This window comes from Symphalangus syndactylus, chromosome 14 (assembly GCF_028878055.3).
Source record: "Symphalangus syndactylus isolate Jambi chromosome 14, NHGRI_mSymSyn1-v2.1_pri, whole genome shotgun sequence".
NCBI lineage: Eukaryota > Metazoa > Chordata > Mammalia > Primates > Hylobatidae > Symphalangus > Symphalangus syndactylus.
In genome coordinates, this window is record NC_072436.2 from 72113023 (window position 1) to 72401380 (window position 288358).

Sequence of the window (288358 nt, forward strand, 5' to 3'; positions counted from 1 at the left end):
CCTCAGCATCATGCAATATACTCCAGTAACAAACCTGAATCTAAACTAAAAGTTGCTACATATTCAGTAAGTATATTTTTAAATAAAAACAGTAACAATGTATTGAGTGTCTATATGGGCCTGATATTCTTGCATGTTTTACACAATTTCATTTGGTTCTATGAGCATCATCTATGTCACCATCATCATTTTACAAATGAAAAAGCTGGGGCTCCAAGAGACTAAAGCAGCTTTGCTCAAGGTCAGTCAGCTTGTAATCCACAGATCTGGCAACACAAACACAGATCCATCAGACTCCATATTCATATTCTTTGCACATATGTATCAGTGATGATAAATTTTCCAATTACTTTTACATTTATTAATTTCATTTTAAGACATTACATTGTATGGTCCTGAAAATGCTATTCCTAATGGACATTGCCCAGCATTAGTAACACCTTGTATTTGAAAAGTAATTTATTTTTTTCAAACAATTTCCATTTCCTCATTCAATTCTCACAATGTTGGGAAGGAGGTATTTTAATCCTCATTTTACAAAGGATGAAAATTGAAACATAAAGATGTTAAGTTATTTGCATAAAGAAACTAAAAAGTGGCAGAGTTAGGTTTTTTTATTTTATTTTATTTATGAGATGGTAGTATTACTATGTTGCCCATACTGGCCTCAAACTCGTCGGCTTAAGTGATCTTCCCACCTGAGCCTCCCAAGTAGTGGAGACTACAAGAGTGCACTGCCTAGCCAGGCTAGAACCAGAGTTTTTTGTTTTTGTTTTTGTGTGGGTTTTTTTTTTTTCAGACGGAGTCTCACTTTGTTGCCCAGGCTGGAGTGCCAGTGGCGTGATCTCGGCTCACTATAAGCTCTGCCTCCCCAGCTCAAGTGATTCTCATGCCTCAGCCTCCCAAGTAGCTGGGACTACAGGCGTGCGCCACCATGCCTGGCTAATTTTTTGTATTTTTAGTAGAGATAGGTTTTGCCATTTTGGTGAGGCTGGTCTTGAACTCCTGGCCTCAAATGATCTGCCCGCCTTGGTCTCCCAAAGTGCCGGGATTCCAGGCATGAGCCACCATGCCGGCCTTAGAACCAGGTTTTAAAATGGAGTCATCCTCCTCCAGGTCCAATGCTCTTTTTGATACACAGGTGGAAGTTGGCTTGAGATTGTGGGGTTGCTAAACAAAAGGTTGAGGAAAAAAGGCAAAATCTCCAAAAAGGCTTTTAAATGACCCCAAAAAGATACTCACCCTCTTTCCACTACTCATACATCACAATAACCAACATTAATTTTACTGTGTAACTCTCTCATTCTTTTAAAAGAGCTAATACAAACATACGCATTTATATTCTTTTTAAATTTTCATTGTTCTAAAACACTAGAGATGCTACTTGCAATTAGATTTCCTTTCATCATTCCAGGTAAATCACAAGGATCTAACTAATTTTAAAGACACGAAAGAATTTACATATGGACATGATTAAGACCACAACCATAAGTCAATTCAACAACGATTTCTGGAGCACCTACTATGTGTCAGGCACTGTTTTGGCATGCTGGGGAAACAGCAACAAACAAAACAGACAAAATCCTCGCCCTCAGGCTTTGTTTCCCAGCCACCCCACTTTTGTCATTAACAGTTTTTGCCTATGTGTTTGCCAATGCAACCTATATTTCATTATTTTGATAGTTGTGTAACGTTCTATAGTATGGGTATATAAGAATTTATTCAGCCATTTATTTATTGGTTAACATTTCATTTAGGTTTTATTTTTATTTTTGCAACCAATGTTGCAATAAACACCCATATTACATATATATATTATATGTATAGCTTATTATTTCTTAAAAAAAAAAAAAAAGCAGTCTAACTTGGGTAAACAAAAACTGCCAAGCAAATGCATCCCTACCCATTTGTTCTCACTAGCCAGATGTGCTCCCTGGCTCTGGTACTATCCACCTGGGTGGTGCTGAAGCAGGTGCTCTCTCTGCTCTGGGAAGCCATTCCCAGTACAGTCCTCACCCCCTGAGTCTCCCCTCGCTTCCAAAAGTCAGCTGTCAACCGACCTCTGCCGCGAAAACTGTCTAATCACGCTTAATATGCAAATCTAAACTCTGCGGTGTCGCATAGGGCGCCCTGCCAATAATCCTTTGACCCATCCCACCTCTTGGCCATTTTGTCACCAGAATGCCTTAGGCTCATGTCAGTTGCCTTTTACAGGGTTAATAGATCACCCTTCAAAATCTGTGTAAATATATGTGATTCATTACATATATTTATGTATGTGTCATTTTTGAGACGAGCATATGTATAATGGAAATGTACACCCACAAGAAGATGTAGCTCCTTGAATATGGTTATTTTTTTTCTCTTGCATCCATTCCTAATCCAGTGTGGCTCCATCACGTGGAATTGCGCCTTTCCTCGGCCATTTCCCCTAAGCTTTGGAAAGACTCATATTTCCTGAAATTTAAATCACCGGCTAGCGGTTTCCTGTCTCCCCCTTCCCGCCTCCCTTTCCCCCCTCCCCCCCTCAGCCTCCTCCCGCTTGGCTGGCGCCAGATCCGCGAGCAGCAGTGTCCACCTCAACGTAGTTGGCCGAGGCGGTATCCAGATTCCGGGGGTCTCGCTCCTTGGCATAGTGGTCGCTTAACTCCAGCGCCTTCCCAGTGCCTCCCAAGCCTCTCCTCCTCCTGCCCGGGGCTGTTATAGGAGGAGCCTAAATGTCCGCTTCCCCAGCTGAAGGGGATTGTGGTGCGTAAACAGGATTAACTCCCTCGCCCCCAGCTGCACGGATGTGCGCGGCGGCCTGCGGGCCAGAGCGAGCCTTCGAGTGCGCGGAGGGCGCCGCACCGGAGCGGGGGATGGGGAAGCGCGCGGCCTTGGAGCCGTTTCTTGGGCCCGCTTCCTCGCCGAGTGGGGAGGGGGGCCACAGCCTAAGGAGCTGCTCCTCAAAAGCCCGGGCGGACGGCGGCGACGGCGCGGGTTCCTAGCGGCAGCCTCAGCTCCACCACCTCCCTCACCCTCCCCGCGCTTCCTCTCCGCCCCTCGCGCTCCAGCCACTCGGCCGCAGCCCGCGCTGTCCTCCGCCCCCCGGAGCCGCCGCGCCAGACCCTCGCCCAGACATGGGGGACCTGCCGGGCCTCGTGCGCCTCTCCATCGCTCTGCGCATCCAGCCCAATGACGGCCCGGTCTTTTACAAGGTGGACGGGCAGCGCTTCGGCCAGAACCGCACCATCAAGCTGCTCACCGGCTCCTCCTACAAGGTTGAGGTGAAGATTAAGCCCAGCACGCTGCAGGTCGAGTGAGTGCGGGGCGCCTGGTGGCAGCAGGGTACCCCATGGGATACAGGCAGAGGACTGAGGCCCCCAGGACAGCCCGAGCCTCCCAGGGGCCTCTGGCCTCGCGCCGCTCCCAGCGGGCCCGGGGGTTGGAGGAAGAGGTCACTCCCTGTCCGCCTTCGTCCCCTTCCTTCCCTTTGGCTTGTATTCCTCCATCCTCGCTTCCCTCCACCCATCGCAGTGACCTCAGTGGGTACTTTAAAATCAGTGACAAGAAGCCAGGGTTTTTGCTTGTCTGTTTCTTATAAATTTCTCCTGCCTTCTGTCCAGCCTTGGGTGCGGAACCGCAGGCGGTCGGGGTGGAGCAGATGGGAGAGGTCCGCAGGGTTCACACACCGCAATCCCAGCCCTCCTGCGCGCGGTCCAGACGGCCCACCGGGTCTGCCCGCAAGGCTGAAGAAGGGAGAAAGGAGGAATGAGGTGGAAAGGCAGGGGAGGGGTGGTTACTGGGGCTCCCTGAGGGATGCTCCCCGCTCCCTTCGCCATTCCGTGGCTGGGACCCTGGGATGGAGCAGCAGACACTAGTAAGAGAACGGCCGCCCCTTCTCTGGCCTAGTTTCACGGTTTTCCATGCCGTATGCTTTTCTTTTTCTCCTGAGTTGTTTGTTCAGGCTGCTGATGGTGCCTGGGATTAGCAACATCCTCACAGCAAGAGGATGTTTTTTGGTTTATCCATGGCAGGGACGATTTCTTCCCAGCGACCGCTGGATGATGCACCCAGTAAACCTCTGGCGGGAAAGTGTGTGGAAGCATGCAGTAGCCTACCGGGAAGAACTGCGGGTGGAGCTCTTTACCTCTCGCTTCTACCTACCAAAGTCTAGTCTGCAGAGAGAAAATAAACCAGCATTTATTGTATCTACTACATGGTGGGCATTATTGCGGGGGTGGAAGGACTTTGAATTCATCAGATACTACTTATAGCTTACGTTTTAATTCAATAAACTTGTATTAGCCTTCCAAGGTGCAAGGACCTAAAACCAAATTTGGATGGTTTCTGGTACTTCTGGTTCATCTATTTGTCAGTATCCCCCACAGCTCCATGCACCCTTTATTCTCACATTTCCCAGTGTTCTGTGCACCTGGATATAATCCAGGCTTTTCCTTTCCCTTCTTTCCTGCCAACCTTATCCCCGGAGTTATCTGTTAATATATTCCATTTTTTTTTTTTTTTCAGAGTATTCCTCTAGTGTTCAAACTAATCTAAAAGTTAATTTGTTAGGAATAAAACTATTTTTTCTGGTTACATTTTAATGCTATCAAGGATTTCTCAACTCTAACCCTGTGGTTCTCAAACCTGAGTATACATCAGAATCACCTGGAGGGCTTGTTAAAACACAGATGCTGGAGCTGTCCCTAGAGTTTCTAGTTTAGTCTATGGTAGGGCCTAAGAATTTGTTTTCTAAGGTCTGCAGGTGATGCTAATACTGCTGGTCCAGGGAGTTGGTTTTGAGAACCATTATCCTAACACAAAAGAATGATGCCAGTGAGAATTTCTGATGGTGTAGAAGGCTTGAGGTACTCCACATCATAGGACCCCTGATTGTTGCAACAGGAGAAAAAAAGTAATAGAGGACGAGGTCAGTATTCTCAATCCTACCTGCATGTTAAGATCACCTAGATAACCTTAAAATAAATGTACCAGTGTCCAAACTACATCCCAGGCCAACTGAATCCTAATGTCTGGGGCTGGGGATAGGTAGGTTTTTAATTCATAAATAGGAGAAGCACTGCCTCCTGAACTTGCAGAACTTTCTCCCACACCACAGTGCCCCCCTTAGCGAAACCTTATAAGTTTCCTGCCTAGAGTTTTGGTCCAAAACAGGACAGGGTGCCTAGGCTAATTTCAACCATATGTGGTCAACTCAAGTCTATTGCAGGAATATTTCCATTGGCGGTGTTCTTGTCCCACTGGAACTGAAATCTAAAGAGCCTGATGGGGACAGAGTTGTTTATACGGGTACATATGACACAGAAGGTGTGACCCCAACCAAGAGTGGAGAACGGCAACCCATCCAGATCACCATGCCGGTAAGGCCTGCTTGGGGGTATAGGAGTATGGTGCCATGGAAAATGGAAACCACAGAAAAGAAAACAATCACTATCTCTCTCTAAGTAAAGGTGTGTTGGGAGCCAATTACTGTGGAAATTGAGTTGTGGATTTCCTTCAAGTATCTGCTGGAGAGAGAACTACTTAATTAATGCTCTTTTGCATGACAGACGAACCCGTAGATGCTGAAAAGACACCATAAGTAGAAGCAGATGGTTCTGGAAGAAAGAGTACCTATATTGCCATTTTCCCAGTTTAGTCTGCATCAGAACTGGTTTAGATAATTGGCCGTGAAAAGTTTCTGATTCCAAGTAGGCCACAATTTTCTGGTTAAGAGAAAGCTGATTTGAATGACACTTTGCTACTTAAAGCTAAATGGAGGAGCCAAAAAAAGTGTCATGGGAAATAATACAGCTCTTATATATAATATCCTATAATACACCTATTATATATAATATACACCTATTATATATATGCCTATATAATATATAATATATATACACCTATATTATATATAATATACTTATTATATATGATATCTGGTAATCCTATCAGATATCATATATAATAAAATGATATACTCTGGTAATATGGCCCCAAGTAAGAAAAAACAAATTGGTAGAAAGGATAGAGTCAAGACATAGATTTAACTGTATGTGCAAACCTAATAAATAGGTGATGAAGCAAGCTTGCTAAAGCACAGGAAAAGGAAAGTTCACCTAAACTGCTGCTTGCAAACTGGGCAGCCTTTTCCCTCTGCAAGAACAACCTTCAACTGTCTGCCCTCTAGCTTTATAGGAAGTATCACAGGGGTTTTCAAATGTCAGTATGCATGAGAATCTCCTTGGGAGTTTGTTTAAAATTCCAGTCCTAGGTTCCCTCTCCAGTGATCTTAGCTCAGTAGAGCTAGGGTGGGGACAGAGAAACTCTTAGCAAGCATACCAGATCCTGAAGAGGATGGTGTGGGAATGTACTTTGAGAAATGCCTATCTAACCTTTAGAACCTTAAAGTGTTCCCAGTCCCCAATATACTTTTAAAAACCACAACAGTCACATAAGGAAATAATCTAGCAGCTCATCCCTTTGTCTCCGATGTTTGAACTATTTTTAGAAAGTGCCCTGTTGTTCTATCAACCTTCAACAGGGAAAAATACAAAAATGAGGGAACTGTATAATTCCCGCAAGAGAGAAGTGTTAACATGTCAATAAATGTTCTTAGAAAGTTGTTTCTATGTCTTTGAATATATATGTGTGAGTCTGGGCAACATAGTGGGACCCTATCTCTAAAAAAATTTTTTTAATTAACTGGGTGTGGTGATACCACATCTGTAATGCCAGCAACTTGGGAGGCTGAGGCAGGAGGATCACTTGAATCCAGGAGGTTGAGGCTGCAGTGAGCTATGATCACACCACTGCACTCCAGCCTGGGTGACAAGAGTAAGACCCTGTCACTAAATATATATATTTGAGTATCATTCCATATATGTACTTTTTTTCTACTTGTATACATCTTTCAATGTCAAATATATGCCCATATATATATATGGAATGTCATTTTAAAGCCTGTATGGGTATTGTATTTTATGAGTGTATCAAATTATCCTCAGCCACTTATTGCTGATTATTTCTGGTTTTTGGTATTATAAAGAAAACCACATTACAAATCACTGAGTACTGTACAATTGTCTAATGTTTTCTTGATTCCTAGAAGAAATGTGCATGTTAAGGCATTTTATAAGACTGCCTCACTGACCTCCAGAAAAGCTAGGCAATTTACACTCCTATCATCTGTATTTTAGTATCCATTTCTGTCTGCACTAGGTATCGTTTGCCATGTTTACATATTTTTAATCTGATTGAAATACTTCAATTTTTACTTACTGTTAATTTGAAATCCTGACATGTTCATTTACTATTTGTATTTCCTTCATGGATTATATGTTCGTAGTTTTCACCCATTTTTCTGCCTAAGTGTATCTTATTGATTTTTTGAAAAATCTTTATAAATTTAAAATCATCATTTTTATCACATCTTGAGTGTTCATTTAATATTTGCATTTTTACTTTGTTTACGATATAAACTATAAATTTTGTAGTCAAACATGTTAGCCTTTTCCTTTATTATTTTGCAGTTAAGATCCAGTTTAGAAAGTCTTCCTTGACTCCCAGATTAATTAATTATATATAGACATACACACAGTGGCATTTGTGTATTTTCATGTGAACTCTTATGGTCTCATTTGTTAAATTTTAGATGAATTACAGATTTAGATATTATTTCAGTTCATACTTTTATATTGGAAAGTATTTGCCCACAATGTACAATTATTTAAATCTATACTTCTCCAAAGGTCAGTTTCATAGAAATTTCTTATATTGCAAAAATTTGATTTCCTCCTATACTCCCTAATCTATTCCATTGATCTATTGTTATGCCAATACTGCATTGTTTTAAATACACTGTTTTCATAATATGTATTCATATAGTTTGACCACCTTACTGAACTTGCTTACTAAAATTTTTCAGCTAATCATCTTGGGTTTTTCATATAGATGGTCAGAATCTGAATATAATTGTCTCTTTTTTTTTTTTCCTGGTTGTATTGCATTGTCTAATGTTTCTAGAATAATGTTGACTGCTACTAGCAGTCAATTACAGCTAGTAGCAGTAGTTGGAGATAATTTATCTTATTTGATATATTTGATGAATTACATAAAGTAATACACTTCCAAATACTAAACCTTATTTCTTACAATAAGCCCTACTTAAACATGTATTATTAATATGTTGCTAAATTCTATAGGTTCTTTTATTTAGAATTTTTAGATTTTTAAAATTTGCTTGCTTTATCAGCAAATATTTGAGGATTTCCTGTATATCAGGGACTCGGGGAAGAGTGGTGAACAAAATAGATAATCCGGGTTTCATAAAACTTCTGATCTCAAGGGTGGAAACATACTTTATACATGATTATCAATAATCTAAATAATTGCTAATATGAAAAGTATAGCAAAAAAGTAATGCTGTTAGAGTATATACCAAGGGTCTTATCCTAGTCCAAGATTTGCGGGATGGTTTTCTTGAGGAAAAAATGAAGGATGAATAAGAGTTGGGGAAAGAAAGAGCATTTGAGAAAAGAGTAGTTGCAAAAGTCAAGAGCTGGAGACAGCATATATGTTCTAATGGATGAGAAGCCCAACATGGGGGCATAGAGTGAGGCAAAGACGGTACAAGATAAAGCCAGAGAGGTAAGTAGGGATTAGATGATATAGAACCTTTTTGCCACTGGATTTATCCTAATGACTATAGGAATTCATTGAAGTTTTTGAAATCAACTTTGAGATATAATTAACATAAAATGCACCAACTTTACAGTTACTTAGGTTTTGACAAGTAGATGCTACTATGTAATCACCACCCCAATAAAGATACAGAACACTTCTGTTACCCTGAAAATTATTTGCAGTTAATTCCTCCCAACCTAACCTATCCTGAGCTCGCCATCTCAATATGTTAGTTTTAACTATTTAAGAATTTCATGTAAACAGAACAGTGCTGTTTGACTTCTTTCACTTAGTATAATGTTGAGATTCACCTATGTTGCACATATCAGTAGTTGGTTCATTTTATTGCTGGGTAGTACATTACGTTGTGTGGATATACCATAATTTCTCCCTTTACCAATAAATGGACATCTGGGTTGTTTTTAGCTTTTGCTATTATGAGTAAAGCTGCTGTGAACATTTGAGCATAAGTCTCAGTGTGAACACATTTTCATTTCTCTTGAGTATATACCTAAGAGGACAATTGCTAAATCACATGGTAAGTATGCGTTTATCTATGTAAGAAATATCCAGACTGTTGTACCATTTTGTATATCCACTAGCAGTGTATGAGAATTCTAGTTGCTTTATATACTCAATGTATGTCTTTTTAATTTGGAAATGCCAAAGGCATAGAAGACCCAAAACACTCTTGTTTGATCTATATTGTGGTCCTTAAAACAGGTAGCATAAATCTTCCAGCTTTGTTTATTCAAAGTTATTTTGTTTATTCTAGGTCCTTTGTGTTTTATATAGATTTTAGAATGAGCTTGTCAGTTCCTCCAAAAATTGGGATATAGAGTTTCCATTAAATCTATAGGTCAACTTAAAGATATTTGACATCTTAATATAGAGTTTTCTATACCATGAACATGAAATATCTCTTAGGTCATCTTTAATTTTCTCCACAATATATTACAGTATTTCCTCTACAGACTTTATACATATTTTGTTAAATTTATTATTTCATATTTTTAAATTCTATAAATGGAATCTTTGCTGATACATGGAAATAACATCGATTTTTTGTATATTGGTGTTGAATCCTGAGACTTAGCTAATCTCGCTAATCTCACTAATCCTAATAGCTGTTTTTGGAGGATCCCTAGGATTTTCTAAATATGCTATCATGTCATCTGTAAATAGTTTCTCTTTTCTTTCCAATCTGTATTCCTTTTATTTATGGCCTAATTGCAGTGGCTAGGACCTTCGCAGTATGCTGCTAAATAGAAATGGTGAGAGTGGACATTCTTGTCCCTCAGTCTAAGGGAGAAAGCATTCTGTTTTTCAATACAAAATATAGTAGCTGTAAGGTTCTTTACTGTAAATCTTTTTATCAGGTTAAGGAAGTTCTATTCCTGGTTTACTGAGTGTTTTTTATCATGAACGTATTATAACATGTTTTCAAATAGTTTTTCTGTATCTTTTGAAATGATCATAAGGTATTTTATTCTGTTTATGGTAGATTACATTGCTTTTTCAATGTTAAAATAACCTGGAATTCCCAGGTAAAATAACACTGGTCATGGTTTATTCTCGGTATGTATAACTGGATTTGATTCATTAATATTTTGTTAAGGATTTTTGACATCTGTGTTCTGGGGGGATATTGGTCTATGGTTTTCTTTTCTTATAATGTCTTTGTCTAGTTTTGGGTATCAGAGTAATGCTGGCTACATAAAATGATTTGGAAAGTGTTCGTTTATTTTCTGGAAGAGTTTATATGGAAATGATATTTTTCTTAATGTCAGATAGAATTCACCAATGAAGGCATAGATTATACTTTATTTGAAGATTTTTTATTACAAATTCAATTTCCTTAATAGATATTGGGCTATTCAGGTTTTATTTCCTGAGTTTTTGTAATTTATCTTTGAAGTCATTTATTTCAATTAAATTGTCAACTTTATTGCCATAAAGTTGTTTATAATCTCCACCATTCTTCAATGTCTTAGAATCTCTAATAATGGCTACTCTTTGATCCTTTTTCTTTTTTTTTTTTTTTTTTCCGGAGATGGAGTCTCACTCTGTCTCCCAGGCTGGAGTGCAGTGGCGCAATCTTGGCTTACTACAACCTCTGCCTCCCAGATTCAAGCGATTCTCCTGCCTCAGCCTTCCAAGTAGCTGGGATTACAGGTGCGCACCACCACATCCGGCTAATTTTTTGTATTTTTAGTAGAGACGGGCTTTTGCCATGTTGGCCAGGCTGGTCTCAAACTCCTGACCTCACATGATCCACCCACCTTGCCCTCTCAAAGGGCTCAGATTACAGGCATGAGCCGCCATGCCCGACCTACTCTTTCACTCTTGATATTCAAAATTTGTATTTTTTTCCCCTCTGATTAGTCTAGCTAGAGATTTCAGTTTTACTGGCCTTTTCAAAATCCTAGCTTTTTTTTTTTCACATGCTTCACTGTTTTTCTACTTCATTGTTTTCTAATCCTATACTTATTCCCTTTCCTTGTTTGCTTTGAAATATTTTAATTTAAGTATAATACATATACAGTAAAATGATCCCTTCATAGAGTTCTGCTTGTCTGTAGTTTCGTTATGATGCATCTTAACTGGTTTTTCTCCCCCTTGGGGATCACTGAGTTTCTTGAATCTAGAGGTTAATGTTTTCACCAAAATTGGAGTAGTATTAACCATTGTTTTGTTAAATACTTTTTTAATATTTCATTCTCTCCTTTCTTTGTAGGACCCCAACTAAACATATGTTGAAAAGCTTGGTATTATCCCATAAGTCTTTGAGGACATGTTCAATTTTCTTTCTTTTTTTAATGTATCTTCAGATTAGATCATTTCTACTGATATATCCTTAAGTTCACTGATTCTATTTCTAGTCTTGTGCTTATCTTCTAAATTCTATAGTATTTTTTAGCTCTAGAATTTTCATTTGTCTTTTTTATAGTTTCAGTTTCTCAAGATTCCTTATCTTGGCTAATTGAGACCATGTTTTCCTTAATTTATCTGAGCACATTTGTAATTGCTGGTTCGAAGTATTTAATCCAACACCTGGCTCTAGTTAAGAGTAAATTACTATAGCCTGACTTTTTTTCTTGAATATGGGTCACACTTTCATGTTTCATTACATGTCTAGTAATTTTTGGCTACAAACTTAACATTGTGGATAGTTTATTACCAACTCTAGTTTCTGCTTTATTCTCCTGGGTATTACTGGTTTTTTGTATTCTAGCTGGCAGTGAACATTCCTGTACTCAAACTTCAAGTTCTGTCTTCCAGCAGTATGCAGCAGCTGATCTCTTTGCTCAGTTTTTATAACTTCCAGTTGCTGCTTTTCTAGCCTGGTCTGTTTTGTGCCCATGGAGCTTAGTAATCAGCCAAGGAACTGGACAGCTTATACTGAGATTTTTGGATATAACCACCCTGAGGTTCCCCGTTCCCCTATTTCTCCAGCTGCTCCGTCAATCCAAAACTGTTTTGTTTTATTTGAGATTGAGTTTCACTTTTGTCGCCCAGGCTAGAATGCAGTGGCGCGATCTCAGCTCACTGCAGCCTCCACCTCCCAGGTTCAAGCGATTCTCCTGCCTCAGCCGCCAGGGTAGCTGGGACTACAGGCGCGTGCCACCACGCCTGGCTAATTTTTGTATTTTTAGTAGAGACGGGGTTTCACCATGTTGGCCACACTGGTCTCGAACTCCTGACCTCAAGTGATCCACCTGCCTCGGCCTCCCAAAGTGCTGGGATTACAGGAGTGAGCCTCCGTGCCTGGCCAATCCAAAACTCTTTACTCTGACACCTACTTCTGAGGTTAGGGAATGTACTCAAAATACATACATACATACATACGTAAATATAAAGCAACTATTAATCTTAGCACAACTTTATCTTTCAAGGATTGACTTTTTGCTGGTTTGTCTGCTGTTTCAATGGCCCCTGGAGGGTGTCCCTGTCCCACTATCCTTCATATGCAGTTAGCTAGGGATTACAGCAGAGTTTATAGTCAGATTTGGGGTTCTGTTCCTTCTGCAGATCTTTCTTCCAGGATTTTCTAGGTTATTTCCAGCTTCTCTGCCAGTCCTGATGCTGTTTTCTGCCGCTTCCAACAGATAGGGCTGTCATTTTCTCCTGTCAGGCTTTCAAGGGGTTGAGTAGTCCCCTTTCTGGTAATGTGAGAAGATAGGCACCTTAAAAGCACTCTAGTGCCAGTGCTTAGATTAGAAGGGGAGACAGAAAAGCAAAGAACAATTAGAAGGCCTTTACAGTCTTAAATTTTGGTATTAGGGTTAATAGCTTTGCGAAGTGAATTAGGAACATTTTTTACAGTTTATGCTGTGAAACAGTTTACACACCATAGGACTTAACTGTTACTTGAAAGTCTGACAGAAATTTCCCATAAAAGTCAAGACCAAAAATAAAGATATTTAGAAGGAATGTCTTGAACTCTCAATTTAGCCCATGACTTTTGCCTTTTGGGGGTTTTATTGAGTGACTATTAGTTTTTCTGAGGAAAACATCCATTTCTACGGAATTTTAAAATGTATTTTCAGACCTCTAGAAATATTAAATGCTACTGATAGACCAGTTAAGCCATCAAAAACAACACCCTTAAACAAGTTTAGAAGCACTTTAACTGAATTGCACATTGACACTGGGCTTTCAAAAGTTATGAAAGTTTGCTCTAAGACCTGCACACTGTGCACATGTACCCTAAAACCTAAAGTATAATAATAAAATAAAATAAACAGCTGTGTGTAAAAACAGCTCACAGCTAAATGCCCTAAATGTTTCATGTAGAGTGTTTTCATTTTTATTTTTGTTTTGTTTTTGTTACAAATTAGAGCTAGAAAGGCTTTTTAACTTTTTTTTCTTCTGGGAAACTGAGAATATTTCTCTCCCTTCTAATGATGAGATGATTTAACTCCTTCTTTTTCAGACTGTTTTCTGAAGTGTGGGTCCACCTGAGATATTTCAGTGCTCATTGAAAGGGGTGGGGAGAGGGCAGGCATCTCTCTTGTTCATCTAGTCATGTGCTGCCATATTGGGTAGAAAAAAAAAGTTCTGCAAAAACTTTCTCACTGATAATTGACAATCTGTGTTTTTTTAATTTTTGCACCAGCAAGCAGACAGCCCAGCATCAAATCTAAGCTCAAACCAAGCATTATGTTTAATATGCTTATATTTCAGACCATCATTATGTGTATTTTTTCATTTTCTATAAAATGCTTAACACCTTCTTAAATTCTTTGTAAGATGATATAGGTATAAATATATAAATTAAGGTTAAATAAGGTGGGAAAGTTAAATTATAAAATCTAAAATTATGGAAAAATCAAAATAGACTAGAAAAATTAACTTGATTTTTAAATAGAAATCATAAAAATAAGAAACTATGTCTCTATACAGTATAAAGTGAGAATAAAACAATAGAAATATGACACTTCTTTAAGAGTCTGTGATATTTTAAAAATACCAATCTTCAACAGAAATATTGACAAAACATTTTCCAGAAGAAGAAGCTAAATTAAAATGTAGAAATGTGCATTCTTGTAAATGGTAGTGAAAAGTAAACTAGGAAATCTATTTTTTAAAAGTAATTCCCAATGACATCGGTTTTTTGTTTTTTTTTTTTTTAATAGACAGAATCTCACTCTGTAACCCAGGCTAGAGTGCAGTGGCATGATCATAGCTCACTGTAACCTCAAACTCCTGGGCTCAAGAGACCTTCCTGCCTCAGACTCCTGAATAGCTGGGACTACAGCCACATGCCACCATGCCAAGCCAATTTTTAAATTTTTTGTGGAGATAGAGTCTCACTATGTTGCCCAGGCTCATCTCAAACTCCTGGGCTCAAGCAATCCTCTCACCTCGGCCTCCCAAAGTGCTGGGATTACAGGGGTGAGCCACCACACCTGGCCCAATGATATCATTTTTCTAAACAATGCCTTCTTTGCTGTTAACATTGTAAAATGGTTTGTGTACTTTAAAAGGACCAAAATGGCCATATGTGGGAACAGCCATAAAGATTCATTTCTTTTGAGCAAATATTTCCACCCCTATTAAAGTAGACATATATACAAAACTATTAAAGCACTTTTTGTTAGAGGGCAACTGACATATCTAATATCTGGGGAGTAGTCTAATTGTCATGATACATCATGATAGAGTCCTATGTCATCATTAAAATTGGAACAATGAGGCCAGGCATGGTGGCTCACACCTATAATTCCAGCACTTTGGGAGGACAAGGCAAGAGGATCGCATGTGGCCAGGAGTTCAAGACTAGCCTGAGCAATATAGCAAAATCCTATTTCTACAAAATAAAAAATAAGAAATGAGCCAGGCGTGGTGACATATGCCTGTAGTCTCAGCTACTCCAGAGACTGAGGTGGGAGGGTTACTCTAGCCCAGGCATTCAAGGCTGCAGTGAGCTATGATCAAACCACTATATTCCAGCCTGGGCCACAGAGTGATCCTGCCTCAACAAACAAAGACAAAATTGTAATGATATGTAGTTAGACAATATATACAATCATATAACATTTTGACAAAATTGTAGCAGTGAATAGTTTGACAATATATACAATTGTATAACATTTTGACAAAATTGTAACAATGATATGTAGTTAGACAATATATACAATTGTATAACATTTAATGTTAAATAATTGCAACTATAAAATATGTATATGTGAAGGGGATCTGAAAATCAACTGAATCAAAATGTAAGGATTACTACCACTTTAAAAATTTGCTCAAATTTATGAATCTTATTTCACTTTTTAAAATCATGCAAATCATCTTAAGATGCTGGGGCACATTCCTAGCCTTCCCCTCTGTGTCCAACCAAAAAAGAATTCTACAAGGACTTGAATGGCCTTCTGTCCTGTTTGGTGTGATTGTAAATGACAGTATTCGAGAATCTGACTTTCTTCAAAAAATAACTAATGCAACACCCTTAAGGGTAAGTTCGTAATCTTTTTTTTTTTTTTTTTTTTTGAGATGGAGTCTTGCTCTGTCACCCATGCTATGGTGCAATGGTGCAATCTTGGCTCACTGCAATCTCCACTTCCCAGGTTCAAGCGATTCTCCTGCCTCAGCCTCCCGAGTAGCTGGGATTACAGGCACCCGCCACCACACGCAGCTAAGTTTTGTATTTTCAGTAGAGACGGGGTTTCACCATGTTGGCCAGGCTGGTCTCAAACTCCTGACCTCAGGTGATCCTCCCACCTCGGCCTCCCAAATTGCTGGGATTACTGGCGTGAGCCACTGTGCCCGGCCACCATTTGTAATCTTTATACCATGTTAGAGCTAAAAGTGGCCTTAGAGATTAGATAGTGGAATACATTTTTCATTGAAAACTCAGGCCCACCAAGTTCAGATATGTCTAGGATCACACAGTTAATTAGAGGTAAATAGTATCCTGATACTCTTTTTTTTCCTTTTTTTTTTTTTTTTTGAGATAGGATCTCACTATTACCAGGCTATTATCTCACTGTTACCCAGGCTGGAGTGCAGCAGCGCGATCACAGCTCACTGCAGCCTTGACCTCCCAGACTCGAGCAATTCTCCCACCTCAGCCTGCTGAGTAGCTGGGACTACCACTGCGTACCACCCACACCCAGCTAATTTTTTTTTTTTTTTTTTTTTTTTTTGTAGAGGTGGGGTCTCAGGCTACAATGAAGTGGCATGATTCTAGCTCACTGCAGCCTTGACCTCCGGCAAGTGATCCTCCCACCTCAGCCTCTCAAGTAGCTGGGACCAGAGGCACGCACCACCATACCCAGCAAAACTTTTTTATATTTAGTAGAGACGGGCTTGCTATGTTGCTCAGTCTGGTCTTGAACTCCTGGCCTCAGGTGATTCTCCTGTCTCGGCCTCCCAAAGTGCTGGGATGACAGACATGAGCTACCGTGCCCAGCCTTAATATCATCTTCCAGGTGTGTGTACGTGTTTATTTATTTATTTATTTTTGGCAGAGTCTTTCTCTGATGCCCAGGCTGGAGTGTAGTGGCGCGATCTTGGCTCATTGCAAGCTCCACCTCCCAGGTTCATGCCATTCTCCTGCCTCAGCCTCCTGAGTAGATGGGACTACAGGTGCTCGCCACCACGCCCAGCTAATTCTTTTGTATTTTTAGTAGAGACGGGGTTTCACCGTGTTAGCCAGGATGGTCTCGATCTTCTGACTTCGTGATCTGCCCGCCTTGGCCTCCCAAAGTGCCGGGATTACAGGCGTGAGCCACTGCACCCAGCCTACTTCCAGTTTTAATTCTGACATTTCTGACTTTTTTTAGGCACCCACACTGATGACATTTCCCTTGACAAACTCTGAATAATCCAGGGATGTGCTACTTAATTGATTGGATTTACTTGGACATGTCAAGTTTTCACAATTGTCCATGAGAGTGTGGTGTCTATATATATTTAAATATATATTATATATGTTATATACACACACACACACATATATATATATATATATATATATATATTTTTTTTTTTGAGATGGAGTTTCACTCGTTGCCCAGGCTGGAGTACAATGGCATGATCTCGGCTCACCGCAACCTCTGCCTCCTGGGTTCAAGCAATTCTCCTGCCTCAGCCTCCCAAGTAGCTGCGATTGCAGGCATGTGCCACCATGCCCGGCTGATTTTGTATTTTTAATAGAAACGGGATTTCTCCGTGTTTGTCAGGCTGGTCTCAAACTCTGAACCTCAGGTGATCCACACCCCTCAGCTTCCCAAAGTGGTGGGATTATAGGCGTGAGCCGCCGCACCCGGCCCAGTGTCTATATTTTTTAATACATAAGTTTGAAATGTTTGTGACTTTAAAACGTCATTGGATTGTGTTGGCTATCTGAAAGCTTCAAGACTAGAATAAAAATTTGAACTTAATATAGGAGCTGGTGACTTGATCAGAAAACCTATATTTTCAATCATTTTCTTTATTATCAGCCTATTAGAAATAAGATACAAACACGCCTGTAGTCCCAGCTACTCGGGAGGCTGAGGCAGGAGAACGGCATGAACCCAGGAGGCAGAGCTTGCAGTGAGCTGAGATCACGCCACTGCTCCAGCCTGGGCGACAGAGCGAGACTCTTGTCTCAAAAAAAAAAAAAAAAAAAAAAAAAAACAGATGACCAGTGCTCAAACCAAAACCTATGTGATCATGGTGGGGAACAATCAACTGTCAATCAGCTGCTGCTTCTAGATGTGAAAATTCACATATAGAAACCTAGCCTTCACTGCTGGATTCACGAGTTACAGTTAGGGACCACAGACCTTTTTCTTAAAACATACCCTCAAATCATCTAGTAATTAAGCTAAGGCTCTCCAACTTTTTTTTTTTTTCTTGAGATGGAGTCTCACTCTGTCACCCAGACCAGAGTGCAGTGGCGTGATCTTGGCTCACTGCAAACCCCGCCTCCCAGGTTCAAGCAATTCTCCCTGCCTCAGCATCCTGAGTAGCTGGCATTACAGGCACCCACCACCACACCCATCTAATTTTTGTATTTTTTTTTTTTTTTTTTTTTTTAGTAGAGACGGGGTTTTCACCATGTTGGCCAGGCTGGTCTTGAACTCCTGACCTCAGGTTATCTGCCTGCCTCAGCCTCCCAAAGTGCTGGGATTACAGGCATGCACCCCCTGCACCCGGCTGGCTTTTTTGTTTTGAGACAGTCTCGCTCTGTTGCCCAGTCTGGAGTGCAGTGGTGTGATCTTGGCTCACTGCAGTCTCTGCCTCCCAGGTTCAAGCAATTATCATGCCTCAGCCTCCAAGTAGCTGGAATTACAGGCATGCACCACCATACCCAGCTAATTTTTTGTATTTTTAGTAGAGACAGGGTTTCACCATGTTTGCCAAGCTGGTCTCGAACTCCTGACCTCAGGTGATCTGCCTGCCTTGGCTTCCCAAAATCCTGGGATTACAGGCATGAGCAACTGCGCCTGGACTCTGCAACCTTTTAATGGATGCCTGGACAGGCAAATAAGACTTATGGTAAGTAATAATATCTTTGTTTTAACGACTAAGTCTGAATCATTTTCACATTAAAACAAAAGAAGACCCTGTGCTTCAGCTATTCAAAATGATATAGAAATTCTCGCTTTACAGATCCAAATAGGAAGAAGTTTTGAATCGAGTGCTTTTGAAACTGTTTGAATTAATCTTCTTTCCTAGTGTTCTGTTTACATCTAGAGCAAAAGAAGTGTGAATCCAACCTGCTAAGACCAGAGGCCCAGAGGGAGCAGTAGTAGCATGAGGAGGTGAACAGGAAATTACAGCTCAGGTCTCCCCAAGCCAGGTCAGCTCCAGAGAGGAGTTGGGGAGGTCTCCTCTCTGCGCTCTGAGTACTTGGAAGAGAGGGAAGAGTCTCATTTATGATGACCTTCTCCACACTTACCCAGTGCTCAGGACATTTTAAGTGAAAGGTAGCTTAATTGGCCCTCTAAGACCTCATTAAGATTCTGGCAATTTTAGTATTTGCAGTTCTGCTTTAAGTTAATATTTCCTTTCAACTCTGATGACATATCCTAGCTATTATTGTCTTTTGAGTCTTGCTTAAGAGTCCAGAGTTGATACCAAGTAGTTTAAAATGTTTTTCAAATCATCGAATACATGATTCTGGGATAACTGGCTATTTGGGGGAAATGTTACTGTTCTTTTCTGATATCACACTTCAAAGTGAACTGGTGAAAAAATCATTCGTAACTGTATAGTCTCCTAAGCTGTGTTGCCTTGATTTGCCACTGCCCATAGTGACACTGCAGCTACTGTCAATGACATTTCACAGCCTTTTACTGCCTGCTGAAGCTGTGAGTGGCCACTGAAGTCAGGAAATAGTCAAATGCCTTCTGACTTACATTAATGGCAATGATCTTCAGATAATTCTAGAGGCCCTGGTACTGGGAGCTAATAAAGTGATACCCAACTTTATGCCTCTCAAACTCCATCTCACAGAGCAGTGTGACTAATTCCCAATCAGTCCCTCCAAGGAGAAAGGCCAGGTAGAGAGTCTATCTGCACGAATCACCATCATAATCCCTTTTGTTGGCCCTCTTCACTGGGAGACTGGTGAGAGTTTGGAGGAAGAAGGCAGGGAGGTACATGAGGTGGTAATGAGGCTGAGTATATGTGAGTGGAGGGAAATAGCCTTCCAAATATAGAAGTTGGTCCTCGTGACAGCTGTCTGGTCTAGTACTTGGTGAAAGCTACGACTTTATACAACAAATTATTAGAAATGAGTAAGAGATAATCATAAGATGTAGGAAATTAAGAATAAGCAAAAGATATAAATAGGCAATTAAATACAAGTGGCCAATAAATATATGAAAAATGGTTTTATCTCACTATTGGTAAGTAATACAATGTCAACTTTCATGTAAAATTGGTGAAATAATTGTTCAGGGCTGGCATATTTCTTTATGCAATATGAATTTTATAAGTTAATATTGTATCCTGAAGCCTTGCGAAATTCACTTATTCTACTGGCTGTTCGTTAAGATTGCTTAGTATTTTTAGCAGACACAGTTGTTCACTGGATAGACCGTTTTACTCTCCCCACCGCCCTCTTCTTCCTCTTGCCTTAAGGTACTGGCTAAGACCTGGAATGCAATGCTGAATAGGGGCAGTAAGAACACATATTCTTGCCTTGTTTCCCATCTGACAGGGAAGCCACTCGGTCTCTTGCCATTAAGGATAAAGTTAGCTATAGGTTTTTTGTCAATGCCCCTTAATGAAGTTGAAAAACTTTCCTTTGCTGAGAATAGAATCAATGATACACTGTCAGGTGCTCTTTCTCCATCTATGGATATGATTATATGGTTTTTTTCCTTTATTCTGTTAATATGGTAGATTTTCAAATGTTGAACCACCCATGAATTCAGAAGATAAATCCCTGTTGGTTTTGATGTATTATTCTCAGTATATATTGCTAGATTTGATTTACCAATACTTCAAGCAAATAAAAACTATAAACAAATTTTACATATATGCCCATGAGGAATCTGTCTGTAATTTCTCTTGTAATATTTTTGTCAGGAATTAGGGCAATACTGGCTTCATAAAATTATTTGAGAACTGTTCTGTCTGCTGTATGAAAGAATTTATGTGGAATTGGTGGCTTTTTCCCCTTATATGTCTGAATTTATCAATGCAGCCATTTGGGCCTGAGAGATTTTTAACTACAAATTCAGTTTCCTCATTAGGTAGATGTCAACTCATAGTTTGTGTCTTTCAAGGAAGAACTTGTCCATTTTGTTGAAATCATTAGTATAAGGTTTTCCTAATTTAAGGTCTGTAGGATCCATGGTGATGTCCTCTTTTTCATTCCTAATATTCGTGTTTTTTCTTGCTCAGTTTTGTTAGGGGTTTATCAATTTTAAAGATATTTTCAAAAAAACTAGATTTTAGTTTCATTGTTTTCTCTATAGTCTTTCTTAATTCATTGATTTCTGCTACTTCTTTTTTCTTTCTTTCTTTCTTTTTTTTTTTTTTTTTTTTGAGGCAGAGTCTTGCTCTGATGCCCAGACTGGAGTGCAATGGTATGATCTCAGCTCACTGCAACCTCCGTCTTCCAGGTTCAAGCGATTCTCCTGCCTCAGCCTCCAGAGTAGCTGGGATTACAGGCACCTACCACCACACCCGGCTAATTTTTGTATTTTTAGTAGAGATGGGGTTTCACCATCTCGGCCAGGCTGGTCTTGAACTCCTGACCTTGTGATCCACCTGCCTTGGCCTCCCAAAATGCTGGGATTGCTGGCATGAGCCACTGCACCCGGCCTCTTTATTTTCTTTCTTTGTCTTATCACTATATAGTCACCAGACTGGCTAAAATTGAAAGGACTGGCAATGCCAAGTGTTGGAGAGGATATAGAGCAATTGAAACTCTCATTGCTGGTGAGAATATAAAGTGGGCACAATCACTTAGGAAAAGTTTAACAGTTTCTTGTAAAGACAAATGTACTTTATAAGACCTAGAACTTTTAATCCTATTTAGTGAAGAGAAATGGGAAACATTTACTAATAAAACCTCAAACAATTCAGGAATAGAAAGGCTTGAAATTCAGTGGAAATTGATAGGTCACACCACACTAAAAGTCACAGATGCATATTTATACTGAATTTGTTTACTAATAAAGTAACATCATGTTTCTATGAATAAGATTGTTCTGTCCTCCCAAGTCAATGGATTTCTAAGTGATCTTGATTAATTTCATGTCTGCAGTAGAAGTAGGTGGCATGGTGAATAGAAAGAAGTACACTGGAGATTCTGTGCCAATGGGTTGTAAGACCACCAAAATTGTTTAAAACAAGCTCTTCGGATTCCTCATTTGTTATTGAGGACAAGAGATGAGTCTCCTCTCCTTGGAATCAGATGTGTTCTCTTCCACATTACTTGTGAAGTAAAAAGTGGACCAGGCTTGCAACTCATAAGAAGACTACAGCAAATAAAATGTCCAGGTGGAGTGTCTGCCTCCGCTGGGGCTGCTAAAACAAAATACCACAGATTGGATGGCTGAAACAACAAACATCTATTTCTCAGAACTCTGGAAGCTGGGAAGTCCAAAAATCAAGGCATTAGTCTGGTGAGGACCCTCTTTTTGGTCCATAGACACTTTCTTGATGTATCCTCATATGGCAGAGAAAGAGATCATCTTTCTCATGTCCCTTATGATGGCACTGAACCCATTCATGTGGGCTCTACCCTCATAACCCTCATACTTCCCAAAGGCCCTACCTCCAAATACCATTACAGTTAGGATTTAGCCTTCACCATATGAATTGGAGTTGAAGGAGGGCATAAACATTCAGTCCATAGCAATGCCCTAAAGCATTCTACCTGTGACAATTCATGTAATTTCTCATTCAGGGAGAAAAAAAAACTGTCCACTATAACCATTTATATCAGCAGTTTTGTACAGTGATAAATAGCTCCTAGCTAGGAATTAGGAGACCTAGGTTCTTGTCCTGCTCCTATCATTGGCTGGCTTTGGAGTCTAGACTGAGGGCAAATCATCTAACCTCTCTGAATCTTAGGTTTTTTGTCCATAAAATGGAGATGATAAAACCAGGCACAAGATTAAAGTGGAGTGATGTATGTGAAAGTATCACATAAAATAGAGTGTTATACAAATATACAGAATTATACCTATGCATAAATTGTACTACCCAGGAGCCTATTGGGTAGATTCTCCTTAGAAGGGACAGATGGGCGGGGAGGGAGTGAAGAACCTGTATAGTTGTTCCTGTTCTTTAAGAAGAATGTCAGCTTTCAAGACCGCATCTGTTCCTAGCCAGACAAGAAGAAATTCTAGCTAGGTAGTTAGAGGTCCAAGAAATAGAGCTCCAAAAGAAAGAATAGGAAGACGGCTAATGAGAAGTATAAACAGCTAGGGCATGGGGGAGAGGAAGACATATGCATAGTTAGCAGCAGTTACATTGACTGTTGCTATCAGCATATTTTAACTTTGGTCTCCTTTGTTACTGAGAATTCTTAGATTGAGACTTTTAAAAATTTTTTTAGACATAAGCCTTATGTTTTTCTTGTCTGTGGTTGTAATCAGCTTGGTGGGCTTTTTATTTTTATAACCAACTTTTATTTCAAAAAATAAAAATCTCAGTATTGTTTCTCTCACCCAGCATGATTTTAAGCTGCTTCCTTCAAAATATTAGCTGGTATTTGAAAAGTATTATAAAATATTTTTAGTATAAAGTTTATATTTCAGTGTATATTTTATTACAAAATATTTTTATAATTTGGAATTCAAATGTTAATTGTAAAATTCAGTTGCACTTAAAGTTGCAATGCCTTGTGCTGGTCAAAAATAATACTAAGTCCTCTTTAAAAGTCTTGGTGAATTATAAAATGAGATTTTGATTTGTACATACCACCACTAACCTATTGTGAACAAAGTCATAATTTCATTAGAATGTACGTATTTTTAATAGAATTTATAAAATCCCTTGGGCTTGCAGGCTGTATATATTATTGTAAGATGATAAATCCATTTCACCATTTAAAAAATTTCTGATTTTAAAAGTAACACTTATTGTAGAAAAAAATCTGAGTAAAGATAGAAAAATTCAATTTCTTTACTTAGAAGGTAATATTTTTCATTTTTTCTATACATCTTATTTTACATATTTGAGCTCATAATGTATATAAACCATTCCAGTTCATCTTCCTTTTAACATTGTTCTAAGCGTTTCCTTGAATCATCGACAACCCTAAATTCCTAACGGCTGTTTAAGTTTATCATATGGATATGCCACCATTTTCATATTTTCCTAATGTTGGATGCTTAGATTGTTTCTGGTATTCAGAAATTGTCACTAAGTTGTTAGAGGAATAGTATCTCTTTAAAAGTTTATATTTCTTTAATTACTAATTACATTTGAATGTTTTTGCAGGTGTTAGTCATTTTTTCCTTTTTTTTTTTTTTTTTGAGACAGGGTCTTGCCCTGTTGCCCAGGCTAAAATGCAGTAGCAAGATCTCAGCTCACTGCAACCTCTGCCTCCTGAGCTCAAGCGATCCTTTCACCTCAGCCTCCTGAGTATCTGGGACTACAGACACACACTCCCATGCCCAGCTAATGTTTTTAATTTTTTATAGCGACAGTTTCACCATGTTGTCTAAGCTGGTTTTAAACTCCTGGGTTCAAGTGGTACTCCCATGTTGGCCTCCCAAAGTGCTGGCATTACAGGCATGAGCCACTGCGCCCAGCCTATGGTTTTTGTTTTGTTTTGTTTTGTTTTTAATGAACCATTCCAATTTTTTATTCCAATGTTCCTAGTAGTACTTACTAATAATGCATATAGTCCTTTATATTAAGGATAATGACTATTTGGTAATATTTTTGGGAAATACAGTTTTGGTTTAATGTTTTTTTCTGGTAAAGTAATCATTAAATTTTGAAAATACAAATAAGAATATAGAAGAAAATCAGCTGGGTGCAGTGGTTCATGCCTGTAATCCCAGCACTTTGAGAGGCTGAGGCTGGTGGATCACTTGAGGTCAGGAGTTCGAGACTAGCCTGGGCAACATGGTTAAACCCCGTCTCTGCTAAAAATATATATATATATAAATCGGGCTGGGTGTGGTGGCTCACACCTGTAATCCCAGCACTTTGGGAGGCCGAGGTGGGTGGATCACGAGGTCGAGAGTTCAAGACCAGCCTGGCCAATATGGTGAAACCCCATCTCTACTAAAAATACAAAAAAAAATTAGCCAGGTGTGGTGGCAGGTGCCTGTAATCCCAGCTACTCGGGAGGCTGAGGCAGGAGAATCACTTGAAACTGAAAGGCGGAGGTTGCAGTGAGCTGAGATCATGCCACTGCACTCCAGCCTGGGCAACAAGAGCAAAACTCCATCTCAAAATAAAATAAAAAATACAGAAATTAGCCGGGCGTAGTGGCACACGCCTGTAATCCCAGCTACTCGGGAGGCTGAGGCAGAAGAATTGCTTGAACCCGGGCAGCAGAGGTTGCAGTGAGCCAAGATCGTGCCGCTGCACTCCAACCCTGGGCAACAGAGCTAGACTCCATCTCAAAAATATAATAAAAATTAAAAAAAGAACATAGGAGAAAATAAAACAGTCCATCAGGATTTCTAACATTAAATACACACACACACACACACACACACACACACACACACACACATATATATATACATTTTTTTTTTTTTTTGAGATAGGGTCTTTCTTTATTGCCCAGGCTGGAATGCAGTAGCATGATTATAGCTCACTGCAGCCTCAAACTCCTGGGCTCAAGCAATCCTCCTATCTCAGTCTCACAGGATGTGCCACCACACCCAGCTAATTTTCAAACATTTTTTGTAGAGGCAGGGTCTCACTATGTTGCTCAGGCTATTCTCAAACTCCTGGTCTCAAGCGATCCTCTCATCTTGGCCTTCCAAAGTGCTGGAATTACAGGTGTGAGCTGCTGCACCCAGCCAAGTATAATTTTAACTGAATTAATACTTCATGTTCTTCATGGTATTCTGCTTAGTTCATGTAACAATATAAAATAAAAACTGTATTAAATACTTTACATTTAAAAATACCACATAGTATTCCATTATATAGATATGCCGGAAATAGTGCCTTAAAGATGGACCTTTAGTGTTGCATTGTTTACTACTCTAAACTTTGTGATGTTCTTAAGATAAATTATAAATGGAATTGCTGGGCCTGAATGTACTCACACCTTTAACTTCATACAAAGGATCCTTCCAAAAGGCGAATTCAATTCCCATTAGCAGCATTTAGAATGCCTGTTTTCTTATAGCTCACTAAAAATGGATATTTCTATTTTTCTTAACTTTGAGGTATAGTTTACATGTAATAAATGGACTCATCTTAAGCATAGAGTTCAATTAGTTTTGACCAACATAAATGTACAGCCATGTAACCACCATCCCAATCAAGATAGAGAATGCTTCCATCACCCCTAAAAAGTTCCCTCTTGCACATTTGCATCTGTTCCCCTTCTCACCCCAGGCCCTAGATAACTACAGATGTTTCCTGTCAGTGGTTACATTCTGTCACTATGTAGACGGATTCATACAGTATGTATTTTGGGGGCCTAGATTCTTTTGCTTAGCATGTCTTTGAGATCCATCCCTGTTGCTGCTTGAATCAGCATGTCTTCCTTTATTGTTCAGCAAAAGGCCATTTTATAAATATACCAAAATTTGCCTATCAACAGGTGAATAAACATTTGGGTCAATTCCAACCTGGGGCTATTGTGAATAAAGCTGCTGTATGCTTATATAGGTCTTTAAGCCATGACTCTCTAAAAAGAGGTAATTCACTTTCATACCTGGGAGGTCTGTGGACTCCACGTATATCATCCACTATTTCAAATCAAGCGAATTTCCCAAAGGAAAGCCTAGATCTTGTTTTGGGATCAAATTAGCAGGATGAGGCAATGGTGCAAGATATAATTTTGAGAGCATCTTGGAAAGCTATCTGGGAAGCACCTGATCACCCTCCTCCTGTATCAGCAAGAAGCATAAGACTCCTAATGCTCACTGCCTTCCTCTGTCCACGTCTTCTGGCTCCAGACAAGTCTAAGAATCCTGCCAAGTCAGTTCCTGTCCCCTCCCATGACAGGGGAGGGTCAGAGGAGAAAATAACGACAGGCATCATGTGGTTTAATGCCAGATCCCCTAAATAGCTCCAGAAGGCAGTAGCAGGGTCAGGCTACCCCGCAGGCCACTTGAGCATCTGCCCAGTGGCCTCCAGGGTATTCCATGTACTCTTCTCAGCTGCAAGAGAAATGTGTACTTTATATCAGGAGAGTTCTGTGCAGTGATTTACAAGGCCTACCTTCTGGAAGTAGAATGCAAACTTCTTAAGAGCAACAATCCTGCCTTATACAAATTTTTATACATGCAAGGTACATAGTAGATACTCAAATATGGTTCTGGATAATGTATAATCTAAGCCCAAGATGTAGGCATGGACTCCTGACTTATAAGTATTCAATGTTTAATAGTCAAAGGATTATAAATCATGCTGCTATAAAGACACATGCACATGTATGTTTATTGCGGCACTATTCACAATAGCAAAGACTTGGAACCAACCCAAATGTCCAACAATGATAGACTGGATTAAGAAAATGTGGCACATATACACCATGGAACACTATGCAGCCATAAAAAATGATGAGTTCATGTCCTTTGTAGGGACATGGATGAAACTGGAAACCATCATTCTCAGCAAACTATCTCAAGGACAAAACACCAAACACCGCATGTTCTCACTCGTAGGTGGGAATTGAACAATGAGAACACATGGACACAGGAAGGGGAACATCACACTCTGGGGACTGTTGTGGGGTGGGGGGAGGGGGGAAGGATAGCATTAGGAGATATACCTAATGCTAAATGATGAGTTAATGGGTGCAGCACACCAACATGGCACATGTATACATATGTAACAAACCTGCACATTGTGCACATGTACCCTAAAACTTAAAGTATAATAATAAAATTTTAAAATAGTTAAAATAGGGCCTTAAACACGTCCAATGAAATATTTTTGGTTATCACTTTGAAATATTTTTCTTTGGAATTGAAACTAATGATGGAAATTATATCTTATGTAGATATATTGTAGATAGGTTGTTTTCTACCATTGTATTTTGAGAAAAGCCAGTAAACTTTATTCCTTCTCTTCCCTTGGCCATTCCCCTTCTGTAGCAGGGACCATTTAGGGGGTGAACATGGGGGTTTGTTTCAGAGACAGAATCTTGCTTTGTTGTTCAGGCTATTCTGGAACCCCTGGCTTCAAGCTAGCATTCTGCCTCAGCCTGGGATTACAGGCGTGAACCACTGCACCTGGCCAGCAGGGGCCATTTTAGAGTAAGCTTTAAAATTCTAAGTTTTCAAAAAATTAAACTTGAAAAACAAGATAAACTTTGGAGTTATTTTTATTAAAAGCAGTATGATAGCGAGTGGCACGTTTGCAAAGGGAATCAGATTTTATAGACAAGAATGGTTTGCAGACAGCTTTTTAGGAAAATATCTCCCATCATAAAGGAGGGAGCTAGACCACTAGAGGAAAGGCTTCCGAGCCTTGCAGACCAAGAGAAACTGGACCGGGTCTGCTTGATTATCCAGGAGCTACGTCACTAATGTTAGCTCTCATCTATTGCTCGTGGCAGAATGAGGTTTTTTATCAGGCATGTTTCTCTTCCCTCAGTTCACAGACATTGGGACCTTCGAGACGGTGTGGCAAGTCAAGTTCTACAATTACCACAAGCGGGATCACTGCCAGTGGGGAAGCCCCTTCTCCGTCATTGAGTATGAATGCAAGCCCAATGAGACACGCAGTCTGATGTGGGTGAACAAGGAGTCCTTCCTCTGAAAGTAGCTCTTTCTGATGCTGCTGGACAATCTTTTCAGAAATCTACTTTTAGATAAACCAGCGCAGGCCTTAAACAAGGCATGCCACACCTTTGCTTTTCCCCATCTGGTACTAATGACCTACTAGTCCTGGTTATTTTGAAAGTGTAATTCCCCTCTGACACAATATCCCTCACATACAAGATGGTGATGTACCACCCCCGAGAATATTCCCATCTGTATTTTGTGCTGATGTTCCTGCATCCAGTTGTTCTCGGTCATACTTTTGACCACCCGTGACTGGAGTTCAGTGGCACCTGGCAGGCTTGTCCTGCTCTTGACCATTCCACTGACTATGGTGTTTTGTTCCCAAGTTAAGTGATTCCTCCTTTTTTTTTGTTCAATGTTAAATTTAAAAATAACAATGTGTATGGGTCCTCCCATGTGTAATATGGTAACATGTAACTTGCAGTGTTTGCCAGCTTTCAAAGCAGGCTTTGTGAAAATGTACAAACAACAGTGAATGGGACTCAAATGTTGTGCTTCCTATAAACACCTCCGCTCTTTCAGGGAAGGATGATAACAAACTAGAAGGACAAATACGTACGTATTTATAACGTATTAAAACTCAAAATTTTAAGTAGCTTAAGGTATTGTGCAATGGCCTAGCCTAGTAGAAATGGGGGAAAAGCATTGCTGTGGACCATTGTTAAAGTGACAGGAGTTGTAGGGTTACCCCTTTGACAAGCTTCCATAGTCTTCAGACACGCACATTGATGGCATCCCTACAGTCTTCTTGAACTTTGTAAAACTGCATATGGACCTGTAATCAACTTTTGATATTTCTTAATAAAGGCATTGAAAATCATGCCCTGACTTGCATTATTAATTTGGGCAATAAATATCTAGCAGGTGAATCCCTGCTCTAGGCCAGCTTCACTCAGGCCTCTATGCTACAGGGTGAGGGGGATGTGTCCGGAGTAGAATTAACACACCTATTCATGAATCAAGCCTGACCTTTTAGCAGGATTGCTCCAGCCAAGTTTAACAGGGCTAGCACAGGCCCAGGTGCTTGGTGGGCAATCAAAAAATGCTTGTTCCTATCTCTCTCCTTTACTCTTTCTGTGGTGACCCCTCCCCAGTTGGTGAGCTATGTGGCTTAGTAGCAGGAGAGCAATGGTGCTATTAATAGTGTGTGTACATCACAGTTGAGGCCTCCTTGCCTACTTCCAGCACCTTGCACAAAGCCCATATACCATACAGTTTAAGGATAAATTCCGTAAGAAGGAAATAAACTTCCTCATGAAAAGTAACATGCTATTTTCCAATAATGTAATATTTACTTGGGCAGCACAAATCCTATTGTGTCGGAAAAAGTTGGTTGGGGATTGTTTGTTTTTGCTACCTGCAAACCCTTCTTATAAGAAAATGCAAGCTACTGGGAGTATTTTAAAAAGTTGATTCATTGTAGAACAATTTGAAAGGCTGGCACTCAACACCTTTTCTACCTCCAAATAGCTTACCTGCAGTGATGCTGTACAGCCACCAGGGAACAGCAATGCCTTGCCTTTGGGGATCATAAATGATGTTAAAGGAGTGTAACATGTTTCTCAATAAGCTTTTTTTTTTTTAAAGTCTTCATTACAATTGCTAAAACATAAGTACTAACCCATTCCTAATCACCATTTTTTAAAACCAACACTCAATTATTTGAACAGACATTGAGATATTTAAAACAATGGATTTACTACAGAGGCTTTTCTTCCAGAATATCCAATAGAAATGCAGAGTGAATAAAAGGTTTAAAATAAAAAGTGGGAACTACACATTTTAACTTAATATTTACTAATTTGATTAGTAAATATTTTCACTGGTGAAACAGGTTTTCAAGCCAGTGACTAGAGCTTGAGTATTTGTGTCGAGGGTGGAGACATTATCATGACTTTTGCAATAATCCACACTTTGTTTTTTTTCTTTTTTTTGAGACGGAGTCTCACTCTGTCACCCAGACTGGAGTGCAGTGGCATGATCTCATCTCCCTGCAACCTCCACTTCCTAGATTCAAGCAATTCTCCTGCCTCAGCCTCCTGAGTAGCTGGGATTACAGGCGTGCACCACTACGCTCGGCTAATTTTTATATTTTTAGAAGAGATGGGGTTTCACCATGTTGGTCAAGCTGTTCTCGAACTCCTGACCTCGTGATCTACCTGCCTTGGCCTCCCAAAGGGCTGGGATTACAGGCGTGAGCCACTGAGCTGGGCCCATGTTTTTTCTTTTTAACTAAAGCCTTTATTTAGAGTTTGAAATGAGTCAAGGTAGACTCGGAGGAACCATGTCCTGGGATAGCTGAGCTGTTATCACTGTCCCACAAACGAGCCAGAAGATGAGCCCTGGCAGAGCACCTGGAGTGTGGGAGTCCTGCTTACATCCTGGATGGTCACCACACCTTTCTCTGCCTCAGTTTGCTTATCTCTAAAACAAAGGGTTAGACTAGTAGAATTCTGAAGCCTTTTAAGAGTTATGGTTTGTTCCTCTATTTTATACTCCTTTAAAAAAAAAAAGCGGGGGGGAAGTGTGTGTGCATATCTGTGTATGTTGTATGCGTATGTGTTCCCTTAGGGCCAGAAGTAAGGTTGAATCAAGGGAGGTGGGAGGAGATGGAGATGAAGTAACAGAAAAACTTAACAGCTAATCTGCACGTTAAGTGATCTCTCCTGGCATATACTGTTCTACTTATGATTGGGCTCCAGCCCAGTCTCTCTGGCTACTTCTCACATAGCTCTCCTCCTACTCCAAAATTTGAGTGCTCAGCTATATCGAGCTGCTGAGTTGTAACTTTGCCCCTCAGCCATCTGGAAGGGCTATTTTTATACAAGTTGTAGCCATGTCTCTCTACCTCCAAGCATCAGATGGCTACCCAGAAGCTTGAGGAACTAGGCCATCCTTCCAATTATGATGATGACTAAAACACTTTTGAACAGGTGGAAGAATAGAAATGCCTTGAGTTTATATTTTGTGACACCTCACTTACTGAGAAGTCACTTATCCAGCCATCTAAACTATCTGGATCACAGTTAAGAACAGAAAACATGCCAAAAAATAAAGATCCCTGTCACAGATGTCACAAAGTCCATTCACTAAAGGCTTGGGTCTTCTCTCAAGGCCTCTTGACTCCTATTTTAGACACAATTCTAACATGTGGAGTGATCTGGCTTCTGACTCTTATGAAATTGGAAGTAGAACATTAGAGGGAAGAAGACAATTTGTAGAGGTAGGTATACTGAAAATATTATTTTTTTCAGAGAGGACAGAGAAAACTATAAAAAGCAGACAAAGTAAGTCAAAAGAATAGTAGATGGGGACATCTCTATCCTGTATGTACATAATCCTGTATTAAACCACAGTAGTTTCTGTATATATCAAATAAAAATTGATAAGCATAATGATATTCCTGATTCATTTAGAAAGAGGGCCCATTATCATCAGTAATGTATCATGGTTCAGTGTTTAAAAGCTCAGATTCTCCGCCAAGCGCAGTGGCTCACGCCTGTAATCCCAGCACTTTGGGAAGCTGAGGCGGGTAGATCACTTGAGGTCAGGAGTTCAAGATCAGCCTGGCCAACATGGCAAAACCCCATCTCTATTAAAATGTAAAATTTACCCAGCATGGTGGTGCACGCCTGTAATCCCAGCTACTTAGGAGGCTGAGGAAGGAGAATCACTTGAACCCAGGAGGAAGAGGTTGCAGTGAGCCGGGATCACGCCACTGCACTCCAGCCTGGGCTTCAGAGGAGGCTCCTTCTCAAAAAAAAAAAAAAAAAAAAAAAAAAAGTTCAGATTCTGGGCGAAAATATCTCAATTTAAATCCTGGCTCAGCTGTTTATTAGCTGTGTGGTCTTAGGCAAGTCACTTAATACCTCTGTGCCTCAATTTTCTCATTTGGAAAATGGAGATAATAGTATTTACCTTGCAGAATGGTTATGAGGATTGAATAAATTAATGTACATTAAACCTTTAGAACAGTTCCTGGCACATAACATCATTATTTGGTATATTTCATTAAAAAAGAAAGGGAGCCCGGACACGGTGGCTCATGCCTGTAATCCCAGCACTTCGGGGGGCCAATGCAGGTGGCTCGCTTGAGCCCAGGAGTTTGAGACCAGCCTAGGCAACATGGCCGAACCATGTCTCTATGAAAAACACAAAAATTAGCTGGGCGTGGTGGTGTGCAACTGTGGTCCCAGCTACTCAGGAGACTGAGGTGGAAGGATCTCTTGAGCCCTGGAAGTGGAGGTTGCAGTCAGCTGAGATCCTGCCACTACACTCCAGCCTGGGTGACACAGCAAGACTCTGTCTCAAAAAAAAAAAGAAAAAGAAAAGGAGCGGTACGTTTTCAAACAAAATTATTTAAAATGCCAAGAGAAAAACTAAAGGAGTATAAAAAATAAACCTTATTTTCCTAAAATATTCCATGAATGGATTTCAGATAATGGCCAAAGGTTATACTCCATTTTGATGCTTGGAAAGGTAACATTTTCAACTATTTAAAAATAGTTTAAAATAGTATATTTTAAGATATGCTAGAAAGACTTTTTCCACAAACAAGCATCTTAAGTCTCCTATATAAAGACATAGTTTTGAAGAATATACAAACATCAAGACAGAATCAGAAAACTTAAGATTTTCTGATTAAAAAGGTCAAGGTCAAGAATGATGTCAATTTCTTTTGTTATTTCTTTTAATCCTCTTAACAGCCCTGTGAGGTAGGCAGGATGTGTCATGTCTCCATTTTACAGAGGAAAAATGTCTCAAAGATTCAAAAATAAGGCTCAAATTTAAACAGCTCATTTTATAAGAAGCGACTTTATTTGATCTTTAGTTTTCGCATTTATGAAATGGTGGTAATAACATTCACTTCACAACATGTGTTAGGATTAAATGATATATCATACGTAAAGCTCCTTTTCTTCTCCCCATCACTGTTCTCTTGACGAATGTGTCATTTAAAATCACCTCATTACCTGCCCACTCTCCTGCAGTGTTTGTTTTTATAACCTGGTAGTTTTGCCTTAATTTATTTGCAGCCTAGTAGATAACTTGTTTTCCCAAAGAAAGTTACTGTGGATATATTAATTGTTGCCAACAATTGTTGCCAACAAACAGAAGTATTCAGTTGCTAGAAACTCATTTGCCTATAGTTCTCTTTATAGCAAATTACTTGCATATAATCTTTTCTCTTTGAAGCCATGTTAACTACTGTTAGAGCACTAGGTAAGACTAAAATTTTTCCTTAACAAGTAGGGTATTTCATTTCCCACTTGCTAACAAATGAAAAATACAGTATTTTTGACCCTACACTAGTACTTTAACAGTAATCCTGACAGGCATTCTAGTCTCTGGTCACACTGAATTTCTTATTCTCCTGCAGATCTACCAAGTCCAAAGTAGTTTCCTTGCCACTGCATGGCCTGTTCCCTCTGCTTGGAACACCCTACTCCATTTCCTACCTTGCAAACGCCTTCGAGTGCCAGCTTAAATGTCACTATGAAGTCTTTCCTGACTCCTCTAAAACGTTGAGTCAAGAAAAATATTGAAATATTGTTTACTCAGATATTTTATTATCCTATTTCTGAAAAGCTTTACCACCCTCAACCTAACTTCTGCTTTTCTTAAGATCTCTGGACGGCTTCCACATCTTCTTACTGACTCAGGGAAAATGAGCTGACTCAACAAAAAGGTGGTGAGATTCTAGAAAGAGCTGGCTGGCTGGCTGGCTGGCTGGCTGGCCGGCTGCAAACCAACCAGCAAGAAGTTTGCAATCTGTTAGCCTTTATGGGGTTAGTTCTCCCGCTCCCTTTAAAGGAGACTAAAAGAAGGAAAGTGGATAAGAAAGAAAAACGTTTCTGAATTCTTTTACTGACGTTGCTTCCAGTGAATTTGCCTTGTCACGTTTGTATTATTAATGATAGTCCTAAAGTATGTTATTCTTTGAAGTTTATGAAGTTGTTTATTTTCATCAGGGTAATCACTTGTGCTGCTTACCAAATGTTTCCAGCCCTCCCCCACTGAAGCACATGATAGCATCTGACCTCCATGGCCTGGGCTAAGGCCATGTGCTGGTAGCTCTGGCCAATGAGTTGTAAGCAGAAGTGACACATGTCATTTCAGGATGAAATTATCCAACAGTCTGTGCAATGCCAACAGAACTTTCTTACCCTTTGCCATAGCAAATAGCCACTTTCAAGGTGATTGATCACCTTAGGCCCTGGAGTGAGAAGATACGGCATGGAACCCTAGCCACCTTTTGTTGGACCCATAGCATAAGTGAGAAATGAACTTTTCTCCCAATATTTTATTGTGAAAAATGTTGAAATGTATAGAAAAGTTGAAAGACTTGCATAACACACATTCCCATATCTATCACCTGGATTTCACAGTTAACATTTTGCTATATTTGCTTTATCCCTTATCTGTCCTTTATGTTGTATCAATCTGCTTTTTTAGGGTGGAGAGATGAACAAGAAACTATTCTATAAACCATCACTGAGATTCTGGGGTTGTTCATAACTTCAGCGTAACCTTGCCTTTCCTGATCCACATCTGGGGAATCCAGATCACCTACTCTCCTTTTCTGCTGAAGACAGTAAAGTAAAACTTCTCCAAAAAGAAAAAAAGTAATGGTTTGAAGTTGGTTCTAAGAAATCATTTCCTGCCAGGGAAAGTTAGAAGTCACAAAGTGGATTAGGAGAAGGATTAAACCATCTTTTTTTCCTTCCATGGTCTTAAAAAATAAGATAAATTATGACTGACCTAGTTTCGATGAGGCTGTATTTGGAGGTAGAGAGATGAATTAAATGGGGAAAGGAAAGACAAAATTAGCATTCATTGACTATCTTTTGTATGGCAGACATTTTATATATATGATCTCATTTAATTTTCAAAATCACCCTGAAAAGTACATATGATTTCCATTTTTAAAATGAGGCTATTAAGCTCAGAGAGGTTAGGCTACCTGCTCAAGGTCACAAAGCTAGTGTGAGTAGAGGAGACAGAATGAAAATCCAAATCGGTATGACTTCAACACACTTACCCTCATCTAGAAGTTTACAGACCTTTGGCCTCTGACAGCCAAGGGTATTTCCTCCCACTGAAATGACCATCCCAAGGGGGGCCATGGCCCAAAAGGTAACAATGGTGTTAGTGGCAACCTCCCTCCATGCTTGAAGCAGAATTTGAAATGTTGAAATTATTTGACAAAAATATTTTTTGAATGTTCAGAAAAGTTCAACAAGCCCACTAAACATAGGAGCATTGTGAATTTCCCAAAACTGAAACAGCTGATTTTTCCTTTACCTTTATCAGATAGTCACTTTCTTTGACAAAACATATATTTTAAAATACTAATGTTGTTTTTTCCAACTCAAAACCCAGTTGGAATCTTTATCTTTTCCAAGTTTATTTTTTATGCTTGTGTTTGGTGTGAAGTAGATCTATATAATGTGTATATGAGTGTGTGTGTGTGTGTGTGTGTGTGTATGTGTAAGGTCCTTAATTTCCCCAAATCTAGATGGTTACACTTTGAAATGTAATTCATATGGCCACATTGAGAGTCTATTTTCAGAATTTTCATGGCTACAAGCTAATGATTTTGGATTCCTATTGTTAGTCTAAAAATAATGGGTATGGTAGACATAACTTTAAATCATCAGGCTTCCACTCAGGGAGTCTATCCTGGGCCAGATAGCTCCTGCTTGACAGGGTTGGAGGGGATAGCTAACCAAATTTGCCTGAAAAGACAACCTAAGTACCTATATAGGTAATGGGAATTTGTCCTCACCCTATAGAAATAATCTAACCCTGAATGACAAGTTTCTTCAAATAATGAATACAGACTATCTTTAATTTTCTATAGCATTTCACCTTTCCCTGGAGATTTTTATAAGATTAAAGCCTTAAAATAAAGCTTGGATACACTCAAAAAGGTAGCAGGAGGGAGCTTTCTGGGGTGATGGAACTGTTCTGTATCCTGATAGCGGCAGTGGTTGAATGAATCTATACATGTATTAAAATTCATATGGCTGTACACACACGTGCACACATACCTCTGGTGGACATCTGCTGCTAAAGGTTCTGCCTTTCTTTCTTTCTTTTCTTTTCTTTTTTCTTTTTCTTTTTTTTTTTTTTTTTGAGACAGGGTCTTGCTCTGTAGCAGCCCAGGCTGAAGTGCAGTGGTGCAATGTTGGCTTACTGCAGCCTTGACCTCCCAGTCTCAAGTGATCCTCTCACCTCAGCCTCCCAAGTAGTTGGGACCACAGGCAGCCACCACCACGTCCAGCTACTTTTTGTAGAGATGGGTTTCACCATGTTGCCCAGGCTCGTCATGAATATTCTGCCTTCTGATCAAAAGCCTAATCCACGTTTACCATTGTCTCTGCAAAATCCCTGAAGACTGATTGTATGAAGGCATTGCTTTGGCCAATGTGGTCCTTGGCAGTTCTGCATTGTGTAGAACTGCGAATCTTTTTGGAGCTTATCTATCTTGGGAGGGAGATTTTCTGAGCAGACTTGAAAGCAGGGGTGGAAGCCACCTGCTGAAGACAATAATGAGCATTTAGGAGGGTGGGTGGGGAAAATGAGACAGCGCAGAGGGGAGGGGGCTGGAAGGGATCCCACTCCCTCGCTCCTGCCTGCATCTGGTGCCCCAGGAGCTGCTCTTGAGCAATGCCTCTCTAATGAGTTGGCATGAACTTGTGCTTGTTCCTCCCTCAGGGAACAAGGGAAGACAGGCTTAAAGCTGCTAAAATGCTTGGAGAACATCCAAAGAGAAGCTTGACACAAATGCAATGTATTAGTGAAAACAGCTTGGGCCTGGCTAAATAGTGGCTATTTTAACAAAACAAACATATAGGAGTTGACGACAATTGTCCTTACAAAGAAACAACCTAGCCCTCTACACAGAGCTTGATGCTTCTCTATAGTTTTCATGGAATTCGCTTCACTGTGGTTTCCTTTTTTTTTTTTTTTTTTGAGACAGAGTCTCGCTCTGTCACTCAGGCTGGAGTGCAGTGGCACAATCTTGGCTCACTGCAACCTCCACCTCCCAGCTTCAAGTGATTCTCCCGCCTCAGCCTCCCAAGTAGCTGAGACTACAGGTGCACCACTACCACAGCCGGCTAATTTTTGTATTTTTAGTAGAGATGGGGCTTCACATGTTGGTCAGCTGGTCTCGAACCCCTGACCTCAAGAGATCTGCCTGCCTTGGCCTCCCAAAGTGCTGGGATTACAGGTGTGAGTCACTGCACCCAGGCAACTATGGTTTTCTCAAACTTATTCTGGTATCTATTTATTTTCAGGAGTGCCTGGAACAACAACCCCAAGAGATCTCTCTTACATGTGAATGTGAAGAATAAGCACATTCTTCAATGTGTGCCATCATGAGGAACAAATGTTCTTTTTTTTTTTTTTCCAAATTATTTGCTTTGCATTCTAGCGGAGGGCTTCTCAAAGGCCATCAGAATTATTGGGGATGCTTGTTAAAATGTAGATTCCTAAACTCTACCTTTTTAGACCTGTTAAATTGAGCAAACTCTCTGAGAGTAAATCCAAAGCATCTCCATTTTATTAAGCACTTTAGGTGATTCTTATCATATTAAAGTTTGGAAAACACTACCCTAGGGTTTACTCACTGTACCCCTTCTTATTAAAGTTCAGTTATTCATTCAATAAGCATTCATGTGCCAGGTCCCCTGGGGGCAGGAGATGGCAATAGGAGTGTGATAAGTAATCAAGTTGCTTACAGCCAAATAATTACAATAAAATGAGGCAAGTGCTATACTAGAAAAAATACAAAATACATTAAAGCATAGAGGAGGAGTCTGTGGGAATTGGAGGCAGCTTCATAGATGATATTTGAGCTGCTTTCAGGCACAGAGAAGGTACTGCAGGGTACTGGCATGTGAAAATAGATGATCCACTCTGGAAGAAGAAACTCTGTGTGGCTGGAGCATAGGGAAGAGAGAGGCATGGGCTGGGGTGAGGCTATGAGGAGCCTTCTACAAATGCTGAGCAGTTTAAGTTTAGTTCTACAGAAAGTGGGAACCAGAGGAAGTTTTTAAATATTAAATGATAGAATGATATTTGAGTTATGAAGCAATATTCCTGGAGGCAGTTTGGAGGCAGGAGATAAGAACAGGGTCTTCTGCAGTGGTGAGCGGGGAAGAAGCTAAATGAGGATGATGGCAGCTGGGGTCTCTGAGGTGGAGTAACAGACGATGAGATTACAGGAGGGAAGGAGGAGGTGGGAAGCTGACCATGTCTGATAAAGGCTAGTCTGAGTCAAGAACCTCCTCCAGGGAAGGCATTTTCAATAGCCAGATAACTCTTCCAGCTCAGAATCTGAAAGCAGACCTGATACTTGAGCTTATGAGCAAATCCTAGTGTCTGGGCCCATTAGCAATAGTTTCTACTGTGCTAGAGAATAAGTTTAAAGATATTTGTTAAGTGAAAAACATCACCCATAAAATATATGATTAAATGATTCCATTTATGTTTTCAAAATGTTAAGCGCATAGAGAGAGAGAGAGAGAAAATGGAGGAGAGAGGCTGAAATTTGAGGAAATGCATAGGAAAGGCATTATTAATAAGGAAGAAGAGTGGGGTTGGGAGATATTGGAATTGAAGGACCCTTGACAATTTACTCTGAATTCTTGTGCATGCTTCAATTGTTTTAAACAATGAATTTTATTGATGTATTGCTTTTAAAATTTTTTAAAGCAATTTTTAAAAAGATGCTTACACATCTTCTTGGCTACCACTAGGTGGTACTAGTGGCAGGACAGATTGGACAGCTTTTAAGCTTCCTGTGTTCATCCATGACACCTGCATATCCATCAAATTTTAGACACCTGCATGTGGGTTTAACTTCTTAACTTTATAGAGTAAAACAAATTACCTTTGCCAATTATTATTAGCATGTGTCTTCAGAGCTTAGGGGTCAAGGTCCACAGACTATTTTTCTTTCTCCTTCAATATAACATGTAGTATTTTCTATACTTAATTTGTATCAAAACATTTACAAGTGTAAAAAAGTGTTCTTTCTACATCAATCTAAGCTGCACACAGTTTGGCTCACATATATCTAGATATTTCTCAAGCTCTCCACTTTACAATGATATTCCCAATCCAAATTTTAATCATATGCACAAAAAGAATGAAACTGTGCTGGCACCATTTACCTGTTCTCCCTAATTCCAAGACTGGCTTTTCTTTCCAACCACTTACTTTTAATTATTTTAGGCTGTCATGTTTTCCATAACCTCGGTTGACATGGCAGGAGCAAAAGTGTTGCCACATCCTCTTTCTACACACACCCACGTTTATTGCAACCCATGATAATGCAGCATTTGTGATTTCACTTCTGGGGGCTTTTTTCCTTTTAAGCAGAGTTTATTGCCTCTTATATCATGGAATAGTCTGAACTAGCTACTGTATTTTCCTTTGTATGAAAACAACACTTCATTCCAAAACGAGATTCCCAATACTGGAGTTTCCATAGTTTAGAAGGGACACAGTGAAAACACTCACGTGATCTACTAAGGATACGCACGGGGCCAGCCTGGCACACACAACGCTACTCAGTCCTAATAGGTGCAAAGCCAAGAGGTGCCTGCAGTGGCTCTGACTTGGCTAAGACATGCTCCTGGTTGTAATCCTCACTGAGTATAGCATGATTCTTCACCCCCTTACCCCACCCCACCCCCAAACCCCGTCACCTCCAGCAGGGGCAGATTGCAGAGACAGTCTTTGGATGGAACCCAAGAAGAAATTGACCAAGGTTATACAGTTGTATTTGACACTCCCTGAGTAGTCAGTTGAGCCACCAATAAATACTAGAGAAGAAAGTCAGGAACATTCCATGCATAGGATATTAGCTATTAAATGGATATTAGCCACTATCCATCATTAATAATAACGAAGGCTATTTTTTGTTTGTTTGTCTTTTGAGACAGAGTCTTGTGCTGTTGCCCAGGCTGGAGTGCAGTCGTGCCATCTCAGCTCACTGCAACCTCTGCTTCCTGGGTTCAAGAGATTCTCATGCCTCAGCCTCCTGAGTAGCTGAGATTACAGACGCCCACCACCACACCCTGCTAATTTTTGCATTTTTAAGTAGAGATGGGTTTTCACCATGTTGGCCAGGCTATTTCAAACTTGCAACCTCAGGTGATCTGCCCACCTCAGCCTCCCAAAGTGCTGGGATTACAGGCGTGAGCCACTGCACCTGGCCATGAAGACTACTGTTTACTTGAACTGTTCCTATTTGCCAAGCCCTGTGCTAAATTCTTCATATATTTTCTCTTACTCAATTTCTTCAACCGCCCTAAAAAGTAGCATTGTTGCTACCATTTACAAATGTGAAAACAGGGACCTGGAAAGCTTCAAGCGACAGGTTCACACTTATCTATTTTCAAATCTTGTCTTCTTAATTCCTATCCTATTCTGAAGACAGTTAAGGGCTCTAATTGTTCAGAGATTTTTGCGTATTCCCATTTAATAGACTGCTGAGGACCTTACTTTTTCCCCCCTTATCCCCTAGTTCACTACCCTTTTCAAAGGAGAGAGACAAGTTCAAAGCAAAAAAGTAAATGTAAACCTATCCATATGCTTTGTATTGACATTCAGCCTTAGTTATACATTTATTTGAATACAAGAACTATACTTTTCTATTACATTTGTCTCCCTTCAGCACCTCCCATAATGTTCCGCCCACAGCAGTTTCTCAACACTCTGTTACTTCAGTAACTGGCTGGCCCCTTGTTCACATTTGGGGTCGAGAAGGTTAGTGATGGGATATAAATCAAAATTTGTGTTTTTCTGTAGGTCAGATTGTTTTGACCATCTGATTTCCCTTACCATGAATCCCTGAAAATTAAAAGTAAATTGATCTCCAAATTTAAATATTATTTTATTAGATAAGTCTAATTTTATTAGCTGAGTCTCATTTTATTGTTTTCAGAAAAATTAATCAAGAGTGCTTGGGGTTGGCCGGGCACAGTGGCTCACGCCTGTAATCCCAGCACTTTGGGAGGCCGAGGCGGGCGGATCATGAGGTCAGGAGATCGAGACCATCCTGGTTAACACGATGAAACCCTGTCTCTACTAAAAACACAAAAAAATTAGCCGGGCATCATGGTGGCGCCTGTAGTCCCAGCTACTCAGGAGGCTGAGGCAGGAGACTAGCGTGAACCCGGGAGGCGGAGCTTGCAGTGAGCCGAGATCACGCCAGGGCACTCCAGCCTGGGTGACAGAGCAAGACTCTGTCTAAAAAAAAAAAAAAAAAAAAAGAGTGCTTGGGATTGAAAGCAGTAAACAAGAATAAATCTGTCACAACCTTCTCTTTTCTAAGAACTATGAGCTGGAACTTGTTTTCATGATATAATTAGGTAGGGATTTCTGTGACTTAATTTAAAAGCCCGATTTATAATCACTTTTATTTTCAAAACAGTTTATTTTTCCACTTTCTCTCTCTCTGCCACCCCTGAATGAACCGGGCTCTGCTTCTCCAAATTCGATGATGTCAGGTTAGCAGGGAGCAAATTTGAGACTGCATAATTCCCATCAGCTATTAGCTAGGGAGATCTTTTGATCCCCAAGGTCTAAGTTCAATTCTAAACGATATGTTTTCTTTTGGACCTATGTGTTAACTTCTATTAACAGTAATGGGTGTTACACATGAACGTACAGAAGACTGTATAACCCTAAGATTCGCCCAAGCATGAATTTCATGAGGCCAAAGTAAACACATTTTTTTACTTTGGCACCCTTCCCTTCCAGGTTAGGATAAATGTTGGCACTTGGATAAGATTCTAAATGATGAAATGCCAATGCATGTTGCTTCTGCATATGTCATCTAAAGTATGTGGCTTCTCAAAATGGATGCCCTTCTTCTCTGCTCAATGCTTGGCCTGGCAAGCCATTGTAACCCTGACAGAGAGGTGAAAAGACATTTCTAAACAAATATTTTCCCTCTCAGATATCATACAGCTTGTGTCAGTGAGTGAGATAAACCCAGTCCTAATGTGCTAGTCTGAAATGCTTGTATCCCAGTCTACTTTCCATTGATTTGATCAATATCAGATACTCTGATATCCTGAAATGAAAAACAGGTGTGAAAAAAAGAGGACTGAAATATGAATAACAAACTGTTCAAGATGAGACAGCCAGTTCTAGAGAGCTGGCCCCACTTGCCTAAGAGGTGTATACCAACGCCAAATAAGCCAAAGTAAGAGGCAGACTTGTTTGTATAGTATTTAATAGGCCCCAGAGGGAAAGGGAAGCGCGCTGAAACAATCTTTTTTTTTTTTTACTTTAAAAAAATACCTGGCACATAGTATGTACAAATGAAACGATCTTGCCTAATTTGTTTTAGGTTCTTTATTTCACGTAACTCATGATTTAGAAAGGTCTCTAAAATGTGATGATTATAAGAACACTCATCTGCCAAGACTCTTAAAATATATTCTAACAGCTTTAATCCTGTTGCAGATAGAGCTATCAGTAGCAGTAATTAGCATGTATTTAAATTCAATAATTTCTGCATAAAAAGGACTTTACTGACATTTATAAATTCTTCCTCTGACAAAGGAGTGAGAAAGAATGTGATTAATAGTACAAGGAAGACTCTTTAATTTCTTCTGAAATTATTTTTAAGGACATAAACAACTTGCCCTTTTCTTTGCTAGTATTAACCTACAAAACACAAAAAGTCAACTCATGGTTACCTTTTCAATACTGTTGGCCTCAATTCCTGACTCAGGAAATAATATAAAGCAGTTCAACTGGTTTTGTCCTGTTTGAGAAACTAAAATTAAAATCTCAGGAGTTATTTAACTTTAAACAGGAAAGAATGTGGTCTTTCAGAAATAGTCATACAGACAGTTTTCCAAATGTGTAAACCTCTTAAACTTAGTACCAATCTAAAAATGAAAAGAAAAGGAAAAAAAGGTCCTTAAAAAAAGTGCATGTGTTTTGGGTTTTTTGTTTTTGTTTTTACATCTTTCTCTAGTTGCAACTGGAAACTGTAGGTTTTATTCTCATCTTTCAGCTACTGGCATGTCATAATCTCCTCTAGTGAATGACTACCTAAATTACTATATCCATAAATATTCTAGTGGAAAAACACTTGCAAGGCTTATTTTCAGAAGTGCACTGCAGTACCTCGATGTTGACCAAATTCAATTTTATTTTTCTGTATTATAACTAACAATTTCAAGGTGTTATTTTATACATCAAAACTCTAAAAGTATGACAGAAAGGAGCTTATACATATGCTAAATAAACCAGTATTGCAGTGTAGTATGGAAAAAAAAAAACTACCCAGTGATGGTGAATTCTGTTTCTTTATGCTACCCAATAGTGGTAGTCAGGCAGCCTCTAGCATTTATTCTCGGCTAGGAAAAGTGATGTTTTGGAAAATAAAATTTGGGCAAATGTATGTCATACTGGCTCTCGACACATTCAATGTCTTTTTGTTTTTTAAAAATCAGAAGTCATAGTCCAGTTATCAAATTATCAAATTTTTAGCTTCTAAAGAATTGCACTGGGTGTTTGTCAAAGTTAAATGAGTTGAAATCAACATGGCTAGTTCTGGTTTATTTCTTGGATTCTTCTAATCACAAATTATCTGATCAAATGAGTAAATACACAATATTAACTGAATGCTAGAATGAGTAAATTGCTCAAACATTGTATTAACCATTATACAACATTCTATATTAGTCACTGATGAATGTGTGACTGGGAGGAGTATTACGTTTCAGCCAATAAGTCCTTATTGAGTGCCCTCTATAAACTGACGAGGTAGGACAGGAGAGGAGATCACAAAATAATTCCTAGACTACCTTACCAGTAACAACTATTGAAAAAAATTATAAAAGTAAAATCACAATAAAAAAGCAAATCTATTATCTGCATGGCCAGGCGTGATGGCTCACACCTGTAATCCTAACACTTTGGGAGGCCAAGGCAAGGGAATCGCTTGAGTCCAGGAGTTCGAGACCGGCCTAGGCAACCTGGGAAAACCTCATCTCTACTAAAAACACAAAAAATTAGCCCAGCATTGTGGCACACCCCTGTAGTCCCAGCTTCCTAGGAGGCTGAGGTGGGAGGATCACTCAAGCCTAGGAGGTCAAGGCTGCAGGGAACCATGACTCCGCCACTGCACTCCAGGCTGGGCAACACAGTGAGACCCTGTCTCAAAAATTAAATATAAAAAAATTACCGCTTAATGGAGAAATCTGTTTTATTTTCCTTGTTGCTTTCAGTCTTCACTGTTCTTATTAAATTCCATTTTCTAATCCATCTATAGGAACAATTTGAAGCTTACTAAGTAAGTGTAGATTTAACTAATTGAAGTGTTAGCATTACCAACAAATAATTTGTTGGTCATTGCACATCCTGGAAACAAAGAGCTAACATTTGGGAAGGGTGGGTGTCTCAGTAATATACACAATCCACTCTATCCTCACACATATATCAACCTAAAGGGAAGCAGAAATGTTTTTATCCGTAAGGAATGAGACTTTTTTTTTTTTTTTTGAGACAGAGCCTTGCTCTGCCGCCCAGGCTGGAGTGCAGTGGCGCGATCTTGGCTCACTGCAAGCTCCGCCTCCCGGGTTCACGCCATTCTCCTGCCTCAGCCTCCCGAGTAGCTGGGACTACAGGCGCCCGCCACCATGCCCGGCTGATTTTTTGTATTTTTTTAGTAGAGACGGGGTTTCACTGTGTTAGCCAGGATGGTCTTGATCTCCTGACCTCGTGATCCACCCGCCTCAGCCTCCCAAAGTGCTGGGATTACAGGCGTGAGCCACCGCGCCCGGCCGAGACTCTTCTTAAGTTGTAAATACATAGGGTTCAGATTCCAACCTTTTGGGTTCCTTTTTCTGGCTCAGCAACTTCTTCCACACATCCCCAGGGTGAGTTGCTTGGTCTCATGGAATCAGTCTCCCTGCCTGTTTAAAGGGGAGTAGGGGTAATAATGCGTTTACCACAGGGGTGTTGGTTAAATTAATTAGTATTTATTATGTGCTCCATTAAGGTCCTCAGGTGATATATAACTTGACAGTTATATGGCACCTGATCATTGCTTTAAGTTTTGAAAACAGTCCTTGGTTTTTAAACCCATGCAAGAAATATAACAAATCTTTATGCTTCCAACAGTAGGATTAAGCATAGGAATATTTTAACTTTTCTTTGTATTTTTCTTTTTGAGATGGAATTCCCCTCTTGTTGCCCAGGCTGGAGTGCAATGGCACGATCTCAGCTCACTGCAACCTCCGCCTCCCGGGTTTAAGCAATTCTCCTGACTCAGCCTCCTGAGTAGCTGAGATTACAAGCACCTGCCACCACATCCGGCTAATTTTTGTATTTTCAGTAGTGATGGGGTTTCACCATATGGCCAGGCTGGTCTCAAACTCCTGACCTCAGGTGATCCACCTGCCTCCACCTCCCAAAGTGCTAGGATTACAGGCGACAGCCATGGTGCCCAGCCCATTTTAGCTTTTCTAAGAACAATTATTTTCCCGGGGTGAAAATATTAGCAGGTTACAAAAGCTTATTTCCTCAGCTTTAGACTATGAATAGAATAGCTTTAATTTATAGTTGATGAAAGCAGAAGGAAGAAAGTTTTATAAAAGCCATTTTAATGGCTTATTCTGCCATCTTCGGTGGCATTTTAAACTACTCACAATTGAAGGGAAATTGGTTCATCTATTTTACAATTATTTAATTCTGGCATTTAAAAGAAACCCAAGAAGTCATTTAGTTGAACTCCTTTGCTTACTATAATAGTACTAAGCACCTGCTCTTCAAGACAACATTCTCGTCTTATAGAGAGGAAACCGAGGTTCAGTGAACTGAAATCACAGTGCAGAGAATCAAATCCCAGACGCCATTCTCTCTCTGCCACTTCAGACACTGCCAAGAAGTTATACTTAAAGCTGCCCTGTACAGAAAGGAATTTCTTTTCTTCTTTATCCCTATTCTCTCTCTCTCTCTTTGAACTTAAAAACTAAACCAATTTTTTTTTTTTTTTTTTTTTAAGAGAAGAGCTCTCACCATGTTTCCCAGGCTGGTCTCGAACTTCTGGGCTCAAGCGATCCTCCTGCCTTGGCCTCTCAAAGTGCTGAGATTACAGGCAAGAGCCACTGTCCCCAACCTAAACAAAGATATTCTAATGGAATCTCAGTTTTATCCCCAGAGAGCTTATGAGTGCCCCCAAGTCGTCAGTTAAAAGTTATCTTGAAAGACAAGTAGTTTAAAATCACTCTTAAAAGACACTTCTACACATTGTTATTGAAGAAACAAAAGCTACACATATCCTTTTTTTGAGAATTAGTTCACTCAGTTTTAGTGACGTTTTAATATCAAATTAACATGAATACTATATGGTCAGAGCCTTTCCAACTTTGTATTGAAGTATGTGGTTCCCCCTTACCCATGGGGGATATATTCCGAGATCCCCACTGGGTGCCTGAAACGGCAAATAGTACAGAACCCTATAGATACTGTTTTCTCCTATACATGCATAACTTTTTGATAAAGTTTAATTTATAAACTAGGCATAGTAAGAAGTTAACAATAACAATAACAAAATAGAACAATTATAACAATATGCTGTAATAAAGGTTAATGTGGTCCCTCTCTCAAAATATCTTATTGTATTTTATGTTGGGCAACTGAAACCGTGAAAAGTGAAACCATGGATAAGGGGGGGACTACTGTACAAACAGAAATAAAGTACACTTATTTTTTTAAATATCCAAAATCTATCCCATCTTCACTTTGTAATAAGACGAGTACATATCATCGCCACTTCATATCTCAGAGGAATCTACTATGTGTACTAAAGAACTCTAATAGGCCAGGCGCGGTGGCTCACGCTTGTAATCCCAGCACTTTGGGAGGCCGAGGCGGGCGGATCACGAGGTCAGGAGATCGAGACCACGGTGAAACCTCGTCTCTACTAAAAATACAAAAAATTAGCCGGGCGTGGTGGTGGGCGCCTGTAGTCCCAGCTACTCAGAGAGGCTGAGGCAGGAGAATGGCGTGAACCCGGGAGGCGGAGCTTGCAGTGAGCCGAGATTGCACCACTGCACTCCAGCCTGGGCGACAGAGCGAGACTCCGTCTCAAAAAAAAAAAAAAAAAAAAAAAAGAACTCTAATAATGAATAAATTAGCCTACATATCTAAGAGTGCTTTGAACGTTTAAGGTCCCTATTGAAATTAAAATATTATTAGTAAAGTATTATTACAACTATGATTTCATTTTAAATAATAATGATACATTTTCTTACGGCTTTGGGCAGCAGGCAAAAAAGATAAAGATAATGTTTAAAATTGAACATGGGCAACATGGTAAGACCCCATCTTGAAAAAAATAAAAAACAATTTATTGGTCATGTTGGCATGTGCATGTAGTCCCAGCTACTTGGGAGGCTGAGGAGGGAGAATTGATTGAGCCCAGGAGTTCAAGGTTGCAGTGAGCCAGAATCACGCCACTGCACTCCGGCCTGGGTGACAAAGACCCTGACTCTTTAAATAAAAACTTTGTAGGCACCTCTGTATGCTATCATTGTTTCTTAAAACAATGATTATAACTCACATATTGTATGAATGTGTATAAAATTTTGTCCATAAAATTTACCTCTAAATAAACTGCATAAATCATCTTTCTTCTCCATTATAGAAAAAATATGGTCTTAAAGTCCAGAAGGACCCAAGAATTTGAATAATTCAGAGGCGTTCATACCAAGTTGATATCCATCTTTTCCTTTAATTTTGACTCATTTATTTCTATTTAGCATTCACTGACAACCAAATAAATGGAGAGACCTTGGCTAATTCATACCACTGTTCTAAGATAGTAAATATCAGACGCCCAACTGCAGAGGTTTTATGATACTGCTGGCCTGGGAACATATAAGTTATTGAAACATTCTCCCTGAGCAAAGGTTTTTATTATTATTTTTGTTTAATTGTAGTTCATTGCACTACTCATCTCTAGACAGTGAATCAGCTCAGCCCTACCTTTAAATTAGACAGAAGGACATAGGCCACTAAATGTCCTGCTCTATACGAAGACCCTAATTAAACAAAAACAAAACAGCCATTCCTCACATACCTCGAAAGACTAATGAGGCTTCAGTGTCTATTTTAGCAGGAACAAGAGCTCAGCAGCCTTCTGGGTATTGAGTCTCAGCGGCGCAGTTCCCTCCTGGAACTGCATAGAGCTCTAGCACCATAGGGCCATAGGGCTCTGGTACTGCTAGCAGAAAACACCCTGAGTAGATTCCTGAGGGACCAAATTCAGAGCTTTTTTTTCTGCCTGGTGAAAAACGTAATTCTTCTCCATTAATCCCCTTAGGATTTTTCCCCATGGAGTAACATATGACACCAAATTGACCCCACTGAAGAATGAATTAGCTGAAAGAGAAAGAAAAACAATCTCTCATAAAGTTACTGACTTTGCAACCTCAATAGTTTGAGTTTAATTTGCTATCAGAAGTTGATTAATTATAATCTTTCAGAGTCGATTCCCATTTTTACCAACATAGCACTGAAATGTGGCTGTAAGTTTTCAGGAAAAAAATCACATTTTTAAAGAGTATTAAATATAAATGCAGACACTAACTAAAGAGATCACAAAAACTTTCTTAAGATGTTTGTTGAGAATAACTTATTTATGAAATTTACTATAACCCAATATGATGATTTAGTTAAATCATTTGATTTTCTAATTTTTTTCTTTAGAGTTGAAATTTTTACACTGTCTCAGATCTAAAAAAAAAATGTATTTACAAGGAAATACATTTTATATTTTTAAAGATGAGGTCTTGCTATGTTGCCCAGGCTGATCTCAAATTCCTGGCCTCAAGTGATCCTCCTGCCTGAGCCTCCCAAATTGTTGGGATTACAAGGGCAAGCAAATGTTCCTGGCTTACATGGAAATATTTTTAAAGGTCTGCATCTTATAAACACTTTATGTTCCCAGAACTTCAACAAACAAACAAACGAACAAACAAACAAGCAAACAAAAAATCATCAATTAAAAAAAGAAGATCACCTCCTTTGAGAATAAAAGTGAAAACAATTTTTTTTTAAAGAAGAAGTAATGGAGTGAAGGGTGGACAGAAATTGGAACTGATCTATTGGTCATGTAATACATTTTTCCTGCTAAATCAGACAGGAATTCTATTAGGTTGGTACAAAATTGCGGTTTTGCCCTTACTTTCAATGGCAAAAACCGCAATTACTATTTTACCAACATAATACGTCAGAAGATAAAAAGCTATTCCAATTTCCCTGAAAAAATATGTGCTGATACTTTAGCAACTCCCATGGTAAGAAAGTGTTTTAGTGTATCTAATAATAATAATGAAGAATAAAGGGTCATTATCTACACAGAAAACTCAAAAACTAAATTTATAGAGCAACTAAAAATAAGAAAACAGAACATCTGTATGAATCTATTTCAGAGATGAAGTCTCTTGACTATTTCAAAGAATCAGTCTCTCACACACTCATTAGGTTTCTTTAACTTCCCTAGTTACATAACTGATTCTGTGACTTGTAAACAAACAGCCCCATTGCTTGACAATTCTGGATCTGTGGGTTTGTACTGCTGTTTCCCTGTGGAGGCTGAGAGCTGCATAATGATTTATTCTTTCCCCACTCCCTGCCTTCTTTTCCTATTTTGCACTCTCTTTTTCTTTTTTTCCTTTTTGTCAAAGTCAGTTTAAAAAAATCCCAGGGAACTAAATGTGAAAACAAACCCTGGTGTTATAAAATTGAGGCCACCAATTTAAACACCGTAGGCATAAAAAGTGCAAAACTTGAGGGTTTCATAGTCAGATGAGCTCCTCGTAGGGACACTGTAAGTATGTATGCAGTGTTTTTCAGCATCCCCTGGCCTCCTAACCATATACTTTTGTATAAGGTAGCTTTGATTCCCCTGATTTCCCACGCATGAAACACTTGCTGGCTTCAAAGAGAGCTCTGTATGCAAAAGACACATGGGGGTGTAGTTCAGGAGGAGAATGGGGATAGTAGGCAGAATGTGGGTGAACTAACATTTGAGTCTGTGTGTTAATTCCAGTGCTACCTTTTGCTGGTATGCCCCAGTTATAACTTTGACTGCTGGCAAACTGGAAGCTTTCTAAATTTGTTATCAAACCTCATCAATTACCTATAATTAAAATACATCTCATTCCTCCAACGAGAAGTTAGATTTCAGATTGGTTGTTAGGTTGTGAATTTATTTTTGATACTGTACATTAAGTATGATTTATAATATGAGGTCTTGTACCATGCATTTACTGTTACTGTGTTGCTGATGGAATCTTCAAGAAAATTATTACATAATAATTTAATGCATGTAAAGTACATATAGGATAAATTAAGTATTTTGAGTTTTAACAATCTAGAGAATAATTTGGTCATAAGTGAAGACAACAAAGCCTTTAAACATCTTCAACAACTACACAAAATTTACCATTAGTTCTCCTTTTGTGTTTGCTATTTTAAGAGATCTTTATTTCTAAATATATCCAAACCATTTTCTCTCCCATTTATCTTCTATTTCCTCCATCATTCTGGGCATTGAAAATAATTTCGATGCCAAGGAATCTCTTGAAACATTAGAGTCTAATCTACTAGTGACCTTTCTTCTTCAAAGACTGAAAGAAAGGAAGAAAGAAAGAAAGGAAGAAAGAAAAGAAAGAAAGGAAGAAAGAAAAGAAAGAGAAAGAAAGAAAGAAAGAAAGAAAGAAAGAAAGAAAGAAAGAAAGAAAGAAAGAAAGAAAGCAAACAAGCAGGCAGGCCCGTGTACATATTCTATTAGCTGCATCATGGCAGAAATAAGGATCTTTTGAAATTGCAAAAGGCATCTTTGAATGCTGTCTTTGGAGGTTTGGTGGTTTTGTCTTATTCCCAGGAATAAGAGCAATTTGTGATTCAGAGATATCTGATGATCCTTTTTACAAAATTTTAGTTTTTATTTTTTTTTAGAGACAAGGTCTTGCTCTGTCACCCAGGCTGCAGTGCAGTGGCGCAGTCAGAGCTCACTGCAGACTTGAACTACTGGGCTCAAATGATTCTCCTGTCTCAGCCTTCCAAGTAAATGGTGATTACAGGCACACATGATGATCCATTTACCTGTCTTCCCTTTTAAAAATCATTTTGTGGCCGGGCACGGTGGCTCACGCCTGTAATCCCAGCACTTTGGGAGGCCAAGGCGGGTGGATCACAAGGTCAAGAGATCGAGACCATCCTGGCCAACATGGTGAAACCCTGTCTCTACTAAAAAAATACAAAAATTAGCTGGGCTTGGTGGCATTTGCCTGTAGTCCCAGCTACGCAGGAGGCTGAGGCAGGAGAATCACTTGAACCTGAGACGTGGAGCTGAGATTGTGCCACTGCACTCAAGCCTGGCGACAGAGCGAAACTCCATCTCAAAAAAAAAAAGAATTTTTTTTTTTTTTGTTCCGGGAACATTTTTATATTGGTATATTATTTAGATTTATTTTTAAAATATATGTTCACATGTATATTTTGAATAAGAATGCCTGATTCACTCTGACATTGATCCATGCGATTCAGGTTGGAAATTCAGTTCTGTAGCCAGAAGACTAAAATAATATTCTGAACTAAAATGGTTGCTGAGTCCGAGAAATTAAGAGGGTCTTCTGTGTTCCTCTTAGAGGCTGCAGTTGGACCTTGCCTGGTTTTGCCCTGCTAGATTTCAAAAGGTCTGCTGGAAACAACAGAAGCATAGACCTTTAGAAGTGGAAGGGATGAAGCTTAGCCTTCATCTCTTCTAAGCTTCTCAGTTTAGAGATGAGAAAAATGCATCTCAGACAGGGGCTGTGATTTTGAGAGAAGTGTTTTCTATTTTTTTCCCTTTTAGAAAAATTTTTTGGGCTGGGCATGGTGGCTCATGCCTGTAATCCCAGCACTTTGGGAGTCTGAGGTGGGCGGATCGCTTGAGGTCACGAGTTTGAGACCAGTCTGGGCAACATGGTGAAACCCTGTCTCTACAAAAAAAAAAAACAAAAATTAGCTGGGCATGGTGACACACGCTGTAATCCCAACTACTTGGGAGGCTGAGGCATGAGAATCGCTTGAGCGTGGGAAGCGGAGGGTGCAGTGAGCCAAGATCATGCCACTGCACTCTAGCCTGGGCAGCAGAGTGAGACCCTGTCTCAAAAACAAAAGAAAAATGTTTTGTTAGAGTGGAGGACTGGCTCTGTTGCCCAGGCTAAAGTGCAGTGGCACGATTGTGGCTCACTGCAGCCTCAAACTTCTGGACTCAAGAGATCCTCCAGCCTCAGCCTCTAGAGTCACTGGGATTATAGGCATGAGCCACTGCGCTGGACTTTTTGCTCATTTTAAAAAGCCATTTTTAATTCAAGTTCACATTAACAATATTTATATCCGGCCAGGCGCAGTGGCTCATGCCTGTAATCCCAACACTTTGGGAGGTCAAGGCAGGTGGATCATGAGGTCAGGAGATCGAGACCATCCTGGCTAAAACGGTGAAACCCCGTCTCTACTAAAAATACAAAAAAATTATACAAAAAAATTAGCCAGGCATGGTGGCGGGTGCCTGTAGTCCCAGCTACTCAGGAGGCTGAGGCAGGAGAATGGCGTGAACCTGGGAGGAGGAGCTTGCAGTGAGCCGAGATCAGGCCACTGCACTCCAGCCTGGGCAACACAGCGAGACTCCGTCTCGAAAAAAAAAAAAAAAAATTTATATCCTACCAATGGACTGGGACCCAAAAATGTGCTGTGATTGCTCTATCCACATGGTGGAGAAATTGGGGCAAAGTTTTAGTTTGTTCCCCTGAAAGGACTAAGAAAATGCAGAGCAAAATACAGAACAAAACTTAAAGACCTGGATTTGATTCACCAACCTTTGTATTTATAAAACACATTAGCTGATTTTAAGAATGCACTGATTACTTCCTTCCATAAGAAGTCTCTTATTTTTAAGAGACCAGATCTCACCATGTTGCCCGTGTTCAAGTGCAGTGGCTATTCACATGCACCATCATGGCACACTGCAGCCTTGAACTCCTGGGCTCAAGCATTCTTCCTGCCTTAGCCTCCCAGTTAACTGAGACTACACATCTTCACCACAGCACCCACCTTGGGACCCCCTTTCTCATTTTATAAGTCTGATAAACCAATGAGTGATCTTAATTCAAACACATTTGAAAAAACTGAAGAGGAGGCCGGGCACAGTGGCTCATGCCTGTAATCCCAGCACTTTGGGAGGCCAAGGAGGGCAGATCACGAGGTCAGGAGATCAAGACCATCCTGGCTAACACAGTGAAACCCCGTCTCTACTAAAAATACAAAAAAAAAAAAAAAAAATTAGCCGGGCGAGGTGGCGGGCGCCTGTAGTCCCAGCTGCTCGGGAGGCTGAGGCAGGAGAATGGCGTGAACCCCGGGGGGCGGAGCCTGCAGTGACCCAAGATCGTGCCACTGCACTCCAGCCTGGGCGACAGTGAGACTCTGTCTCAAAAAAAAAAAAAAAAAAAAAAAAATACCAAAACAAGATTTAATGATGTTTAGGACTGATCTTCATCCAGCCTCTGCGAGCATTTCTGAGGGATTTGTCCTTCAAGTAAACATCCTATATTAACTGATGTTTGATACATTTTAGGATGATGAAATAAGCTAACTGCTTTGAATTCAGTTTTATACATCACTCCTCCTTAATTACAGGCCTGCCATCCTCCAACTGTGTTACTGTGAGAAGGACATCTATATGATGTTCTACTCAATCCATATATAGAAGCCACAACACAAGCACAAAGTGTTTCTTTTGAAAACTGTAAGCGACTTAAAATATATACACTTGATAATTTTGAAATATACACATCAAAATAGAGATATATTCTTAGGATATCAAAGTCTGGCGTTCCAAATTCAGAGGCCCATTTTTTTATTCGTATAAATTTGGGGATACAAGTGTAGTTTTGATACACAGATATATTACACAGTAATGAAGTCTGGGCTTTTAGTGTAACCATCATCCAAATAGTGTATGTTGTACCCATTAAGTAATTTCTCATCCCTCACTCCCTTCCCAACCCTCCCGTCCTCCCAAGTGTCCAGTGTCTGTTCTTCTACACTCTACGTCAATGTGTACACATTTTTTAGCTCTCACAAATGAGAACATGTGGTATTTGACTTTCAGAGCTATTTCACTTAAGATAATGGCTTCCAGTTCCATCCATGTTGCTGCAAAAAACATGATTTCATTCTTTTTTATGGCTAAGTATACATGGTATAGATATACACATTTTCTTTATCCAATCATCCATTGATGGAAACTTAGGTCTATATCTTTGAAATTGTGAACAGTGCCATAGATACCTACAAGTGCAGGTATCTTTTTGATATAATGATTTATTTTCCTTTGGGTGGGATTGCTGGATCAAATGATAGTTTTTAGTTTTCTGAGAAATCTGTATACCGTTTTCCATAGAGGTTGTACTAATTTACATTCCCAACAACAGTGTATAAGTGTTCCCTTTTCTTGCCAACATGTTTTTTTTTTAAATAATAGCCATTCTGACTTACATATCTCATTGTGGTTTTAATTTGCATTTCTCTGATGATTAGTGATGCTGACCATTTATATGTCTCTTTTTGAAAAATGTCTGCTCATGTCTTTTGCCCCCTTTTTAATGTGGTTACTTGGTTTTTGTTGTTGTTGAGTTGTTTGAGTTCCTTGCAGATTCTGGATATTAGTCCCTTGTCTGGTGCATGGCTTGCAAATATTTTCTCCCATTGTTCAGGATGCCTGTTCACTCTGTTTTTTATTTTGCAGTGCAATAGCTTTTAGTTTAATCAAGTCCCATTTGTTTATTTTTGGTTTTGTAGCATTTGCTTTTGAGGTCTTAGTCATGAATTCTTTGCCAAGGCCAATGTCTGGCAAAGTTTTTGGTTAGGTTTTCTTCTAGTATTTTTATATTTTCAGGTCTTACATTTAAGTATTTAATCAATCTTAATTTTTGTATATGGTGAGAGATAGGGGTCCACTTTCATTCTGAATATGGCAATCCACATTTTCCCAGCACCATTTATTGAATAGCATGTCCTTTTCCCAATGTATGCTTTTGTCAATCTTGTCAAAGACCAGTTGGCTGTAGGTAATTGGCTTTATTTCCAAATTCTCTATACTGTTACCTTGATCTATGTGTCTATTTTTATACTAGTACCATCCTGTTTCGGTTACTCTTGCCTTGTAGTATAATTTGAAGTCCAGTAATGTGATACCTCCAGCTTTGTTCTTTGTGCTCAGGATTACTTTGGCTATTTGGGATCTTTTCTGGTTAATACGAATCTTAGAATTGTTTTTTTCTAATTTTGTGAAAAATGAAGTTGGTATTTTGATAGGAATTGCATTGAATCTGTAGATTGCCTTGCTTTAGGCAATATGGCCATTTTAACAATATTGATTCTTCCAATCCATAAGCATGGGATGTTTCCATTTGTTTGTGTCATTTACAATTTCTTTCATCAATGTTTTATAGTTTTCCTTACAGAGATCTTCCACCTTCTTGGTTAAATACATTCCTAGGCATCTTGTGTGTGTTTTTTTGTTTTGTTTTTTGTAGCTATCCTAAATGGAATTGACTTCTTGCTTTGGTTCTCAGCTTGTTATTGGTGTATAAAAATGCAACTGTTCTGTGTACACTGATCTTATATCTCAAAATGTTACTAAATCACTTATTAAATCTAGTAGTCTTTGGAGGAGTCTTTAAAGTTTTCTAGGTATAAGATCGTACTGCTATTAAATAATTTGACTTCCTCTTTTCAAATTTGGATGCCTTTTATTTTTTCTCTTGCCTGATTGATCTGGCTAGGATGTCATATGTATGTTTTTTTAAAAAAAATTATGTCACAATTTAAGGGTGATTATAAATACCTACATTGTCATTGTAAATAAATGAAAGCTTGCCATGCTAAGATTTTGATAATCAACTTCAGTCTGTTTCTATTTAGGAGCAAATTGTTTACCTTGATTTAAAAACTTCCCTTACCATTATAAATTAAGAACAACTTCAAAATGTGGATAGCACCTCAAGTAACAGAACCAACCTGATAAAAAGTTCCAAATATGAAATCTAAGTTTTAAATGAAATTTGTGTCTAAAACCAACATATCACCATAGTACAACTTATTATCATCTAGCCTTTAAAGAAAGACTTTCAAAAAAAATTAAAGTGGACTTTTTGAATAGTTACCAGGTAAGGATAATGTTGTTTTGAGGAAGGAGGTATGTCTTTTAGCTTTCTGTATTGGAAAGAGTGAAATACAAATGATAATGCTAAATAGAAAGTAATGAAAAGTTTTCACGTTTCAAAAATCACTAAGATCTCTGGCTTTTGTTCAATAATGACCTTATTAATAATAAATAGTAAGTAAATCATTCCTTTAAAAATAAAGGCTTTAACTTATAACATGACCTCACCCACATCCCAAATGCTCTAGTAGCCTTTCCAGATAAGAGAAAAAGAGGTCTGTACAAAGGCCATTAAAAAAAACAAAACAAAACCTCTCCCTATTCTGTTTTCTTATAATACATTTCCTTTTTTAGGCTCTTTCATTTATGAGCTGCTTATTGCCTCTTTTGATCTCTATAATGAGCTTCATGGATTTTATTAAAAGAGTAGCAGTTAAACTTGTGAAACTGGAGACATGAGTAATAAAAATGGATTTTTAAAAACTTTTTCTTCTCAGATTTTCATTTCACTACCTTATTCTCAGGTTTTCATTTCAATTACTTCTCAGATTTTTATTTCAATATCATATTTTATATCTACAACCGCCAACTTTGAAATAACAAAACAATATTCGGCAGGATTACATGTTCAAGCAATGGGACCAAAGCATGATTGTGGTTTAAACAAAAAAAAAAATTATAGTTTAAAAAATCATTTTCTTACTCCACATATCTGCTTCCCATATATCTTGGAAATACACTTATTTATTTATTGTATAAGCAATACTGTAACTCTTAAAAAATTTACTGTTGCATATTACCATCTAATGAGTAGAAATTTATTTGGAAACAATAGAGAAGATTGTATTTCTGCCATTTCTACATAATAGCCCAAAATGTTCTAAATGAGAAAATGTTGGTGAATTTTTGGTCATGAATGTCTTAAAATGTCTCCATGATTTGACTGTTTTGACAAAGTCAAAGAAATTGGACCATTATCTCTCTTCTCATGGCAACTTCTGGGCTTATTGGATGACAGACAAATTGCCCAAGTCACTGGTAGCTTTAGTATGTCCTTCTGGGACTGTTCTTTATGGAGGGAATTGGCTTTTATTTATACATGGTTCTTAGGCTTAGGTTCAGGTACCTTGAACCACTGTTACCAAAGCTCTCCAAAACTTAATGCGTTATGTGAACACAAGATGTGATGAGAGAAACAGTTACAAAACAGCATGATCCTATTTAAAAAAGAAAATGAAATATATAATGAAATGTATAATGCACGTGTACACACACCTGCACCCCCCTGCCCCATCGTTATGCACCAAATGGCAGTATAACATAGTGGTGAAAAGGTTGGGTTTTGGAGTCACACAGATCTAGGTTAAACTTCCAGCCCCAGCACTTAATTTCTACTCTTCTCAGACTCAATCAACTGAGAAGACTTAAAAATAGCACATGGTAGAGGCTTCAAAGTGCTTAAAATTGTGTCTTTATAAACTACAAATACTCATTCCCATGCTCTTCCAGCCATACCTGTGATTCTTCGTTCCACACTAACCAGCCAGGCTCAGATCTCTCAATGCTTCTCCACCAATGCTGGGTCCCGGAGTACACTGTTGTGGTTCAAAGTTCTTAAACTCAGTATTCACAGTGTCTAACCTGCCTACCCATCACTATCTAAACATCCTGTAGATCTTTTTTAGCCAATGCCTATGTTACTCTATTATAAGAACATGACCATCTCTACCACTCCTTGATTTGAGTCTTCTGAGACTCCTCTCATGACCTCAACTTCATAAATCCTTATTCTTAAACACATATCCTTTGAACACCAGGATCTTTTTGTTTGAGTCTCCAAAGACCAATCTTTTTCTCAAAGCATCTTCTAAAGGCAAATGATTCAACATTTTTGGTGTCCAGATGAATGCAGTTTTATTGTACACTAAGAATATCCATAACTAATTAGACCTTGGATAGTTACATATTTAGGTTTAATTTAAAATGAATGCCATTATGCAATGTTTCATTTTATGCCATCTCTCTTTATGATATATCATTAAGAAGAGTTTCTTGTGTTGCTGTGTAACTTAGATAAAAATAAGCTGGGTGTGGTGGCTCATGCCTGTAATCCCAGCACTTTGGGAGGCTGAGGCGGGCAGATCACTTGAGATCAGAAGTTCGAGACCAGCCTGGCCAACATGGTGAAACCCTGTCTCTATTAAAAATTAGCCGGGTGTGGTGGCATGTGCCTGTAATCCTACCTACTGGAGAGGCTGAGGCACGAGAATCACTTGAACCCAGGAGGTGGAGGTTGCAGTGAGCTGAAATAGCACCACTGACAGAGCGAGACCCTGTCTCAAAAAAAGAAAGAAAAATAGATTAAAAATAGGAAATGTAGTCACACTTAAAGAAGGACCATAGGGTCTAATGCTTCTACGTTAGAAGAAAGGTCTTTTTTCTATAACATCAGTTTTTGTGATGAAAAGCAGATTACAAACTATCACGGTGGGCAGTACTCTTACTTTCCAATTTATCCAATTACATGACAGGGGGAGGTTCTGTTCAGTCATGCCAAATGTTTACACAGCATTGTAGACAGCACAATCAATTTTAAAGTGCTTTCTGTTACCTGCTTTCTGCAAATAAAACCATCCTCTGGTTCTTGGGTAGATCCACTATAATTGCTAATTTCAGTGCTTTATAGGATCTCATAAAAAGAATCAAGGATAGAAGACTGGGTTGGAAACAGGTGTAGGTTGGGGATTTCAAAGCTCAGGATTTGAGATTAGTGTAGGCAAGAAAGAAGGGATGACAGCCAGAAAGTATATAGCTCGAGCATGAGTTTCTGGAAGAACCTGATTGCAATTGTTATGCTGGAGGCTCTACTGCTTCTTCACTCTTCACCCTTCACTATTCCCCACTGCTTTTTGCAAAGCCTTTTTTTTTCTTGGCAAACCATGCTTATACAGATGCTGACAATCGGAAAGGACACAGGTCCCTGCTAATTGTAAATACACTGATTTATAGTAAAAGTAAGAACCTTTTCTTCTTAGACAGGGTAACTAATGACTATAGTGATGTCTTGGAACTAAAATGAGCAGCAATTTTGATATATAATGAGAAAAACAAATTGAAACTACGCAAAATCACCATTGACAAAATTTGTGCCTAAAGTGGAATGGGCCCTGAAACTCTATTGCTTTTGAATATAGGTAATTTGTTTACATGTTAATGCCTCTCTTCCTTCAGATTTGTCACTTGAGTGGTTAACAGAACTCTTTTTGATTTTGTGAGGAATTGAACATGCTCTTTAAAATCAAAGAACGTGTGGAATTCACTGAAAAAAAAACTTATTTACCAAACATTTCATTTTTATTCAAAAATATACAATTTTAAATATTTTCTTAGAACTGCAACCAACTTCCCCATTCTGATAAAATGCACAAAATGTATTTACAGTGCAATTTTCAGCTCTGACCTTGAGAATTTTAGAACTAGTGCAATTTGCCATTTATGCAAAAATAAATTCTTACAGTATTATAAATGTTATATATCTTATACAAATTTATAAATTATTTTCAAAAGAGTAGACTATTTTTTAAAGCACACTGATTAAGTTTAGTGATATAATTTCGAACAAGGAGGCATGGCTCATTTACTATATCTTAACAATTTACAATATCATATATACATAAATTATATCATATGTATTTATTTCTACAAGTATATTTCTTTGAAATATACTTTTTTGATTACCTTCATTTTCCTGGAAGAACAGCATTATAGATAACGTGCTAGTGAATATTTTGAGTTTGGTTCCAACAAGTTTGCCCTAAAATAAAAAACAAATGTATATGACAAGTTTAATTATTACAAAGAGAACCGATATAAGCAGTCAATTCTTTTTTATAAAAGGTATTTCTAATTTAGAATATGCACAAGGAATAATCTATTCTACCAGGAAAACAGAAGGAATTAACTACCTAAAATTTAAATCAGACTTGTATCTGTATCTAGTTATGATGTTACTTTTGTTGAAGCAAATCCTTCTATTACATTCATAGAACGTAGAGGAACAATGTTGCAGTTACCTTTAGGTACAAATAAGTGACTGGTTTTATTTTCTTTCAATTACTTTACTTAGGGTACCATGGAGAGAAAGAACAATATGATATAAAATTTTGCATAAATTTTTTTTTTCAGACGGAGTCTTGCTCCATCCCCTAGGCTGGAGTGCAGTGGCGTGACCTCGGCTCACTGCAAGCTCCGCCTCCTGGGTTCACACCATTCTCCTGCCTCAGCCTCCCGAGTAGCTGGGACTACACGCACCTACCACCATGCCCGGCTAATTTTTTGTATTTTTAGTAGAGATGGGGTTTCACCATGTTAGGCAGGATGGTCTCGATCTCCTGACCTCGTGATCCACTGGCCTCGGCCTCCCAAAAATATTTTGCATAATTTTTAGAATGGTGTATGTGCTTGGATAGAGAAATGCTATACAGCAATGTATATGACATATAGAACGTTTTATAACCAGATGCATATGTGGTTTATGTGTGTAATTGGTACAAATTATAACAAAATAACACATGCAGTTGACCCTATATCATATGACATTTTCAGGCCATATTATCTTCAGCTGTTTTTTAAAAAAATCTCTGAAGACTTCATTTGTCAGTTGTGTGGGTAGCTCCTTATGTGGCCTTAATGTAGTATTTGCATACATTACTTGACCCTTCATTGAAAAAATGATGGATACATTAGTTATATATATATATATATATACACTACATTATATATATAGTATCTGATACATTTATATTATAATGTATATACATTATAATGTATTATATATAGTATATAATACATTAGTTTTATATACTATATGTATATATAGTAATATATATATATGATTGGCTATACATCCAAACATAAATAATGATTACGGTGTTATGATTACAGATGGTTTTCTTTACCCTTTTCCATATTTAAAATATCTTCTATAATAACCATGTTAATGATCCAATACTGTTTCCCCTAAGGATCTTTTAGAATTAAGCTATTCCATTTATGCCACTAAACAATTATACAGTGTCCAGAGTCAGGCAAAAGAGAGAACAGGCCTGCTCAAAAACAATAGCGCAATGTTCAGAGTATTTTCTTCTCGTGGAAACAACAGAAGTAAAGGACATGCAGACACAGGTTACTAATGCCCAATACATGGCCTCAGTGTCCCCTGCTCTGTATATATCCCCACCTAGAAAATGCCACCCTAAGTTATGTTCTCGTCATTGTTTACTCACAATGAATGGCATTGCAGTGGCCTGGCTCCTTATTCCCAAGAGGAGTCAGTGGAGACTTCTGAGGTCTGCCATCTAAAACCAATTAATCCCTACTACATGTGAGTTATAGTTTGAAAATAACGTTCCCTTTTCTAGTGGTCAGCCTGATCCTGGAGTATATACCTTTTCAAGTATCAGATGAGTTAAGTTAATGGATGAATATTCTATGCCAAACCAATCTTCTTTGACTAGTTTACTCATTTTCTTTTCTTCCAAAAATAGCTTGTACTCTTATTTTTTCTTTGGAAGCCACAGTCTACCATCAAAGTTCCCTGAGAAAAATTTTGACAATTGAAAGAACCGGATTCAGTATGTTCATGCACAAAGTCCTGATTCAGTACTATGAAATGTTATTTTTATATTTTTAGATAGAATATACAACTGAAATCCTAATCCTTTGTTAAAGAATCTTAAGAATTTTTGTGAGATGACCCAAATATCCCTTACCACATGCCCTCTGCATTTAAAAATTTTTCTTTTTTCTTTTTCTTTTTTTTTTTGAGATGGAGTCTTGCTCTGTCACCAGGCTGGAGTGCAGTGGCACGATCTTAGCTCACTGCAACCTCCGCCTCCTGGGTTCAAGCAATTCCCTTGCCTCAGCCTCCCAAATAGCTGGGACTACAGGCGTGTGCCACCACGCCCGGCTAAGTTTTTGTATTTTAGTAGAGACAGGGTTTCACCATGTTGGCCAGGATGGTCTCAATCTCCTGACCTCATGATCCATTCACCTCGGCCTCCCAAAGTGCTGGGATTACAGGCATGCGCCACCGTGCCCAGCCATTAAAAATTTTTCTATAGTGTTCTGATTGCTACTTGAAATCTATCTTAAGGCTTTGGGTAAAATGTGAAAATTGTATTATAGGGAAAAATAAAAATCTTTCATGAAAACGAAGTACAATTTCTGAAGTAAATTAACTATTAATTTTATGCAGTTGCTAAAATATTTTTACAAATTAAAAATTTTCTATTGCATTTGTTGTGAAATATCTTTTTACATTGTAATATATTGTTTGACTGACACATTTTAATAAAGAATATATGAATTTTGGTAAAAGTACTGACAATATTCTTTAACATTTATTTGTCTTCAGTCTCTCATATATATAAAATCTAATATATATATTCTGATATTAGTATGTTTTAATTTGCTTGAATATATATATATATATATATTTTTTTTTTTTGAGGAGTCTTGCTGTTGCCCAGGTTGGAGTGCAGTGGTGTGATATCAGCTCACTGCAACCTCTGCCTCCCAGGTTCAAGCAATTCTCTTGCCTCAGCCTCCTGAGTAGCTGGGATTACAGGCACGCGCCACCATGCCCGGATAATTTTTGTATTTTCAGTAGAGATGGGGTTTCACCATGTTGGTCAGGCTGGTCTCAAACTCCTGACCTCGTGATCAGCCCACCTCGGCCTCCCAAAGTGTTGGGATTACAGGCGTGAGCCATCACGCCCGGTCTTTTTTTTTTTTAAAAGGGGTTTTAATTGCATGTTTGTTCAAATTGTTAAGAGCACTTAAGGTAGTTTAAATTAACTCATTATATTTGAAATGTGCCTACCTTTATAATAAACAAGCATTGTATCAGTGGTTGGTGATGAACACTTTGAGGCAAAGAACTTACATGAGTACTGCCCAATAGAACTTTCTTCAATGTCCAATACCATAGCCACTAGTTATGCAACTACTGAGCACTTGAAATGTAGTTAACAAGACAGAAGAACTGAATTTGTATTCATTTAAATTAATGTAAACCTAAATAGCTAAACGTGGCTATTGACTATCATATTAGGCAGCTTAGGCTAGATGACTATCCAAAATTCACACAGGAATGGCCTGGAACCAGAAGTGAGATGAGAACTAGGGTCTCACTCCAGTCTCACTGATTCATGTGTGGAGCTAAGCATGCAGATATTTTTGAGTGCATACATGCATTAGTGAGCCAACAAGTACAACAGATAGGTATTCTCTAGTGCCATAATAGTTTTGTTTTACATTTACATTGTATTTTCTGTTATGTTTAAGAAGATGGTATAAAGTACTCTTACTAAACTAGTAAAATGGAAATACTATCAAAGTCCAAATAACCAGGCTTTTTCTTGGTATTCACTTTTATGTGCAAAAGACCAAATAAATGAGACAGACTTTTAATTCAGATAAACAACATCATGACATAATCTAGGGCACCTCAATGGACACCTCCATCTGTCTTGGTCCTCTCTGACCACACTGCTGGACTCCCCAGCCACTAGATGACGTTGATCAACCTTTGATCTTGAACTCCTCCCTTTCAGCTTCCAGAGTATCCTTACTGGGTCTTCTGCTCTTCTGGTTTGTTCATCATCTTTCCTATCACTTCTTTTTCCTTCTGCCACTCAAATGTAGATGCTCCCTTTAGTTCTGCCTTGGCCCGGGTCTATACTGTTTAAAATCTCTGATCTCTGTCCTCTCTTGATTTCAAGTCATTTTTATGTAGATAATTACCCAACTGTAACGTACTCATATATGAAAAAATAATTAGCATAGAAAAAGAATAAAGCTCATTATGTAAAGAGTGTTAACAAATTGTGTTTAAAAACACTGTGGGCTTTTCTCCTAACACACAAAATTAGATATGAATGCAAGAGGTTTAGGAATAAATCTTATGAAGTCTTTTTCTTTCCTTTTCTTTTTGTTCCAGTGCATAGTATAGAAACAACTTATGTAACTAATTTATCATATAATTTTTTTATTAGGAAACTCCTAATTTAAAAACTGTCCTAATTTGTATTTCATCTAAAAAGTAAGTGAAAGAAGGCTTAATTTTGAACAAATTCAATATTCTTATTTCTCTTGTGAGAATTGGAAAAGTTATACAAAGTCCATAATTTTAAAAGTAGTTATATGTACAATTAAAGAAAAAAACCCATCTAGTACTTGGAATACATTTTTTTCCCAAATGCATTAATTCAAAAAGATACATATATTTAAGAGCATTATCGGCCGGGCGCGGTGGCTCACGCCTGTAATCCCAGCACTTTGGGAGGCCGAGGCGGGCGGATCACGAGGTCAGGAGATTGAGACCATCCTGGCTAACACGGTGAAACCCCGTCTCTACTAAAAAATACAAAAAAATTAGCTGGGCGAGGTGGCGGGCGCCTGTAGTCCCAGTTACTCGGGAGGCTGAGGCAGGAGAATGGCGTGAACCCCGGGGGACGGAGCCTGCAGTGAGCCGAGATCGCGCCACTGCACTCCAGCCTGGGTGAAAGAGCGAGACTCCTTCTCAAAAAAAAAAAAAAAAAAAAAAAAAGAGTATTATTTTCTACTATTGAACTTTTAGTAGCAAATATACAGAATTTCAGCTACATTATAATTTAAGTAGGCTTTTTGCAGGAAGGCCATTGTTTATAGAACTCTTTGTGAAATGGTTTCTATGGAGAAATGAGTTTCCAAGATGGAATTTAGATCCTTGGCAAAAATCTCTGCTGCTTAGCAGGAAGGGAATGACCCACTTCTCTTGGCATCTTAGGTGCCTGGGAGCCCTTTCTCAACCACACCCTGGAGTAGGGGGCTAGCTTGCATCCCTGCATTCTCCTCACTACAAAAAAGAATTCTGGGAAAGAAGGTGATCTATTCCCTATGCAACCTCAGTGTCCACTGAGAAGGGAATCTTGTGGTATGGAACTATGTGGCAAAAAGGTACAAAGTATTCTTACACCTGGAATTTTTAACGTGGGGCATGCATTTTATCTAAGAGGAGAGGCTGAAGTTTCCTCCAACCTTCCATTCTAAAAAGGAACAGACGTTGCTTTCAAGTGGTTTTAACTGACTTTCATTTTTAATTGGCATTTTCTTCCTATGTACAAGAAGAGTAGAAAAATCAAATATAGTTTCTAGTTGATGTTAGTAAATATAATCATTACTAAAAGTGGCCATTTGGGGAGTAATACTGTAAATACCTTAAACAACTACAGAAATGGTCATTTGTTTCTCCTGAAACCCTTAAATATTACACATAAATTAATGGCAGTGATCAGTCCTTTAAGAGTAAGGCAACTTTCTAGATGTCACTGTTATCTTAAAGGTCTACGGAGGAAATAATATCCTGTGTCATTTCTAACTTCCTAATGGTAGAGACACAGAAGCCTGAGGTTGCCTATGGTCAAACATGACTGTAAACATTACCCTCTTTTTTTTTTTTGAGACAGAGTCTTGCTCTGTTGCCCAGGCTGGAGTGCAATGGTGGTGCGATCTTGGCTCACTGCAACTGCCATCCCCCAGGTTCAAGCAATTCTCCTGCCTCAGCCTCCCAAGTAGCTGGGATTACAGGTACGCGCTAAAACACCCAGCTAATTTTTGTATTTTTAGTAGAGACAGGGTTTCACCAGTTTGGCCAGGCTGATCTCGAACTCCTGACCTCAGGTGATCCACTAACCTCGGCCTCCCAAAGTGCTAGGATTACAGGCGTGAGCCACTTTGCCCGGTCTACCCTCTTTCTTAAAACTTTCTTTTCCTTTAATTTTCTTTCTACCTAGCAGCTTTATTATTATCTCTGGGTCTTTTCCTTCTCCTATCACTAATTAAATAAGGAAAAATTTGAATATTTCATTTTAATCTTTTTTAAAGTTGATTCCCATATCTCTATTCCTTTCTAACCTGCACTTTCGGCTTCTGTTTGGGTGCTTCCACTGGGATAGCTCATCAGCAACTAAAACTTTGCATCTTTAAATCTAAACTCATCTCTTCTCACTCAATAGCCAAACTTTGGACTTCTCCATTTCTCTTAATGTTAACACTATTTCCTGTCATCAAAACTGGTCACCTTTTATTTCTCTCTCTCTGTTCCACACATCCACTATGTTGCATAGTCACTAGTCCATTTTTGCTTCATGTTATTCATACTCGCCTTTCCTTTCCTCTGCCATTGGTATCCCTTACCACCTCATGCCTACTGTTACTAATTCTTGTAACTGGCATCCCTGTCTTAAGTGTTTCTCCCTTCAATTTATCTGACATAATTCTTTCTGATAATCATCTAAGAGCTTGTTAAATTTTCTAGGAAAAATAAGCCACAAAGATATGTCCATTACCTCTTATCTAGTTATTTAAAAACATGTATGCTTTTAGCAGGGCTATTTGGTACATACATATTTAAAAATACATATGCTTCTGCAGGACTATTTGGTACCTGTTCTCACTCACACTAAGCTTTACACCAAAATTTAATGGAAAGAGACAAAAAGGAGAATGACTACTTATCACACTTTTTCCCCCCAGCCTTTTGTGGAAAAACCTATTAAACGTGCATTTTGGATTTACTTATCTTACTGAATTCAGACTAGTATAAATTGCCACCAACACAACAAAATTATGGGTTATTTAAAATCCACTGTATTCCAAATAGCTCGAATTCCTTCTTAGTACATACCCCTTAGTTAAAATGATAATTTGATTTTCACTGAAATTGTCCAAGGGACACAAACAAATGCAGTTAGCATGATTACCTCTGGTAAGTGGAGAGAGGAAGAATTTTGCATACAGTACTTTTTCTTAAAAAGCACGTCTTTTTATGATAAAAAAACTAATTTTAAATAGTATACCTAGAAAACGTTACACATATACCTTAGTGACTTTTTCTTGTTCTGTAATATGTTAGTATCAAATAGCAACATATTTAAATCAAGAAACTTGTGGAAGAAAGTGTCCCTTCTTGGCCTTTCCTTGATACAATCACTGTGTGACACAGCTTGTTATGTCTAAGTTCTTTTCCTTATTCATCCTGACACAGAAGCAAAGTAGGTCCTGAAGGAGGAAGGGGAGGGATGGAGAGGCGGGGAGTGGGGGGATTGAGAGAGACAGAGAAAGACAGACAGAGAGAGGGAGACAGGAACCATTTACTCCTAGGGCAAATCGCTGAGCGTTTATTAGAAAAAAATGCATGCTCATCATATGGAAAAATAATTAGCACAGAAAAAGAATAAAGTTCTCATGTAAGGAGCATTAAGACTTTTTTTTAAAAAAAAACACAATGGTTTTTCATAAAACGACTCAAAGGCTTTATCAATAAGGAGTTTCCGATCAGAAAACATCCTCTCTCTCTCACACACACACACACACACACACTCAAATACACACAAGCGCGGGCGATTATCAAGGCTTGTAAAGGAATAACTGGTTAAAATAGTTGCAAAATGTTTTCTTCGTTATCCTCATCACACCTCTCCTGACAGCTTTATTTCTTCTCTCGAACATTAATTTCCTTCTTATGCTTTTCTGGGTGCAATTTCCTATTATAATCTGAATTTTCTGGGAAGATAATTGCCATAAGAGTGGATATAGCTCTACTAAAAGGATAAGCGGACAATCTACATTCGAGTTTTTTTTTCCTTTTTTAAACAAAGACTGATGGACTCCGCCAAAGGGGAGTCTGGACGGTTTACGGGAATGCAGAGCTGGGTGGAAAGTCTTTCTGCGAGTGGGAAGTATCCCTTCTCCTCGTTTGTCCAGGTTCTCCCCACGCCTCGAGCAGAGGCCAGCTTTGGCTGGCTTCCCTGTCTTTGCAACCTGGTTCCTGACTCTGCCAATTCATATTACAGATGGGCCTGCGGGTGCTGCACCGGGGTGACAGCAGTCCTGATGGGCCGTGCAATTCTGTAGTGGATCCAAGTCGGTACACGGATGCACAGATACCTTTGACTGCCTCTCGCAGGACTTGGATTTTTCCTGTTCTTTTTTTGGGCCGCATCCGGGTGGTTCTGACACCCTAAGACTGCTCCTCTGCTCCTCCTCTCCCGCAAGGCTTCCACTCCAGGGCCCATGTCCCCCTTACGCTAGCACTCGCGCACCCCTCGCGCTTCCTCCCTCCCGGGCACCCTCGCATTTCCTCCTTCCCCTCCCAGCCTTGCTTTCTTCCCCGCCCGCCTCCAGCCACATGACAGGAAGGGCTCCGCCACGCGACGTCACCGACGTCCGCGCCCCCGCCCCTGGCCTCCCCCCACCGTGCACGCAAGGGGCGGCCGGCTGAGGGGCGAACGTGGTTCGCGCGCTCAGCGTTCCCCAACCAGAGCTCGCCAGAGCGCCGCGGCACCCGCCGCCGAGCGGGGCGCGCGGGTTCCCGGATGTGCGGCGCTCGCGGAAGCCCCGCCCCGCCGCCGGCCCGCGCGCGCCCCCGCCTCCGCCCCGCGCGCTGCAGCGCTCCGCTCTCCCCTCCCTCTCCGCCCTCCCCCTTTTTCGTGCCTTGAGGTTGCGGGTCAGCGCGAGCCACTGCAGTGAGTCCGTCACGGCTCCGGCGCGAGAGCGAGGCTGCAGCCCCCGAGTCTCCCGGCCCTCTTCGCCCCCTCTCCCCGTCCTTTCTTCTTCTCTGCCTCTCGCCGCTGCTCCTCCCGCGCTCTCCGGCTCTGAATCTCGACCTTAATTTATTTCCCCCTACCCTGCCCGTTCCCTCGCGTGCCCAATCACCCGGCCGGCGCGGGCCCCGCGCGCCGCCTCCCCTCCCCCACGCGCGCCCCCTCCCCGCCGGCGACCCGAGGGCCGCAGCTGGGCCGCCGCCGCCGCTTCCTGCGAGCCCGCCTGAGCGCAACACTTCTCCGAGCCAGCAAGCCAGCGAGCCGCCGACCAGCCGAGCAAAATGGTGAGACCTTGGCTTCCTCGATGCACCATCCCTCCCCCTACTGCTGCCGTCCGGGTCGAGTGCGGGGGCGAGCCCTGACGCCCCCGGTCGGCTGTGCCCCCTGGAAAATTCCAGAGACCCGGGCCCGGCGGGTCCCACGGCGGTTGCGGGCGAGCCCGCGAAGGCGGCGGGGCGGCTGATGACAGGACGGCGGCGGGGCCCCCGCGCCCGCCCCCGGCCTCTGCGGGGCGCCCCTCTGCCGCTCGGCCGCCGCCCCGCCGTCGCCCCACCCCCGCGCCGCCGGTCCCGCCCGGCATCGACCCCCGCGGGCACCCCTGGCCTTCAGCCCGGCGCGCTCCCCTTCTCGCGACCCTCCTCCACGTGGACCCCCCCCCACACTCACTCTGTTTTTCAAGTTCGAGGGTATTCTGAAATCCTATGGAAATAACAATATGTGGCAAATGGCGCTTTACATAAGAACCACTTTCTCTCCAGAGCTGCTGCTTCTCCCACTCACTCCCTATTTCCCAGCAGTGACTCTTGGTAGGGAACCCTGCCACTCACTTCCCCTCTCCTGCGAGCGTCGGTTTAGCTGCGGTGCGCAGCCTCGCGGGGTTTCCTTTCGCTGCTGCTTTGCACGCTGCCCTGGGGAACCGGAAAGATCCAACGTGTTTGTTCACGAAAACATACGCGAACTTGATCTGGGAGAAATGGGGACGCTTAATTTTTCATGCTTCTCTTACTAGCAACGGCTTTTTCATTTTCTTTGCTACCTTCGTGTGTCTCTCTTGGAGTGGTTGTTTTTGAATCATGGCGATTTAAATTTGTCTTTCCTTACCCTCACATTAATCCCTAGGTAGAATTCGCTGCTGTAGTGTTTCAGACCGACGCTAGGGGTGTGTCTCCCGCCTCTGTCGCTGCAGCCAAGAAATCAACGACGCCCTTTTAGCCTGTTACCTTACCGGTTCTCTCGCTCGGGGAAGCCCTTGTCGTTAGTTTCCTCTTTGTAAATCAAGAGTTGTATACACAGTAGAGAAAGTTCAGAGTGCTATTCCGCGTATATCAGATACTCCATCATGTGATTCAGTTGTTAGGCTTTCTCTAAAAGTCTTTGAACAGTTGTCAGAAGACTTAAAACTGGTTGACGGTGGGTAATTTCTCGCATCTTTTCACTGTATGGTGTCCCACCCTGTATGTAGAATTTAAGTGCTTCAGTATATGTGGTGGATTACTGAAGGGGGGAATGCTGTTGCTTACAACTTAAAATCGATTTGGTGAAATCGATTTTAAGGGAAGAACGTGAAATTAGAATGTTCAGGTAAGTCAGCTTTTATTTAAAATATAGGGGAAGTGAGTAAGTGCTTACTGGTGCACTTAAAACCCAGATTAGGAGCAGAGTTAAATGATTGCCGATTTTGATGTGTAGAGGAAGTTTTTCCTTGCCAACTTGCTAGGCAGCTCAGAGAGGCAACTTTGGCACCCAGAAGTCACAAAACAATTTATGAAGATCATAGCCATTCATCATATAATCTTTTTGTTGGCATAGTCTTTTGAAGTGAAGAATTGCATTTCAGTGCTTTAATAGAATTTCCTTATGCACATACTTTAGTTGAAAGGCAGGATCTTGAAGATCTTTGTTCATTGCAGGGAATGTTTTTACTTAGGTTTCTAAACAGCACATTTGAGGAACAGTGATGTAGCCTTTTGTTGTTCATATATTATATAGCGAAGTGGTATGGTTTCCAAATAGTAACTCTCTTGCGGTGCACCCCCTCCTCTGTTTTTTGAACAACAGACTGAAATTGGGAAGTTCTCTTTTAGCTCTTAAATTTCTTATTTTCCTGTTACTCTGTTGTCTTGTCTTTTAAAATATTTTACGGTGTATCAAACGATGTTGTGTCCTGCCAGGTCATTATATTCCTTTTCTTCCCAGCTCCCTTTTCAGTATTTCTTAATTCAACTGTTGGGTTTTTTTTTTCCTCTTTCATCCTCCCAATACCATTTCAGGACCTACGTAATGTTTGCAGTGGCTTTCCAACTTTAGGGTTATTTTGGTCTGCTGAATACAGTACTGGTTTGAAAGTATCAAGACCATACCCATAACTCAACTTTGCCATATGGGATGTCGATTAACCCAAATAAATCAGGCTTTGGAGTGATCTGGTTAATTATTCTGGTTAATTGAACATACAGTTCTGAAAACTTTCACACCCTTTGGAAAATCTCTGTTAGAACTCTTATTATTTACATTCTGTCAACAGCATTTACAGTATTTATGAAATATCACTAGTTAATTCAAGTATGGAAAGTAAAAAGGCTTATAAGATTTAAATGAACTCTCAAGGATCTTTTCTGACAGGTATTAATTTTAGTTGGTGCCTTAAACGTAGTTTGTTTCTTTTTTTTCTGAAAGTTGAAGTCTTTCCCTCCCTTCACCCTTATTTGAGTTTTAAATTGTTAAGCGTCCAGGGAGAATGAAGGTTATATGTTAAAAAAAAAAAAATCTTGTAAATACTGAGCTCCTAGGAATTTCCCCTGAACGAGGTGTTTTATATACGTTTTTGTTGTAACAGATAATACGGATTTTGTTCTGGATACTTATATGAACATAATATAAAGGTAATTGTTTTACGTTTTGTTTCTTAAGGGAACTTTAAATTTTATAAAGGCCTTTTCATGTCTTTGTGCTTTTAAACTTTTAAATTGTTTTTTTATCTCCGTGATCTGCACTTAGAACTTAAATTTATTGCCGTCTATAACTGTATGTAGAGTTTTACACGACGTATTCTAGTTCAGATTCTGTGGCAAAGGCCACCTTTTAGAAAAAAAACAACCTGTCTTATGACCAGCGGAATTAAAATTCACATCTGTCCTGAGAAAATTTATCCACTCATTTTGTCCCATAGTGAATGAGAAAATTAAAATGGCTCAAGGTATAAAGTAAAGAAGCTGACTAAGGGTCAGTCAGCAATGAGAGGGACAGACAAGTATGGAAGGATCAGGCAACTGTTATAGGTAGTAAGGCAGTATAAGGCAGTCACCTAGGGCCAGGAGGATTAAGTAAGTCAAACGGTGGGCCTGGAGTCTGGGGCAAGCACCAGGGATTCATTCCTATCCACAAATACTTGTAGATTTTGTCTGCCGTTTACTGGTTGTTGTGCTCTCTGTTGTGGAGGATATTGCAATGATTAAGGCAGGTTTCCTACCTTCACTTAAGTAGAGAATGTAAGACAAATGCCAGTAACCGTGAAGTAAGTTAGCATATGATGAGTGTCATATGAATAGTACACACAAAGCATGATAGAAATTTAGGAAGGAGCAAGATCATTTTCACCTGGGATTAGGAAAAGTTTTATGAAGGAGGTGATAATTGAGCTAGCTGGGTCTAAAAAGATCAGGGTTGCAGTAGGCAGAGCTGGAGGCATCTAGAAGAAGGCACTTTAAATCCTAAAGGTAGGAAGAGATAATGTACATTTGGAGCACTGATGGTTCCCGAAACAACAGCAAAAGCATCATCTGGAAACTTGTCAGGCCCCACCCTGGAACAACTGAATCCAAAATTCTGGAGATGAGCCAAGCAGTCTTAAGTTTTATAGGTCTTCCAGGTGATTGTGATGTAGGCTGAACTTTGAGAACCACTGTTTAGAGAATAGGAAGGAATGTGTTTATTTAAAGTTGTAGTCAAGTGTCTCTTAATATACCTAGCACTAACTATATGTACTTAAGACATGATTGTTATCTCCAAGGAAATTAATCAAGTAGGGTAAATAAGACAGTGATTATGCAGTGTGCTATGTGCTATTAACAGACTAAACATGGGATGCTGTAAGAGCACATGGCCGGGAAGAGGCTTAATCCACACTGGGGATGAATGTCACTTAAAGCTTCCTGGAAGAAATGGTGTCTGAACTGAGTCGTGAAAGGATGAGTATTTAGCCAGTGAGGAAGGGCACACCACATAGAGAGCTTCTGTTCGAAGTCATGGAAGCATGAGATATACAAGCCATCCAGAGAACTAAAGTTTTTAGCGTGGCTGGAGAGGAAGGGGGTAGTGTCTGGTGGATTGACACTAGATCATAGAGGGATTTGCATATCATGAAGGAGTTAATCTTTTTTCTCCTAAAAGCAGTGGGAAGTTATTTTCAAGCAGGAGAATGACGTTTTCTCATTTAGTTTTTTAAAGAGACCATTCTGATGGCCGTGTGGATAATAGCATAGATGAATCTAGACATGAGGATTCAGAAATAATTACAGTAATTTATATGAGACAGAAGAATGTGAAAGAATACAGTAACAATGCAGATGGATAGTAGGGAACCTACAGGAAATACATTTGGGCGGTAGAAGAAAGAAGTTGGTAACTGTTGGATGATGGGGAAGAAAAGAGGTGGTGAATTCTGCTTTGGTTTCTGGCTTTGGATAATGCTGTCCACCCAGCAAATATTTATTGAGCACCTACTTGGTTAAGGTTAGGTTTTAGGAATACATGGGCAATACTGTTCCTGTCCTCGAGAAACTTCCAGTTTGCTGTGATGACTATTGTTTCATCTCTAGGCTTCTATTATTTGGTAATTAGTGCTTGGGATGCTATGTTGCAAGACTCCAAGTTCAATAGGATAGAGTGCTATGAAATATTAACAGTGCCTGCTACATACATATCATGGCCTAGGAGATAGCAGAAAGAACTTGATAGCCTGGAGGCAGAAAGAGGCACATGTGTTTGAACAGTGATTCTCAAGAAGTGGATCCTGGACTAGCAGCATCAGTATCATTTGGGACCTTGTTAGAAATGCACATTCTCCTAGGAGATGTAGGAGAATAAGGTTTTGGGGGAGTGATGAGGATTTTTATTTTTTGCACATGCTGAATTTAAAGGAATCATGGGTGGGCTAGGCACAGTGGCTCATTCCTACAATCCAAGCACTTTGGGAGGCCAAGGCAGGTGGATCTTGGGCTCAAGAGTTCCAGACCAGCCTGGGCAACATGGTGAAAGCCCATCTGTACAAAAATACAAAAATTAGGCAGGCACAGTGGCACACGCCTGTAGTTCCAGCTACTCAGGAGGCAGAGGTGGGAGGATGGCTTGAGCTTGGGAGGTGGAGGTTGTGGTGAGCCAAGATTGTGTGACTGCACTGCAGCCTGGGTGACAGAACAAGACTGTTTTGGGGGGCGGGAGGTGGGGAGGGAATAGTAATCTTGGGTTATCTAGGTGATTATGGCCAACAGGTAATTGGCTACCTATATCTGGAGCTCAGAAGAGACATCTGGGGCTTGCATTAAAGATTTGAGCATTGTCTGTGCATTTATATTAGGTAGTAGTTGAAGCCATGAAACTGGGTGAAATCCTGTGTAGAGAGAATATAAAATGAGACGTGAAGAGAGTGAACTCTAAAGATGGTGCATGTAAAAAGGCAGGTAGAGGATGAAGAGCCTGTGAAGTTTGTCATTGAATAGCCAGAGAGATAGTTGGGAAATGAGCAGCACAGCATGATGCCAGATTGAAGGGAGTCTTAAGGAGGAAGGAGCCAGCAGTGAATAGATACTGCAGAGATCAAGAAAGTGAACTTAAAGATGTCTTTTGGAGATAACAGGAGAGTTTTGATGACTTGGTCAACAGTAGTTTGTTGTAATGGTGGCAAGGGAAGCCAGGAGGTAGTGAGACATTGAATTTAGATTGCTCTTTAAAGCTTTGAGTAGCAGAGAGGATGGAAGCTAGAGAATTTAGTTTTGAGGAAGGATTTATCTTGGGGTTGAAAGAAAAAGTCAGAGCCGGGCACGGTGGCTCACTCCTGTAATCCCAGCACTTTGGGAGGCCGAGGTGGGCAGATCATGAGGTCGGGAGTTCGAGACCAGCCCAACCAATATGGTGAAATCCTGTCTCTACTAAAAATATAAAAATTAGCCGGGTTTGATGGCGTGTGCCTGTAATCCCAGCTACTTAGGAGGCTGAGGCAGGAGAATCACTTGAACCCAGGAGGCGGAGGTTGCAGTGAGCTGAGATTGTGCCAGTGCACTCCAGCTTGGACCACAGAGCAAGACTCTGTCTCAAAAAAAAAAAAAAAAGAAAGAAAAAGTCAGTAAAAAGGGAGAGATTATCTTTTGCATTTTTTCAAAGAGAAAAGACAGGATTATTGACAACTTAATATCTCCAAGGAGGTAGAAGGGAGTATATGACTCTCCTTAGACAAGAAGGGGAATTTTTCTCATCCTTTTAACATGAAAGAGAAGGAGAAAAAGATGAAAACTATTATGTAGGTCATGTAAGAGTTTAGGCTGGAAAGGAAGTCATGTGTTAAGTTGTAAATGGTTTAACTGAGTTCAGTTTGGTCCCATTGGGGAACCATTGATTAATCTAGAAATAAGATGCTGGGTGACTTGGAAAGGGTGGAAACTAGATGAGGTGAGTTCCACAAAGGAATACTGCTTTATAGTATTACCAGTATGAAGTTATAAGGATTTGAAAGCAAATAAAAATGGAGGCATTTTAAATATAGAGTTGAAAAGAGTTAGAAACTGATGATGAGGAAACAGTCATGAAGGATGACCCAACCTAGTGATTAGATATAAAGATAGCACATTACAAATAAAACCAGGAAAGTAGGAGTGAGTTGCTGGTTAAAAGTAGTGTTAGAAGAAGGTGAGCTTGGTTTTAGATAGTTAATTTGATAGGCTTGAGACATTATACTGTAATTATTTAACAAATGTGATAATGTACTTGGAAAATAAACAGAGTAAATTTTTTTTCTTTTTGGAGACAGGATCTTGCTATTTTGCCCAGGCTGGAGTGCAGTGGTGCGATCTCAGCTTATTGCAGCCTCTACCTCCCAGGCTCAAGCCATCCTCCCACCTCAGCCTCCCAAGTAGCTGAGACTACAGGTGCACACCACTATACCCAGCTAATTTTTGTGGAGACGGGGTCTTGCCATGTTGCCCAGGCTGGTCTCAAACTCCTGAGCTCAAGCAGTCTGCCCACCTCAGCCTCCCAGGGTGCTGGGATTACAGGTGTGAACCACCAGGCCTGGCCTAGAAGCAGAATACTTGAGTCAGGGTAATAGCTGATTGGATAGTTGTAAAGATGAAGATTAAGGAAATACTGATGGAATTGGTCATTAGAAGAATATTGATAATTTTTAAGACTAACTTCAGTCATGTCCTAGGTGACAAACATAAGATTGCAGGGGAATGTAAACTCTATGAATGCAGAAGCCTTGTCTTTGTCTTTTCATTCTTATGTTCCAGATACTTGGTATATGGTAGATGTTAAGTACTATTTGAAGGAGTATGTGAAGTGGAATAAAGGAATAGGTGCTTATCGGATATTGAAGGCAATGAGTGTCAGTTTCTTTTTTTTTTGAGACGTTTATGAAAGAAAGACAAAGGATAATTAACTTCAGTGGTTTACAGTTGGAGTAAGTTCTTTTTTGGTAAGAGAAATATGTGGATATTCTTGAGAATTAGAAAAGCCAGGAGAGGGAGCTGTAAGAGCGTGATTAATGGAATGAGCTCTAGAAAAGTTAAAAAGAAGAGGATAAAAGGAAAGGATAGACATTAAAAGAGAGAGAAAAAATCAGAGTGAAGAGAAATAGGCCATGGCAACAGATATGTTTTAATAATGGAGTTCATACCAGGTGGCCTAAATCATCTTAGTATCTCAGGATAATTTGAGGCAAGTTAATTTGCTGAGGTTGACATTGAGGCTGAGGGAACTGGGGTGGTTTTGAGGGGTGAGGGCTGTGGAAGAGGATTGTGTTATCCAGTTTGGGGAATTGTTAGGTAGTTAACAAGGTAATAAATAAACATAACTAAATAGTAGCCAGGACCTAGGAGAAGGCAACAGTGGGTCAGTGACCTAGGAAATAAATCTAGAAAACAGGGGTTTTAACCAGAAAAGAGCTTAATACTTTGGCAGTCTTTGCTTTAGTAAACTCAGATTTATTTGTTCTTCTGATCAATTTACATAGGTCTAAAAGGAATCATTTTTTGAGTCCAGCTTTTAAGGAAGGAGGAATATGTTTTAGATCCGTATGTTAATTTTTTTTCCTAAAGTTCTAAAGACACTACATTAATATAGTCACTTAAAAATTCAAATGATATTGAAAGATCTAAAATGGAAAGTAAGTCTTCCCTGGCCACCCCTCCCCCAGTATTAAGTTTCTTGTTTATATATTCTTCGAAGAGTTTTTTTGTGTGGGGTTTTTTTCCTTCCTTTATTTTTTTTTTTCCGCGTGTGGCAACATAAGGATTTTATTATAATTTAGTTCTTATTAAAAAGATTGATTGTAAAAGAGTTTTAATGATATGCTACTTATTACAAACTATGAGTAAACTCATAGTTCACTCATTACAATCAGTTTTAGTCCAAAGTTTTAATGGTATTTTAAATGTAAACAATGAGTCAGAAATAATTGATAAATCTAATTAGGTAGCAGTTTTATAATGATAGAGGTTGTTACTTTAATGAGGGTCTGAACTATGACCATGTTCTTAAGAAATTATTCTGGGGAAAATAACATTTTACTAGAACTTTTTTTTGTTCTTATTTCTACCTGATATCTTATTAAACATCACATGGATAACAAATTATTAAAAGAGAAAATGACTCCTAAAGTATAATGGATAAAGCATCTTTTTTAACTCAAGCTTGATTGATTAAAATGTATTCCTCATTTTTGCCCTTCCAAATAAGCCTTTTCTCCAGTAGCCCTCATCTGTTCTTCCCTTTCTGAATTTTCTCCATACACTCCATAACAAAGGAAACTCACGGTCAACATCTCCTCAGTGTTTGCGAGTTGACAGTATAATTCGGACTAATTGATAGGTCTGGCACAGGAATAACATTTCGATAAATGTGTTCCTGGGTTTGTCTTTGGATTTTATCGTCTTGTACTATGAAATATTTAAAATGTTTGACGATTTCTGTAGGAAATCTTTTGAAATTTAGCACTAATAATTTAAACAATTCATAGATTCCTATACTGTTCTTCCTCATAGAGTTTTGTTTTGTTTTTTAAATATTTCTTGTAAGTAGTGAAAAGAGGGCCAAATTGGTAGCCCTGTTGGTATCCCAAAAAAACATTCCTGTAGATGAGATGTCACATTGACTTGTTTTTCTGGTGTTGGTAAAATCACTGGTGTGTTGGCCAGCTCTTTTTGTAAAGAACACAGAGTATTCATTTTTATTTTTATATTAGAATTAGGTATGCATTTTAAAACCTAGTTACAATAGAATGAAGCATAGCAGCCTACAGAAAGGATGTTACCCTTGGCCTTTACTAGCACTATTCATTAGTACTTTATTTTTAATCTGTCTAGATTCAGGGATGGTTTTCTTTCATATCCTCCTGAGTGTAATGCCATAAGCAAGCCCCTATTTTAGGCATGCGATAGGCTGGCATTGTTTAGTATTTCTTGTAAGACAATCTTTAACAAAAATTGGAATCTCAGGAAAAACACGTGATAATGGGCAATAAGATAAATCTGTACTTATGTATTTGTTCATGGTGCACCTATGTTCCCTAACAAATAGAATTTCATGAATAATAAACTAACTTATACTCTTTCTCAAGTAAAGAGTGAGCTTATAAACAGAGGAATGCTTCAGCTGTATCTTGCTGTCTGACAGTCACACTGCTTTTACCTTCTTTCTGGACTGTTAACGTCTGTTCATACATTTCTTGTTTTTCTTTTTCTTTTTTTTTTTTTTTTTTTTTTTAAGACGGAGTCTTGCTGTGTCGCCCAGGCTGGAGTGCAGTGGTGCAATCTTGGCTCACCGCAACCTCAGCCTCCTGGGTTCAAGCGATTTCCCTGCCTCAGCTTCCGAGTAGCTGTGATTGTGGGCGCGCACCACCACGCCCAGCTAATTTTTGTATTTTTAGTAGAGACAGGGTTTCACCGTGTTGGACAGGTTAGTCTCAAACTCCTGACCTCGTGATCCGCTTGCTTCAGCCTCCCAAATTGCTGGGATTACAGGCATGAGCCACCGCACCTGGCGCATTTCTTGTTTTTCAGTCCACCACAGTTCAGTGATGTTTAATTCAGTAGACACTAGCTGTATGTGGTTGTTTAAATTTTAAAGTTAATTAAAGTTAAGTAAAAGTATAAATTCAGTTCTTCATTCACAATATCTAGGAGTACACAATAGCTACATGTAGCTAGTGGCTACTGTGTTAATGTAGATAAAGAATGTATCCATTGTGGCAGAAATTTCCCTTAGATACTGCTTGTCTACAATGATTTTGCACCTGCATGTCAATGAAACTTACATTGGTAGTAATCTTTTTTTTTTTTTTTTTGAGATGGAGTCTTAGTCTGTGGGCCAGGCCGGAGTACAGTGGTGCAATCTCAGTTCACTGCAACCTCCGCCTTCCGTGTTCAAGTGATTCTCCTGCTTCAGCCTCCTGAGTAGCTGGGGTTACAGGCGTGTGCCACCGTGCCTGGCTAATTTTTGTATTTTTAGTAGAGACGGGATTTCACCATGTTGGTCGGGTTGGCCAGCTCCTGACTTGTGATCCGCCTGCCTCGGCCTCCCAAAGTGCTGGGATTATAGGCATGAGCCACCGTGCCCGGCCACATTGTCAGTAATCTTCTAATTACCAGCATGAGATTCGGAGTTGGGAAGATCTGAATTTAGATTCTGACTCTGCCATGTATTAGCAATGTGACCTTGAACAAATATCATAAGCTCTCTAGACCTTATTTAGTGCAGTACATACGTATATAAAGTGGGAATAACAACACCTTAAATTGTGACAGTATACAGTTGGCCTTCCATGCCCATGAGTTCTGGATCCATGGATTGAAAATATTTGGGGAAAATAAAAAATAACAATGAAAAATAATACAAATAAAAATTTAGTATAAATACTATTTACATTGTATTAGATACTGCAGGTAATCCAGTGGTGATTTAAAGTATACAGGAGGATGTGCATAGGTTACATTCAAATACTATGCCATTTTATATCAGGGACTTGAGCATCTGTGGAGTTTGGTTTCTAAGGGGTAGGGGTGGGGAAATGGGACCAGTTCTCAGTGGATACTGAGGGCCCACTGTAGAGCGTCTGGAGATCCCATAGGTATTCATTAAATGCATTTGGTTTAACATTTTTCTTCTTTGTAATGTTGGACCTTGTCGGGAACTCTTGAAATTCTCCTCTTTTGGCTTCTGTGACCTTTTCTACTATTGCTAGTTGCTATTTCTACCTCTCTGACCATTTTTAGTCTGTTTCCAGCCTTTGATCTAGGTTTGGTCCAAGACTCTCTCAAATATGATAGTATTACTTTCCCGTTTAAAATTCTGGCATTATAAAGACTAAAATCTTTAACATAGCCTGTAAGACTCCATAAATTCTACATCTGCTTACTTCTGTCCCTTCCACCGTGTTCCTACTTGTTTTCTATGCTCTAACCACTTGGCCTTGTGTCATTCACCCAGTATCGTTTGCTATGTTTATTCCACCATCCGAACCTTTGCATATGCTACTGGAATGCCTCAAAAGTCCCTCAGTTAACTAGGTAGGAGCCACACATTCCCAGAGCAGGTCAGGTCATGTTCTATGTCACACTCTTTTAGTACCTTTAATGTTTCCTTTGTAGCACATAATTGATTAGTTTTGAGGTGTTTGGTCACTTTCTATCTCCCCATGATTTAATGTGAACTCTGTGAGAATGGGCATCTTGTCTGTCTTGTTTTTCATCTGTTAAAAGGAAAAAATCTTCATACAAGTTCAATTTAGCAGAGTTTGAGAAAGAAAAATCTGTGTATGGGATAGCTCTCAGAATCAGAACAGATCTAAGAACTCCAACCAGCAACATGGTCAAGTAGTATTTATAGATAGAAAATAGAAGTGAAGTATAAGACAGAAGTGAGGTACAGAGCTTAATTGGTTACAGGTCGTTTGCCTTATTTGAGTCATTGGTTGCCTGCGACTGACTGAAGCTCAGCTGCTGTAATTGGCTGAGAGTCAGTTGTGTTATAAAATTACAGATGCTCCTTGACTTACGTTGGGGTTACATCCTGATAAACCCATTGTAAGTTGAAAATGCATTGAATACACCTAATGTACATCTTAGTCTAGCCTACCTTAAATGTGCTTAGAACACTTACATTAGCCTACATTTGGTAAAATAGATAACACAAAGCCTATTTTGTAATACTTACATAATTTATTGAAAACTCTACTGAAAGTGAAAAACAGAATGGTTGTATGGGTACCATCGTAAAGTTGAAAATCAACCGGTTTAAGTTAGCGACCATCTGTGTACTCTTAGGTTTTCAATTGGTTTACTGAGCTAGGCTGTGGTTATGTAAGGACTCAAATGCGGAGGCATCCTGAGGCCAAATTTAGGCTAATTTAACAACTTTTATATACCGCCGCTGCCAGCATAGGACCCTACACATTATAGAAATTGAGTAAATATTTCTTGAGTGAATGCACAAATTCCTTGTTCCCCCCTCCCCCTCAAAGTTTCATCTATTTCTTGTGTACTGATGATTCATTCGTATTTTTCAGCCCGCATCGTTCTCTTCTCCAGTCCATAGTTCTGCTTACTGGATACTATTTAAGTTTCTAAGACACCTCAAACTCAACTAAATGTAACCAAAACCACATTGATTTATCTTCATGTTGATGCTTCATTATTCTCTGTTTTTTTCTTAATGGAAACAGTGTGTATCCATGCATTTTACCTGGAAACCTTGTACAGTCATACTTTTTTTACTCTCTTCACTACTAAGTCTTAAGGCAGTTTCCAGTGGCACTTCATATATTGTTTATTTCTGTAACACAAATTGACTTATATTCTGTCAGTAAGCAGGGAAACATAATATTCCCAGCATATTAATGCTTTGTGCCACCAAGTGGTGGTAGATGAATTCAAAATGTAGGAACACAGCTGAAAGCAGCAAGCTACAGAATACAGTACTGTATACTGTCTATTTCACATCCTTCCTCTTGACTCATATTGGCTATTTATCTGTGTTGGAACAATTTACTGCACAACTCTTCTAGCATAATTTTCCTTGCTGTAAGAACTTTGCTTCAAATAATCCTTACACCTTTTTCTGTTACTTTCGTCTGTACCTTTAAAAGTCTTTTTTTTTTTTTTTTTTGAGACGGAGTCTCGCTCTGTCGCCCAGGCTGGAGTGCAGTGGCGCAATCTCGGCTCACTGCAAGCTCCGCCTCCCGGGTTCACGCCATTCTCCTGCCTCAGCCTCTCCGAGTAGCTGGGACTACAGGCGCCCGCCACCACGCCCGGCTAATTTTTTGTATTTTTAGTAGAGATGGGGTTTCACTGTGGTCTCGATCTCCTGACCTCATGATCCGCCCGCCTCGGCCTCCCAAAGTGCTGGGATTACAAGCGTGAGCCACCGCGCCCGGCCTAAAAGTCTTTTATTATGTTTATTATTCAGCACATCTTTGTTAATATTTTTATTAGGATTTGTATTGTTTTTTGTAGTACTGTGGTTACAAAGTTGCATAGGTTTTAAGTGTCTGTTCCAGACTGAATTTTCCTTAAGCCATGTTATTTTTAATGGGTGGTTTTAAGAACATGAGGTTTTTTTCAGGGACATAAATATCATGTTATATAGCAAACATGTTTTTTCATTTAGATCCCCCAAATGTCACTTGAATCTGCTACTTCTTCATCCCCATTGCCATTGACATCTTTGTGCTTCCATTTATTTCTCAGGTGGGCTATTTTGATAGCCCACATAATAGTTTTTTCTTTTTGTCTGTGGTTTCTTCCTTCATTCTGCCTTACCTATTGCCATGAGAGTTTTTCTTTGGATGTGGAAATCTTATGTCAATGCTTTCATTTGAAAGTCAAGGCTTACGTCTTCGAGAATTAAAAATCTAAACTGTTTTGCATGACACTCAGGCTCTGACCCTTATTTCTAGCCATCCTTATGCTGTAACTGGTTCAAACTGCTGCTTTCTCAGATTCCTTATCCTTTTTCACTTATTGATGCCTTTGTACTCTTTTTTCTGTTGGCATTGTCTCTCCCCTTTCTCTGTCTGGCAAACGTCAAGATCCACAGTGGCATTCTGTGAAAATGTTCCCAACTCTCCCAGGCAGTTAATGGCCATTTGTAAGTAACTCACTGTAGTACATTCCATATTTCATTATGTTTAATTGCCTGCCCTCCTAAGCTGTTGGCTCCTTGAGGGCGGTGGATGCATTTTTTTTTCAACTTTGTAAATCTAATCCCTGTTGTGGTATCTGTCACTTAATGCAGAGGTACAGTGGAGCTAAGTTACTATTAGTCGTCTAGGACTAGGGAGACCTTTGCAAGTCCTGTGTATAAGTGTTTAGAAAACCCCCAGTATGTTAGGCACAAATAGGAGAGCTACCAGAAAGGAAACTGCTATTGATTGTAAAAGAGAGCTTCTTTTATGGTTCAAAATTCTTGTTACATGTCTGAGCAGAGTCTTATATGTCAGGTTGTTACTTTCATTTGTAAAGGGTAAGTAAACATTTTCATAAATAAAGGAAATTCAAAATTTATGAACAGTGTTTACCTTTGTTTACCTAAGCTGATTTATTGTAACCTTTTTTTGTTGCTGTTCTGGAGATTCTAGAACAGCTAATAAAGTGTTAGTGCAAGTCTATATCTTTGATATCCTTCACTTAGCAAACATTTAATGTTCACTTACTAGATATATCAAACATAGTTTCAGGTATAAACATGAATGAAAAAAAGATACAGCCCCAGAAACTGTGGGGGGAAATATTATAGTAAGTGCTTCAGTAGCACTACTGTGAAGTGCTAGATTTCTTCTGGCTACTCTGCTTGTCCAGTTTGAACTTAACATGTAGCAGCTGTTTTGGTATTTTATTATTCATTCTGGTCACATTACTCATGGAGTTGTATAATGTCAAGTAGTTGTTCAAGTGCTGAAAAAATACTATAATTTTGTTGTTGATTACATTGCTTATCAGTAAATTTAATTGATATTATGAGAAGTAACATGATATGGTAGAGCAAGATTGGGCTATGGAATTGGAAGGCCTGTTTTGGAGTACTCTAAATTAAAAAAAAGTTATATTTGTAAAATAACCACAAGATTGCCCAATTCACAGTTCTTCTGAGTATTGGTGTAGGTAATTATTTAAGATGTTTGATAAATTGTAAAAATTGAACTACTGGCAACCAGTATGTAGTATTCTCGGCAGGTCTATGTTTCATAATCCTAATTTCTTTGCAGCCCACTATTCAGAAATGTAGTGATTAACAAAGTCAAGAACGTATCAGGGTATTTTTGGCTACAAGTAACAATATCTAACTAAAAGTGACTTAAATAATAAGCAGTTTGTTATTTCATAGAATGAGAAGCTCAGAGCCAGAGAGTTACAGGGTTGGTTCAGCAGTTCAGTTTCATCAAGAACATAAGACCTGCTTACTTTAAAGCTCCTCTGCATGTCAGCAGAGGGCTGCCCCAATTTTAGATACCAACATCTGGCCAAAGAAGAGCAGGGAATGCTTCTTTAAGTATTTATTAGGGAGCAAAACTTTCTTAAAAGTCTCATAGGAGGTTTTTCCTTAGGTCTCGTTGTATTCTCAGTGGCTCTTGCATGCTAGAAAAAGGCCACATTCCTTACTCTGGCATTTAAGTTTTTATAACCTGGCCCTAGGTTACTTTCCATCACCAGAGTCTAGGCCATATGATAGTAAAAACAACCTCATCAGTATTTTATTAGGTACTCTGAATAATGGTCCCAGATTACTGATGGGATTTTAAATAGTAAAAGCTATATCTGGCTTCTGATGTTATACTGACCTCTTCCCTCACCAATACATAGCTATCCCTTCATGTTGTCATTCTCCTCACCAAAAATTTTGTCTAGTTAATGTAACCAAAATTCTACTTCCTCTCTGAAGGTTATTGTCTCCCCTGAAGCTCTTTCCAGTGGAGCATGGCTGTTCATTTTAGGTTACGGGTAATTAGGAGTTGTTGACATTGTTTTAGATCATGAGTTGGAAAACTCTTTCTGCAAAGGACCAGATAATAAATATTTGAGGCTTGTGAGCCATACAGTCTGTTGCAGCATTTCAACTCTGCCATTGTAGTGTGAAGCAGCTATAGACAGTACATAAATGAATGAGTGTGGCAGTATGCCAATAAAACTTTACAAACGCAGGTTCACAGTTTCTTAATATATATGATACCAAAACCACAAACAATGAAAGAAAAAAAAAGATAAATTATATATCATCAAAATTAACAAATCTAAGCTTCAAAGGACAAGAAAAGACAATTCTCAGAAAGGGGAAGTTTCTCAAAATCGTATCTGATAAGAAACTTCTATTCAGGATAGATAAACAATTCTTATAACTCAGCAATAAAAAGACAAATAACGCAATTTAAAAATGGGCAAAGGTTCTGAGTAGGTATTTCTCCAGAGAAGATATGAAGATGTCAGTAGTGCATGCAAAGATGCTCAACATCATTAGTCATTAGAGAATTGCAAATCAAAATGTCGAGATAACACTTCATACCCACTAGGATGGTTATAATCAAAAAAGACTGATAAGTATTGTCAAGGATGTGGAGAAACTGGAACCCTCAAACCTTGCTGTTGGGAATGTAAATGTTTATAACTGTGTTAGAAAATAATTCCTCAAAATGTCAAACATAGAGTTACCATATGACCTAGTAATTCCATTCATGGGTATATAACTAAAAGAAATGAAATGTGAAATGAAGTGAAAAACCTGGACATGAATGTTAATAATAACATTATTCATAATGGCCGAAAATGGAAACAGTCCAAATGTTTATTAACCGATGAATAGATAAATATGGTATGTTCATACGAATGAAGTGTTCGTTAGTAAAAAGAAGTGTGTTGATACTTGTTACAACACATTAGATTAACCTTGAAAATACTCCAGTAAGTAGCCAGTCATACAGGATCATATATTGTATAATTTCATTTGTATTTAATATCTAGAATAGGCAAGTATGTAGAGCCAGAAAGTAGATTTGTGATTACTTAGGGCTGGCCCGAGGGGGAGTTGGGGAATGACTGCCAGTAGATACAGGCTTTTGGGGGTAATAAATATGCTCTAAATTTGATTGTGGTGATGGCTGCACAATGGTATGAATGTACTAAAACCATTGAGTTGTATACTTTAGATGGATGGTTTGTATGGTATATAAATTATATCTCAATAAAGCGGTAATAAAACAAAACAGGTGGTAGGCTTATTGACCAGCAAGCCAAAGCTTGCTGACCCATAATAGATTATTCTTCATTTTCCTGCTAAGCCATTTCTTTATCTGTTCTCATTGCTAACTCAAATCTTTCTCGTTACTCAATTTTTCATTCAAAATTTAAGTACCTGTCTCACATTTTCCCTCTGTGTTCCACCATCACTTTACATCTTTATGGACATTCTAGCCTTAGTGTTTGTTGACCACCTCCATTTTACTAACCTTTAGTTTTCTATCTACTTCAGCTATTTCCTATGGCCGTAGTCAATATGGTATCTTACCATTATCCGAACTGTCCCATTGCCAGGACTTTATTTCCTGTTTTGAGATTACTTTCTCAATTATAATTATTGAAAATGCCATACATATATCATTTTCTGGTTTTTGAGGGTGTTATTATATATGTTTTTAAATTAGAAAGTAGTACCAAATTATTGTTGCTACCTGCAAGAAGTTGTTGGAAAGTTTCCATGTAATAGTATTTCACGTTTTTCATCCATTTACTCCTCAGCTGTCTTCACCTGACACCCTCTCACTGTCATGTTTCTGCAATTGTGACTGCTGTTTTAGATATATGGAAGACATTTAAAATTGCTATGCCGGTGTGAGTTGGCAGTAACAAGCCACTTGAATTTAAGTGTTCTGAGATGAGAAGAAAATGGCTGCAATAACTTCTCGCTCCTCTTGTATAATACAGAAAGGCTGTGGGTTTATGATATGTTGGTAAGAATGTTACGGGATTTATATTAGCTTGAGTTCAAATTTGGTCTCTACCACTACCAGCTGCGTGACCTTGTGCAAGCTGCTTAAGCTTTTTTTTTTTTTTTTGTCTCTGTCCCCTAGGCTGGAGTGCAGTGGCACAATCTTGGCTCACTGCAAGCTCCGCCTCCCAGGTTCACGTCATTCTCCTGCCTTAGCCTCCCTAGTAGCTGGGACTACAGGTGTCCACCACCATGCCCGGCTAATTTTTTGTATTTTTAGTAGAGACGGGGTTTCACTGTGTTAGCCAGGATGGTCTTGATCTCCTGACCTCATGATCTGCCCACCTCGGCCTCCCAAAGTGCTGGGATTACAGGCGTGAGCCACCGTGCCCGGCCTTAAGCTTCTTTATAACCTCTATTTACCCAGGGGATTGTTTGGGATGATAAATGAGATAATGTATGTAGTCTCTAATAGAGTGCTCAGCATGTAAATGTTATTTCTCTGTTGTTTTTTTTTTTTTGTATTCAGTAAATGTTAACTTTCTTTTTTCCATCCCTGTTTATAGTCACAGAGTTAACTTTTAACTTTAAGGATTACTTTCTAGATCCATTAGTTTCTACCTACAAAAAATATTTTGAAACTTGAGAAAGCAACATTTATTCTATGTTCAGTTTGAAAAAAGTCATGAAATGTAGATTAGTTTATCTGAGGTATCTGAAGGATTTTAGAACTTAAAGAATAGTAGAAAAGAAATTCCATGGTTAGAAGAAAACCAGAAGAAAAAAGCTATCAGACTTTTTTTATTTGTAGCCTTAAAAAAAATTACTGCGATTTGGGAAATACACCTTTGGGAGTGAGGTGTTAATTTTGAATATTTGGATTTATTAATTGATTGCTTACAGTGTACTAAGCAGTTTGTAAAATATTGTTTTTACCTTTTTGGACATAATACTCAGTATTTTGAGAATTTGCCTAAATGTTGGAAGTCTCATTCCTAGAAAAATTGAGGTTGGCATGCAGAGGAAGATCCACTTGCAAGTGGACTATATTTAAAGCTAAAACTCCAGGTGTTTTGGAGTCAATATATTTTCCCAAAGAAATAAAAGGGATTTACTTAATAAGTACTTATAAAAGTATATTTAATGATAATTCAAAAATATTTATTATTTTCTCTATCATGAACTGAAGAGTAAACAAAACACGCAAGTGCTTTGCTATCATGGAGCTTGCAGTATAGTGAGTTAATGAGAAACTGATGCCATGTGTGGAAACATCTCTTTGCATTTAATTTAGGTCTTAGTTAAGATAGAATCTTGTCTCATTCATAGCCAAAGTAATTGTGTGGTAACTGAGAAAATATTTTTCTGTAAGAGAGAGACTCAGAATAATGTGGTCTGCTTTTGTGTGAATAAGAAATAAGAAAGAATAAGAAAGTATTTGTGATTGTATATTATAGTAGATTATAGTAGTAGCTTGGCTAGGATATCTTTGTGATATGTATTATAGGATAATATAGATTATTATAGAAATATAATAGAGACCAGGCGTGGTGGCTCAAGCCTGTAATCCCAGCATTTTGGGAGGCTGAGGTGGGTGGATCACCTGACATCAAGTGTTGGAGACCAGCCTGGCCAACATGGCAAAACCCCGTCTTTATTGAAAATACAAAAATTAGCTGGGCAAAGTGGTGCATGCCTGTAATCCCAGCTACTCGAGAGGCTGAGGCAGGAGAATTGCTTGAACCTGTGAGGTGGAGATTGCAGTGAGCTGAGATCGCGCCACTGCACTCCAGCCTGGGTGACAGAGCAAGACTCTGTCTCAAAAACAACAACAACAAAAACACTGTAATAGAATATTAGGACAAATAGAGTAGATCCATAGTCTACTGGTTCTGTCATTGTATGGGTGTTCTTTTTCTTTGATACATTTCTCTTTCAGTTCTTTACATGTTGATACAGGCAAAATCTAAATAAGATTTTTTTTTTTTTTTTTTTTGAGACAGAGTCTCACTCTGTTGCCCAGGCTGGAGTGCAGTGGCGTGATCTTGGCTCACTGCAACCTCCACCTCCCAGGTTCAAGTGATTCTCCTGTGTCAGCCTCCCGACTGCCTGGGATTACAGATGCTTGCCATCACGCCTGGCTAATTTTTGTGTATATATATATATATATATATATATATATATTTTTTTTTTTTTTTTTTTTTTTTAGTAGATAACAGGGTATTCCCATGTTGTCCTGGCTGGTCTTGAACTCCTGACCTCAGGTGATCTGCCCGCCTTGGCCTCCCAAAGTGCTGGGATTACAGGTGTGAGCCACAGCGCCTGGCCTAAATAAGATCTTAAGATTAGATTGGCAGTTTTCAGAGTGGTTCATGGATACTTGGGGATCCCCAACACACTTTCTAGGGAGCACATGAGGTCAAAATCATTTTCATAATAACACTAAAACATTACTTGTCTTTACTGCGTTTATATTATACTGATGGTGCAAACGCAATCATTAGTAAAACTTGTAGGTACCTTAGCATGAATCAAAACAGAAGCACCCTACTTTACTAGAAGTTGTATTCTTTATTACTGTGTACTTGCAGTTTTAAAAAACACCACTTTTACTTAAGAATATCACTGATAAAGCAGTATTTTGTTAAATCCCAACCAATAACTACACATATTTTAAATATTCTCCATGATAAAATGATAAAAGTGTAAAGCACTACTTGTACATGTGAAATTGTAATAGTAGTTTTGAGGAAAAACAAGCACCTGTGTGATTTGTAAGCGGAACCAGCTGCTTTTTTTCATAGCATACCAAAACTACTAGCAAGAACAACTAATAAAATCTATTATTCACACTTGAGTATTTGGCACACATTTTCTCAAAAATGAACAAGCCTGTGTCACTCAAAGAAAAAACTGACGTACATGAAACAGGAAAAAAAAAAAATAGAAAACTTCAGCAAAGAAATAGAAGACATAAAGAAAGACCAAATAGTAATTTTAGAACTGAAAAATATAATAACCAATACAATAGCCCAGTGAGTAGGCTTAATAGCAAATAGAGCAGACTGAGGAAAGATCAGTGAACTAGCAGGCAGAAGTAGTTACCCAATCTGAACAACAGTAAACAGACTGAAAAAAAAAAAATGTGCAGAGCCTCAGGGAACCATGAGACTATAAAAAGATTTAACACTTGGGTTGTTAGAGTCACAGAAGGAGAGGAAGAGAGAGGGCAGGATTGAAAAAGTACTTAAGGAAATAATGGCTGAAAATTTTGCGAATTTGGCAAAAGACATTAAGCTACAGTTTTAAAAAGCCAAGTGAATGTTCAACAGGATAAACCTGTAGACATCCAGACCAGGATATCTCAAAGTCAAACTTACAAAAACAAGACAAGCCTTTAAATCAGCACGAGAGAAATTACACTTCATGTAGATGTGGAAAACAGTTCAAATGATAGCAGGTTTCTCATCAGAAGGAAATTTCACATTTTTCAAGAGCTGAAAGAAAAGAACTGTCAACTCACAAACCTGTATCTAGAGAAAACATCCTTCTGGAATGAAAGGGAAATCAAGACATATGAAGGAAAACTAAGAGAATATGTCACCAGCAGACTTACCCTAGAAAGATAACAAAAGACATTCTGAAAACAGAAGGGGTATGATGAAAGAATCTTGGAACATCAGGAAAGAGGAAGGAACAATTCAAAGTGTAAAAGTTTGGGTAAATACAATAGACATTCTCCTTTTGAGTTTTTAAATTATGTTTGAGTGTTGAAGCAAAAATTACAATACTGATGTTCTAAAGGTATGTAGAGGAAATATTTAAGATAGCTGTAAGCAGGGGGAGGGTAAAATGATGACACCAATAAGATTGTGAAAAGTTATCTGTATAATGTACATAGAGCAACCACTAAGGAAGCTCTACAGATACATGCAAAAGCATTATAGATAAATCAAAATGGAATTTAAAAAATGTTTAACCCACCAGGAGACAGGATAAAGAAAACAGAAATGAAGGCCGGGCATGGTGGCTTACGCCTGTAATCCCAGCACTTTGGAAGGTTGAGGCATGTGGATTGCCTGAGCTCAGGAGTTTGAGACTAGCCTGGGCAACATGGTGAAACCTGTCTCAACCAAAAATAAAAAAATTAGTTGGGCATGGTGGCGAGTGCCTGTGGTCCCAGCTATTCGGGAGACTGAGACGGGAGCATTGCTTAAGCCTGGGAGGTGGAGGATACAGTGAGCCAAGATTGTGCCACCACACTCCAGAGTGACAGCCTGTCTCCAAATATATATGTGTGTGTGTGTGTGTGTGTGTGTATGTGTGTGTGTGTATGTGTTTATATATGTATGTATATGTGTGTATATATGTGTGTGTGTATATATATATACACACACACACACACACACACCAATTAAACATACTGGCAGAATGAATTAAAGACATTACCCAATCATGATTTCCGTAAGAAATTTACTTTAAATGTAACAATATAGGCTTGTTGAAAGTAGAAGGAAGGAGAAAGATATATCATGCAAACATTAATTCAAAGAAAGCAGGTATGGTTATATTTAATATTAGATAAGGTAGACCTCATGACAAAGCAGTTACCAGAGGCAGTGACTAGGCATTATATGACAAAAGGGTTAATCCAGTAAGAAGACATAGCAGTTTTAAATGTGTTAGCAGTAGAACTGCAAAATATATGAAAAAAGACTGATGGAACTAAAAAGAGACAAGTCCAAAATTATAGTTGGAGACGTCAACACCTATTTCTCAATAAATGATGGAATAACCAAGCAAGAAAATCAGCAAAGATATAGAAAGATACTCAACTATGTAATCAGCCGGTACTATGTAATTTATAGAATGCTTCATCTTTTCAAGTGACCAGAGAACATATACCAAGGAAAGTTATGTCCTGGGCCATAAAAGTAAACCTCATCTGGGCATGGTGGTTCATGCCTATAATCCTAAATGCTTGGGGTGGCTAAGTCAGGAGGATTGCATGAAGCCAGGAGTTTGAGACGAGCCTGGGCAACGTAGCAAGACTCAGTCTCCATGAAAAAAAAAAAAATTAGCTGAGCATGATGGCATATGCCTGTAGTTGAGTGGCTGAGGTGGGAGGGGATCACTTGAGCCCAGGAGTTTGAGGCTGCAGTGAGCCATGTCATGCCACTACACTCAAGCTGAGTGACAGCGAGACCCTGTCTCAGAAAACCCCCCAGAAAACACAAACACATTTTAAGGAATTAAAATCAAAGAATGTGTTCTCCTACCAAAGTGGAATCTCAAACTAGAAATCAGTAATAGAGAACTGGAAAATCTCTAAACACTTCCAAATAATCTATGAGTGAAAGAGGAAGTCTCAAGGGAAATTTTAAAAAATACATTGAGCTTCATGAAAATAAGAATACAACATACCAAAAGTTGTGGGATACAACTAAAGCAGTTCAGAGAGGGAAATTTATACCACTAAATGCACACATTTGAGAAGAGGAAAAGAAAAACCCCCTCAAATCAATAATCTAAGCTCCCACTTCAAGAACCTAGAAAAAAAGATGAGAAAAATCTACGTGAAGCAAGCAGAAGGAAGGAAATAGTAAATGAAATAAAAAACGGAAACAATGGAGAAAAACCCTTTGAAACAAAAAGCTCATTCTTCAAAAACACCAATAAGACTGACAAGTAATAAGACACAAATTACCATTATCAGGAATGAAATACGGGACATCACTGTAGACCCTGCAGATGTGAAAAAACATAAGGGGTTACTATGACCAATTCTATACACATAAATTTGACAACTTTGAAGTAATGAACCAGTTCCTTAAACACAAACTATCACACCTCTTCCATTGTAAAATAGAATTTGAGTAGCCCTGTTTCCTTGATACCAAAATCCAAAAAAGATACCTATGGACCAACATTCTCATGTCAGTGTAGATGCAGAAATCCTTAAAACATTAATAAATAGAGTTAATACTTTTAAAAGATTATACACCATAATCAGTTATGGTGGTTTTATGGGTGCAAGGCTGGTTCATTATTTGAAACTTAGTCTGTATAATGATATTAATAGGCTAAAGAATAAAACCCAAGACAAAACAAAAACTTAGAAAAATATGGAGGAAAATGTTCTCAGTTGAATAAAGAACATCTGTGAAAACCTACAGCTGACGTTATACTTAGTGGCAGAAGACTGAGTACTTTCTCTGTAAGATCTGTAACAAAGCAAGGATTTCTGCCCTTTTCAGCATAGTGCTGAAAGTTCTAGCTAGTGCAGTAATGCGGGAAAAGAATATAAAGGCATAGAGATTGGAAAGAAGAAAAACGGATCCTATTTGCGGATGGTATGACTATCTACATAGAAAATTTTCCAGAAATCTACAAAAAATAAAAGCATTAATGAATAAGTTCAGCGAAATTGTGCACAGTACAAGATAAACACAAAAATTGTTGTTAACATTAAATAATAGAAGGAAAAACAGGAATGGGGGTAATTTAGGTGTCATTTAATAGGAAATATATTTTAGCTGTCAAAGTGAGTAATAGGATCTTTAAAATAGTTAACATATATTATGTGCCTTCAAACATTTGCTTAATAGATTCAAGCAAGTTATAGATTGTAATTATGGCAGCATTTATCAGACTAGAAATTTTAAGGTTTTTTTTTCTCCTCCTAAAATCATTAAAGAAGCTTGGATCTGTCATGGGTATGATTGGTTTTTATCTCTTGTTTCTGTCTTTTCCATCTTTTCTGTCCCCGACATTCATGCATCCATGGTTTTACGCCTTTTGCTTTGTATTTCTTAAGAATAAGGAGAATCTGTTCTAGAACAGTTACTAAGATGATCAGTGACTTTACCCTAGAAAAAATTAATTTCATTATAATGATTACATTAATTGTGCAGTCGTCAAGCTTTCAGCAGGTAAAGACATTTGGATTGATTCCTAAGATAACTTACTTTTCAAGTTCATGTTATTCAACATTTTAAAAAAATATTCTATTACGATTGTCAGTTTTGGGATCAAATCAATAGGAATCAGGAAAATATCTAAAGAAATTTTCTGGCAAAGAAATGAAAAAAACTTGGTTCTCTTTGGTTTAGAGTTACTTTGATCTTAAAGTGACAAGATTTGAAAGAATAAAAATAAATTTTATGGATGCATTCTGTAAAGCTTTGAATATTTCAGAGAATATGCAGTCAGAATATTTAGACATTTATCTTTATCTAGTAGACTTTAAGAGATGACAACATTTCCTTATTCGGTTATAGACTCTTTGTGAACTATAAATATTACTTCAGTATTAGAGTACTGTTTGCTTATTTAAAATGTATGCAGATCCAAATGCTTAATACTCATTATAAAAAGTGAGCATCAGAAGGAAAGAGAAAATCTAAAGTGCTTTAATAACTGGACTTTTAAGAATTCGGGTCTTTTAATGCCATTAATCTAACCTTGTACTTTAACGCATTGATGCTTAAATAGGACTTAAACCGTTCCAGACTTTACCAATGGTGCACCTAATCAAATTCTTCCTTTAAAGTAAATTTAGGACAATGTTAAATCTGGCAAAGGATATCAAAAGGTAATAAGACAGTTGGTGCCTTCATGGAGTTTAAAATCAGGGAAGGAGACTAAGGGATGAATTATAAATGTCAAGATTACTATAAGTGTAAATAGTTTTTGGTTTCTCATGATTCTGTAAGATTAATCTGGAAAATGTTATTTGCTATGAACACATTACCTTGAAATATGTCTTATAAAAATAAATCCATATAGTTTGAATTTGGAATAATATGACAGCTGTGAAACTTTATTTTAAAGAAAGTGATGAGATTGTTTCTTAACTGGAGACTTAGATTATGTATTAAGCAATTCCATTATATTTGGGACTAAGGTCCTTAATATATTGAGTTATAAAAATCAGCTTTATTGAGGTACAACTTACTTATGGTAAAAACTAACTAGTTTTAAGTGCATAGTTAATGTGCCCTGATAAATGTATATAGTTTTGTAATCACCACAGTCAAGATGGAGAATAGGTCTATCACCCTAAAATGTTACCTGGTACCCTTTTGTATTCACTCCCTGCTCTCCCCCTCTACCCCACAACACCTGAACTTTCAGTTACTGTAGTTTGTTTTTTTGTAGCATTTATAAATGGAACCATACAGCACATAGCTTTTTGTGTCTGGTTTCTTTCACTTAGCGTATTGCTTTTGAGATTCATTATGTTGTTGGGTGTATTAGTAGTCTTTTCCTATTCATTACTGAATAGTACTCCGTTGTCTGGATATAACAGTTTATCTGTTCACCAGTTGAAGACATTTAGGTTGTTTCCAGATTGGTCTATTAAGAATAAAGCTGAATAAAGCTGCTGTGGACATGTGAGTACAAATTTTTGTGTGGACATGTTTTCATTTCTTTTTACACTAAGAGTCCAACACACTGTTTTTTGAAATAGCGGTACAATTTTGAGTTCCCACTAGCAAGATATAACATTTTCATTTGCTCTACATCTTCACCAACACTTTGGTGTGTCAGTGTTATTACTTTTAGCCACATACACTATAAGTTTGGATATTAGTTTTCTGTTGCTGTGTAACAAATTCCCATAAACATAGTAGTTTAAAACAGCACTCATTTATTATTTCATGGTTCCGTAAATCAGAAGCTCACCACTGCATGACTGGGTTCTCTTCAGAGTATCACAGGGCTGAAATCAAGATGCCATCCAGACCAAGTTCTCCTGTGGAGGTTCTGGGGAAGTCTGCTTTCCAAGCTGTTCACGTTATTGGTTGAATTCAGCTCTTTGCCCTTATGAGATTGAGCACTCTGTTTCCTTGCTCCTGTTCACTAGAGGTCACTCTTATCCCCGTCAGGCTGCCTGCATTCAATGCCATGTGGCCCCTCTACTTCCCTTGTGTTGAATTCCTCTCCTGCATTGACTCTTTCATTTTCACCTTCTTAGACCACACAGGGAAAGTTGCTTTTAAAGGGCTCTTACAGGTCAGGGCCACCTGGATAAATCTTATCCAGAGGTGGTTGATTTGGGACCTTAATTACATGTGCAAAATCCGTCTGCAGCAGTAACTAGATTAGTGTTTGATTTAGTAATTGGGAGAAAATGTATGTATACAAGGGGTTCAGAATTTCAAAGGGCTAGCTAAGAATTCTGTTTACCACATAATCATTTATTCCACATCTTCAGTAACACTTCGTATGTCCATTTTTAAATTATAGCCATATTTATTATGCCAGTTGCCTGTATAGTAATATCTCACTTTGGTTTTAACTTGCATTTCTCTAATGTCTGGTGATATTCATTTCATGTGTTTATTTGATGTTAATCATATCTTCTGTTGTGAAGTATCTATTGAAGTCTTCATGTCATTTTTTTTTAACTGCATATTGCTATTCAGTTGTTGTAGCATCATTTGTTGCAAATATTTTTTTTCCCTGTTTAATTACCTGGAAACCTTTCTTGAAAATTGTGTGTGTGTGTGTTTACTTTATTCTGTCCAGTTGATATTTGTCTGTTCTTACACCAGTACCACTCTTTTGATGACTAGCTTTATAACTTTTTTTTTTTTTTTCCCAAGAAAAGTCTTGCTCTGCCGCCCAGGCTGGAGTGCAATGGCGCGATTTCAGCTCACTGCAACCTCTGCTTTCTAGGTTGAAGTGATTCTCCTGCCTCAGCCTCCCGAGTAGCTGGGATTGCAGGCGGCTGCCACCACACCCGGCTAATTTTTTTTGTATTTTCAGTAGAGACAGGGTTTCCCCATGTTGGTCAGACTGGTTTCAAACTCCTGACCTCAAGTGATCCACCCGCCTCGGCCTCCCAAAGTGCTGGGATTACAGGTGTGAGCTACCGCACCCAGCCCTTCATAACTCTTTAAGTCAGATATTGTAGATCCTTCACCATTGTTCTTTTTCATTCAGATCCCTTGGCTGTTAGGTTCTTTGCATCTCCATATGAATTTTAGAATTAGTTTATTGATTTCTATAAAATATGCTGCTGGGATTTTTATTGGGATTGTCTTCTATATGCAGATTATTATGGGAAGAATTGCCATCTTAACAACATTGAGCCTTCTGATCTATGAACAAATATAGCTGGGTTTTCTTAGATCACTTTCTTAGCTATGTCTTATAGTCTTCATGTGTACTCCCTGCACATCTCTTATTAACTTTTTGTATTTTTGATGATTTTATAAATGGAACTGTATTCTTAATTCCATTTTCCATATGTTTCCAGAATATGAAATATATTTAACTTTTGTATATTGACCTTTTATCTTGCCATCTTGCTTAATTCATTTATTAGCTTTGATAGCTTTTTAGTAATTTGCTTAGGATTTATGTACATACACAATTATGTCATCTGCAATGAAAGTATACTTTTTTTTTTGTCTTCCCTTTTGTATTTGTGCAGATGTCTTTATCTTGTTCTAATCTTAGGGAGAATCATTACATATGACACTTCTTGAAGAATTTTTGTAGATAACCTTTTATAGATAGAGAAATAGTCCTAGTTTGCAGAGTTACTCTTGTTTTATCAAAAATGGATGTTGGCATTTGTCAGATGCTTTTATTGCATCTGTTTGGTTGACCATGTGGTTTTTTTCTTTTTTTTTTTCTCTGTTAATGTTGTGAATCACGTTGGTTTTGAATATTAAACCAACCTCCCATTGCTGGAATAATCCTCGGTTGGTCGTGGTGTTTATTTTTGGATTCAATTTGCTAAGATATTTTTAAGGATTTTTACATTATTGGTTATAGAGAAACATTAGGTATAGTTTTCTTTTGTTGTTGTTTTGAGATGGAGTCTCACACTGTCGCCTACGCTAGAGTGTAGTGGCGTGATCTCAGCTCACTATAACTTCCACCTCCCAGGTTCAAGCAGTTCTTCTGCCTCAGCGTCCCGGGTAGCTGGGATTGTACGGGTGCCTACCATCATGCTCAGCTGATTTTTGTATTCTTAGTAGAGATGGGTTTCACTATGTTGGCCAGGCTGGTCTTGAACTCCTGACCTTAAATGATACTCCTGCCTCGGCCCCCCAAGTGTTAGGATTATAGGCGTGAGCCACCGCGTCCAGCCATAGTTTTCTTTTTGTGATACTGTCTGATTTTGGCATCACAGTAATGCTGGCTTCATAAAATGAGTTCAGGACAGTACCCTTCCTTTCTGCTTTCTGAAATAATTTGTGTAGGATTGGTATGTTTTTGGACTTCATCTTTCTGATGAATTGGCTCTTTTTTAGCATTATGAAATGTATAATTCTCAAAATGTTTGCTTTTAAATCTGCCTTCTTACTATTTACTTTCTTTTTTTTCTCATTTGCTTTTTATCTCTTTGTACCTATTTGTCTGCCTTTCGTGGGATTGAGTATTCTTTCTGATTGTATTAGTCAGGGTTCTCCAGAGAAATAACCAGTAGGAGATACATATGTCTAGAAAGAGATTTATTATATGATATTGCCTCACATGATTATGGAGGCTAAGAAGTTCTGCTCCTGCTGTCTTTAAGCTAGAGACCCAGGAAAGCTGGTGCTGTAGCTTGAAGGCCTGAGAGCTAAAGAACTGATGGTATAAATTCTAGTCTGAGTCTGAAGGCCTGAGAACCAGGGGCATTGAGGGAAGGAAAAGCTTGACTTTGCAGCTCAGGCAGTGAGGCAGAAAACTAATTCAGTCTTCTGCCTTTTTGTTCTATTTAGGTGCTGGACAGATAGGATGTTATCCAATCAGTTTTACTTAGTTCACCAGTTCAGATGCTAATCTCTTCCACAAACACCCTGGCAGACTCTCAGAAATAATGTTTAGCTGGATATCTGAGCATCCCTTGGCCCAGTTAGGTTGACATAAAATTAACCATCACAGTGATACTATTTTATTTTGTCTCCTTTTTTAAGTTGTTCTAGAGTTTACAGTATACATCTTTAATATACTATGCTCTACCTTCAAATAATGATAGTGTTTCTCTTACAGTGTAAGATCCTGACAACAGCATACATCCATTTTTTCTCTACCCTTTTGTGCTGTTGTCATATGTTCACTTTATATACCCCACAGCACATTATTTTTGCTTTTAAATAGTCAATCATATTTTAAAGACATTAAAAATGAGAAAAATGTCTATTTTATTTTATTTTATTTACCATTTCTGGTATTTTTCATTTCTTTGTCTAGATCCAGCTTTCCATCTGGTATCATTTTTCTTCTGCCTGAAGAATTTTCTTTGGACTTTTTTTTTTGTAGTGAACATATATTGGAGCCTATCTTTCCTTTCAGTTTTTGTTATCTGGAAAAAGCATTTGCCATAATATTTGAAAGATATTTTTGCTGGATATAAAAACTGATAGTGGTTTTTTTCTTTTTTAACACTTTAAACAGATTCCATTGTTTCCTGTCCTTGGTGTATCTAAGAAGAAATATGCTGTAGTAATTTGTTACATATATGTAGTTTATCTTTTTTCCTCTCTGATTATATTTAAGATTTTCTGTGTCACAGCAATTTATTATGTGGCTTTTTTTTTCATGTTTCTTCTAGTTAGAGTTCATTGAACTTCTTGAATTTGGGGATTTAAAGTTTTCATCAAATTTGGAAGATTTGGGGCCATTATTTCTTTAAACAGCATATGAAACGTTTTATTGACGTGAAATTCACATAACAAAGTCATTTTAAAAGTGAACAGTTCAGTGACATTTGTTTATTTATTTATTTACAAAGTCTTGCTTGGTTGCCCAGGCTGGAGTGCAGTGGTGCTCTCAAGGCTCACTGCACCCTTGACCTATCAGGCTCAAGCAGTCATCCCATATCACCATCCTGAGTATCTGAGACTACAGGCATATGCCAACATGCCTGGCTCATGTTTTTGTTTTTGTTTTTGAGGTGGAGTCTTGCTCTGTTGCCCAGGCTGGAGTGCAGTGGTGCGATCTCTGCTCACTGCAGCCTCCACCTTCCGGGTTCAAGAGATTCTCCTTCCCCAGCCTCTCGAGTAGCTGAGATTACAGGCACCCGCCACCATGCCCAGCTAATTTTTGTATTTTTTGTAGAGACAGGTTTCACCATGTTGACCAGGCTGGTCTTGAACTCCTGACCTCAAATGATCTGCCTGCCTCAGCCTCCCAATGTGGTGGGATTACAGGCGTGAGCCACCACGCCTGGCCTTTTTTGTATTTTTTGTAGAGACGGTGTTTGGCCATGTTGCCCAGGCTGGCATTTAGTACATTTATAATGTAGTACAACCACCACCTCTATGTCATTCGAAAATATGTTCATCACCCTTAAAGGAAACCCCATAGCCAAAAAGTAATTGTTCACCATTCCTTCTCCCCCAGCAACTGGCACCCACCAGTCTCTGCATTCTGTTTTTGTGTATTTTCTTTATCAGTATATTTCATATAAATGGAATCATAAAATATGTGGCCTTTTGTTTTTGGCTTCTTTTACTCACCATGATTTTGAGGTTCATCCATTTTATAGCGTCCTATTATGTTTTATATTGGATGTCATACATTGTGACTCTTATGCTGTTGTGCTAGATTTTGTTTTATTCTTTTAAAGAATGTAAGAGTTTGTTTTGTCATCCGCTTAAGTTACTGAGACCCAAATTTGATCTAAGACTTGTTTTCTATCTTTCTTAAGGTAAGTAAAGAACAGCCTTTAATTCATGGCCATTATAGTCGTTCTGAGGACTGGACCCAAGTCCCTGTGTATTTACAAGTTTCTCCAGTTTGGCCCGTGGGATAATGAACTATTCCTAGCTCTGTGCAAACTCCCAAAAGTTATTCAACCTGCTACTAGTTCTTTTCCTGGACTTGGGGAGTTTCCTCTCAAACTTATGCAGAGACTGGAGGAGACTTTTATGCAGATCTCCAAAGGTCTCTCATGTGTCTCCCTTTTCTAAAGTACTCTTCCTCACAAGTCTAACCTCCTTGGCCATACGAACTTCATGTATCTCTGACTTCTCAATTCGGCGATGTCTCGGGACTGTGTTTGTGTTCCCCGTTCCTGTGCTGCAACCTGGAAACTTTCTCCAGACAGTAAGCTGGGACATAGATCCTAAGGGCTTTACCTCTTTTGTTTTCTTATATAGGTGATCACAGATAATGCCTGATAAATGTTGTTTGATAAAATTTTTCTGATTTACTAGTTTTTTTTTTTTTTTAACACTGGTCAAGTGGTTCATATAGCATTTCTCCTTCATGGGCAGATGTTACTGAATTTTTAAATCAGTATAGTGTAAGGAAAGTCTATCTTGAACTTCAGGCAAATGGATTTATTTAAGGACCTCATCGTCAAGTGATCTTGTCAGTAACTTGGTCATGTGGCATGATGTTTGAATTCTTCAGGCTTTCTTATATAAACTTAAAACATGTTAGCTTTAGAACTTTTTTCATATTTAGATATAATTTTATGGTTTTATTTAGTTGAGTGGTTCTCTTAGAAGTAAATGTCAGTACCTTATTGGGTATGTCTCACAGTATCTATCATTATTTTAGTATTTCGCAACCCTAGACTGCAGCTATCGGCTAGAAATTCACTGCAGAATTAATTTACTTTCAGAAATGCTATTTTTTCCAGTTAAGTCTGATATAATAATTTACAAACTGATGTGTATTTTTTGTTTAAATGTAATTATGCATTAGGTTCAGGGATCAATAAATTATAGCCCACACACCAAACCTGAATGAAACAATTACTGATAAATGTAATACTCCCAGATAGTAGCTTAAGAAGCTGACCGTGAGGGGGTGTGGAGAGGAGTATAAAGGGGAATCTCCAAAACTTTTTACTAATGACTAAGCATGAGGAAGACTGAACATGGAACAAAATTATATTGACCATATTGACAAAATTATCTTTATATTGCCATGTTTTGCTTTGGTTTCCTTTTTTAAATGGAAGGTAAACTATGAAGACATTCTTGCTGTAAAAGTTCAAACAATACAGAATATGAAGTAAAAAGTGGGGAGTGTAGGGTAGATATGGTGGTGCTGCTTGGGAGAGTGACTGCAGAGATACGAGTTCTCTTAATTAAAGGACTTAGCTTTCTAAAGAGTGTTGGTTTTTATTCTGAAGGCAGGTGGGAGCTATTGAATTTTAGCAGGGATGTGATGTGGTCAGTTTGGGACAGATTGTGGTTGCAGTAGTGTTTTGGATATATGGATTCCAAGTTTAGGAGCAAGACAAGTTATTCCTTGTTAATGGGAAAGTCCTTAGGAGCCCTGGCCTGGTTGGTTCTTAGGTCTTGTGGACGTTGTCTAGTTGGGAATGATACAGATAAATAGGTGAGATAGATGGTATCATTTATGAAGAATTGATAACACTGTAAAGGTCAGTGAACTAGAGAAACAGTTTTAAAATCCTGCTTGAAACCACCACATAACTACTTTTTACCTTCACTTATAAAACAGTAATGATACTTACTTAAAAAAAAAAAAACCTCACAGTGACAGTGCAAAATTTAGTAAATAAAATACCAGTATGCTCTTGAGAGTCTTGCAAGAAACATACTTAACTTTAAGGTAGAGTGGAATAAGGAAAAAAAAAAAAGCATTAAAAAAATTAAGACAAGCAAGAATATGTAAGGCATGAAGATAAGAATCATGGTAAGAATATTAAGATAAATTAAGCAATGTGTAAAGTGAGCAGAAATCCATCTCCATTAATATCAAGCTTTATTAATGTTTGCTTTCTTTTATCCTCATTTTAACATATATTTGATATTTAAAGTGACCTAATATTAAATTAACCAGTTCTGGAAAATTGCAATTACCTGCTATAACTTGCAAGAAAAAGACTAGCTATTGGCAACATGTCAGTTAATTGAATGTGGTAATTTACTGATTAGCCTTTAAGTTTACATAGGATTAAAGGTACGTTGAGGAGTTTAAAAGCCAGCCAGTCATACTAAAAAAAAAAAAATCAGGTTTTCAGTAGGTTCTGAAGATAAATATTTAAATATGCCAATGTTAATTGTACACTTAATAGCAACTGCATACTTAGTGCTATTTAATTGCTAGGCAGGGTCAAGGTTAGATAAATAGAATATAGGATGCTTGGTATTCAATTTACCACTGAACTTTAAAAACTTAATTTATATTACTTTAAATTCTGTAGACATTTTTAGAGATCTTAATGATTCTACCTCTGAGTCTGTTATACTACTTGAGATATTACTGTTTTAGATTTAGAAGTACTTTCGATTCCACTGCTAATCAAATGGTGTGATGTTCCAGCAGGTATTTGACCTCCCTGGGCCCAGTTCTCAGAGTTGTTAAATGTAGGCATTGACCCAGGTCTCTAGTTTTTCTAGAACACTTTTTCTTAAATATATTTCACATAAAATCCTAGTATAGAAAACGGATAGTTTTACTTTTTTTGTATATAAATTAGGAGCTCAGATAAATTATGTTAAGTTAGGATCTATTCATGAAATAAGACTTTGTATGAAAAGAAAAATTTGAAATGGTTTTCAAGTGGCTGGCTGTCAAGTTAGACTCACCTTTCCATTAATATTTTTCTTATTTTAGTTGCTCAGCATATAGAAAATTATGTTTCAATGCAGGGAAAAATGGTAACAGGTTTCTGTTTTTATGTTTTTAACAGCTCATTTTGCAGTCTCAGGAAACTCTTCAGTTAGAGTTGGCAAGGGAATCTTTGTTCTAATCTCTACCGCAAAATCAGTTCACCCAGCAAGACATGTTGGAGCATTGACAGTCCCTAATGTGTTAAAATTTGGCATATAACTTATTTAGGGTGTTAGAAAATCAAATATTTGCATAAATCCTAAGTGACAGAGCCATAAGTCAGAACAGTTTGATTCAAGAACTCTTTCTACAGTATTATCATTTGTTTTCTTACTTATTTTTAAAAAATATAAATGTAATTTATAGATGTGGTCGTATTATTAGTTTATGGCTTATTTCCCTATGTTTTTTGACTTAAAATATTTAGGTTTAATATTTTACACAAATTTGTGCCTATTTTATGACTAATTATTTCTTTTTTTCCCCCCAGGGAAATGAGGCAAGTTATCCTTTGGAAATGTGCTCACACTGTAAGTCATATTTTTGTTACCAAAAGTTACTTTTATTCACTCATCTCTCTCTCTGCGCGTTTGTGTGTGTGTATCATACCTCTGTAATATATATTTACTTATATTTGTAGCAATGTTAGCCCTTAACTATTTAAAATGGATAGTGAATTTGACATACAGTCTTTTTATGTTACCAGAGTAGGAACATTTTTTTAAATAGACTTCTTTATTACTGATATCTACATTGTGCTGTAGTTATAATTAAACCCTGAAATTTCAGTGTCTTAACCTAACAGAAGTTTTTCAAGTGAAATTTCAAAGGGGATTTGTAGGAACTCTTTGCTCTTTGGTGACTCAGTGATCCAGGCTTCCTTGTCTTGGAATGCCACCATCTCTAATGCATGTTTCCAAGATCACTGAGGAACAGGGAAATCCAAGGACCTGTAGGCAGTGCTTTTATCTCCCTTGGCCCAGAGGTGATTTATATCACTGGTGCTCATATTTCATATTTATGGGCCAGAGCTAGTTATGCAGCACCACCAAACTGCCACTGTTTGGGGCTGAAAAGTACAGCTTTCTGTATTTTCTGGAAGAAGAGACAGACAAGGCACACAGCATTCATTAAGTCCTTTTTTTTAATTTTATTTTTATTTTTATTTTTTGAACAAATAGAATCACTAAGTTTTTTGTTTTTCACATTTTAGGGAGGGGTACGGGTGATTCTCTGACTGAACAGCAAACTTTCAGAATAAAATTCTGTTGTCTAAAGCCTTTTTCTAATGTTTAAAATGTCTTATTTTTAAGTTTGAAAAAGGTCTTTAATGTATACCTTTGATAGAAGCTTAATGTTTGAAAGATTGGATGTTAATTTAGAATTAATTTGCTTGTATTAATATCCCAGTAAGCTTTTTTTTTTTTTTTTTTTTTTAAACTTAGGTTAGACCAGTGGTCTGGTCACTTACCATATCCAATTTGATGGTACCCATTAATGCGATGTTGTATCAAGGGCATGTTCATTTTGCCGTCCCTTTAAAAAATACAGGATCGTCCCTCTATGGTTTTCCATTACAATATAAATTTTAGTTTTATTTGGTTACTGTTAGCTCTTAGGGTTAAGAATTAAGTCTAAAAAACAACTAATTGATGTATAAAACAACATTTATTCTTATAGTGTGTTTTATTTATAATTTAGTATTTACTAATACAAGACAAGGACTTAGTGGTTCTTAAGTCCTTGTTTACACTGTTCATATACATTGTAGTTTTATTTATTTAGCCCTATCTACTCTACTCTTTCCCCACCCACTTTCCCCTCCATCTTCAAATCCTAATTTCTTTATATCCTCTGAGCAACTTCATTCCCTTAATTTGGTTGTCTTCCATACTCTCCCACTGTAGTATGTTTGCTGGTGTGGAAACCAGAGTTTCATGTTATATTACCAAAGGTATTCAATACTATTCAAACTTTCTGGTATGTAGAAACTGTAAAACTCACAAGTACATATCTCAGATTCCTTTGCAGTCAGAGTTCTTAATGTTACTTTATTTCTACCACAGATATACTCGTGAGATTTGGAAGGTAGAAGTGAGTCAGAGTTTGTTCTTTTCCTATTTTTCCTGTTTTTGCTGGTAGGATTCTGGTTGTGATTTGGATTTGTGTGGTGTGTGCAATGCTCTGGAGCCAGAAGCTTTCAAATTTACTATGCAGCTTCCTTATGGACAGGGAATACAGGTTGAGTATCCCTTATCCAAAAATCTTGAGACCAGAAATGTTTTGGGTTTTGAATTTTGGGGGGTTTTGGAATACTGGTGTACGTCATTTTTTTTTTAAACTTTTAGGTTCGTGGGTATGTGCAGGTTTGTTATATGGATAAACTGTGTGTCACGGGGCTTTGGTATACAGATTATTTTGCCATCCAGGTAATAAGCATAGTAGCTGATAGGTCGTTTTTTGATCCTCTCCCTCCTCCCACCCTCCACCGTCAAGTAGGCCTTGATGTATGTTGTTCCCATTCTTTGTGTCCACGTGTTCTTGTTGTTTAGATCCCACTTACAAGTGAGAACATGCAGTATTTGGTTTTCTGTTTGTGTGTTTGCTTAGGATAATGGTTTCCAGCTGCATCCGTCTTGCTGCAAAAGACATTATCTCGTGTTTTTATGGCTGCGTAGTATACCATGCTGTATATGTACCTCATTTTCTTTATCCAGTCTACTGTTCATGGGTATTTAGGTTTATTCCATGTCTTTGCTATTGTGAATAATAATATTGTGAATAATGTAAATATATGTGTCCATGTGTCTTTATGGTAGAATGATTGATACTCATTAGGATATATACCCAGTAATGAATGGATTGCTGGGTCAAATTTGGTAATGGTTTTAAGTTCTTTGAGGAATAGCTACACTGCTTCCCACAATGGCTGAACATTCTCACCAGCAGTGTATAAGCGTTCCCTTTTCTCTGCATCCTCACCAGCATCTGTTATTTTTTGACGTTTTAGTAATAGCCGTTCTGACTGATGTGAGACAGTATCTAATTGTGGTTTTGATTTGCATTTCTCTAATGATTAGTGATGTTGAGAATTTTTTTCATATGATTGTTGGCCGCATGTATGCCTTCTTTTGAAAAGTGTCTGTTCGTGTCCTTTACCCACTTTTTAATAGGGTTATTTGTTTTTTTTGCTTTTAGGTTTAAGTTCCTTAGAGATTCTGGATGTTAGACCTTTGACAGATGTGTAGTTAGCAGATATTTTCTCCCATTCTGTAGGTTGTCTGTTTTACTCTATTGATCGTTTCTTTGGCAGAAGCTCTTTAGTTTAATTAGGTCTGATTTGTCAGTTTTTGTCTTTGTTGCAATTGCTTTTGGCGTCTTTATCATGAAATCTTTGCCAGATCCTTTATCTAGACTGGTATTTTCTAGCTTATCTTATAGGGTTTTTATAGTTTTAGGTTTTACATTTAAGTCTTTTATCTATCTTGAGTTGATTTTTGTATATGGTATACGGAAGGGGGTCCAATTTCAGTCTTCTGCATATAGTTAGTCAGTTATCCCAGCACCACTTATTGAATTATGGAGTCCTTTCTGCATTGCTTGTTTTTGTCAAATTTGTTGTAGGTGTGCAACATTATTTCTGGGCTCTCTATTCTGTTCCATTGGTCTGTGTATCTGTTTTTGTACCAGTACCAGGCTGTTTTAGTTACTGTAGCCTTTGTAGTATAGCTTGAAGTCAGATCTTGTGATGTCTCCAGCTTTATTCTTTTTGCTTAGGATTGCCTTGGCTGTTTTGGTTCCATACGGATTTTAAAATAGTTTTTTCTAATTCTGTGAAGAATGTCATTGGTAGTTAAATAGAAATAGCATTGAATTTGTAAATTGCTTTGGGTAGTATGCAGGTGTATCTCATTTTATTATGCTTTGATTTATTGTACTTTGCAGATAATTGTTTCTTACAAATTGAAGGTTTGTGGTAACCCTATGCCAAACAAGTCTGTCTCTGCCATTTTCCCAGCATGTTTTCACTTCCTGTCTGTGTCACATTTTGGTAATTCTTGCAGTATTTCATGCGTTTTCATTATTGTATCTGTATGGTGGTCTGTGGTTAGTGATCTTTGATGTTACTATTGTAATCATTTTGGGGCAGCATGAACGGTGTCCATGTAAGATGGTGAACTTAGTCCAGTTGTCTGTGTTCTGACTGCTGCACTGACTGGCCATTCCCACAACTCTCTCCTTTTCCTCAGACCTCCTATTCCTTAAGACAACAGTATTGAAATTAGGCTAGTTAATAACCCTACACTGCTCTCTAATTGTTAAAGTGAGAAAGAGTTACACATCTTTAATTTTAAATCAGAAGTTAGAAATGATTAAGCTTATTGAGGAGGGTGTGTTAAAAGCCCAGATAGGCCAAAAGCTAGACCTCCTGTGCCACACAATTAGCCAAGATACGAATGCAAAGGAAAAGTTCTTAAAGGAAGTTAATAGTGCTAACGCCAGTGAACAAACGAATGATAAGAAAATGAAACAGCCTTATTGCTTATGTGGGTAAATTTTTATGGTCTGGATAGCAGGTCAAACCAGCCACAAAATTCCCTTAAGCCAAAGCCTAGTGCAGAGCAAAGCCCTAACTCTTCAATTCTCTGAAGGCTGAGAGAGATGGGGAAGCTGCAGAAGAAAAGTTTGAAGCTAGTGGAGGTTGGTTCTTCAAGTATAAGGAGATAAGCCGTCTCCATAACTTGCAAGTTGAAGCAGCAGGTGCTGATGCAGAAGCTGCAACAAGTTATCCAGAAGATGAAGGTGGCACTGACTCTCTTCTTGGGGACCAGTGCAGCTGGTGACTTTAAGTTACAGTCAGTGCTCATTTATCATTCTGTAAATCATAGGACCTTAAGAATTATGCTAAATCTCCTCCACCTGTGCTCTATAAATGGAACAACAAAGCCTAAATGGCAGCACAGCTGTTTACAGCATGGTTTACTGAATATTTTAAGCCCACTGTTGACACTTACCTCTCAGAAAAAAAGATTTCTTTCAAAATATTGTTGCTCATTGACAATGCAGCTAGTCACCCAAGAGGTTTGATGGAAATGTACATAGAGAGTAACGTTTTCATGCCTGCTAACATGACATCCATTCTGTAGCCCATGGAGTAAAGAGTAATTTCGACTTTCAAGTCTTATTACTTAAGAAATACATTTTGTAAGGCTGTAGCTGCCTTTGGTAGTCATTCCTCTGATGGATCTGGGCAAAGTACATTAAAAACATTCTGGAAAGGGCTGGGCATAGTGGCTCACACCTGGAATCCTAGCACTTTGGGAGGCCAAGGTAGGTGGATCACCTGAGGTCAGGCGTTTGAGACCAGCCTGGCCAACATAGTGAAACTCCATCTCTACCAAAAATATCAAAATTAGCTAGGCATGCTGGTATATGCCTGTAATCCCAGCTACTCAGGTGGCTGAGGCATGAGAATGGCTTGAACTCCTGATGTGGAGGTTGCAGTGAGCAGAGATCACACTACTGCACTCCAGCCTGGGCGACAGAGCGAGACCCTGTCTCCAAAAAAAAAAAAAAAAAATCTGGAAAGGATTCACTATTATAGATTTGCCATTAAGTGCATTCTTGATTCATGGGAAGTCAAAATATCAGTATAAACAGGAGTTTGAAAGAAGTCAATTCCAGTCCTCCTGGATGATTTTGAGGGGTTCAGGGCTTTCATGGAGGAAATAACTGCAGATGTGATAGAAGGAGCAAAAGAACTAGAATTAGAAGTGGAGCCTGAAAATGTGGCTGATTTGCTGCAATCTCATGATAGAACTTGAACAGATGAGGAGTTGCTTTTTATGGGTGAGTAAAGAAAGTGGTTTCTTGATGTGGAATCCACTAGTGAAGATGCTGTGAACATTATTGAAATGACAACAAAGAATTTAGAATATTCCATAAACTTGGCTGATAAAGCAGCAGCAGGGTTTGAAGAGATTGACTCCAATTTTGAAAGAAGCTCCACTGTGGGCAAAATGCTGTCAAACAGCATTGCATGTTACAGAGAAATCTTTTATGAAAGGAATTGTCAAATGATGTGGCAAAACTTTATTGCTGCCTTATTTTAAGAAATTGTCACAGCCACCCCGATCAGTCTGTGGCCATCAACATTGAAGTGAGATCTACCAACAGCAAAACAATTACAACTCACTGAAAGCTCAGAGGCAGAGTGTCGCTCAGTCGCCCAGGCTGGAGTGCAGTGGTGCAATCTCAGCTCACTGCAAGCTCCACCTCCCGCGTTCATGCCATTCTCCTGCCTCAGTCTCCTGAGTAGCTGGGACTACAGGTGCCCACCGCCATGCCTGGCTAATTTTTTTATATTTTTAGTAGAGACAGGGTTTCATCGTGTTAGCCAGGATGGTCTCAATCTCCTGACCTCGTGATCCGCCTGTCTCGGCCTCCCAAAGTGCTGGGATTACAGGCGTGAGCCACCGCGCCCAGCCGCAATAGAGTATTTTTAAATTAAGGTATATGTGTTGTTTTTTAGGCATAATGTTATTGCACACTTTGTAGACAACAGTAATACGTAAACATAACTTTTATATGCACTGGAAAACAAAAAAATTCATGTAGTTTGCTTTATTCACTTTATTGTGGTGGTCTGGAAGCAAACTTAAAATGTCTGTGAGGTATGCCTGTATTTGCATTATATATACTGACTGAGCATCCCAAATCTAAAAATTTGAAATCCAAAATGCTCCAAAAAGCATTTCTTTTGCACGCCATGTCAACACTCAAAAAGTTTCGTATTTCAGAACATTTTGGATTTTGGATTTTTGGATTTGGGATGGTCAAACTGTATGTTTTTTGATGGCCTCATTCTGTAGTGTGGTTTTGTGAATTGTTCCTAAAAGTCCAACCCAGACTCATTTTTTAGCCTCCTAACAGTTTTTAACATTGAAAAACAACCTTTGCTTCAACTACCTAGAGTTAGATTTTGTTGTCTGTTGAACCCTCGAAAAATATAATTCCAGGAATGCTGTAGTCTGCACACTCTCAAAGTAATGGAAATCTGGATTGGTTGTCTGACTTAGTTGGATTTGAAGATAATAATGATCCCATTATCATGAACAAATTGGAACATTAACTTATTTTATGGTTGCATAAAATAAAGTTCTTATTGAAGGCAGAACTTTGGTAGACCAAATTGCTATTGTAAAATATTTGCTGGGGAGAATGAGGAGTATGAGGAGTATAAGGAGTATGGATGGGCCGGTTACTTTTGGCTGTATTGGAGAACTTAAAGAAAATTACATGCTTAAATTTCTTGAATGAAGGACCAGTTAAGATGACCAGGGAGCTTATGTTAATTGAGAAAAATAATAAGATATTTTGTGTGAAAGGACAATGGTTGGGAAAGAGGAGATTGTAAGAATTGGAATAGAGGCCAATAGATTAAGATATCATGAGGTTCTGGAACTGCCACAACCATTCTGAACCTTCCTTGCAAGCAGACATAGCCTCCTCAGCCCCTGTTTCATGAGGCTGGTCTTGCCTTGCTTGAGGAGACCTCTTACCTTGAGATGAGGTGTCACTTCTGTTTTGTATTGTTAAGACTACTTTCCCCATTGCTCATTATGTTTCAGCAATCTCCTTTTTTTCCCCCAAAACACTTGTCAATTTCTTTCATTCCTGTTACCACCTTTGCTTGTTTATGAGTTTGGATAGAGTGGTCTTTGGTCAGCTCTTTATTTGATTAACTTCATTCTCCTTCAACTCTCAGGTATTAATAAGTACCTTGAGTTGTTTTTGTTGGGGCTTTTTTGTTGTTGTGTCTTATAAACTTGGATAGAGGGAGTTTAAAACTCGACACAGGGAGGCAAAGTCGGCCTCTGTTGCCCAGGCTGGAGTGCAGTAGCATTACCATGGTTCGGTGCAGCCTGGCTCACTGGGGCTCAAGCGATTCTCCTACCTCAGCCTCTGGAGTAGCTGGGACCACAGGCATGTACCACCACTCCTGGCTAAGTTTTTAAAAAAATTTTTTTGTAGAGTCCGGGTTTTACTATGTTGCCAGGCTTGTCTCAAACTTCTGAGCTCAAATAATCCATGCACCTCAGCCTCTGAAAGTATTGGGATTACAGGCGTGAGCTACAGTACCTGGCCTTTATTTTTTTTTAATAGCAGTTGACATAAACTCAAATTACTTACTCATTAATTTGTCTGCTATTTTGTAACTTCTACAGTTTTTGAAACTTAAAAAAAATGGTGATACCTATGACTAGTTATCATAATCTTTCCATCCCAATCACTATTTACATTTTATTTTGCTATTTCCTCCCAGACCTTTTTTTAATGATTTTTTTTAATTAAAAAAAAATTTTTTTTTTTAGAGTCTTGCTTTGTCACCCAGGCTGGAGAGCAGTGGTATGATCTCGGTTCACTGCAGCCTCCACCTCCTGGGTTCAAGCAATTCTTGTGTCTCAGCCTCCCAAGAAGCTGAGATTACAGGTAAGTGCCACCACACCCGGCTAATTTTGTATTTTTAGTAGAAACATGTTGGTCAGGCTGGTCTCGAACTCCTGGCCTCAAACAGTCCACCTGCCTTGGCCTCCCAAAGTGCTGAGATTACAGGCATGAGCCACTGTACCTGGCCTTTTTATGAATTTTTAATATAATCAGGATCATATGAAGGCATGTATGTTTCTATTTTAAAACATGAAATAAAATGTTACAACTAGAATAGTGTTAGAATTGACCAAAACTAGACCTAATTACTACCCTCTAGACCAGCAATATTGGTAAACTGCTGCTTGCCAGCAGTTTTTATTAATAAAACATAGTCATTGGAACATAGCCATGCCCATTTTTCTGTTTTCTGTGCTGCAGTGGCAGAGTTGAGTAATTGCAACAGAGACCATATGGTCAACAAAGCCTAAAATATTTACCACCTGGCCTTTTAGAAAAAAACTTACTGAACCCTCTTGTAGGCTATAGTGGCCTTCTGGACTTGAGAACTATTATTTGAGTCATTAGTGCACAGTTAACTTATCTACAGAATGTGGTCTAGACAAGTTACAGACTGGTGCTTTGGGTGTTTTGCAGATCTATACTTGTCTCTGGTAAAGTCAGTGAGTCAGGCGTTTTTTGAGACAGAGTTTCACTCCTGTTGCCCAGGTTGGAGTGCAATGGCGTGGTCTCGGCTCACTGCAACCTCCACCTCCTGGGTTTAAGCAATTCTCCTCTTTCAGCCTCCCAAGTAGCTGAGATTATAGGCACCCACCACCACGCCCGGCTAATTTTTGTATTTTTAGTAGAGATGAGGTTTCACCATGTTGGCAAGGCTTGTCTCGAACTCCTGATCCCAGGCGAGCCGCCTGCCTCGGCCTCCTAAAGTGCTGGCATTGCAGGCGTGAGCCACTGCGCCCTGCAATGAGTGTGTTTTATAGTTTCTCTAGAATTGAAAGAGTTCCACTCAAAATTGAGCTTCTGTTTACTGTTTAGTTTGAGCATGTGACATGAATTATTCCTCCACTTGATAGTGGAAAGAAAGAGGTGCAGAGGTCTGTAATTAGGCTTTAGGCTGCATTACAGTTGGGATTGATTGTTGCTAGCATGAACTCCAATGGGGATGAGGTACTAGGACATTAATTTTGTATTTCTCAGTCAAGGAACAGAGGTCTTGAGGGAACCATAGTTCCCAGATTCTTTTCTGCTCATTCTTTAAATCTGGGACTGAGGGCCAGAGAAAAATGTCCTAGGGCAAAAGGCAGATGGATGTTCCTTATGTACATCTGGGATGGTTTTTTATTTGTGTCGTAAGCATTTGAAATAGATTTCATACTGTTAAAGCTGTCCTTTTCAGTTAGTCCTCAGAACTTAGTAGTGAGTCTTCTTTCTTACCACTTTAATCTACACTTTGATTAAACTATTGAGCCTTGTCACTAAAGATCTATACTTGTCATTGTACAGCCAGCTGTGAATCTATCTAAATTATTTTGTCTGTTATATAGTTATTTTTTCCTGCTTGGTTCTCTAGAATCTTACATGCTTTTTTTTTAAATCATATTTACTTACGATTTGGATCAGTTTCCCCAAAATGACCTTGTCCACATTAAAACTACCACTTTTTTTGTTCACCTACACATTGTAGTAATTTTTTTTTTTGCTTTTTTTTCAAAACCTATTTACTATTGGAAGAGCTTAGTTTTATCTGTGAATAGTACTTTCATTTTATAAGATTGTTGAAATCAGTCCTTGACACACTTCACTATTTATACTTCCCTATTTAGGTTAATTCTTGTTGTGCCTTCTCATCCCTTCCATACCTAGCTCAAGCCAGTGCTCTCTGTTTGGCCTTATTTAATTGCCCCAGTCCCAGTGTCTTCTTAGCTTTTCTTCTTTCAGTGTAAAGTTGTGCTACTTTTTTAAAAAGTTAACAGGACTCTAAATTATATGCTGTAACATACTGTATTCTTTCCTGTGCCACACAGATAAGTACGCACCTACCAAGTACTTACAGATTAGCCACTAGGAAAAAGGGAAATACATAGATTATTACAGTATGAGTAAACTATTATGAGAAATAAAAACACAGGTTCCAAGGAGGAAAAATTACCTTTGGTTAAGGAAATTAAAAGCCTTATGGAAGGGGTGACATTTGAAAGCTGTATAGGATTAGAATGTGGATTAATTCTTTGACCTGTGTAGTTATTTCTCTCAATCTCCTTATATGTTATCCACATCATCAACATTCTACCCAAACTTGCCTGCATTACCTGGTTTTAATAAATGATTTTCTCCTAATGCTTGAGAAAACTAGGGACTGAGAAAACTTGGGGATGATTTAAGTGTTGGCCTCATTCCCCCCTCACCTCTGCCTGCCACAAGAGAAACTTGCCTGATCTCACATTTAATCTTAACCTCCTTTCCTTCAGTATCAGGCCTCCCTTTTTCATGGTTAGCCCTTCCCCTGTGCTTTCGATCTTGTGCCATCTCATCTCTAGGATCTTACTTTGTTAAATTTCTCTTTATTTTCCCGTATGTCTTCAGCTTCTTCCTCTCTTCAGTTTATAAACACAGTCGACTTTTCTTTGATTTTGATCCTGCATGTACCTTGAAGTTTCTCTCTGTTCTTTCCCGTATTTGAACCTCTTAAAGAAGAGCCTACACAATTACCTTTATTTCCTTATTTCTGCTAATTTCTTGGCCTACTGCAATCTGGCTTTCAGCTGCTATAACTCCACTGACACTGTTATCAAGGTCATCTTCATTTTATCAACACATTTTCTCATTGCCACATCTGGATTGATTTAAAAAATCTACAAAATCACTTGTGACCTTTGGGGAAATTTGAACACTGATTATTTGATACCAAATAATTAATTTTTAGGTGTGATAATGTTACGATGTGTTAAAGAGTTTTTATCTTTTAGAGATAATACTGTTTAGGCTGGATGCGGTGGCTCCCCCCTGTAATCCCAGCACTTCGGGAGGCCGAGGTGGGTGGGTCACCTGAGTTCGAGACCAGCCTGACCGACATGGTGAAACCCCATCTCTACTAAAAATATAAAAAGTTAGCAAGGCATGGTGGTGCATGCCTGTAAACCCAGCTACTCGGGAGGCTGAGGCAGGAGAATTGTTTGAACCCAGGAGGCGGAGGTGGCAGTGAGCTGAGATTGCGCCATTGCACTGCAGCCTGGGCAACAAGAGTGAAACTCCATCTCAAAAAAAAAAAAAAAAAGATAATACTGATTAGTTACAAGGAAATGATATGTCTGGGATTTGCTCTAAAATAACTGGGGTGGGATATAGATAACATTTTTCTTATGTTTAATGGTTGAAACTGTATGATGAGCATATGGAATTCATTATACTCTTTTTTCAACCTTTGTGTGTGTTTGAAATTTTCTGTTATTGAAAAGTTGGGGTTTTTTAAATAAATGGAAAAGGGGAGAAGGAAGTAACCAAGAATAAAATCAATAAGAAATAATTATTTAATTACAATTCAGAATGGCATGCAGACTGTAAGCTTTAATAATAAGTGGCTGTTTAAGCTAATTTTCACCAGTAAAAGAATTGGGACTTTGACAGTGGAAGCATAATGCCTGGCATAAAGCAGATGCTGAGTAAATACTGGTTGACTGAATCAGCTAGCAAGAGCTCAGAGCTGGATTACATAGACAACTCATTGGATAATTTTAAAGGCTGTATACCTTTGGGAAAACCTGGTAGCTACTAGTCACCCCATTTGTTTTCATAAATAATAACCTATAATGGTATGGTGCTTACTATGTCCCAGGAACTATTCTAAGCACTTTACATACATTAATTCTTTTAATCCTCATATTAGCCTCAGGAGAGGGGCACAATTACTTTCCCCGTTGTGCAGATGAGGAAATAGAAGCAAAGAGACTTTAAATAACTGGCTTAAGTCACACAGCAGGTGAAGTAACAAAGCCATGATTTGATCTTAGGTCATCATGCTTCATAGTCAGTATTTTTAATCATAATATTGTATAGTCTGTCTTTAGTAAATCTTAAAAATTAATGTTATAATTGTCTACGTGAATAATTCTAGGCAAGACTATATTTGTCTTAAGACATAGGTATTCTGATATATATATATATATATATCAGAATATATATTTTGTGTGTGCGTGTGTGTGTATGTCATTCAATTCAGTGTTGGATTTTTATTGAATTTATTCTAGGCCATTGTGACTTTATTTCTGTTTGTTGGCTAACCTTTCTGGACTAGGAAATGTATACTCTGTTGAGATGATTTGCTCAAAGTGGAAGCCTTAGTTCTAACTTGGCATGATAACTTGGAAAAGTGACTGCGTGCAAGATATTACTTTAGATAATTTAAGGAGAAGACTAGATTGGGGCACAATTGAAAGTAAGAGTGGAAAATCAGATTCAGCTAATTGTTGATAAAGCCAATATAATTCTGAATGGTTTAGATAAAATTAGTAAACACAAGGGCTGTTTTGTAGACTAAATGTAGGTGAAAGATTAAATTTTTTATCTGAAAAGATTTCTCATCTTTCTTTTGTTAGAGGGTCCCCTAAGAAGAGCTTGGCAGACTCTGAAGGAACCCCTTTTGCATAATGAACTGCCAGTAGAAACCTTTCTAGCCATTAGAACACTGTTTCTGTTTTTAGTAAACAGTTTCACATTCAAGCAGTTTTGTTTCTGGTTTGAGTATTTACAGGTGATGTGAAAGTTTAAGCATAATAACTTTGCTGTTAATGTCTGCTTTTTTTTTTTTTTTTTTTTTTTTTTGAGACGGGGTCTCGCTATTTCGCCCAGCCCGGAGTGCAGTGGTGCAATCTCGGCTCACTGCAAGCTCCGCCTCCCGGGTTCGCGCCATTCTCCTGCCTCAGCCCCCTGAGCTGGGATTACTGGCGCCCGCCACTGCGCCCGGCTAATTTTTTGTATTTTTAGTAGAGACGGGGTTTCACCGTGTTAACCAGGATGGTCTTGCTCTTAATCACATTCGTCTCAGGGAGGTTTGCTGTTTTGAAAACAGTGTTTTCAGAGAAAAAGATTATCTGTAGTTAATTTGATTTCCTCCTTCATTTCAGCATTTTTTTTTTTTTTTTTTTTTTGAGACGGAGTTTCTTTCTTGTTGCCCAGGCTGGAGTGCAATGGCACGATCTCGGCAGACTGCAACCTCTGCCTCCTGGGTTCAAGAGATTCTCCTGCCTCAGCCTCCCGAGTAGCTGGGATTACAGGGGTGTGCCACCACACCTGGTTAATTTTGTATTTTTATTAGAGACAGGGTTTCACCATGTTGGTCAGGCTGGTCTTGAACTCCTGACCTCAGGTGATTCACCCACCTTGGCCTCCCAAAGTGGTGGGATTACAGGTATGGGCCACTGTGCCTGGCCCTAAAAGTGCCATTTATTGTTAAAACATTGTATGCCATTAATTTTGAAATTGACTTGTGCAGTTGTTGCTTTAGATTAACATCTTCGTAAATTTATTATACAGTTAATGTTTCTTAGACAATTTACCAGCTGTCATTTATCATTTACTTGGTAATTTAGTGATCTGAATTCTAATTTATTTCACCTAGTCAGTGAGAATTAGTTATGCCTTGCCTGCTCTCAGTAAAGCATTAGAATTAAGTAATGACGAGAAGAACAAAGGGTTTTCTTAAGTATAGTACATGAACTTAAATACTTTGGGTTACCTTGTTTTAGTGTTACAGACGGTTTTTAATAATCCCTGGATTCAAATTAGCTGGGCGTGGTGGCGGGCGCCTGTAGTCCCAGCTACTCGGGAGGCTGAGGCAGGAGAATGGCGTGAACCTGGGAGGCAGAGCTTGCAGTGAGCTGAGATCGTGCCACTGCACTCCAGCCTGGGCGACAGAGCGAGACTCCGCCTCAAAAAAAAAAAAAAAAATATCTGGACTCTCTAGTATATATTAAATATTTCAAGTTTTTAAACAAGTAGTCTCAAGTAAAGGACTGGCCGGGCGTAGTGGCTCACACCTGTAATCCCAGCACTTTGGGAGGCCGAGGAGAGTGGATCACCTGAGGTGGGGAGTTCGTGACCAGCCTGGCCAACATGGTGAAACCTCGTCTCTACTAAAAATAGAAAAATTAGCCGGGCGTGGTTGTGGGTGCCCGTAATCCCAGCTACTTGGAAAGCTGAGACAGCAGAATCACTTGAACCCAGGAGGCAGAGGTTGCAATGAGCCGAGACCGTGCCATCACACTCCAGCCTGGGAGACAGAGCGAGATTCCGTCTCAAAAAAAAAAAAAAAAAAAAAAAAAAAAAAAAAAAAAAACAAAACCAAAAAACAGAAAGAAAAAAGAAAAGGAAGGACTAGCTTTATTTTCTTTATCCACGCTGTCAAATTTTGGTATTGTGGCAGCACTAAGAAATTTGTAGTTTCGGTAATGAGGTTCATGACGTATAGTAATCTGGTTATCTAGCACAAATTTGAGTAATTTGAAGAAATCAGTTACTTTAGCTAGTGAAAAAGTCTAGCTATCTGCCTAACAAAAATAAAACTTCTTGGATATTTCTCAGAATGTTAGAGCAAAAGATAAAAGATATGGAAAAATGTGCAAGGAAAGAATGATTTGGAGAACACAGAGTGATAGCGTCTGACTGAAAGAAATTTCAGAAGCTGTATTAGATAAAATAGAAGGGGAAATAATCAGTGAAATAAAAGGAGAAATTTCTCTTTCTTGAAAAATTGAATCTTTTGGTTAAAAGCATTCTGATTGCCAAGATTAGATGAAAGAACATCTATGTTTAGTTTCAACTTCTTTTGTAATTTTAAAATTTCAAGAGTAAAAAAACATAGAAGTTGTTACCCAAAAAGAATAGGAGTCAGCTGGCATTGGACTTCTTCACAGCAGCAGTATTGGTAGAAGGCAGTGGAGTAATACATTCAAAGTTACGAGTTTCTAATCCAGAATTTGATAACAGCCAAATGATCACTCAAATGTGAGAACAAAAAAAGACATTTTCAGAAATTTAAGGACTTGGGAAGGTTAACTTAAACGAGTTCTTGAATATGTACCCAGCAAAATGAAATAGAATTTCAAGAAAGAGGTGAAATGAGACCCCAGAAACGGAATTCCTAACTAACACACCAGTGAAAATCTCAGGATAACAACTATGCCATAGGCCTAGAAAGCAGTTGGTTCAAATTAGAACGAAATGGCAGACTTGTCTGTGAAGAATGTCTTCAAGAAGACAGTAAAAGCCATTATGTGAATTATGTGGTGGAATTTTTTAATGTTAAGATAAAGTCAACGAGAGAAAAAAAAGAAACTGGGGGATGCAGTATGACATTCTTGGCAGTAAACCACATTAAGCTTTGGAGGAGCCATACGTCTAAGTCAGTCTTGAATAATGGAGGCCGAAAGTAAAAGAAGACTCTTAAATATGCATTCTTTTGTGGAAATATAATTTTTTTTAAAGGAAAATAGGGTGGAGAGTGGAGTGTGGTACAAAGCTAAAGAAAGGTGCAGCTAACATTCAAATGCAACATCACATAGGAACAGTAGATAAAATAAGAGGAAGATCTGGAAAATGTGATGTAATGGGATGGGATTGGACTTGATATATAGAACAAAGAAATGCTTTAGGAGCCAGATCTTTTGAATAAGATAAGTATCATTGAAGTAAGCAATATACATTTTAGTTTAAAAAAAAAACAGTATATCTTTAAGCAGAGTTATTAATAACAGAATACTTGAAGGTGTATTTGTATGATATTATGAATACATGCTTTTCATTAACTTACTGCCTGTATTGATTTGAACCATAATGTGGATAAACCAAAAGGAGAAAATAATACACAGGCCTTCAGTAGGAAAAACGGTAATATACATGTTGAGAGAAGGGTTAGAAAGGACGTCTTAGTAAAACATGGTCTGATTTTTATCAACCTGGAGTGAGAAGACTCTTACTCTCTTTTCTCCACATTTAGCCCAGAAATGCAGGTTGGGGGAATAGCAATGATGCATAGTATCTCTTAGCCTAAGGCTCCTTGCTGACTCTTCATATGGAACTAACATAGGAAAAGAAATTAGATCAGAAAGTATTTCAAGAAATCCCAGTCACCTCACTTTGTCATCAAGCTTTATAACATTGAGCAGCTTACCTAACTCCTTGGGTTTGTTTCCTCATCTTGAGTTTGTCGTCTTCAAGGTTTCTTGTGACTGCTTACGTTACATGGCTTTTCTATGCTAGATTTTCTCGTGAAGCTCACTGAGCTCTGAAAACAATTCCAAGAATGTATTTTTAGGATTGTTATAAGTGTTCAGCTTCTTTTGTGACATCTTTGGACATCATTCATTGGGTGAATGAGTTCTAGTGTGTTGGTCATTTTTAGTCTTTTTTTATATAAGGAAGGAGGAAGTCAGTGGTATGTGGTATTTATATTTTGAAGGAGCAATCTAGAAAACAAAACGCAATCACAGTATCAGTAATGAAAGCACTGAAATCATTGCAGATCCTTACAGATGTTAAAAGGATAACAAAAGAATGTTATAAGCAATTTTATGCCAATAAGTTCCATACCTTAGATGAAATGGACAAATTCCTTGCAAAACAAATTACCAAAACTGACAATAAGAGGAAATAGTAAATCTTAATAGCCTTTTATTAGTTAATAAAATTGAATTCATATTTCAAAATCTTTCTACAAAGAAAATACTAAGGTCGAATGGCTTTACTGGTAAATTCTATCACATTTAATGAAAAGAAGGAAAGAAAGAAAGAAACCCAGTCTTATCTAGACTCTTAGAAAATAGAAGCTAGCATTACCTTGATGGTAATACCAAAGACATTATAATAAAATCAATATGGAATATAAACCAACATTATTTGAGAATATATGTGCAAAAAATCATTTAGTATTTGCAAGTCAAATTCAGTGGTGTGTAAAAAGGGTGATAAAACACAACCAAGGGGAATTTTATACCAGGAATGCGATTTTAACATTCAAAAATTAATGTAATTTACTATTTTGACAAAAGAGAAAAAAAAAACATGATCTTCTCAGTAATTACAGCAAAGTGTTTGGCAAAATGTAATATCCATTCATGATATTAGCGAATTAGGAATAGAAGGGAACTTCCTCAGCCTGATATTGGGCATCTACTAAAAAACCTTTACTTTGTTCATACTCATATCTCATGGTGAAAGGCTGAATGGTTTCCACCTAAGATTGGGGAAGAAAGCAAGATTTTCCACTCCTGACCACTTCTAATCAACGTTGTATTAGAAGTCCTAGTCACAACATGGTCAAGAAAAAGAAAAAGACATTGAGATTGGAAAGGAAGGAGTAAAATTGTTTTTATTCCCAGATGACATAGTTTTATATATATAGCAAATGTTAAGTTACTAGGACTGATGTGAATTTGGCAAGATTGTAGGATACAAGGATAATATACCCAAACAATGTAATTTCTGTATAATAGTAAAGAACAATTAAAAATGAAATGGGGCTGGGCGCAGTGGCTCACGCCTGTAATCATAGCACTTTGGGAGACTGAGGTGGGCAGATGACGAGGTCAGGAGATCAAGACCATCCTGGCCAACATGGTGAAATCCGTCTCTACTAAAAACAAAAATTAGCTGGGCATGGTGGCACGTGCCTGTAATCTCAGCTACTTGGGAGGCTGAGGCAGGAGAATGACGTGAACCCAGGAGGCGGAGGTGGCAGTGAGCCAAGATCGTGCCACTGCACTCCAGCCTGGGTGACAGAGCGAAACTCCATCTTAAAAAAATAATAAAGTAAAAATGAAATGGACAAGTACCATGCATAATAGAGTAAAATTGTAAAATATTCAGGTATAAGTTTAACCACATATGTGTAAAATCTGTACTCCAAATTACAGGAAATTATTGGAACTTAAAAAGACCTACACAAGTGAAGATATATACCACATTCATAGATTAGAAGACTTGTTACAAAGATGTCAGTTCTACTCAGACTTATCTATAGCTTCTTCAAGACCTTCCCAATCAAATTCTTAACAAGATTTTAAAAAATTTACCAAACTGATGGTTAACTCCATGTGGAAATGCACGGGTCTTAGAAGAGTCAGCGTTTTTAAGCAGAACAAAGTAAAAGGACAGCTCCTTGATTTAAAGATTTACCATAAAACATAACACTGTGGTACTGGCATAAGGTAGACTAAAATCAGTGAAACAGAATAGAGGGTCCAGACTCATTCATTCATATATATATATAAAAAAATATGTTTACACGTATATATGTAAATATATATGTAAAAATATATTTACATATATAATATCTTTACATATATACGTATGTTTACATATATATATATTCTTTTTTTTTTTTTGCCAAAGGTGCTGTTGTAAAGGGAGCCTTTTCAACGAAACAGCTATATTTCTGTATGGAATAAAAAGTCATCTATCTTTCTACATATATCATATATTTAAAAGGCATCTAACATAGATCATAGATTTAAACATAAAACAATGGAACATCTAGAAGAAAACATAGGAGAAAATCTTCATGATCAAGGATGGGCAAAGACTTAGTACACACGAAACGGGAATCATAAAGGGAAAAAATTCGATTTCATTAATATTGAAAAGTTTTGGTTTTAAAAATGCACCTATGAAAAGGCAAGCTCACAGACTGGGAGAAAATACTATTAGAAAACACCTAACAAAGGACTTAGATCAGTATATACAGAATTTCACAAATCTCTTAGATAATGCTTTTTTTTAAAAGCACAATTCACTAATAAAAATATATGAAAAAATAGGCAATACCACATGTTAGCAAGGATGTGGAGCTACTGAAATAATCATATATTGCTGATGGGAGAGTAAAATGGTACATTACTTTGGAAAACTGACAGTTTCTGAAAACCCTGTGACCCAGCAATTCCAGGAAAACGTTTGTTTACAGAACTACACATTAATATTTATAGTAGCTTTACAGGAATGTCTATCAACAGATGAATGCATAAACAAATTGTGGTATATCCACATAGTGGACTATACTGCTCTGCAGTATAAAGGAACAAACTGACACATGCAACAACATGGATTAGTGTCAAAAACTTGGTGAGTAAAAGAAGATAGACACAAGTACCTACTGTATGATCCTGTAGACATGAAATTCTAGATAGAATTTAGTTATAGAAAGAACAGTGGTTGCCTAGGGTGTTAAGAAAAGGGTGATTGACTGCAAAAGGGCTCAAGGGAGTGTTTAGGGGTCATGGAATGTTCTTTTATCTTGATTGTAGTGATGCTTCCATAGGTATAGGCATTTGTCAAAACCTGTAGAACCATATACTTAATAATGCATCATTTGAAGGTAGTTATTTCTCAAAGTTGGCTTAAGTTATTTTAGCATTTTTAGGCCACGCGTTGTGCCTCACACCTGTAATCCCAGCACTTTGGGAGGCCAAGGTGGGCAGCTCACCTGAGATCAGAAGTTCAATACCAGACTGGCCAACATGGTGAAATTCCGTCTCTACCAAAAATACAAAAATCAGCAGGGCGTGGTGGCGCATGCCTGTAATCTCAGCTACTCCGGAGGCTGAGGCACAAGAATTGCTTGAACCCAGGAGGCAGACGTTACAGTGAGCTGAGATCACACCACTGCACTCCTGCCTGGGTGACAGAGTAAGACTCCATTAAAAAAAAAAAAAAAAATTAGCATTTTTATTACAATTTGATACTTCTTTTGTTGGTGGTGATACCGAGTTTTTGCATATTTGACAATTGCATGATAATCTTTAAAGTATGTAAGAAATCTGGAAGCTCCAAAAAGACTCATTACTTTTTGCAGTCTAAGATTATATTTCTCGAATGTAGACCTTTTAAGTGGATGAGTTTTTCACGTATTTAAGGAAAGGTACAACACATACATGTGTGACTGTGTTCATGTTTATTTCATAATATACTATTTCAAGTCTGTCATAATATTGGTAGGGTGCTCTCTTTGCTTTGTTCAATGGTAGTTAAACTGTACAGAATATAAATATTAAACTTCTACTTGGTACACAACAAGATCATTATAAAACTGGAGAATTCTTTTGGAGCTTTTTGAAGGTTTTATCTGCTGCGCCCCCTGGTGGATTTTACTTCTCATTGGGGTCACATGAAAATACAGCCATTTACCTTCTTAGGAGGTGTCTTTATAAAATCTGTAAAGTTTTTAAGTTAATTTTTATGTTGAAAAACTTCTCAGTAACTTCTGTTGATAACACTATGAGGTTTTTTTTTTTTTTTTTTGGTGATCTTCACAAGAGTTATTCAGTACAAGCTTTTCCATAGATAATTTTGCCATGTCTGATGGCTTTTTTCCAAAATACCTCTAAGATAGAGATTCTGGGATCATGTACTGGAGTAGTAGTTTCTAATAGTTCTCATTCTATAATATGGTTCTAAATTTCTTGCTGTACAAAAGAGATTGGAGAATCGTGTCTTAGAAATAGTACGTATAGTTGGGATAAGCCTTGAACATATTATGGTGCCAGAAATTAAGGAAGTACTAAAAAAAAAAAAAAAAAAAAAAAAGGTTGTTGAAAGGCCACATAGGAGCCAACCTGAAGATTTAATAAAGACCAAAGCTGGAACAATTTGACTAACAAAATAATGATAGTATTGGATTTTAAGTCATGTACTAAAATATTCATGAGTCCATGCCAATGTAAGTATTTTAATAAATAAACAGTGGAGAAGGCACTGGTTTTGGTTTTGTATTTTTTTTACAGGAGCATCCCACTTAATGTAGAAAGAAAGACGGGAAACGAAATTTATTATTAGGCAAATACCATGGTAATAAATGTGGCAGACAGGACCTGCTGATGGATGCCAAAATTAGGTCAGAGTTTGAGGAGAAAAGAGTATTTGCACAGTCTCAAAGTATTCCCTACCCCCTCTCCTCCCAGGATATTTTTTTAACTGCAGAGGAAAAGGTAGTAGATTTATAGTGGAGAAATCTGGCAGCCACCACCTTGGCCAAGTGATCAAAGTTAACATCACTAGTAATAAGACATATTGACGTCATGAGCCCCTTGATACAGTGTACTGGAGGACACAATATCATTTCTGTGGTATTCTTACCCCAAATGCCTAAATGCATTCTAATCACAAGAAAACAGGAAGCTTAAACTGGGGGAAGTTTTACAAAATACTGGATCAAAAGTTTCAAGGTCATGAAAGACAATCAATCAAGAGTTGTCACAAATTGGAGCCAAGACTCAGGAGAAATTACAAAAAAGTTACAAAGATTAAGAGTTCTTGAATACCCCTCAGCCAAGTGGGGATGTTAACATCTCACAGAATTATAGTACAGTTATTAACATCAAGAAATTAACATTGGCTAAAGAATATTAAACCACATACATGAGTGAGAAAAATGGTGAAACTTGCAGTGTTATTTTTCTTTTCCAGGATTCTCTCCTGGATCCCACATTACATATAGTTGTTTCTTTCAAAATATTATTGTTAGAATTTAGAGAGACTTGCTTTGTTTTAAATCAGTTGGTGTATTAATAGGTAATAAGTTATTTATAAAGTAGCTATTAAAAGAATTTCCTGATGAAGCAATAGTCTTGTTGCTTTTTTCTACTACACAATTATTGGGAATTGGCTAAAATTTGAGGAAAGTTTTGTTTTTCTGCCATTCTGTTTATTTCATTTTCTTTTCATTCCAAAAAAATTTTAGCATCACCTAAAACAGTTTACACTTCTTCAAGTTGTCTTTACTTTTAATCCCAACAGTTGAATAGCAGCTTGGTGTGTGTATATTAATAGCAATGCTTTCAGAACCAGAAGACTGTGGTCTCTTCCTTACTATTTTGAAATTTCTTATATTCCTTTTTTTCTAAATGAGAGAAATATATAAGGGAGATGATTTATGTTTCATCATCTGAAAGTGTGATGAATGAATATGTAACCTTCTATTTCTATTAGTATTCTATTGCCGCAGTATTAATATGTCCAGTTGAAAATACTAAAATTTAGTGTAGCAACATGAGCTCTCTAAAAACAAGTTCTTAATACTTTTATGTAGTAACATTAACAAGATTCTTGGAGTCACTTTTTAAAATGAGTTACCGTCTGAATTTTACATTTATCCGTGAGAACCTTCAGAGTGCATTGATTGAGGTTAAGTCTCAACAGTCTGTTTTCTATATAAACAATCTACCAATTCCTTATTAGTAACTTTTTATATTTTATAAACTCTGACTAAAATATCTAAGTTTTTGCCACCTTGCTTAAATTTTAGATAACAGTATATGACTTGCAGATTATTTTAATATTTTGTCTAATATAATGTCAACTGAATATGTAGGCATTTTCAACTGTTAAGGCATTCCTCCCAAAGTTGTCCTTCCAAAAAGTAGAAAAATAACATGAGTTTCAACCTGGCAAAACATATGAAAAAGAGTATCTCTGAGTCACAAGATGAGTCAAGAGGGTGAGGTTTGTTTTTCCTTGTCCATCTCTTTTAAGGGAATATGATCCTAAGCAGTAGGAAAAAGAAATATTTAATGAAAAGTGGCACCAAAAGTTAGAATTTGTTCTTCAGTATTTAACTGGTGCTAAGTGCAGGTCTTCTATAAATATACTGAAACTAAATTTAATGGTGCTAACAAGATGGGTTTGATCTACTTTAGAGATCTGTTCCTAATTTGTAGGTGATTGCTAATGCCGATATTTCAAGAATTAAAACTCTGTTTCATACTCTAATATTTTACTGCAACACAGCAATACTGCTGGCAATTGGAAGTGCTTAAATAACTGCCCCTTAGGTGCCAGTAATGACCAAATAAATCATTTTGTTTGATACCTAAAATAACTATTACCATTTGTTTTTGAAGGCTAACTTTCTTAGATCTTGGCTTTAAAATTTTTTCCTGGCTTTGCTTTCCAAGCTGGCGATTTAAAAATATTCTGGATATTTAGATATGGATTCCTCTAGTTGCTCAGCCTCAACTAGATTGTAAATACTGAGTATTTAGTCCGTCCTACTCATCATCGTAATCCTAGCTGAAAGGACGGGAGGGAGATGAGGAAATAAATGAGTGGTTGGAGAAAAGATACTGCCTCTTTACACACTGCACTGGCTTCTTAGCTCAAGATCAGTTTTAGCTACATGGGGTATGTGGGAATGATGATGAATGGAAAGATTAGGTAGAGCTTGTTCCCTCCTAGTCATATTAAAGGGGCTTTTTAAGAAGTCGTTTATTGTCAAGGTAAAATGTGATCACTGGCACATTGCTTTGCCTTTGAGGAAAGTTTTGACTACTCATCCAGAGCAGATATCAACTACTTTATAATGTTTCACAAGATATTAAAACAAGTAAATAAAATTTAACTACTCCTTCTAAGGGCTTTTGACAGGGAGTGAGATAATGATACAACTATAAGATAAATCATTAGTAACAAACCCCTTTCTTTTATCAGAGAAAAATTGATAGGTGTCTCATAAATGGAGAATTCAGGCAAGGACATTCCAGCAGGAGGTTTATAAGGAAATGGAGGTATAAAATCTGTACTTTAGCAGAGATGTGCCAAGAGCATTGTAGCCAAAGAAAAGGAAAGGGGGAAAGAGATAAGATGGAAATTTAAATTTGAGGCTAAGTATTGTCAAGGGCTTTAGACTTTTTGTATTAGAAAGCTACTAGAAAATGTGTAAAGCACAGGAGCTAGCCATGTGGCTGAATTTGCCTTTTAGAAAGATTACTATTGGCAATGTAAAGAAGATGGATTGAACCACATATATTTATTTGATATATGATGATTATTTTCAAGTATTCTTAATATTTTTTATTCATTTATTAAGACTGGAATGCTATCTTCTTGATTAGAGGAGTTTTCTGAGTAGCTCAAACAATCCTTTAAGTGCCTCAATTTCAGTTTCTTGATAAACAACTTTCTAAAATATAATTAATGTCCCCACTTCAATAAATAGACTCTAATAAATAGTTTGCATAAATATTATGATACTACATTTCTGCTTTTCCTCTTCCCATTAATCATACAGCCTAGAAGAAATGATCCTGATTTGTCCACTTAAAGTTTGTGGAGACATCGTCTTTTCTTATCCACTCAGATCACCTTTGTGATCTGTTATGTTTAAATTCCCTGTCACCTTTCCTAGTCTGTGGTTGTAAACTAAGGCAAAACTGAAGATTGGAAGAAGAAAATAATTAACTAATCCTTGGTATATGTGTAAAAAATTAAGGCAAGCATGGAGAGGGTAGCTATTGAGCAAAATCTATGAACTTTGAGACACTGTTCTGAATGGTTTGCTGATTGGTACCTGGTTAGCTCGTAATTTTAAATACTGATGGCATTTTAATCAATAAGTTTTACATTTGAAATACTTATTAATACTCACTTAAAACATTATTAAAACCATAATTAAGCACCTGTTATATGTGATGCTCAGAGCACCAATGAAAAAGTCATGGACTCTGCCCTGAGGTGGGGTAGACATGTAAATAAATAAGCGAAAAGCATTTGTAGGACTTTCATTATATTTTTTCTCTTTCAAGAGTAAGGGTGTGTCATTTTATAGATAGAAAATGGGGAAATAAGGTTTATTTGAACAGTTTGCATTTATGTCACATATTCCATTAAAGAAGGAATACTCTTTAGTAGAGGGATAAAATGCTTATGTAGTTGATGTGCTTATGAAGTGCTTATATGAACTTTTTAATCAGATTATTTATATACATTAATGTGCTACATAATAATTTTTGGTCAGTGGCTGACCACATATACACAGTGGTTCCATAAGATTATAATGGAGCTGAAAACACATATACAGTCATGTGTCACTTAACGATGGGTTGCTTTGAGAAATGCATCATTAGTGTAGCCTAAGTGTATAGAGTTTACGAAGTCTACAGTAATGTCCTAGGCCCTTATATTAACTCACCACTCACTCACTGACTCACCCAGAGCAGCTTCCTGTCCCACAAGCTCCTTTCATGGTAAGTGCCCTATACAGGTGTACCATTTAAATAAAATTTTCATACTATTACTGTACCTTTTGAATGTTTAGATATGTTCAGATACACAGATATTTAGCATTGTGTTACAATTGCCTACAGTATTCAGTACAGTAAGATGCTGTACAGATTTTGTAGCCTAGGAGCAATAGGCTGGACCATATAGTAGTAGGCTGTACCACGTAGGTTTGTGTAAGTACACTCTGATGTTCATACAATGATGAAATCTAATGATGTGTTTCCCAATGTAACCGCATCGTTAAGTGACGCATGACTGTATATGTATTTTGCTGTTTGCAGCAGTATTTAGATAAATTTTTCATCACAGCATTTCTGATACATGTGTTCTAGAAAACCTCACATGCCATGAAATCATATCTGGGAAAAATATGGATAGAGTAGACCATTCAAATTATGCAGCTTTGTTTGTAACAGAGTATTAACATAAACAGTAATGATCTTAAAAATACAAGTACAAATTAACTGTACAAATGAAACACCATGGCCCATCACTTATGAGCTTTAAACGGGGACTTGTGCTTCTTTTAGGGTATGGTACAGGTTCTTGAAGTTATTTGCTTTAGTAGAAACTACTTTTCTAAAATTCAGTAGTGAGCCAGTGTATGGCTACCTTTATTAGTAGTTCTGGGGGTGAAGGGGGGAGCATAAAAACAAAAGAAATTGTCTTCACAACTTCTTCATCTGTGTCCTTAGTTTTCCCCAGACAGCATAACAATGTTAGAAAGACTTGAGGTTCTTAAAGCCCCTAAACTTGTTTTCTGTAAAGAAAGGCACCTCTTCACTATTGTTTTCTTAAGGTCTTCGTATGTTGAGGTTTTTTGTTTTTTGTTTTTTGTTTTGTTTTTTTTTTTTTTGGTTTTTTTTTTGAGACGGAGTTTCCCTCTTTTCGCCCAGGCTAGAGTGCAATGGCGCCATCTCAGCTCACTGCAACCTCCGCCTCCCAGGTTCAGGCGCTTCTCCTGCCTCAGCCTCCCAAGTATCTGGGATTACAGGCGCCCTGCCATCACTCCTGGCTAATTTTTGTATTTTTAATAGAGACGAGGTTTCACCACGTTGGCCAGGCTGGTCTGGAACTCCTGACCTCAGGTGATCCACCCGCCACGGCCTCCCAAAGTGCTGGGATTACAGGCGTGAGCCACCGCGCCCGGCCTTTTTCTTTTTTTTTTTAAGAAACTTGCCTCGATCCTTTACTGTTAAAAATCCCTGTGAACCAATTAAATTTCCATGATTACTGACAACACTATTCTCCTTCCTCTTTACCAATTATGTATGAACTAATTCATATTAGAACACCATCTTGTGGCTGTAGTTTTTACTTTGATAGTATATAGTTCTATTTTAATATAATTTATATTTAAAATATATGCTTTAATTTTTAAGTTCTTACAGTGAGGATGCCATATATTTAAGCTGTCAAAACAGCTTGTATTTGTACTCTTTTCTAGCGTTGTGGGCCATAATACATATATACTCATGGGCAGTATAACATTTGCCTTCTTAATTTTCTTTTTAAAAATTGTTGTATTTAATTTATTTTTAATTTTATTTTATTTTTTTTTTTTTTGAGACGGAGTCTCACTCTGTCACCCAGGCTGGAGTGCAGTGGCGCAATCTCGGCTCACTGCAAGCTCCGCCTCCCGGGTTCACGCCATTCTCCTGCCTCAGCCTCTCCGAGTAGCTGGGACTACAGGCGCCCGCCACCACGCCCGGCTAATTTTTTGTATTTTTAGTAGAGACGGGGTTTCACCATGGTCTCGATCTCCTGACCTCGTGATCCGCCCGCCTCGGCCTCCCAAAGTGCTGGGATTACAAGCGTGAGCCACCGCGCCCGGCCTATTTTTAATTTTTTGAGACGGAGTCTCACTCTGTCACTCAGGCTGGAAAGCAGTGGCGTGATCTCAGCTTACTGCAACCTCCGCCTCCTGGGTTCAAGTGATTCTCCTGCTTCAGCCTCCTGAGTATCTGGGATTAGAGGTGCGTGCCACCATGCCCGGCTTATTTTTGTATTTTTAGTAGAAGTGGGGTTTTACCATGTTGGCCAGGCTGGTCTGTAACTCCTGACCTCTAGTAATCTGCCCATGTTGGCCTCCCAAAGTGCTGGGATTACAAGCGTGAGCCATTGCGCCTTGCCCGTTGTATTTAATTTAAAAAATATATTTGTAATTATTATTTCTATAAAGTCATGATCAAAATTACTTATGTGTATTAGTCAGATATTTTAAAGGAATGAAAATGATGTAATTTAGAAGAAAACAGCTTAAACCTGTTTTTTCAAGAATTTATATAAGAGACCTGACATTGAATTTTTATGGAGTACTTACAAACTAATGTAAACATTTCTTTTTAGTTATTCTTTCTCTTTTAAAGTGTTGACAAGTGAATTTTGTTAGCTGTTTGGTTGTTAAGTAAAAACTGGCTTATTTGCTCAAACTTGCAAAGTATCTCTGGAAGAATATTCAGGAAACTGGCAACATTGCTTTCAGAGAAAAGAAATGGATATCTCAGGGTGGGAAGGGAGGGAAACTTTGAATTTTGAATACCCTTTGAATTTTTGAGTCATGAACTATTAGAAATAAAGTAAATTAAAATTTAACAAAAATGAAAATGAAAGTACTTTGGTGTACAGAACAGAGGTTGATTGAACCTGTCTGGTAGCACTTCCGTGATCAGCTTAGCATTGTCAGTCCTGAAATAATCTTTTGTGACCTCCATGATCAGCTTAGCATTCATTATCAGGCCTGGAATAGCTTGAGACTCAGCATACAGCGGATGTATGTAATGGCAGGTGCAAACAAACAGAAAGGTAACCAAATACAAGTATTTATGTTGTACTTACTCTATTAGAATAAATTAACATTATAATATATACCTCTTTTTATCAAATTGGGAATTAAACTATTGGATAACTGTTGGATTTTTTTCCCCCCTATAACTATTATAAAATTTTTCAGAATGTTGCTACTGCCCATTAGAAAGGATTTGGGAACATTTTAAAAAAATTCTTGCTACCTTTTTTGTTTGCTTTTAGTTGATGCGGATGAAATTAAAAGGCTAGGAAAGAGATTTAAGAAGCTTGATTTGGACAATTCTGGTTCTTTGAGTGTGGAAGAGTTCATGTCTCTGCCTGAGTTACAACAGAATCCTTTAGTACAGCGAGTAATAGATATATTCGACACAGATGGGAATGGAGAAGTAGACTTTAAAGGTAAGAAAGTAGTTATTTTTTATAATCACAAGTTAGATAACCTATTTGTATTCTTACAGCTCTGTGTAAAAAAAAAAAAAAAAGTGTTTATATCCCTTGTGACCTTACAATAATAGATTATGTTAAAACCTCAGCGTCTGTGGCATATGCACCTTAATGAACTAGGACCTTTTACTTTGTGGTTCAGAAATGATTAAGTCGTTCTTTAGGATAATCTACCAAAAAGCAGGGGACACTCAGTATTTCCTTTCTTTTTAGAAAATTAATCTCACTTTAGGGCAATACTGTATATTCTTATATACATTAGAAGCTGCAATTCCTTTTTTTTTATTTTTTATTTTTTGAGATGGAGTCTCGCTCTTTTGCCCAGGCTGGAATGCGGTGGTATAATCTCGGCTCACTGCAGCCTCTGCCTCCTGGGTTCAAGCAGTTGTCCTGTCTCAGCCTCTTGAGTAGCTGGGATTACAGGCGCGTGCCACCACACCTGGCTAATTTTTGTATTTTTAGTAAAGACGAGATTTGACCATGTTGGCCAGGCTATGATCTCGAACTCCTGACCTCAAGTGATCCATGTGCCTCAACCTCCCAAAATGCTGGGATTACAGGCATGAGCCACCACGCCAAGCCAGTTTTTTTTGTTTGTTTGTTTTAACAAGTAAATAAACATTTCACAAGAGATTTGTCAATAGATTTTATTTTAGTTTGGAGAACAGAATTATAAGTGGAGGGATATAAAACTGATTATGATTTCAGGCAGTGAAGAAAAATGATCATTTGTCATGAAACTTCTAACAGCCTATTTAAGTGATTCACAATTTTGAAACAGAAGTCTAAAGTTTTGTGTGTGTCAGAACAATTTATAGTGGTTTTTTTTTTAAAGCCCCTTGTTACAGTCATATTCTAAGTGGAAAGAGTTAAACAACTTAAAGAATATGTTTTGAGTGTTCTTTTATCTTGCACTTAACAAATGTTTGTTCAAATTGATTGACCTTAGAGAACTCCAAGTTCAAATAAAAAAATAGAGACCTTGTTTGTTGAGGTTTCGAATTTGGCAATTTTATTTTTAAACGTTGCTAGTAGTACTTTTGTTTTGCAGCAAGGAAATATCCTTTTGTGGGTATGTAAGGTAAATATGTTTTTTATGTAAAAAATTGGAAGTTCTGATTTGTAAACATTTTTAACTCTTATTCAGAATTCATTGAGGGCGTCTCTCAGTTCAGTGTCAAAGGAGATAAGGAGCAGAAGTTGAGGTGTAAGTATTTTTCTTCACTGACTTCATTCTTTTACACTACCATCATTTCATACTGTATTACAGAATGCTTTTTAAAATAATGAAAAAGATGTCTTTTATTCCAGATCCTTAGACATAACTGAAATTTTACATTCTGGTGAAAATCCTTTTAGGACATTTGCAACTACTATATTTGAATAATGTGTCATTGCTGCTTTTAGTTGGATAGAAGGAAAACAGTTTCTTTCTACTGAAAACAGCCATGTAAACTACATATGTAATTTAGGGAAGAGATTTTTTTAGTGAAAGTGGGAAGAAATGTTCTAAAGAACCGGAGAGGTTGGAGTTGTTATTATATCTAGTTTTTTCTGTGCAGAAACTGAAGCTTAGCAGGGATAGTTAACTTACTCTAAGCTCCACTAAATCTGCTCAGGCAGTCTCAAAAGCCCATACTTTTAACGAACTGTGTTAAACTGTGCCTGAGGACAACTCTATTTTAAGGAAGGAGACATCCTCATAGTCATAATTTTGATGTTTGTCAGTTTACTATTTTCTGTCTTATTGAAAGCATTTAGTTGTGATTGCTTTGTAATTGGAATTGATTTTCCTTCCCTTTTTTTAGTTGCTTTCCGTATCTATGACATGGATAAAGATGGCTATATTTCCAATGGGGAACTCTTCCAGGTATTGAAGATGATGGTGGGGAACAATCTGAAAGATACACAGTTACAGCAAATTGTAGACAAAACCATAATAAATGCAGATAAGGATGGAGATGGAAGAATATCCTTTGAAGAATTCTGTGCTGTAAGTACAAAAGAGCTGGTTCTTCCATTAGTTATGTTTCAGCAACATATTTTAAAAACCACTTAATAGAAAATTTCCATATTTTGTCCTAAAAACTTAAATATTTGATTTTTCCTAATTGCCCATATTGTTTTGAAATGTGTTCTTCATTGTAATTATTAATTAACAATTATTATTCTCAAGAAATAACATTCTCAGTGATCCTCTGATAAATGCCACAAGGATACTACTTATTGTTAATAGCCTCTCAAATTACAACTAGGTTATACTCTTAAGGTTCGTTTAATCACTCATTGCTTCTGAACAGAAGCACAACCACAACCACTTAGCTTCTCTTCGCTACTTATGCCCTAAAAACATAGAGAGTAGGCTTTTTGATGTGTTACAAGGATTTTAAACTGCAAGCTAGAGATACTAGAGGAAACTAGAGCATCCAGAGTAGAGGCAAAGACAACAAAGTTTTGAAATTTTTCTGTCAGTAATGATTGGATGCTTCCATAGAAAGGTTTTCTTCCTCCTTTTTATTTTTAAATGTAAATCATATAAGGAAAAACAAGTGAGTTTGACAGTTGTGTGTTATGCAAGAACTGAAGTGTAGCTACTTTGACCTTTAAGTAGAAGTTCATATTATCCTTAAGCAAAAACCATCTTTTTATTTTGTTTTCAAAAAGTGGGGTGGCACTGTAAAGAATAGACTGCGTCTTTTTGGAAGAGTTAGATGGGTTTGAGACTTTTAAGACACTGAACTACTCCCAGGGGGTGCTACCGCAAGCCTTTTCTGTCCCTTCCGTTTCACCACCTTCACCATTGCCAACGATCACTGTGAACTGGCATATGGTTGAGTGTGACATGAGACCAGGCCGGTCGTGCCATCATAAATAGCAGCCAGTTTTCAAAAGAAGGAAAGGAGAAATTCTAAGCCTTAGGGGAATAAAAGAAATGGAAAATTCTTGGCTTCAGTGGTATTGGAAGAGGAGAGAGAGATATATATATTATATGTATATATCTGTTATATATATCTTATATATTTTACATGTATAATATATAAATTATAAATAATATAAATATAAATAATATAAATATAATATATAAATATATAATATATAAATGAAGATTACTTGCATTTAGCAAATATAAAATGTAATAAGTGTATCACTTATCAGTGGAAGGAAATTAAAATATATCTTTTATATATAGAAATAATGCTGTTATCTATATTGAAGACATAAGCTAAGTTTCGAGTTTATTTTCCAATATTTATTTTATTTTAAGTTTTCTTTCTTTTTTTTTTTTTTTGAAACGGAGTCTCGCTCTGTCTCCAGGCTGGAGTGAAATGGCACAGTCTTGGCTCACTGCAACCTCCGACTCCCTGGTTCAAGTGATTCTCCTGCCTCAGCCTCCTGAGTAGCTGGGATTACAGGCACACGCCACCATGCCCAGCTAATTTTTGTATTTTTAATAGAGACGGAGTTTCACCATGTTGGCCAGGATGGTCTCGATCTTCTGACCTTGTGATCCGCCCGCTTTGGCCTCCCAAAGTGCTGGGATCATAGGCATGAGCCACTGCGCCTGGCCTATTTTTAAGTTTTTGTAGACAGGGGTCTCGCTATGTTGCCCAGGCTGGTCTCCAGCTCCTAGCTTCAAGCGATCGTCCCATTTCAGCCTTCCAAAGCATTGGAATTACAGGCATGAGCCACTATGTCTGGCCACCAGTATTTGTAATCAGTTGCCTTTTGCTTGTATTTTTAAGGGGCATAGTTTACGAGTGGAGAAAAATGTTCGTTGTGTTTTTAAAACCAGCTTTTCTAAACATCGATCAAGTGCTTGTAACTTTGGCTTCATTGAGTTCTTTTTATGTTGACTTCTCAAGCTATAACAGTGAAAGATTGGAAGTTGTTTTAAAAGATTGCATACTATATATGTACTTTAAAATTTTCAGAGTACTTAATGTATACAAATAATTCTTACAAATGATTAGTGACAGGCTTAAAGTTGGTGTATTGAATCCATGTATAATTTATTTTTACCTCCTCCCCAAACTCCAATAAAATGCAATGAATTAAAAAGAAAGGGTTATGAACTCAGAAGGACAAAAATGAAGAGCAGAGAAGAGACAGCATCTAAATTTGGTAGTTTAGAATGTTTAGAAAGTTGAATGGTTAACTAACCTAGCAGAATGATTCTAAGCTTTATCAGCTTGGAAATCTGAGAAACAAGCTGGGTTATAATGGAGAATCCGTGAAAGGCTCAGAAATTGATGGCACAAGCAACTGGAAGTGAGGATGAAAGTGAGGCTAAAAACAGAAAGATTGGTTAAAGTCTGTTTTAAGAAGGAATTGGAACACACAAGATCGCCTTCCGTACTCTGTTCCCCTGGACAGCTATCTCTCCTGCACCCTAGCAGGAGATTGGGGGAGAGTCTCTAGGCTGGGAAACATGAGACAGAGATGGGGTATATGTGTTGGGGAACTAAGTGACAGTAAGCATATTTGCATATTGGCATCTGTACCCTTCTTCTGTACCTGACTTCCCGACTCCCTAGCAGCTGGACTTACACTGTGTAGGTAAGAGATGGGAAAGAGCCCTTTTTAGGAAATCTTATCTACCCAAAGAAATGGTGCTACCAGATCACTCAAAGTATAGCTCTCAATAGCCCCATCATTCACCCAGAGTTCCAGTGCCCTTTCTACAGAAGCAAAGCCAAGGATCTCACCAAACACTGAAGGAAACCTCTATGTATGGAATATAAAGATGAAACCAGGTCCAAAAAAATAAGTTCAAAACAAACAGATTAGACAAGACCAGTAAAAACTTTAAAAGGAAAACCGAAACCTGTCATTATCCTCAGGGATATTGTATATTGAATTTTTGAAACAAAAGTTGGATAATATATAAAAGAGCTCTTGGGAATGTAATTTTACATACCTATTTTCGGAGTTGTAACACCCGAATGCCAGGATTCCAGAAGGAAAATGGAGGGAAATAAATCATCAAAAATGAATCAAGAAAATACTCCAAAGCCAAAAATAATATGTTTTCTGAGAGGGCTTATGGAGCATCCAGCATAGTTTGTAAAAATAATCTGGACCCACGCACACTGTCATGAAATTTTGAGACAGTGGGAACAAATAACTGGTTCTGCAGATTTCCAAAGAGCTGGGGTGGTAGGGTGGAGTGCTGGGAGAAGGGCTTCGTATAAACAACCAAGAGTCATAATGGCACCAGATTTCTTAGTAGCAGTGTGGGAAACCCACAAGAACATGGAGCATTTTGCCTTTGCAATTCTGAGGGACGGTTATTTCCAACTTAAAATTCTCTATAAACTCAAATGGTAGTAGAAAGACACTTTTAGGTATGTAAGGCCTTCTCATTTTGGAAACTACTGGAGGATGTGCTCCCACTGCAATAAGGTCGTAAATCAAAAAAGTAGAGTGTAGGATCCAGGAAGCAGAGGGTCCAGCATGAGAGGGAGGATCCCCAATATGATGAAGAGCACCAGAGATGACAGGCCTGGAGACAAAAAGTCTAGAGTGCAGCAGGTTGGAAGGCTCAAAGAGTGCTTTCAAGACAATAAAACTGATAGAATTACATAATATTTTTAGTTGAATGTATTTAGAACAAAAGGGGTTGAATTATAATTACATAGAACACCCAGCAAAGGAACTAACTGTGTACCAAACAAATGTGCAGGAAAGAAAAAGGAATCATAATACATAGTTCTGTTTACCTGTATTGTATAGTTATAACAATGAAAAATGCAGATTTTTTTTTTTTTTTTTTTTTTTTTTTTGATAACAGAGTGTTGCCTCAGTTTGTTGCCCAGGCTGGAGTCATGCCGGCTAATCTTTTTTTTATTATTATTGTTATTAGAGACCTGGTTTCACCATGTTGGTCAGGCCGGTCTTGAACTCCTGACCTCAAGTGATCTGCCCACCTCAGCCTCCCAAAGTTCTGGGATTACAGACGTGAGCCACCGCAGCTGGCTGAAAAATGCTGAATTTCTGATGAAAATAAAGATAAAGCCATTGGAATGGTACAGAGTTTGTGAAGTGTGTAGGGTAGGAGATAGAGGGAAGAGAAGTGTGTGAAAGCTAAATATCTTAGAGACCTGGAGGTAAATAGTGCAAGTCAGCTGAAAACTTTAAATTATTGCCACTGCATAAAAGCAAATAGACAATGAGGGCAGGGTGACAAACTGCTTTTTTTTCCACAGCAGGAGTTGTAGAATTCGTTGGCACTTTGTGCTTCGCTTTTCAAATAAAGGGACTATTTTTTTAGTTTGAATTTAAAAATAATACAGATACAAGTATACATAACAATATGGATTAATCTCACAAGCATAAAGTTGAGAGAAGCCAGACACGAAAGAGATTCCATTTATAAAATGTACAGAAACAGAAAATAGTAGCTACTGGTCGTGTGTGTGTGTGTGTTGGGTGGGAGGAGGGGAGATGTCTGGTGACTGGAAGATCTGGGTGCTGGTTATTGGGTGTTCACTTTGTGAAAATTCATCAAACTGTGGACATTTATGACCTATGCATTCTCTTTATGTAGATTAAATGTAATAAAACATTCCCCCCAAATGATACAGATACTACACTTACACATTACCATGTCAGTATTCACTGAGATGTGTATAACTACTTGTATTTGACTGTACAGAAAAATAATATGCAGAAATGTTTATTCACTTGGCACTTTTTAAATTGTCTAGAACAGACTGAGAGTGACGTGCATATTTGATTGTGAGGACAGTTTTTGTCATAATATCTGGTTATCGTGTAATACTAAACTACTGAAGTAGGGGCCAACAAACTACAGAGCAAACCAGATCCTGCCCATGGCCTGTTTATGTCTGTCTTTGAACTAAGAATCATTTTTACCTGAAGTGTTGTTTTGAAAGAAAAAAAAAAAAAGAAAAGAAAATGTGAAAGAAACTACATGTAGCCTACAAAACTTATCTGGCCCTTGTACAAGAACACCCAAAAAGTAATGCCTGTTATCCTAGGAGAAAGAAACCATGAAAATTCTAACTGGAAGTCACTTAAGTTTTGTTGTTTTATTTTTTTGTGTGTCTTTAAATTCACCTTCTGAATATAGCTAAAGTAATTTTTTTTTTTTTTTTTTTTTTTTTTGAGATGGAGTCTCACTCTGTAGCCCAGTCTGGAGTGCAGTGGCGCGGTATCGGCTCACTGCAGCCTCCACCTCCTGGGTTCAAGTGATTCTCCTGCATCAGCCTGCCCAGTAGCTGGGACTAGAGGCACACGCCACCACACCCGGCTAATTTTTTGTATTTTTTTAGTAGAGACGAGGTTTCACTGTGTTAGCCAGGATGGCCTCGATCTCCTCCTGACCTTGTGATCCACCTGCCTCGGCCTTCCAAAGTGCTGGGATTGCAGTTGTGAGCCACCACGCCCAGCCCCCTAGTAATATTTTTTAAAATTGTAATTTGATGAAGTAGTTAGACCACGAATGAGGAGTTTCTCATGACACTGTGAAGCTTGATTTGTTCCTGTCTGTTGCAGGTTGTAGGTGGCCTAGATATCCACAAAAAGATGGTGGTAGATGTGTGACTCTTATCAGAGAGTACCACCCAACACTTTTGCTTTCTTCTCCATCTCTGAAGATCTGCTCAAGACGTCCAGCAATGCTCTCTGTGTATTTAAATGGAAGTATTTTTCTCTGTGAAGCCACATTTTCCAACATGAGCCTCATGAAGCCAACTAAGTGTTATTGAACTGTAATTCTCTCAATAACTCAGTGTAGCACTTTAAAGTCTGAAGGACAGCAACATGAAAAGAGCATATCAATGTGGTGGAGAAAGGGAAGGGGTTGGCTTTTTAATTTATTTTTCTTCATCTTTTATAACAAGAAAGTATCTATATATACATATGTAAATATTTATATATAGATATATGTAGCTTTCTATATATGTAGTAGGTTGGCTTTAATTTAATATACTTGATTCAGAAACAAAACAATAGAGTATAAAAGTGCCAAGCAGAACATAAAACATCCTTACTTTTATTTCACACAGTTTTATATATAGATAGAAGACTGTACAATTTGAGCCGGGTGTTAGGCCAGCTATTTTCCTTTTCCTGTGCTTTCTCCTTTGAGAGATTGACAAAGCATTTGTTAACGTCCTATTATTTACCTTAATTACCTTTTTGTAACAAAGGAGTCTGTAACTTTATTTATACTTATGAATATATCCAGGGACTACTTCTCATTGCTGAGCAGCTTTTAATACACCTCTGCTTGAGGAGAAAGTCTAGTTCATTGCTACTGCCAAGAGCTAGTTCTTGTGTTCATATAGTAACTGCACAGTGCTTATAGCTGCTTCATTCTGTTACTTTGTAACTAGGAGTCATTGCATTTATTAAATGTCCCTCAGTAACGTAAGTGCTAGTTGTGATTTTATACATAAAGGCCAGAAGCTGTCTGAGGCAATCATGATTTATTGTATGTATCACTTATTGAAGAATACCTGAAGTGATCATGTAACTACTTATAAGGGATATCCATTTGTTTGATTACATGGGTAAATAATTTGTCATTAAACTTGTGTTTGAATCATGAATTCCCTTCGTTTCAAAAGACTTGCAGCTAATCTAAAAAACTGGTGATATTTAATATGCATGTATCTAAACACCCACATATATTTGTGGTTTAAGTGTGAGAAATCTTGCTAATCTATATGCCACAGAAGAGCAAAATTGTATCCAAATTTATACCACTTAAATTTCTTTACCACGAGGGATAGAGCATGCATAATGGTTTTTTTTTTTCTTGATTTGCCCATATAATTGGTAATGGATAACTTAATAAATTTGTGTGATATAAAAGTAGTGTATCATGTTCTACCATTTGATCTTATCCCTTCCCATTTCTGCAAAGGTACTATTGGCTGGAAGAAAAACATTTTGGTTAGCTTTGTATGACAGTAGTCTTTCCCTTTATAGTTTCTCTATAAAACCTGGTTTTAAAATCAGTGGAAAAGGGCAGGTTGAATCAAGATGAATCAATCTGAAATTGAGCACACCTGCCTGCCATCGCTGTTCCTTCAACTGAGTGCTGCACATCATGGGCTCTGTCTGTGAGAGAAAAATCCCGGTGCTTGGTGTCCTTGCATGACATGGAGTTTTGCATGTAGATCAATTTAAAATGTACCTCTTGTTTACATAATTTGCATAATTTTAAAAGATAATGTTGCCAAACTTTGGAAATGTTAATGTTCAGACTGAAAATCTCCACTACATGTAACTTTCTTCCTCTGGATCAGTGGCATGGCTTATAATCCCAGCCAGTGGTTTGAACTGTTCCAGTGTCAACTGCCATGTGCTCTGCTTCAAGGGGGAACTAGTCTTTTGTGAATTTTTTGTACATAAGTATTTGTTACAAATATTTTAGCAAATGCTTTCTATTTCTCTTGCTTGTGCATATCTTGGCTGGCGTTACAGAAAAATAGTGTAAACATTATTTCCTTACCGGGGAATGAGGGTTTTTTCTTCTTTTTTTTTTTTTTTTTTAGTTTGTGTGTGGGGGTGGGTAGGGGAGGGGATGGTTTATGTTGAATGTTTAGTTTTTCTTCTGCATGATACTTCATGTTGTGGGATCTTTAGAAAACTTCATACTGTATGAATAAGAAAATAAAATATTTGAAACTTGCTTGAATGTATTCAGTGGTCTTTGATGGCTTTCTATAGCTATGAGAATTTTTTTTCCTCTCAGTCTTTTAAATTCTTAAAAACAGTCTGGTAAAGTGACATTTAATCTCTATAAAAACCTACAAATTCCTGTAGTACTCTCCCATCACCTCCCGCCATGACTTCCCTTACTACTACCCCTCTCTCTGCTCCAGCCATGTTAGCCTCCTGTGGTACCTGGAGTCTTGGCGTTTGTGTCTCTTAAGCCCTTGCGCTATCAGTCCCTTTTTGCCCCTTTCCCCTCCCAGTATCTCATAGCTAATGCCTTCAGGTGTTTGTTCAGTTACAGCCTAGCTCAAAAGGAACTGTCCTGGCTACCCTATTAAAAAATACAGATATACCTGGCTCTCCTTTCCTCCTCTATTTCCTTTTTCAATGGCATTTATCCTTTTCTGACACAGTTTACTTACGTATTTTGTGTTCCCTGACTACTGAATAAAATGAATGAAAGCTCCAAAAGGGTGGTGATTTGTCTCTTGTTCACTGATAGCCGCAGCCCAGTTGTCCAGAGTATTACCTAGCTCTCAGTGTTTACCCAATAAATAATAAATTAATGTGATACCGTTTATGCAGATTGTGATTTTATAATGCTATTCAGTATTTTTAAAAGGTAAAATTGGCATTTCTTGAGATTACATTTATTTGGTAACTTTGCTTTCATTTATTCAACTTTACAGTCCCTACATGTCCATCACTGTAATAGGCACTTGAGATGCTCCAGCAAATGACATCCCTGGGCCAGAGAAGTTGGGGATGTTTTATATCCAGAACACCTGTATCGCCAGATGTGCACTAGTTACAATGGGTTCTGTGACTTGTTAAAACATCCCAGGAGTAAAGGTTTGTTAAGCCTAAGCAAGTAGATGGATTTAAGCCCCAAAGCTCTTTTCTTTTTTTTTTTTGAGACAAGGTCGTCTTCTGTTCATCTAGGCTGGAGTGCAGTGGGATGATCACAGCTCACTGCATTCTCAGTCTTCTGGGGTCAAGCAGTCCTCCCACCTCAGCCTCCAGGGTAGCTGGAACCACAGATGCATGCCAGTGCCTGGCTGTTTTTGTTAAGACAGGGTGTTGCTATGTTGCCAGGCTGGTCTTGAACTCCTGGGTTCAAGCGATCCTCCCACGTTGGCCTCCGAGTGTTGGGATTACAGGCTTAAGCCACCACACCTGGCCCTTTTTTTAAACCTACTTCTAACAGTCTTAAAAGTAGACAAGATGAATGTCCAAGGAGCATGAGCTTTCTTGCATACCATCCTAGTTCTACGGGGCATGAGAGTTGGAGCCCAACTCTTCTGGAGCGAGTGACTAGGAGGAAACCCCATGGGTCTCCCTTGCCAGAAATACCTAAGAAATGCTCTTCTCTCAGGCCCATCTCCCAGGCAGTGTATCAGTGAATACATACGTTAAGTATATGTCAGAAAATCCTACCAGATACTGAGTATCCAAAATCATAACCCTTAGGGTGGTAGGCAGACACGATAATTACAATATAGAGTGACACGTGCCATTGAAACAGGTAAGGTTGGAAGTATTAGATTTAGTGTCTTGGCCTTAGAGAAGGGTTTAATGAAGTTATTTAACTCAGGTTAAGATCAACTGCCAGTATGATTGATAGTCAAATTTATTACCTCTATCCCTCCTTCATACTTTCCCATCCCAAGAATTATTAATTGGGTTCCCCTAACATTTTCTCTCCCTTTCAAAAGCCGCAAGTAGTAGTACTACTACTACTGGGGAACAGGAGATACAAACGCTTAACTAAGCGGCGGCGGGGTGAAAGCAACTCCTTAAACCAACGTTCAGCATTCCACATTTTAGCAGCTGCTAGGGAAATATATTTGCTCTCTTGTATTGCTGACAGTTGTAATTACATAGGAAATCTTCAAAAGGAAGTAATTTGGATAATACCAAAACATTATTTCCCTTTAATACAGATAACCCATATTTTCCCAATTGAAATGATGCTTTTAACTTCCTGCTCCGTTCCTTGAAAGTCGATTCAAAACATTTATGGTCACCTAGCAATGGTTCAATTCAGTTCAAGTGCTTGGAAAACCTGATTACAGGCATGGGCCCATTCCCCAGGAAAGTAAATGAAGTAGTCACAATTTTGAATTTAACTTCCTGGGGAAAGGATGAAGGTAGGCAAGTACCTCTGAAAACCTGTACAAGACTCCAGAATAAAAAAGTCCCAAATCTTATAAAGGTATGAGTAAAAGGATCTGATACCATTGTACACATCCTTGCTCCATGCTGCTGTTGCCAAAGGATAAAAAAAAATTTGAGGTGGGATATAACTCAGCAATTTCCATGTGGATTCCCAGTTGAGTATTTTGCAAAAAAAAAAGCATTAATGAATGAAATTTTTAAAAATACCTAAGTATATCCAATCCCACATACTGTACAAACTAGCTTAGAACAGTGGGATATGTAACTGATATAAAGGAAATAAGCTCAACAATTTTTCTTTTAGTTCCTACATGAACTTTCTAATACTCCCATTACTGAAGTTTACATGTTTTCATCAAGGGTTTTAGAGATGATGCACAAGAGAAGTATCAAAGTTAAGTTTAATAAAGTAAGTTCCTTCCATTTTGTAATGTATAAAATAATACTATTTAAACAGGCAGAAACTAGCTAGTCTGCATTTATAGAACATAGTTTTTTGGGTGGGAAAAAAGCATTCTTTCATCATTTCACCTGTACTAGAAGAAACAGACTTATGATGGTTCTTACTATTTTTCAACTTTAGAATTACTCATTCAGTAGAAGCTGTATTTCAAGTACCCAACCATTCAGTTTTTCACTTTCAATGTAATCTTCAAAAATTACGTGAGACATTCAACATACTTTATTATAAAGTAGGCTTTGTATTAGACGATTTTGCCCAACTGTAGGCTTATGTAGTGTTCGGAGCCCTTTTAAGGTAGGCTAAGCTATGATGTTCGATTTTTGGTATTTTCAACTCACAGTGGGCTTATCTGGACCTAAACCCATCATAAGTTGAGAAGCGTCTATATACCCAACATTGGTTTTGTATACTTTCATTAAATACTCCTTTGAAAAATAAAGCTTTCTTCACATCAACCCTGTGATGTAGGTCTTTAATTTTTAAAACTGCAAAACAGGTTCCAAGATGAGCTCTTACTGATGTATATGGTATAATATGGTATAGCCAAAACCACTGCTTATGACCTCTCAAATATTCACACATCAAGGCCAGGCGCAGTGGCTTACGCCTGTAATCCCAGCACTTTGGGAGGCTGAGGCGGACGGATCCCTTGAGGTCAGGAGTTCGAGACCAGCCTGCTCAACATGGCGAAACCCCATCTCTACAAAAAATATAAAAAATTAGCCAGGCATGGTGGTGCACACTTGTAGTCCCAGCTACTAGGGAGGCTGAAGCAGGAGGATCACTTGAACTCAGGAGGCTGAGGCTGCAGTGAGCTGAGATTGCACCACTGCACTCTAGCCTGGGTGACAAAGTGAGACCCTGTCCGCCAACAAACAAATATTCACACATCACCCAGTATTAAGGAAGGGTCATCATTCAGAGAGGTTTTTCTGAGACAATCTATTAAATTACAATTTATAAAGAAATGCTTATAAATTTGTATGAAGTTATACATTTATAAATATAAAAGTAAAAATCCATATAGAGCTGTTTAAACAAGAAGTTTCCCTCTGAGAGGATTACAGACTATGCAATCTGCTACATGTGATTTCAGATAAATGATAAATTATACCTAATGTGTAAGTATAATAGAATCAATTTTTGATATTTAAATTATCCTAAAACCTGTTGAGTGTGAATACTCTTAAATCCTTCTTTTCTGTTTATGCTTCTGACTGAGAATGGAAGAAGGCTTCAAATGACTGAAATTGTTCAGATGGTTTCTTGTGACCGACCACTGTATTTTTCTCCAGAGTCCAAAGGCAAGATAAGTCTCTGACTTGAAATCAGAATCGATCTGCTGATCTGCTAGCCACAGCTCGAATATTGCCATAAACCTTGGAAGGAGGATTTCCTGCAAAGGGGGAAAAAAAAGTATATACAGAAATAGACTCACATTTATAGCGCCTAGAGTCGTCCCTCAGTGTCTAAGGAAGACTGGTTTCAGGACTCCCACAGACACCACAATCCTTGGATGCTCAAGTCTCTTATATAAAAAATATGCACATTAACTACACACATCCTCCTATATACTTTAAATCATCTCTAGATTACTTATAATACCTAATACAATGTAAATGCTATGTAAATAGTACTGTATTGTGTTTTAAAATTTGTATTATTTTTAATTTGCCATTATTTTTATGTATTTTTTTTCTGAGTATCTGATCTGCCATTGGTTTGATCCGCAGATGTGGACCTTGCAGACAGAGGGCAGACTGCACATGAAAAAGGGTCTAGAACCCTAAAAAGAACAGAGACATTTTCTTTAATTGGAAATTACAAAACAAACAAACAAAAAACACCTTAACGGAAATAATACCCAAATATTCTCCAAAAACTATTTTAAACTTCTAAGAGCGAAAGGCACTTTGTTGTTAAAATATTTCAAAAAGAAGGCAATCACTGAGGCCTGGGAACCAGAGAATCCCAATTTTCCCAGCAAGCCACTAAGATCCTGTAACTCTTATCAGAAGGTACTGACTTTGCTGCAGGATCAAGAAAATGGGTTAAGTGGATCAATTAAATTGCCTGAAGCTGTTCAGCAGCTCTTCCTTTGTTGAACCTAAAATGTGATGTTCCCTGCTACTCTGGAATGGTTTTTCTTTGCATCTTATCAGGAAGGCAGCAAAGATTTAAGCAATATTACCCAATAAACACTTTCTCTTCTCTTGCAAACAAATGGAATCTACGCAAAAAATTTCTACTTCCGGCTGGGCGTGGTGGCTCGCGCCTATAATCCCAGCACTTTGGGAGGCTGAGGTGGGCGGATCACAAGGTCAAGAGTTCGAGACCAGCCTGGCCAATATGGTGAAACCCTACTAAAAACACAAAAATTAGCCAGGCAAGGTGGCGGGCGCCTTTAGTCTCAGCTACTCACAAGTCTGAGGCAGGAGAATCGCTTGAACTTGGGAGGCAGAGGTTGCAGTGAGCCGAGATTGCGCCACTGCACTCCAACCTAGGCGACACAGCAAGACTCTGGCTCAAAAAAAAAAAAAAAAAAAAATTCTACTTCCTTCTCTAGGCCCACCTTTGCCAGCTCCCAAGGGTTTCTACTTGCGATCTTTAATATTACCCTAAATTGCTTTGCAAATGTGGTTTTGACTTCCAAAATTAACTTCCTATCCCTCCCAGAGAAAACACCAAAGAAAGAAACGGCTATTACCCAAGATTAGGTTGCAAATGGCAGTTCTTGCCATCTTGATATTTTGGAAGGAGCCAAGGATGTGAACTTTCCTGAAAGAAATAAAATGAGACAAATTAGTGGCTGGGATGCAATGACTCACACCTGTAATCCCAGCACTTTGGGAGGCCAAGGCAGGTAGATCGTTTGTGGCCAGGAGTCTTAGACAAGCCTGGACAGCATAATGAGACCCCATCTCTACAAAAAAATTCAACAGTTAGCTGGGTGTAGTAGCACGTGCCTGTAGAGTGCCAACATGCCAACCTGAGTGACAGACCGAAACCCTCTCTCTCAAAAGAAAAAAAAGAAGACACATTGTAAACAAAAAAGCATTTCCTTACCTAAGTCCTGTACTCCAAAAATGCTGGAAAATCATGATAGAGTCAGATTCTTTTATGAAGGCAGTGGTTATGGCTGCACAATTCCACGAATATACTAAAAACCACTTTTTAAAAGGGTGAATTTTATGGTATATGAATTGTATCCCAATAAAAAATTATTAGAAAAGACAAAGAATTGTTTGAAAAAGTAAAATTTGTGAAGATTCTTGGTTAATGATGGCTCCCATCCTGTGAGTGCTTTTTGTGCCAGGGCTTTCTATGCATGCCCTCATTAATCCTCACATGACCTTCCTGTTTTACAGATGAGGAGAGACGTTTATAAGAAATCAAAAAGCCTGCCCAAGATGACACACTGGCAGAGCTGGTTACTGAATACCCATAAATGCAATACTGTACTCAATTTCAACATAATTGGTTTTCAACTGCAAAGTTTCCTAAAGATTATCTAAATTTCTTCAGGGCTCTGAGGATCATTTAGACCCTTTTAATGGGCATTCTTTACTGAATGACAAAACTGACAAGATACAATTTTGCCTTTTTGAGTCCATCTTCCAAACTGTTTTCACTGTGCCCTGTACAAATCAGCTAAAGCTTCTATATCTTCAACCCCTGTTAATATTCCCTTCACCTTCTGGCTTTAACTAAGGCCAGATCTCAAATGGTGGCCAGTTTTTCCTCCACAAACTAGGTACCTCTGGGCCTGGGGGAGGAGCGGGTGCCTTCATGCCACATCCAGACCACATGCTCTCCCTCCTGCCTCCCTAAAAACCCTTTGGCTTTGGATCTGCTCTCAGGCCACATCACCCACCACCCTGCCTGGCTGCGGTCCTCAGCTGCCCCTGCAGATCACCTGTGAAGACGTTAGCTCCTGGCTCGCTGTCTTTCTCTTGCTATTCCCCATCACCATGCTCGATCATGTCAATACCCATGAAGATGATAATCCCAACATGCCAGCCTCTCAGGTCCTTGATATCCTTTATGCCAACATGGGGTCTTGTTTTCCACCCTACTCCAGCGTCTTCCATCCATGGTCACACCCTGGACTTGGTCATTACCAAAAACTGCAGCCCCCCATAATTTCGATTTCAAACATCCAACTCTCCCTTCACCACTTTCTGTCATTCCAGCTCATATCTACACAAATAATCCTTCCCCCCATCCCAGGACCTCCCATCTATGGATCCTACCCACCTTCACTGCCCCTCGCCCCCTCACATCCCACCTCCCTTCCTCTGCTCACAATCATCCAATGACTTCCTATTCACTCAGAGTAAAAGCCAAAGTCCTTATGATGACCTCAAGGCCCTATTATTTTTGACTCATCTATCACTCTCCACTCTCTCCCTTTCGTCCTTGGTCAAGCCTCCTTGCTCACTGCCAGATGTGCCCTCAACTCAAGATCTTTTGCTTTCCCCTTCCTCTGTAATGCTCTTCCTCCAGACACCTGCAGATGAACAAAACAAACATTTACAAATGTTCCTTCCTCAAACTCCACTAAAATGACAGGAAAGACGTAAGGCCAAAAGGAAGAAGAGAGTGATAACAGTAGCAAAGTCCAGAAAGGTGGAAAGCAGATGGAGGAGATGGAACTGACTGTGCAGACCCAAGTCAACTGATGCCTAAATCAGCAGCGGGAATATCAAGAAGCAGAACTCCGGGAAAGAGACTCCAAGGCAGGGGACAGGGAACCCAGGATGATGGCTGTGCAGCCAGAATGCAGGCAGAAAGCATGGGGGCGTTTTTGGAATAGACATCTCCAGGAGAGATTTCTCAAATATTAGATGCATTCTAATACATCAAGAGGAGACACAGACAACATATAGCTTCTTACTGAATTAGTACGATGAAAATGAAGAAAGGACATAGACACATAAGAGTTACTTCCTCAAGTGAAAACAATGCTGCAAAAGAAACATAAGGCAGTCACAGTATTTCACCTGGCTCAGCTCTAAGTACCCTGAGCACTGATTTCTGTTTTCAGGTAACACTGAACATGAATCTAACAAAAACCACAAGGGGACCATCAGGAGGACAGAGAAGAATAAATCGGAGTGTCAGAAAGGCTGAGTGTGTGCAGGGGAAGTAAGGGGGTGAAAGACAGCTAAATCTTCATCTTTGATGGTAGAAAGTCAAGAGTGAATCTGAAAAATAAGAGGCTGTATATGAACAAAATATCTGGAAATAGAGACAAGTAATTTTTTAAGATAAGCTAAAAGAGTTGAAATTGGTTCCCCTGAAAAGGGTGAAATGGAGGTAGGCAGTAGAAATTTTTGGCTTTTTTTTTTTTCTTTTGAGACGGAGTCTCGCTTTGTCCCCCAGGCTGGAGTGTAGTGGCGCAATCTCGGCTCACTGCAAGCTCCACCTCTTGGATTCACACCATCCTCCTGCCTCAGCCTCCCAAGTAACTGGGACTACAGGTGCCCACCACCATGCCCGACTAATTTTTTGTATTTTTAGTAGAGACGGGGTTTCACTGTGTTAGCCAGGATGGTCTCAATCTCCTGACCTTGTGATCTGCCCGCCTTGGCCTCCCAAAGTGCTGGGATTACAGGTGTGAGCCATCGCGCCTGGCCAATATTTGGCTTTTTAAAACTATGTGTATGTTTAACTTTGATTAAAATTATTTAAAACAGAGCATGACAGATGAGGAAATAAATACAACAAAAACAGATAAAGTGGGAGTAGTTTTGCTGCAGAAAGAACCAAAGTAATGGGGCAATAGTTGGAAAGGAGTGGAGGCTTCAAGACACAGAGGCAACATCATTTCCCATCTGCTTGTATTAAATACACCTGGAACCAATTGTTTTTAGTTTTCTATCTGGCTTACATTATACTGTATTTTGCCAGGTTATTGGCAACTCATCAAAAATAACTTTTATAGGTACACAACAGCCCATCTAACAGCTTTATTATAATTAATATAAACTGTTAAATGTACATTTCCAACTAGCCTGTCTACAGCAAAAGCAAGAGATAGTACATCTCTTAATTTCAAGTAGTTTGTAATTCAGTTTGTAAGAAAACATAAAAGATGTAAGTAATACAGTAGCAACATTATTCACATAGCCACAAACTGAAAACAACCCAAATGTCCACCTACTGTGACTGGATAAACAAAATGTAATACAGCTGACTTTTGAATAATAGGTTTGAACTGCATGGGTCCAGTTACACACAAATTTTTTTCAACACATATATTGGAAGATATTTTGGAGATTTGAAAAAATCCAGAGAGGAGCTAAGTATTGTAGAAATGTCAAAAAAATTAAGAAAAAGCTATGTCATGAATGCATAAACCGTATGTAGGTACTAGTCTATCTTATTTACTACCATAAAATATACACAAATCTATTATAAAAAGTTAAAATTAAAACTTACGCACACAAACACGAGCCATATATGATGCCATTTGTAGTCAAGAGAAATGGAAACAAATGCAAAGATGCAGTATTAAATCATAACTCCATAAAATTAACTGTACTGCATACTGTACGACAACTTCACAGCCACCACCTATTGATCTTGTGGTGAGCTCAGGTGTTGCAAGTATCCACTTAGAATGCCATGTGATGCTGATCACATGTGATGCTGATCATCTCCTATGAGCAGTTTTGACTCTCCAATAAACTGTCTATCACAGTAGAAAGTGATTTCTCGCAGGTTCTTGCCTGTTTTTAATCTTAGTGCAATATTGTAAGCTTTGGGACCATGGGACCCATGTCGGGTGGGTCCCACATAAAGTGCCACTAGTGATGTTGGGAGTGCTCCAAAGAAGCACAGAAAAGTCATGACAGTACAAGAAAAAGGTGAACTGGCCAGGCGCGGTGGCTCACACCTGTAATCCCAGCCCTTTGGGAGCCCGAGGCGGGTGGATTGCGAGGTCAGGAGATTGAGACCATCCTGGCTAACATGGTGAAACCCCGTCTCTACTAAAAATACAAAAAAATTAGCCGGGCATGGTGGCAAATGCCTATAGTCACAGCTACTCAGGAGGCTGAGGCAGGAGAATCCATTGAACCCGGGAGATGGAGGTTGCAGTGAGCCAAGATTGCACCACTGCACTTCAGCCTTGGCGACAGAGGGAGACTCCATCTCAAAAAAAAAAAAAGAAAAAGAAAAAGCTGAATTGCTTGATAGGTACTGTTGACTGAGGCCTGCAGCCGCAGTTGCCCACCACTTCAAGATAAATGACTATACCATAGGACCATTGTAAAAAAAAGAAAAGGAAATTCATGAAGCTATCACTGCAGCTACAACAGATGTGAATACACCTGCAGTTTTGCCAAATACCCCTTTATCTTATAAAATAAAAATAAAGCTTCTAGGACCCCAGGCAAGACAGAACAGACTGTGGCAATAAGATATCAAATTGTAAACATGACCTAAGACCACCTGGGCAAGGGTTAAGTCATACACCCTACACTTAAAGAGTAAACGACATTCTAACGGCCACGGGATATTTTTTTTTTCTCTAGCAGCTTAACAAGCACTGACCTTGTGATAAACAATATTAAAACAATTACAGCTCACCAATAGCTAGATACAGATTGACCCCAACTTCCCCCTTCCCACACTCTGTTCCACAAACAGTAACTATAGCTTTGACTGGACAAGAGACTGATCCCAGTAACATCTCCTGATAAGAGATCACTGACCATGGACTGGTTCTACCAGCTTCCAGAGGCAGTGCATTCGGTCGTCATGTCCCTGTCCCTACTTCATCTTGTAACATACAGGATCTAATTGTCAGGTATTTTAAATGTTAAGTCTCCACCCCAAAGTGACCAGGGGTTGCATGTTACATTTATTCAGTATACAAGCATTAGGACCCCTCTTATATTCAGAACTCCTCCTATAACCTGTTAAATAAGTATACTTGGCCAACCCATTCAGCATAAATTCCTGTCTCATCCTTTCCTCCTTCAAAGTGCCTGCTTTTGGTCTCTGCTGAAGGCTATACTTCCCAGCCTGTCAGAATGGCCACCCTGCAGACTGCAACCCTTCCTAAGAAATAAAGTTTCCTCTCCAAATTTATAGATCTTATGATTCTTTTCTTGACAATCTCAAATTGGAAATGCAGCTTTTATGTGGGTGCAAGATTGTTCTAAGAAAGACATATCTATAGAGTCTAATATGATGGAGAAAAAAATTAAGTCATTATGTGACAACTTACAGCAAAAGGAAAGTGAAGGATCTAAAGCTGGAGAACTGAACACCAGCAAAGGATGGTTTGATAATGTTAGAAAGAGGTGGCTTTAAAAATGTCAGGATAACAGGAGAAGCAGCTTCTGCTCACCAAAGGGCAGCAGACAAGTTCCTAGATGCCATTAAGAAAATCATTGAGGAGAAATAATATCTGCCTGAACAGGTTTTCTGTGCAGATGAAAAATGTCCTGTTCTGGAAAAAAATGTCACAAAGGGCAATTATTAGTAAAGAAGAGTAGCAAACACCAGGATTTAATGCAGGAAGGGATAGGCTAGACTTTACTGTTTTGTGCAAATGCAGTAAGGTTTATGATCAGGACTGCCATTATCTATAAAGCTGCTAACCCCGATGCTTGAAGGGAAAAGGTAAACACCAGTGGCCTGTCTTCTGGATGTACAAGAAGGCTTGCACAAGGAGAGCTCTTTTTCTGGATTGATTCCATCGATGCTTTTTCCCTGAAGTCAGGAACTATCTTGCCAGTAAGAAATGCCTTTTAAAGCTCTTTTGATGTTGAGCAATGTCCCAGCCACCCAGAACCACATGAGTTCAACACTGAAAGGCAACAAAGTGGTCTCCTTGCACCCAAACACTCTCTAATTCAGCCTCCAGAACAGGTAGTCATAAAGACCTTTAAGGTTCATTACACACACTACTCTATGGAAAATAGTGTCAATGCTATGGAAGAGAACTTGATGGAAAGAACATCGTAAAAGTCTGGAAGGACTATGCCATTGAAGACACTGTCATTATTATGGAAAAAGCTGTGAAAGCCTCACGCCTGCAACTATAAATTCCTGCTGGAGAAAACCACGTCCAGAGGTTTTGCATGACAGTACAGGATTTACGACAGAGCCAAATAAGAAATCATGAAAGAGACTGTGGATATGGCCAAAAGTGAGGGGTGAAGGGTTTCAAGATATGGATCTCGGAGAAATCAAGAGCTAACAGACACTATGCCAGAGGAATTAACAGAAGACGACTTGATGGAGGTGAATGCTTCTGAAGCAGTGCCGGGTGATGAGGAAGATGATGTAGAAGCAGCAGTGTCAGAAAACAAGGTGACATTAGACAATTTGGCAGAAGGTTTCTGATTATTCAAGATGCTTTTGACGTCTTTTATGACATAGACCCTTTTATGACGTGGGCACTGAAACTAAACAAACTGTGGAGGAGGATTGGTACCCTACAGAAACATTTTTAGGGAAGTGAAAGGGCAAAAAAGTCAGAAATTACAATGTATTTCTGTAAAGTTCCAGAGTATGCTTGCCTCTCCTGCCTCCCCTTCCACGTCTTCCTCCTCTGCCACCCATGAGACAGCAAGATTAACCCCTCTTCCTCGTCCTCCTTAGCTTGTTCACCATGAAGACCTTTATGAGATCCACTTCCACTTAATGAATAGTATATAGATTTTCTCTTCCTTATAATTTTCTTAATAACATTTTCTTTTCTCTAGCTTACTTTATGAAAGAGTACAGTATACAATACATATAACATACAAAATATGTGTTTATCAACTGTTTGTTATTGGTATAGCTTCCAGCCAAAAGCAGGAGTAGTTAGTTACGTTTTGGGAGAGTCAAGTCATACATACGTGGATTTTCAACCATGTTGGGGGTTCAGCATCCCTAATCCCTGCAATATTCAAGGGTCAACAGTATCCCTGTGCAATGAAATAGTACTTGCCAATAAAAAGGAACTACTGATACACCCAACAAAATGGAGAAATCCAAAATAACATGCTAATTAAGAGAAGTCATACACCAAAGCCTACATACTGTGTATTTCCATTTATATGAATTTCTAGAAAATGCAAAATAAGAGTGACAGAAATTAGAGCAATGGTTGTCCCAGAAAAGGGTGGGGGCAGGCAACCGACCATAAAGATGCACGAGGGAACTTTCAGGGTAAGAGAACTGTATGAGTGTCATGGGACTACAATATACATTTGCCAAAAACTCATTAAACGGGATACTTAAAACAGGAGAATTTTATTGTATGTAAATTATGCCACAATAAACTTCTAAAAAGTTGGTTTAACTAGTAAATTTTAGGTTAACACTTATAAATATACTTATAAATTTACCAGTAATAAACTTAATGACAGACTATATAATTTCATTGGCAAATCAGTTACAGTTTTAGATTTCTAAATTCTTTTTTTTTTTTGAGACAGAGTCTCACTGTCGCCCAGGCTGGCTTCGAATTCCTGACCTCAGGTGATCCACCCGCCTTAGCCTCCCAAAGTGCTGAAATTACAGGTGTGAGGCACCACGCCTAGCCTTTTTTTTTTTTTGGAGATGGAGTCTTGCTCTGTCGCCCAGGCTGGAATGCAGTGGTGCAATCTCGGCTCACTGCAGTCTCCGCCTCCCAGGTTCAAGCAATTCTCCTGCCTCAGTCTCCCAAGTAACTGGGATAACAGGCATGTGCCACCACACCCAGCTAGTTTTTTTGTATTTTCAGTAGAGACTGGGTTTCACCATGTTGGCCAGGCTGGTTTTGAACTCCTGACCTCAGGTGATCCGCCCGCCTCGGCCTCCCAAAGTGCTAGGATTACAGGTGTGAGCCACCGTGCTGGGCCATGGATTTTTAAATTCATGAAAGCTTTCAGGGCTACTCAGCCAGTCCATGAGTTAACGATGATTTAACTGAAGATTTTTTTTTGACTTTGTAATTGCGTCAAAATGATACGCATTCAGAATGCTCTTCAGTTTTCAAAGAGAAGTATCCTATGATATCAAATGAAGTATCAAATGAACTTCTGACTTATGAGATCTTTAATTTACAACAGGTTTATCTGGACGTAACTCCACCATACGGTGAGGAGCATCTGTATATGGATTTTTTAAAATTAATTAATTTTTTATTTTTTGGATACAAGGTTTCACTGTGTCACCCAGGCTAGAGTGCAGTGGTGCCATCATGGTTCACTGTGGCCTTGACATTCTTGGTTCAAGCAATCCTCCCACCTGAGCATCCTGAGTAGCTAGGGCTACAGGTGTGCACAATCACGCCTAATTTTTATACTTTTTGTAGAGATGGGATCTCCCTATGTTGCCGAGGCTGGTCTTGAACTTTGGGACTCAAGCATTCCTTCCTCCCACCTTGGCCTCCCAAAGTGCTGGGATTATGGGCATGATCCACTGTGCCCAGACTATATGTGGTATTTTTATTTTTATTTTGTTAGAGTCTCACTCTGTCACCCAGGGTTGAGTACGGTGGCATGATCATGGCTCCCTGCAGCTTCAACCTTCTAGGCTCAGGTGATCCTCCCACTTCAGCCTCCCAAGTAGCTGGCACTACAGGTGTGGGCCGCCACACCTGGCTAATTTTTGTATTTTTTTGTAGAGAAGGGGTTTCACCATGTTGCCCAGGCTCGTCTCAAACTCCTGAGATCATGCCATCCACCTGCCTCAGCCTTCCAAAGTGCTGGGATTACAGATGTGAGCCACCATGCTTGGCCATATTTTTAAATGTGGTGTGCATTTGCACATTTCCAGTTCAAAATAGCTTCTCCCAAGGGTCCATATTTCTGACTCTAGGCTCAATCCATAGATCAAACAATGTAATTATATTCCTGGCTTCAGGTAAAGAGGGCCACCAACACAGTAGTATAGTTATCCTTAAAGTATAAAGAATGTACAAAATTTAGATTCTATATAATGAAGAGTCCTTCAGTATGGAGCAAAATTGAGATATTAAATGAAATTATTTCAGGATTTAGTCGCAGGTACAACCCTCCTCCTCTCAGTCAACTGTTCAGTTTCCCACCTTCAAAGCATTATATAATCTCTGAGCCATCTGCCAGTAAGATCCCCAGCCTGGGCAGCTTCAACCTCAACAGGGGTAATCCCAGCTTCACTTCTGGCATCTTTATTTTAAGCCCCTATCATCTTATTTATGTTCACATGTAACTGCTCTCTAGTTTTCCCTAATGTACGATATTCCCCTCCTTTAATAAAAGGCCTTAACATATATATGTATATGTATAAAGCAGATATATATTTCTAAAGACTCACAAGGGCATCTGAAATAGTGATTGCTTGTTCTCCCCTAGTGATTTAATAGATTCCCTTAAGTATGTATGTATGTATGTATGTATGTATGTATGTATGTATGTATATATGTATTTATTTATTTATTTGAGACAGAGTCTCACTCTGTCGCCCAGGCTGGAGTGCAGTGGCACGATCTCGGCTCACTGCAACCTCCTCCTCCCAGGTTCAAGTGATTCTCCTGCCTCAGCCTCCTGAGTAGCTGGGACTAATGGCGCATGCCACATGCCCAGCTAATTTTTGTATATTTAGTAGAGACAGGGTTTCACCATGTTGGCCAGACTGGTCTTGAACTCCTGACCTTAGGTGATCCGCCCACCTCAGCCTCCCAAAGTGCTGGGATTGCAGGCGTGAGCCACTGCGCCCAACCCGAGATATTATTTAAATCTTCACCTATAATAATTTCTTTTAATATCATTTCTAAACATTTCTTCCTTGTTAAATGAGAAAAGAATATATAATTTCTTAAATTTTCTCAACTTAAGCCTCTTTCAAAGTTGGTGACTATCTATTCACCCAAAAGTATACAGATGATTCCCAACTTAAGATGGTTCAAACTGGGATTTTTCAACTTTACAAGGGTGCAAAGGTGATACACATTCAGAATGCTCTACTTCAAATACACATACAACCATTCTGTTTTTCATTTTTAGTACAGTATTCAATATTCAACACTCTGTCATAAAGTAGAATTTGTGTTGGATGACTTTGCCCAACTGTAGGCTAATGTGTGTTCTGACAACGTTTATGATAGGCTAGGCTAAGCTATAATGTTCCATAAGTCAGGCATATTAAATGCATTTTAGACTTATGATATTTTCAATTTATAATGGGTTTATGAGAAGCATTTGTACTAAGATTTAGCAGCAACATTATACATAAAATACAACTGTTATGACTTTCTTAAAACAAAAGATCAAATATGACAATAATTTTCTCAAGATCAGATACTTACACATCAGCCAAAACTATCCGCGTCCGTGTCACATTCTCTATGGTGAATTTGGTTTTTCCTCCTTTGCCGGCGATTCTTCCTATTGCCCTGGATAGATGGTCTCCCTTTAGGGGTTTAACTAAACAAGAAAAGCAAGATCTCAGGAGGCAAGCCATTCTAGTGTACCACCCACTTCCACATAAAGTTTAATCATAAACTAAATTTCTCTAAAGGACACAAAGTGTATATATATATATATATATATTTTTTTTTAAAGTTGCTAAAAATACAGCTCAACTGATGCTATTAGAAAACTGAGAGTCACATCACAATACAAAGTCAGCGACACAAGAGCACAGACCACCACACACTTACCATCTGTAATTTCAAAAGACTCTAGGAAGAGGTCATCCAACCTGATGAGGGCAAGTGCATCCTATAATATAAAAACAAACACCGTGAAGCCCCTTCCATTTGCGTACCTGAAAAAGAGTAAAGTGCAAAGCACTATGGAACTAAAATCCACAAACTCTAGCGCTAGAAAGCTTTTTTTTCTTTTTTCCTTGGAGACAGAGTCTTACGCTGTCACCCAGGCTGGAGTGCAGTGGCGTGATCTTGAATCACTGCAATCTCTGCCTCCCCAGTTCAAGTGATTCTCCCACCTTAGCCTCCCAAGTAGCTGGGACTGCATGCATGCACCACCACACCCAGCTAATTTTTTTGTATTTTTAGTAGAGATGGAGGGTATTGCCATGTTGGCCAGGCTGATTTTGAACTCCTGGCCTCAAGTGATCCACCTGCCTCGGCCTCCCAGAGTGCTGGGATTACAGATGTGAGCCACTGCGCCTGGCCTTTATTTTTTTTTAATGCCTAATCCATTGAAATGTTCACACTGAATATTTTTCAAGTCCCCATTTTAGATATCATGGAATTACTCACCTCCACCTGAAAGCCGAGAATAAAAGCTTTCACAAAATCAGCTGCTTTTGTCAGAGCACTAACATCCTTGGTTTCTTTACAAGTCTGTTAAAAAACAAAAAAGGGTACAAAATACCGGTGAGAATCAAACAGAAAATGTCCTAACAAAATACTAGAAATGTCCTTTCCCATTATTGGAGAATTTCCTTCACCACCACCTTTCCCTAATATATTCTGTATAACGCAGGTTCTGGTCAGATAAGTGCTATATTTTATTTGCAAAACAAAACCTTCCCAGCTCCAAAGCTTGGCTGTTCCACCCAAAGAGTGTCAAATAACCGCACTATATGATCAGATTTTGGGGTTAACAGCAAGACTCCTCTGGCACAACCCAATCTCTCGCATTCTGAAGAACCTCTACCTTCTGTCCATCCCTTCAATGCCCAATGTCCTCTCCTCTTCTCTCTCAAGGCAGTCTTCCCTGGGATTCCTGACTTAATCTTCGTCGTTATCATTTATATGCTGATGTTTCTTAAACCAACAGCTTCAGGCCTAACTACCTGCATGCACTGATTGGGGAAATAATCATTGAAGCACTGCACCTGTCCTCAAAGTTTATTTGAGAAATGCAGAAATAACTGTTATTCATAAAATGCCTACCACTATAAATAACACGCACTATAAATAACATGCATTACACACCATAACTCTAACCTTCACAACAACTTTGAATGTTAAGTGATACGACTACCTTCGTATGTGAGGAAACTAAAGTACTAAAAAGCAAAAAGGGTACGATTTCAACACAGGTCTGATTTCAAAATTGTTACTTCCACTGTCCCATGCACATTCACGGTCTAATTGAAGAGACCACGTAGTCAACAAATTTAAAACCATATGGGCTTGTGCAATGGGAAAGTCCCTAGGGCTTTCCCATTTAAAACTAGGCCCTAGTTCCAATCCTATATGTGACCTTAGACAAGTCCCATAGATACTTTAGATCTTGAGTTTTCTCATCAGTAAAATAAGGAGGTCAGAGTAGAAGATGCTGAGTGTTCCCTACTAGTATAACAGAAAATTTCCCTTATTAGCCTGATAATTATGGCCAAGTTTCCTCACATCTTTAAGATGGGAATATCCTGAAGACTAAATGATGTAGAGCATGGTGTAATACCACTGTGTGTCTGGTATATGGCAGCATCAATAAATGTTAGTGGAATCCAAAGTGATTATCTTGCAATAAATAGGACAGTGAAGCACATGAAAAGTTTAGGCACTGAAGATATGACTGAAAAATGGACATACCATAACAGAGAAAGAACTTGAGCTAGACTCGGAAAGATACTGGAACTGAAGTAGAAAGAGAAAGGAGTAGGGAGGAGAGGACCTCTTTCAAAGGCCAAAGCCACCAAAAAGTATGGACATAAACTTTATGATTCATGAGAGACAAACTTGTGACTGAGTCTCCTACTTGAAAAGCAAGTTAAGTCCAAAACTTTTTCCTTTAGGAATGTTGAAGATGCGCACACCTGTAATCCCAGCACTCTGGGAGGCCGAGGCGGGTGAATCATGAGGTCAGGAGATCAAGACCATCCTGGCTAACACGGTGAAACCCTGTCTCTACTAAAAAATACAAAAAATTAGCCGGGCGTGGTGGTGGGTGCCTGTAGTCCCAGCTACTCAGGAGGCTGAGGCAGGAGGATGGCGTGAACCCAGGAGGCGGAGCTCGCAGTGAGCCGAGATCATGCCACTTTACTCCAGCCTGGGCAATAGAGGGAGACTCCATCTCAAAAAAAAAAAAAAAATTTTTTTTTTTTTTGAAATGCCAGGATGTTATAAAAGCATTGTGATCTGGGAAAATTAATCTGGCACTGGCAGATGGATAAGTGGAGAAAGGAGAGACGTCAAACGATGAAGCAAGGGAAACCTACAATGAAACAATACTCCTTGGCAGGAAACCATAAAAGCCTGAATGAGAGAATGGCAACAGGGACAAAGAGGAGTTACTCTATCATGTTCTATGATATTTTAAACTTTATCAACTATTTAGAATAGTGCCTCTCTTTGTTCCATTATTATATTCCATTAACAGAGATGAGACTATACCAGTCCCGATGATGGTAAAAGAATCCTTAAAAATGAAAATATAATTAATTTTGGTTATTGATTCTGGTATGAAATTGGCACCCAGAAAAGAAAGCCCAAAGTAAATTTTAATGTCTAATTCCTGGATTGATAGCACGGAATTTAAAATATATACATAGGCCGGGCGGGGCAGCTCACGCCTATAATCCCAGCACTTTGGGAGGCCGAGACGTGCATATCACCTAAGGTCGGGAGTTCGAGACCAGCCTGGCCAACACGCTAAAACCCAGTCTCTAATAAAAATAGAAAAATTAGCCAGGTTTGGTGGCGGGCACCTGTTAACAGTGAGCCGAGATCATGCCACTCACTCTAGCCTGGGTGAAAGAGAAAAAAAAAAAAAATATATATATATATATATATATATATATATATACACACACACACACACATGCATATGTTTCTTATCAAAATAATACATTTTTTAATCAAAAGAGCACCATTAAAACACAGTCATGCACTGCATAATGACATTTTGATCAGTGACCAAATGCTCATACCATGGTGGTCTCCTAACAGTATAATGGAGAATACACAGAAACCTGATATATGGCACTGGATACCGGCAATGCAGATCAAGTAGATGAAATGACTGATATTCAGTAATGGTGCTGGGACATTTGGTTTTCCATATGAAAAACATATATAAACAAATATACACATACCACCTAGGTTTGTGTAAGCACACTCTATAATGTTCGCACAAGGACTAAGTCATCTGACAAAACATATCTCAGAACATATCCCCGACGCTGACTGTATATACTTCTTGTAAAGCAGCAAGTGCTTATGTTCATTATTTACCTACTTCTGTTTATGACAATCTCTTTACTCGACCTTTTCTCAATTTGACATAGAACATTATAAAAGATACACAGAAGCAGAGCCAGTATTTTGGTATGATCTCAGAACTAATTTACAAGTTCAATTAATATTTGTATCAAATGCAGATTTTTAAGGCATTTGGGAAGTTCAAACTCGATATGGTAAATTTTTAAACTGGACAAAAACCATAAAACAGAAAAGTCCCATTAAGTAAAGCCTATTCATGCCTTTTCATCTCTGTAGGAGAGAAAGCCTGGTGTATTGGGAAATGGTTGAGATTTTCCTTACCCTGATTTCTACATTCCTTGATTTCAAGTTAAAGCGTATCTGAAGTCCCAAATGTTCCACAATAGGAGTAAATATCTTCATCCAGTTTTCTTTCAATGGTGTGTATCTGTTAGCTGGGACTGGAATTTTCCTTGTTTCTTCTTTCCCACTCTGTAATAAAAGAACACACAACTCAGAAGGCTATGGAGGAACGGTGATGGAATTTAAAATGACATCTGATCCACAAAGGGCCTCCTTTAACTGAACTAGTTACACTTCAAAGAATCACTTCTCTCTGAGCATCACGGCAGAACAGCCCCACCGCAGCTTCAACATTCCCCAGAGGCCACCGGCTTGATCCGCGTCTGGCCCTTGCCTCGTTGCTGTCCTAGGGCCCCAGCCACATACCAGGAGCCCGTCCCCACAGAGGGGTGGGAAGACGGGCCTCTTCGCCGGCCTGGCCTCCTCTGTGTCCATGCGGCCTGCATCCCCGCCCTCTCCCGCTGCGGACAGCTGTTCAGCCTGTCGTTTCTTCGCCCGTCGGCCACCCTTGCGGGTGACCTGGGTAAAGCCCTCCTCTGCCCCGGCGCTCTGCGCTTCCATTTCGGATTCCATCCCCGGGAATCTTAAGGCGCTTCCGGCTGAAACACGTGCGCAGCTGCACCGCGCAGGAGCCAGCCTCAGCCAACCACCCCTGCAGCTCCGCCCCTTTCCTAAAACGTCACAGGCCGGGGACCTCCAGGATTTGAGGCCGGGGGGGAAAACAGGGTGTAGGCTGTCCTAAGATATGCCTGATGCTCATTGTCTCACTCCAGCCGCGCAACTCCCAACCCAAGTATTTTGTAATCTCTAATATGTATGTGTGCGAAAGGCAGTGGGTAAAGGCGATAAACAAATTCGTGCTGTTGTGAAGGAACATTTTGTGCGATCGCAGGAGCGCATCTGGCATTATCCGGAGATAACTACAGCCAACATGCTAGGGCATCTGGGGCAGAATACGGAAAGCGGGAGGGACAAATTACCAATGTTTGGAGTCTGGTTTCCAGGTTGCTTTTTTGGTGGCTCTGGGTGTGGCGGTTGCCGTAGCTGAAATCGCCTGCACCATGTCGGCCTTCGAGAAGCCTCAGATCATCGCCCATATCCAGAAGGGCTTCAACTACACGGTGTTTGACTGTAAATGGGTGCCCTGCAGCGCCAAATTTGTGACCATGGGCAACTTCGCACGGGGCACCGGCGTCATTCAGCTGTACGAGATCCAGCACGGGGACCTGAAGCTGCTTCGGGAGGTGGGTGCCGGGTCAAGGATCCGGACTGCGGTTGGGGGCGAGTGCGGATCCTGGGGTCTGCATTCCTCTTTGCCAGAGCCTTCGTCCAGCGTCCCCCAAAGCATGGCTTGAGCTGCGCGAGACCAGAGAAGCTGACCGCCGACTGAGGAATGTGTCCTATTTAAAACCTTTCTTCTCATCCGCGGGGTGGTTCCTCCGCGCCCAACCGTCCTGCCACCCCCAGTGCAGTCCAGCCAAAGCGGGCACCAGGATGCCTGCAGTGTGGTTGGAAGAGGCAACCTAACACATTCGACAGGTATCAGTTGAGTGCCTGGTATTCCCAGGCATGTGAATGGCAATGTCCCCCATCTCATGGAGTTTATTTTCTAGTGGGAGAGATACTCAGTTCAATAATCAAAGCAACGATACATAAATACAAACCGAGATGAGTTGTCTCACACAAAGGAACACGGTTACGGTTCAATGAGAGTGAAAACAGATTTGGGATGAGTGAAAACAGATTTGGGATGAATGAAAACAGATTTGGGATGAATGAAAACATTTTGGTATGTGCAGAAGCTAACTAGGCCAAACTAGGAGTAAAGGACAAGGTTTCCAGGGCTTCTGCACATGCAGAAGCTCAGTGATGGGAAGAAGTTTATCTCCTTAAGAAACTAGAAGGATAAGCAGGAACCAGACATTGCAAGATCTGTAGGACATTCAAAGGATTTATGCCTTTTTTCTAAGAAAATCCGGACACAATTGAAAAGATTTAAGCAGGGTTGTGGCAAGATTAGGTTTGCAAGTTTTTTTTTGAAGACTACTAGTGAAAGAATTAGAGAATAATGATAGTAGCTAGCATTTTATAGCTGTTTATAGTTTTTAAAAAGTCTTGATTTGGGTTACCTGAAAAAAAAAAAAAGATCAGTCATAATCAGATCAGGGTTGTAATAGACTACAAGTGCAGGGTAGGTTAAGAACTCTGGGGATCAAAATCTATGGAGAGAATCTGCTTGGAGGAGGTAGGGATTAAACTGGTAGATAAAGGATGAATACAATTTGAACTGTTAAGCCTAGAATAGAAAGTATGTAAGACCCCATCCCGCTTTAAGTTTCCCTGAATGACAAACATGAAACATGGCTTATTTTTTTCTACCTTTCCTTGTATTGTTCATCACTTAGCTTCCGGTAACTAGTGGCTTTTTTTTTTTTTTTTTTTGGAGACAGGGTCTCAATCTGTCACCCAGCCCGGAGTGCTGTGGTGTAAACACAGCTCACTGCAACCTCCGCCTCCCCACCTCAGCCTCCCAAGTAGCTGGGACTACAGGTGTGTGCCACCACACCTAACTAATTTTTTTGTACTTTTAATTAATTAATTTATTTATTTATTTTTATTTTTTTATTTTTATTTTTTTGATAGAGATGGGGTTTCACCGTGTTGCCTAGGCTGGTCTCCAACTCCTGGGCTCAAGCAGTCTGCCTACCTCGGCCTCCCGTAATACTGGGATTACAGGTGTGAGCCACTAAGCCCGACTACCTGTTGCTATTCTAATGTCCAGTTCAGATTATCTAATGTATGATGCCCTTCCTGATTTCTACACAAAGTAAAATTTCTTTACATTGCATTTTGGGTTGTTTTTGTTTTTTGTTGTTGTTGTTTAGAGATGGCATAGCTCTGTCCCAGTCTGGAGTGCAGTGCTACTGTCATAGCTCGTTGCAGCCTGGAACTCCTGGGCTCAAACCATCCTCCCACCTCTGCCTCCCAAAGTGCTGGATCAGGTGTGAGCCATCATTAAAAAGAAAAGGGATTTAAAGGATTTATTCCTTTTTCTTTTCTTTTTTTTTTTTTTTTTTTGAGACGGAGTCTGGCTCGGTCACCCAAGCTTGAGTGTAGTGGCGTGATCTTGGCTCACTGCAACCTCTGCCTCCCAGGTTCAAGCGATTCTCCTGCCTCAGCCTCCCTAGTAGCTGGGATTACAGGCACGTGCCACCACGCCCAGCTAATTTTTTTGTATTTTTAGTAGAGACGGGGTTTCACCATGTTGGTCAGGCTTGTCTCAAACTACTGACCTCAGGTGATCCACCCATCTCGGGCTCCCAAAGTGCTGGGATTACAGACATGAGCCATTGTGCCTGGCCATTTATTCCTTTTTCGAAGAAAAATGGGACATGATTGAAATTTTTTTTTTTTTTTTGAGACAGGGTCTCACTCTTGCCTAGGATGGAGTGCAGTGGCAGGATCAGGGCTTAGACCTGTGAGTTTTTAAAATAAGAACAAGCCTGATGCAGTGGCTAACGCCTGCAATTCCAACACTTTGGGAGGCAGTGGGGTGGATTGCTTGAGCCCAGGAGTTCAAGACCAGCCTAGGCAATATGGCGAAACCCCGTCTCTACTTTTTGTATAAAAAAAATACAAAAATTAGCTGGGCATAGTGATGCCAGCCTGTAGTCCCAGCTACTTGGGAGGCTGTGGTGGGAGGATCTCTTGAGCCCAGGAGGTCAAGGCTGCTGTGTTCGCATCACTGCGCTCCATCCTGGGTAACAGAGAGAGACCCTGTCTCAAAAAATAATAAAATGAAAATATATGATTTATGTGTATTTCAGAAGTATACTTACTCCATCAAGTGGAATAGAGTAGTTGGTCTTTTGTAGTGACTCTGGGGAATTTCAGCAAGTTTTAAAAAGATAATTTTCTTTTGTAGCAAAAATAATATGTGTTTGTGATAGAACAGTTAGAAAATAGGAAAATAAAGAAAATATCACCCATAATCTCAATGCCAGGAATAACCACTAAGTGTATTTTCAGGCCGGGCGTGGTGGCTCACGCCTGTAATCCCAGCACTTTGGGAGGCCGAGGCGGGCGGATCACAAGGTCAGGAGATCAAGACCATCCTGGCTAACACAGTGAAACCCTGCCTCTACTAAAAATACAAAAAATTGGCCGGGCATGGTGGCGGATGCCTGTAGTCCCAGCTACTCAGGAGGCTGAGGCAGGAGAATGGCGTCAACCTGGGAGGCGCAGCTTGCAGTGAGCCGAGATCGCGCCACTGCACTCCAGCCTGGGTGACAGAGCAAGACTCTGTCTCAAAAAAAAAAAAAGAAAAGAAAAAAAAGTGTATTTTCACCTGGATCCTTTGGATCTTCTTTTTTTCTACCGTGAGTTATCTGAGAACACACTATTTCAAGGTACTGTGTTTAACAAGGACCAAAGATATTTAAAAGTTGAGTCCTTTCTCCTAAAGAGCCTACTGCCCAAAAAGAGGGTAAAACTAATACAAAAATACCTTTAAGAACTTACATTGGGCTGGGCGCGGTGCTCACACCTGTAATCCCAGCACTTTGAGAGGCAGAGGCGGATGGATCACAAGGTCAGGAGAGCAAGACCATCCTGGCCAACATGGTGAAACCCTATCTCTACTAAAAATACAAAAATTAGCTGGGCGTGGTCAGGTGCGTGCCTGTAATCCCAGCTACTCAGGAGGCTGAGGCACGAGAATCACTTGAACCCGGGAGGCAGAAGTTGCAGTGAGCCAAGATCGCGCCATTGTACTCCAGCCTGAAGACAGAGGAAGACTGTCTCCAAAAAAAAAAAAAGAACTTGCATTGCATTTGGCTGTTCCGGTGCAATGGAAAAAAATTTTTAAATAGAGGTTAAATACTGGTCCAGTAACTCCCACTCCTTACTGTGCATCAGGATCATTTGAGTGCACTTTGTGGCTTGTGTGTGTGTGTTTTAAAACATTTGTGCCTTGGTCCCACCCCTAGAAATTCTGACACAGTGGTACATCTTTGTTGCATCTGGAGTAAGGTTTAGAAATCAGAATATTTTTAAACTTCCGCAAGGTGATTTTTCTAAAGAGTCTCAGAGCTGAGAACCATTGAGCTAGATGGGTCATTTATTAAAATATTAGGAAACAGACTTGATTTATCATTGTAGATCTACCCCTAAGTCTTGTGCTCCAAAGCTCATGCATTGTTCTTTTTTTTTTTTTTTTTTAATTTATCACTGACTTGGAGCTCACAAAGCCCGTGCATCTAAGAAGAAAAGATGTAAAGGAAGCATATCAGTCTTTGTTGAAGTCTTCTTTATCTTAGTTCTAAAAGGATAGATAGGGAATGGAGGGCAGGGCCTCTGTGTTCAGTTGAGCAGTTTTTTGCACCACACAAAGGTGTCTGGCTGAGTGCTCAAATGGGAGCTAAAAGCTCTTTTTCCTTCATCAAGCCTTACATGTGTGAGACTTCATCAGCCTATAAAAGGCAACTTTTTTCTAATTGGCACAAAGATACCATATGGACTAGGGATGGCCTTGAAAAATGGAAACACAGTTGTAGATGTTTATATTAAAAAAATAGCAATAAGCTAATAGAATTCTGCATTTTTAGCCTCTGTGCTACCGAATTTACTGCTTGTTAGCATTTGGTTGGCTAGATCTTTTAATGTTAATTAAGTATTGCCAGGATGTGGAGGAGGAAATACTGACAAGCTGTACTAGACCCACCCACATGCAGAACAAAAATAGCTCACGCAGGAATTATTGATCTTGAGCTTCTTTAATCATTTTAACTTCTTGTAGCAAGAAAATGAACAGCTAGGTCAATTATGACCATCATTGATGGCCATTTTCAGTATCATATAGCAAAAATTGTTAGTATATATTGATTTTCTTTGTTGAACAATTTTTGCAAGATAGAGCTGCTTTCCCCCCGCCCCCCCAGCTAGTTTTCTAGCAAGAAAAATTTTGATTTACCACCAACTTCTTTTCATCTTTTCTTTTCTGTAGATAAACTATCTAACGGGGCAGAGAGGGAACCCATTTGTGAACTATGAAAAATTAGCTTCACTAGTGTCCTCTTAATTTAGCTATTATTTTTATTTCCATGAATGTCTGAGGAAAGAGGAAACATGGCTACTTTTGTAAGTCTGTTTGCCAACAGAGCTCGGCCCTTCTGAGCAAAGTGCAGTCCTCAGTGCACACAAATGATAAGTTTTAATACATTTAATATGTTCATAATACGTTTAATACGTTGAAGATATACAATTTGAGTTTAATTTGGTTCTTGCACAGCAGACGACTAATGACTATAAATATCTTTGTGTTTCTTTAAAAAAAGAACAAAGAACATGAGGGAAGCATAATATCATATATTTATATCTTGTAAAGACATGAATGAAGGTAAAAACCAAAGGGCAGAGATCTGAAAGTAGGTTTAATTCATGCCGTTGTGCCATTTACCTCAGCAATCAAGATTGGAACATTTCTTTGATACTTCCAGTAACTCTCAGGTTTACAGACTGAGGACTCCAATAATAAAATGTTTATTTAATCGATTTACATATAAGCCTGGAGGCAGCCTAGTTTAGAAGAAAAAGTCGGGATTCTACCTGGCTCTTGGGACCTTAGGCAAGTCACTCAGTCCTCTGAACCTGTTTTGTCATCTTGAAAGTGGTGTTCTGAACACTTAGTTTGCAGTGTTGTATATATTAGAAAAGGGATGGTCTAGACTGGAAGAATATCTAAAATGTATCTGAAATGTAGGTGTTCAATAGATGGACGCTATTTTCATGATTGCATGTCAGTGACACCAGAAACTGAACAGTTTGTCAGAACCCAGGCACATGAAAGTATGGTAGGAGAAAAGAGAGAACAAAGAAAGTGAACTCCAGCCCTGGTTTGTCTGTCCCTAGTGTTAGGGCTGAGAGATTCATGGATGGTCATTTGTACCTTCATTCAACAAATGTTGAATGCCTGCTATGCGTTAAAAAAATTAGGCAAGGCCCTGCTCTCATGGTGCTCACATTCTAGAAAGGGGGACATAATTGCATGAGTAAAATAATTTTGTTGATAAGTATAATAGATGATTAAACAGGGTGAGTGACAGTAATTTAGGGGTTTTTCAGATTGGAGGGACAAGGAAGACCTCTTTGGGGATGTGGCATTTGAACTGAAATCTGAATGAAGAGAAGGATAGAGGCATGGTGACCTGGGGAAAAGTAGTCCAAGCAGTGGGAACAGCAAATTCAAATGGCCCAAGTGGAAGAGACCTTGGCAAGTATGAAGAACAAAAAGCAAGCCGACTGGTGTGGCTGGAATTAGTAGAGAAGGCAGGAAACAGGAAATGAAGTCACACAGACAAGACCAGATCCCAAAGGACTTTATGCATTTTGTATACCATAGGCCTTTGTGCCACTCTTGTGAGTCTGTGCTTCTCAATGTACATACATTTTACTTCTTTCCTTTATATTTGTAATAAAGACATACTTTTAGACGGGATGCAATGACAAATGTGAAAATGTATAGAGCTTGTTGTGTAGACTGGTTGTCAGTTTGGTTTCTTTCTTTTGAAGGTAGCAATTCTCAGACATGTGCAGGTGTCAAAGAATCTGCACATTGCAGTGCTGTTTTTGGAACACCATGAAATATTGGAGTAGTCAGTTCCATCTCTGCACAGGAAAGAGATTTTCAGCAGGAAAATCTGACTATATATATAGATAGATAGATGGAGATTCTGATTTTTACATCACAAGTAACCACACAGTTTTTAAGTCTTCACTTCCAAGGTTTTTTTCATTTTTATTTTTTTATTTTATTTTATTTTATTTTTTGAGACGGAGTCTGTCACCCAGGCTGGAGTGCGGTGGGGTGATCTTGGCTCACTGCAGCCTCTGCCCTCTGGGTTCAAGCAGTTCTCCTGCCTCAGCCTCCCTAGTAGCTGGGATTACAGGCGTCCACCACCACGTCTGGCTAATTTTTGTATATTTAGTAGAGAGGGGGTTTCGCCATTTTGGCCAGGCTGGTCTTGAACTCCTGACCTCAAATCTGCCCGCCTCAGCCTCCCAAAGTGCTGAGATTACAGGCATGAGCCACTGCACACAGTCCAAGTTTTTTTTAACTGATGTTCATTTGCTAGTATTTTCTACCAGGCAAACTAAGAAAATTATTTTTTAAAAAAACTTTAGAATCTGAAAACCACACATCCATCGGCTTTTGTTGGTGGTGAATTTTCTAGTTAATGTGTTATGTTAGTAACAGAAGATCAGTGTGTTCCAGGAGTATAGTTTGAGGTTCTCTAGCCTAAAGGGTCTAAAAGTGAAAGTTGGGTAAAAGAATAACAGGGAGGAAAGTTTTTGCTTCCAGTTTTTTATTTTTATCCAGCAGTAAAATTTTAGAAGACTGTAGGGAACCAAAGAGTGTAGGTTAGTTTTTACCTCTTCCATGGCCTAGGAATCACAGAAACCCTCATCAGAGGTTTGAGGGGACAGCAGTGGAATTCTGGGAAGCAGAAGGCTTTAGCTGGTTGGTGGGAAGAAAATGGGAGACCAGTCTTCCCAGTGCTTCTCTGAGAAAAATGTTCCCGGAGAATTGGGTCAATAGATGATGCAAGCTCTCCACATCTTCTAATCTCCTGTCTCCTGGAACCACCTTGCTGTGCATGAGGACCACCAGCTTCTTACCTCAGAGGGTCTGCTTCCACCCTCTGCCTCAGAACGTGGAAGCCATTATCAATGGCTTAGAGCTGGCAAGACCCAGGTTCAGTGTGAGACCAAGGGGAGGAAGGAGTGGATAGCCGTCTCATCAATTGGCATAGGTTGGAACTCTGAATTAATTTCACCATAGAAATCGTGCCCTAATAGTGATTAAGTGCTTTACCACTGTTAATATATTATTTCAGGTACTTTTATTTGAGGAGAGGGGAACGGTGAGGAAAACATAAATTGCCTGGAGTTAGAAACCGTGTGCTTTGTTGACGAAATTTTGATCCTCTGTGTTGCCCCATTTTAAGATACTCTTTTTCATAAAATTGGGAAAAAATGGGAATAAATGAGTATTAATTTTCTGCTGCAGTGAATAACTGATGCCATCTCAGTCCACTTGTGCATTAAAAAGAGAAACATTCTGTGGTTCTGTGCTTCTCGTCAATAGGGTCTTTTACAAACATGTTACTGTACGTGGCTGATTTCGTTTACTAGACAATTCTGAGGAGGGTATGAATGCTTTTAGACTTGGCCATGTAGTAACTCCAATGTATCTAGATCACAAACAATAGGATAGTTCAACAGTCTGGTAGTTTCCAAAGCCCTATACCATATAATGGTAACCTTTGAATCAGAGAAAAAAAGTTGTTATAGTTTGTGTTAAGTGACTTCTATTTTATTCGTGAAAATTGCTATGTATACCTTATATGGATAATATACCCTATATGTAAATGCCTGGATAAACATTGAAAGCGGCAGGGAAATTATTTTAAAATTATTTGAAACAGGCCAACCTGGGAGGGATGAAGAGAACTGAAGTTACAAGGGGAGATGTCCTGGAAACTGGAGAACGCTGCAAAAGGAATAAAGTTTATCCAGATGTATTGTTAAGTGAAACAAATCAAAGGACAGTGTACTGTGATCCGCCTTGCGTTGAAACAAACACGTGTGTGTTTGTAAATGCGTAGAAGGCCTAGAAGGGTGGGGATTACTTCTGGAGAGTGTTAAAGGGACTCAATTTTTCCTTCCATCCTTTTGTTTTGTTTGAATTTTTATAGGGAGCAGGTATTACTTTTATAAACATTAAGAATTTAAAAATGTAAAAATTGTTAGAGACCAAGAGGAATAGTTTTGCCCCATTGAGGCTGACAGTCAATGGGAAGTGTTATATGGCAAGAGTGTGGTGTGGGACAGATATCAGTGGCCTCATCTAATTCCAGATTCCAGAGATCTCAGGAGCCAAGGCAGCAGGAAAAGCAGTTAGACTGTAGGAGGGACTTTAGTGACCTGGGCAGGTAGAGTTGGCGGCGGGAGGGGCCATGGAGAAATCAGAAACATCAGCAAGTAAAAGAAGGTGAATAGAAGACCCAGGGAGGCGTAGGAGTAGTATAACAAATATGTATATTTTGGAGGAACCAAATAGGAACTGATATTTGAGTTGTTAGCTTTTTGAGGGACTGGCCAATCTCATTCATCTTTGTATCCTCTTTTGCCTACTTCAGTAACTTGCATGTAGTAGAAACCATTAAATGTGGAATGTTGTATGAGTTGGGCAAATCTGTAAAGCCCTATGCTTTGGTCTCCTTTTATGACAGGAGGGTATTGTGTTAGATCCTTTCCAAGGACCTTTTTGGCTACATAGTCTTCTTCACCTGATTTCCATAAGCCCCATACCTTAAATAATATATTCGTATGTGATTGTTTTACTAATGTGATTATATACGATACTTGGAGCAGTAGCCTTTTAAAGTAAAGAAACCTCAAAAGATTGGCTGATCCATACTAATATTAGCGCCTTGGTACACACAAGTTTATAAATCTCTCTGCATTGAAAAGGCCCCAGAGAAAGTGGGACATGAACATCTTTAGTTTATAGGGTTCTGCGGGGAAAACTATAAGAGATACATAACATTTTTGTTCCCACAGCCATCTGGAAAGATAATATCTTCATTATGTTCTCATTTCTGCTGAGGATCTTAAAGAATATCACATGAAATGCTGAAACTTTCTTATTTGCAATAGAGATTGTAGAGCTGTCAGCATTTGAATGTCATTAGTGAGAGGAGACGAAAGGCAAATTAACACTTTTTCTTTTTGACAGTTACATACTTTAAAGAAAAATGACTAAAGGAAAAAGCATGATTATTTTCATCAGAAGATGTTTTAATTGCCTTTTATATTGTCTTATTTAAATGCCATAATAGAGCCATAAATATGATATTAATAGATTATAAATATCTGCTTACATAAATAATATATCCTCTCTTCCTCCCTTCTGTCAAGATTGAAAAGGCCAAACCTATTAAATGTGGAACATTTGGTGCAACATCTTTACAGCAGAGATATTTAGCTACTGGAGATTTTGGTGGAAACCTTCATATATGGTAAGATGATTTAGTCAGTATTCAGACAGATGAGATAGGCAATTTATTTGATAGTTTCATTACTCTTTCTCTGAAAGAGAGAATTTTAATTTTAAAATATTTCTATGTTCCATTTTAACTATAAAAATATGAGAATTGTCTCTAATATATATTTCTAGATTTCATATTCAAAATCCACTAAAAAATACTAACCTATTTTTCTTTAGATATTTTGGATAATATTATCAATGCTTATTTTCACACACGCAGTTTGGTGCTAGCATTTAATGCCATGTATTTGTAAATAAAGGTCTGTTCCCCCTCCAACTTTAAAAATACAGTATATAAAAATGCATATGAATAACACTGAAAAAGTAGATATTAAATATTTATATTTCAGCAAGAGATTTAGCACTGCAGAACATTTGTTTTTTAAAGCTTTAACATCTAAGCACAACTTTTTAGAAACATATCTGTTGAACAAATCAAAATAAACTTGTTTTGAATGGGCAAAATCACAATTCTGCCAAATGCCTTTTTCGTGTTTTACCTAGAGTTATTTGTTATTTAGAGTGGAATGAATTGAAATTCCTTTTTAATTACTTTGCAGGAAAATCTATTATTTTAAACATTTAAAGTATACAGCAGTGTTCTAAAATATTATGGAGAAAGTTCTAGAGTGTTCTAGAAAAACTGTCTTCCCTGCATCATGTTTTCTAACATGACCTTTCTTGAGTCTCACTTAGAACCTGCTACTTTATAATTACATTACTTTAATATAGTTATCTGTCTTAGAATCGTAACATTAAACAAAATGGAACTATTTTAATTTCTCCTTGCTTTAACTCCTTAATAATTAAATTAGCATGTATTCATTAGTTCTTAGATGCTTTGTCATATGCTTTGAGAGATACTGGGAGAGAGGCAAGTTTGAATGCTATTTTAAAAAATAAATATGTTTCAACACAAGAGTATTCAAAATATTAGATAGTACCATTGACCATCTTTCTAATACAGTTTCCTAGTATAGTACAGATATTACCAATTTACTTTCATTGATAAATCTTATAATTTCATATTAAAAAATAATGTTTTAAAGTCTATAAAGTAGTAAAACAGTCATTTCAAGTAGAACCACAATCTTGTTTAATCTCTTGACTAGTTCATAATGATGATAAATGTCATTTCTAAACTAGGTTGAAATATCTCAAAAAATTTTTTTTGTTTTTGAGATGGAGTCTCGCTCTGTTGCCTAGGCTGGAGTGTAGTGATGTGATCTTGGCTCACTGCAACCTCCACCTCCCGGTTTCAAGTGATTCTCCTGCCTCAGCCTCCCAAGTAGCTAGGAATACAGGTGCCCACCACCACGCCTGGCAATTTTTTGTGTTTTTAGTAGAGATGGGGTTTCGCCATGTTGGCCAGGCTGGTCTCGAACTCCTGAACTCAGGTGATCTACTCACCTTGACCCCCCAAAGTTCTGGGATTACAGGGGTGAGCCACTGCACCTGGCCACAGATTTTTTATTAGTAAGGTTTTACTAATAAATCTTGGCCCAATAATAAATTGGAATTATATTTCATGTATAGTCACATTCATTTGAAAAATCCATAAGTTATTGAAAACTAAATTATTAATAGAAATGTAAATAGAAGTTCCTGTAGAAAAGCAAAAGAAGGGGAGAAATGGAGATGGGCAAGAAAAGGAATGTGTGAGGATCACCTAGTCAAGCCACTCATTGCCCAGTAGTGCAGTTGTGGTAATCAGTACTTCCCTGAATGCCTTTCTGTGAATTGACCTATTAGCCGAACTTCGGCCTTCTTGCAGTAATACATATTGTTACCAGTACGATGACACACTGAAAAGTATGTCAGTAGAAAATCAGTGTGGACTTCAGTGGGAAAATAGTACATTATAAAGGAAGAAATGTGTACAAAGTAAACACTACTCATATTTTATCCTTTAGAAAGGTCATATGATCCAACTACTGAGGCCTACTTTGGAAGAATTCTATATCACTTTGAATTTACATATATATATTTTTAGATAGAAATATACTAGCTGCATTTTAACAAAAACCTTTGCATATTTGGTGGATGGAATTTAACAATGAGTATGATGATTTAGTAAGGCCAGCTAATGGTGTCCCTCTTCTATTCACCCCCCATATTTTTGTAACAGCCACTAAAACCCAGAATTGAAAAAAATTGTCCTGAGAGCCATGTCATCAGATACTTGGTTGTTTTTTTCCTTTTCCTTTTTGTTTTTTTTTACTGAAACAGGGTCTTGCTCTGTCACCGAGTCTGGAGGGCAGTGGCATGATCTCAGCTCACTGCAGCCTTGACCTCCCTGAGCTTTACTCTATATTTGAAGCAGTATTTTTTCAGACTTCAGTGTAGCACAGTCATTGTTTTGGGGACCCATCTGAGATCCTGATTGATTATGTTTGGGGAGGAGCCCGTGAGTCCACGTTAATCAACAAGCACACCTGGTAATTCATCTGTGGGGGTCTTGGATAGATTGTCTTTGAAGAACACTAAGTATAGTGAGCTCAGGATTGGAATTTCGAGTTGAATGATGACAGTTCTCATTAGGGGCTTGAAAGAAGTTGAATGGAGAGAAAATTTCAGAAGTATAAATAAATGTATAAACTATCTTCATAGCAAAACCTTAATTTCTATACAAAAAATATAACTATAATATATCTTTTTGAATTTCAGTAGTAGACTTAAATGTTTGGGATATGTGGTGTAAGAAGCTGTGTTTGTTGTTTAGGAATTTAGAAGCTCCAGAGATGCCAGTATATTCTGTAAAGGGCCATAAAGAAATTATAAATGCCATAGATGGCGTAGGTGGACTAGGAATTGGAGAAGGAGCACCTGAAATTGTGACTGGCAGCCGAGATGGTGAGTCCTTGTATTCTATGTATTTTGTTGATTTATTTTAATGGAAATCTCTATGCAGCAGTACGTTCTCTCTGAGTAAAAATCCCCTTCAGTCACCTTGACCCCCTAAATCTAACAGTCTTGCTGCTACTTTTTTAACAGGCAAGTTTGATTGCTTATCTCTCGATTGTTTCAGACTTTTGGGTATTTTGAGATAGATTCATAGCACTTATTAACACTATTTTAGTGTTGAGCTGGTTCAGCTACTAACAATGATGGTTTCCTCTGAACCTTGAAGGATTTAAAATGTCTTTACAGGTTTTTGAGGCAGCTGACGATATAATGTGGGTGGCAGCTTTTCATTTTCTTTTTTTAAAAGGCAGAATTAGTACTTGTGAAAATTGTCATATTGACAGCTGGTTGAAAATTGAAGTTCTGTGATCCATCCACTAAGCATTGTAGAGAGTTCCAAAGGCACCAACTCAGCTCTTCCACCCTGCAGTGACCAACAAGGGCCAGGTCTTTTGGTGTCCGAAGTGGTACTGCATGACTTTAATAGAGTCAGAAATGTTGCTTCATGAGGGGTACATGAGAAATTTGGTACCTATTATAATTGATTTGGCTAGTTGTTTAATGGCTGCTCAGGACTATGAGGAAATTGCTTTAAAGGAAAAGTAAGATATAATTTTCTAGTGGGTACTCAAGAGCAGCCGTGTTTTAGAAATCACTTATTTTTTTTAATCATAAAAGCAATATTGAGTATAGAGGGAAAAATAACATTCAGTCTACCACACTACCACAACCATTAGCTTTTCTTTTCCTTTTAGGTCTTATATATAATTTTGCATAGTTATAAGTGTGAATATGAATTTGTATCTTAGAAACTTTTTTTATTTAATGTTTTATCATATGCAAATGTTGCTGTCTCCACAGTTATCATTTTAATGACTATATAATATTCCATCATATGGCCATACTTAACCATTCCCTTATAAGCCTTCGGTTTGCTTTTTTTGTTTGTTGTCTTATGAGAGTGGCTTAAAAATAATGAGTAAATGAGTATTGTCATATGTGTAACTCCTTTGGAATAAATATATTTTATGATTTTTTAAAAAATTTATTGGGCCAGGTACAGTCACTCACGCCTATAATCCCACAACTTTGGGGGCCAAGGCGGGCGGATAACTTGAGACCAGGAGTTTGAGACCAGCCTGGGCAACATAGCGAAACCCTGTCTCTTCTAAAATACAAAAATTAGCCAGGTGTGGTGGCACACACCTGTAATCCCAGCTACTCAGGAGGCTGAGACACAAGTTTTGCTTGAACCTGGCAGTGGGAGGTTGAAGTGGGCTGAGATCGCACCACTGCAATCCATCCTGGGCAAGAGAGTGGGACTCTGTCTCAAAAAAAACAAAAAAAAAAACAAAAAAAAAACGTTTAAAATTTATTGGCAAACATTCTGAAGTACCTGTTTATAGTCGGCTACAGTAGATGAGATAGATTTCTAGTTTACCCTGTCAGCGTTGATTTTCTTTTTTTCCTTCCTTATTTTATAGACAAAATGGTATTCCATTCCAACTTGTGTTAATTTTTTCTATGTTTACTGGTTAATTTTGTTTTATGAATAGCTTATGTTCTTTGCTCATTTAACTTTTGCAAACTTACTATAAATCTTATCAATTTGTATAAATCCTACAGAGAAAGATAATCTCTTATCTCTATATATGGGATTTTTTTTTTTGTTTTTGAAACAGGCTTTTAGTAGGTGCAGTGGCTCATCTCTGTAATCCCAGCACTTGGGAGGCTGCGGTGGGAAGATCACTTGAAACCAGCTTGGGCAACATAGGGAGACCCCATCTTTACAAAAACTAAAAATTAGTCAGGCATGGTGGTATAGTCCCAGCTACTTGGGAGGATCACGTGGACCCAGGAGGTCAAGGCTGCAGTGAACCATGATCGCACAACTGCACTCCATCCTGGGTGACAGAGCAAAACCCTGTCTCTAAATAAATAAATATTAAAGTAAAGCAGTCTTTTGATGATCAACTTTATTTTATCCCTGGAGATAAATCTAATGTTGTACCTCCACCTTTCCTGAGTTATTTTCCTTTTAAGGATTTTTTTTTTTTTTTTTGCCCTTTTCTTATTCTCTCTCAGGTACTTGCCTTTTAGCCATTTTATTACATGCATTTGCATTTCTTGTAGGTAGTGACACTATTTTATTTATTTATTTATTTATTTATTTATTTATTTATTTTGAGACGGAGTCTTTCTCTGTCCCCCAGGCTGGAGTGCAGTGGCGTGATCTCGGCTCACCACAACCTCCGCCTCCTGGGTTCACGCCATTCTCCTGCCTCAGCCTCCCGAGTAGCTGGGACCACAGGCGCCCGCCAACACGCCCGGCTAATTTTTTGTATTTTTTAGTAGAGACAGGGTTTCACTGTGTTAGCCAGGATGGTCTCGATCTCCTGACCTCGTGATCCACCCGCCTCGGCCTCCCAAAGTGCTGGGATTACAGGCTTGAGCCACCGCGCCCGGCGTAGTGACACTATTTTAGTAAGTAGTCCCATAACATGAATTAAAACGAGAGAGTTGAAATTAAATTGAGAATTTGTTAATTTTATTTAACATTTTCCTCTTCACTATTGCCACAGGAAAATTAAACTTAATTGTATATGAAATAGTATTCTAGGCCAGGCACAGTGGCTCGTGCCTGTAATCCCAGCACTTTGGGAGGCCAAGGCAGGTGGATCACCTGAGGTCAGGAGTTTGAGACCAGCCTGGTCAACATGGCAATACCCCGTTTCTACTAAAAAAGTACAAAATTTGGCTTGGTGTGGTGGTGCATGCCTGTAGTCCCAGCTACTTGGGAGGCTGAGGACGGAGAATTGCTTAAACCCGGGAGGCAGAGGCTGCAGTGAGCCAAGATCACGCCATTGCACTCCTGGGTGACAGAGTGAGACTCCATCTCAAAAAAAAAGAAAGAAAGAAAGAAAAAGAAATAGTATTCTAGAACTCACATAAGAAACCATTAATTCGAAATTAGAGTGTATTCATGCCAATGGTTAAAATGGGTAGTAAGGAAAAAAGTAAAAATTAAAACAACACTGGTATTTTCCCTAAAAAATAACACATTCATTTTAGGCTCATGATTTGAATTACATAACATTCACATTTGCCTTATCAGTCATCACTCGTAGATAACTTAGGAACACTTGTTGGCTTTTCTGTGTGTCTATTAATTTGGAAACCAAGTCAGATAGTTACATATGGGTGATATCTCTGATATTAAATACAACTTACCCAATTAGAAGTCAGAACAATGTGGATATTTTCAGATGTCATAACATCTGTCATATTGTCACGTACACAGGAAGCCATAGAAGAAGAATGTAGAAAAGAAATGTAATCATTCACTTTTGAATTTTTGCCAACTCACTTTTATGCATGGCAGGAACTGTGAAGGTGTGGGACCCAAGGCAAAAAGATGATCCTGTTGCTAATATGGAACCTGTACAAGGAGAAAACAAGAGAGACTGTTGGACTGTGGCATTTGGTAAATTATTGAAGAATTCTTGCATTTGAATTATCAGATGGTAAAAAGCACGATGCTGTAAGAAATTTCGCAGTAGTCTCTTTATAGTCTATTTTGTGGATTATTCTAATAGTTTACTGAGGCAAATACATGTGGTGGTTAATGTCAGCCTCTGGGGCCTGGGTTTGAATTCTCACCTGCTACTTATTGGCCATGTGGCCTGGAGCAAGTTACCAAAGTTATCCGTTCCTTGGTTGTTTCATTTATAAAATGGAATTAATAATAGAATTTACTTAGTTGTGTTGTCATGAAGATTCAATGAGTTAATTACATGTAAAGTGCTGAGAATTGTGCTTATTATTATGTGTTTCTGTTTAATGAGATAATATTGACCTAATTTAAAGTCAGACACCATTAATGGGGATAAACCAAGCCTCGAATGAAACGGTAACCTAACAAATCATACCTTACACTGTATACGGAGTATGTTTATTTTCTAGAAAATAGTTTGCCATTACAAAGTTATTTCTTATAAATTTTGGTAACTGTATTCCTTTATTAATTTACTTAAAATGAATATTGATTTTGTAAGACTAATTGACATTTGCCCTTTGATATGGTTTGGATCTATGTCGCCACCAAATCTCATGTTGAATTGTAATCCCCAGTGTTGGAGGTGGGACCTGGTGGGAGGTGATTAATGGGGGCAGAGTTCTCATGAATGGTTTAACACATCCTCCCATATACTTTAAATCATCTCTAGATTACTTATAATACCTAATATAATGTAAATGCTGCGTCAGCCATTGTTGTATTGTTTAGGGAATAATGACAAGCACAAGAAGCCTGTACATTTTTAGTGTAGATGCAAATTCTTTTCCAAATATTTTCAATCCATGGTTGGTTGCCTATAGATGCAGAACCCATGGATAGGGAGGGCCAACAATAGTAGAGAGTAATAGTAGACATTTCCTTAGAGATGGCTCAGGACAATGGCCAGAGGTGTTAGGATGGCCTGAAGATAGTTCTAAGTTTTTGATGGTGTTTGCAAGGAAGAGATGAAATCCGAGCTTTAGGAAAATGAACTAGTGGTATTTAGCGGGAGTGATGAGTGGTACGGAGAATATGAGTTCAAGAGCTCTTTGTAGTATTCCAGGGAAGACCAAAGTTACAAGCACTGAGAAGGGAGCAGAGTGGATGATTCCGAAGATAATATTATGCAGAATCCATAGAATTTGGGAATGTTTTTGGATATGAAGAACAAAGAAAAGGATTATGTCCAAGATGACTGAGTTTTCTGGCTGACCGTGGGGTGAATGATGGTATTAATTGAAAAAATTATACAAGGGGTGGGATAATTTGTAAAGGAAAACAGTAAGGTCATTTTGGGACATCATAAGTTTAAGATGATGTTGTACCATCTAGGTGGGGCACACAGTGGAAATGCAGGGCTGGAGTTTATGAGAACAACGAAGTTAGAGGCAATAGAGAATGAAAGCATGGGGATAGGATGCCCAGAAGCCTAGCACAGTGACAGGGGCCTCCTTATCACTTAACACTCTTTCCTCAGCCAAGAGGTACTTGGAAAAAAATCCTTGAATTAATTCCAGGAGGATGAGTTTAACTACAGATTATAAACTTACTTCAGGTATGATCATCCACACTACTAAAAATATGTCACAGTGTGCTACAACTTATTTCAGATTTCCTTGTAAAGATGGAATCACACCAGAACAACATTTTTCAAGATAAATTAGTTTTACAGTTTGTTTGCATTCAAATATAGTTACTGCCAAGAGAGCAATAGAAGTATAACTGTATTTATTCTCTGAGACCCCTTTGTGTTTGAGCTGTAGTTGGCCTGCTAGCCTTTGCAGATACAGTAGAAAGCATTTTTTCTTTTTTCTTTTTTTTTTTCTGAGACAGAGTCTCGCTTTGTTGCCCAGGCTGGAGTGCAGTGGCACGATCTTGGCTCACTGCAAGCTCTGCCTCCCAGGTTCATGCCATTCTCCTGCCTCAGCCTCCCCAGTAGCTGGGACTACAGGCGCCTGCCACCACACCTGGCTAATTTTTTGTATTTTTTTTTTTTTTAGTAGAGACAGGGTTTCACTGTGTTAGCCAGGATGGTCTCGATCTCCTATAAAGCATTTTCTTTAAATTGAATTCAATAAACACTTTCACATATCCTTTCAGTATAGAATTACAGTGAATGAGCTTATATTAGTTAGTCCGCTTTGCATTGAATTGCTTTATTGCTATACATGAATACCTGAGACTGGGTAGTTTATAAAGAAAAGAGGTTTATTTGGCTCACAGTTCTGCAAGAGTATCCAAGAAGCATGGTGCCAGTATCTGCTTCTGGTGGGACCTCAGGAATTGTCTGCTCATGGCAGAAGGCAAAAGAAGAGCAGGCATGTCACATGGCGAGAGAGGGAGCAAAAGAGAGGGGAGGAGGGAGGTGTCAGACTCTTTAACAACCAGACCTCACATGAACTAGAAGAGCAAAAACTCATTACCATAAGGACTGTACTGAGCCATTCAGGAGGGATCCAGCCCCATGACCCAGCACCTCCCATCAGGCTCCACCTCCGACATTGGGGATCATACGTCAACATGAGATTTGGGGGGACAAATATCCAAGCTCTATCAGAGATTTAAACAAAACAAAAAACTAATGGATACCACATTAATAATCTTGATGTCCTGTCAGGATTGATAAGATGGGATTCTACCCAGTGTGATTTTTAAAATCTGATTTAATATAAGTTTTATGTATAGTTCCATAAGATTTTTTTTAAGCAGCCTTTATAAGGATGCATTTATAAGGATGTGAAATGTTGTATCTTGATTTCCAGGTAATGCTTATAATCAAGAAGAACGTGTTGTTTGTGCTGGCTATGACAATGGGGATATCAAACTATTTGATCTCAGAAATATGGCATTACGGTGGGAGACAAACATCAAAAATGGGGTAAAGTGCATTCTGAGGCTTTTTGGTTTCTCTGAGCATGTTTCCATTCACCTCTGAACTACTACAAAAGGAAAACACCTCTAGTAACTCATCTGAGTCAACCCCTCTGCCAATGGTTCTTAACTTTTTGAGGCCAAATCCGTTTGAGAATCTAATGAAAATCCTGGATCCTGTCTTCAGAAAATGAGCTCACACCCACCCACATGTGGTTTCTACAATGTTGGGGGAGTCACCAGCCCCTTCAGCCTGTCTGCAGACCCCTGTGGGCCATGTATTAAGATTTCAAAATAAGCAAGTAAAAGGCCTTTTTATGCCAATATCAGAAAGCCTGAAACAGTAGTCACCTCCCCAGCTCAGATTTTTGGTTCCTCAGTTGTACACCTTTAGCAAAGAATGTGGTTTCCTCCTGTTTTCTACTGTCAGCCTTGACTTAACTGTTAAATAATGTAAAAAGTTAAATAATGATTCCCCAAAGGCATTCACTGAGCATGGGAACCCAAGATTGTTTTGTTGATCTTACTAATGGAGAAAAAAAAATGGTTTTTTTTTTTTTGAGATGGAGTCTTGCTCTGTCACCCAGGCTGGAGTGCAGTGGCGCGATGTTGGCTCACTGCAAGCTCTGCCTCCCAGGTTCATGCCATTCTCCTGCCTCAGCCTCCTGAGTAGCTGGGACTACAGGCGCCTGTCACCACGCCTGGCTAATTTTTCATATTTTCTAGAAGAGATGGGGTTTCATTGTGTTAGCCAGGATGGTCTCAATCTCCTGACCTCGTGATCTGCCCGCCTCGGCCTCTCAAAGTGCTGGGATTACAGGCGTGAGCCACTGTGCCTGGCCAAAAAAAAAAAAAAATGTTTTTTTTTTTGAGACAGAATCTCGCTCTGTCGCCCAGGCTGGAGTGCAGTGGCATGATCTTAGCTCACTGCAACCTCTGCCTCCCGGGTTCAAGCGATTCTCCTGCCTCAGCCTCCCAAGTAGCTGGCACACGCCACCACACCTGGCTAACTTTTGTATTTTTAGTAGAGACAGGGTTTCACCATGTAGGCCAGGCTGGTCTTGATCTCCTGACCTCGTGATCCACCTGCCTTGGCCTCCCAAAGTGCTGGGATTACAGGCATGAGCCACCGCGCCTGGCTGGAAAAAGTTTTTTATGGTAAAAGTTAAAAGATAAAATGATTGTTGGAGTGCTTTCACATTATCTGACCATTTTAAAGCTGTTTTACTTAGTATAAAAGAGCCTCCTGAGTGATACTGGTGAGACTACCAATAATAAGTATTCTCTGTTTTCAGGTGTGTAGCTTGGAGTTTGACAGAAAAGACATAAGTATGAATAAGTTAGTAGCCACATCTCTGGAAGGAAAGTTCCATGTTTTTGACATGAGAACACAGCATCCAACCAAAGGTTTTGCCTCTGTTTCAGAAAAGGTAAATATGAGGGAAATGTCTTTCTATGAAGAAGAATGATAGCTTGGTTTAGACTGATAAGTAGAATTAGTCACCAAGGTTTCTTCCAGGTCTTTATGTGAAGGGAGCTATTTTTGATATATTCCTGTGAGATCTTGACAAGTTTTTCTGTGCAAAGAGTACTTCCCCAGAGTTTATCAACTTTAGATTTCTTGATTATAATAAAGATCTCAGTTAGGTAGGAATCTTATTTTGTAGTTTAGGAGTAATTAGGAGAAAGCTAGCTGATATTAGGAATTTGATCAACAAAACCCAGCCTGGTGTTTCCTAATAAGTATATAATATTTGTGCTAATACCTGGTTATATATTTTTCAAAATATAACTATATGTACATGATGTCATTTCATTACATTTATTTTATATTCCAATTTGCTATATTAAATGAAATTATTTAAAGCACTGAGTACTGTGATTATAGTAGATGTTCAAAAATACTTACTTACTTAACTTTGCCTTGCATTTGAGGTAGCTGAGAGGAAAATACGGTATTACAGCATTAGACCAATAGATGAGGAAAGCAGGGCAAAGGGAAAATACTGGTTTAAAAAAAAGATAGTTTCTGGACTGGGGGGATTACAGAAAATTCATGCAGAAAGGTCCTGTCATTCACAAGAAATGGATTGGAAATGTGATTTGAACTTCCTCAAGTATAAAAAGAAAGAAAGATCAGTTACAGATTTCTTGTTTCCATAAGATTAAAATATACAAGTTGCTCAGGAAGTAAGAACTTAACTCCCTTGCTTCTCTCTCTCCTGTGGATTTAGTAGGATTTCTTGAACCTTCCTATTTTGTCTTATTATTATTGTTTGTAAATTATTGTCACTGCCTTATGAAAACTAAATTCTTAACAAGATAGCTATAAATTATAATATTGGTTTGCTTTTGTCATTTCAGAATATATTAAGTATCTATCAACAACATAGATCACTTTACTAAACTGTTCCATGTATAATTTGCAACACATATTTCATTATCTATAAATAATAGCGTCATCTCCAGTTTTTTGTTTTGTTTGTGTTTTTTTTTTTTGTTTTTTTTTTTTTCTGGAGACAGAATCTTGCCCTCTTACCCAGGCTGGTGTGCAGTGGCATGATTATGGCTCACTGCAGTCTCAAATTCCTGGGCTCAAGTGATCCTCCTGCCTCAGCCTCCCAAGTAGCTGGGAGTACAGGCGCACGCCACCACATCTGGCTAATTAGAATTTTTTTTTTTTTGTAGAGATAGAGTCTTGCTGTGTTGCCCAGTCTGGACTTGAAACCTGACCTTAAGTGATCCTCCCGCCTCAGCCTCCCAAAGTGCTGGGGTTACAGGCGTGAGCCACTATACCTGGCCCAGTTTTTTAAAATTATATTTAGTTAACCCAGTAATTGCTAAATCTGCCAAATAGATGACTCTGGTGTATTTTAAGAGGTCATTTCCCCTCTTGCTTTTTGTGTTTTTCTCAACTTCCTGAAGAAGAGAAGTTTAAGCTACAAAATAAAATGTTTCGACAGCTTGAACCTAATCACTGGGAGACTGTTACACACTCAAAATGTATGTTTTGAGATATGAGTCTTTATCTGCTAATGGTAATTCTCTCAAAAGACTATTGAAATCAAAGGTCAAGACTAATCACTCACTAAAATGTGGTGTGCCATGATAGCCAGCCCCACTGCTTCTACAAAGCAGCAGTCATTCATTCCCTCCCGCCTCCTTTCTGTCTCTCCCTCTGTCTCTCTCTCTCCCTCTCCTAAGCTCTCCCCAGTTAATGCAGTGGCGCCAGGATGGATTTACTGGCTGCTATTGAGGTGCTAACAAAACGTTAACCTTCCAGTTGCTGGTTTTTAATCTTTTAGTCTAATGTGAATGATAAAGACCTTAGCTTATTATGACCATAAACATTGTCTATAAGTCCTCATGGTCCTTATTTTGAAGACTGGACAGGTAAATGGCAATAAATTGAAAATAAGGCTCTGGGAGCTGTTAGTTAAAATTCAGTCTATAAATTTTAGTTAAAATTCAGTCTATACTCTATACTTATTGCTGAGTTTTGCTGTGAACCTCAAACTGTTTTCAGAACTAAAGTGTATTTTTTTAATTCAGTCCACATTTTTTGTATATATAAACAAAAGTATATGTTTTTATATTTTGAGTGTTTTCCCCCTCAGAATGAACTAGAGGTATTTAAATATGTAAAATCTATTTTCATAATGTATTTGGTACTATAAACTTAAATGGATTTTAATACCTGTCTTTTTTAAAATCCAGTAGAACTTTGTTTCATAAAGCAATAAAGAAAAATGATGCTTTTTCTAATTTCTTATGTGTTCCTATAAATCTCTATAGCCATTATAAAGAGATGTGCCAGAAAATAACCTTAATTACTTTTATAACCATTGAAATTATAGTAGTAAAAGTTTTTTATTTGCAGGGTTTCTCTTCCAGGGCACCATTTAGCATATAAACCAGTTGTATGCCTCTTGTTCTATTTAGGCCCATAAATCTACTGTGTGGCAGGTCCGACACCTGCCGCAGAACAGGGAGCTCTTTCTGACAGCTGGAGGCGCCGGTGGCCTTCACCTCTGGAAGTAGTAAGTCTGCTAGTGCACACTGCTCCTTTTAAAGTTACCTGTGGGTGTAAAGTAGGATTAGATTGAACTTTTTTTCTTTTTTTTCCTGCTTTGACTTAGTTCATTTTGATATGATTTAAAATTTCATGGTGTTACATAACTTGTTTTCTAAGCATTTTGTATGAATATACTTTACACTTAGTAGAGTGTACACTAATCTTCTTTTGATACATTTTAGTATATCATTTTAGTTGTGTCTTCTAAGTATGAAAAAGTTGGCCCAGGACTTTTATCAGATACTATCTTGAAGTGATTAGAGCACTCACTGCCTCTAAAATGATGGGGAAAGGGTTCCTTGCCTAAATTTAGATAACATCATTGTGATAGACCCCAACAGAGCCTGAGGCTCCCGATTGGTCTCCAGGAAAGATCTTATCACTGAATTTGCTTTCTGCATATCTAGGCAGGGTGAGTTACAGTGAAAGCTTTTACTATGCACGATACTTTCTGAATCCCAGGGTGCTAACATCATAGATACTAGATCATTTAAAAGGTCTGATATCCTTGCTCAGGGTTGGCCTGTGAAAAGGAAACGAAACAAAACAAAACAAAAATTAAAGGTCTGATAAATATTGTGAGTTAATGGTATTTCGGAATACTTCATTAGCTAAGCAATATGTACTTGGAGGGGAAAAATTACATCTTTCTTAAACATCACTCAGGGAAAAAATAGCAAGCCCATAAATGAAGGATATTTCAAAAATAAAGTTTCATTAATAATGTAAGAAGAAAAACATTACATTTAGGTCTAACATCTCCACCCTGTGATGCCTTCCCATAGAAATGGCACACAAAAGGTCCTTAGGCTTGGGTCTGTGTAATGGAGCTCGGGGGTTAGAAGCTGGCGTCAGTTTTTCATTCTGGAAGTGTTTAGATGAAGTTCTGCAAATGTTACTTACAGCCATTGCCTTTGCACATTGTTTGCCTGTGATAGCCAGCAATCTATATCTGGAGAAAAATTACAATAAATAAAAGATTGCCAAAAGCACCAAGTAAATGTATTAAAGAATCCTAGGTCAACCTAGAACTTTCGTATTAAAAGAGAAAATATAGATACATGTTGAACAGAAATGACTTTTAGAAGTTTTTAGTAGAACTAATAACCCTTTTTTATGACATTTTCTATGAAGAAGAATGATAGCTTGGTTTAGACTGATAAGTAGGATTAGTCACCAAGATTTCTTCCAGGTCTTTATGTGAAGTTTGAGGCGTTCTGGGAGAATGTGGGGTAGAGAGATCACTTGCTACTTTCCCTTCTTCTAGCACCTCTGCCCGTTGTTCTTCCCTGATTCTTCCACCCTGGTCTCCTCCCCACATTAGACTCTGCCAGTCCCCTTCGTGAAGCCATGTGGTGGCACGTCACTATTTTACTTGGTGATCAAACTCTTTAGGCTGCTCACTTGAAGAACTAGTCTCAGTTTTCTTTGTAATCTACACATGGATTTGTATTCCATGAGACACACGAACACTTTCGCAGCTGGAATTTTTTTACTACAGTGGATTTAGTTCCGTCAGTAAAATTAGGTCTGTATGCAAATTTGAAGTTTAGTGCAATGTAAACTTTACACCTAACCAGAACAGATGTCCAGTCTAATCTTCAAATCGGTTTGGAGTTTTACTGTCAAGTATTGTACCAGCAAAGGGAACTGGTTTAAGTACCATGATATTTAGCTTTATTTTCATTTGCCGGTCTGTCTTGGTAGTAATGCAATTAAATTGTAAATATTTATTGACCACTGAACCAACAGCTCCTAGAAGAAATCATCTAGTTATTCAAGACTTGTTTTTTGAATGAAAAACTTCAACATGCTGATTTTTTTTGAGTATTTGAATCATGTACACATATTCTTTTAAAACTTCAGCAGTTAATATGGAGGGTTTTAAAAAATCTTTATGTTATCTTTTGAATACTGAATAACTGCAGCCTTTGCCAAGAGATATGTGAAAGACGTCTGTATTTAAACAGTTTATTCATCTGAATGTTTTATTTCTTTTCATCAAAATGATTTGCAGGGTTTGAGAGGAAGAGAAAATAGTAGATCATCCACCTGTAGATTGTTCTTCCATTTCCATTCTGCTTCTGATTGGCTTTGTGCTTCTTACGTTCTTGGCCTTTGCCAGCATTTATGAAATAAAGATGTTGTCATAATTGATACTAGTAGGTTTTAAAAGGCCTTCTGAGGAGTGATACTTTTGTATTTTATTAGGAACACATCTCCATTGGGGAGGAGTATTTTCTTTCCCCTTTTCAAATCTAGACCAAATAGGATTTATGACTTTAACCTTCTGCTTTTCTTACTGTATAAATTTATATTTTCAGTTGAAAAAAGTCAAATGTTCTCAGAACCACTTTTTTCTTGTTTGAAACAATTACATTTAGGTCTAACATCTCTACTCTGTGATGCCTTCCCATAGAAATGGCACACAAAAGGTCCTTAGGCTTGGATCTGTGTAATGGAGCTCGGGGGTTAGAAGCTGGCATCAGTTTTTCATTCTGGAAGTGTTTAGATGAAGTTCTGCAAATGTTACTTACAGCCGTTGCCTTTGCACATTGTTTGCCTGTGATAGCCAGCAATCTAAATCTGGAGAAAAATTACAATAAATAAAAGATTGCCAAAAGCACCAAGTAAATGTATTAAAGAATCCTAGGTCAACCTAGAACTTTCGTATTAAAAGAGAAAATATAGATACATGTTGAACAGAAATGACTTTTAGAAGTTTTTAGTAGAACTAATAACCCTTTTTTATGACATGTTTTGGGGATAGGATTGAGGTTGAAATTGTCTCTTTATTTGCAAACAACTCAGTATTAGAAAGATTCTTTAAGTATTTATTAGTCCCAGTAACCAACTGAGAAATAGAGTCATTGAAGTGTATGTATAAAAATAAAATGGTGAAAGCTAAGATTTATGCGCTCTTACCATTTTGATCTTGTTTTCAGTGAATACCCTATTCAGCGGTCAAAGAAAGATTCTGAGGGAATAGAGATGGGAGTCGCAGGTTCTGTAAGCCTTCTGCAGAATGTTACATTGTCCACCCAGCCCATTTCAAGTTTGGATTGGAGTCCAGATAAAAGGGGTCTCTGCGTCTGTAGTTCATTTGACCAAACGGTGAGAGTACTGATCGTTACGAAGCTCAATAAAATTTGACTTCAAGACTTTGGACTTGAGGCCAGGCGCGGTGGCTCACTCCTGTAATCCCAGCACTTTGGGAGGCCGAGGTGGGTGGAGCACAAGGTCAGGAGATCGAGACCATCCTGGCTAACATGGCGAAACCCCATCTCTACTAAAAATACAAAGAAAATTTGCCGGGCGTCGTGGCAGGCATCTGTAGTCCTAGCTACTTGGGAGGCTGAGGCAGGAGAATGGCGCGAACCCAGGAGGCAGAGGTTGCAGTGAGCCGAGATTGTGCCACTGCACTCCAGCCTGGGTGACTGAGCAATACTCTGTCTCAAAAAAAAAAAAAAAAAGACTTTGGACTTGAAACCTTCCAGAGGAACACTCACAGAATGTAAGATAGGTTCTGGAGTCCTCTGACCCTCATTGAACAAAGCTGGATTTGGCTGATGATAAAAGACCCCAGCCACAAGCTCCTGGGCCAGCCTCCAGCCTCTCTCGGGCTGTGTTTGCTGACTTGCTGCTGCACGTGGGTATCAGAAGCACCAAGTAAACTATCTCCAGGGCCAGTTCTTTTCTTCCCCCTTACATTTCTAAGTCAATAGTTGTCTATAATTAAACATATTTCAGATTTTGTTCTGTGTCCCTGAAGTTCCATATTTTATCTTTATGCTTGTGTTATGTTTTAGTGTCTATAATGTTGTGGTGGGAATCATTTCATTTGGTTTAAAAGAGTTTGCCTTGGAAAAACTGAATTAACCTTCATAAATACATTTTGGGAGATTTCAGTGTAAGTTTCTGGACATAATATTATTGTATAAAATATCGAAATGGTGGGCCAGACGTGGTAGCTCACGCCTGTAAGTCCAGCACTTTGGGAGGCCAAGGCGGGCGAATCACGAGGACAGGAATTCGAGACCAGCCTGGCCAACATGGTGAAACCCCGTCTCTACTAAAAATACAAAAAATTAGCTGGGCATAGTGGCGGGCGCCTGTAACCCCAGCTACTCAGGAGGCTAAGGCAGGAGAATCGCTTGAACCCAGGAGGCGGAGATTGCAGTGAGCCGAGATTGCGCCACTGCACTCCAGCCCTGGTGACAGAGTGAGACTCCGTCTCAAAAAAAAAAAAAAAAACAAATATATATATAGATAGATAGATATAGATGATATAGATATAGATATAGATATCAAAATGGCACGGTTGGTCTAGATTTGGGTAACCATTTTCTGCAATTTAATTCATAAAACAAAATGCTTTGATTTTAAAGAGCTCTTTTTTACTTAAAATACAGGAATTGAATTGGTGAGACTTTTGGTTATTGACTGTGGTAAGTGATGGTGAAATGTACAAGATTGTAGGAGTTTTGTAGTCTTATTTTTGGTCATACTTTAAAAATGCGTTTTATGAATAAACTTCTGTTTTTGAGATCTATGGAAGCTTTGATTCTGTTACCTTAACAGTAGTAATAAAGTTAACATTGTCGCATCATTTTGCTTTATAAATGCTTAATTAGTAGTTCTTAATTCACTTTGTTTCTTTAATGTTCACCGTATCTTTAGCTAAGCCTTTTGGAATTATTGACTTTATCACATTTTCATTAAGCCTACCCTTCCTACCTCCATTGAAGAGAACGCAGCCACCTAAAACATTCACAATATGTAAAGTATATGTGATTTCAGGGGATCATGGAGAGTCATTTATTTGGAATATTAAGTTAAGAATATTAAGGTTTTTTTTTTTTTTTTTAGTTTAGAAAATTTTTAGAAGTCTCTCTTGGAACACTTGTATTTGGTAATAGAGTCAACAACAATAAATACCTGTATTTTATTAAATCTAAGATGTCATCGATACACTGATGCTATGCCATTCAAGAAAACGGAGCCAACTAAAACATTCATAATATGTAAAATCTATGTGATTTCAAGTGATCATGGAGAGTCACTTGTTTGGAATATTACATTGAGAAAATTAAGCATTTTTTGTTGTTGTTGTTTCCATTTTTTTTTTTTTTTTGAGGCGGAGTCTTGCTCTGTCACCCAGGCGGGAGTGTAGTGTCATGATCTTGGCTCACTTGCAACCTCTGCCTCCCGAGTTCAAGTAATTCTCCTGCCTCAGTCTCCCGAGTAGCTGGGATTACAGGCATGTACCACCATGTCCTGCTAATTTTTGTATTTTTAAGAGAGATGGGGTTTCACCATGTTGGCTAGGTTGGTCTCAAACTCCTGACCTCAGATGATCCACCCGCCTCAGCCTCCCAAAGTGTTGGGATTACAGACGTGAGCCACCTCACCCAGCCCCAATGTTTTATAGAACAATGGGATATAATTATGAAAGTAAAAATTAAATTGAACTTTTAAAAAGTTTATATCTGCTTTTTTTTAATTTGTAAAGAAAAAAATGGAGAATTTGTGGAAATCTCTCCTAGGACACTTGTATTTGGTAATGTAATAGAATCAACAACAATAAACACCTGTATTTCATTAAATCTAAGATGTCATTGATACCACTGATGCTAGGCTGGTATGATGAAACTGTGATAAAATGCTTTTTTTTTTTATCACTTACTATTTGCTTTATATTAATTGAGTGTTCTTTTTTTTTTTTTTTGAGACAGAGTCTGGCTCTGTCCCCCAGGCTGGCTTGGCTCACTAAAAGCTCTGCCTCCTGGGTTCATGCCATTCTCCTGCCTCAGCCTCCCGAGTAGCTGGGACTACAGGCACCCGCCACCACGCCCTGCTAATTTTTTCGTATTTTTAGTAAGACAGGGTTTCACTATGTTGGCCAGGATGGTCTCGAACTCCTGACCTCGTGATCCACCCACCTCGGCCTCCCAAAGTGCTAGGATTACAGGCTTGAGCCACCGCGCCCGGCCTGAGTGTTCTTTTAATTTTATTTACACATAGTTTTTTTTTCCATTTTGTATCACTTGTGTGCATCCTTAAAAAGGAAAACATAAACAGGAGACTATTATTCTAGGTAAAGTAACTCAGGAATGGAAAACCAAAGATTGTATGTTCTCATAAGTGGGAGCTAAGCTATGAGGATGCAGAGGCATAAGAATGACAATGGGCTTTGGGGACTCGGGGAAAGATGGGAAGAATGTGAGGGATAAAAGACTACAAATCAGGTTCAGTGTATACTGCTTGGGTGATGGGTGCACCAAAATCTCACAGATCACCACTAAAGAACCTACTCATGTAACCAAATACCACCTGTTCCCCCCGAACTTATGGAAATAAAAAAATTAAAGAAAAATTTATACAAAATAAATTTGGTATGCTATTCCTTAGATTCCTTCATATTCAGAGTTTAATTCTTCTAAATCACTTTTTGAATTCAGAGCCATCAGTGTTCATGGTTTTCCTTATAATATTGTCCTTTGTGCATAAAAGTGTTTGTGATGTAGCATTTCTTTAAAACATGTTCTGCTATTGCCTTCAGGGTTTCCTTTCAATTCACTGACACTTCTTCAACATGTTTTTGTGTATACATACATGCAGGCAATGACAGCTGTCAAGACCGCAGCCTGGCTGACCACGATTATTTCAGTTGCCTATTGCTGTATAACAAACCACTGCAGACCTTCATATCTTAAACACTAACTGTCATTTATTTTGCTTAGGAGTCTATGATTTGGGCAGGGTTCAGCAAGGAAGGCTCATCTGTGCTCCATATAGCATGAGGCAGGCAGCTCTACTAAAGGCTGGTGGACCTGCTTCCAAGATGGCACTCACTCATATTACTTGCAAGTTGGTGTTGGCTGTTAGCTGGGACCTCAACCAGATCTGAGAAGCAAGGGCTGAGCTCACCACATGGCATAGGGTTCCTGAGCATGGTGGCCAGGTTCCAAGGGTGAGCATCCCAAGAGAAGACCAGGCAGAAGCTATCTTGTTGAATGACCTAGCTTCATAATTTACTTAGCAATCACTTTGCCACACTATTAGTTAAGGCAATCACAACCTCCTATCCCAAGTTCAAGGGCAGAGGACATACATTCTACTTCCTTTTTCTTTCTCTCTGTGTGTGTGTATGTGTGTGTGTGTGTGTGTGAGAGAGAGAGAGAGAGAGAGAGACAAGGTCTCACTCTGTTGCTCTGTTGCCCAGGCTGGAGTGCAGTGGCACCATCATTGCTCATTGCAGCCTCAACCTCCTGGGCTTAAAGAATCCTCCCACCTCAGCTACCAGAATAGCTAGGACTATAAGTGTGTGCTGCCACACCCAGCTAAATTTTTAAAATTCTTTGTGGAGGTGAAGTAAATTCTACTTTTTTGATGGGGTCTTGGCTAGGTTCTGAAAGAGCATGTGAGCTGGGCGTGGTGGCTCACGCCTGTAATCCCAGCACTTTGGGAGGCCAAGGCAGGTGGCTCACTTGAGGTCAGGAGTTTGAGACCAGCCTGGCCAACATGGTGAAACCCTGTCTCTACTAAAAATACAAAAATTATCTGGGTGTGGTTATACACCCCTGTAATCCCACTTACTTGGGAGGCTGAGGTGGGAGAATTGCTTGAACCTGGGAGGCAGAGTGTGCAGTGAGTTGAGATCATGCCACTGGACTCCAGCCTGTGCGACAGAGTGAGACCCCCGTCTCAAAAAAAAAAAAAAAGCACGTGAGACTTGAAATACTGTGGCTAGTTTTGGAAAAGACAATCTGGTGCAGTGATTATAAGATGCATACTAATTTCAAAGATGCATAAATGGGCAGAAGGATGTGCTCATTCGAATTGATGAAATACATTGCTTCAAATGCAGATACTCCTATCCCATCTACGTACACCCTTCCCTGCCCCTAATTTATTGCAGACATGACTAATCAATCATGCCACTCATTCTCCCTGAGCCTCACAAGCTTTATCACACTCTGCTAGGAGCCACTACCAACTGCTGGCAAGTGAGATAAAATGGGTTTACTCTCCTGAATCTACAGAGCGATGCCCTGTGAAAAACAGGTAGCCTCCTGGACCAGGAGTCACTGGACACTCCTCTCCCCTAATCCATGGCTTTGTGTTTCAGTATGCCAAGAAATGATGAGGCTCTCCAGCACTAGACCATGTAAACCAAACTGATGCAAAAACCAAAATGGCGCATTTTCATATGTAGTGAGGGATGAACCCCTAGGTGCCAAAATGCCTAGGTTTGCCAAATGAGAACCTTCTTCATGTCCATTTATCTGAGGTTCTGTGTAATTGTTTTGAAGTCTTTTTGTGAGAGTGGAATTAGAGATAGGTGTTGACAATATTTAAAATAATGCATCCAGGCCTTAGTGAAGCCTAAAAAAAAAACCGTCTCAGAACCCTGAAGCTCTAGACTATTGTGCAATTTTTACTGCAAATATGTTTCCATTCTTTAACTTACAGCACTTTGCTACGTGTGGTGGTAAATTACAGAGTGTTTCAGTAAGGGATTTCTGGAATAATTCTCATGGGGTGGCCTGGAACCTTCCAGGGAAATGCTACTTTGTAATTACTTTTTTTTTTCCTTTGGCCACCGGACTGTCCCCTAAAGTAAGTGAAACATGCAGGCTTCAGATATGAAGCTGGCTTGTGCAACCTGATTATAACATAGCCATCTGCAATCAGGCGCTATGACTCGTTTGAAAAATATGTGGGCAATTGGCTTTTAGCTATGTTTTTGTTGCTGTTGTTATTATTTAGTTCTTATTTCGTAATCATAAACTTAACTCTGCAATCCAGCTAGGCATGGAAGGGAATAAGGAAAGCATGGAACTGCAGCGGGAGCACAAAGATTCTAGGATACTACGAGCAAATGGGGTGGAGGGGTGCTCTCCTGAGCTACAGAAGGAATGGTCTGGTGGTTAAGACAAAACACAAGTCAAACTGATTAGAGTTGTCCACAGTCAGCGATGGTTATCTTGCTGGTCTTGCCATTCCTGGACCCAAAGCACTCACTCCATGGCCTCCACAATATTCATGCCTTCTTTCACCTTGCCATAGACTACATGCTTGCCATCCAACCACTCAGTCTTGGCAGTGCAGATGAAAAACTGAACCGTCAGTGTTGGGTCCAGCATTTGCCACGGACAAGATGCCAGGACCTGTATGCTTCAGGATGAAGTTCTCATCATCAAATTTCTCCCCATAGATGGACCAGTGCCATTATGGCGTGTGAAGTCACCACCCTGACACATAAACCCTGGAATAACTGTGAAAGCAGGAACCCTTATACCCAAATCCTTTCTCTCCAGTGCTCAGAGCACAGAAGTTTTCTGCTGTTTGGAATCTCGTCTGCAAACAGCTCGATGGAGATGCGGCCCAAGGGCTCACTGTCGATGGCGATTTTTAAGAACACGGTGGAGTTGACCACGCTGGTAGTACAGGGCTTCCGGTGGCGTCGGCATCTGCTAGCTATGTTTTTTAAAAGGCGGGTTGGTTACGCTTACCCAGGAAACCTCTATCTCTGAATGTCTGGCCACTCTCACTGTGTTGTGGAGCCCCACCTCCCTGCTTTGGATGAGACTAGACTGCCAGGCGCCATTCTCAGGGCCATACCCAGCAGTCCCAATAAAACGGGGCTTAATGCTGCTCTGAGAGCTTGGGGGCACTGGGCCCAGGCTGCACTCAGACTTAGCAGGACCTGCTGACAGAAGTTCTGTCCCTTGTCCAACCAGCTGAGGACTCAGGGCTGCTAGGACAATGTCCTCTATTATTCCACCCTAAGTACCTGCATATTGCCTGGAGTGGTGAGAAATTCTTTACTCATCCATTTTCCCTACTGGATCTAGGATGAACAAATGGCAGTATGAAAACTCTGTGAATCTTTGTCACTGTGTAGGGATCTAGAGGCTAAACCCTTGTCCTTAACCCCAGAACCAGAAAAATGGTTATTAATCAGAACAGCACAGTGAAAGCAGATGCAGATTATCCTCACAGTGCCATGGCCATTAATGCAGTTGTCCATAGGTTTTGTATATTTTACATCAAACATCAAGCTTGAATGAAGGAACAGGATTTTGACTTTGTGTTTTTAACTTAAAGCATAAGAGGAGATTCTAGGTAAAAGGGCTGTGACCAAATACAGCTGCATTTATACAGTCATGGGGGAGCAATTTTATGAAGGATTCTTTAACAACTGAACTTTGCTTATGGTGTTCTGATCCAACTCTATCCCTAAGCCAATTTAAAACCAGATCACTCCTTTATACAACACTTTTTTATTTTAATTGAGATTGAGTCTTGCTCTGTCACCCAGGAAGAGTGCAGTGGCGTGATCTTGGCTCACCGCAACCTCCGCCTCCTGGGTTCAAGCACTTCTCCCACCTCAGCCTCCCAAGTAGCTGGGATTACAGGCGTGTGCCACCACACGCAGCTAATTTTTTTATTTTTAGTAGGGATGGGGTTTTGCCATGTTGGCCAGGCTGGTCTTGAACTCCTCACCTCAAGTGATCTACCTGCCTCGGCCTCCCAAAGTGCTGGGATTATAGGCATAAGCCACTGCCCCTGGCCCCTTAATACAACATTTAATAAATGTTGGGCCAGGTACAGTGGCTTACGCTTGTAATCCTAGCACTTTGGGAGGTCAGAAGTTCAAGACCAGCCTGGGCAACATAGTGAGACATTGTCTCTACAGAACATTTTTTTTTTTTTTAATTAGCTGGGTGTGGTAGCACAGCCTATAGTCCCAGCTGCTTGGGAGGCTGAGGCAGGAGGATTACTTGAGCCAAGGAGGTTGAAGCTGCAGTGAGTGGTGACTGTGTTACTGCACTCCAGCCTGGGCAAAATGAGAGACACTGTCTCAAAAATAAATAAATAAATAAATAAATAAATAAATAAATAAATAAAAGCAAATGTTGGTTGGTGATTAAAATGATAAAATAATGATACAACAAGTAATCAGAAAAAACGTCCATCTTACCTCTGGCCTATTTTTTGAAGGCATTGTTGTTGATTAGGGTTAGGTTCAGCTGCAGGTAACTGAAAACCCAAAATAAAGATGACGCATCATCCAGTGTGCCTGTTCCGGTTGAACCATCACATCCACATTCCAGATATCAGAAAAGTAGGAAAAGTAAGAAAAAGAACATCTTGCCACTTTGAAGAGCACTTTTGCTTGTATCCATTGGTCATGATTTGGTCCTGTGTTCACACCTATCACAGTGAGACCAAGAAGGATAAACCTGATTGTGTGCAGTGTTATACCCGGCTACCATTTGCGAGTTCTGGTCCTGAGGAAGCAGGGAAATGGATGTTGGGAGGTGTAACTGGATTCTGCCGCCCTGACAGAGCCATCAAGCACGGCCTCCCTGGCTGCATCCTCCCATGAGGTGAAAACTAGGGCGCGACCAGTGCATGCTTCCTTAGGCCAGATCTGGGTCTTGGCACCCAGTACTCCCTTTTGGCAATTGTATCTTCTCCATCAGCTGTTGTAAACCAGACACCATGGAAAACTTGTTTTTTTAAGTTACCTTTATTATCCTTTTTGTGCACCAATGCAAGCCCAGCCCAGTACAAAAATAGGAAAGGAAAACTCCCCCTACACACTCAAATTGATCTTCATACTACATTTCTTTTATTGGGAATTTATTTTTGCTTAACAATAACTTCTTTAGAATCCCAAATACCTTTTCCACTCAGGGGCAGTACAAAGTCACACGCAGTAGAACATGAACGGCGCAGCTTACCTCATGCGTGTCCATAAACTCACCAAAGGAGATTGAAGTCTCCGAGAACAGTGTCTTTATGATCCGGCGTGTCTTGGTACCTGCTTAAAATCACTTTTGCTTGTGATTTAGCTGGATACACTTTGCATATATACGTGAAAAATAATTTTTTTTTTCTGGGAATGTCTAAGGACTATCCAACACACAAAATGATTTCATCCTTTTCTGAATGAGAACAGCCCGAAAATTTCTGGCAAATACGCAGGGTTCGTGAGATATGAAATTCAATTATGTCGTGGTGCATAAGGTCTGCCTCTTCACGACTTTCAGTGGATTTTCTTCCTCAGGGAAGGAGGCCCCTCAGCCGCGCGTTCCGAATCCCAGGCCGTGCTTGTAACTGAAGACCCAGTGGTGCGCTGCCCTCTTGTGGGAGATGTGGGCATTGCAGACCTTCAACACAAGGAAACGGAATTTGTCTTTCGAATGCAGCTGGAAAAATCTATCCTGTTTAATTCCCAGCAGGCACGCAAGCCAAATTGGACCTAGAGAAAGACATTATCTTACAGAAATGTCTTCCAAAAATGTGATTGTGTTTATGAAAAAAACCCACTTCATATTTAACAACACTGCATAGCATGCCTATGCTTGTTTTTACAGAATGGGTTTTTTAACCAAAAGTTGGATCGTTAGCTTTACTATAGATTCAGTCTTACTGGTAGCATCACAAGGCTGACTTCCAAGAGAAAATATTTGGCTTTTTATAAAGTGAGGAATTATTTTGTAAAGTAAACAGTACATGCCTCCATCTCCTACCAACCGTTTATTCTGTAAGTTCTGATTTTAATGAAGTATTTCTCAGAGTAAGAACTTCTTTATACCATCACTTAACTTCCTGCAGGAATTCTAGAATTTCTCTCCATCTTCTTTGCGCCAGATCCACTGTTTTGTTTTGTTTTGTTTTTTTGAGACGGAGTTTTGCGCTTGTTGCCCAGCTGGAGTGCGATGGCACGATCTCAGCTCACTGCAACCTCCGCCTCCTGGGTTCAAGCAATTCTCCTGACTCAGCCTACCAAGTAGCTGAGATTACAGGCATCCGCCACCATGCCCGGCTAATTTTTGTGTTTTTAGTAGAAATGGGGTTTCTCCATGTTGGTCAGGCTGGTCTCGAACTCCCGACCTCAGGTGATCCGCCCACCTTGGCCTTCCAAAGTGCTAGGATTACAGGCCTGAACCACCGTGCCCAGCCATATAGCCACTGTTTTTAAAAGCCATTTCTGCACTACCAAGTTAGTGAGTAACAGCCCTTCACCTGCCCACCTTTGGCGTATGGACCATGCAGCTAAAAGAAGCAACACAAAATAAACTGTGGTCAAGAGACTCACAATTCTCCCTCACAGAGGAGGCTGAAGACACTCACACTTCCTCCTTTTAAGTCTTCAACTTTTCTTCTTTATGACACCCAAGTTTCATAGCCAGTCAGAACGTCAGTGCCGGAAGAGGCCTTCAAGAACTCTGCACTCAATTTCTGCATTTGAAGACAGACCCAGGCCCTCCTCTCCTGACCCTTCATTCAGTGCTGTTCTCCTGCACCTCCCTGAGGGTTGCGCAACACTCTAATCCCTCCAAGAAGCCGGGGTACCTCTAAATTTAACATGCCAGAAACTGAGAACTGTATGCAAACAACACCACTGCTCAGAGGTGATAAGGGTAAGCAAATAAACCACCAGCGAGAAACAGAAGCAGAGTTCTGGCTCTCACCACCCTGTAGATAAACAAGTGTTTGATCTGGACTGGGCACATCCCTTATCTGGTGAGAGATAACATTCACACTCAGAGGGAGTCTGTGCTTGCAGCCAACAGGTTTGGAACCTTATTGAGCGCTGACCTGGCTGCACATGGACTGAACTAGGGCTCAGGAACGATGGACCAGGGTAAATTTTGTTACCACCCAGGGGGACAGAGAGGGTCTTCCTGCACTCCTAAGAACTCACAGGCTAAAGGGCCCTATGAAAACAGACACAGAAGCCTCAGCTAGGGGGAGTCCTGATGGCCACAGTCCCCACTAATCCACTATGGGCCACTTAGGGCTTGTTATGAATTTTCCAATCTGCTCCATAAAGCTTCCTAGGAAGAATGTCAGAAGCCGTATTCTCTTGTTCACCGTTGAGGCTATGGAAGCTAAAGAAAGCAGTATATGCCAGGCACAGTGGCTCACACCTGTAATCCCATCACTTTGGGAGGCCGAGGCAGGTGGATCACTTGAGGCCAGGAGTTTGAGACCAGCCTAGCCAACACGGTGAAACCCCATCTCTATTAAAATACAAAAAATTAGCTGCATGTGACGGCATGCACCTGTAGTCCCAGCTACTCAGGAGGCTGAGGCAGGAGAATCGCTTGAACCTGGGAGGCAGAGGTTGCAGTGAGCGGAGATCACGCCACTGCATTCCAGCCTGGGTGACAGAGTGAGACTCCATCTCCAAAAAAAAAAAAAGAAAAAAACACAGTGAAGAGTAAACTCGGAGGGAAACCAGTGGCGTGTCTCTAGAGTCTTGATCAGGATCACATTTGTAAAGATGATAATGTTGACAGTAATAATAATAATAGCTGCTAGAATTTGTGGAGCGCTTACTACATTGTTTCTCACATGTTGTATTTTTAAGTCCCCACCACAAAACTCTGGGGTAGATACTATTGTTTGTTGTTGTTGTTGTTGTTTTGAGATGGAGTCACTCTGTCGCCCAGGCTGGAGTGCAGCGGCGTGATCTCAGCTCACTGCAACCTCCACCACCCAGGTTCAAGCGATTCTCCTGCCTCAGCCTCCCGAGTAGCTGGGATTACAGGCGTGAGCCGCCATGTCCGGCTAATTTTTGTATTTTTAGTAGAGACAGGGTTTCACCATGTTGGCCACGCTGGTCTTTAACTCCTGACCTCAGGTGATCCACCCGCTTTGGCCTCCCAAAGTGCTGGGATTACAGGCGTGATAATAAACTCTTAACCTCACCATTTTTGTATATAAGTGGAGGTTGTCAGAGCACTTTTTTCATCCATTTTGCTACTTGGACTTAAGGATGAAAGTCCTATTACAAACTGTTGTCACAGTGAATGTTGGCGTTGGGAAGGGTGCTGGGGAGAACAGGGAGAGAGCACAGGAGCCTGAAAGGGGAGGAGGGGGGAGGGATTTCCACACACTTTTGCCACAGCCTGTTACCATCTCCGTGGCAGCAGAGCAGCACGTTGCCTCCCCATGCCCACTCTCCCATCCCACCTCAACAACTGGAGCCCATTTTAATCACAGCACATAGTAAAGACTATATTTCCCAGTCTCCCTATCAGCAAGGTGTGGACACTGTGGAGCATGAGGATGTGCCTGTCGTCCAGAGGGGGTAAAAACAAAAGCATAAGGAGTCTGGCCCTGGTGATTTGGGAGCCACCATACCTGCCCTAGGCTGTTTACCTTGATGACTTTGACAATGGACAAAAATACTTGTTTCTTGTTTAAGCCAATGAGAGGTTAGGGCTTTCCCTTGTATGCATGAATGAATGTCTTGGTACATTTTGTGATGCTATAAAAGAATACCTTTTTTTTTTTTCTTTTGGACAGAGTCTCCCTTCTTCGCCCAGGCTGGAATGCAATGGTGCCATCTTGGCTCACTGCAACCTCTGCCTCCCAGGTTCAAGCAATTTTCCTGCCTCAGCCTCCCAAGTAGCTGTGATTACAGGCATGTGCCACACCCCTGGCTAACTTTTGTATTTTTAGTAGAGACAGGGTTTCACCATGTTGGCCAGGCTGGTCTCAAACTCCTGACCTCAAGTGATCTGCTCACCTCGGCCTCCCAGTGCTGGGATTACAGATTTGAGCGGCTGCATCTGGCCTCTTTCTTTCTTTTTTTTTTTTAATAACATAATGGGTTTATATTTACTATAGTGCTTCTCATCAGGAGGATGTTACTCAGTTAATATAAAGTTGTTTTCTTAACATTAAATCTCTTTTCTCTGTCAATGTCGGTATTTTTTCTTTTTTTTTTTAATTTATTTTTATTTATTTATTTATTTATTTTGAGACGGAGTCTCGCTCTGTAGCCCAGGCTGGAGTGGTGCAGTGGCACAATCTCAGCTCACTGCAACCTCCTCCTCCCGGGTCTGGGTCCCAGTTCAAGCAATTCTCCTGCCTCAGCCTCCTGAGTAGCTGGGATTACAGCCATGTGCCACCATGCCCAGCTTATTTTTGTATTTTTAGTAGAGACGGGGTTTCACCATGTTGGCCAGGCTGGTCTTGAACTCCTGACCTCAGGTGATGTGCCCTCTTCGGCCTCCCAAAGTGCTGGGATTACAGGCATGAGCCACCGGTGCCCAGCCTATAATGTTTTTTTAATATTAAATCTTTTCTGCATTTCATTTCAATATTAGATACACTGAATACATTTTTCTAAACGTTTTTCCCCCAGAGATAAAAGTTTCCCTTTTTGGCTGACTATCTGATATCTAAATGCAATATTACCTTGAAAGACAACAAAACAAAAATCTAATAAAAATATGGAGAAAAGACTCCTCAACAATTCAGGAGGCAGCGATTATAACTGAACAGTGATGGTTTCCTAAGATTCTAGGCAAGAACTTCCTCCTTCCTATTTCACATGCTTTGAGAATTCTAAAACTATGAAATATTACTTGTGTCAATTTCAGCCATCTTACCTCTTTGACTTCCTTTCTAAACAGCAAATACAAATTATAGGCTGGATTTTTCAGTGCATTATTTGTTGTAAAGAAAACTTTTAAAAAATTTTTATATATGTATCTGTTTGTTCCCATTTCATGGAAACAATGAAGAATGTAAAACTCCCTTATTTACTGATTCTTGGAAACTGTCAGATACCAAAGCTCAGGTTTAGCCTCAATAGCACAAAGGTTTTCAGGGTGAGGTTTGATTCAATAAGCCCTTCAAAGTCACATCTGTCCCTATCTCTTTCTGCATATACCTTCAAGCAAGCACAAATGCCTGTAATGCTGAGAACCACACCTAACAAGAGAATGATTGCATCACTGGCTTCTACTGCTTCAACAACAGGCAGCATCAAAGGCGTGACATGAAGACTAAGGACAATTGTGTTGAAACTGAAGTCATGATGTTGGAATCTTGAGGGCTGAAGGTTCCAAAGACATGGTATATAGAATTCTTTTTGACTTGAAATTTTCCCTTCCTGGAGCTCTGAATGCTGCAATTTAGAGGTTCCACGTGACACTGCCTTCCAGGAAGCAGCCATAACAGGAATCAGCACTAGGGATTTCTTACTAGGATTTGATCTTACCCATCCATGGGAGCTGCTGACGCAGTCTCTGTAAGGCTGGTGCCCTCAGATCTGATGCTGAAGCTTGCAGTCCGCAGGGCAGGCAGCTGGGCCAGGGAGATGGGTGTAAGGTGGGGGTGAACAAGAAAAGCTGGAAACCACCCGCTGGAGACCATGAGGAGGGACGGAAACCGTGCCTCTGATTTGGGTGGTATGGGTCTCCTGCAGAAGTCAGGATCCTTCATCACAGAGCTAAGCAGACCTGTCTGGCTCAGAAGTCGGGAAAGCTGAAGGAGGATCCTGGGAAGGGTAGAGCAGCTACAGGCCCAGCCGCTGCCTCCTGCTGACGGGATGAGCCAGCGGAAAGTGACAATGTGTGCAAGCTACAAAAACTGCTGCTGCTTCACTTCCACCCTGCAAATCTCACACCAGGAGCTTCTACATGGCCCGCCCTAACTGGAAACATACAGGAAAATGAACTCTGGGAAATGTAATTCAGCCTCGCCAGGTTGGCATTTATAAAGCCACCTCAGGTAGCATGTGGAACTGAGGGGAAAGCTCAAGAATCAGGTTTTGGACAGGAAAGAAAGCAAAGGAGCTCAGGGTTTTGGTGTGGCAGATGGGCACTCATGCTCTAAGTCTTTGAATTGCCTCCAACTGAATTTCCTCCTTGTATTGCTCAAATTCCCAGGGCAGAGTCCAGCTGGCTCTTGTGGGTCATGTACTTACTCCTTGGCCAGAGGAGGATGGACAGTTGGTTGACTGTCCAATATCATTGCATGCAATGGGGGAGTGGCGGTCCCCCAAAGGGAAATCAAAGTGCTGTCATGAGAGTGAGGGAAGTGGATGCTGGGCAGGCAGACATGGTGAATGCTCATTGCCCCGTGAATGCTACAGAATAAGGAGGCAGGAGGCATTGAAAACAAATTTCTTTGCTGCTCATGTCAACTTCTAGCCTTACTCTGAGGTCAAACTTTTGGAGAGTGGAGACAACATCTTTCTCATACTCTTCCCAATACCTAATCGTAACAAAGGACTGAAGTTTAGGGTGAAGATAGCAAAGCAGCCCCAGAATCAGGGCTTCCGGTTACCACTCTTCTTTCTGTCAGGGGTGCGTGTGGTGTGTGTGTGTGTGTGTGTATGTACATGCATTTTCTAGAAGGGTACAAAACCTTTCAGATGATCAGAGTGACTCCCTAGAGGTTACCACCTACTGCTTTAGGTTTGGTGTAACTCTGCAATTCTTTATGTTGAATCAATTGATATTTGTCAAAGATGCATTAAGAAGCTGTGTAGTGTAGTAATTAAGTTTGGGCTCTGGAGCCCAGAATGCCTGAGTTAAAATCCTAATTCTACCACTTCCTAGCCAATTGAGGAAGTTCCTTAACCTTTTTATGCCTTGCTTTCCTCATCTGTAAAATAGGGGTAATGATCATAGTTACCTCACAGGTTTGTTGTGAGGATTTAATGATTAGTGCATGTAATGATCTTAGGGCTGTGTCTGGTGTACAGTACGTGCTCAACACAAATTTAGTTACTATTTCCCAACAGTGCTTCAGGATCTGTGGAAGGGTGGGACACAATCTCTGATTTTGAAGAACTTAAAATTTAATCGAAGAGACAAGAGCAACATATGGAAACAAGAGCCAACAACTGTGGCATTAAGTGTTAAATTCTGTGGTACCAACATGTACAGAAATCGAGAAGGGGGCAGAGCAGTGAAGGACGCGGAAGCTAAGGAAGGCTGGAGAGAGGGGAAGAAGCCATGGACTGGGGTGGAGGGATGGTAGGACAGACCTGGGGAGATCACTTGGAGTGAAGATGTTGATGATAGGAATGCATGTGGCATGTTGGGAGAAAGAGAGACACTGATCACAGAGAAAGAGGCTGTGGTTGTGTTAGTAATGACTTTTTGGCTTCAAGACGCAGGAACCCAACTCACATTGAGTTAATACAAAAAGAGGAGGTGTGAAACCATGAAGTGCAGGGATAAATTACCTTCTGGCATGGCTGAGTGAAATGTGCAAAGCTCAAATCATGCTGCCGGGGCAGTGTCTATTAGAGTTTTGGATCTCTTTCCTCTGGGTTGACTGTATTCTCAGGCAGGCTTTCCCTCCGTGGTGGCAAAAGTGACTGGGTGTATATCATCCCGGCTGAGCAACTCCAGTGAGCAGAGAACAATTTCCCCTCTACCAGTTCCTGCAAAAGCCTTGGGATTGAGGCTCATTGGCCTGGCTGGGTTACCGGCCCATCCTTGAGCTAATTGTGACAGTCAGGGAGAATGGATGCTTTCATTATTCAGGCCCAATCATGAGCCCACAAATTTCAAACAACAGAGAGGGTATTGGGGTAGTTCCCACAGCAGTCAGGCTGCCAGCATGAGAAGGGGAACTGACACTGGGCAGGCAACAACAGCAGATGCCTTTAGAGGGCTCAGTTCCAGCCTGGCTCTTCATGAGCTCTAGATCTTTGGACAAGTCATTCAACCTTTGCAGGCCTCTACCTGTAACCCGAAAAACGGGTGGTAGAGAGTCTGCCAATGAAACAGGATAAGGTCTGCATAGGCTCTCTGAAGAGATAGAGCCGCCTGCAAATCTTAAGAGCCATTGCTAAGAGGAAACCAGCCTTATCAGGCAAGAAAGAACACTTAGAGCAAGTATATGTGTGTGTGTTTATTTTGTTTTGCTTTTTGAGATGGAGTCTTGCTCTGTCACCCAGGCTGGAGTGCAGTGACTCGATCTCCACTCGCTGCAACCTCCACCTCCCGGCTTCAAGCAATTCTCCTGCCTCAGCCTCCTGAGTAGCTGGGACTACAGGCGCATGCCACCACATGCAGCTATTTATTTATTTTTTTTTTTGTATTTTTAGTAGAGATGGGGTTTCACTATGTTGGCCAGCCTGGTCTTGAACTCCTGACCTCAAGTGGTCCGCCTGCCTCAGCCTCCCAAAGTGTTGGGATTACAGGCGTGAGCCGCCGCACCTGGCCTTGTTTTGTTTTTTGAGACAGGGTCTCACTCTGTCACCCAGGCTGGAGTGCAGTGGTGCAATCATGGCTCACTGCAGCTCCTCTTAGGCTCAAGCAATCCTTCCAACTCAGCCTCCTGAGTAGCTGGGACCACAGACATGTGCCACCATGCACAGCTAATTTTTTATTTTTTGTATAGACAGGGTCTCCCTATGTTGCCCAGGCTGCTGTTGAACTCCTGGACTCAAGCAGTCCTCCTGCCTTGGCCTCCCAAAGTGTTGGGGTTACAGTCCTGAGCCATGGCACCCAGCCAGAGCAAGTATGTGAGAAATAAAGTGCCTAGGATGGGTGTCACAGAACCCTGAAGAGGACATAGGAACAAAGACAAGGGACTCCTCAAGGGCAGGGGAATATGACCCATGGTGCCATGCTGGGCAGCTAGTGTGGGTGCTGAGTAACTATTTGATGTTAAATATGAGGGTATAGGCCAGGTGCGGTGGCTCATACTTATAATCCCAGCACTGTGGGAGGCCGAGGCGGGCGGATCATGAGGTCAGGCGATCAAGACCAGTCTGGCTAACATGGTGAAACCCTGTCTCTACTAAAAATACAAAAAGTTAGCCGGGTGAGGTGACACGTGCCTGTAGTCCCAGCTACTTGGGAGGCTGAGGCAGGAAAATTGCTAGAACCTGGGAGGCGGATGTTGTAGTGAGCTGAGATCACGCCACTGCACTCCAGCCTGGGAGACAGAGTGAGACTACACCTTAAAAAAAAAAATTGTGTGTGTGTGTATATGAGGGCATATGTTACCAAAGGATAAATAGCTCACAAAAGAGTCAACACAGTCACAAATGCAGGCCTCAGCCCTCGGAGACTCTCATGAGTTACCAGCAGGGGAGACCAGGCTTCAGTTTGGGGCCCCAGGACCTCCCTCTCCTCATGGTTCTGTTACGAGCAACCTGGGAAAGTGAGGGGAAAATGGGGGTTGTTAAGTGGTGCAGCTCACGTCTAACAGCCAATCTGCCATGAGGAAAGGGCACACTGAGAAGGGCTGCTCCCTCGGGCTGGGTTGTTATTTACAAGGCCTAGCGAGACCAGAGGCAGTGACCCTGGTGCTAGTCCTTAGGGAGGAGTCTCTGAAGTCAAGATGGAAGCCAGCGGAAACCCAGAGGGTCAGGCACTGACTCACGAGGCCTGCTCCACACCCAATAGGCAAAGCCCCCCCAAAAGAAGCGGTTCAGATCCACATGCCCATGGTGCCCCCCACCTTAGGTGACCATCTGTCCTGGGATGCTGCTGGCCTTTTAGTGTGAAAAGCAGAAATTCCCAGGAAAAGCAAGATGAGTTGGTTGCCCTACCCCATCTTTATGAGCTGAATTGAATTGTCCTCTGTGGAGCCTCCCAGGAGAGGCCCAGAAGTGTGTCGGGGAGAGTGGGTAGGGAGGGCAAACAGAGACAACTCGGACCTTGCCTGCCCATGCTTTGAGGGCATAAAACAAGGAAAGAAGCCGAGTTGTCTGCCTTCTGGTGCTTTGTCATTCACTTAAATGCAGGTGACCCTGTTTTGGCATTGAACATGGAAGACTGGGAAGCTAAGAGCCTACAGCAAAGTCAGGGAAGAAGCAAAAATGCTGCCCACTGATATTCATGGGCCCCAGAGCAGGTACTTCTAGTAAGGATGAGGAGGAAAGCAATAACACAATGTTGCCATGGAGAAGTGGAGGTTCTTGCCCCTTCCTCGAGGAATAGGGCTTGCTGTATCCATATGTTTGATAGATTCAAAGTCAACTAGCCTTTTCTGAGTATCTGCTATGTGTCAGAGGAATGTACACACACTTATAATGTATTATTACAACTCTAGAAAGTAGAGATTATTATCCTCATTCTGCTGATAAGGAAACCAGGCTCTGGGTTTTTTTGGTTTGTTTTGTTTTTCTTTTTGAGACAGAGCCTCACTCTGTCACCCAGGCTGTACCAGGAGTACAATGGCGCCATCTTGGTTCACTGCGACCTCTGCCTCCCAGGTTCAAGCGATTCTTCTGCCTCAGCCTCCCAAGTAGCTGGGACTACAGACACACATCACCACACCTGGCTAATTTTTGTATTTTTAGTAGAGACGGGGTTTTGCCATGTTAGCCAGGCTAGTCTTGAACCCCTGACCTCAGGTGATCCACCCGCCTCGGCCTCCCAAAGTGCTGGGATTACAGACGTGAGCCACTGCGCCCCGCCCAGGCTCTGTTACTCCTGGCCTCAAACGATCCTCCTGCCTTGACCTCCCAAAGTGCTGGGAAAAAGAGCCAATGTGCCTCACCTCATGTGCTGTTTTTATTTACCAGGAAAAGTGGGATTTGGTGTGAAACTTGGAACTTACTTGTCAGGCACTATCTAGAATACCCATCACCAGCAGGGTAGGTGTTCCTGGTGGAGAGGGCATTGTGAAGGGAGGCGACGTGCCATTGCAATGGTCAGCCAGAAGGATCCCATGAAGGAATATGATGAGAGTCATTGCTGCCCAGTCCTCACCAGGGACAGGTGCAGCTGCCAATAGAGGCCCATTCATCTTTAGGGGGCTATAGTCGTCACATTTATTCAGTAGCAAATATGGATTGTTAGGCTAAACAGACCATAATTTAGAACGGCAGTCTCTCAATTGTGCCATTGGTATTCATCACTGTAATAAAATTGTCTGATTGAAAAAGCTATATTGACAAACCAACAAGCAGTACATTGATTTAGTAGCAGTTTTGAATTATTAAGTCTGCAATGTTTTATTCCATAGAACGGTTACATTTTTCATTAGATAGGCCTTCTCTTAAAAGGGGCTGAAGGCTTATTTTGGAAAACTCTTCAGAGTGAAGTAAGGATTGCTTCAAGTATGGGAAGATTCGTGGATTCTGAAAAGCCATTTGGTTTTCTGTATGTACTGGATGCGCGCGTGTGTGTGTGTGTGCGCGCGCGTGTGTGTGTATTTGGGAAGACTTATTTCCCTAGATGATCTGAGCCAAAAATGAAAATGTAAAATTTGTTCTACTAGTCTTGTGGACTGAGGTCACCAATTGGGAAAGAAAGGATGAGGAGTCAATGTACAAGCCCACTTACCTGGTTGCACTGGCCCATGCAGAAAGGACAGCCACTGTGGTAGTGAGCAAGGGCTCTGCGGTGACAGTCTACAGCACATGATGGGGACCACAGCAAGTACTCAATGGGACTGGTGTATTGTTTACATGATTGAAAGGGGCGCTGTGTTATTTAGAAATAGCATTTACCTGCATGTAGCAAAGACCTGGAAAATAATGGGTTAATTCTCCCATATAATGAAAGTCAAGCTGTAGGTAGTCTAAAGTTGCATAGTGGCTCTCCATGATTCAGGCTCCATTCTTTCTTCTCCACTACCCCTATCCTCAAGATGATTTCATGGTTCATGATGACTGCAAGGACCTTGCCATCGAACCACTGAGAATGTTTGAAGAAGGAATAAAGGCAGAGGGGCCGAAAGTGGCACATCTTCCAGTAAGTGGCACTCCAGCACACCCCACACATACTTTCATTCATAGTTCAGCGGACAGAAGTTAGTCCTGTGACCACACTTAGCTCAGAGTGAGACTATGAAACGTTGCCTTTGGCTAGGCATACCACCACTCTGAGATAAAATAGGGATTCTTTCAGCAGAGGATTCGGGAAAAGTAATATTAAGTTGGCATTAGTAGTCTCTGCCACAAACACATTACATTAGCATGGCTTCTGGGGAAGACAACTTGGCAACATCCATCAAAATGTTAAATATTCATACCCCTTAAACCAATAAGTTTATCTTTATAGAGGCTTTCTATAAATTTACTCACAAATATGTACACATATACAAGTATATATATTATATATGCTTATTATAGCACAGCAGTATTCTTTTTTTTTTTTTTTGAGATGGAGTCTCGCTCTGTCGCCCAGGCTGGAGTGCAGTGGCGCAATCTCGGCTCACTGCAAGCTCCGCCTCCCGGGTTCACGCCATTCTCCTGCCTCAGCCTCTCCGAGTAGCTGGGACTACAGGCGCCCGCCACCACGCCCAGCTAATTTTTTGTATTTTTAGTAGAGACGGGGTTTCACCGTGGTCTCGATCTCCTGACCTCGTGATCCACCCGCCTCGGCCTCCCAAAGTGCTGGGATTACAAGCGTGAGTCACCGTGCCTGGCCCACAGCAGTATTAATAATATTAAAATAATGGAAACAAACTAAAGGTCTATCAATGGTAAAATTGTTTAATAAACTGTGGTATGTACCACGGAATACTATTCAGCTATGAAGGAAGAATGAGGTGACTATAAGTACTGAAAGGCAAAATGACATATTATTAATTAAAAAAGCAAGTTGCAGAGTAATAGTGTATTTCCCTTAGTAAAATTTTATTATACACATCCCTGGGGATGGGTCAGAATCTTTTCAGGCAGAGGAATGAACTCGTGTAATTTGAAAGAGGTCTTAGAAACTCTAAAAGAAAATAATAGTAATGAGTGCAAACCGAATCCCCAATGCAAATAAATGAGTGAACTGTTACCACATAGAAAGTGGTAACAATCTTGTTTTCAGAAGAGCTCTGCTTGTACCAAGCTTGCATCAAAGTATTGGATGGGTCAATCTGACATAAAGCCTTCGTAGCACATCTAATGGTGAAACTGGCATGGGAAGGGCGTCAGTGCCGCCTCTGGGTGAATGGTGAACAGGCCTCTGAAGTAATATTCCACTACAATGGCAACACAATCAGATTATAACATTTTTTTAATACATTGAGCTGTTACAAGAAACAAAGGGAACTTTCCAATGTCAACAAAACAAAATAAAACAACATGCAAACATGCATAGTAAGCTAAAGCTAGCATTGAGTGGTAAGCAAGCTGCAAAACTTGGAGGAGAAATGCCAATGTCAGTCACAAATGAGGGATTGAAAGCTAAGCTCTGAGGCTGCTGCCAGGCCCTGTGCCCTAATTAAGGAAGCTAAAGCTGTCCCCTGTTGTTAGCATATGTAATTCCAGAAATATATAAATTCAAATCCCTTTTGGAGGAAGGTGTCATTAATTCAGGATTCCTGTAGACTACGTGAAACCAAATGGATAATTACAATGAAAAAATCCCCAAATATACAAAGAAACAAAAGACATAATGATGATATGAGTTAAGACTAAGTTTAGCCTCACACAGCAGAACTAACAAACAATGGTGGCTTAGACACACACAGTTTTATTTGTTTTCATCTAAAAGACGTCATGAGGTAGCTGTCCAGGACAGATTCATCAGAAATTCATCAGGGACCTGTTTCTTTACAGTTCATGAATCATCCCAGATCTATGTTATGCTCCTTGTTCTTGTGACCCAAGATGGCAGCTAGAGCTCCAGATGCTCACATTCCAGGCCAATTGTGGAAGGAAAGGGATGAAGGTCAGGCTATTTAAAAAAAAAAAAAAACATTCTGAAGTTTGCACACAGTACTGCCACTTAAAATTTATTGTCAAAAATTTAACCGCAATGATCACATCTTGATGTGAACAAAAACTAGGGAGTTTTAACTGGCCAACAATAAGCTTGACTAAAAATTAGTATTTTCATTACTAGCAAGGGAGTCGGGGAATGGATGCTTGTTGTCAACTGAGTCTCTGACACAGTAAGTGTGTAATGAGCTAGATAATGGCACCCCTGAATATCTTGGTCCTAAGCCCTGGATCCTGGGTGTTATGAGAAAAACTTGAGACTGTAACATCCCCTTCCCTCCCAAGTTGGGAAGGTGCCAAAAGACCAAAGAATGATTTAGATAAGTCCTGCTTGGCAAGTAGATGAGTTTATTGAGACATACAGGGCAGGGCACTCCTGAGTGGCAGCAGCACAGCTGGAGAGATCTGTGCCACCTCCCTTCTCTAAGCTGCTTTTAAGCTAATTTTCGGGCTCTTTGCCTGCTGTGTTTGTGTGATGATACTGTTTTCTTTGGTAGGTTCTCACATTCTCCCTGGGATGTTTAGGCTCTCAGGGACACCTGCTCCTCAGCTGGGTACCATGGCCGTGGCTTACTATCTGGCCTTCAGGTTTCAGGCAGTGGGCATATACTTTTAAGTAACCTGGTAGGGCAACCTGTCACACTGCACTGTTAGTTAGTATCACCTTACATGGCAAAAAGGACTTTGCAGGTGTGATTAAGTTAAGGATCTTGAATGAAGAGATTATTCTGTATTATCCAAATGGGTCCTAGATGTACTCACAAGTGTTCTTATAAGAGGGAGGCAGAGGAAAGTGTGACTATAGAAGTAGAGGATGTTGGCTAAGCACGGTGGCTCATGCATGTAGTCCCAGCACTTTGGGAGGCTGAGGTGGGAGGATTGCATGAGCTCAGGAGTTCAAGACCAGCCTAGGCAACATAGCAAGACCTCATCTCATTTTACAAAAATAAATAAATAAATAAATAAATAAATAAATAAATAAAGTAGAAGATGCAAGAGGTTGGAGTATGGAATGATGCAAGGAAGGGGTCATGGGCCATGGAATGATGGAAGCCCCTAGAAGCTAGAAAAGGCAAGGGAACATCATTCCTACAGCCTCCAGAAGAATCAGCCTTGACTTTAGCTTAGTGCTTTTGGACTTCTGACCCCAAACTGTATGAGAAAAAGTTTGTGTTGTCTTAAGTCACCAATTTGGTTGTAATTTGTTATAGAACTCACTAGGAAATGAATACATATTGAGTGTCAGCTGAAACTAAAAACAGATATAGACCCACTCCCCGCAGATTTCAGACATTGTAATTATTAGACACCTAGCATTTTAAAGAAAATTTAAAGATAAAAAAAAATTTACTTAGAAAATGTGCATGGAAGAGACTGTCAAGTGACCTGGAAAATCAGAAATGGCATTCATTTTCTCATTTGAAATAAAATGAAGAAATGAAAAATTATAACCTCTCTCTCTCTCTCCCTCTCTCTCTCTATATATATATAGCATTGAGTGGTAAGTAGATATATATATAAGTATATATATAAATTATATATATATATAATTTTTGTAATTAAAAAAATAGAGACGAGGTCTCACTTTGTCACCCAGGCTGGAGTGCAGTGGTGTGATCACAGCTCTCTGCTGCCTTGAACTCTTGGGCTCAAGGGATCCTCCCATCCTAGCCTTCCTAGTTGGGACTACAGGCACACACTACCACACCTGGCTAATTTTTAATTTTTTGTAGAGATGAGGTTTTGCCATCTTGCCCATGCTAGGTTGAAACTCCTGGGCTCAAGTGATCCTCCTGCCTTGGCCTCCCAAAGTGCTAGGATTACAGGTATGAGCCACCACACCCAGCCATAACCTAGATATTAATAACACAACGACTGGTTAAAATTGGTGACCTATCAAAAAAAGTAGAGGAAATTATTGTTAGTGCTAGATAAGGGCATAGGGAGATAAAAAGTATGACAGAGAAGTTAAGCAATACAAAAGATAGAATGAACAAATAGAGGAGAGACAACATTTGACATATCATGGATTATAATTTTCCGAATATGATGACAGCCATGAATCCACAGCTATAGGAAGACCAACATATACTAAGCAGACTAAAATTCCACACCTAGACACATTTTTGTATAATAGAACAAAATACTAAAGACCAAAAGATCTTAAAAAAAAGCCAGAGAAAAGGATCACCTACACAATAAAAACAAGTTGGCTGACAGGAGACTCCTTGACAAGGAGAACTAGACAACAATAGAATAATATCTTCAAACTGATTAATTTACTGTGTTCCAGGAAAGGTACTTTCCTAGGAAAAGGGGCTAAATAAAGACATCTTCAGAGTAACAAAGAATGAGATAATTTACAACCAATGGTTCTTAATTAAATGAAGTTCTAAAGGATGTAATTCAGGAAGAAGAAAAATTATTCCAGTAGGGAGTTCAGAAATATAAGCAAAAATGAGGAACAAAAATGTTACTGAAATGCTAGGGGTTCAATCTGGGTCCTGTTGCTCGCTGCACGGAAAGCCAATCACTGAGACAGCAAGCACTGCCAGGGAATAAAGTTTCATCAAGGTGCTGCAGCCAAGGAGAAGTGGAGGTAAGTCTTAAATCTGTCCTCTCAACTGACTAAAATTAGGGATTTATATAGCAGGGAAGAAATGTAACAATGTTTGGGAAAACAGGAATTAGGGAGCAGTAAGGAAGCAATCATGACAGATGAGGGGTCTGGTGTCTTATTGTCTGGATGTGGTGATCTGGTAAGTTTCATTTCCTTGATACTATCTAGGAGGCCTGAGGATCAGTTTCCTGAGAAAGGAACTCAGATAAGACAAATGTAAATTTCAAGCTTTAAGACTAAGAGGGTCAATTTCTATGTCTATCCAAAGACCATAAGCATCAGTTATATGGGGATATTGGGCCAGTTTCAGAAATACCCAGTAAACATGAGGGTTAAACTGAGGTAAATGCAAACAAATACTGTCTGGATATGACTGTAGTAACAATAATAACAACAATAATAATGTACAAATACAAACTGAAACCAAATGAGATATCATTTTACTCCCACTAACTTAGCAAACACTAGGAAGTCGGACAATATCTATTTTTGGTGAGTATGTGGAGCAACAAGGACTCTTAGAACATGAATGAGGAGTGTAAATGGGTATAAAAACTTTGGAAAATAATTTGACATTATCTCATAAAATTAAGCATGCTTTACCACCATGCAATACCCCAGGGAAATTCTTGCACATGTGCACCCATTAGCAAGTTCAAGAATGTTTATACCATCGTTGCTTGTAACAGCAAAAACTGGAAATAACCCAAATGCTCCTCAATGGGAGAATGTATAAATAAATTGTGGTCTATTTATACAAATGGACTCTGTGAAAATGATTAAAGTACAGCTAACTGATACAACATTGACAAATTTTAGGTAAATAACATTGAGTTAAAAAAAAAGGTAAGTGACAGAAATTGTATATAGAAGATTGACCCCATTTTATGGAAGCTCAAAAAACAAACTAAAACTAAAATTTTAAGGATATTTACGTATGTGGCAAAGCTATTTTATCAAACCAAGAGAATAATAAACAAAAAATTCAAAATGATGGATCCTGCTAGGGGTAGAGAGGAGAGGGGATGAGTAGAGGCACATAGGTGACTTCAAAGGTATCAGACAAAGAGGGACAGTTCTTAAGTTGCATGATAGGTTCACAGGTGTTTATGTTATTACTATGCTTTATAACTGCTATGGTTTAGATGTGGTTTGTTTGTTCCCACCAAACCTCATGCCCAGTGTGGTACTGTTGAGAGGTGGGGCCTAATAAGAAGTGTATGGGTCATAGGAGTAGATCTCTCATGAAAAGGTTAATGCCCTCCCTTGAGAGTGAGTGAGCTCTCGCTCCATTAGTTTCCAAGAGAGCCTATTGTTAAAAAGAGCCTGGCACCTCTCCTCCCTGCTACTCCCTTCGGCCTGCCACTGCTTCCTCCTCTTTTTCTGTGTGATCTCTGCACATGCTGGATCCCTTTCACCTTCGGCCATAAGTGGAAGCAGTCCAAGGCTTTCACCAGAAGCCAAGCAGGTGCCAGTGCCATGCTTCTTGTAGTCAGCCTTAGGTATTCTTTTACAGCAACACAAAATAGACTAAGATAATAACATATGTGTCTTATGTATACATTGTATATATCAAGTATTACATAAAAAATAATAAATAGTGGGAGTTGTGAGGCTGGCTTCCAAGTTGGAGTGTCTGGTTTTCAGTCTGGGCACTACTACTTTTAAGTGGTTGTGCAAACTTGGGTATATCACTTAATCTTTTTAAATCTCAGTATTCTAATCCTTAAAATGGAAGCAATAAGAGTTCCCACTTCATAGTTATTATGAGGCTTATATAAAATAATACTCAGAGCACTTAGTAAATGTTCACTAAATGTAAGGAGAAATTATTAATATTATTTTTACTTCTGAATTTACCCTCACAGTGGTCATTGTGTGTAATCAAGGCCCTTGATTACCATCTGTCAGGGTGTCAATCCACTCATCTCCACCTTCACCTCCCCAGTGCGTGCATCTCACCTTTTTTGCCTTCATCTTTACCTTCTTCCTTCCACTCCAACCTCACAAGTAATCTCACAAAATAAACATGAACAGCATCAAGGGCTTGTCTGACAGACCATTTAAAGATGCTCTGTCTTTAAAGATGGTTGCCAAGAAGAGAATCCTAAGCATGAAAGGCCAGAATTTTCCTTGCTTTAGGGCTCAGCAGATCTGGCTATTGCTTCAGAATGTGTTTGGATGGCTTTCTTTGGTCCTTAATGAAACTCTGAGTGAGTAATATCTAAGCAATGCATACTTAAGGGCTCCAACCAGGATACTCAATTGGATGAAATAAAATCAACAAATATCCCTCTAGGAAGATTTGGATGCTGATGGGATCTGAATGGGTTGTGAAGATGGCTCCTTTGGAACTTGGATTTCCAATAAATAATGAATGTATAGTTGGCTAGGGCATTGTGACAAATCCGGCTGGAATCCTGGCAGCAAAATCTTGAGCTGAAAGTGTCTGTTTTCATTACACCCTTGGGACTGGAGAAAAATAAGTATAAAGTTGCATTTTCCCCTACTTTTTCTTTTCATTTTAGTTTCAGTATAGCACAGGCCAACTGCATTGGCCTTAGGGAATAGGTATTTTGCAGTATGTTTTGGAGTGCTTCCCTTTGTGTTCTTCAGAATTGCAGTTGTTTTCCTTGGCTAGAAACAAAGATGAAAGGAGATGCCCATATCTAGCTGCCTCCATTCCCCGCCAAACCCTAACTCTCTAATGAAATGCAATCTACAGCATGATGACTAATGTAGTTCTTCTGTCTGTGGCTGCTGGCTCCCAACCCTTTCTCAGGTTTTTGTCTTCCCTGGATGCTGTCATTGGATCATGTAATAGATTGATTTGTGTCCCCCTAAATAGATGTTGAAGTTCAAACCCACAGTTACCTCACAATGTGGTAACTGCTTGGAAATAGGGTCGTGCAACTTAATAGGAAAAGGGCAGTCCATTTAAAATGAGGGCATTAGGCTAGGCCCTATTCAACATGACTGATGTCCTTATAAAAAAGGGAAATTCAGACCTAGAGATAGACATGCACAGAAGGAAGATAACGTGAAGACACACAGGGAGAAAATACCCACGTAAAGATGGAAGATTGGAGCGATAAATGTACAAATCAAGTAATGCCTGAGGTTACAAGAAGCTAGCCTTAACCACAGAACCACTTATTGAATACTTGTTAATACCACTGTGTGATGGGCTTTTGTATGAACTACCTATATTAGTCAGGGTTCCCTAGGAAAATAGAATCAATAGCTAAATGTGTGTGTATGTGTATACATTTATTATAAGAATTTATAAGAAATTGTAAGAAATTGGCTCAGAACTGGATAAAATATGTTATAAAAACACATTCTTTTCCTCATGCACAAAAAGATATCCATTGTCCAGGATCTAGCTTTTTTCAGTTTACAAAATATCTTGGGGATCTTTCAACCTTAGTCTGGAATTGCCTCACTCACTTAAAAAAAAAAAAACTGTCTTTGGGTGAACATTTAATTAATTTTTAGTATTTTACTATAGTAAAAAGCACAGCAATAAATATCCTTGTGCCTTGTGTGTATGTTTGTTAGTTTTTTTTGTTTTTTGTTATTTGGTTTTTTTTTTTTTTTTAAGACAGAGTCTCACTCTGTAACTCAGGCTGGAGTGCAGTGGCACCATCTTGGCTCACTGCAGCCTCCGCCTCCTGGATTCAATCGATTCTCCTGCCTCAGCCTCCCGAGTCACTGGGATTACAGGCACCTGCCACCATGCCTAGCTAATTTTTGTATTTTTAGCAGAGATGGAGTTTTATCATGTTGGCCAGGCTGGTCTCGAACTCCTGACCGCAGATGATCTGCTCGCCTTGGCCTCCCAAAGTGCTAGGATTACAGGTGTGAGCCACCACGCCCGGCCTGTATGTTTGTATTTACTTAGTGGATATATTATTACATTTCACACACATGTAGGTAAAGCTCATTGCTTTTAAACTAAATAAAAAATGGTTTAAAACTTGATTTAATTATCCTTAAGCCATGAACCAAAATATTCTCTTTTCCTTGGCCTGTCTCATTCCTTAATTTGCAGATGGACCACATCATCTGAAAATGGGCCAATTTTTACACAGGCCCAAACACAGACAAAAGTATTTCAAATCTTGGTTGATTGGCAGGAGGCATGACTAAAAATCAGACTGGTTAGATATGCTCGAGGAGATTTTAGAATGAGAAATCCCAGAGCCTCAGAATTTTATAGCTTAAAGGGATCTTAAGGTTCAGGTAGTTTTAGATAAGGCCCTGAAAGACAAACATATCTGTGCTTGATCACTGAAAATAATCACTGGTCTACTGACTGATGCATAGTTTTTTTTGTTTGTTTTTTTTTTTTTGAGATGGAGTTTCAGTTTTGTTGCCCAGGCTGGAGTGCAATGGCGTGATCTCAGCTCACTGCAACCTCTGCCTCCTGGGTTCAAGTGATTTTCCTGCCTCAGCCTCTCAAGTAGCTGGGATTATAGGTGCCCAGCACCATACCTAGCTAAATTTTTTTTGTATTTGTAGTAGAGATAGGGTTTCACCATGTTGGCCAGACTGGTCTCGAACTCCTGACCTCAGGTGATCCACCCACCTTGGTCTCCCAAAGTGCTGGGATTACAGGCATGAACCACTGAGCCTGGCAGAGTGATGGATAGATTTTAAGTTTAAGGTAGTAGTTGGAACTGCACTGTCCAATACAGCAACCACAAGCACTTGAAATGTAGTTTAAGTTGAGATCTATTATTAGCGTAAACTATAAACAGGATTTTGAAGACTTAATACTAAAAAAAGTAATGTCTTAATAATTTTTTATATTGGTTGCATGTTGAATTGTTAATATTTTGGATCTATTTGGTTAAATAAAATATACTTTTAAAGTTAATTTCACAGCTTCATTTTGATTTTTTAAAATGTGACTTTCAGAAAATTTAAAATTACATATGTGGCTTTCATTTTATTTCTATTGGACAGTTCCAGGTTGGACCATTTGGGAAGAGGAAACCTACTTATTTGAAGGCTCAAAGGGAAGACTTAGGTCAGAACAGGGAATAAATTGATTTTCTCTATTTAACATCTATTTCCTGTTTAGGATGAGAAAGTTTATTTTGAGGCTATTACATTTAATAATCTTCCCAGTATGTGTTCCTGTTTGAGGATGAATGCGGCATGCCCTTATTTTCACACTAGCTTTTACATTCCTTGCATGAATCTCTTAGTGATCGATTCATCAGACAATACGTCTGATTTAGTATTTATCTGACCAGTTACCTCAGAAGAGAGAGATAAAATAGAACATGTTCAAGAAATTGAGAGGTTATCGTGCCTTTGCCAGTCATTCAGCCTTAGTCGCAGGCTCATCTGAAAAAGTACAGGAGGGGTCCCCAGGTATAAATTTAAAGATAAACAAATATTGCAATGTAAATGATTTTGTCACACAGCTACAGTGCAAAAAACTCACATTGTTGTGTGTGTCTGTGTGTGTTTCTAACAGCTTTATTGAGACGTAATTCATATCCCATACAATTCACCCATTTAAAGTGTTTTTTTTAGTATTTTCAGAGTTGTGCAACCATCACTACAATCACACTTAGAACATTGTCATCACCCCAAAAAGAAACTTTGTAACTCATTATCTGTCACTCCACACTTCCTCCAAACCTCCCCAGTCCCTGGCAACCACTAATCTACTTTATGTCTCCATAGATTTATCTATTCTTGACATTTCAAGATCCATTCATGTTGTGTCCTTTCAAGGTTCATTGACGTTATAGCACATGTCAATACTCCATTCTTTTTTGTCATTGCATAATATTGTGTGGTTATACCACATTTAATTTATCCATTCACCAGTTGATGGACTTTTGGGTTGTTTCTATTATGTGGCTATTATGAACAATGCTGCTATGAACATTCACCTACACACTTTTTTTTTTTGTTGTCATTTCATATGTTTCATTTCTTTTGGGTACATGCCTAGGAGTGGAATCGCTGGGTCGTATGGTAACTCTATGTGTAGTTTGTTGGGGAACTGCTGGACAGTTTTTCAAAGTGACTGCACCATTTTACATTCCTACAAGCAATGCTTGAGGATTCCAGTTTCTCCACATGCTCGCCAACATTTGTTTTTTTCGTCTTGAGCATAGCCATCCTCATGGGTGTAAAGTGAAATCCCCTTGTGGTTTTGATTTACATTTCCCTGATGGCTACACTTGTGTGTTTATAACACATTTTATCCAGTTCTGAAAGTTCACTCACCAGGCTGGTTATTCAGTATTAGGATTGGGGCTCCCTCCCTCTGTCATTAGAGCATACCTTACTTCTAGATACAAATGTGGTGCGGGCCTACCGCTTAGTCCTTGTTGGCCACATCATTACCACTGCCCCTTTCCTCTGCTTGGTTCTACCGTCAACAGCTTGTCTCCCACCGCGGACCATGTATTCTGCTTTCACACCCGTGGCTCTTACTGTGGACTCTCCCAGCACGCTTCAGCTAGTGCCCCCATCTGGCCATTGCGTGCAAGTGGAACACAGGACCCGGCCTCTTTCAGAGACTTGCACCCCTCAGTCACTTCCTCTCAGGTGTGGAAATGAAACTTTCCATTATGTTCTCAGAACCCCTTTCCTTTTATGAAATTTAGGCCCACTGATGCTTCGAGGCTATACTTCAGAAAGCATGACTACACGTTGTCTCTAGAGTAAGGAAATCCAAGGCTTCCATGCATAAACACTTACTCCTTGGTTTACGATAAGCTGAAAGCAATAGAGATGGTGTCTTGGATAGAATTCCGTAGAAGCAGAGTCCAAAACAGGGATTCAAATGCAGAACATTTATTGAGGGAGTGTTCCTCAGAAACAGAATTAAAAAAACTTAAAGGGGCGGCATGAAAGCAGGATAGGGAGAGGGAAAGCTGAGCAAGGACGTTGCCTCAGGGGAAGCCTCCATTGATCTAATCCATAGGGGTAGACTCTAAAGCAGTGTTGGCCAGTAGAACTTACCATGATAATGGAAATGTTCTATAGAATCTGCACTGTCCAGTAGAGTTGTCACTGGCTACCTATGGCCATTGAGCACTTGCAATGTGGCTAGTATAACTGAGGAACTAAATGTTTAATTAAATTAAATGTAAATTTAAATAGTTAATATGGCTAATGGCTACCACATCAAACCATGTAGTTATGGAGTGTAAACCTCGAGACAAAATTGAGGCAAGGGGATTGTCCTCTTGTGCTCTTATTGGCTGTGGGCTGCCTTGGCTTTGGTGGGAGGGTGCGGTAGGGCATAATTTCCGTGGTAAGTGTGTTGGCACCAGACATTCACACAGCTGGGGAGGGTGCACTGGGCCAAGCAAAGGGGGTAGGGGTGAACCACAGCACCTGCTACAGGTTAGGTCTCAACAGGGTCATCCTGACATCCTATTTTAATCCCAGTTCACGGTTTCTCCAAGAACTAATTATAGCCATAGAGTAACCTGAGGCCAACAACTAGCCATGCACTTCATGCAGCAGAACAGCCTTCCCAACCCCCAAAGCTCAAAACTCTGGCAATTTTTCTACTGGTTTGCTGGTCCCAAGAGGAGGGTCATGATGTTTTGCATACAAAGGAATGCAGAGATAATTTTTCTGTGGGCTTCTTAGTATTAGCTTTTTCAGCCATAGAGAGGAATTTATTTGAATCAACAATATTTACTACAATCTCTGAGATGACTAGCCTCAGAGCTCTAAAAAAGAAGAAAAAAGAAAACGTTGGCCTTCCTATGCTAAAGGATCATGGATTTGAAGTTACAAGTGAGGAAACTCAAATTCATGTTTTATTTATAGGTATTAAACTTGATTCATGGTGTTGAAAAAACACATTCAGCTTAATTTATGCAGGAATTAACTTTGGTGGAGATTAATTTTGAATCTGTAGCTCCTTCCTAATGTATATCATCTCTATTTGGCTTGCAGACAGAGAAAATAGTGAGTAAAAACAGAAACAAAAGCAAAAACTTCCAAAGAGAAATCCTTTGAATCCTTAAAATGAAAATAACAAGATGTTTTAAAAATCAGAATACTTTTGGAGTTAGAATTTGGAATTAATTTAATGGTCCTTTCCATTGAATTTGGACATTTGGTACAGAGTTTTATATGGAAATACCTAAAATGGGTTGGGTGCAGTGGCTCACGCCTGTAATCCCAGCACTTTGGGAGGCCGAGGCAGGTGGATCATTTGAGGTCAGGAGTTTGAACCAGACTGGCCAACGTGGTGAAACCCCATCTCTACTAAAAATACAAAAATAGCCGAGTGTGGTGGCAGGCGCCTATAATCCCAGCTACTCGGGAGGCTGAGGCAGGAGAATTGCTTGAACCCAGGAGGCAGAGGTTGCAGTAAGATGAGATCATGCCACTGTACTCCAGTCTAGGTGACAGTGAGACTCCATCTCCAAAATAAAAACAAAAACAAAAGCCTAAAATAGAAGAAAATAAAAAATAAGACATTGGCATTTATTTATATATATCTCTTTCTATATATATATGCATGTGTGTGTATTTTAGAGACAATGTTTTTCTCTGTTGCCTAGGCTGGAGTGCAGTGGCATGATCACAGCTCACTACAGCCTTGAACTCCTGGGCTCAAGCGATCCTCCTTCCTCAGCCTCCCAAGTAGTGAGGACTACAGGCATGCATCACCATGCCTGGCTAATTAAATTTTTTTTTTTTTTTTTGTAGAAATGGTGGTCTTGCTATGTTGCCTAGGCTGATCTCCAACTCCTGGGCTCAAATGATCCTCCTGCCTCAGTCTCCCAAAGTGCTGGGATTACAAGCGTGAGCCACCATGCCTGGCCAATTTGGCGCATATTAATACAGGACTTGATAGTAAGGAATTAAGAATTCTGGAATGTTTAAACTAGTATTATACTTCCGTTATCTATGCCACATCTGTGTAGACTACCAGGTGTGTGTGTGAGAGAGAGAGAGAGAGAGAAAGAGAGAAAGAGAGTGAGAGAGTGGGAGGAATAGGAGAGGGTGCTTCAAGGTGGTTAAAAAATAGGGCTTCGGATTCTGCTATTTTGGTCCTTTTTCACCCAAAAGTGGGCAGAACCCTGTAGGTCTTGTCCTCTGTACCACTCTAGGAACCAAGGGTGGAATCTGATCTGTGTTCCTAGGTTGTCTGGATTCCTTGCCACCTAATGGTGTGGTAGCCTGGTTAAAGAATTGGAAACATCAGCCTCTTGAATGTAGAAAGCACTCGTTTTATTACTTTATTACTTTACACTGTGTACTGTCATAAGGATTTGTGATAAAACTTACAATAAAGGGAAAAATGCCAGAGGTAAAAATAGAAAAAGCCTCTATGTGAGTATGTGGCATATATATGTGTGTATATGATGCTCGTATATGAGTATGTGGCATGTATATGTGTGTATATGATGTATGTGTATAAAATGTGTGTGCACATTGGGAGAGGAGACAGGTGGGAATGAGAGAAAGACAGCTGTGTCAAAAAAAAATCAAAGGGAAGCACAAAATATAGCTTTGAGCCTCTTGGACGTCCAGGGAAAATGGGAACAATAGATCTCGTGCCTAATACAAGAAAGTGTATCAGCTTGCCAAGAGGAATTAATTTTGTTTTTGTTTCAGAATGTCATCTTTATTTTAATTTTTATTATTATTATTTTTTGAAGTAGAGTCTCGCTCTGTCTCCCAGGCTGGAGTGCAGTGGTGCAATCTTGGCCCATTGCAACCTCTGCCTCCTGGGTTCAAGCAATTCTCCTGCTTCAGCCTCCCGAGTAGCTGGGATTACAAGTGCCCACCACCATGCCCAGCTAATTTTTGCATTTTTAGTAGAGATGGGGTTTCACCATATTGCTCAGGCTGGTCTCAAACTTCTGACCTCAAGTGATCCACCTGCCTTGGCCATCTTAATTTTTTTTTTAAAGAAATAAAACTGTCTTTATTAAAAAACAAAAGCAAATAGCATAGTAGATAATGTCTTCCTTCCTTTTCTTTTCTTAGACCTCACCCATTTTACTTGCTGATGTTACCTGCCAGACCCTGGCTGACACTTGCATTTATGGCCCCTGATGCAGGGAATGCTGTTCAGAGCTCTTCACGCCTGCCTCTTCCTGTGCAAACCCTCAGACCAGTCCAAGGGCCAGTAGGCAGGTAGAGAAAGAGACGGTGAGGTGGCCTCCACCCTTCCTATGGCAGATGACGCCCTCTCTCTGCAGTTTATTAAGATTTCCATGACTCTTCTTTCCTCAGCCCCCTGCACCACTGTCACCACAGCAGCCAGCGCCCAAGACTCCAGGTCATCTCTGGTGATGGGGCAAGGGAGGGTGTCTAGCAAGAAGGCAGCAAAAAAGTCTCCCCTGTAGTTGTGGTCTTGTCTGCTAGTTTTTAATTTAAAAAATTGCAAGGGCATTCTACCAGGCCGTGTGTTTTACTGGACAAAAGCAGAGAGTCTAATATTAAGTTGTTGTCCTGCGGATTATGTGTCCAAGTGAGTGATTCGGTTTGCTTCTAGCCTGGGTCCTTGGCAGTTGCATTAGTTCTGAAAGGGAAAACAAATCTCTCTCTTTCACCAGCGCTCCACAAAAAGCAAGGCAGGAAGCTTAGCCAAGCGCGCAAATCTCTACCGTGAACTTTTCTGCCGCATGTGGGGAATTACTGGCCCTTGAAAGCCATCGCAGACAGATAAGAAGCAAGGTTATAACATGATTTGACACGGAGTTTTGAAGAGTCTCACTTAGAAATGTGGAAAGTGCAGCTTTAGAAGCACCATTTCAGGAGACTAAGATTTGAAATTGTGTTGCTTTATCTTGCCGTTTTCTTTTCACAGGCTTTTCCTTAGGTTTTGCCTTGGAGTCCTTTTTTTCCCTTCCTTTCTTTCCCCAGTGTACACTCAAAGGTTTGCAACGCTTCACGCTTGAAGACTTGAGAAAAACTGAGTCGATTCAATTTGACCGACTTTATAGTCACTGACTTCATGTGCATTTGCTTGCTGTGAAAAGAAAAGCACGTGAAGAAAAATATATTGCCACTGAATGAATGGATCTGTCTCAAATATAATTGCTCATTTTTACCTGTCCCTTGTGTACAAACTCCTTCCAGCCACAGCTCTTCCCAATGGGCCGCACCCTCCAGGCCACTTCAGTGCCACACGTGGCCACACCAGCAACATCTTTGCCAATGCCAGTGTCCTGGGTCTCCTCTCGATTCCCTGAGATCCCTGGAGCTGCTCACAAGGCTTGAGGCCCTGGGCTCTCGGCAGCTGAAACAAAACCTGAGAGAAACTCACTGGGCTTTGCAATCGATGTGCTGAAACATCTCCAGCAAGGAGCCGCATCATCCCATTTCCGGTCACGCAGATGCTGAGCTACTGGGCTCCTAGCCCTGGGGTGATGGTCTTAGAGAACTTGAGATCAGATTCTGGTCCAGAGGGAAGAGCAGATTCAGTTTCCTGAGAAGAAACCAGGAAGCAATGGCTAGCCTCGGATTTTCTGGAGCAATCCTGCTTTTGAACATTCTATTTTGTGATCTACAAGAATTATTTTGTCCATATTGGAGCATGTGTTCTGACTGTGGCAGGGTGGGCATGGGGAGGTGGAGAGGTTGGGGAAGATGTAGGCGCAGCAACTGACAGAAACTGAGGTTGGGGAGCTGTTCTGGGCAGGCCACTGTCACTATCAGGATACTGTGCTATTAAGAGGGCCACTGACAGGAACGGAAGTTAAGGCTGGTTTATCTGTTTAGCCCATTCTCAGTCTTGTCAGCTAAACAGAAATCAGGGCTCTGGTGTGTTGGTGGACGAAGAAGAATGGGACAATCTGGAGCTGACAATACACACGAGGGCCTGAAGCTTTGGCAGCATTGCAATGGGTGTGATGCACAGCCAGAGGCTTTCAGATGGCACTGGGGAGCTGGGATGGAGGTTAAGGGAGAAAGGAAGACCCAACAAAAGGAAAGGAAGGAGTAGGAGAAACTTTGCCTATTCCACTGCTTTGTTTAGGCCAACCTTAATCTCTGGGATTTAACTTCTGAATAATGAATTTAAAAAGAACAAATAATATATGAAGATATTGATGCCAATGATGTGGCACATTGCTAGGGCCTTGGCAGTTTTGCTAGCATGCATGTTAGCAGGTGACAGGATAACCACCGTGACCCCAGAGGGTTTTGACAATCTGGCCCTAATCTGTCTTTCTCAATTCATCTTTGTTTACTTTCCCATCAACCCATGCTCTTGTCTTTCTGAATTCTTCCCCATTCCCAGACACCCTGCATTTATACTGCTGTGCTGGGAGTATTCTCACTGCTTGGTAGACAACCATTTCTCTCTATTCTCTGGAAAATTCTTATTATCTACTCTTCTCATTCCCTTTCGAGTTCCTTTTATATGATCTTTTCTAGCTCTCTAGGTAAAATTAATCTTATCCCTCTCTGAACTTTTGTTTTTATTATAACATATGTAGAATTATAATTATTCCATCTTTGGTGTCTCTCTGCTAGATCATGTATGCTTTAAGGGAGGAGACCAAAGTTAAATCGAGTTGCCTTGCCTAGCATTAAACTAAACGAACGTCTGAGATACACGGTACTCTCTCAGTATTTGGTAGGTGTTTCTAAAAGGGAAAGAGAATGGGAGTGGAGAAGCTCTGTCTCTGCTATCAGTGTTGTGTGTTGGTATAAACATGTTCATTTAAACACACACACACACACACACAGCAATATTGAAGTATTAATACTTAACTATGTGCCATGTACTGTGCTAAGAAATTTTACATGGATGTTTGTATTTAATCCTCACAAGGGTCTCTAATGCAGATAATGATATTGTCTCTATTTCGGAAGTGAGGAAATAGAAACAAGTAAGGGTTTAAGTGATTTATCCGAGGTCACATAGGTCACATAGCATCGATTCAAATTCAGTCTAACTCCAGAGCCCAAGACTTCATCTGTTGTTATTAATTACCTCCGTTTATCCCATCTCAGTGGAAACCGTCTCCCTTTTTTTAGCTGCTTGACTCCCACTTTAGGAGCTGAAAACTCCAGACGTTTTTTAGCCTCCCTTGCAGCTAGATGCAGGCATGTGACCCAGGCTTGACTAAATGGATATATCTGCTATTGCCTTTGAACTGGGAGCTGATGACATATAGAGACAGAGACAGCAGCAAATCCAGAGGCATGGAGGTGGAGCAGCACATTCAAAGTCCTGTGTCTGTGGCTGCCAGTCAACCTGTGGTATCTATGTTTAGCGTGAGGGGAGTGATGGTGGTTTCCCCATTAGATGGGTTAAGTGCTGCCTAGCTTCCCTTGTCTGGCCTCCTTTCCTAAGCCTGGTTTCAACACTGTTGAAATGCCTTGAGCTATTGAACAACACAGCAACACATGCTTTTCTCTGCTTAAATCAGCTAGAGTTATTTCCTGTTGCTTGCAGTAAACAACTCTGACTGGTATAATATCCAAACTCATTATCTTGAATATAAGACTCTCACATACATCATTCTTACCTGGAAGAAAAAAACACATAAGTAGCCAGAATTTTGTGACTGTTCAACAGAGCAGAGGGTGAATGTGACAGATTGTGTATCATTAGGAACAATGTCTAGTTTATCCATCTGACTACTTATGATTCATATGGCAATTTGCATGGATGATTATAGGACTTTTTAGTATATACTTACAAAACTCACGTCCAAAAATGGACTTTTACCTTCCAGTGTAATCTGACTCTGGGCTTTATAAATTTCATAATAAATTTTTCCTTTGAATGATCAGAAAGAAAAATGCTAAATATCTTTCTGGCTCATTATAGGCAAAATGGCTTCCTGAAATTGTAGTAGTTAAAAAACTAAGATCACAGAGGAAGTTGAATTGCTGAATTATTTAAGATAAGCTGACTCATTAGAGCCTTAGCTTCTGAGATGGAAGAAAATATGATAGTTTATATAAAGATTACTGATAAATTCCAAGATGAAATTCACTTTGAAGGGAGTTGAGTGTTGCTGGGAGTAACTAATCCCTGTGGCACAATGCGATGAGGGAGTTGAGTTTACAGTTTGACAGGGGGTTGTGATTACAAGGCATTTCTGAATTGCGGGAGAGGCCACTGCTTCAGATGGTCAAGTGGTCTACTGAGATGTCAGATATTAGACAGGAATAAACTTTACAGAGGCCAAGGGTTTGACCTTAGTAAGTCTAGACATGCTAATATAATTATCATCACTCTAATCAGATTATAAAGTAAACACATGCTCTACAAAGCAAAGAATCTCATGGGGTTGTTATTTAGAAGATGAAGAAAAGCTGCTTCCCATCTCTCTTGGGAAAGCAATGGGAAGAAATGGGGTGGTTGCAGCATGAGGGATGTTGGTTTGATCAGTGGTTCTCAAATGGGGATGATTTAGCAATATGTGGAGACATTTTTGGTCTAACTATTACAACTGTGGGGGTGGGGAGGCATCTGGCATTGCTACTGGCATTGAGTGGGGAGATGCCAGGGTTGCTGCTGAACATCCTGCCATGCACAGGACACCCCTATAACTAAAGAATTATCTGGCCCCAAATGTCAAAAGTGCTGAGGCTGGGAAACTCTGGGCTAGAAGTAAGAAATAACTTTTTGAATCTGAAGTGATATAAATATAAGAATAAGGTTATAGGCCCAGGACTACTATGGACCACGTGAAGCACCTGCTTCAGGAAACAAAATTTGAAAGAGTGCCCCAGACCTCAGTAATAAAGAAAAATATTATTTAAAAACTCAAATTCAATGCAAAAAAATCCATGGTGGAAATCTATCAAAATTTTAAATAAAGACAGGATTCAACAGAGATAGGATTATGGTAGGGAAGTTAAAATGCTATTTATCTTGATTACTGAAGCTGTGGACACCCCCTACCTTAAATTTTGTGCTTGAGGTAAGTGCTTCAGCTGCTTCACACTAGCCCTGGCCTGTTGGATCATCAATGGTAGAACACCATTTTAGCTAAAAGGTAATTTGGCTTGATTATTACAAACGAGGGGTGTTCAAGCCTGGTGAAAGTAAATGAGCAGATTCAGCTGTAGAATTTTAGACTTTAGTGAATATATTAAGTAAGGAAGCAACCCCCATGTTGAGCTGCATAGAAATTCCCTAATATGGGTTTTTAATCTCTGCGATTTATAGCCTGGCTTTGATTATCCAAGATTATCTTCATTATGAGTGGTAATGTATGGCTGGCATCCCAAAGAAACATGTGGCATTAACTGTGGTCTTTATCAATACGTTTCTGCTACAATTCAGCCTTCCAGAAAAATAACCACTGTATGACTCTTCCATTTTACTTACCAAGTAAACCATTACTTCTCATCCTCTCCTCTCCACAATCCCACTTCACCTCAAAACCAATTTAGCTGGCCGGGCGCGGTGGCTCACGCTTGTAATCCCAGCACTTTGGGAGGCCGAGGCGGGCGGATCACGAGGTCAGGAGATCGAGACCACGGTGAAACCCCGTCTCTACTAAAAATACAAAAAAATTAGCCGGGCGTGGTGGCGGGCGCCTATAGTCCCAGCTACTCGGAGAGGCTGAGGCAGGAGAATGGCGTGAACCCGGGAGGCGGAGCTTGCAGTGAGCCGAGATTGCGCCACTGCACTTCAGCCTGGGTGACAGAGCAAGACTCTGTCTCAAGAAAAAAAAAAAAAAAAAACAACCAATTTAGCATTCTTTTCTGGGTCCTATTGATATTGACATTATTTTATATTACTCGCACCCTCCCCCCCTAAAAATGCCTTATATGGATTTTAAGGGAAGGATTTTTCCTCCCCTTAAAATTTAACTTAAAATATTTTTCCTTCTAATAAATTGGGGAAATTGTCTAAGTTCTAAGTTTATGTATGGGGGATATAGAGTACTTATAAAATAATGCTGACCCCCTCAGAAATGCCAGATAAAAGTTTCAAAGATAATTTACTATTCTGGGCAGGGCAGCATAGACAGTTATAAAAAATTACTGTAATATTACTATTTAGGAGAAATGTAGTCTTGGATCTATACCAGAACAAACAGTCTAACCATTATAGATTGCCTTCCATTAATTTCCATCTATGAGTATCTAGCCTATTAGAGTACCTGCATTCAGCAAATGTGGTTGTACATAAAGTAACTAGATATGGGACCTACCACTTACCACATCTTATCACTGAATCTAACTGACATATGTATGATTGCTTTTGATCTATGCTATCTTTGTCTCAATGCAAATCTCAGCTTCTTATCTGTTATTTTTAAAAATGCTTTCATCAAAGAATAGCAACAGGTTGGGCTGAATTATAGGGTTTGAGTTTAGTATATTTTTTTTAATTCTGTTAGAAACAAAGCAACATCAAACATGGGCTGCTTCTTTCAAACCACATGGTCATTGCTATCTTGATGAGCTAATTTGTGCTTATTTCTTAAGAAAAAAGAGGAAGGGAAAAAGTGTTAGATGGGTAGATAAAGAATAATTCTAATTTAATTTATATTACCAAAGCTAGACATATCCAAATGTTCTCTCTCTGTCTCTCTCTTTTGGTACAGAGGTGAATGGGAGTCTGCCTAATGCTTAAGCAAAAAGTACACTTGATTGTTTCAGATTTAGGACTTTTTTGAGCTGCTTGGGTGTACAAGGCCATAATTACCTTGCAGTGGAAAATTCAAATCCACCAGGACAGGCCAGTGTTGAGTATGAAGTGGAAAGACTGTTGCCCTGGGGTAGAAGTCCTGCCCTTCCTTTGGGATTATGCATTTTGACCAAGGACAGGTCATAGAATATAAGTTCTATGTTCCTAGGTTTTCCTTTTCACAAAATGATGATAAAAATGCATAGAAGTTCCTTTGCAATAAACTGTCCACATGAATATTAGATTTGTGAGCTACCTTTTGTTCTATGGCAGAAAAGAAATTATGTCCCCTGGAGAATTTTAGTTAGATCTTCAGAAAGAATGGATGGAAAATTGAAACTAAATGGGGTGTGTATTCTCTTTTCTATATTGATGTTCTGTAAACAAATGTTATAACACCTATTTTATTTAATCTTACAAATATATACTGAACAAATGAAGAAGTCAGTGAATAAATCAAGAGAGCACTGCAAATACTAAGAATCGTTTCATAAAACTTTGGTCTTAGTCATACATAAAGTCTAGGCCACGTGTGTATCTTACTGTGGTTTCTGCTAGTCACTGCTGATGAGACTGTCATATAACAATTTGAATAGAAACATATAATTACTTAAATAAGCTATTCATCACAGAAGGCATAAACATAGCATTTAAATATTTTCTTTTTATCATTCTACTCCTTGCATTGCAATATAACTTCAGCTATTTAAAAACAACCCCCTCCATTGTACTATTTTGTTTGCTCTTGTATTTGAATTTTTTATAACAAAAATGTTTTGAAAACCTCTTACCCCACTGTCCTATATTTTTGTTTATGTACAGAAATCAGGGAGAGTCTCATCTTTACCTCTAACTCTTTAAGACAAACCCTTTAAACAGAATCTGGACCATCTCAGGGCTCCCAGAGGTCTGCGCCTGAAGTTGCATCTTCTGTTCAGATCTCTGATTCAGATTATGTCTATAGGATGGAAAACAATTCATTAACATATGTAGTAAGCCAGCACCTTCTGAATAGACAATTTCACTTGCAGTGTTCTCATAGAATGCTTCCATGAGAAGCATTTTTTTCAGTTGGGAGGGCGCAGCTATTTCAAGCAGCTCACAAAAACAAATTGGGCTCTGAAAAATGAGTTAGAGGTTGCTTGTTGTAATGAACTCACTTTTTTCTTTTTTTATAGGTATTGGTAGAAAATCAAAGTGGGAGGTGATACTCACGGTTGCAAAACAGCTGTGGAGCCATGGACGGGTCATAGTTCTAGGTGCTTTCATTCATTACCTCGTTACTCTACATGGCAACCTGGGGTAGTTGGTATTATCAGCCCCACCTTACAAGAGAGAAATGAGGCAGCTGAAGTTCTAACCCTATCAATTCTGGTGAAGAGCACCACAGAGAAACCAAAATATGGTTAAAAGCTTTGTGAGGAGATAGACAGCAGTATACTTATGACAGGCGACAGGATGACAGGAGTCACCTGCTCTGAGAGAACGCTTGTGACCCTGGAGCGCTCAGTTTGGCCCACGCAGGGGTAGAAGCTGCCTTTGTTATTCAAGGGCTCTGGGTTTCACACAAATGGCATGTCATTTGGTAGGGGCTGAGAGCCCCATAGAAATGGATCATTACCATCAGAAGCGATGCCTTAGCACCCACATGTGATAGATTCATTAGAATAACCTGCATCCCCCCAGTCCTTGCAAACTGAGATGACTGGGTTCAAACAAGGTTCTGTAAAAGTTAGATGTTTGGGTTTGACAAACTATACTGATGCGAGTTTCATTAAATAGATCATCTCACTGGATAGACATCAACTATGTAAAGGAAGTAAGGTGTTGTGTTTGCAATGACTCTTCTCCTAAAACATAGATTAAGTTTCCATAAGTTTGCTTTGACAGTGGTAAAATCCAATTGCCAGAGGTTGAGCCGGCGAATCAATGTAATCTCTGTGCTCCTTTAAACACAAGGAATTCATCTTTTCATAGGTCAGCCCTGCTCCGATGACTTCACTATTCCCCTTCGAATGAATGTGTAGGCTAAACACATGCAACTTAACTTTGTGTGATACACACTATTAGATAAGCACAGAGGGTCAGGATCTCATTAACATGGGGTGGGATGGAGAAGCCATTTCCACTTGACATCATAATAGCATTAGATTGGAAAAGTTATTCAGATCCATGCAGAGGACACATAGACTTCATTCAAACCCAGTAAGTCTGGCTGTTTGAAACAGATTCCTTTAAGGAGTCTATTCTGTTTGTTTATTTGGTATGTAGTACTACATATCAAACCCTAGAAAAGGAAAAATAAACATTGGAAGTATTTAGTAAAGTGGAGCCAAAAGAGAAAGAGCAGAAAACAAAAGGTGCACCATGATAAGAAAGGTAAAGACAAGGACAAAAAGTAGGAGAAAATAAAAAAAATTTCTGTTTAAATTTGTTAATTTATATTTTTAACCTACTTCAGGCCTGAAGTTTTGCTATAGCCCGGAATATTTATTCCAAACAAAGATAAATGAGTAAGATTGACTTATTGATATAGTCTCTCCCTGTCTTTTTTTTTTTTTTTTTTTTGAAACAGGGTCTGGCTCTGTTGCCCAGGCTGGAGTGCAGTGGCAGATCTCAGCTCATTGCAACCTCTGGACCTCCTGGGCTCAAGTGATTCTCCCACCTCAGCCTCCCCAGTAGCTGGGACTACAGGACTACAGGCATGAGCTACCACGCCTGGCTAAATTTTTTTTTTTTTTGTAGAGACAAAGTTTTACCATGTTGCCCAGGCTGGTCTTGAACTGAGTTCAAGCAATTTGCCTGCCTCAGCCTCCTAAAGTGCTGAGATTACAGGTGTAAGCCACTGCACTCGGCCTATAGTCTCATTTTAAAGACATATAGTAGCTTATTCAACACTAGCTCAATGTGTCATTTTCATTACAATTGTTTATACTATGTGAAACCCAAATAGTAAGTTGATCTTCAAGTCCTAATAACTGATTTCAAATAATTTTCCAGATAGGCAATGATTTTTCTTACTGAAAACATTTCCTCCATTATTTTCAGTAGTGATCAATATCAGGGAGAGAACTTATCTACATCCTGAAACCAAAAAGAACTTAGGTCTGTTAAATTCTGATGATCAGCATAGATGGCCACGGTTTATTTATATACCATAGATCTTTGGGTCTCAAACTGTTGTCCTGAACCAGCAGCATCACTGTCACCTGGGAACTTGTCAGAAGTGAAAATTCTCAGCAACCTGCCCCACACCTGATGAATCAGAAACTCTGGGGTGTCAGGGCAGCAAGCTGTGTTGCAACAAGCCCTCCGGGTGCTCTGGTGCGTGCTTGAGTTTGAGAACCACTGCATTTGTGTATTCTCAGTGGTGGTTTTATTTTCTAATCACGTTGTTTCACTGCATGGATAAGGTGTACAAACCAGGTCAGCTGTATTCTAAGAAGTTCATCTATTCTGCAAAGGCTGAATACACCTTGCCCAATGCTGCCTCTGATGGGCAGTGGAAACCTGAAACCTGTGGAATATTTCTAGCATACATCTCATATTTTCCATCGTTATTCAATACTTGCTTACTAAGGATGATTTTTTTTAAGATAAATTTGAACAAATTTATTTCTTGAGATGGTAGATCCACTTAAAAGGGTGTAAATGACAGTGCCAACAACAATTAAAAGTACTTGCTTCACCTAACTAAAACATATGTGGTTTCCTGAAGCTGAAGCAGTCATTTTTAAAGAGTTGAGTCTCTTCTTGGAATCACAGTATTATATAGAATAAAAATGTAAAAGAGTCTTTATTATGTCCTCACTCTTGTATGACAGAGTGTAATGAAGACACTTTCAAATAAAGGCTTTGAGAGTGTGCCATTCATAAACCCTCTCTGAAAGAGCTTCTGAAGGATGTACCTCATGAAGGACACTGAATCCAGAAGGAAGAAAAGGGGTAAAAGAAAGCATAACAACAACAGTAACAACAACAACAAATGTGTACTACCACAGCTACACCATTTTTGGAGAGACAACTGTCTTTCCTTTCTTAAATTTCTCTCCACAATCCCAATGGTGGAAGTTTAAATTTCAGACCCAGAACAATGTGCTACCATTGATTGAGCATCTACTCTGTACCAGGCTATAAAGGATTGTGATATCTATGTGAACATATTGTGTGAATCCCCAAATAGTAAATTGATCTTATCTCATTCATGCTTCATAATCAACCTATGGGGTAGGTATTGTTTTATATATTTGGAAGCTGTAGCTGAGAGAAGTTAAGGAACTGGCCCAAGATCACACAGCCAGGAGGCAGCAGGGTCAGGGTTTGACCCAGGCCTACCTGATGATATTGCTCAGGTGTTTAACTGTCAGTCTAGCAATGTCAAAGATAACTAAGGCTCCAAATGCTAAGTAGCTTTTTGAAATAAGCTGTAGAGCTCTTCTATTTTTACTTATTTATTTTTTTTGAGACAGGGTCTTGCTCTGTCTCCCAGACTACAGTGTAGTGGTTCAATCTCAGCTCACTGTAGCCTCAACCTCCCAAGCTCAAGTGATCCTTCTGCCTTAGCCTCCCAAGTAGCTGGGACTACAGGTGCCCACCACCACGCTGGGCTAATTTTTATGTATTTTTTTTTTTTTTTTTTTTTTGTAGAGACTATGTTTTGCTATGTAGTCCAAGCTGGTCTTGACCTCCTGAGCTCAAGCATTTGCCTGGCTCAGCCTCCCAAAGTGCTGTGATTACAGGCATGAGCCACTGTACCCAGCCATGTAGAGCTATTCTTGACCTCATATTGCTTTATGAAAAAGAAAAGAACCCTTAAAATCTGATGACCTACAAACGGCTAATAACACATGAAAATATTCTTAGCATCATTAGTTATCATGGAAATGCAAATTAAAGCCAAAATGAGATATCAGTATACACTCAATACAATGGCTAAAATCTACAAACTGACCATGCCAAGTGTTGGTGAGGGTGCTGTTGAAGGTTCTGATTTCTGTCAGATACCCACACTACCAAGGTCAGTGGCAACAAGAACTGACACAGGTGTCAGTCTCTCCTCATGGTCTTCAACTGATGTGTGAAGTCCAGTCTATTCCTAACCTCCCCCACTGTACATCCATCTTCCCTCCTGATGGCCTGCCCTGTGAATTTCAAACTCCAGGGCAAGATATAGAGACAACCTTACAAAATAGCAAAACTTTTAACCAGCTTCCAACAATTATATACTGCCAAACTCTTGTAACGAATCCCTAATTCTAGATATATCTTCTGGTGATCCTGTTTTTCTGGTTGAACCCTGACTTGATACAGAATTTTCATTGGAGCCAAGTCTAACCCATGGCCTGCTTTTGTATGGCACTTGAGTTAAGAATTATTTTTACAGTTTTAAAGGGTTGTAAAATAAAGAAGGATATGTAACTGACACCATACGTGTGGCCCACAAAGCCTAACATGTTTATTTACTCTTTGGCCTTTTACAGGAAAAGTTTGTTGACCCTTGATGTAGGAAAAGTAGTCGTATAAAATGGTATGGCTACTTTAGAAAACAGTTTGACAGTTTCTTATAAAAATAAACATACACTTACCATGTGGCCCAGCTATTCTACTCTCAGGTATTTACCAAAGAGAAAGGAAAATATATGTTCATACAAAGACTTGTACCTGAATGTTCATAGCTTTTTGCCTCATTTATTCACTCAAAAAAAATATCATGCTGTTCACACTAAGAAATAGTCTTGGAAAAGAAGGAAAACAAACAAAAAACCCATCATTCTTTGTGAAAGAAGACAGACAAAATAGTGCCTATTGTGTAAATCTATTTACGTGAAGTTCTAGAACTGGCAGTATCAATCTACAGTAATAGAAGCCTAGTGGTTGGCAGCCATAGCTGTAGAGGGGATTGGCTGGAAAACGCATAAGTGAACTTTCTGGGAAGTGTTTTATAGCTTGATTGGGATGGTCTACATGTTTGTCAAAACTCATTGAATTGCACAGTTGAAATGTATGCAATTTATTGTATGTAAATTAATCTTGAAAAAACTATTTTTAAAAAATCTGATGACCTAAAGCACTTTCCTCCTTGGTTCCTCATGATATATTCTCACCTTTCAATACATTTGGTGTGTATACACACTGTACTGGCTTTTAGCCTAAACTTCCTCTTTCAGTCAACTGTGTAGTCTATAACAGCAGTCCCCAACGTTTTTGGCACCAGGGACAGGTTACATGGAAGACACTTTTTCCATGGACTGGGTTGGTGGGGGATGGTTTCGGGATGATTCAAGTGCATTACATTTATTGTGTACTTTATTTCTATCATTATTACATTGTAATATATAATGAAATAATTACAGAACTCACCATAATGTAGAATCAGTGAGAGCCCTAAGATTGTTTTCCTGTAACTAGATGGTCCCATCTGCAGGTGATGGGAGATATTGACAGATCATCAGGCATTAGATTCCCATAAGGAGCATGCAACCTAGATCCCTTGCATGCACACAGTTCACAATAGGGTCTGCGCTCCTATAAGAATCTAATGGTGCTGCTGATCTGACAGGAGGTGGAGTTCAGGTAGTAATGAAAGTGGTGAGGAGCGGCTGTAAATACAGAAGAAGCTTCACTTACTCACCTGCTGCTCACCTCCTGCTGTGTAGTTTGGCTCCTAACAGGCCATGGACCAGTTTCAGGAGTTGGGGACCCCTGGCTTAAGCAACAGAAATTTGTGGTCTCACAGTTCTGGAGGCCCAAAATCGAATATTAAGGTGTCAGCAGGGTTGGTTCTTTCTGAGGGCTGAGAGAGAGTCTGTTCATGGCTTTCTCATAACTTGTGGTTTGCTGGCAATCTTTGGTGTTCTTTCACTTGTAGAATCATCACCCCAATCTCTGCCTTCATGTTCAATGGCATTCTCCCCATGTTTATGTATGTCTCTGTGTCCAGATTTGCTCTTTTAATAAGAATACCAGTCATATTGGGTTAGAGTCTACCCTAATGACCTTATTTGACTTGATTACCTCTGTGAAGACCCTATTTCCAAATAAGGTCACATGCACAAGTACTGGATGTTAGGACTTCAACATCTTTTGTGGGGACACAATTCTAGGAGTTGTTTACAAATTAATGTAGGGATGTGGGGTTTGGACTTATAAATGTGGTGATCTCAACAAGTCCCACTGTCTTTCAAGCCACAAGTCTTTGGAATTCTCTCCTGTTTTTCCTGCCTACTATGTTATTTTGATCTAGGCCAAGGTTTATTATGTAAGCATAATTAATAAATTGATTAGGGTTTAAGGCAAATGTTTAGATAAAGACAAATGTTATGTACTCAATGTTCAGCTATACTGTTCATTCATTGATTGGTTTACAATTAAGGACATAAAGTAAATACCACCTATTTAGAAAGGATCCTTTATCTGAAATACTGTGGTGGCTGTAGTTGCTTTGGCAAAGTCTATTTTTAAGATCTCCAAAGCTATAGTAGCCATAGCTCTACCAATAAACTGGTGACAATTTTTAAGATCAATATAATTTTACTTCCTCTTTCACAATGGAAAGTTTCTCAAGGCTACCTTTTTTTGTGTACCTTTTTTATTTTAATTTTTTTAAAATTTTTGAGATGGAGTCTCACTCTGTTGCCCAGGCGGGAGAGCAGTGGTGCGATCTTGGCTCCATGCAACCTCTGCCTCAAGTGATTCTCCTGCCTCAGCCTCCCGAGTAGCTGGGATTACAGGCACATGCCACCACACCCAGCTAATTTTTGTATTTTTAGTAGCGATGGAGTTTCACTATGTTGGCCAGGCTGGTTGCGGTCTCCTGACCTCAGGCAATCTGTCCGCCTTGGCATCCCAAAGTGCTGGGATTACAGGCGTGAGCCAACACGTCTGCGTACCTATTTTTAAATGAAATATTTATTCATTCTAAAATTTTCTAATGAAAGAGCAGAAACATTTTTAGTCAACGAAATTGTGTCTGCCATGCTTCTTCCTTTGTATTTCTTACATTTAACATAATATAAATTTTTCATAGAATATTTGAAAAATAGAATTTAAAAACATCACTCAAATATAATTACCTTATATAGCTATATATTTTTTTCTGAGTTTCTCTACATGTTACATTTAGTTGTACTGATTGAACAGAACATATTCTTTTTCCATCAAAATACAGATGTATTTCTTCTGGCCAACAATTGTGTTATAATAACATTTCTACTATATTTTTGTTCATGCTGAGAAAATGATGTCAGAATTCTTTATACTAACTAGTTTATATACATTTTATAGACTTTTTTGTATAATAGCCAAAAAGATGAATTTGATCAGTCAACTAACCAGTCAAAAACTAGATAGAATTATAGAAACATACCAGGCACAGAAAAAGACATCACAGAGGCAGAAAAGAGGTCATCATCCTTAAGAACTCCAAAATCTGGTTGAGTAATTTACAAAGGAAGTGCCAGATCTGGACACAAATTGGATTCCCTGCTGCATTTATCTGCACATTATATTTTTATGCCACCTCCTCTGAATTGCTATTAGATGACTGCAGCTATGGCCAAGGACACTGATAAAAGTGAGAGTGAAAAGTGAGTAATAGAGAAATCACCCTGGGGAGGGTCCCCCAGGGCAGTTGTATGTTGGCCACCATGGGAGAGATTCAGTGTGACTTGATCCTTTCAAGATTTTTGTCCCTAGGGCTAATAGGTACTTGGGGAATGAAGTGAACATAACACTAATAAGGTAGTGAGTTATCATTTATTACCTGATATGAAGGGAATAAAATATGTTATTGACATAAGACATAAAAACAGAGGTTTCTCCCTCATTTGGAATTCAAGAAACACTCATCAATAATGGTTGCTAATAAAAATAAGTTTCCACTACCAACCTTATAAAACAAAGCAAAATAAGCAAATAAAACTATAGAACACTCTACTTTTCCTTTACATAAAATACTTTGTTTCTGACTGCAGAGAATTAACTATGTTATCAATGAGATTAAGCCAATTTTTGGTAATTAAGATTTTCAAACCCATTATCTCTTATATACAGATGCAAGTATTTTACTCTAGGGATAGGGGCTTTACAGAAAATCTACCAAAGGATGGGGCCATCTTCATTAATAGCTATTTATTTTCCAGTTAATAAAGATCACAGCATACACTGCACCACAGCACAGTACATTGTATAAATTACTACAAATGTCTCCACTTAAAGATTGCCAGGGCCAAGCATAATGGCTCACGCCTGTAATCCCAGCACTTTAGCCTGGATTTCTGTGTTCTTCCGTTTTGGATAGCCTGAAAAAACAAACATAAAAGGTACCAGGATGATCACATTATAACTGGGTAAGGGCCTGTGTTGAACTTCCCTTAGGCCTGAGTGTAGGTTTATGTACATCCCTACCTTCTAGGGAACCATAACTATGGGAAGATTGAAAGTTGGCCATTTTTGTCATCTGTTTCAGGGAGTCTTTCTTATGACACAGTGCTCCACGGAAGGAAGAAAATCTCTGTACATAGTTTATGCCTCTTGTTTGCATCTTTCTTGAGTCTTTTTTCTTTTTTAATTGGCTGCCAATTCTCATTAGCTGCTTTATTTCTTCAATTCTTTATATATTTACATTACAGGAAAAGTAGAAACATAAGGTTCTTTGCCTTCCAAATATTACCGGTATTCCTATTGTTATAAGGTTATGTAGGCCATTTTATTAAAAAAAAAAAAAAAACTGACTGCTTAGAAAATTAGTCTCCCCTCCAGCTTCTCTCCCCTCTTCACTCTAGAGTCTATCATCTTTCAACAGGCATTTTCCTTTCAAGTGCTATGAGAAGGGGTGGGGAGCACATATTGACTACAAAGTGCAATCACAAATATTGCAAAGGATGTTAGACTTCATTTAATTGAGCAAAGTGGTGGATAAAATGGAAAGTCATAGACAATGAGGATATGGCAGACTCAAGAGCAGTTACTGTTAAAGAAGAGAAAATCTACAAGGATTATGACAAGGATTGTGTGCTTTCAAGAAAGGAAGATTTGTGTTTCAAGGGATTAAGAGAGGCTCTTGGGAAAATTGGTACAGCCTTCACATATTTCTGCAAAGATGAATCTCTTTATGGCTGTGCGCTAAACTGAATGAAGAATATCATATCAGGTCATCTAATAATTTTCAATAAATTTTATTTTAGAATAATTTTAGATTTATAGTGCAAAGATAATACAGAGTTCCTGTCTATCCCTTACCTAGTTTTCTCCAATGTTAACATCTTAAATTACCATGGTATATTTGTCAAAACTAAGAAACTGACATTGGTATATTACTATTAACTACACTCCCGATTTTATTCAGATTTCACTGATTTTTCTCCATGAATGTCCTTTTTCTCTTCTAGGATCAAATGCAGGATACAGCATTGCATTTAGCACCTAACAATTTTGTTATAAAAATTTTATATAACAAAAATCCCAATCAACATTTGATTCAGTCTTTATTTTAATAATTAAAGAGTTGCAGTTATAACCAGAATTTTGTTAAATAATGATAAATTTTTAGTCATATTTTAAATTTCAATTTTCAAATTGGAGTACAAATCAAATCATTTCTTATACAAGCTACTATGAAATTTTGCTTCCCATTTGTAAAAAAAATAACTTTAATTGATTTTCATCATACTAACTTGTCTCGGACAACTACAAAAATTGTTAGAAGGGCTTTATTAAAATATTTAAAACAACATGTTATGAGGACCTATGGATGAAAAGAATAAGTGAGTTTGATTTCTGCATAGTCAGTGGAACTCTGTAATATGCAGTCTTTGAGATATACAAAATAATTTAATAAAGCAAAATAGTTTTGATGCATTATAGAAGCCTCAGATAAATACCCTGATAGTACTGCATTATCAGATGTTCATTACTCTCTTGTTGCCCAAATGTATACCTTCAAACAGGTATGCAGCATTACAGAAAAAAAAGAGTCTTTCATTAATTTCAGGAGTATTCAGAAATGGCTCTGGTTTCCTAATTAAAAGATAAATTGAATCTAACAGAAATGAGCTGCAAATGACTACTAGCAAACTTGACAGTTAAATTTATAAAAAGCCTGTGACTTTTAATGTATTAAAAAGTGAAAGGAAGACTTGCTCTTGACTTCACTAAAAACAGCATGTCCTTAAAGATTGTAAGTACTGATAGGATTTTTCCACTAATAAGCAGAAGGCTCTTTTGACATTTTAATAAGATTATATTCTTATGTTCTTTTGGACCAAGATTAATATTATATTTTTCTTGGAGTAGGATATTTTTTCTTTATAAATGTTTGTGTCTTCTAAATGCAGTCATTTTCAGAATTTAAAAAATTCATTTTATACAGGATCTATAATATTATTTAAAGATAAATTCCACAGTAGGACTTACATACACCCAAAAAAGGAAAACAAACTTATCCTATAGAAATAATTCCTTGTACTTCAACAATGTCACTTTTAGACCGTTCTGAAATGTGCTCCAGTGGATAGGTAGCTTATATATTGGAAGTAAAGCAAATCTAAATATTTTACTTTGATAAAATATTCTCATTATGTCTTAGAGAATTAACATTTTCCAAGAAGCTAAACTCACTTCTCCATTATGTATTTTTACTGAATGTGGCAGTTAGTACCACCAAATTGTTGTGTGGTATACAATTGTTACGGATTCAATTGAATGCCCCCAAAATTCCTATGTTGAGGCCGTAACCCTCAATGTGACTGCATTTGGAGATAGGGCCTTTAGGAAGTAATCGAGGTTGTATGGGATATAAAGCTGGGGCCCTCATCCAGTAGGACTGGCATCCTTATGAGAAGAGGAAGAGAAACACCGAGATCTCACTTCCTCTGTGCATGTGCAGAGGAGAGGCCATGTGAGGAGAACATGGTGGGAAAGTGGCCATCTGCAAGCCAGGAAGAGAGGCTTCATCAGAAACCAACATGATCAAGATGATCTTGAGCTTCTATCCTATAGAACTGGGAGAAAACAAATTTCTGTCGTTTAAACTACCCAGCCTGTGGTATTCTGTTATGGCAGCCTAAGCAGGTGAATACAGCAATATATGTTTATTTCTCCGGAGCCTGAAGGGTTCAGCTAAGTTGTACTACCTGCTAATCTTGGCTGGGTTCACTAATGTACCTAGGGAATGGGCCATGAGTCAGCTGTGAGTTGAGGCTCGTCTTGGCTGGACAACTCAGATTTGTTCCATGGGTCCCTCATCCTCCTGCTGGGACACTGCACTAGCTGGGCTTATCCTTCTTACCGGGATGGCAGAAGCACAACACAGCAAGTCCACATTTTTAAGCCTCTTCTTGTATCACATCTACTGTTACCCCACTGGCCAAAACAAGTGAAATGATCAAACTTGGAATCAAGGGGTGGGAAAATATACTCTTCCTGCTGATGGGAGGAACAACGAAGTCATGTGGCAAAAGACATAGTCACAGAGAGGGCTGAAAGCTCATCAGTCAATGAGCTGTTTTTTTAAACTATTTTTTTCATAACAGTGGCCTAGCTTACCTACAATGCTGAAAATTCAGTAGAGCCTGGCCTTATAAGAAATCATATAAAAACATTTTCAAATCCTTAAATTTATAAAATATAGCACTTAATTATTGGCATAAAATTTAGGAAAAACATTACTGAGAAATGTAATCCCTCCACCCTGACTTCAGCCTTTTAATTGTTTTATAACTCCTACACTGGTGGGAGTTTAAAAAAAAAGGTTAATATGTGGTATGAAACTTTGCATAGGAAACACACGACGTTTTAGAAAGGATTCAACAGCAATTCAGACTTGTACAAACTTTTTTTGTGAAATTATTCATGTGATCAACAATTTTGGCACTAGCTAGAATCATCAGTAGATAATTCTTCTGTATATGTGAACTCATTTATGTCTTAGATTTAGCTAATATGGAATTCTACATTACATTTTCTGATTTATCTACAAATCATATTTTCATACTAAGATTTATCCTTTAATTACATTTTCCATTTGATCTCTTCACTTTTACTACTTGCACCAGCAGCTAAATTTTTGGGGTCATTGTTCACACACACACACAAAACAATATTTATATTTTTCTAGAGATACAACATATGAGATGCATAGAGAAGAACAGAAACCTGATAAAAAGGAGATGCTAGTTGGCAATCTAGGTACACTTTCTGTCTAAGTAGCTCTGAAAAATAGTTTTCCATTCATGTTTTAGAAATAGTACATATTTGGCTCATACCTGTACTCACAGCACTCTGAGAGGCCGAGGTGGGCGAATCACTTGAGGTCAACAGTTCGAGACCAGGCTGGCCAACATGGTGAAACCCTATCTCTACTAAAAATACAAGAATTAGCTGGGTATGGTAGCACATACCTGTAATCCCAACTACTTGGGAGACTGAGGCAGGAGAATCACTTGAACCCAGGAGACAGGCTGCAGGGAGCTGAGATTGCACCATTGCACTCCAGCATGGGCGACAGTGCAAGACTCTGCTAAATAATAATAATAATTTACAAGATTCAAGCATTTCAAAATTAAATTCAAATATGCCGAGAACTTCTGGAACATTTCCAAGTTGAATAGTTTAAAAGTAAGAGTTATTGTCCATATGATCTTTAGCAACATGCAGTAGCTAAGGATCAACTGAGAGTGTTAAAACACCTTACATTTTTATACTTTTCAGTGTACTCCCACATTCCTTTTCTTTTTTCCTCCAACAGTTCTCCCAACTGCTAGGCGAGGTGTCAGAGGCCTGGCATCAGATAGTGGTTGACTCATGGGTTGGTAAAAAGGATTTATTGACAACAGTGTAGGTTTGAAAAGGAGTTTTATTAAATAGAAAGAATGCTGCAGAAGGGTGGAGTAGGCTGTCTCAGCAAGAGAGGACTGAGAGTGCCATGGTGGATTTTTCCTTAGGGGTACCTATGGACCTTAAAGCGGGAGCATAAGGGTAGTCTGGACCACGTTAGCCATGTCAGTCATGATAAATGATTACATTTGTAGATATTTTGGTGCCTTAATGTCAGCAAGGGTTGTACAATGAGTTTTTACGTGCATGCATTCTGGAGATGTATAGAAATTCTCGTTACTTATAAAATTTTTGGGAAAGAAGCCTGGAACCAGATGCCTGCTTTGGATAATGGGGAAGTCTAATTACTTCTAAATTCCTCAGATAAGGTCACGGTCTTTGCATGGTCAGCTTGATGGCCACCAGGTGCTCTCTTCACTAACAAGAAACAAAAGTCTCACTTTTCGGTATAATTAGTAGGTCAGAAATCAACCATTTTATAGATTGATAACAGGTTCAGTGCACTTCATTGAACCACACACACCCATATTTTTGGTAAGATCCAGTCTCTGGACCCTGGATCAACTGGATCAAAGCTCTTTCCCTGAATACTCTTAAGAGTCAGTCCAGAAAACTCGGGTGTTTTTTTTGTTTGTTTTTGTTTTTTGAGACAGGGTCTCACTTTGTCACCCAGGGCTTGGAATGCAGTGGCATGAACACGGTTCACTGCAGCTTTGACCTCCCAAGCTCAAGAGATCCTTCTGCTTCAGGCACCTCCCCACACCCCGCCCAAGTAGCTGGGACTACAGGTGTGTGCCACCATGCCCTGCTAATTCTTCTATTTTTTGTAGAGATGGGGTTTTGCCATGTTGCTCAGCCTGGTCTTGATGTCCTGAGCTCAGGTGATCTGCCTGCCTTGGCCTCCCAAAGTGCTGGAATTATAAGTGTGAAGCATCATGCCAGGACTTCAGGTTAGTCTTGACGTGGGAATGGTAGGAGGCAGTTTTGGAATTACAGCACATGTAGTTTACAGGAAGAGTTTACTCAGAGTAATAAATAAATATATTTATTTTCATTATGCCTATAAACATTGATTTTTTTAAAGGATGTTATTATGTGGCAAGGCTTCAAGGGGTTTTTAAAGGAGTATGGCAAATGAATTTCTTAAATAAGCATTGCCTCTTCACAATTATCTTTTGAAATGGCTAATTCTAGAAAGATTTTGAAATCTTGTCTTTAGTCCACTTTTTGATGTAAACCATTTGGGAAAATAAAGCACAGAGAGGTGAAGATGAGTGAACAAATACAACTTTGCAGAGCTTTTAGAATAATTTTTGAGCTGACAACCTATCTTAAATTTTCCTACTCCACCAGAATGTTTCAAATGAATCAAATAGCCATGAACACCCAGACTAACAAACAAACAAATAAAAAGTAGGAAAAAGAGGAAGAAGCCCATTGTATTAGTCTGTTTTCATGTTGCTGATAAAGACATACCTGAGAGTGGGTGATTTATAAAGAAAAAGAAGTTTCATCGACTCACAGTTCCACGTGGCTGGGGAGGCCCCACAATCATGGCAGAAGGCAAAAGGCATGTCTTACATGGATGGCCATAGCCAAAGAGAGAGCTTGTGCAGGGAAACTCAACCTTATAAAACCATCAGATCTCATGAAACTTATTCACTATCATGTGAACAGCATGGGAAAGACCCATCCCATGATTCAATTACCTTCCACAACATGTGGGAATTGTGGGAGCTACAGTTCAAGATGAGATTTGGGTGGGGACACAGCCAAACCATATCACCCATTCATTCTCTTTATTGAGATTACTTAGACAAACCAAAGAGATGGTAACAGCATCAATTGCTCCTCTCATTCTTGGTTTCAAGATAGACAATTCTCATTATTGGGCTATCTTCCTAAGGATGTCATGGAACTTTAATCACTTCCGTTGAACTTATTTGCTGCTAACTGTTGTTCTCTGGAAATTTGCTAATTCTTAGAGGAAAAAAATCAGATAGAGTGGATTGACAATTGTCTTCTGAATAAGCAGGTCATGACACTCAGTGGGGCTAAGCCTTCATACAGGGATTTCCATCCCTCAGCTCCTGACTGTGTGAGGAAAGCCTGCTCTCCTGCAAGGATAGAAGATGGAAGGGGATGAGGTGAGGCTGAGTGTTAAACCAGCTTTTACTTGCCTATTTGCTCTTAATACTCAACCAGAGAAGGGTAGGGGAGAGTGATTCAGCCACATTTGGCTCAACAATTAATAAATGAAATTAATTAATGAGTACATGCTTCCAACAGGGTCAAGTGGACCAATTCAGAGTTATCTTTGAATTCATGTTATATAGAAACAAAGCTTGATATTAGAATTCTTAACATTAGTATGGCCTGTGCTTTTCTGTTTAAAATTGGGGAGGTTTATAGAGAGTGACCATGGAAAACATTCTGCAAAGTGATATTTTGAATACACTGGCTGTAACCTGTGGCACTTTTTTCACCCCAGGTCCTCAAGGTCAAAAAAAAGGACCAGAAGAAGTCTTGTACGCAAACTATCCATAAAGCTAAACAACTGCCTGTCAGCCGAGGCTTGCTCTGCCTCTCATCTCCTGACTCCTCATGCTTTTTTCTTTTATTTTGTATTTCAAATTTATAGACAAGTTGCAAGAATAATAGGTTGGCACAAAAGTAATTGCGATTTTGGTCATTTTAATGGCAACCTAATATAATGAACTCTGATATACTCTTCACCTGGATTTGCCAATTATGAACCAGACATTTTGCCACATTTGGTATCTCTCTCCACATATTATTACTATTATTAATATTACTATTAAAAATTTTCCTGAACTATTTGGGAGTAAATTGTAGACAATACCTCTCTATCACCAATCTAAATACTTCAGTTTGCATCTCCTAGGAGCAAGATTATTCTCTAACATAACCACAGTACAATGATGAAATTCAGAAAATACTGATTTGAAACTATTTTTCAATATGCAGTCTATCTACAATTTTCTTCAATTGCTCCAATAATATTCTTTATAACGTTGTTTTTTTATTGATTTGGGAACCAATCCAGGATCACACATTGTCTTTAGCTGTCATGTCTCTTACTTTTTAAATCTAGTTCTTCAGCCTTTTCTTTTTCATGACATTAACATTCTGAGATACATTCCAGTTTATTTTGTTGTTGTTTAAAGAATATTCAGCTGGTCATGATGGCACATGCCTGCAATTCTAGCACTTTGAGAGGCTGAGGCAGGAGGATCACTCATAGTACCAGGAGTTCAAGACTAGCCTGGGCAACATAGTGAGACTCCGGCCCTCCAAAAACAAACAAACAAAAAACAAAAAATAAAAAAAACAACAAAAAAAGCTGGGCATGGTGGCACACCCCTGTGGTCCCAGCTCCTCAGGAGGCTGAAACTGAAGGAGCACTTTAGTTAAGGAGTTGGAGGCTGTAATGAGCTATGATCACGCCACTGCCCTCCAGCCTGGGTGACACAGTGAGATTCATCTCTAAAAAATAAACAACAAAATATTATTCCTTAATTTGAGTGTGTTTGACATTTCCTGAGGATCAGATTCAGGTAATACCTTTTTGGCAGGAATAATACATAAGCAATGTTGTAGTCTTTCCTGGCATATGACAAAAGGAGGCACATGACATCAGTTTGCCCCATTATGAGTGATGTTAACATAGAACTTGGTTCTATGTCTAGTTGGTTCTATGTCTATGTTAACTTGGTTCTATGTCTAGCAGATTTATCTACTATAAAGTTAATTCAAAAATAATCTGTGATGATTTAAGGTGGTATAAATATCCTGTTCCCCATCAAACTTTCACACAATAATTTCAGAATCTATTAATGAGTCTCACCTAAGTCAATTATTGTTATGACATCTGTAAGATGGTGATTTTCTTATGCTATCACTTAGAAAATAAAAAGAATTCTAATATTTTATTCTGATATTGTTTGGGAGCCAATTTTGTTACTCATAATTTGAACACTAAGATTTAACAAACTTCCTAAATTCAACATCAGAAGTTTCTAATTTCCTCCTTTATAGTGATAACATAGTACCACTACTACTGTTACTAATAATGTTTATTAACGTTTATTAAGTGTTTACTCTGTGCCTTGCACTAGGATTAACATTGAAACACATTGTCTCATTTGGTCCTCATAATACCTAAGAAATAGATACCATTATTGTTTCTATTTTCCAGAAGAGGAAACTGAGGATCAGAGAAGTAACATTTTATTTTTCAGAGCAGTGCCCCCCGCCCCCAACCTTTTGTACTCCTAACACCATTTCAGTGTTTGCTTCCTGAAGGACTCAAATGACACAAGGTGTGACAATTTGCAATAAAGCCTCATTATCAGGACACTCTGTCAGGTTCTGAGTTATTCTGAGTGATATTTAAGTCTTCCCAGGTCTTTAGTCTTTGTGGTGAAGTTTGTACCTAACTCCTTAGGACAACAGCACTACTCAAAGTATGGTCTATGAATAAGTGTCAGTCCGTGAGCTATTTGTTATTACCTCTCCACAAGATGAGGGCAGAAATTGAGAAGAATCACTTAGAGAATTTTATAGCAATTGTACATTGCTGAAACATTGGTGATCAGTGAACTGGTTATCTTGAATACGACACAAATTAGTTTGGATGTTGCTGAACTCATATGGTGAGTCCCATGTCATATGAACTGTGTACCAGTCATGTGCAGTAGGACTACATTAAAGTTTGTGGTATTTTCAGCTTAGTTTAGTAATCGTGATCCTAACAATGTATAAAATCTGGAATTGATTTATTTTATCAAAATACAATTTAAACATAATGACAACTTTAAAGGATAAATTGTTGGAAATAGCAACTGATGAAGGACTAAATATGAATTCTGAAAATATGACATGATTTGTTTCATTTTAGTTGAAAATGAACATCCTTGGCTTGCTAAAACAGGTTTAAAATGTTCCCTTTTATTCCTATCAATGTAGTGATGGGAGACTTGTGCCTACTACAGTGTTAAAATGGAGGAGACATTTAAAATATATGCTATCCTCTGCAAGCTCTGCAAGAAGCGCTGTCTTTAATCCAACTATACAAAAATCAGGAACGAGCTCATCTGCCACTTAAAAACTTTTTTTTTTTTGCCTTTTAGAAATTTTATTGTGAAGTTTATATTTCATTTTATTATCTGATTTTAAGAATTGAAAAGTAAATAGCCCAAATAACAGTGTTGATTTTAATATATAATAAATAGTTTAGTTACTATACAATTGAAAGGTATTATTCAACATAATCATGGAATATATTTTCTCTTTCATGGTGACATGAATGTGAAAACTTAATTATGTTCCCCAACAAATTAGTAATTTAAAGCTCTTTGCCTTTCTTTTTTTTTTTTCCAACTGTAGTACATTTTTTTATTTTCCAGTAAATCCTTATTTTCTGTGAACACTTGATATAATTATAGTTTTGTCACTCATTAGAGTACCAGGAATTTAACTAGCATATTGATAAGGATTAAATATAAATACCTTTTTACATTGATATATTTATGCTTAAAAAAACAAAATGAAATCATCGTATTTTATAACTTGCTTTTTCTTTAACAATATACTATAGGATTTTTCTTTTATGCTGTTCTATTTTCTTTTAATAATTATGAATGGCTGCATAGATTCTCATCAATGAAACCATAGCTTATTAAGGTATCCACTCTATAGATCATTAAACTGCATTTAACTCTATTTTTCTTCCTAATCAATAAAACCACAATTAATAACTCTGAGTTTAAATCTTGGGCACATTTTTAATTTTTGTTTTTAATATATATTTCTCTAAGGCCAATCAGAAGATCTACAGATATGATCATATTTTTCTTTATTTCTTTCTTCTTATTTATTTATTTTTATTATTATGCTTTAAATTCTAGGGTACATGTGCACAACATGCAGGTTTGTTACATAGGTATACTTGTGCCATGTTGGTGTGCTGCATTCGTTAACTCGTCATTTACATTAGGTATATCTCCTAGTGCTTTCCCTCCCCACTCCCTCCACCCCACGACGGGCCCCGGTGTGTGATGTTCCCCATCTTGTGTCCAAGTGTTCTCATTGCTCAATTCCCACCTACGAGTGAGAACATGCAGTGTTTGGTTTTCTGTCCCTGTGACACATTGCTCAGAATGATGGTTTCCAGCTTCATCCATGTCCCTACAAAGGACATGAACCTATCCTCTTTTATGGCTGCATAGTATTCCATGGTGTATATGTGCCACATTTTCTTAATCCAGTCTATCATTGATGGACATTTGGGTTGGTTCCAACTCTTTGCTATTGTGAATAGTGCTGCAATAAACATACGTGTGCATGTGTCTTTATAGCAGCATGATTTATAATCCTTTGGGTATATACCCAGTAATGGGATGGCTGGGTCAAATGGTATTTCTAGTTCCAGATCCTTGAGGAATTGCCACACTGTCTTCCACAATGGTTGAACTAGTTTACAGTCCCACCAACAGTATAAAAGTGTTCCTATTTCTCCACATCCTCTCCAGCACCTGTTGTTTCCTGACTTTTTAATGATCACCATTCTAACTGGTGTGAGATGGTATCTCATTGTGGTTTTGACTTGCATTTCTCTGATGGCCAGTGATGATGAGCATTTTTTCATGTGTCTGTTGGCTGTATAAATGTCTTCTTTTGAGAAGTGTCTGTTCATATCCTTTGCCCACTTTTTGATGAGGTTGTTTGATTTTTTCTTGTAAATTTGTTTAAATTCCTTGTAGATTCTGGATAGTAGCCCTTTGTCAGATGGGTAGATTGTAAAATTTTTCTCCCATTCTGTAGGTTGCCTGTTCACTCTGATGATAATTTCTTTTGCTGTGCAGAAGCTCTTTAGTTTAATTAGATCCCATTTGTCAATTGTGGCTTTTGTTGCCATTGCTTTTGGTGTTTTAGTCATGAAGTCTTTGCCCATGCCTATGTCCTGAATGGTATTGCCTAGGTTTTCTTCTAGGGGTTTTATGGTTTTAGGTCTAACATTTAAGTCTTTAATCCATCTTGAATTAATTTTTGTATAAGGTGTAAGGAAGGGATCCAGTTTCAGCTTTCTACATAGGCTAGCCAGTTTTCCCAGCACCATTTATTAAATAGGGAATCCTTTCCCCATTTCTTGTTTTTCTCAGGTTTGTCAAAGATCAGATGGTTGTAGATGTGTGGTATTATTTTCAGGGGCTCTATTCTGTTCCATTAGTCTATATCTCTGTTTTGGTAACAGTACCATGCTGTTTTGGTTACTGTAGCCTTGTAGTATAGTTTGAAGTCAGGTAGCATGATGCCTCCAGCTTTGTTCTTTTGGCTTAGGATTGTCTTGGCAATGTGGGCTCTTTTTTGGTTCCATATGAACTTTAGAGTAGTTTTTTCCAATTCTGTGAAGAAAGTCATTGGTAGCTTGATGGGGATGGCATTGAATCTATAAATTACCTTGGGCAGTATGGCCATTTTCACATTATTTATTCTTCCTATCCATGAGCATGGAATGTTCTTCCATTTGTTTGTGTCCTCTTTTAATTCATTGAGCAGTGGTTTATAGTTCTCCTTGAAGAGGTCCTTCATATCCCTTGTAAGTTGGATTCCTAGGTATTTTATTCTCTTTGAAGCAGTTGTGAAAGGGAGTTCACTCATGATTTGGCTCTCTGTCTGTTATTGGTGTATAGGAATGCTTGTGATTTTTGCATATTGATTTTGTATCCAGAGACTTTGCTGAAGTTGCTTATCAGCTTAAGGAGATTTTCAGCCGAGACTATGGGGTTTTCTAAATATCCAATCATGTCATCTGCAAACAGAGACCATTTGACTTCCTATTTTCCTAATTGAATACCGTTTATTTCTTTCTCTTGCCTGATTGCCCTGGCCAGAACTTCCAACACTATGTTGAATAGGAGTAGTGAGAGAGGGCATCCTTGTCTTGTGCCAATTTTCAAAGAGAATGCTTCGAGTTTTTGCCCATTCAGTATGATATTGGCTGTGGGTTTGTCATAGATAGCTCTTATTATTTTGAGATACATACCATCAATACCTAGTTTATTGAGAGTTTTTAGCTTGAAATGTTGTTTAATTTTGTCAAAGGCCTTTTCTGCATCTTTTGAGATAATCATGTGGTTTTTGTCTTTGGTTCTGTTTATATGATGGATTACATTTACTGATTTGTGTATGTTGAACCAGCCTTGCATCCCAGGGATGAAGCCAACTTGATCCTGGTGGATAAGCTTTTTGATGTGCTGCTGGATCTGGTTTGCCAGTATTTTATTGAGGATTTTTGCATCAGTGTTCATTAGGGATATTGGTCTAAAATTCCCTTTTTTGGTTGTGTCTCTGCCCAGCTTTGCTATCAGGATGATGCTGGCCTCATAAAATGAATTAAGGAGGATTCCCTCTTTTTCTATTGATGGGAATAGTTTAAGAAGGAATGGTACCAGCTCCTCTTTGTACCTCTGGTAGAATTCGGCTGTGAATCTGTCTGGTCCTCGACTTTTTTTCGTTGGCTATTAATTATTGCCTCAATTTCAGAACCTGTTATTGGTCTATTCAGCGATTCAACTTCTTCCTGGTTTAGTCTTGGGAGGGTGTATTTGTCCAGGAATTTATCCATTTCTTCTAGATTTTCTAGTTTATTTGCGTAGAGGTGTTTATAGTATTCTCTGATGGTAGTTTGTATTTCTGTGGGATCGGTGGTGATATCCCCTTTATTATTTTTTATTGTGTCTATTTGATTCTTCTCTCTTTTCTTCTTTGTTAGTCTTGCTAGCAGTCTATCAATTTTGTTGATCTTTTCAAAAAACAAGCTCCTGGATTCACTGATTTTTTGAAGGGTTTTTTGTGTCTCTATCTCCTTCAGTTCTGCTCTGATCTTAGTTATTTCTTGCCTTCTGCTAGCTTTTGAATGTGTTTGCTCTCACTTCTCTAGTTCTTTTAATTGTGATGTTAGGGTGTCAATTTTAGATCTTTCCTGCTTTCTCTTCTGGTCATTTAGTGCTATAAATTTCCCTGTACACACTGCTTTAAATGTGTCCCAGAGATTCTGGTATGTTGTGTCTTGTTCTCATTGGTTTCAAAGAACATCTTTATTTCTGCCTTCATTTCATTATTTACCCAGTAGTCATTCAGGAGCAGGTTGTTCAGTTTCCATGTAGTTGAGCGGTTTTGAGTGAGTTTCTTTTCTTTTTTTTTTTTTTTGAGACAGAGTCTTTCTTTGTCCCCCAGGCTGGAGTGCAGTGGCGCCATCTCGGCTCACTGCAAGCTCTGCCTCCCGTATTCACGCCATTCTCCTGCCTTAGCCTCCCGAGTAGCTGGGATTACAGGCACCTGCCACCATGCCCGGCTAATTTTTTTATATTTTTAGTAGAGATGGGGTTTCACCATGTTAGCCAGGATGGTCTCGATCTCCTGACCTCGTGATCCGCCTGCCTCGGCCTCCCAAAGTGCTGGGATTACAGGCTTGAGCCACCGCGCCCGGCCTTGAGTGAGTTTCTTAATCCTGAGTCCTAGTTTGATTGCACTGTGGCCTGAGAGACAGTTTGTTATAATTTCTGTTCTTTTACATTTGCTGAGGAGTACTTTACTTCTAACTACATGGTCAATTTTGGAATAAATGTGATGTGGTGCTGAGAAGAATGTACATTCTGTTAATTTGGGGTGGAGAGTTCTGTAGATGTCTATTAGGTCCACTTAGTGCAGAGCTGAGTTCAATTCCTGGATATCCTTGTTAACTTTCTGTCTCATTGATGTGTCTAATATTGACAGTGGGGTGTTAAAGTCTCCCATTATTATTGTGTGGGAGTCTAAGTCTCTTCATAGGTCTCTAAGGACTTGCTTTATGAATTGGGGTGCTCCTGTATTAGGTGCATATATAGTTAGTATAGTTAGCTCTTCTTGTTGAATTGATCCATTTACCATTATGTAATGGCTTTGTCTCTTTTGATGTTTATTGGTTTAAAGTCTGTTTTATCAGAGATTGGGATTGCAACTCCTGCTTTTTTTTGTTTTCCATTTGCTTGGTAGATCTTCCTCCATCCCTTTATTTTGAGCCTATGTGTGTCTCTGCATGTGAGATGGGTCTCCTGAATACAGCACACTGATGGGTCTTGACTCTTTATCCAATCTGCCAGTCTATGTCTTTTAATTGGAGCATTTAGCCCATTTACATTTCAGGTTAATATTGTTATGTGTGAATTTGATCCTGTCATTATGATGTTAGCTGTTTATTTTGCACATTAGTTGATGCAGTTTCTTCCTAGCATTGATGGTCTTTACAATTGGCATGTTTTTGCAGGGGCTGGTACTGGTTGTTCCTTTCCATGTTTAGTGCTTCCTTCAGGAGCTCTTGTAAGGCAGGCCTGGTGGTGACAAAATCTCTCAGCGTTTGTTTGCCTGTAAAGGATTTTATTTCTCCTTCACTTATGAAGCTTAGTTTGGCTGGATATGATATTCTGGGTTGAAAATTCTTTTCTTTAAGAATGTCGAATATTGGCCCCCACTCTCTTTTGGCTTGTAGAGTTTCTGCCGAGAGATCCACTGTTACTCTGATGGGCTTCCCTTTGTGGGTAACCCGACCTTTCTGTCTGGCTGCCTTCATTTCAACTTTGGCGAATCTGACAATTATGTGTCTTGGAGTTGCTCTTCTCGAGGAATATCTTTGTGGCATTCTCTGTATTTCCTGAATTTGCATGTTGGCCAGCTTCACTACGTTGGGGAAGTTCTCCTGGATAATATCCTGAAGAGTGTTTTCCAACTTGGTTCCATTCTCCCAGTCACTTTCAGGTACACAAATCAGATGTAGATTTGGTCTTTTCACATAGTCTCATATTTCTTGGAGGCTTTGTTCATTTATTTTTACTCTTTTTTCTCTAAACTTCTCTTCTCGCTTCATTTCATTCATTTGATCTTCAATCACTGATACACTTTCTTCCACTTGATCAAATCAGCTACTGAAGCTTGTGCATGCGTCACGTTCTTCTCGTGCCATGATTTTCAGTTCCATCAGGTCATTTAAGGACTTCTCTACACAGTTTATTCTAGTTAGCCATTCGTCTAATCTTTTTTCAAGGTTTTTAGCTTCTTTGCGATGGGTTCAAACATCCTCCTTTAGCTTGGAGAAGTTTGTTATTACCAGTCGTCTGAAGACTTCTTCTCTCAATTTGTCAAAGTCATTCTCCATCCAGCTTTGTTCCATTGCTGGTGAGGAGCTGCATTCCTTTGGAGGAGAAGAGGCGCTCTGATTTTTAAAATTTTCAGCTTTTCTGCTCTGATTTCTCCCCATCTTTGTGGTTTTATCTACCTTTGGTCTTTGATGAAGGTGACGTACAGATGGGTTTTTGGTGTGGACGTCCTTTCTGTTTGTTAGTTTTCCTTCTAACAGTCAGGACCTTCAGCTGCAGGTCTGTTGGAGTTTGCTGGAGGTCCACTCCAGACCCTGTTTGCCTGGGTATCACCAGCAGAGGCTGCAGAACAGCAAATATTGCAGAATGGCAAATGTTGCTGCCTGATCCTTCCTCTGGAAGCTTCATCTCAGAAGGGCACCCAGCTCTATGAGGTGTCAGTTGGCCCCTACTGGGAAGTGTCTCCCAGTTAGGCTACTCAGGGGTCAGGGACCCACTTGAGGAGGCAGTCTGTCCATTCTCAGATCTCAAACTCCATGCTGGGAGAATCACTACTCTCTTCAAAGCTGTCAGACAGGGATGTTTAAGTCTGCAGAAGTTTCTGCTGCATTTTGTTCAGCTATGCCTTGCCCCCAGAGGTGGAGTCTACAGAGGCAGGCAGATCTCCTTGAGCTGTGATGGGCTCCACCCAGTTCAAGCTTCCTGGCCACTTTGTTTATGTACTCAAGCCTCAGCAATGGCAGACGCCCCTCCCCCAGCCTCGCTGCTGCCTTGCAGTGTGATCTCAGACTGCTGTGCTAGCAGTGAGCGAGGCTCCATGGGCGTGGGACCCTCTGAGCCAGTCACGGGATATAATCTCCTGGTGTGCCGTTTGCTAAGACCATTGGAAAAGCACAGTATTAGGGTGGGAGTGTCCCAATTTTCCAGGTACCGTCTATCATGGCTTCCCTTTGCTAGGAAAGGGAATTCCCTGATCCCTTGTGCTTCCCAGGTGAGGTCATGCCTCACCCTGCTCTGTGGGCTGCACCCAGTGTCTGAGAAGCCCCAGTGAGATGAACCCGGTACCTCAGTTGGAAATGCAGAAATCACCCGTCTTCTGGGTCGCTTATGCTGGGAGCTGTAGACTGGAGCTGTTCCTATTCAGCCATCTTGGAACCTCCCCCAGAACTTTAAATATTACATATATGGTGCTTGTTCAAAATGCTTTTACATGCATTTAATATATGGACAACTGTTTCATGCATAACTTTTTATCAAATTACAACTGTGGAATGACAAGTTACAAATGTTAAGACAATGCTCAATCGCTTATACTACACTTTCAATGAACAATATGTACAGTTTCTGTTAATGACTTTATTTTCTATTATGTTTGTTCTGATTGCATACATTGAAATGCAATTTTACATTTACTTGAAACTAATAAAAAATTTGGGCTCGTATTTTGCACATATTTTCACCATTTTTCTACTAATTCATTTTTACTGTATTTTATAGGAGTACCTTTTACTGACAGATTGGAAAAATAAAGAACCCATTCTTCCCCACGGATAATCTAATAAAGAACCTGTTCTTCCCCACGGATAATCTGGGAAGCTGCTCTAAGAGGCTCATCTAGAGGCAGACAATAAAGGGGTAGTAAGAATGAGGGCCCCGGAAAAAGCTTCTGGGAAAGTAAAAACCCGAACAAAGTTTCGGTAACTAAGATCTTTTTCCTGGTTAAATACACTCAGCCTGTATTTGGGGTGAGTGTTGGTCGGGTACAAATGTAGACAGACGTTCCCAGAGTGCCGCTGCAATCCTCTCCCACAACATGGGTCTCAGCTGCTCAAGATGAGATTTGCCTTCAGAGAAGACTAAGGAGCAGGGGGCGTGGCGAGCAGCGTAAGATCATCGGAAAGCGCCGCTCGTGGCGCGGGCAAAGCCGGCGCGTCATTGTCGTCATCGTGGCCCGACCGCTTTCCGGAGACTGAAGTCGAAGGCCGTGAGGTATTTTTCAAAGGTGTAGTTTCAGTTTTTCTCCTGCTCCTGTTTAACTCCGCTTTTCCTCTCCTGGGATTCCTCTGTCATCCTCTGTGCAGACAGAGAATCGGAGTTTGGCTGCGTACCCTTCCAGGAATGCAGTCTCTCACAGCTCTTCGTTGGGGCAGCATTGTTGCACGTCCCCCACTTCCGCTTGTTTTGGGGCTGCTTGCAGGCTTTGGCTTACCCTGGCCCCTCATTTCTCTCTCTTGCTCCGGTCTCTGTTTCTTCGTTTGTTAACCACCCCCTTCTCAAATCTTGGAAGACGAAGAAATTAAAAACAAAAATCAGAAAACATTGAAGTCGCCACAATTTTCAGCTGTCTTCAATCTTGCTTAGGGAGAGAGGCTAAAGTGAACGTCCAGGGGAGTAACTTTACTGTGTTAGCTCCGTTTATCATTCACATTCACAGACTGCCTGCTGCTGCAGTGTTAGCCCGTCTGAGATAGTGGGCTAATTTCGACCTTTAGCTAAAATCTGTAGTGGGTAATCCAAGAGAGCAGTTTTTCTTGATGACCCGGACAAGTTCAGTGTGACTCAAACTTGTTTCAAAATAGCTTTAATGTCTACATGTTTGCTGACTACAATTCAGTTTTGGCTTGATAAAGATGTATTTGTCACCATGAGATGTTTGCTATCCACTTATTAACCTATTAGGACTGTCTGATGGTAGACTGAACCAAGACTTAACCGTGATTTTTTTAAAAATTAAATTTAAAAATTTTGTGGGTACATAGTAGGTGTATATATTTATGGGGTACACGAGATGTTTTGATACAGGCATGCAGTGTGTAAGAATCTCATGGAAAATGGGGTGTCCATTCTTTCAGGCACTTACCCTTTCAGGCACTTATCCTTTGTGTTACAAACAATCCAGTTATACTTTTAGTTATTTAACCCTGTATTTTTGATTCAAAAACAACAGATTAGCCCTATTGAAGTACAGAGAAATGTTTGTGTTTGGTGGAAGTGATAGAACTCGTTGTTTTGTGGAAAGATAATGACAAGTGTGAATAACGTTTTTCAAAATAAAATTCTCAGTCAAAAGATATTACAGCTGCCTTCAGTTAGCTGTGTTGTATGTATCACAGTTCAGAAGTAATGTAATTTTTTTCTTAACTGCTTTTACCTTTTCAAATGGCTCTTCATATGTATTATCTCAGCTACTGTTTCCAAAGAGTTGACTCTAAATAGCTCAAGCATGGTTCTAAATAGTTCACGTTGGATCAGAGTATTTGATAATTTTCACTTTTAGTAAAATACTATGTAATGTATTGAGTGCTAACTGAGCCAGGCCCCGTTCTAATGGCTTTTATCTAATTTATTTAATCTATGCAACAACCCTATATACTGTTATTTCAGAAATGAGATAATTGTAATAAGCAACTTAATAAGCAACTTCCATATGTTTTGGAAGGTAATTTTGCTGCTTGATTGCTGTAATTTTGGAAATGCTTTGAATTAAGCATTGAATAGAAGTAAATTTAATGTAATTGTTCATCTCGATCTTGAGCAATATCCTCGTAATTTATGTACTCTCCTATTAGACTTTGGGATAAATTTATTTTTAGATGTTAATATATTTTTTAGAAAAGGAAGAAGTATATTTACTCAGGGATTGTACTGTGGGACTGAAGGAGAGTTACAGACAACACTAACATGGAGTCACTGTTTGCCCAAGACAGCAATATTTATTGAGAACTTGTGTGTACATTTCATTGTTATTTTCTCCTAAGATAATGCAGTGCAAAAAAGTCATTACAGTAATTCATTACAGTAATAGAATTCTGTTGCAACAACAGCAGATGGCTCCCAAGTTCCAAAAAACAATCATGTTGGATTTGTTCTCTGGCTTAGTTCATAACTGTATAATTATTTGGTGTAGAGATGGGAAGAGCCCTGGAATGTACATTATCATATGTTTGTTTAGATCCATGTGGTGACTTTCTAGTATCTGTAAGCTCAAACTGTAATCTGATATTAAGAGTTTCCAAATTTAGGTCTTAGGTTACTTTGATTGGTTTTAGTTAGTAAACAAATAGTTGCTAACTACCTAATACATGACAAGACATTATGTTAGTGATGTGGAGTTCAAAATGTGCCTCGACATGAATCTTGCCTTGAGCAATAGCCCAGTGAGTAAATAACCAATGGAAAGGTAAGAGCAGAGGAGTGACATGATCTGACTTAGGTTTGTTTTATTTTATTTTATTTTACTTTACTTTATTGTCTTTTGTTTTCTTTTGTTTCCTTCCCTGCCCTGCCCTTCCCTGGCCCACCCTGCCCCACTCCACCTTGCCCCTCTTTTCTTTCGGAGTCTCACTCTGTTGCCCAGGCTGGAGTGCAGTGGCATAAACTCACTGCAACCTCCGCCTCCTGGGTTCCAACGATTCTCCTGCCTCAAGCCTCCAGAGTAGCTGGGATTACAGGCACCCGTCGCCATGCCCAGCTAATTTTTTGTATTTTTACTAGAGTTAGGGTTTCACCATGTTGGCCAGGCTGGTCTCGAACTCCAGACCTCAGGTGATCCGCCTGTCTCGGCTTCCTAAAGTGCTGGGATTACAGGCGTCAGCCACTGCCTGACTTACGTTTTAATAGAATTTTCTCTGGCTGCTGTGTTTAAGAATAGTTTGTTGTGGAGTGGGATAGGTGAAAACCAGGAGACTAATCACGGAGGTGTAGTTCAGATGAGATGATAACATCTTAACTAGCTGGAAAGAAGTGAAGGTGGAGAAGCAGTTTAATTTTAGATGTATTTTCTAGGAAAAGCAAACAGAATTGCTTACAGATTGAAAGTGAATTGTAAGAATAAGGTTATTGTCAAAGTTTGGGGCTTGAGCAACTAGAAGAATGGAATTGCCATTAACGGAGAAGTAGAAAACTGTGGGAGGGGCAGGTTTGTGGGAAGATTCCGAGTTCAGTTAAGGACAGGATAAGTTTGTGATGTCTGTTAGTCATCTAAGTGGAGATGTTGAGTAGGCAGTTGAATATGTTCATTCTGGACTTCAGAGTGGTCATTGCTGGAAACAGACATTTGGGAGTTGTCAGTGAACAGATGGTATTTAAAGTTGTGAGACTGGAGACAGTCGTTAAAGGAGTAAATGTAGACAGAAAAGAGAAGGGGCACAAGGCCTTAGTCCTTAGGCATTTTAACATTAACAAGTTGGGAAAATGAGGAATAACCACCAAATGAGACAGACTGAGCAGCCAGTGAGAGACAAGGACAATTTTGAGTCTGGTGTTGTAAAATTTAGAGTAGAGTAGAATGTTCAGTTTTGTCAGGTGCAGCTGATGGATCAGGTGAAATGAGGATTGACACCTTTGGATTTATCAAGAACTTCAGGAGTGTTATTGATAGATATGTGATAACGTTAAGTCAAGCAGATAGTTACACACCAGTGTGATAACTGTATTACAGTTATGTTCAGAGAACCTTGGGAGCAAAGAGGAAGAAGAGACTACCTTTGTTTGGGAGGTATGGACACCTTTATAGAGGAGGGAGCATTTGATTTAGGTTTTAAAGGATTGATAAGTTTCACTAGGCCAAGAAAATGGAGACTGTTAGGAAGAGGAGGTTGATAAGATTTGGGTGTGTGTCCCTTCCAAATCTCTTGATGAAATGTCACTTCTAGTGTTGGAGGTAGGCCTAGTGGGAGATATTTGGGTCATGGAGGCAGATTGAATACCTTCGTTTGTCCTTGAGGTAATGAGTTGAGTTCTTATTGGTTCACTCCCACAGTCGGTTGTTTAAAAGAGCATGGAAGTTCCTCTTTCTCTTGCCACTTCTCCTGCAATGTCACATGTCTGCTCCCCCTTTATCTCACCAAAAGCAGATGCTGGCACTGTGCTTCTTGTGTAGCCTGCAGAACTGGGAGCCAAATCTAACCTCTTTATAAATTACCCAGCCTCAGGTGTTCCTGCATAGCAGTGCAAAACAGAGGAACACGGGTATTCCAAGTAGAGGGAAAGAACTATGACAGGACCTCAATTCCCTTCCTTCATGGTCACATCTCCCAGTTAGCTGTTTTAAAGATGCATTTGCCAGTCCTCTTTCCTCTGTGGCCACTTGCTGATGCCCCATGTTTGGTAGCCAGGCCTACTGAACGTTGCTAAGGAAATTGGAGATTCTAGTCATGTGGAGTAGTGACAGGAACAGAAGTTGAGTGTGATGTTGGGGAATAGAGTAAAGATGGGAGTTAAGGCTGGAAGGTTAGAGGAATAGACTTTCAGGGAGGAACAAACCTTATATGTTGTATTAAAGATTTTGTCCAGAGAGCATCTCACACAAATCCACTGTTGGGATTTGTGAGGGATGTTCCTCCTCCATTCGATTTGAGTTCCATTCTGCCAAGCTTTACCACTTATCAGCCCTGTGACCTGTTTCTGTTGTGCCATCTGTAAAGTGAAGCTAGTATTAGTGCCCAGTCATAGAGTTGTGAGAACTCTCTCCATCCGCACTACAGTTTTTGTCTGCTTAACTCATCTGTGTCATCGAGTGCTTTCTTCAGGAAGCATTCTGTCTTCCCTCAGATTAAGTCATGTCCACTAGTTTATAGTCTCATAGCATGATTTATTTCTTCATACTACTGTTGTAATTTTATATTTCTGTGATTCTTTGATTAATGTCTATCATCCACACTAAACAGTAAGTGCACAGCAGGCAAGTTTTTGCTCACTATTATCTTCCAAGTATCAGGGCTGCCTATCATAGAGGCTAATTAAATATCTATTGAATAAGAGAGTCCTTAGTGTCTGGCATGTGGTAAATGCTCAGTAAATATTATTCATTTACATGACATTGTGCAATAAGTGCTGAGGAGGTATCAGGGATAAATAAAGGAACTGTCAGGCAACTGACAGAGGACCTGTTGAGGTTGGGTAGCATTAATTTATGTCTTTTGTGAATTTCGTTAGGAATGAATGTTCAGTAGGCCTAGAGCTAGAATGGTTGGCTAGGGGGCAGAAAGAGAAGATGAGAACTTGCTAATGCATCTTTAAACCAGTTGACTGGGAGGTATGGCCATGTAGCAAGCAGGCCAGAGGAGGCTTTTGTACCATGAGAATAGAGGAAAATAGCCACCTGGTGGCTAGACAGTTTAGGTTTAGAAAACACATTTATATGGTTCTTTGAATGTAACAGTGGTAAAGAATGTAGGTTTAATTGTTGCTGCTAAGTAGGGGGAAATGACATTTTTATCTGGTATGTTTGAGAATAAAGTAAATTTCAAAATTTGAGATGATTGAAGTTTTTATTTATAAACTTAAGTATTATTATAATGTTACACATTTTATTCTTTAAAAATTATAATTCAGAGAATGTAACAAAATGTACTTCCTCACTTTCTTGCTTTTTGTTTCCCAGAGGTGACCACAGTTAACAGCTTCTTTTGGATCCTTTAAGAAAACTTACATGCATATACCATAGAAATATGCCTCCACACTCATATATCTCTTTTTCTTCAAAATAAATGGGATGGGCTGGGCATGGTGGCTCACACCTCTAATCCCAGCACTGTGGGAGGCTGAGGCGGGCAGATCACCTGAGATCAGGAGTTTGAGACCAGCCTGGCCAACATGGTGAAACCTCATCTCTACTAAAAATACAAAAAAAAATATTGAGGCATGGTGGTGGACGCCTGTAATCCCAGCTACTTGGGAGGCTGAGGCAGGAGAATCACTTGAACCCAGTAGGGGAGGTTGCAGTGAGTTGAGATTGTACCACTGCACTCCAGCCTGGGCAACAAGAATGAAACTTTGTCTCAAATAAATAAATAGGATGTATTATACATGCTGTTCTTCTACTTTTGTTTACTTAATATATCTTAGCAATCTTTCTAAGCTGTACCTCATACCTTTTCACTACCGCAGAGTATTTTAATAGGAGGGCATATCATAATTTATTTAACCAGGTTCTAATAATGAATGTGTGGGTTGTTCTGTTTTAAAGTTTACTGTTTTAAAGATCATTGCAGTGGAAGTCCTTAAACATTATCTTGGTTAAAATATACTTTGAGAAGTAAAATTGCTAGGTCAAAGCACGGGTACATATGTGATTTCGAAGCATAGTGCAGATTACCTCACAAAAATGCTAAACTAATTTATACCCTAATAGTGAATAGGAGGCTGTTCTCAGCTCACCTTTGTCCATTTTAGTGCTATTAATCTCTTTAATTTTTGCCTGTTTGACAGATGAAAATGGCATCATATTTTAGCGATTTATGTTTCCTTAATTATCAGTAAGGCTGAATAGCTTTCTTTATGCTTATTGGTCATCTGGATTATTTGTGAACTGTTGATTTTCTTTGCCCATTTTTCTTTTGGGTTGTTGTACTTTTTTTGTTATTGTTAAATTGATTCATAGAGGCTTTAAAAAAATCTTTGTGTTGCGTATGTCTTTTTGTAGTTTTTTATTTGACATTAGTCTTGGGTATTTGTTTATTTGTTTATTTTGCCTACATTTTTAAGGGCCAGGTAAAAATACAAGAAATTAGGATTTTTTTTAAAAGAAGGAAATTTGCTGGGCTGGATGGCTCACACCTGTAATCCCAGCACTTTGGGAGGCTTAGGTGGGCAGATCACAAGGTCAGGATTTCAAGACAGCCTGGCCAACGTGGTGAAACCCCGTCTCTCCTAAAAAAATACAAAAATTAGCTGGGCATGGTGGCATGCGCCTGTAAAAGGCAGGAGAATTGCTTGAACTTGGGAGGCAGAGGTCGCATTGAGCTGAGATTGAGCCACTGCACTCCAGCTTGGGCGAGAGAGCAAGACTCTGTCTCAAAAAAAAAAAAAAAAAAAAGGAATTTGTGATACTCTTGAAATAAATAGACACTCTAGAATGTGAGGCTTTTGTTGGAAATGTTAGTAATACAAACTTCATTTGAGACTATATGTTCAGCAACTATCACAGATGTAGTGAGCATCCAGTAACCCTCCTCTCCCTCATCCCAGTTATATTTGGAATTGAAATGAGATGTAATGGAGCTGCTTAAATATTCTAGACGACACCTTCTCTTTAGTTATTCTCCTATATATGAACTGAGTTGTATTCTAAAAGCTAGTTTATGAGTTAGCCATCTAATTTCACTATAGAAATAATGTACATAGGTTCTTATCTTTGCTCTCAAAGTTGTAATAATTTGTGGAGGCTACTTTTTTTAAGCAAATTCAAAATTTTACATAATTTTACCCCTCTATACTTCAGTGTGCATCCTCAAAAGACAGGGAAATTTTCTTATATAACTGTATTGCTATTATCATAGATGACAGAATTATCAATAATTTGTTGGTGTCATCTAATACTTTGTCCATGTTCGGATTTCTTTCTCACAGAACTATCTTTTTACACTTGGTATATTTGAATCAAGATCCAAACAAGGTCTATGTATTTCATTTGGTTGTTACATCTCTTAAATCTCTTCTTCCTCTGTCTTTCTTCCCCCACTTTTTTTTTTTTTTTGCTTCATGCCATTGACTTGTTATAGAAACCTGATCAGTTGTCCTGTAGAGTACTGTATTTCTCACTCCATATTTGTTTACTTTCCTGTGGTGTTAATTTGTTCCGCTATCCTTTGTATTTCCTATAAAATGGAAGTTAGCTCTGTAGGCTTAATTGTTCAGATTCAGCCTTTTTGGGAGTTGGGAATGCTTTGCAGATGGTGCTGTGTATGTTATATTGCCTCACATCAGAAGGTTCATAATATGTGCATTTCACCTACTTTTAGTGATCTGTTGGTGGTCATTGCCTAAACCTGTAATTTCATTAGGTGTTGCAAAGTCATGATTCTTTTTTAAGTTGTCATTTCTTCTACATTTGTTAGCTAGAATTTGAAGTCTAGTTCTGTTACTTGGGAACCTGATAATCAAAATAACAAGCTTGTTGTAGGAAAGTATTGTCAGAGCAACAATATTTGTGATGCCAGGAATGCATCTTAGTGTAATAGACTTTAAAAAAAAAAAAAAAAAAGATGTGGGCCTTGCTCTGTTGCCCAGGCTGGAGTGCAGTAGTGTAATCATAACTTACTGCAGCCTTGAACTCCTAGACTCAAGTGATTCTTCACCTCAGCCTCCTGAGTAGCTAGGACTACAGGTGCATGCCATCATGCCCAGCTAATTAAAAATATTTTCTTTTTTAGAGATGAGTCTGTCTGTGTTTCCCAGGTTGATCTTGAACTCCTGGGCTCAAGTGATCCTCCTGTCAGTCTCCCAAAGTGTTGGAATTACAGGTGTGAGCCATGGTGCCTCGCTGTGATTGTCTTTTTAATGTTTCACCTTGGTTTGGCTGTAGCCCCTAGATATTCAGTCAAACATGAATGTAGGTGTTGCTGTGAAAGTATTTTGAAGCTATGATTAAAATCTATAATCAATTAAGTAAGGGAGATTATTCTAGATCATCTGGGTGGGCCTGATTCAATCAGCTGAAAGGCTTTAGAAGCAGAGCTGAGGTTTCCCTGACAAAAAAGAAGAAATTCCACTTGTAGACAGCAGTTTCAGCTAGTAGCCAAGAGTTCCAGCATGAGTTCCATCCTTGATAGTCTGCCCTATGTAAACCAGTTTCTTGCCATAACTCTCTTAATATGTATCTCCTACTGGTTCTGCTTCTCTAGTTGAAACCTGACTGGTGCAAAGGGTAACTCCTCTGATGCTCCTGTTCTCCAGCTAAATAGGGTAGGAAGCGGTAATAAGGGTCAGAGAACTTACATTGTTTAGGGTAGCCATATAATTTTTTGTTCAAACTGGGACTTCTGAGAAAGAAAGGAACTGAGTTGATGGCAAGCTGAAACAACAGGCATAAGGTGGAACTGTCTTGGGCAAATTGAGAGATACAGTTACCTTGTGTGTCAGCCACTGGGGATACAACATGAACATGACACAGCCCCTCAAGGAGCTTGTAGTCAAAGGAGAAGTCAAGTAAATAAAAACACATTAAGAGATAGTGTTTTAAGTGACATGACAGCTTATAGCTGTTATATTTGTCCAGACAGAGAGCATAGAAGGAGAGCATGCAGAGAAGTCTTCATTGGCCGAACTGAAACCTATTTTTTACCTCCAAAGATAAGCAGCATTTGAAAAAAGTGGAGTTGGAAGGGCATTTCAGGCTTAGAGAATCACACAGGTGAAAGTTGAGAGTGAGAGAGCATGGCACATTTGGAAAACTGCCATCATGGCCACAGCTCTAGGATTGGAAGAGGGGAGCCATGAAAGATGAGGTTAGGCAGACAAGCAAGGGCCACATCATAATGGGCTTTGCATCTGTGCTGAGGGGTTTGGAGCTGTCTTCCATGTGGTAGGGAACTGTTGCAGAATTTTAAACAGAGGAGTACCATGACCAGACTATTTAAAGCATATTTTGTAATATTCTAAAACTGGCAGTGGAGAAAAATTGATAATAGGGACACTACTCAAAGGCTATTGAAATAATCTAGTCAGTGAGAATAGAGGAAAGCTTGTGGTGTAAGGAGATTAAGGAAGCCATATTGACAGGACTGATTGGATTTGGGGTGCCTCCCAGGTTTCTGCCTGGATTGGCCACCCTGAAGTGGAGAATTAAAGGAAAGAGGTAGCTGATGACTTCAGTTCTGTATGTGATGCTATGCACTCTTCTTTTCTCCTATCGGTACTTTAGCTTCTGTATAACCAGTGAGAGGAAGGACTGAGTGGCAGTAACATCTGTTAGGGTTACTGGGCAGCATCCCCTCAACCCAGGTCCTTAAGTCTCAGCCACACCTTACTGAGTGGTGAAGAGAAGCAAGTTTTCTCACACCCTCTCCGTCTGTCTCTACCTCTGCAGCCAGTGTTTTAGAAGGAGTATGTGGAAGGGCAAGGAGTACCTATAGAACCCGGGAGGAGGGTGAGGAGCAGAGCTGGGTGAGTTCTTTTCTTCTTTGGAAATTTTAACATGTACAACTTTAGGCATGTTCTTTAACTTCATTGTGGCTCAATTTCTTCATCTTTGAGGTTTAGATGAACAAGTGTATGTGGAATGCTTAGAGTAGTGCCCGACACATAATCAGTGCTATTCAAGTGTTTGCTGCTGATACTGTAGAGTCACTGCTTGATCCTGGGGTCAGAGTAGCTAAGGGGACAGAGGGAAATTTCTGCACTTTTTCTGTGGAAGGAATAAATACTCAGCAACTGCCTATATAAAATGTTAGTAGAAATCACTTGAATTAGGAGGAATTTCTCAAAATAGAAGAGGCTTTATTTTTTAGTCCCCCTTGCCTTTATTTTTTTAGTTAGGGAAAAGGCAAGTGGCTCAGTTCAGATTTAATGAGGGCAGTTATTCTTACTTACTACCTTGCTTTCAGTGTTCACCCTAACCTGTTCTAACAATAAATAACTGCTTGTTTATTGGGGCTTAGGGACAGGGAATAATTGCAGGAAAAATCTCTACTATGTTCTTCTGAAGAAAGGAAATATTTTCTAATAGGAAAATTTGATGAAAAAATTCACATTTAAATAAAGACCTTTTTGTGTTTTTTAAAAATACGTACAGTATTTGTTAAGAGCCAAAATACTTTAAGTGCCTTATTTAAGTGTTTTTATTAAAAATTTAATATGTGCTTTTTGAAATAAAATGTAAACAATGAAGAATGAAGAGTTAAAAAAATGAGTCTGCTTTGAACCTGTTCCCTAATCCTTGTCTCTTTTCAGAGAAAATGTATATTTTTTGTATGTTCTTTCCAGACCTTTTTCTACATGTATGTATATACAGTTTAAAAAAAAAAAAAAACCAAATGGCATATATTAGGCACATTATGTGTTATATACAATGTTCTCTGTTCTCTGACTTTTTCCTTCTCATTGTGTGTCACTATATATAGATTTACTTCTTTATTTTTAGAAGACATGTAATTTTCTCAAGGATGAATATGGTGTAATTCATTTAACTGTTTCCCAGTCGATGAATATCTAGATTATTTCCAATATTTTGTTATAGTTTATTTCAACAAATGTTTATTGACTGTCAGGCAGTGATTGTGAACAGATCACAAAAATTCCTGCTCCCATGTAGTTGCCTTTTGGCGGTAGACTGTCAACAAATAAATATATGTTAGTTGATATTGAGGAATGTAAGGTCGGGGAGGAGATAGGGAGTGAGGGGGAGGGGTGTGCATTTTAAAATGGGGTGGTTAAGAGTGATATACCAATAGATGACATTTGAGTAGAGATCTGGTGAAGGTAACATAATGAGTTCTGAAGGTGTTGGTAAGGGACGAAGAGAGGAATAGAGTATTCTAGGAAGGAGAGAAGCCCAAAGGGAGGTAGGCATGTGCCTGATGTCATGGGGGAAGAACAATGTGGCTGGAGTGAAATAAGCAAGGGAGAGTGGGAGGTGAAGTCACAGAAGGTGATGGGGAGTCAGGGCAAATTGTGTTGAGCTTTTTGAACCCACTGTAAGGATTTTTAAAAGATAAATATATATATTTTTTAATTTTAAAAATAGAGTTGGGGTCTCGCTGTGTTGCCCAAGCTGGTCTTGAACTCCTAGGCTCAAACAGTCCTTCCACCTTGACCTCCGAAAGTGTTGGGATTACAGGCATAAGCCACTGCACCCAGCCTTTAAATATGTATTTTAATTATAGATATGGGGTCTTGCCATGTTGCCCAGGTTGGTCTCGAACTCCTAGGCTCAAGCTGTCCTCCTGCCTTGGCTGCCCAAAATGCTGGGTTTACAGGCATGAGCCACCATGCCGGGCCCACTGTAAGGATTTTTGTCTTATTTTGAAGGAGGTGGCAAGCCTTTGGAAGTTTCTGAGCAGAAGCATGGCATAATCTGATTTACATTTTGAATGGTCTCTCTGTATTCTTGATAATAGACTTTGGCCAGAAGCAAGAAGGCTATTTAGGAAGGCATTCGGGCATGGTTTGATGGTGGTTTGGACCAGGATAGTAGCAGTAGAGGTGGTAGGACATGGCTAGATTCTGGGTGTGTATTAAAGATGAAGTGAGAGAGAGTAGTCAAGGATCACTCTGAAATTTTGGGACTGAACAATTGGAAAGTTGAAGTTGCTGTGAAATGAAATGATGAAAACTGCAGTAGGCAAGGTTAGGAGTTTGGCTTTGGGCAGGTTCCGTTTGAGAATTTATTAGACATCCAACCAGAGATATTGAATATGCAGCTGGAAATGTAACTATGAAGTTCAACGGAGAGGTCAGGGTTGGAGAAACAAATGTTGGAGGCTTCAGTTTACTAAAGCAATTTAAAACCCTCAGTTCACCTAGGAGTAAATTAGAGAAGAGAGTCAGGAACAGCCTCTGGGCACTTCAAGCTTGGTTAAGGGGCTGAGGATGTGAGAAGGATGCATCGAAGAGACCAAGAAAGGAGCCAGTGAGATAGAAAGGAAACCAAGAAAACCAAGAGAAGGGAGTCAACAGTGTCACTGAAGGAGAACTGAGAATTGACCATTGAATTTAACCATGTGGCAGTGTGGGTGACCTTGCCAAGTGCAATTTTGAGAGAAAAGTAAGGTCGTATGTTTGTAGGAGATTTGAGAAAGGATAGAAGGAGAGGAATTAGAGACTTAGTATAAGGACCTCTTTTGAGGAGTTTGTTGTAAAAGAGAAAATGGGGCCTTAGCTGGGGGGTGATATGAAGTCAAGATTTTTTTTTTTTTTTTTTAGGTTTCTTTCTTAGATGGAGAAATAAAACATTTAAACTTATGGGTAATAATCCAGCAGAGGGACAATTTGATACACGACAAACTGGAGGAAGTTCAGAGACAAGTTTGAGAAGGACATTTTAGTTTATATGCATATGTGCAAGGATTTTTATAGGCTAGATTCTTGTAAGGATTTCCTGAGTCAAAGGGTATGTGCATTTTAAAAACCTGTACCAATTTATATTCCACTTTCAGTGTATACCCTTTCTAACACTGAGCATTCTTAATCTTTAAAATTATTGCCAATCTGATAGGTGATGATATCTTCATTATTTTAATTAGTTTTATTGCTTTCTAGGAACTATTTATTTAGTCTATCTAATTCTTTGTGATATTTTGTCAGATACTTTCTCCTGGCTGTCTCTTGCCTTTTAACTTTGCTTATGGTATCCTTTTACCATGTACGACTTTTCAAAAAGTTTTTATGTAGTTAAGTTTGTCAGCCATTTCCTTTTATAGCATTTAGGTTTCATTTAGATGATATAAATATTTGATATAATCTAATATGTTTATACATTTATATTTTTAATTCATTTGGAGTTTATTTTTGTGTATGTTATGAAAAAGGTTTTCCATCTTTCTCTGTGTTCTTAAACAGCTAAATACCATAGGAGTTAACTGTTTCTTGAAGGTTTGAAAGAAATTACCTATAAAATCTAGGACTAGAGCCTCTTTGTAGGGTAGGTCTTTGACTACTGTGTAATTCTTTTTCTGTGGTTAATGATCTGTATGGTTTATGTACTTCTTTTTAGTTTTGGTAATTGATATCTTCCCAAGAACATCATTCTTTTCATTTACATTTTCAAATTTATTGGTTCAAAATTCTACATAAAGTGAGGAAATACCAAGTCTTCTTTGCAGTATATCCCTATACTTATACCTTTATCTAGGCAATAAATGCTGGAGCTATCCTTTCACAGATCTGGAGATTAGGTTAGCTATTTTCAGCGCTTATGGCTCTGTTCTTGGGGTTCTTTCTAAATTCTTATTCTTTTGTTTGTAAGGTTTCTTGGCTTTGTTTCCTGTTTGCAGTCTGATCCCATTTGCTCTTTTTTTTTTTTTTTTGAGAGGCAGTCTAACTCTGTTGCCCAGGCTGGAGTGTAGTGGCATAATCTTGGCTCACTGCAACCTCCGCCTCCCAGGTTCAAGCAGTTCTTCTGCCTCAGACTCCCAGGTAGCTGGGATTACAGGCGTGCGCCACCACGCCTGGCTAATTTTTGTATTTTTAGTAGAGGCAGGGTTTCACCATGTTGGCTGGGCTGGTCTCGAACTCCTGACCTCAGGTGATCCGCCTGCCTCAGCCTCCTAAAAGTGCTGGGATTATAGCGTGAGCCACCGTGTCCAGCCCAATTTGCTCTTTAGCTTACACGGTTTCTACTGTTGAAGTCTGCTGGTAGAACTGTGCTTTTCTTGGTTTCCAGCATTTTTATTTTCATGTTTTTCTATTTCTTCTGTCATATTGTAGGGATTTGGGGAGGGATGAGAGGCAAATGCATATTTTCAGTTAACCTTTTGAAATTGGAAATCAGTTCTTTTCTATGTAGTTTTGTTTTCTTATTGCCTTAATTGCTGGTTGCACAGTAGTTGGATAGTAACTTCACAACTCAAGTAGTAATAGATAGACTTCACTTTATTTTTTTAATGAAATCAAATGTCTCAGTGGAATATACTCATTCAGAAAAATGTTGATATGTTGTCACTAAATATTCAAATAGTACTTTTCAAACTTAAAAGTAATCACAACATTTAGAACTATAAGGGACTTTACAGATCATTAGACCTTATTTTATAGATGAGGACTTTGAGGCCGAGAGAGATTCAGTGATTTATCTCAGGTGACAAAGTCAGTGATCAAGACAGAAAGCTCAAGTCTCTTTACTTCCATTCTGCTATGCTATTTGCTGTCATACACATTCATGCTGTTCTCCTTACCTATGTGATAAAGGAGGTATTTCTGTTAATACAAATTTTTTTTTTATTCTAGAGATGTTACCTATGACTTGGAATTGCTTCTAAAATTTGGACTTAGATACTTTAATAATACATTGATATAGGTGAATTTTTAAAGCATGGGCTGTCAGAGTATGCACTAGCACAAATGAAAACCATATTGTTTATTTCCCCCAAGTTTCCTCTTTTCTGCTTATGGGCTTTATATGATTTATGGACTCTTTGGATTTCTTATTAATATTTTAAAGAAGCTTAAGGAATATAAATATATATAGGCTTGAAAAATGATTTCTGTGATACGTATTTTAGACCTAAGATTTTTACTTTTTTAGTTTAATATAACATGCTCCTAGATCAACACCTATATTTAGAAGGACTAAAATATATGTTTTTCTTAAAAAAGTGCTTTGCTTACCATTTCTTCTGCAATCATTAGGTGATCTATTTATCAAACTTTAATTGCTTTGCTAATTCAACAGAGTTTTTAAAATGTAGGATTTTGATTATTGCTATCTCATGTTTGGTAATCATGTCTTTGGTTCTTTAAAAGTTCTTTAAAAATACAAAAAAATTAGCTGGGCATGGTGGCAATGGGCCTGTAGTCCCAGCTACCCAGGAGGCTGAGGTGGGAGGATCCCTTGGGCCCAGCAGGCAGAAGTTGCAGTGAGTGGTAATTGCACTATCCTGGGCGACAGAGGGAGACCCCATCTCAAAGCAAGACAAAAGAAAAATGTTGAAGGTTTGGTGTGTATAGCATTAGTGGGCTTCGGTTGGTTCTTCTTCCACAGCCCCCTAAGAAACTTAAGAAGGGGACAAATGGAAATGTAGTTAATCTAGAATTAAATTCTAAAAAGATTTGTCTTCAGGTTTTAACTCTAGTGCCTTTGAAATACATGGTATGACCTATTGATTTTTTTTTTTGTAAACTAAAGAACAAGTTCTGTCTCTAATATGAATTCAAAGAATTTAATTTTTTCCAGTCAGCCGTAATGGCAGGTGAAGAAATTAATGAAGACTATCCGGTAGAAATTCACGAGTATTTGTCAGCGTTTGAGAATTCCATTGGTGCTGTGGATGAGATGCTGAAGACCATGATGTCTGTTTCTAGAAATGAGTTGTTGCAGAAGGTATTTTAAAAATGTAATTTCCTAAAAATGAATTTCATAAAACAGAATGCTATTTTATGAAACATGTGGAAGAAGAAACAGATTAATGACCTATGCCCCTTTTCCCCTTTATTTCAATTTTATTAGTGTTTGGGTATTTTTAGGGGGGAAACAAAACAAAACAAAACTCCAGCCTTAGGAAATACCTCCTAACTATGTTTTTAACTTGGTTTTGGAAAAAAAAGGAGCACTCACAGTATTCTTTTTGACAGACTCTATCTTTGACCTTTTAAGTATTACAATGACGTTATCAGGGTTTCTGGAAACCCTATAGGACAAAAACAGTAAATTGACTTTGACAGTCTAAAACAAATCTCATTATGTTTCTTCTATCTTTGGTATTGCCTGAGCCTGCTTCTTATACATAAATGCATCATGTACAATGTTTATATTGATAAATTACTTTTAACTTACAAAGCCCAGACCATAACTCCCGAAATTAAAATAATTCAAAAGAATTTTTCTTGGGTTGTACACTTTCCTTGTCTAACTAAAGATGATACCCTAAGGTGAAAATTTGTGGACAAAAGTCACTCATTAAGAAAACTTCTTTTTACAAATTATTTTCAGATCATTTGGTTATTGGATTATATGAAGTGAAAAAAATTCTTTGATACATTGTACTTGATGAAAGTTTAAAATGTTATCAGATGGTATTCAAAGTTTGTGTATTTTTTTTCTGTCTCACTTTCTGTCTTTCCCTCTCTTTTTTAACAGTTGGATCCACTTGAACAAGCAAAAGTGGATTTGGTTTCTGCATACACATTAAATTCAATGTTTTGGGGTATGTGTGTTACTTTGGAATTAATTAGAAAGCAAATTACTTATTGTGTGAAAGATGATTTATTTTTAAAATGCTAACAATTTATATACAATTATACTTCATAACACTTTTAATAGATATTTATTTTTAAATCTGGATGCCAGTGAGCCACACATAGATTTAGTATTGCATGGAAATTGAATAATTTAAAGTTTGTTTGTAGGACTTTCCTTTTTTGTGAATAACTAGTTTCTTTAATTGGAATGTTTTAAATTAATACATTCACCATTTTATTCCATGAAATTTTTCTCTTGTAGTTTATTTGGCAACCCAAGGAGTTAATCCTAAGGAACATCCAGTAAAACAGGAATTGGTAAGATTTTAATTTATTTTATGTGTTTGTTGTATTCCTGAAGTTTGTCACACTACCTTTGTCACACAAATTAGGGAGAACAGAATTCGAGTTGAAATTATGAAAGTGAGCCAGACCTTATTATCTTTGGGTATTTTTTTCTCTTACCTTTTTCAGATAATTGGTATTCCATATATTATATAAATCTCAGAATGGGAAAATGTTACGATTCTAGTAATTATTTATAACTTACATATTATTTTTCTTATAAATTCTTGAAATCCTGTTTATCTCTAGAACTACTTTTTTTTTTTTAAACTTCTATACAGTTCTTAAAAGTATATTCTAGTCGATTTACTAGCAAAGACGGGAAAGTTTCTCCCTCCCACCTTTTCAATTCCTCCATTAATTCATTTTCTCAGCAGTAAAGAATCCAGTTCAGCAACAAAGCTAAAAGCTTTTTTGGCACCAGCTGTATGTGTACTGTCCAGTAATTCTGCATTAGACATATTTACAACCTGTAATAAATCTTCTAGGTTTGTCTTTGTATTCCATTTAGATGTATAAGTACAGTATATAAGGTCTGGTATCTTGGAGTTTTTGCTGACTTCAAAAATTAAATCATTCAATTTGAAGAGAAAAATTAGAAATCAAACTTATGGTTACCTTCTTGACTTGGTTTTATGAATAAGAATATTAATAAATTGATTATTTGTGTTTATAAAATATAAGGCAAAGATGGATATGAAATACACTTGACATTGTATTCTTGTTCTCAAGTCTTAGGATAGTTGATATGTACGTTATTTACAACTTAGTAAAGCACTTGGTCCTTTATTTTTTAAAAATGAGTAAGCCAGATCTGTTGTCTTCAGTTTTTCAACATGTAGTCTATGACATTTCCTTCTTTTAAAGTTCTTGGGGGGGAAAATAATTTTTAAATAAAAAAATTGTGAAAAATATTTAAAGCAAAATATAAAGCAATATGATATGCAAATCTTGGTTTGACCAATGATGCAGCTTTAAACCTTTAAAATGATGGCTTGTATCATCTGTTTTCAACTTCCTAATATAGACTTTACATACAATTTCTCTTTTTTCCATTAACATGAAGTTATTTGGAGTACTTGATACTGTCTTTGGGAAAGGACAAGGTCATTTATTTTCTTTCTTCCTCAGAATCTACTTTTGAAGTAGTACATTAATATTCTAGATAAGGGTTGGTGAATAAAAAGCATGCATAAACCTGTTACCCTTTTCTTTTCTTTTTTTTTTTTTTTTTTTTTTTTTTTAATTGAGACGGAGTCTTGGTCTGTCGCCCAGGCTGGAGTGCAGTGGCGCAATCTTGGCTCACTGCAAGCTCCACCTCCCGGGTCCACGCCATTCTCCTGCCTCAGCCTCTCCGAATAGCTGGGACTACAGGCGCCTGCCACCATGCCCGGCTAATTTTTTGTATTTTTAGTAGAGACTGGGTTTCACCATGTTAGCCAGGATGGTCTCAATCTCTTGACCTCGAGATCTGCCCGCCTCGGCCTCCCGAAGTGCTGGGATTACAGAACCCCTTTTCTGACCTTGTGTAGATGTTACTAATTGATCACAGACTTAGTGTATGATAGGAAACTTATTTGCCGTATGTATCACAAATGGGAAAAGTCAGTTTACTCATTCAACAAATATTTGAGTGCTTACTGGGAGCTAGGCATTATTTCCAAGTGAGATGATTCCTCTGTGAATAATGCTGATCCCTGCCCTTGTGGCAGACACCAGACTGTATCTAATGGAGGGAGACAAATAATAAAGTAAACAAGAAGTATATATGAATATGTAGTATGTTGGAAAGTTATGGGAACAAAGAAAAAGAGTAGGGTAAGGGGGACTGCAGTGCTTGGATAGGACTGCAGTTTTAAATGCTGAAGTCAGGGCCTCAATGACAAGGTTAACATTTGAGTAGACTGGAAGGAAGAGAGGAAGTGGCCATATGGGTAATTGAGGAAATATCCTTCTAGGCAGAGAAATAAGCAGGACAAAGACCCCAAGGCAGGATTGGTGTGTGTGTGCTGCAGCTAGTATCCACCATCATAAGCACTGTGCTTTTTTATTCAGACAGAAATGGGGCGTCACTAGAGAGAGTGGAGCAGAGTTGCCAGTCTTTCACAATGAAAACATTTTAAGATGTTTAACTGTGTTGATTATTTTGCATTACCTATGTTGATTATTTTAATAAAGCTTGTTTTGAAGCAGTTATCAGTCTTTTACTCTGCTATTTTATGGCTGTCATCAACTTTATTTCTCCATTTGAAGCGTAAGATAGCCATTTATGCTGATTGTCTCAGAAAATTCACAGTGGTACAGCAACATATTATGTTTCTCACCTTGTAAAGTCTGATTAGAACTGTATATTTTATTAGAAAATTTCATGTACTTACCAAAATTATAAAATTGAATAATTTGTATTTTCATTCTGCTTAATTGTTACACTAGATGGTAATGTGAAAAGATAGTTAAGTACTACCTCATGTATTTCCTGTTTAGAAAAATTTCAGGAGAATTTAGTTTGTATTTTGCAAGTATATGAAAGCTCCGGTTTTTTACTTTAGATACAAAACAGTTAATATGTGGATTTATGTTAATGGTGTTTTTAAAAAATGTATAACTACCTATAAACTTTTAATTCGATGTTTATTTTTGGAGTAATGTCTTAGTGTGATTCTAACTCTTTGGAAACAGAAGACTTCTGAAATGACTTTTTGTCTGTCTTTCCCCACCCTCTGACTATGAACTCCAGGCAAGCAGGGAGCATATTTATCCTATTCATTTGCATTTCCTAGCACCATGTACTTTAATAGGCAATAAATACATATATGTTGAATTTAACCGAGGTGTACAGTATAATAAAATTTAGTGGTGGCGAGTAGCTTAGTAAATCTATTGCCTTTCTTTTTTATTTTTAAGGAAAGAATCAGAGTATATATGAACAGAGTCAAGGAAATAACAGACAAGAAAAAGGCTGGCAAGCTGGACAGAGGTGCAGCTTCAAGATTTGTAAAAAATGCCCTCTGGGAACCAAAACCGAAAAATGCATCAAAAGTTGCCAATAAAGGAAAAAATAAAAGTTAACTTTTTGGTGTTGATGTACACATATTCAAAAAGTACATCTTTTTTTTCCGCCCCACAAAATAATTCTGTGGCAGGGCAAGGTTTAAATGTGTTTCTTATTAATATGTAAATTTACAGTAAATATGTAAAACTAAGTACTTGCCTCTCCAAAGATCATTATCTTTATTGATTTGCACTGAGGATTTTAACATTGTGATATATTATATATTTATAATTTACCATCTCTTTTGATGAGACTCTTATTTCTTTATATAGGTCTTGCAAGTACCATTTTATAAGCAGCTGTGAAATTTAAGTGAAATGTTCTTTGTAAACATTTGTACTATTTTAAATGAATAATGACCTTATGAAGTATGCTGTCTATAGGCTGAAATTATAGGTACATCTGTTTTCACTACATGACATTAAGAAAGCATGAAATGACTTAAATGTTCATTTTTTTCTGTATAGATACTTTATCATGTTTTCATGATTTTAGGAATTACTGCTTTGTTGATATTCAAAGTGTGAAACTAAAACTTTATGGTTGTACTTTAAGTCTTGGCATGTTGCCTCTATGTCCCATTTAAAATAAAATACATTCTCATTAACTTTAGATGGGAAATAAGGTTGTATGTTGATGGATGAATTTTGGCATGATGACTGTACTCTCAATAAAGGCTGAAAATGTTGTATAACTGACCTGTGTATTTTTATCTTTTGGGTAAATTTGCCTTCCAAATTAGGAAGATAGGTTTTAGAAGTCATCACAAATAGAGAAATTCATGAGTTTTTGTTCCTGATGCATGGTGTCTACAGTTCTTTTCATCTCATTTTTTTCAGATTTTTTTATTTCATGTTTTTGAGCTGTATCAAGTACATACAAGTGTTTTGGAACAACTTACATTACATAATGCCACTTAAGCAGATGAGAAGTCCAAAGGAGATTACATTGTTTTTATATTGTGGTTTATTTTTCTGGAATATTAGTTACAGAGAGTACTACATAGTAAACCTTTTCTTAAATGTCTAAGCCCATGAATTTTAATTACATGCCCTTAATGCTTTCAGTGTTTGAATCCATATCATTATGTGTAGGAATGCCAAGTATAGTGAAGTACTTTAATTTTTGAAAAAGGAGTTGTTAAAATTTTCTGTGTGATTAATTCTCCATAAGTAACCTTGAATAAATGGATTTCTTGATTTATGATAGCAGATATTGGAAATGGTCTTAAAATGTAATGGGTTTTGTAAAGCATGTTGAACTCTTTCTATGACACATGAAGAGGAAGTCACTGATAGACGCAGAAAGTCTTCTGGCTCTGATGTCAGACAGTTTTTGAAGTGGAAGAACATTAATGAACATTTATAGTTATTTTACTCCTTTTTTTTGCCTTTGTCTCCAAATTTCTAGCTATTTTTAAAAATAACTTCTTCGTGAGAGTAATGTGTTACTGTTAAGATCAAGTGTAGTGTACATGTCTTTGTGTTAATTTATTGCAAAGAAATGTATTTGGATTTCTGTATATTTTCTAATTTCATAAAAGAAAAACAGCTTAAATGAAAAATGTTATACAGTTGCAGAAAATCATTATTGGTTTTAGCTAAGTTATTGGTTTATGAAAGTCCAACTCTACATTCTGTTAAATTGTGTATTCTTAAGTGAGTAATTCTTTCATTGTTTGTCAGTAGAAATAAAAGTTTGAGTATATTCCATTTTATTATGTATAATTTTAAATACTTAGCATATAATAAGGAGCTGAATGGTTGTAGTGCATTGGGCTGCTTATTTGCTTGTTGTTTGTTTATTCTTTTGACAAATATACTTAATGACATTTATATTGCCAGATACAGTGCTAAGTGCAAGGTTCCAAAGACAATAACTACAGCCTTTATCCTATTTTTATAAGGTGTTAAGAAAAAAATAGTCTTTTTATTCAGTTCAGTTTCTCAGAGTTATGGGAAAATTTATGACAAATTGTGCTCATTAACCTTATTCAGAACCATAAAGGGTGATGTGTGTGGTTGATCTATTTGACTATGGTGCAGTTATTGTTAACATAGTTTGTTCCACGATAGTCTGCTCTAAGTTTAGATGTTAATTACATCTTTTATTAATCTCTTTGGGAATTAACAAGTTGGAGAAGTTGCATCTATAGATATTTTTAAGATTAGAATTATAGCCTATTAATCTTATACTAAATAATGAGATCTTGCATTTTAATATTATTTTAAGTACAAATTTTTTCTTGTTCATAGTTGTAAGGTGGGAAATCCTTTTAGTAAAACAATACGTTAAGTGAAAAATTGAAGCTTGAATTATGTTACATTCCTGGAATTAGGAAGTTATGTCAGGTTGATTAGTTTTTAAGATACCCTGTAGATTAAAAATTCCTTCTACTTAGCGATTAGAAATGGATTGGCATTATTTCTAAATAAGGTATTTAAAATTGACCAGAAGTGTAGGAAAGACTTCAAAAATGGACAGTGTATTGAATGTAAATGCTTTTTTCTTAAGTAGGTCACTGGAGAAAAAGATCACTCAGTGTATCATACAGTTAAATTATAATTTTATTCAGTAAATTACCAGAAATTCTGGCTTTGCAAAGTGACATTAACTGAGAAAGATGTGAACAGTGACTCAGCCTCATGTAATAGCTAAGTTTGGTATCTAAAGGGAAGAAAAAGCACTGACATCTCATTTTCTCCCTTCATAGCATAGTTAGAAAACCTGCTCAGATAAATTCAGTGGCTCTTTTCCTGAATGATCTTGGTAGCAACGTATTTTATATCAGTGTGACGTAAACATAATTTACAAATGTAAACATTTTTCTTTCCCTATATTCTGATCTAAAACTCCAGTTTTGGAAATACAAGCCATATTTTGTTTATTTTATATATTGGCATTTTATAGTTGTCATTAACAATTACGTTGGCAGAAAGTATACAGGATTTTATAGTGGAATTCTGTAGATTTGTTTCATTTGAATAATTTGCTTAGTGGGATTTCAAGAAAATGATTTGAATGTTTTTTGGTTTGCGTATTCATTTTCCTATCAAAGTGAGTGTACAGCCGTAGACTACTCTTTAGAATAGCCACCCTCTGACTTGATGTGCCTTTTTAAAGTGCATATTTATGGCCTAACTTTTTATTATTCCCTGAAGAAGTCTGAGATTATGGCATAATTTTTAACACAGCCAGAAAGATTAGTAAAGTGTTCAGAAAAGAGAGAGCTGTAGTGATAGCTATTGGCAATTGAGGTTTAATTTTTAACTTTATATTTCCCTACTCCCTGCCCAGTTAGAAACCTAAAGCCACCAGCTCTGTGTTAGTCATCTGTTCTTAAAAGGTTGAAACGAGATGCTAGTTTTTACTCCCTCTCCCCACGATAAGCCTTGACGTTTAGCAAATCTATCATAGCAGAATAACTGCATGCAAGATGTCAATTTTATAAAGTGATATATTTCAGACAGTATACAAAATTTGATGGGGGAAAAATAAGCTTTTATAAATGAAACATTTAAGAGACCCTTTTTTATTGTTTGCTTTTCAGTTTAGTGTTGCCTTTAAGGTGTACCATTTCAGTTTGGCAGCTGCAATAAATGACTGAAGAAAATTGAAGATGATAATTCAGCATTTGAAGATGCTTCTGCTGAAATGAAGGTAGACCTATCCAGAGCTTGAATTTCAAGCTTATAGTAATACAATATTTTAAAGCCAAGTACCCAGGCAATTCATAGTGATATGATTTGAATGAAATTATTAGGAGGAATAGGAAAGAATACCTTCAATTTCTTGTTATGTAGGTATTATCTATTGAGATGCTATGTTGAAAAATGTTATTGTAAAAAGAATAGAAGCTTGTTATACCCAATTTGTTATAGAGTACAATTTGTCTTGGACCTTATACAAAAAACTTTAGTTATTAAAATAGCAAAATTATAACAATCACCTCTGATTTAGTGCTAGAGCAGTGGATTGCCTATAGACCATGTTCTAATGTGTGTCTGGTATTTTTTTCATTTGGTGGCCTTTAATCTCACCTTTAATGCATTCCTTAACTTATTTAACAAATAATTTTCTTCCCTAGTTTTGATACTTGATTATTTTTCCCTTAAGAAAGAGATAATTATTTAAAAGTTGCTGGATTTTGTGGGTTTTGACATTTGTGACTTTTAACACTTGTGATTTTTACTGTTTGTGAGTGACTTTTAGAGGTCCATGGAGTATAGAGTTATTTTGTAATTTTGCCAAGACACAATCTTAATTCCTGCTAAATTCCATGCAGGAAGGCATTATTCAGCTAATGATTTGTCTTGGCTAACCTCTTAGCATCCACAGTTTTTTTTACCTCACTTACAGTCTCATTCATTTATTCACTCATTCATTCAACAAATATTTATTGAACTCCTTCTGTGTACCATGTTCTGTTTTAGGCATAGGAGATCCAAACATGGTTGTAGTGGCTGGGAGCTCTCAAACTTTTTATCATGTGATAAATGGCTTCTATGGCGTGAATTGTGTTCCCCTAAAATTTATACATGGAAGTCTAAGCCTCAATACCTCTTAATGTATCCTTATTTAGAAATAAGGCCATAGTAGATGTAATTCATTAGGGTGGATCTTAATCCAATATGCCTTTATAAAACTGGGAAATTGGGATACAAATAACATGCACACAGGGAGAACACCTGTGAAGATTAAGGCAGAGTTTGGGATTATGCTTCTGTAAGCCAAGGAATACCAAAGATTGCCAGCAACCACCAGAAGCTAGGTGAGAGGCCTGGAACAGATTCTCATAATCCTCAGAAGGAACCAACTTTGCTGATTGTGTGACTTTGGACTGCTAGCCTTCAGAACTGCCAGACAGCACATTTCTGTTGTGTAAGCCACCCAGTTATTGATACTTTGTTATGGCAGCCCTAGGAAACACACACAATGGCCATTATTGAGTAGACACTATTGAGAAGATTAATAACTTGGGTGTGAAAATATGTGTAAAAATCTTTGGCACAAGATGAAAGTGTAATTCTGAAGAAAACCAGGAACTTGGGTAAAGTTATTCAAGAATACTTTTGAATTTGGGCAAAGATCTTGGAACTTACACCTTGAAATGTCAAGGGTCTGTTATACTCTTTCTGAAGCCAAAATGTTCAGACCTTTCTAACATATTGTCAGTTATGATTGAGTGTTGAGTATGCCATCTCTTAATCTTTATCTTGCTTGAAGAAATTTACTTAAAACCCTGTCAGGTTTCCATGGAGAGGAGATTTTCACCAAGCCTATTATCATCTGTCATGTGATCTTTCCCTAATGTAGTGCAACAGTCAGGTTCAAATAATGAAAATCCTGAAAAAAATCTGCTAGAATTTGTGTATAATTTGTCCTCTTGGATAAGCACACACCACTTAAAAAATCGCGTATTGAATTCATCCAGATAGACGTTTTTTAAAAATGTGTATGTGTATATAAATTCTTAACTGTATAGTGTGGTATTCAGTTTTCTTTATTTTTTTTACTTTTTGAGACTGAGTCTCACTCTGTCACCCAAGCTGGAGTGCAGCAGCAGGATCTCAGCTCACCGCAACCTCCACCTTCCGAGTTCAAGCAATTCTGCCTCAGCCTCCCGAGTAGCTGGGATTACAGGCGCCTGCCACCGCGCCCAGCTAATTTTTGTATTTTTAGTAGAGATGGGGTTTCACCATGTTGGCCAGGCTGGTCTCAAACTCCTGACCTCAAGTGATCCACCCACCTTGGCCTCCCAAAGTGCTGGGATTAGAGGCGTGAGCCACAGCACCTGGCACAGTTTTCTTTCTTTAAAGTTAGGTATTAGACAAAATTAGTAGCCAGGCGTGGTGGCGCATGCCTGTAATCCCAGCTACTCGGGAGGCTGAGGCAGGAGAATCGCTTGAACCCAGAGGCGGCGGTTGCGATGAGCTGAGATTGCGCCATAGCACTCCAGCCTGGGCAACAAGACCGAAACTCCGCCTCAAAAGAAAAAAAAAAAGTTAGGTATTACAGAACTCAGAGGCTGGGCGCAGTGGCTAATGTCTGTAATCCCAGTGCTGTGGGTGGCCAAGGCGGGAGGATTGCTTGAGTTTAGGAGTTTGAGACCAGCCTGGGCAACATAGCCTCCATCTCTATTAAAAAAACAAAACAAAACAAAAGAGCGGTAGCGAGAACTCAGAAGTGGGTTCTCACCCTTAATGATTTAGGGTCAAAGTGGGTTCATACTCTTAATAGTTTGGGCCCAGTTTAAGTTTTTTTTTCTTTTTTTTAATATTGTAAATGTTGCTTTATTGGTTTTCAGAGTTTAGAATCAACTGATAGATAAAACAAGAAAGTAAATGAAATTGACCTTGCCAGTATAAAAGTAAAGGTAGAATAGGCAGAAGTGAGTTAGAAATAGGGAATAGATTAGAGGGGCATCCTTATATGGTGAGGAACACAGATGCTGTACAAAACCGGTGGATGAATACGGTTTTACGTTTATTTAAGTTTCAAAGGTAATGGTGATTTATTCTTTTTAATTCTTCTATCAAAAATTGGAAGGAGTTGGGAGAAAGTAGTATAAATTAAATCCTGTGTTTTCAGGCTGAGGAGCTAGTAGATGATATCCAGTGATACAGCAAATGTAGGTGAGTGTTAGGAAGGTTATCACCAGAACTAAAGACAGAAAAGGTTTACAAGTGAGAGTCCCTCACACCAGCAGGAATGAAGTAGATCGTTTTGTTTCTGTTTTCTGTTTCTATTTTTTTCCATCAGATTCTCATGGTGAATATTTTTGTTTTTATCATAAACATAATTTCTTTGGTAAAATGAAAGAGAAAAAAAGTTGTACTGACCAGCAACAAAATTCATTCAAAGAAGCAGCATGACAATGAGGTGCTTCTGTGAATACGAGTTATTAAGTTACTGAAATTTTAAGCAATAAAACATTTCAGTGATGGAGAAATAATATAAGAATACTTAAATGTGGTAGCAAGTATTTCATTATCATATATATACATATATATAGTCTGTGGGCATTTAATATTTTTCCTAAATTTGGGCTCTGTTTACTTTTAGACAAGTTGCATTCCAGATAGAGAATAAGAACTCTTATTTGGAAGTAGGTCTCTTTCAAATCTGCCTTCCACGGTGTTTTGAAACTTCTAAATCTTATCAAGATAAGTTTAGACACCGCAACAGTAGGGTTATCATATGTAAATGATAGTGTGATTTTTGCTTGAATGTCTTAATAATGCTAAATTGAAAGGGATTTTTATTGTACCTAATTTTCGTCAGGGGAGGTTAGTTTGTAGGAAATGTGTTTCTTATCTGTTGTCTCACTGGAACCTAACTGGATTATAATGGAAATTGAATGTTACTAAATATTATACATTGTCAAAGATGTTGCAAAATGTAACATCATTTTAGAATTTGTCCTAAGAACAATTGAAATTTGGGTTTATAGAATTGGAATTGCCAGATTTTATCTACTACCTTTTAAAATTTGTAGACAACACACTAATAAAGGCTAACCTAATAATTTCTTAATTATTGATACCACTTAAAATTTTATTTTAGCAAAAGTTGTTATTTGAGGTTTCCCAGCTACGTGATGTTGCGTAAATACATAACGTTAGAAATGCTTGTAATTAAATTTTATTCTTTCAGCTAGGCATTTATAGTAACTTAACATAATTAAAATATATACCTTTTTTTTTTCTTTTTGAGACGGAGTCTCACTCTGTTTCCCAGGCTACAATGCAGTGGTGTGATCTTGGCTCACTGCAACTTCCACCTCCCGGTTCAAGTGATTCTCCTGCCTCAGCCTCCTGAGTAGCTGGGATTACAGGCGCCCACCACCATGCCCGGGTAAGTTTTGTATTTTTAGTAGAGACAAGGTTTCACCATGTTGGCCAGGCTGGTCCCGAACTCCTGACCTCAGGTGATCCGCCTGCCTTGGCCTCCCAAAGTGCTGGGATTACAGGTGTGAGCCACTGCACCCAGCCTAAAATATGTAACATTGAAAAAAAGATGTGAAAAGCATCTTTTGGAAATAGTGGTAATGTATGTGTAAGTCCTTTTGTGGTAGGTACTATGTACAGCTTAATACATATCTTAAAGTTTGGTTTGCTAAGCTTAATTGTTATGTACTGCCTTGAAATTTACAGAAACCATACTATAATTGTGTGAGATTTTTTTGTTTTTGCCTGTATTCCTCTTCCCCTTTGTATATAATTTAAAAAATTAATTAGTAAACTTTATTTTTAGGGCAATTTTAGGTTCACAGAAAGTTCCTATAGACCCCAGTCCCCATACAGCCACAACCTTCTCCGGTAACAACATGATATACCATAATGGCACATTTATTAGAACTGATGAACCTACATTGGCACGTCATGATCACCCAAACTTTATCATTTATATTAGGGTTCACTCTCAGTGTTGTACGTTCCATGGTTTGGACAAATATATAATGACATGTACCCACCGTTGTAGTATCATATAATATTTTCACTGAGCTCCGCCTATTCATCCCTCTCCCCACTGCCACCTCTGTCAACCACTGACCTTTTCACTGTCTTCATAATTTTTCCTTTTCTAGAATGTCATATGGAATCATGCAGTATGTAACTTTTTCAAATTGGCTTCTTTCAGTTAATAATTGCATTTCAGTTTCCTCCATGTCTTTTCATGACTTGATAGCTCATTTCTTTTTAGCACTAAAAAGTATTCCATTGTGCAGGTGTACCACCAGTTTATTTATCCTTCACTTACTGAAGGACACCTTGGTTCCTTCTAAGTTTTGGCAAATATGAATAAAGCTGCTGTAAATATCGTGTAGGTTTTTGTGTGGACATAAGTTTTCAATTCATTTGGGCAAATACTAAGGAGTGCAACTGCTAGATTCTATGTTAAGAGTATATTCAGTTTTGTAACTGCCAAACTGTCCTTCAAAGTGGCTATACCATTTTGCATTCCCAACAGCAGTGAATCCAAGTTGCCATTGCACCTCCTCCTCACCAGCATTCAGTTGTGCTGTAATTTGTTTTTCAAGCTTTTGTTTATAGGTTCTGCCATACATTTTTGTAGAGATTAAAAAATGTGATGTAAATGATCAAATGAGATGTAGAAAAATCTTAAATTTCTTAATGAGAAAATTGGAAAGGAGCTAGGGTCTGGCTCCTGAGATGCTGGGAAATAGAACGTTTCATTCGGAATAAACTTGGACTTTAACTTAAAATGCATCTTGAAATTCTTTGAATTCCCTGACTCATTGGAAGACATTTCCAATATATCCAGCTTCTTAAAAGACAAAGAGTAAGAATCCTCTTCCACGGTTAGATATTTTTGTCAGAGATAAATAAGAAATGCTTCTTTTTTTTTTTTTTTTTTTGAGATGGAGTCTTGCTCTGT

General features: G+C 38.9%; 5 protein-coding genes and 1 long non-coding RNA gene across 18 annotated transcripts; 4 read left to right on the plus strand and 2 right to left on the minus strand.

The window, feature by feature from the left end:
- Positions 1 to 2530: 2530 nt before the first annotated feature.
- Positions 2531 to 38190, plus strand: CNRIP1 (cannabinoid receptor interacting protein 1). 4 transcript variants are annotated; one of them, XM_055242781.2, is made up of 4 exons: positions 2543 to 2748; positions 3054 to 3266; positions 5213 to 5363; positions 28378 to 29388. In XM_055242781.2, the coding sequence occupies exons 2-4, from the start codon at positions 3175 to 3177 to the stop codon at positions 28540 to 28542; spliced, it is 408 nt and encodes a 135-aa protein (XP_055098756.1). In that variant the 5' UTR covers positions 2543 to 2748; positions 3054 to 3174; the 3' UTR covers positions 28543 to 29388. The 4 variants fall into 4 exon arrangements, with proteins under 4 accessions (XP_055098757.1, XP_055098756.1, XP_055098755.1 ...); XM_055242779.2 differs by having other exon boundaries at positions 2547 to 2748; positions 3054 to 3298; XM_055242782.2 differs by lacking the exon at positions 28378 to 29388 and adding an exon at positions 37874 to 38190 and having other exon boundaries at positions 2531 to 3298.
- A 15933-nt stretch (positions 38191 to 54123) lies between these two features.
- Positions 54124 to 70450, minus strand: LOC134732475 (uncharacterized). Of its 3 annotated transcripts, XR_010115678.1 has the most exons (5): positions 68824 to 69068; positions 62280 to 62428; positions 60571 to 60646; positions 58348 to 59165; positions 54124 to 56882 (listed from the first exon to the last, which is right to left on the minus strand). It is a non-coding gene; the product is annotated as an uncharacterized lncRNA (long non-coding RNA). The 3 variants fall into 3 exon arrangements; XR_010115677.1 differs by lacking the exons at positions 62280 to 62428; positions 68824 to 69068 and adding an exon at positions 70146 to 70450; XR_010115676.1 differs by lacking the exon at positions 62280 to 62428.
- On the plus strand, positions 69201 to 142617 carry PPP3R1 (protein phosphatase 3 regulatory subunit B, alpha). The gene is made up of 6 exons (XM_055242777.2): positions 69201 to 69763; positions 104698 to 104737; positions 132732 to 132908; positions 134101 to 134160; positions 134762 to 134946; positions 140472 to 142617. Exons 1-6 carry the CDS (start codon positions 69761 to 69763, stop codon positions 140517 to 140519), a joined length of 513 nt encoding a protein of 170 aa, XP_055098752.1. The 5' UTR covers positions 69201 to 69760; the 3' UTR covers positions 140520 to 142617.
- Positions 142618 to 145204: 2587 nt separating this feature from the next.
- On the minus strand, positions 145205 to 163414 carry PNO1 (partner of NOB1 homolog). Of its 2 annotated transcripts, XM_055242774.2 has the most exons (7): positions 163103 to 163414; positions 162716 to 162865; positions 159482 to 159565; positions 158918 to 158978; positions 158564 to 158681; positions 147992 to 148062; positions 145205 to 146680 (listed from the first exon to the last, which is right to left on the minus strand). In XM_055242774.2, exons 1-7 carry the CDS (start codon positions 163307 to 163309, stop codon positions 146613 to 146615), a joined length of 759 nt encoding a protein of 252 aa, XP_055098749.1. In that variant the 5' UTR covers positions 163310 to 163414; the 3' UTR covers positions 145205 to 146612. The 2 variants fall into 2 exon arrangements, with proteins under 2 accessions (XP_055098749.1, XP_055098750.1); XM_055242775.2 differs by lacking the exons at positions 145205 to 146680; positions 147992 to 148062 and adding an exon at positions 156246 to 156282 and having other exon boundaries at positions 163103 to 163387.
- A 246-nt stretch (positions 163415 to 163660) lies between these two features.
- DNAAF10 (dynein axonemal assembly factor 10) lies at positions 163661 to 191861 on the plus strand. The gene is made up of 8 exons (XM_055242772.2): positions 163661 to 163980; positions 173717 to 173817; positions 176569 to 176699; positions 180133 to 180234; positions 183069 to 183184; positions 184473 to 184607; positions 187120 to 187217; positions 190198 to 191861. The coding sequence occupies exons 1-8, from the start codon at positions 163798 to 163800 to the stop codon at positions 190403 to 190405; spliced, it is 1074 nt and encodes a 357-aa protein (XP_055098747.1). The 5' UTR covers positions 163661 to 163797; the 3' UTR covers positions 190406 to 191861.
- Positions 191862 to 258781: 66920 nt separating this feature from the next.
- C1D (C1D nuclear receptor corepressor) lies at positions 258782 to 279650 on the plus strand. Of its 7 annotated transcripts, none has more exons than XM_055241705.2 (6): positions 258866 to 258933; positions 268754 to 268830; positions 274556 to 274702; positions 275459 to 275525; positions 275822 to 275877; positions 278809 to 279650. In XM_055241705.2, exons 3-6 carry the CDS (start codon positions 274565 to 274567, stop codon positions 278971 to 278973), a joined length of 426 nt encoding a protein of 141 aa, XP_055097680.1. In that variant the 5' UTR covers positions 258866 to 258933; positions 268754 to 268830; positions 274556 to 274564; the 3' UTR covers positions 278974 to 279650. The 7 variants fall into 7 exon arrangements, with proteins under 7 accessions (XP_055097682.1, XP_055097678.1, XP_055097680.1 ...); XM_055241704.2 differs by having other exon boundaries at positions 258867 to 258946; XM_063617891.1 differs by lacking the exon at positions 258866 to 258933 and adding an exon at positions 267169 to 267188.
- Positions 279651 to 288358: the final 8708 nt, after the last annotated feature.

Coding starts and splice junctions, on each gene's coding strand:
- CNRIP1 (XM_055242779.2), top strand. CDS start 3,120: ATGGGGGACCTGCCGGGCCTCGTGCGCCTCTCCATCGCTCTGCGCATC. Junction 3,299..5,212: donor CCCAGCACGCTGCAGGTCGA/GTGAGTGCGGGG, acceptor AGTCTATTGCAG/GAATATTTCCATTGGCGGTG. Junction 5,364..28,377: donor CCATCCAGATCACCATGCCG/GTAAGGCCTGCT, acceptor CTCTTCCCTCAG/TTCACAGACATTGGGACCTT.
- PPP3R1 (XM_055242777.2), top strand. Junction 132,909..134,100: donor TGGAGAAGTAGACTTTAAAG/GTAAGAAAGTAG, acceptor ACTCTTATTCAG/AATTCATTGAGGGCGTCTCT. Junction 134,161..134,761: donor TAAGGAGCAGAAGTTGAGGT/GTAAGTATTTTT, acceptor CCCTTTTTTTAG/TTGCTTTCCGTATCTATGAC.
- PNO1 (XM_055242774.2), bottom strand. CDS start 163,309: ATGGAATCCGAAATGGAAGCGCAGAGCGCCGGGGCAGAGGAGGGCTTT. Junction 162,866..163,102: donor TCTGTGGGGACGGGCTCCTG/GTATGTGGCTGG, acceptor CTTTTATTACAG/AGTGGGAAAGAAGAAACAAG. Junction 146,681..147,991: donor CATTTGCAACCTAATCTTGG/GTAATAGCCGTT, acceptor CCCCCTTTGCAG/GAAATCCTCCTTCCAAGGTT.
- DNAAF10 (XM_055242772.2), top strand. CDS start 163,798: ATGTCGGCCTTCGAGAAGCCTCAGATCATCGCCCATATCCAGAAGGGC. Junction 173,818..176,568: donor GGTGGAAACCTTCATATATG/GTAAGATGATTT, acceptor TTTGTTGTTTAG/GAATTTAGAAGCTCCAGAGA. Junction 180,235..183,068: donor CTGTTGGACTGTGGCATTTG/GTAAATTATTGA, acceptor CTTGATTTCCAG/GTAATGCTTATAATCAAGAA.
- C1D (XM_055241707.2), top strand. CDS start 274,565: ATGGCAGGTGAAGAAATTAATGAAGACTATCCGGTAGAAATTCACGAG. Junction 274,703..275,458: donor GAAATGAGTTGTTGCAGAAG/GTATTTTAAAAA, acceptor CTTTTTTAACAG/TTGGATCCACTTGAACAAGC. Junction 275,526..275,821: donor ATTAAATTCAATGTTTTGGG/GTATGTGTGTTA, acceptor TTTCTCTTGTAG/TTTATTTGGCAACCCAAGGA.